Source organism: Triticum urartu, chromosome 6A (genome assembly GCF_056163025.1).
Source record: "Triticum urartu cultivar PI428250 chromosome 6A, HENAU_Tu73, whole genome shotgun sequence".
Lineage (NCBI taxonomy): Eukaryota > Viridiplantae > Streptophyta > Magnoliopsida > Poales > Poaceae > Triticum > Triticum urartu.
The window spans coordinates 298,801,896-299,090,253 of NC_141878.1; the positions used below are offsets into that span (position 1 = coordinate 298,801,896).

Here is a 288,358-nt window from a genome sequence, read left to right on the forward strand (position 1 = left end):
CATCGAGGACGAACCTACTACGACAGCAGGAGGTGCGCCCGAGACAACCTTGCCGAACCCGGCAACTTTTCTCTAGAGCAGCCCCCAGCGTAAGTATATGGTTTGCTTTCCGCTTGTGAGGTGCGCATGGATACTCTGTCTTTGCTGATATTTGATTGCTGATTTGTGTAGGACCAGAGCGGCCCCACCAGGAGCCAAGGGAGAATCCCCCGACAAGGGAGAACTCTCCGGCAAGGGAGGGCTTCCCGGTAAGGGAGAAATCTCCGGCAAGGGAGGGTTCTCCAGCAAGGGACAGCACCAGCGGCCCCCCGACGGCGGAGACCACGATTGCAGAACCTGGTACAGGTAATCCTTTTGCTACAAGATTTCCCTTGGGTTCTTCTTTTCTTGATCTTCTTTTTGTTGGATTTTTGCTTGACTCTTCTCCCCTTTCCGGCTGTCAGACCCATCTGCTACGGAGCCGATGGAGACCGAGGTTGCCGCCGAAGAAGCAGCCGGTGCTGGCGATCCTGCCGGCGCAGAGGCCGCCAAGGCCGCCTCCGCAGCAACTGGTGAGGGGTCTGGCGATCGCACTGACGGCCCTGAGGCCGCAGGAGCGCCAGGCGCTACACCGACCGCCGACCCGTCCGCCGCTGCCGCAGCGCCAGGCTCCGAAGAGCCCCAGCCAGGCGTCTACTTGAAGGCCGGCGATGACATCTTCATCAACCTCCCCTGGGCGTCAAGCTCCAAGGCGCCGGTCGAGGGGGAGATCTTCGACGGGGAGGTGCTCGCCTCCGCGGGGCTGACGCTGGTTGACGCGCCGAGCAGCAGCAGCAACGAGCCTGAGGAGGAGCGGCTGCTGCGGAAGTTGTTGTCGCTCTACCGTGCGCAAGCCAAGCTGGACTCCCGCGAGGCGCTTGTCGCGAAGGCGGGAGCAGACATCGAGAAGCGCGCGGAGGAGCTCCGGGGTCTTCACCAGGAAGCTCTCCGGTCCTTGGCAGAGGAGCGGGAGCAACTTGCCGAAGCGCAGAAGGCCTTCCTCCTCGAGAAGGCTGAAGTCAGAGAGCAACAGCGGCTTGCCGCTGAGAAGCTGTCTGCACAGGAGGGCGAGCTGGCGCAGCGGAAGGTCAATCTTGACGCCCACGAGGAGGAGCTTGCCGCGCGCGAGGAAAAATTTGGCGGAGCCCTCAAGCAAGCGGAGGATGCTGCCGCAGCCGCCAAGGCCGCCAAGAAGGAGCTGGAGACGAAGGTGGCGCAGCTGGAGGCCGATCTTGCCGAGAAGGGCAAAGAGCTCAGCGCCGCCAGGGACTCCAACGCGGATCTTGAGTTGAAGCTGACCACTTTGACCAAGATGCTGGACGGCACCAAGAAGCAGGAGGCGGCCTTGAAAGAAGAGATCAAGGCCGACAAGGCGCTGCTAGAGAGTGTTGCCGCCACCCAAAATGCCTTCAGGGAAAATGTGGAGCACTGGACAGAGAGCCTCGTGAGCGCTGCCGCAGACATTGACAGGGAGCTGGCGCAGCTGTGGATGGAGGATCTCGGGTATCCCTCCGACGAGAACCTCCAACCCAGCGCCAAGCTTGTCTTGTTCTTCAAAGGCATGGCGACGGCCCTCCAGCGACTCCGGGAGAAGATCCCAAAACAGCTGGCCGACGAGTCGCGCAAGATCTGCGCGGGAGCTCTTCAGAAAGTGTTGGTGAAGGTGGCCTTCCGCAACCCGGGCCTCAACCTCACCAACGTCATCAAGACCCTGCCGCCGGATGCTGATCTGGAGGCGCTCAAGACCCTTGTCGCACCCATTGTGGACAAGGTGAGCGGGATCAAGAGGATCGAGGGCGATCGCGTAGACTAGGCTGCCCGTTTCTTCTTTTCTTATCGCTGTTTGTCATGTTATGAAAACAATCTGTTAGAGCTGCGACAAGCTATCTTTGTAATATAACTTTATTCTATGTAATGATTGCAATGTTATTCCCTTTACTTGATTCCTCCCTTTGTTTGTCTTTTTACCCTACGCTTTTAGGGAGCTTGCCGGTGCAGGCACCTGAGCCGCGAGCGCTGAGTGCGGGACGTCAGCAGCCTGCTGGCGGTGCCGCTACCGACAAGAAACCTTGTCGCAACTAGTTGCAGCTCACTTAAGTTGTTGAGCGGACTCGAAACAAAGTAAGGGCGCAACTAGCTACGAGTTGGTTCCTCCGCGCATAGTTTTTCCATTCAAAGTGCGGTCGTTCAAGGGAGATAACTTGAAAAGTTTAAAAAATCTGATTGCTCAAACTTTGGCAACTTAGCTTTTCTGTTGTTTGCTTCCCGGCAAGGCGAAACTTTCTTGAACGACGCCTGGTCCATACCATTATCTTCTTCTTTCCCCCCCGGCAAACTTGTGGGCGAGGGGAACCTTCCTTTTCTTGAGAAAAAAGAAAGAAGAGAAAATAAAGATATGGAGCCTTACGGCTCGTTATTGCTTACCGGGGAGTAGGTGCTGCACAAAGTGTCAGATCACATATGCAAAAAATAGAATGCATGAAATTGACAAGATGTGCGGAGCACATGAGCTTTACTTATGCACGGGGTCTGCGCCCGGCTTTGTACAAAGGATTACATGCAACAGCGGCAAGACTTGTACAAAAGGTGGTTGTCGGAATAGGTTCCGGCAACCGCGCCTTACGGGTAAAACTTACGAAGATGCTCAATGTTCCAGGAGTTGCTCACCGGAATGGCATCTTCGGTCTCAAGGCGGACAGCGCCAGGCCTAGTGACTCGTTTCACCCGGTAAGGGCCTTCCCACTTCAGCGTCAACTTGTCGGAACTCTTGGCGACTGAACACGCCGAAGAACAAGGTCGCCTTCCTCGAGACTTCTGGCATTAACTTTGCGGCTATGGTAGCGGCGCAAAGCTTGCTGGTAGTGAGCAGCTCGCACAGCAGCCTGAAGACGGTCTTCCTCAAGGAGCAGCGCGTCATCTTGTCGCAGCTGCTCTTGCTCAAGCTCATCATAAGCGAGCACTCGAGGTGACCCGTATACGAGTTCCGTGGGGATAACTGCCTCTGCTCCATAGACTAGAGCGAAAAGTGTCTGGCCAGTGGCTCGATTTGGCGTCATCCTGATCGACCAAAGAAGCACCGGCAGCTCCTCGATCCAGTTTCTTCTGCACTTGTGCAGCTTGTCGAAAGTCCTGGTCTTGAGCCCGCGCAGCACTTCAGCATTTGCCCCCTCCGCTTGACCGTTGCTTCTCGGGTGAGCAATAGAAGCGAAGCAGACCTTGGCTCCAAGATCTTGGACGTACTGCATGAAGGTGCGGCTCGTGAATTGCGTGCCGTTGTCGGTGATTATCCTGTTAGGGATCCCGAAGCGGCAAACAATCGACCTGAAGAACTTGACTGCTGACTGTGCTGTCACCTTCCTCACTGGTTCCACTTCCGGCCACTTTGTGAACTTGTCGATTGCTACGTACAAGTACTCAAAGCCCCCGACTGCTCGGGGAAAGGGGCCGAGGATATCGATCCCCCAGACCGAAAATGGCCAGGATAAAGGGATCGTCTGGAGAGCTTGAGCTGGTTGGTGTATCTGCTTGGAATGGAACTGGCACGCTTCACACTTGGTTACTTGTGCAGTTGCATCCTGGAGGGCTGTCGGCCAAAAGAAACCTTGCCGGAATGCTTTGCCGACAAGTGCTCTTGCGCCAATGTGGTGACCACATATGCCTCCATGTATCTCTGCCAACAGCTTTTGTCCGTCTTCCCGGTGAATACACTTCAATTTCACTCCGTTGAGTCTTCTTCTATACAGTGTCTTGTCGACAAACTGGTACATACTTGACTACCAGGCTACTCTTTCCGCTTCTTCTTTCTCTTCGGGAAGTTCTCCTGTCTGAAGGAAACGGACAATCTGCTGCGCCCATGCTGGAGCTTGTGGCTCGACAACAAGGACTAAAGGCAAATCTGCTGCTGCGGGAACATCCGCTTCTACGGCGAGAACCTGCGGCTCTGCCGGAGCTTGACGTTCCTCGGCAAGCTTGCCGGAGCAAAACTTGTCGGGAGCTTCTGCTTCAACGGAACAAACCCTAGGGTTTGCCGGAGCAGACTGCTCCTCAGCGCTCTTGGCGTTGATCTTGGGGACCTTCTTGGTGGCGGCTTCGGGAAGCTCTGCCGGGAAATAGTCACCAGAAGTCAACTTCCTCTTCTTGCTCTGTCCAGTTGATGGCGTTACGGACGGTTGAGTCAGCTTGAGCACAAAGATCCCTGGTTCCACAGGTAACTTAAGTGCGGAGCACTTTGACAGGCCATCGGCGATGGCGTTCTGAGCTCTTGGAACATGTTCCATTTGTAGGCCATCAAAGTGCTCTTCTAGCTTTCTCACTTCGTCGGTGTAAGCTTCCATCAACGGACTCTGATAACTCTTGTTTACTTGGCGGACGACAAGCTGCGAGTCACCCCTGACAATGAGCTTCTTGATCCCAAGGTCTGCTGCGATCCTGAGACCGGCAAGCAAGCCTTCATACTCTGCAGTATTGTTTGTTGCTTGCTCCTTGGGAAAGTGCATCTGGACTACGTACTTGAGGTGCTCTCCGGTGGGTGCGACAAGAAGCACACTAGCGCCGGCGCCTTGCAGCGAAAAGGCACCATCAAAGTACATCAGCCACTCTTTGCCTGCTTCCTTGACGGGGATGCTCATTTCTGGAATTTCTTCATCTGGTGTTGGCGTCCATTCTGCTATAAATTCTGCCAATGCTCTGCTCTGGATAGTTGAAGTACTCTCAAACTTGAGGCCAAAGCTTGACAGTTCCAGTGCCCACTCAACAATCCTGCCTGTCGCTTCTGGATTTTGTAGTATCCTCTTCAGCGGAAAGCGAGTGACAACTGTGATCTCATGTGCTTGGAAGTAATGGCGCAGCTTTCTCGAGGCCATGAGAAGGCTGAAAAGCAATTTCTGCACGCCAGAGTACCTTGACCTAGCCCCCAGCAAAAGGGAGCTGACAAAGTAAACTGGGCGCTGCACCATTTTCTTCTGTATCTCCTCGCGCATCTGCGCAGATCCATCTTTGGCGGGACCAGAGCTTGTCGGGGAAGCCCCCTGCTTGTTGCTGGATGTGCCTGTCGTGGTTGCTGGATCGTCATCCGCCTCCCTCTCTGCTACTAACACAACACTAACCACTTGATTGGTTGCCGCTATATACAGCAGCAACTTCTCTTGTGGCTTAGGTGCGACAAGTATTGGAGGGGAGGACAGGTATCTCTTCAAGTCTTGCAGCGCAGCCTCCGCTTCCGGAGTCCATTTAATTGGACCTGCCTTTTTCAATAATTTGAAAAATGGCAGGGCGCGCTCGGCAGACCTAGAGATAAACCTGCTGAGAGCAGCCACGCAACTGGCAAGTCTTTGTACATCCTTGACGCGCTTTGGTGCTTCAATCTGCTCAATGGCCTTGATCTTGTCGGGATTGGCTTCAATTCCCCGCTGAGACACGAAGAACCCGAGAAGCTTGCCGGAGGGGACTCCAAACACACACTTCTCTGGGTTGAGCTTGAGGCTGATTTTGCGCAGATTTGCAAAGGTCTCGTCTAAATCTTGGATCAGAGTTGCCTTGTCCTTGCTCTTGACCACTATGTCATCCATGTAGGCTTCCACATTTCTGTGTATTTGTGGCTCAAGAGCGACATGGGCTACTCTTGCAAATGTTGAACCAGCATTTTTTAATCCGAAAGGCATCCGTATGAAACAGTATGTGCCACATGGAGTAATAAATGCGGTCTTTTCCTCATCCTCTTCTGCCATGAAGATCTGATGATATCCTGAGTATGCGTCAAGAAATGAAAGCAAATCACACCCGGCTGTGGAGTCAACAATCTGGTCAATGCGCGGCAAAGGAAATGGGTCTTTGGGACAAGCTTTGTTAACATTGGTAAAATCGATACAAAGTCTCCATTTCCCGTTCGCCTTGCGCGCGACTACAGGATTGGCCAACCACGTGGGATGGAGCATCCTCTGACAAGGCCTGCTGCTTCCAACTTCTTGATATCTTCTGCGATGAATTCTTGGCGCTCCACTGCTTGCTTCCTGACCTTCTGTTTGACGGGCCGCGCATGAGGATAAACGGCAAGATGGTGCTCAATTACTTTCCTGGGAACACCGGGGATGTCAGACGGTTGCCACGCAAACACGTCGACGTTCGCCCGCAGGAAAGCAATGAGCGCGCTTTCCTATTTAGGGTCGAGAGTGGCACTGATGGTGAAGGTACCACCAGTGCCGTCCTCCTTGGCGGACACCTTCTTCGTCTCTGGCGGAGCTGCCATTGTCTTCTTACACTTGCCGGTGGAGCTCGATGGTGCGTCCTCGACGGCAGCGCAGCACTCCGAAGAGGTGCGCTTGCCGGAGTGGGCATCAGAACTCTTGCCGGACTTGGTCTTCTTCCCCCCGGGAGCTTCAACGGCAAGTGAATTGCGATCTGCTGCGGCTGCCGCTTCCCGGTAGATCTTGTCGGCGCAGATAAGAGCATCCTTCTTGTCGCCGGGGACAGAGATGACGCTTATCGGGCCTGGCATCTTCAGCATGTTGTATGCGTAGTGAGAGGCTGCCATGAACTTGGCGAGTGCTGGACGGCCAAGTATCCCATTGTAAGGTAATGGAATATCGGCAACGTCAAAAGTGACCCTCTCAGTCCTGAAGTTCAGCTTGCTGCCAAATGTTACTGGCAACGTGACCTTCCCCTTCAGCTTGCTCCTTCCCGGGTTGATTCCTTGGAATGTGCCGGTCTCTTCAAGCTCGCTTTCAGGGATCTGGAGTTTCTGGAGTACAGCGGAGGAGATCAGGTTCAAGCCGGCCCCGACGTCAACTAGCATCTTGGTGACCTTGAGGTTGCGGATAGTTGGTGAAACCAACATCGGCAAGCACCCGACCGCAGTTGTGCGATCAGGGTGGTCCTCAATATCAAAGATGATAGGCGTGCTGGACCATTTCAGAAGCTTGCATGATTCAACGGGTGGTTCTGCTGCATTGACTTCCCGCACCCACTGCTTGAGTTGGCGGTGTGAAGTATGCAGAGAAGCACCGCCGTCAACGCACAAGACCTTTTTGGCTTTCTAGAACTCCTGCTCACTGGTCTCGGCATCATCCATGTCTTCGTCGTCGTCGTCATCTTCATCCTTGTCGCGGCCGCGGGGAGGTCTGTCTCCTTGCCGCTGCTTGGCCTTGCCGCGGCGTCCTCCCCGGCCGGCGCCCTTCTTGCCAGATTCTCCAGCGCCTCCTTGGGCCCTCTCCTTGTCGCATCGCTCGTACTCAGCCTTTTGCTGCTGGACAAGCTGCTCGACCTTCTTGCAGCTCTGGAGGTCATGGCCCTTGGTGCGGTGAATCTTGCAGTACTGCTTGTCGGTGCCGTCCTGCTTGTCGGCGACCGCCACAGCCTGGCAGTTGGTGCATGCGGCAATCTCCTTGCCGGAGCTACCAACTTTGGCTTTCTGGGCGCCACCATCGTTGCCGGACTGCTCAACGACTAGCACATCTTTGCCTTTCTTCTTCCTGTTCCGCCGCCGATTTTTCTTTGCCGGGGCAGTATCCTCGCTGTCAGATCCTCCTGCTCCTGCATTCTCTCCGGGGAGTTTCCTCCCTTCCTCAGCACGTGCACACTTGTCAGCCAGGGCGTACAGCTCACTAACGTCTCTGATCTTGCAAATCGCCATCTCCTCCCGCATCCTGCGGTTACGCACGTTCTGATGGAACGCGCTGATGACCACGACAGGGTGGACATCTGGGATGTTGTGCTGTTCGCGGCTGAATCTCTGAATGTACTTGCGCAGGGGTTCTCCTTCCTTCTGGGCGAGCAGATGAAGGTCACTCTCTTGGCCATGAGGTTTGTGGCCGCCTGTAAAGGCGCCGACAAACTGATGGCATAGGTCTTCCCAGGAGGATATGGAGTTGTCCGGCAAGTGCATGAGCCAGGACCTGACATTGGGCTTGAGCACCAGCGGGAAGTAGTTGGCAAGGATCTTGTCGTCCCGCCCCCCGGCAGCCTGCACCGTGATGGTGTAGATGCTGAGGACCTCCGACGGATGCGACTTGCCGTCGTACTTCTCTGGTACGTCTGGCTTGAAATTCTTCATGCTGGGCCACTGGACTTGCCGCAGCTCACGAGTGAACGCAAGGCAACCTACCGCGTACGGCATGTCGCCTGGTTCCCCTGGCGCATGCATGTCGACAGAAGGCCCAGCGCGCTGGTCTGATTGACGTCGCGCTTCTCTTCGGCGCTCGATGCGAGTACGAGCGTCTTCTTGCTATCGTTCGTGAAGAACTTGGCGCTGATCGCGATGAGCTTGTGGATCTGATGACGCGGTGGAGTCGCTGTCGAGGTGGATCCGGTGAGTCGGCGATCTTGGCCTTCGGGGTGGAGAGTGCACAGTGGTTGCACCCCCACCGGTCTTGTCGTCACCGGCTCGTGCCTGGCTGATTTGCCGCGACTGCGACGTGCTCGGCTGCCGTTGAGTGTCGCCGTTGGCGAAGCTGATGAGACTCTGGATGGTGGCCCTCTAGTCGTCGATCTTGTCTGCCGTTGGAGGGTAGTCCAGGAGCAGTTGAGCTCGCGCCAAAGCTTCTGCTGCAATGGCGGGTGGTGGTGGCGAACGGTGTGAGGAGTGGGATATGCTCGGACTTCTAACTATGTTAGAAGGAGCAGTATCCCGTCCGAGCGACCGTGCCTCGCTCGTGCCAGCATGCTGGCGTGCATGCTGGTCTTGAGCACTCCGAGATCCACCAGCTCGATCTTGGTCCAGCAAACGCATGGTACCGTGAGTACCATGACGCTGCCGGTCCCGCGCCTCCTGAGAAGGGCGCGGTGCCTGTACGGATGCCGAGGTCTTGGAGTGCGCCCGGTCATTGTGGGAGCCGGCTACGCCGCCGATGGGCAGCGCAGCCTTGTCCTTGGACCTGGCACCACCATGAGCTCCCTCGTCGATGCCCGTTCTTTCGCCGGCGCCTGTCCCATCAGCCGTTTGCTCCGGCGGTGGTGGGTTCGGCGCGGACGGAGCAGCCGCTTCCGAAACCTTCTTCTTCGGCGACATGTCGATGAAGATGATGAAGATCTAGCTCGCGTGAATGCCGGATCTGGTTCACACAACCTCGACGCCCCCTACCTGGCGCGCCAAAGATGTCGTGGGACTGATCCACGAACACCTATGGGACCGGCGGGCCGGGTCCCTTTCGGTTCGGCGGGGGCAGAGGTCGCACGAAGAGCGGATCGAGGCGAAACACACGAGCGATTTACCCAGGTCCGGGCCGCACGGATGCGTAAAACCCTACTCCTGCTTTGTGGTTTGTATTGAGTTCTTGCTCGGGAGCGCGGAGTGTTACAGTACACACCAGCAGCTAACGAGACCGAGCATGAGTGTTCTCCGAACTAGCTAACCCCCTCTACGTTGCGCATGGGCCTCCTTTTATATGTTCAAGGGGTCACCGACAGGTGGCAACGTAGACAAGGGTAAAAATGGGAAGGTGCTGCGGTAGGTACAGCTACCTGCTACAGTGTATCATACCTAACCCTGACGGCAGGGGACAAGGGTATTAAATGCCCGTCTCTGTCGCCTAAACAGTGCAAAAGGACCGTCAAGGATGCCACCACTCGCCACGATGGCAAACTTGTCAGCGCCGCTTGCCACCACGCACCGCTGGCTGCACAGCCTCCCGCCACGCACGCCTGGAAGGGTCCCAGAGCGACACGTTGGTGGATGTGCTGGAGCGCAGGCACAGAGTGGTGGCTTGTCGCGGCAAGCGCCTTGCCGCGGTCGTTGTCTTGTCGCTTCCGGGAGCTTGTCGCTCACCGGGCCGTGCCGGGACGCGTGGCGCATCGTGGCCAGTTCCTTGAGATGCCTTGGGTGGCCTTCCCGGCAAGCTCCTCTTGCCGGGGTCTTGAGATGCCTTGGTTGGCCTTCCCGGCAAGCTCCTCTTGCCGGGGTCTTGTCTCCTTGGCTTGGATACTTTGTTCTTGAATGGCTCCAAAGGAACCACGGAGGACCTTGGCGGTCACCCGGCAAGCCTTGCCGCGGGATGCTGCGACTGCCCGTGCACAAGTTCGGGATACTATGGTACCCCTACTCTAGTACACCGACAATTACCTTGCCTGCTCCCTCTTTGTTCAACAAATTTTCAGGCGCGTACCTTGTTTTGCTAGAGGCCGTTCTGGCATACCAGAGCCTGACATCAGCTCCAGAGCCGGAGCCACTATCTGATCCTCACCATCAGTCTATTTATCAGTGTGATCTGGAGGAGATCGCCAACCAGTGGCACCCCGAAGACCCTCCCCAGTACACCGGATATGGTAGTTTTGATCCGTGGCCATAGACCAACTTAGGCCAAAAGCCTAAGCTTTGGGGAGTATGTATTTCTCACCGATATTACATTCATGTTCACACACTCATGCCAGTTGTCGGTGCTCATACTTTTTCACTGTATTATCCATGCTAGTTTAATTTCTTTTTCTGGCATTCTTCTTGTGTGTTTGAAAACCCTTAAGAAAAAACAAAAAAATAGTTCTAGCTTTTAGCTATTTTACTTTCCATGCTTGTAGTAGTAGTAACTAAAAGAAAACCCAAAAAGATTTCTCGTTCTTCTTTTGCTTGTTGGGAGCTTTCCCGTGTAAATAGTTTTGTTTCTTTTCTTTTTCTTTGGGGGTTGAGAGGAGAAGACCTCGATGAAAATGTTGAAGTGTCTGTCATATGCATTATTGTTGATCTAACAAAGAGCCCATATTACCTTGTCTTCTCCCTTGAATTGAATGCTTGCACATTCCAGCTTAGTCCAATGCACGTGCACTATTACTATTATCCACACTATTCGGTTGTGCAAGTGAAAGGCAATAATGACGATATATGATGGACTGATTGAGATGAGAGAAGCTGGTATGAACTCGACCTCTCTTGTTTTTGTAAATATGATTAGTTCATCATTCCTGATTCAGCCTATTATGAGTGAAACATGTTTGCAATGACAATTAGAGATTATAGTTGCACATGCCATGCTTAATTTGCTAGGAGTTTATAATGGTTTACCTTGCGTGCCAACATGCTATTAAAATGGTTGTGATGTGGTATGATCGGGTGGTATCCTCCTTTGAATGATCCGAGTGGCTTGACATGGCACATGTTCACGCATGTAGTTGAAACAATATCAACATAGCCTCCATGATATTTATGTTCATGGTGAATTATATCCTACTCATGCTTGCATTCAGTGTTGATTAATTTTAATGCATGTTCATGATTGTTGTCACTCTCTAGCTAGTCACTTCCCAGTCTCTTTCTAGCCTTCACTTGTACTAAGCGGGAATACTGCTTGTGCATCCACTCCCATAAACCCCAGAAGTTATTCCATATGAGTCCACCATACCTTCCTATGTGTGGTATCTACCTGCCGTTCCAAGTAAATTTGTTTGTGCCAAACTCTAAACCTTCAAATAAAAATTATGTTTTGTATGCTCGAATAGCTCATGTATCAACTAGGAATGTCTGTATCTTCCATGCTAGGCAGGTTATTCTCAAGAAGAGTGGACTCCGCTCCTCACTCACGAGAAAATGGCTGGTCAGCAGGATGCCCAGTCCCATGCTCAAATCAAATCAAAATAATTGCAAACAAAACTCCCCCAGGATTGTTGTTAGTTGGAGGCTCCCGTTGTTTCGGGCAAGCCATGGATTGATGCTTGTTGGTGGTGGGGGAGTATAAACTTTAGCATTCTGCTTGGGAACCGCCTATAATGTGTGTAGCATGGAAGATATCAAGATCTCTCGGTTGTTATGTTGACAATGAAAGTATACCTCTCAAAATATTATTCATCTCTATTTCAAACCGAGCTTTGGCACCTCCACAAATCCCTTCTTCCCTCTGCGAAGTGCCTATCCATTTACTTTTATGTTGAGTCATCACCCTCTTATTAAAAAGCACCAGTTGGAGAGCGCCGCTATCATTTGCATGTATTATTATTAGTTTACATTGAGTATGACTTGACTGGATCTCTTTTACCATGAATTACAATTTCTAGTCAGCCCTTGATCTTCAGGGGTGCTCTGCATTTATGTTTCGTGGTCTCAGAAAGGGCTAGCGAGATACCATCTTGTTATATCATATTATGATTGTTTTGAGAAAGTGTTTTCATCTGAGATTTATTATTATTGCTTGCTAGTTGATTATGTCATTGATATGAGTAAACATGAGACCTAAATGTTATTGTGAATATGGTTAGTTCACAATAACATTTAAATGTTATTGTAAACTGAAACAACTAAATGTATCTACTTTTCCAAACACTTTTGCCCTTGTTTTGGACTCTAACTTGCATGATTTGAATGGAACTAAGCCGGACTCACGCTGTTTTCAGTAGAATTGCCGTGGTGTTATTTTTGTGCAGAAATAAAAGTTCTCGGAATGACCTGAAAATCAACGGAGAATATTTTTGGAATATATAAAAAATACTAGCGAAAGAATCAAGGCCAGGGGGCCCACACCCTGTCCACAAGGGTGGGGGCGTTCCTACCCCCTGGGCGTGCCCCTGCCTCGTGGGCCCCCTGACGCTCCACCGAGATCAACTCCAACTCCATATATTCACGTTCGGGGAGAAAAAACCCAGAGAGAAGGATTCATCGCGTTTTATGATACGGAGCCACCGCCAGGCCCTAATCTCTCTCGGGAGGGCTGATCTGGAGTCCGTTCGGGGCTCCGGAGATGGGAATCCATCGCCATCGTCATCATCAACCTTCCTCCATCACCAATTTCATGATGCTCACCGTCGTGCGTGAGTAATTCCACCGTAGGCTTGCTGGATGGTGATGGGTTGGATGAGATTTATCATGTAATCGAGTTAGTTTTGTTAGGGTTTGATCCCTAGTATCCATCATGTTCTGAGATTGATGTTGCTATGACTTTGCTATGCTTAATGCTTTTCACTAGGGCCCGAGTGCCATGATTTCAGATCTGAACCTATTATGTTTTCATGAATATATGTGAGTCCTTGATCCTATCTTGCAAGTCTATAGTCACCTATTATCTGTTATGAACCGTTAACCCCGAAGTGACATTAATCGGGATACTTACCGTTGATGACCGTAGTTTGAGGAGTTCATGTATTCACTAAGTGTTAATGCTTTGGTCTGGTACTCTATTAAAAGGAGGCCTTAATATCCCATAGTTTCCAATAGGACCCTGCTGCCACGGGACGGTAGGACAAAAGATGTCATGCAAGTTCTTTTCCATAAGCACGTATGACTATATTCGGAATACATGCCTACATTACATTGATGAACTGGAGCTAGTTTTGTGTCACCCTATGTTATAACTATTGCATGAGGAATCGCATCCGACATAATTATCCATCACTGATCCATTGCCTACGAGCTTTTCATATATTGATCTTCGCTTATTTACTTTTCCGTTGCTACTGTTACAATCACTATAAAACCAAAACTGCTATCGTTACTTTTGCCACCGTTACCACTACTATCATATTACTTTGCTACTAAATACTTTGATGCAGATATTAAGTTTCCAGGTGTGGTTGAATTGATAACTCAGCTACTAATACTTGAGAATATTATTTGGCTCCCCTTGTGTCGAATCAATAAATCTAGGTTGAATTCTCTACCCTCGAAAACTGTTGCGATCCCCTATACTTGTCGGTTATCACATGCATCCATGGGCGTGGTACGTCCCCACTGTCAGCCTCTCACGTACAGTCATCTTCGGATGACTCTCGTTTGTTGACCACATTGACTACACTGTGCCGAGCGCACCAAGGCCGATGGATGACGGCGAGGCCCCAGACTGGAACGACCCGGAGATGGGGAAGACGTGGCAGTGGAGTCGCGGATGGAGAGGAGTGGGAAACTTGAGTGGTTTGGTTGCGCGGTAGCACTGACGCGGTGCCGGCCAAGGGAAACAGGAGCAAGAATATAGGTTGAAGAAGGAGCACAGCTATTTGATTAACATCCAATGGTCCAGCTGCTAGAATCATTTGTTGATTAAGTTGACAAAGACATGTGTACATGTCCGCTTAGTAGGCCCACAAGTCAGCCACCAAATATGACGGGTCCCAGCTGTCAATGGGAGGCATGGTTTTTTCCCCTAGAAGGAGGCACTTCCTTCCGTGCGAAGATATAGCTGGTGGGTCCTAGCTATCAGGGGGAGGAAACATTTTTTTCAGCTTAATAAGGAGGAACTTTCCTTGCGTGCGACCATGGACCTCATGGGTTCCAGCTGTCAGGATCTTCATGTGCAGTCCTCTTCTGATGACTCTCGTTTATTGACCACGCCGCGTAGAGCGCAGCGAGGCGGTGGACGATGGCAAGGCCCCAGACGGGAACGACCCAGAGATGGGAAGACACGGCAGTGGAGTCACAGATTGAGAGGAGTACAAGGGTTATAACTGGTTCTGGTGCGGCGTGGGGCTGTAGTCGGTGGAGAATAACAGGAGGTGTGGAGGGGTGGAGGGATAGCCTAGCCGGCGGTGGGGTAGCGCTTCGCAGCGATACGTGTTAAGTACAGCCGCTAGCCGCCGGAGGCCGGACCAAGCGGTCCCAGCAACGCTAGAGGAAGAATACAAGAGATTGAAAGTGCATGTCGGCCGTTGGATATAAATCCAATGGATGTGGATGTCAAAGTCATTTGTTGACCAAGTTGACAATGCCCTGTGTAGGCTTCGACCTATTGGCCCACATGTCAGCCTGCAAAAATGTGGCATATATTTAACCCATGTTTTCTAGAATGTACAGTCAATTTGCTGGGCTGGGTGAACAAATAATTCCACGTCAATGCGGCCAATTTAATATTTTCTAAGAAATCCCAGCCCATTTCCACTTTCTTGAAATACACGAATTAGCTGGGTTCGCTCTATATATAATGTTAGGTTAGAAGGAGCAATTAATATCAAAAAATAAACCGGAGTGACACATTTTTTATATATAAAATTATTAAATTAGCGAGTTATTGCTCAAAATAAAAATGAGCGCGTTATTATTACATTGGTCCTTAAAATCTTCACAAGCTTTTGTATGCAATCACCAGGATTTTCCTTGCCTGTGAGTCAAAAACAATGAGTATTTTCCTTGCCAACTTCTATTGAACTTTTACTTCTATAAGTTAATAACACGTCGGATGTTTTTATAATATATATATAAGTCTCCATAAAATATACGATAATAGTAATAATATAAATATATATAATGCAGTTAGAAGGGAAAACATGAATTGTACACAACATTATTATTCTTATATATAGATAAATATAACAGAGATCTGCGTTTTATTGAAAAAAATACATTGGGCTGCCGATCTTTAAGAAAAAGTAAAACCTACGCTGGGAGGCCCATAGGCCGGTATGGACCTCAAAACATAAGTTTAAACCACTGTCTCCGTATGTCGTGGGCTATGCATGTTAAAAAACAAAACCTAGGCCTAGCTGATACTTGTTCGCTCTCTGAAAAAAAAATGATACCGGCTAGATCCCCGAGCAAACTGGATTAAAGAGGGGGGCCGGCGGCGCGACTGGAGAAGCACATCAGACGCGATTTTTTTCTTCAGTGGATGGCTCTCGATGGCGTTTTTTTACTTGCCTTTGCACCATACAACTTGTATTTTTAGCCTCCTAGTCCATGCTAGACCAGCAGCCCATTTGCTGGGCGGGCCAACCTACAGAAACCAGCACTCGATTTTTCATCAAGCCCCCCAAACAGCGCAGTACTATGTTTATTTTGAGGCCAAAAACATTACGGTAGGAGTTGAGCGGGGGAGGGGGAAGACAGAGAAAAAATATTAAAAAAAGAGCTGATGCGTCGTTGCTACCCTAATAAAGCAGGTGCAATTCTTCTCGGGAAGAAGGTGTGCCATTGACACCCACACGTCACAAATCCCACAGTAGACATACTAACAAGTTCACGCACAAGTACAATAGAAAAGGTAAACATTCGTATCAAACTCAAGTTCAGAGGACTCGTTCATATTCATAGCCAACATTCACAATCAACAACTCAAAAGATTCATATATACTCAAGTTCAGCATGTCTATGCATCCAAATGATTGATAGATCACACGGCAATATTCATAGGTAATTCACAAAAAGATTAGATATACACATGTTCAGTATGTTTATGCATCCAAATGATTGAGATCACAGCCAATATCATCCATGGACGAACTTTAATTACCTAGGGTACAGACTGGTAAATGGTGTTCACTCGGAGGTACTTCTTGCTAAAATTAATGCTTGTACGAGTAAACTTTCGAGTATATAAGAGGCAGCATAGACAACCTGAACTTTTCTTGTAGGTTTATCCTCAAATAGTGGCCTCGTGCCGAGGGATGTTTGAGGAACTTGACCACTACTTTCATCCAACTAGTTTACTGGCTCATCTTGGTCTGTAGACCGCCAAAATTCTACATTGCAGACAAGCAAGGAGGCAGTTGAGAAAATGAACCACCCAAATTTTTTGTGTATTTCAACTGAAATGGAGCATCCCTGGCGTCAACCAACTTTCCTGGAATCTTTAGACTCCATGCCATACAGTTCGCTTCCATATGTGCTGATAACCAAAAGGCACAAGTTGGCACCAAAGACTCGACTGCGTTTTTGTGGGCTTTGCGCCAAGCAATATTTTTGGCGTTCACTCTCCTAATACTTGGAGTTTGACAACTGGTTGACGCTGGTTGATACTCGAATCAATATAGGCACTTCTTCTTGTCAACATCGATGCTTGTCTGAGTGGACTTTGGAGTACATAGCAGCAGCATAAGTATTTGTCCATCTGATCTTTTTGTCTAGTTCTACTAAAATCACCCAATGTAATGATTTGCCTCCGAGTTCAGACACCAAGTTACTCCTTTATGAAATCAGCAAACAGTAGCACAATACCAAATTACTAATACATATGACAAGCACAATAATCAGGATAAAGACCAGTACCAACCTATGTGAGGTAGCATATCAATTACTATTTCCTTTAACCGGAAGTTGAGATAAGCAAAGCGACTAACAGCAAAGGAAGGAAGCAAACCTAGATTAGCGACTGACAGGAAAGGAAGGAAGCTGTCGAGGCAATGAAGCACCCAAAGTTTTTGTGCAGTTCCACCAAAATCGAGCATCCCTGTTGGCCCATATATTGAGAGAGTGAGATTAGTGTAATAGTGGGACTAGTTGATGAAACATACACTAACAAATAGAAGCACCCTCGTTATCTTAATGGGTAAAGTTAGCAACATAGTTGTCTTTCTTAAAGAGAGGTATTAGTTTATTTAATTAGTGCCAATTAGCTCAACACTCAAAGCATTGCCATGTATCATAGGTTGCAAAACTTTAACGTGCAAAGATAAAGGAGTTTCTCATGATAGTAGCATGATACAAATTGAGATGACATCAAACTAATATGGATGAAGGCCTTAGGTCGGTACCAACCTGAGCAAAAAAGCTTATTCATGTAGTCCCAGAAGAGATGATAGAGCACTCACTGGAATCACTCAATAGTATATATTTTTATGCACTTCAAATGTATGATTGAAATCACTCTTGTTTACAAGAGCTGGCTGGGATACAGTTCATTGTATTGTCTTGTATAGTTCCACTAAAATGTATGATTGGCACAACATGATCCCTGTTTGCACAAGTAGGAACAAGGTGAAACCTTCATTAGCTTAGTGAGAAAGGATAGAAATATATTAGCATACTACTCTAACAGTAGCATCAAATTCATGATGGACAATACGCAAAACATTGCCTCAGTGAACCAATGGCAATAAATTGACATGCAAAACAATAGCACTATTATGTCATGACACTACCAAGATCCCCTCCCTGCTCCACCACATGATTCACCTCCACAGACAAACATACACACGTACATGATTTAGCATAGGGTGCTACTAAAGATTTGTTTAACTCTGACAGGAAAATTAGGAAGCAATAAATTAGTGGTACTTAAGTACTCCTAATTAATTAAGTGACCTTGCAGGAGAGACAGTTGAAGTGGAAGGGCTCCCTGGAGGATCGTATCACATGTAAGGTAGATTTTTCCGGAGCCCTTGAATGGCCTCGACTGAGGCCTCGGGCTTCAGCAAGATCACCTTGGCACGGTTTATTCTTATCCTTCCTCTTCATGCTTTGTTTCTCTTTCTCCTCACCAGTTGGTGAAACCAAGTACATGATTGGCCTTCTATTTCAGAATTGGTTTTGTCAGTGAGAGAGTCCAAGTGTACTAGTAAACAATAGCATTATTTTCTCATGGCAGTCGCAAAATAGAGATGAACACATGCATTAAATATCATTCTTACCGAAAGGAAGGTTATGGTGCCAATATGGATGATGAGGATTGGAAAAAAGATCTCCCTTTGTGCAGTTCCACCAAAATGAACCAACTGTTCCAGATAAACAACACAAAAGTCACTTCTTTTAAGAAGTGTTTAGTGTAGTGCACCAAAAGGTCACAACAACAACTAGGTGAAATGGATATCCATGTTTGCACAAAAAGGTAAAGAGGAAATAGTCAGAGTCTTAAAAAATTACTGGCAAAAACATTTGGCTAAACTTTTCATGGCTTATAACAATGGCATGTCTTCATTTTACCAGGGGCATTAGATTAAGAACAGCTAAATATTTGGTATAACGGCATGGGACAGTGGGTGCACCAGCAGTCCAGCACCATGTACCTAAACCGGGGCACAAATTGGTGATTCAGAGTTTGTTGCCCCGAGAAACAAACATCCAAGAAACATATCTGGGTTGGTCCCATTTTTGTTCACTCTAGCCACCTACTCCTATGTGTGGATAGAAAATCTAGTCGTGGTCATACCACTGTGTACAGCATTTCCCCTACATTTCCCTTTTAGACCAAGGGACCGGTTGGATGACCAGTCTGTACAACTTTCACCCCCTCTCCTTCATGTTTGTACCAAGTGCGATGTACATACTAAATTCCCCCACCCCCACTTTATTTCTTGTTTGAACCAAGTACAAGATTTGACTCCATGAAGTACCTTAATTTACCTCTAACAATAGAAGAAAAAAATAGGTGACATTGGACCATCCTACCGAGAGGGGCTAGGAGGTAGAAAATGATGCACATGCAGTGATGTAGCGAGCTGGGGAAGTAGAGCTAGGGCGGCTTTGAAGGAAGATATACCAAAAGGTCGTCAGGATGTGGATAGGTGGGCGGCGGGAGGCCGGATCCGCCCACACTAGGGCAACGAAGAAGGGATCAGAGGACCTCCCGCGGTGGTGCTCGGCCAGAGATAACGGTGTGACTGGCAGTGGATCTCCTCCCTCACTGTCGACGATGGCCTAAACGCTGCCCATCCTCCCCTTCACCGGCGGAGGGGGATATGTCCGGATCTGTAACCAGCGGTGAGGATAGAAAGACAGTGTTAACACCGCTATCTTGTTTAGATGTAGAGAGGATGAGAGTGTGTGCATAGAGAAACCCTAGCAAGCAAGCACGGAGGATCCAGCCTATATATATGTAGTGGGGTAGTTTTTATTTTTCACTCCATCAAAATAATCGCTTAAAATTGCGTATGTGCCAGGTCGCCGTTTTTTTGAGTTGTTGTTTTTGAGATAGCTACCCACTTATTATCATGGTGTTACGGTGTGCCAGGTCGCACTTTGTATCATTCAAGTCTAGTACAAGACCCTCCATTAAATGAACAACCACCGCCTCGTAACATTTATGAATAAGCCCACAGCTAAAATTATCATAAACATGGGCTGCCCCAACATGCATTATTATTTAAATTTTCTATGTGGAAGTATCCTCAAAACAAAATGTGAGAGTACAATATTTATTGGGCCCCTTTGTAATTGGTGCTAAATTTTGACCAAAGATTTAACTAACAAAATGTTAGTGCATGTTAACAAAAATTATATCGTTCGATTCGTATTTGAACATAGTTTTCAATGATGTAATTTTTTGTGACATGGATGAACATTTGGTTAGTTAAATTTATAGTAAAAATTTGGCAAGGTGCATTAAATCAACACATGCAAGTATCAAAAGAGAAGTCACGGCATGCATGCATGCGTTGTAATTAATGCATCGGTAAACGCAAATTATTGAAATATATCGACTGCGGTGCTTTGATGTGTCGCGTCAACTCGTACAACAACGAGAAGTTTGGTCACTACAACACCCTCTCCGTCCTAGACTGAGCTCCAGTGCCTTAACTGCACCTGCCTTTGGCCCTATGACAGGTGTCCCACCCACCTGTTGGGCCCACCTGTCATACACGCAAAGGCAGGAGCAGTAAGTCAATGAAGCTATGTCGCTCCCTTGCCCATAAGCGTGGTGGCTGGCAGGACTAGGAGAAGCTTTCGCTACACGCTCTTCCTCCCGCACACGATGGTCATGCAGTAGTTCATTCGGTGTTAGATGGCGAGAATATACTGTAGTACTCCTCCACTTCAGTAGTACTCCATCATTGTTCGACTTCCCGAAGAGGCGAAGAGCCAAGCGCAGCCTGGACACATAGATGACTTCATTTTTTAGCATGCATGACACATAGTAGCGCAACATTTAATATGATACTCAACCCTCTCTTTCTTCATTTAATTCTATGCCACCTCATCAAATTTGCCTAGTTGGCATGCTTGATACTACCTATGATATTCCCATTACAACTAGCCTTATACTACAACAAGCTATCTCTCCCGCACGCGGTGGACGGACATGCAACAATGGATTCAATACTGTAGAAGTAGTAGTAACATCATTGTTCGTCTTCTCGAAGAGGCAAAGAGCCAAGCGCGACCCGAACGTGGCAGTTGCGAACGCTCGCGTGGCAGTCTTTGTGTAGGGATGGGGCGTGGTGCGGTGCCTTGGAGCACTCATATAGCCAGGCTCTTGCATGAGACAAAATTGCTATTTGAGCCCACTATTGTAGTACTACTTGCTAGTATAGCCCTGTAAACCGGAAAGGATTATTTGCCTTTCTAGAGATTTCGACAAGTGACTAGACTACACCCTAAATGAGTAGTACATATGGAGCAAAATGAGTGAATCTACACCGTAAATAAATACGTAGTTATCTCATTTTCCTCTCCACCTTGGTCGCGGTGCACAATATTGAGTACTCCTATATGACTAGTCGCTCTATCTACATGCGGGACATCAAAGCATCCGGGCACATGGGACATCCACCAAATCACATTGAGGTGCTACGCTCGAGACTCACCGACCACCCCGGCGTGGCCTCCATGACCCGTCATATCACAAAACCCACACCTTTACTAGCAGTGGTAAAGTGGCCTCGAAGTTGGACTGGACGAAGCAACCATCATTTCACTAGAATGCTCGTTGAACCCCTTTCTCCCCTTTCTTGAAGAAAACCTCACTCTAGGCTACTCACTTCTCCCATTTTTCTTATGTACCGACAAAGGAAAGGTGGGCGAATCAGTGATGCTACTATATTTTCATTCCAAAAATCTTCTTTTTGCAAAGCACCGACCGATTCTCATAGCCTATCTTTTCTCATTTTCATTGCGATTGTGGTTACCTTTCGATTGCTTTTTGTTTGTCAGTTCATTGATGGATCTTGGTGCACTAGGCAAAGAGTTGCCGGCGGACAACCCACTAGAGACAACGATCTCTAGGAAGCGAGCACTAACCAATGAGTTGACCATGTTGGCGGGATAAACCATGGAGACGAAGAACTCCAAGAAACAAGCACTGGCCAAAGAGTTGACGACATTGGTGGATGAACTCCTCAAAGAAAGTTGGAAGATCAGCAAGGTCCCCACCGTGCCTACCCCGGAAACTCTAATGGCCACTTATGCGAGCCTCAAGGCCGAGTTTGAGGTGATAGTCGCCGTTGAGAAGCAGTTTTCCCCTGGCAAGGTGATGGCCCCCATCAAGGACGAGGAGATGGCCCCGGAGGGATGGGATCACCCGGTGAACTGCACAAGGTAAAAAATAATGGCTTACCATAGTTGTTGTTTTTGATTATTTGCAATGTGCTTGCTAATATGTTAGGGTTGTGTAGGTGCCGATGGATGCTACCTCTTGAGCACTTGCGTTGGTTTTCCCTTGAAGAGGAAAGGGTGGTGCAGCAAAGTAGCGTAAGAATTTCCCTCAGTTTTTGAGAACCAAGGTATCAATCCAGTAGGAGGCCACGCACGAGTCCCTCGTACCTGCACAAACAAATAAATCCTCGCAACCAACGCGATAAGGGGTTGTCAATCCCTACACGGTCACTTACGAGAGTGAGATCTGATAGATATGATAAGATAATTTTTTTTGGTATTTTTATGATAAAGATGCAAAGTAAAATAAAAGGCAATAAAAATAACTAAGTATTGGAAGATTAATATGATGGAATATAGACCCGGGGGCCATAGGTTTCACTAGTGGCTTCTCTCGAGAGCATAAGTATTCACGGCGGGTAAAAAAATTACTGTTGAGCAATTGACAGAATTGAGCATAATTATGAGAATATCTAGGTATGATCATGCATATAGGCATCACATCCGAGACAAGTATACCGACTCCTACCTGCATCTACTACTATTACTCCACACATCGACTGCTCTCCAGCATGCATCTAGTGTATTAAGTTCAAGAGAACAGAGTAACGCTTTAAGCAAGATGACATGATGTAGAGGGACAAACTCATGCAATATGAAATAAACCCCATATTGTTATCCTCGATGGCAACAATACAATACGTGCCTTGCTGCCCCTACTGTCACTGGGAAAGGACACCGAAAGATTGAACCCAATGCTAAGCACTTCTCTGTAACACCCCGGATGTAACTTTCCCAATCTGTACTCCAACTCTTGCTGTTTCCGGCGTTAAGTTATTTTATTTTCTCGGGTTTGGGTTTTTGTCTCCGTGTGTTGTTGTCGTTGTCATGCATCTCATATCATGTCATCATGTGCATTGCATTTGCATACGTGTTCATCTCATGCATTCGAGCATTTTCCCCGTTGTCCGTTTGGCATTCCGGTGCTTCGTTCTCCTCCGGTGGTCAATTCTACCTTTCTTTCGTGTGTGGGGATTAAACATTTCCGGATTGGACCGAGAATTTCCAAGCGGCCTTGGTTTACTACCGGTAGACCGCCTGTCAAGTTTCATATCATTTGGACTTCGTTTGATACTCCAACGGTTAACCGAGGGACCGAAAAGGCCTCGTGTGTGTTGCAGCCCAACACCCCTCCAATTTGGCCCAAATCCCACCAAAACCTTCTCCATCATCTAGAGCGTTCGATCACGAACGCGTGGCCGAAAACCGCACCTCATTTGTACTCTCCTAGCTCCTCCTATGCCTATTTAAAGATCCCCCGAAAATCTCCTTCTCCTCCCCACCCGAAAACCCTAAAAATCATCATCATCGCCGCCGGACAAACTTCCCCCACCGACGGACATGTCCGCTGCTCCACGCCGCCGCCATGTGGCGCCTCCCTATTCGCCGCCGCCCGGTCCCCAGTTCACCGCGCCGCCAGGGCCCGCGGGGCCCATCGCCGGCCCTCCCCGGCCCGCAGCGGTGCCCGCGCCCCGCGCCGCCATCCTCCTGCCGCACGATGCCCGCTCTCGCTGCTCCACCACCGCGGTGGCTCGCCGGCCAGCTCGCTCCGGCCGCCGGAGCCCGCCATCGCCAAGCTCCGTCGCGGCGGCCCCTCACCGCCCGTGCCATCCCGAGCCGCGGCCACCTCCGCCGACCTTCTCCTGCGCCGCTCCGGCCTCCCCCTCGTTGCCGGCGTCCTCCCCGTCCTCCTCGAGCTCCAACTCCGGCCGGCCATCCTCGAGCGCCGCGAACTGCTACAGTAACGGCGAGATCCAGATCCAGATCCGGTTGATTTTTCTCCCGAAACCCTAATCCATGTGCTCATGTTCATAGCCTCGTAACTTTGCATCCATAGGTCCGTTTTTGGCATATAGCATATCAAAGTGTTCATCTCAGAGAGTACATCATTTCATTCCATTGCATCATTTTCATTTGAGTTCATCTTGATGCCCGAAATGCTATTAGAAGAGGGCTACTTGAGTTAATTGTCAGATCTGCTACTCCACTTAGCTTTTTGTCATTTTTGCCATGATTAATGTGTGGATGATATGCTCATGAGTTCTACATTTGTTTTGTTAAGAGTTTTGTCATCTTTCCAGAGGTGCAACCCATGTATTTTTGTGATGTGTGTGGTGACTAGCACAAGCTTGCCAAGTGGTGCACTTGGTAATTCTGATTTCAGGGACTTAGCAATTCCACCAAGTCCTTGAGCTGTTTATCTCATGATGCCATATGTTCATGTTTTCTCCTAGTGATCCGTGCCTCTTTTGAGGATGATCGGTAAGGATGTTTTGTTAATCTTGTAGTGCTCTATTCATCCATGTCTTTGTTTGCAATTATGGAGCACCCAAGCTTGAGTCAATCGAGCTCTACTTTTGCTACTTTGTGAATCTGGGCAGATTGTCAACTTGTTTGCAATTTTGCCGATGATGTTGTATTGATCCGTGCATGCTATGTTATTGTTCTTGCCATTTATAGCTTGAATTTTGTGTGTTCTTGATGGATGTATGCTTAGCTTATCATGACTTGCACCGTAGTGAGTGCAACGAGCTCGTAAACATGCCTACTTGAGTTATGTTTTTGCCATGTTCACATGCTTGCAATTGTATTTTCTGATCCCTTTTGGCTCAAGGTCACTAAGGGACTTTTGTTAAGATCTTTGAGTAGCTCCATGCCATGTTTTACTTTGCCATGTTCAGGTCCCGTAGCATATAGTTTTGTTGCTCCGAAGAGTGCTACCTGATCTGAAATTCCAGACAAGTGTTAATTTCACTAAGTCTGAGATCTGTTTGCCATATGCATTTTTGCCATGCTTGTTTGAACCTGTTAATGGATGAATTGGCCGTAGCTCAGTGCTAGACTTTTGTTAAGAATCTTGAGTGCATCCCTTCCATATATTTTGTTGTTATGTTTGGATGCTATAGCATGTTCATCTCTTTGCATTTAGATGGCTAGTTGCTGTAAATCGCAGACCGGTGTCATATTTGAATCGCTTGCCATTTCCAAACTGTAACTCTGATTCTGGCGTTCTTTATATCGTTTTCAAGAGATTTCATCTCATCTTTCCAGTGGCACACTTCGATTTCCAGGTTGAGGTCAGGTTCTTGCATTTCTTGTCATATCTTGCATATGCATCCCGCATCGCATCCCGCATAGCATATCATCTTTGCATCATTTTGCTTGATCCTTGCACGTGGTTGATTGTGTCCTTGTTGCTTGTTTGTCTTCTTTGGGTAGAGCCGGGAGACGAGTTCGCTAACGAGGAGCCCATTGAGTTTGCTTTCAAGGATCCAGTCAACTCTGACAACTGTGCAGGTAAGATGATCATACCCTCGAAATCACTACTATCTTTGCTATGCTAGTTTGCTCGCTCTTTTGCTATGCAATGCTACGATGCCTACCATTTGCTTTCAAGCCTCCCAAATTGCCATGTCAAACCTCTAACCCTCCGTGTTCCTAGCAAACCGTTGATTGGCTATGTTACCGCTTTGCTCAGCCCCTCTTATAGCGTTGCTAGTTGCAGGTGAAGATTGGAGGCCGTTCCTTGTTGGAACATCTATTTACTTGTTGGGATATCATTATATTGCCATGTTATCTTAATGCATCTATATACTTGGCAAAGGGTGGAAGGCTCGGCCTCTCGCCTAGTGTTTTGTTCCACTCTTGCCGCCCTAGTTTCCGTCATATCGATGTTATGTTCCCGGATTTTGCGTTCCTTACGCGGTTGGGTTATAATGGGAACCCCTTGATAGTTCACCTTGATTAAAGCTTTTCCAGCAATGCCCAACCTTGGTTTTACCATTTGCCACCTAGCCTCTTTTTCCCTTGGGTTTCCGGAGCCCGAGGGTCATCTTATTTTAACCCCACCGGGCCAGTGCTCCTCTGAGTGTTGGTCCACCTCGTCAGCCGCCGGTGGCCACCAGGGGCAACTCTGGGCTGGCCTACCCGTACCTAAGACAATCTGAGTGTGCCCTGAGAAAGAGATATGTGCAGCTCCTATCGGGATTTGTCGGCACATTCGGGCGGTGTGGCTGGTCTTGTTTTAACCTGTCGAAGTGTCTTGAAGAACCGAGATACCGAGTCTGATCGGAACGTCTTGGGAGGAGGTCTATTCCTTCGTTGACCGTGAGAGCATGTCATGGGCTAAGTTGGGACTCCCCTGCAGGGATTTGAACTTTCAAAACTCGTGCCCGTGGTTATGGGAAGATGGGAATTTGTTAATGTCCGGTTGTAGATAACTTGAACCTTAACTTAATTAAAATGAATCAACTGAGTGTGTTACCGTGATGGCCTCTTCTCGGCGGAGTCCGGGAAGTGGACACGGTGTTGGAGTAATGTTTGCGCAGGTTGTTCTCTAGTTTCTCGCTCGCGCTTTGCCTCCTCTTCTCGCTCTCTTTTGCGTATAAGTTAGCCACCATATTTTGCTAGTCGCTTGCTGCAGCTCCACATATTTTACCTTGCCATACCTATAAGCTTAAATAGTCTTGATCGCGAGGGTGCGAGATTGCTGAGTCCCTGTGGCTCACAGATTACTATTACACCAGATGCAGGGCCTGATGATTCCGCTCCAGGAGACGCACTTGAGCTCAAGTGGGAGTTCGACGAGGACTCTCAATGTTACTATGTTTCCTTTCCTGATGATCAGTAGTGGTGCCCAGTTGGGGGTGATCAGGACCGTGTCGCATGTTGGGTTATCTTTTATTTTGGCGCCGTAGTCGGGCCATGAGTGTTTGGTTGATGTAATGTTATTTATGTACTTGATTGACGTGGCGAGTGTAAGACAACTATGTTATCTCCCCTTTTATCATTTATATTACATGGGATGTTGTGAAGATTGCCAAACTTGCGACATATGCCTTCAATGTGATTATGCCTCTAAGTCGTGCCTCGACACGTGGGAGATATAGTCGCATCGAGGGTGTTACATTCTCCCATTGCAAGACAGATCAATCTAGTAGGCCAAACCAAACTGATAATTCGAAGAGACCTGCAAAGAAAACCAATCATACATAAAAGAATTCAGAGAAGATTCAAATATGGTTCATAGATAAACTTGATCATAAACCCACAATTCATCGGTCTCAACAAACGCACCGCAAAAGAAGATTACATTGAATAGATCTCCATAAGAGGGGGCGAGAACTTTGTATTGAGATCCAAAAAGATAGAAGAAGCCATCTAGCTAATAACTATGGACCTGTAGGTCTGAGGTAAACTACTCACACTTCATCAGAAGGGCTATGGTGTTGATGTAGAAGCCCTCCATGATCGATGCCCCCTCCGGCGGAGCTCCGGAACAGGCCCCAAGATGGGATCTCGAGGATACAGAAAGTTACGGCGGTGAAATTAGGGTTTTGGATCCGTATCTGGTCGTTTGGGGTACGTAGGTATATATAGGAGGAAGGAGTACGTCCGTGGAACAACAGGGGGCCCACGAGGGTGGAGGGCGGGGTAGGCGCCCCCCTACCTCGTGGCCTCCTAGTTGATGTCTTGACGTAGGGTCCAAGTCCTCTGGATCATGTTCGTTCCAAAATTCACGTTCCCGAAGGTTTCATTCCGTTTGGACTCCGTTTGATATTCTTTTTCTATGAAACCCTAAAATAGGCAAAAAAAACAGCAATTCTAGGCTGGGCCTCCGGTTAATAGGTTAGTCCCAAAAATAATATAAAAGTGTATAATAAAGCCCAATAATGTCCAAAACAGAATATAATATAGCATGGAACAATCAAAAATTATAGATACATTGGAGATGTATCAAGCATCCCCAAGCTTAATTCCTGCTCATCCTCGAGTATGTAAATGATAAAAACATAATTTTTGATGTGGAATGCTACTTGGCATAATTTCAATGTAATTCTCTTAATTGTGGAATGAATATTCAGATCCGAAAGATTCAAGACAAAAGTTTAATATTGGCATAGAAATAATAATACTTCAAGCATACTAACTAAGCAATTATGTCTCTTCAAAATAACATGGCCAAAGAAAGTTATCCCTACAAAATCATATAGTCTGGCTATGCTCCATCTTCACCACACAAAGTATTCAAATCATGCACAACCCCGATGACAAGCCAAGCAATTGTTTCATACTTTTAATGTTCTCAAACTTTTTCAATCTTCACGCAATACATGAGTGTGAGCCATGGACATAGCACTATAGGTGGAATAGAGTGGTGGTTGTGGAGAAGACAAAAAGGGAGAAGATAGTCTCACATCAACTAGGCGTATCAACGGGCTATGGAGATGCCCATCAATAGTTATCAATGTGAGTAAGTAGGGATTGCCATGCAATGGATGCACTAGAGCTATAAATATATGAAAGCTCAACAAAAAGAAACTAAGTGGGTGTGCATCCAACTTGCTTGCTCACGAAGACCTAGGGAATTTTGAGGAAGACCATCGTTGGAATATACAAGCCAAGTTATATAACAAAAATCGCCACTAGTATATGAAAGTGATAACATAGGAGACTCTCTATTATGAAGATCATGGTGCTACTTTGAAGCACAAGTGTGGAAAAAGGATAGTAGTATTGCCCCTTTTTTATTTTTTTGGGGCCTTCCTTTTTTTCTTTGGCCTTTCTCTTTTTTTTGGGACAATACTCTATGAATGATGATCATCACACTTCTATTTATTTACAACTCAATGATTACAACTCGATACTTAGAACAAAGTATGACTCTATATGAATGCCTCCGGCGGTGTACCGGGATAGCAATGATGCATGAGTGACTTACATTAAAGAATTATGAACGGTGGCTTTGCCACAACTAAAATGTTAACTACATGATCATGAAAAGAAATATGACAATGATGGAGCGTGTCATGATAAACGGAACGGTGGAAAGTTGCATGGCAATATATCTCGAATGGCTATGGAAATGCCATGATAGGTAGGTATGGTGGCTGTTTTGAGGAAGGTATATGGTGGGTGTAAGATACCGACGAAAGGTGCGCGGTATTAGAGAGGCTAGCAATGGTGGAAGGGTGAGAGTGCGTATAATCCATGGAATCAACATTAGACATAAAGAACTCACATACTTATTGCAAAAATCAATTAGTTATCGAAGCAAAGTACTACGTGCATGCTCCTAGGGGGATAGATTGGTAGGAAAATACCATCGCTCATCCCCGACCGCCACTCATAAGGAGGACAATCAATAAATACATCATGCTCTGACTTCTTAACATAACGGTTCACCATGCGTGCATGCTATGGGAATCACAAACTTCTACACAAGCATTTCTCAAATTCACAACTACTCAACTAGCACGACTCTAATATCACCATCTCCATATCTCAAAACAATTATCAAGTTTCAAACTTCTCATAGTATTCAACACACTCATAAGAAAATTGTATTTATTTAATCTTGAATTCCTCAAATAACTAAAGCAAATTAACATGCTGTTTTGTAGGACTCTCAAAATAATCTAAGTGAAGCATGAGAGAACAATGGTTTCTATAAAAAAATCCACCGACGTGCTCTAAAAGATATAAGTGAAGCACTAGAGCAAAAACTATATAACTCAAAAGATATAAGTGAAGCACATAGAGTATTCTAATAATTTATGGATCATGTGTGTCTCTCTGAAAAAGGTGTGTGCAGCAAGGATGATTGTGGAAAACTAACAAATAAAGACTCAAATAATACAAGACGCTCCAAGCAAAACACATATCATGTGGTAAATAAAAATATAGCTACAAGTAAAGTTACCGATAGAAGTAGACGAAAGAGGGGATGCCTTCCGAGGCATCCCCAAGCTTTGGATTTTAGGTGTCCTTAGATTATCTTGGAGGTGCCATGGGCATCCCCAAGCTTAGGCTCTTGCCACTCCGTGTTCCATAATCCATCAAATCTTTACCCAAAACTTGAAAACTTCACAACACAAAACTTAAAGTAGAAAATCCCGTGAGCTCCGTTAACGAAAGAAAAAAAACACCACTTCAAGGTACCGTAATGAACTCATTATTTATTTATATTGGTGTTAAACCTACTGTATTACAACATCTCTATGGTTTATAAACTATTTTACTAGCCATAGATTCATCAAAATAAGCAAACAACACACGAAAAACAGAATCTGTCAAAAACAGAACAGTCTATAGTAATCTGTAGCTAACGCAAGATTTGGAACCCCAGAAATTCTAAAATAAATTTCTGGACGTGAGGAATTTATCTATTAATCATATGCAAGAATAATTAACTAAATATAAATTTCCAAATAAAAATGTCTGCAGATCTTGTGAGCGCTAAAGTTTTTGTTTTTTACAGCAAGATTAACAGGACTTTCCCCAAGTCTTCCCAACAGTTCTACTTGGCACAAACACTAATTAAAAACAAAAAACACAACCAAAACAGAGGCTAGATAAATTATTTATTACTAAACAGGAGCAAAAAGAAAGGAATAAAAATAAAATTGGGTTGCCTCCCAACAAGCGCTATCGTTTAACGCCCCTAGCTAGGCATAAAAAGCAAGGATAGATCTAGGTGTTGCCATCTTTGGTAGGCAATCCATAACTGGCTCTCATAATAGATTCATCAGGTAATTTAATTTTATTTCTAGGGAAGTGTTCCATGCCTTTCCTTAACGTAAATTGGAATCTAATATTCCCCTCCTTCATATCAATAATTGCACCAATCGTTCTAAGGAAAGGTCTACCAAGAATAACTGGACATGAAGGATTGCAATCTATGTCAAGAACAATAAAATCTACGAGCACATAATTCCTATTTGCAAAAATAAGAACATCATTAATTCTTCCCATAGGTGTCTTAATAGTGGAATCCGCAAGGGGCAAGTTTAAAGAGCAACCATCAAAATCACGGAAACCTAACAAATCACACAAAGTCTTTGGAATCGTGGAAACACTAGCACCCAAATCACACAAAGCATAGCATTAATGATCCTTAATTTTAATTGTAATAGTAGGTTCCCACTCATCATAAAGTTTTCTAGGGATAGAAACTTCCAAATCAAGTTTTTATTCATAAGATTGCATCAAAGCATCAAAAATATGTTTAGTAAAAGCTTTATTTTGACTATAAGCATGAGGAGAATTTAGCATGGATTGCAACAAAGAAATACAATCTATCAAAGAGCAATTGTCATAATTAAATTCCTTGAAATCCAAAGTAGTGGGTTCATCAATATTTAAAGTTTTAACTTCTTCAATCCCACTTTTAACAATTTTAGCATCAAGATCTAAAGACTCCGAATTTTGGGAACGCCGTCTAGGTAAAGGTGGGTCATATTCAGTCCCATCATTATCAAGATTCATATTGTAAAACAAAGATTTAATAGGGGACACATCAATAACTTTTAGATCTTCATCTTTATTATCATGGAAACTAGAAGAACACGCTTTTATAAAGCAATCTTTCTTAGCACGCATCCTAGCGGTTCTTTCTTTGCACTCATCAATGGAAATTCTCATGGCTTTGAGAGACTCATTGATATCATGCTTAGGTGGAATAGATCTAAGTTTCAAAGAATCAACATCAAGAGAAATTCTATCAACATTCCTAGCCAACTCACCAATCTTAAGCAATTTTTCTTCAATCAAAGAATTCAAATTCTTTTGCGAAGTAATAAATTCTTTAATATTAGATTCAAAATCAGAGGGCATCTTATTATAATTTCCATAAGAATTGTTGTAGGAACTACCATAATTATTAGAGGAATTACTAGGATACGGCCTAGGGTTAAAGTTTCCTCTATATGCGTTGTTACCAAAATTATTCCTACCAGCAAAATTCACATCCATAGATTCATTATTATTTTCAATCAAAGTAGACAAAGGCATATCATTAGGATCAGAAGGAACACTTTTATTAGCAAATAATTTCATAAGTTCATCCATCTTTCCACTCAAAACATTAATTTCTTCTATAGCATGCACTTCCTTATTAGTAGATCTTTTGGTGTGCCATTGAGAATAATTAACCATAATATTATCTAGAAGTTAGTAGCTACTCCTAAAGTGATTTCAATAAAAGTGCCTCCCGTGGCCAAATCTAAAAGATTTCTAGAAGCAAAATTCAATCCGGCATAAAATTTTTGTATAATCATCCACAAATTCAAACCATGTGTAGGGCAATTACGTATCATTAATTTCATCCTCTCCCAAGCTTGTGCAACATGTTCATGATCAAGTTGCTTAAAATTCATAATATCGTTTCTAAGAGAGATGTTCTTGGCAGGAGGAAAATACTTAGATATAAAAGCATCTTTGCACATATTCCACGAATCAATACTATTTTTAGGCAAAGACGAAAACCAAGCTTTAGCACGATCTCTAAGCGAAAAAGGAAATAGCTTCAATTTAACAATATCATTATCCACATCTTTCTTCTTTTGCATATCACATAAATCAACGAAGATATTTAGATGGGTAGCGGCATCTTCACTAGGAAGGCCGGAAAATGGATCTTTCATGACAAGATTTAGCAAGGCAGCATTAATTTCACAAGATTCAGCATCCGTAAGAGGAGCAATCGGAGTGCTAATAAAATCATTGTTGTTGGTATTGGTAAAGTCACACAACTTAGTGTTAGCTTGAGCCATCGTGACAAGCAAGCAATCCAACACACAAGCAAACGAGGAACGGGCAAAAAGAGGCAAATAGAGAAAGAGAGGTAGGATAGAGAGAAAGAGGGCGAATAAAACGGCAAGGGTGAAGTAGGGGAGAGGAAAACGAGAGGCAAATGGCAAATAATGTAATGCGGGAGATAAGGGTTGTGATGGGTACTTGGTATGTTCACTTTTGCGTACACCTCCCCGGCAACGACGCCAGAAATCCTTCTTTCTACCTCTTGATAACTTGCATTGGTTTTCCCTTGAAGAGGAAAGGGTGATGCAGCAAAGTAGTGTAAGTATTTCCCTCAGTTTTTGAGAACCAAGGTATCAATCCAGTAGGAGGCCACGCACGAGTCCCTCGTACCTACACAAACAAATAAATCCTCGCAACCAATGTGATAAGGGGTTGTCAATCCCTACACGGTCACTTACGAGAGTGAGATCTGATAGATATGATAAGATAATTTTTTTGTTACTTTTATGATAAAGATGCAAAGTAAAATAAAAGGCAATAAAAATAACTAAGTATTGGAAGATTAATATGATGGAATATAGACCCGGGGCCATAGGTTTCACTAGTGGCTTCTCTCGAGAGCATAAGTATTCATGGCGGGTAAACAAATTACTGTTGAGCAATTGACAGATCTGAGCATAATTATGAGAATATCTGGGTATGATCCTGTATATAGGAATCACGTCCGAGACAAGTAGACCGACTCCTGCCTGCATCTACTACTATTACTCCACACATCGACTGCTATCCAGCATGCATCTAGAGTATTAAGTTCAAGAGAACAGAGTAACGCTTTAAGCAAGATGACATGATGTAGAGGGACAAACTCATGCAATATGAAATAAACCCCATCTTGTTATCCTCGATGGCAACAATACAATACGTGCCTTGCTGCCCCTACTGTCACTAGGAAAGGACACCGCAATATTGAACCCAAAGCTAAGCACTTCTCCCATTGCAAGAAAGATCAATCTAGTAGGCCAAACCAAACTGATAATTCGAAGAGACTTGCAAAGATAACCAATCATACATAAAAGAATTCAGAGAAGATTCAAATATTGATCATAGATAAACTTGATCATAAACCCACAATTCATCGGTCTCAACAAACACACCGCAAAAGAAGATTACATCGAATAGATCTCCACAAGAGAGGGGAGAACTTTGTATTCAGATCCAAAATGAGAGAAGAAGCCATCTAGCTAATAACTATGGACCCGTAGGTCTGAGGTAAAATACTCACACTTCATCGGAAGGGCTATGGTGTTGATGTAGAAGCCCTCCGTGATCGATGCCCCCTCCGGCGGAGCACCGGAACAGGCCCCAAGATGGGATCTTGTGGATGCAGAAAGTTACGGCGGTGGAATTAGGGTTTTGGCTCTGTATCTGTTAGTTTGTGGGTACGTAGGTATATATAGGAGGAAGGAGTACGTCAGTGGAGCAACAGGGGGCCCACGAGGGTGGAGGGCGCGCCCCCCTACCTCGTGGCCTCCTGGTTGATGTCTTGATGTAGGGTCCAAGTCCCCTGGATCATGTTCGTTCCAAAAATCACGTTCCCGAAGGTTTCAGTCCGTTTGGACTCCGTTTGATATGCTTTTTCTGCGAAACCCTAAAATAGGCAAAAAACAGCAATTCTGGGTTGGGCCTCCGGTTAATAGGTTAGTCCCAAAAATAATATAAAAGTGTATAATAAAGCTCAATAATGTCCAAAACAGAATATAATATAGCATGGAACAATAAAAAATTATAGATACGTTGGAGACGTATCAGTGGACGTCATTGATGATTCCGATGTCGCGGCCCGTCCTGTGGACAACACCCTAGAGATCGTTTTTGATGTCGCGGTCCGTCCTATTGACATCGCCTCGGAGATTGATTCCGATGCCGCTGTCCATCCTGTGGACATCGCCCCAGAGATTGATTCCCATGCCGTTGTCCGTGCTATGATCATTGCCCGAGAGATCAATGACAAGAAATAGTTGGTCGCGCTAATCCTTCAGGGTAGTTTGCATTGTGTTTAATTACCAGAATGATGCGTGTTATCAAACCATCTTAGGGCTAGTGCATGTCTTTGTGGGCGGTACTTGCTACTTTTGTTTGATAGTGAATCATGTGAACCCTCTCTGAGTTATGGAAACAGATGTATCCTCACCAACTTTTGATGTAATATATGGCATGCTTAGATGTAAGTTTGAACTGTTTATCATATCAGCAGGGACTGTTTGATGATTCTTGGTGTTATTAGGCTAGCTACTGTGCGAGCTATAGTACTTGCAAAAGACTCACCGAAAAGAAACATTGGGGCTGATGAGCTCGTGATACGCTTATACTGATCCGTCGTCGATCGGCCAATAGCCCATGCTCCTAAAATTGTAGGCTTAGCAATCGATCAGACAATAGTCGACACGGATACATTCAGGCCTCATTTGGCTCATAGGGTAGGAAAATCATAGCAAAAGTACATAGAAGTACAACACAAAATCATAGCAGTACAGAGACGTACTTCCTCCGTTCCAAAATAGATGACTCAACTTTGTACTACTAACTTTGAAACGGAGGGAGTACAAATCCTAGGCGGGCTAGTTTGGCCTAGTGGGTTTCAGTGATATGACGTGCTACAGTGTCGTCCAGTCTTCGCGTGTGGTAGCAGTATTGCGGGTACAATAAGTTTTCTTGAAGAAGAGGAATTCAACAAAGTCATGATGGTTCCTTCGTCCGACCAACTTACATTGGGAAAGGTTGGGCCTGCGCTACGACCGGGTGGACCATGATAATTTTGTGGGTGGCAAGTGCACCCGGATGGTCGATATCCCACATGTCGACGAATGAAAGTATTCTTTCCGATATAGGCCTCATTCGGTTTGGAGGAAACCAAAACGTAGGATCTAGGAATAGTAAAGAAAATTGATAGGATGTCACTTGCCATCCTAAGGAATTGTCTTACCTCGTTCCTACGCACAAAATGAGCTTTGAGTGGATGTGAAGATTCCTCCAATAACATAGGAAATGAATAGTATTCCTATGAAAATCCCGTATGTGTTTCCTATGAACCGAATGCATCTATAGGAAATTTTCCTCTGGAATCTTTATTCCTATGCTTTTCCTATAAAAATCCTTCAAACTAAACGAGGCCATAGAGGACGAGCAACGAGTATTCATTGTTTATTTTTGATGAAAGCTATGTCTCCACTGTTACGACAGTGGAGTGTGAAACATGGCAGCCTAGTGAACTTGGCATGTGCACCACTCCCTCCTTCCTCATGTAATACTACCATAGTGTTGACTATAAGGTTGGCTATAAGGTTACAAATTTCTCTCTATCTATTTCCTGTCAAATGTTTTTTACCATTATTTTTTAGACACAATTATTTTTTATGCCTCTTTTTTAGAATTAGTTTTCTTATACCTAGGAGCACGTCTAGAGATGGGCTCTTGTAGAGCCCACTCCTTGACTTTGTCAATGCCTCTCTCTCCTCCACATAAGCGGGCTTATAGCCCAGTATTTTACTGGTACTACTTGCTATGAATTCGGACCGCTAGCATAGGAGGGGGAGAGCGCACGGGAGGTGGGGGTTCTGGTGGGCCAGGGCAGTCAGAAGCGGGCTTGGAAGCGGTCCGGACTCCCGCATGGCCCACCTCACATTATCACCATATATTTCTTGGAGTCCATGCGTAGCGGGCGTGCAATCTCTTCTCCCTCCCCCGTCTCTCTCTTCTCAGCCGACGCCCGCCGAGCGATTAGATTTCGGCCATCAACGGTTATTCAATTGAAGTCCCACATGTCAGTGAAAATGCAAGACAATGCGTGTCCCCTCTGGTGAGCGGCGTGCGAGCCGGACTATCAGGGGTGCGACGCGAATGCAACGCGTACGAGTCATAAGTGTGCCGCCTTTTCCTTTTGAACTTGCAAAGCGTAACATTTTCATGTGATCAATCGATAGAAATCCAGAACAAAATGACGAGGGCGGTGCTTTCCCGCGCATTAGGCGGGCTAGTTGGAGTGATATGACGTGCTGCAGTGCCGTCCACTTGCTCCATTTTTATGTACTCCCTGCTTCCATCTATATAGGGCCTAATGCATTTTTCAAGACCGCCTTTGACTATTGACAAGATTAATAGTACATGACATGCATAATGTGAAAATTAAATCATTGAAAGCTCCTTTCACATACGAATTTGACAATGTGCTTTGTGTAAGTTGCATGTCATATATTATTGCTCTAACATTTGGTCAAAGTTAGCCTCGAAAAATGCATTAGGCCCTATATAGATGGAAGGAGTAAGCAAGAGTCTACACTCTTACGTGGGAGGAGTGCGAAACACGGCAGATCTGATTTTGATCGAGGGATAATTGTTCCCTACGAAATAATGGAGCACTGTTAGCGATTATAGCATGATAGTTAGGGCATCTCCAGCGCTGGCCCACAAATTTACACCGGCATCCGTCCGAGGAAACTGATGGATGCCACCCAATGCTGCCTGCATACCTTTTGACAACTATATGAACTAACCGGATGAAATTCATGCAAAAAAAGCAAATTTCAAATTAACCGAATGAATTCATTACATTTCGAAAACTTTTCCTATAAACTGGACAAAATTCATTACATATTTCGTACAAACCGTACTAAAACCTACTGTAAACCTAATCTAATGATCGCCGGCGCCCGACCACCATATCCGGCCATGAACCTGAGAAAGCCGACCATTGCCTTTGCCTCCTCCTCATCTGCCTCGATAACCTCCTCCTCCAAAGCACATGGTTCTGAAGATTTCCACCTCCACGTCGCCGTCAAGCGGCTAATCAGCCGCCGATGTTTATCCCACCAAGCTTGGCATCGACTAAGTGGAGGAGCGGTGGCCTTCATGGGACCAGAGCGGCGGCGACCTATCATGTACTACTCTTCCTCGTTGTCGGCTGTGCCCGCGCATGTGCGCCGGCTTCGTGGTCATGGCAGTGGAGGGCGACCGGGGGAGCCAGCGATCTCCTTCATCTGCTCCTGCGACAGTATGTCCAAGAGAGCTTTGGAGCGCACCCGGAGCGGAGCTGCCAATGTCCTTCGTCTGCTCCTGCGATAGTACGTCCAAGAGAGCTTTGGAGCGCCAGGAGGCCATGGTTGGAGTGGTGCCGATAGAAGGAAGGGACCGGAGGAGAATGAGTGTGGGTCTTTGGCTATGGCTGGGCGCTGGGGCTCAAGTTAATATAGCGGGCAAATGGCATTGAGTCGTGGCAGACGAATGGACGGCTGGCACCGGAGTAGGTTCATCGGTAGCCGCGTGTCATTAATGTGGGCGGCGGACGGAAGGATGGCGTGGTGTCGTTAACGCGAAGCAGTTTCTTGCACCGGGATGCCCCGAGGGTGGCGGTCTCTCGGCCATCGTGCTGCTACAATGCCGGCGCCAGTGAGAGGTCGCGTTGGGCGCGAATGCGGATGCTGCTTCAGTGACTTAATTGCAGGTGCATTGGGTCACTGACATGTGGGACCAACGAGCATCTGGCCTGCATGTCAGTGACACACCGACTGCACCCATAGTTAAGTCCGGTGAATGCGGCATTGACATTCTGGATAGACGATGACCGTTTCAGGTGGGAAGCACGTGCTAGCGATGGAAGGGGTTTTGGTAGGCCAGGGCGGTCAGACACTGGCGTGGTGGTAAAATGTGAACTTATGGATGATGAGCCTTTGAAGCGTATGCGGCACGTATTGACAACCAGGCATCCATGCAACCACTCTTGTCGCCAGCTAGCCTTCGATGACCACCATTAGACACCACACAACCATGCATAACTTATGAATAATGGACGAATCGGGCAAACACACACTCATGTGCAGTGGCACTATGATCGGTCGCTCACGATAGTACATACTCCATACCATAGTACCCTCTCTAGCTAGGTTGTTTTATAAATTGTCATTGTGATGGAAAATATACATGACCAAGGCGCCGAGTCACGAGTATGACCATTGGTGTTGAGCCAGGTGAATACATGCTCGGTATTTGCGGAGGTCTCTAGCAAATGGCTAAATAGTAATGTCAGGCGCCGCCAGGGCGTGCATGTCATGGGCTCGCCGTTTGCGTTGCGCCATGAGCAGGACTTTAATTGAGAGGGCGACATGCATGCATTAGCATGGTTTGACAGCGTGAGCGTGAGTGTCTGCACGCGTACATGCTACTTGCCTCTATGGAAGGTGTGCGCTAATGTGTGGATCACGTATAATATAAAAAATCCGTTTGTGCATTTAATGCAAAGTATTTCATTTTCATTTGGCTGACGAGTATGCGTTGCAGCGACGAGTCCGTGGTTTGATTCCTCACATACGCCTAATTTTGATTTTTATTTCTTTCTCCACTGACAGGTAGGCCCGCATAGATATATAGATAAAGAGCACGAGCTGATGAGGCGCATACGGACAATTTGACTGGTCAACCAGACAAATACGGAGCTATATGTTGAGCCAGTGATCGTATAATCACCATATCTCATATACAATGATCAAAGTGAGCTATCAAGACAAGTTCGATGACCACCAATGCATTTTACTCATAATAAATGACCAGGATTGAAGGGGAATCCGAATTTCCTTCATCTTCCGTCCTTGAGCTCTTGACAAACCAATGCACTATACGGTTGTGTGGCCACTCCACCCCAGTGCTATCACCAAGCGTCGTTCATGCCACCACTCCGCACACTGACTGGTAAGGGAGCGATGGCACCCCGCCGCGCCAAGTTCCTCGCTGCCCACGACCGCACATAAAATGGTAGGGAAGCGATGCCATCCCGCCGTGCCAAGTTCATCGCCGCTCGCGATCTCACACCTACATGGGCGGAATTTGAAGCTGCCAAAGACGAATGGGTGGTAGAGCAAGAGGCGGCCAAAGCCACACAAGGGGAGCGGAAAAGTCAGAAAGCACTCAAGGAAAGATAGGGCCGCCGCTGCAAGAAAGTAGAGGATGCACGCGCTGCTATGGAGAGGTCGGCGGAGATCCAAGCACGGTGGGGTGTTGCGGACAAACCCAGGAAGGAGAACAACGGCGTCTGGCCAGCATGTGAGAAGTAATAGTACTAGTAATTAGTGTGTGTATCTTTTTCGCCCGTATGTTTGTTTAATTAATTACGAGCATGTACCAGTACTAGTTACTACTGTAGTTTTTAGAGCAAATTACTAGTACATTAGCCTAGACTCAATGGAAAAATTCCTATCCTATGCATCAAATGGCATCTCTTTCTCTATAGGAATTGAGATGCATGTCATCTTAGTTCCTATGATTTTCATATTCCTATAAAATTACTATCCTATGAACCAAAGGATCCCTTTGCTGGAGTACACTACTACTGTAGCTAGTAGTACTGCCGGTACAATAGTTTTCTTCAAGAAGCGGAATTCAACGAAGTCATGATGGTTCCTTCGTCCGAGCAACTTCACAGTGGGAAAGGTTGGGCCTGTGATTTAACGGCTCATTAGTCATTATTACTGCAGCACGACGACCGGGGTGACTCTCCCTTGGAGTTCTGCGTGCATGGCAAGTGGACCAGGATGGTCGACGTCCCACATGTTGTTGAACGGAAGTATTCTTTTTGATATCAAGGAGCAAGGAAGTGTGCGCCAGCAAGGGAGGGGGTTGGGTCGGCCAGGGCGGTCAGACGCGGGCGTGGTGGTGGTATTGGTTTTGAACCGTTTCAGGTGTGGTACTGATAGTTTGCAAAACTACTCAATTATTGCACTCAGTTTCCTAAGAAATTGTGGTAAAAACGTTACTCCACATCCCGCTTCCCTTCTCCTTCCTCTTCCACCGCCCGCGCACGTCCGTGGGAAGCGACCGGTCAAACCTTATATAGGAGTGCTAGCACAAAAAGATGCATGCATGACCACTAAAATTTCCAGATTAAAGCGCCGCTCCGATGGGAGTATGGCGTATGTCGTTACCTTCGGCCAAGCCATGGCTAACGAGCTACGATGACCAGAGAAGAGGCGGCGGGAGGGGAATGAATGCAGCTACTATTTGGGTTCGTTGTCCGGCTTTAAAAAATGCGCACCATCACATGTACCCGCAGGTGCACAAATTGTAACATACGCGCTGCTTAAGTGGGCGTCCCATAACTGGTGTGTGAGAAAGATTCTGAGAGACAGAGTGCGTGTGTGCGACTCTACTCTTCGTACATGAACTCAACCTTTTGCATCGGGATATAAGTATAATGGTATTACACTTTAGCTAGTGATTTACGTGGCCATGTTAACATGGTTGTGTAAAAAAATTAACTTCCTGCTCGTGATTTGAGTTATATAATTACTAGCAAGATGCTCATGCATTGCACGGAACATCAACATGCATTTTTTACAAAACACCTATTGTGTTTGTGTTTGACCCATGCAGGATTAATCCCATGTGTAAAAACTAACGATATCTCGAGAATTTTATCAGAAAACTGGTATCTCGACCATTTCATCCAAAAAATGAAAGATGAGAGATAATGTGAGGAGGAGTGGAGCGTAGTGGTGACTAGTGGTCGGACTGGGCGGAGGCACGGGGATGGACGGTGCCGGCAGGCGGCAGCGGCCACCATGCTAGCTTGCTCCAGAGACTTCCTTTTTTAATTGCTCGGCAATGATGTTGTGGGAGAAAAGGATGAACGAGGCAAGGCCTTGTCTGTAAGAGCATAATTGGTTTGGTGCCAAAAATAGGCATGCCAATGTTTGGCATTGTGCCAAATATTCGCTACTACTTGGTTGGTTACCGAGTTGTCTTTCCTATCTCACATAAAGTTGCAAATATTGGCAGCAAACCAATCATGCTCTAAATGTGGAGAGAGGTGTGCGTATCTTTTGTAAAATTGTCATAGTTTTCTTTCTATCCGTCAGATATAGATCGGACGGTCTATATTACAAGATGGCAGGCACACCATCATCACCAACTCAGTTTTTTATATGAGTTGAGATGATAAGTTTGCTAACTACTAAAGTAAAGTGGAATTTTTTCCATGTTATACAAGTAAATTAAGGTGATTGTTTATCATACGGGTAAGGTTGGATGAAGCGTGGTAGGAGGAAATGCTCCGCCTAGAGCATGTGTGTGTGAGATGGAGTCTTAGTGTGTGTGTGGGGTGGGTGCGTGGGTGGGTGTGTGCATGTGTGTGTGACACGGGGTCCTCGGTATAAAAAACCCGCATGAAACACACATTAATTGGAGACAGTAAGTGAGGAATGCATACATTGGATTTCAACATAAAGTGGTTTCAAATATTTGAAAATCCAAATTAAGATGGATACAGCCTTATGAATCTGAGATTATGCCATTTGTAAACCATATTTATGTAAAGGGTGTTGTGCTTTTGAGAGTATATATTAAAAATGATGTATATAGAATTTTATTCCAATCGAAAAAGGATCCTGTCCGAACAAAAATAGAATACAAACTAGATTTGAATTGAGTTGGCACGGTAAACGTGCACTCTTGCTCTGCAAAAATTTGAGCGAACCGGGGAAAGCCGAAGTAACCGCCCGAAACAAAAATCTGCGAGATGGAAATTACTGCCTATCCCTGACATGCAAAGCCTATCGGCTCGATTTCTATAGGTTTCGATAGGGGTAGGTTTGTAATTTCATTCAAACATGACATAACTGCCTCTCACCCGGATTCATACATGGTGGGCGCCAAAACACAGTGTCTCCTCGGCCAAAATCGACTCCCTCCCCAATTCACACACGGTGGGTGCCAAAAACAAACTCTCGTCGGCAAATATTCGGTGTATGTGAGATTACCGTCCTATCCCCAACCGACTAATATTGTTGTCATGTAGGAAATTTAAAATGGGGCTAAGTTTGTAAATTTCCTCGCATTTGAGACAAGCGCGTCCTGAAGACATGGTTCCCCCTTCCTCTCTCCCTTCATTTCCCCATTCGTACTCCGTGGGCGCCAAAACACCCTCTCCACACCAGCCTCCTTCGTCCGCCACCCCATCCACCGCCGTCCTCCTCCACCATGCCAGAGCTGATACCCCGACGTCGTCATCCATTACAAGATATCGACCACTCTCATCCACGGCTTCGGGCCGGGATCGTTGCATTCCGTCCTCTCGCTTCATACCCACCGTCGTCCACCTTGCCGGCACCGCTCCTACGACCGTCTCGTCCTCCGTGCCTCGCCGCCACTGTCTACCCTCCTAGATCTGCTTCCACACCGCCGACAGCCATCGCTACCGCAGCACCGTCAAATTCTCAGTAGATGCATACATGGTGCCACACCAGAGGCGATACTCTTTCGTATCTGCTCAACTTATTTATCACAACAAGAAAATAGACCACCACCGCTTTACTCTAATTTCTTGTCCATCACTTACTTGTTAGTTGAAAGAAAACATTGGTTGCGAAGTTGCATTTGTCCGATTTGCACCTTCAGATCCGCCTGGCACGCTCAACACTATACTCGCAATGCTTATGGTTTTCCCCTTTTATATTCCACACTAGTTACATGACTGTAGACTAAATTTCAAAATTGGGTCAGTCGATTTTTGAGAGCTCGCCGTAGTTCGCCGGTGCGAAGGAAGGGGCTTCGGTGGGGATGGTGGTTGTGGGGGCGGTGGTGGGGCCTCGCCGAACAAAGAAAACTTGACGCGGGTGGGGGCAGGGGTGGGGGTGGCGGAGGAACACAGGCGGTGGGCGGTTCAGGGGAGGGCAGGGGGGTCGGGCCGGTGGTTCGGCCGGTGGCCCGTGCTGTAATCTGTATGGGAAGAATCAGAGACGAGGAATAAGAAGGGTTAGGAGACGTAGGATCTTCATCCAGCCGCCCAAAATGGTCGACTGACCCAAATGACAATAGTCACGCGACTTGCATGCAGACATGCCTTCATATTTAGTACCATCATCATAGCCTCTTAGCACTGCTCCTGAATCCATCAAGCTAAACAATGTGCCACTCATAATTATGAACTTTTTGCTCAAATACGAATCTGATATGATGCTGATATTACTAACACAGATAATTTTTAATTGGTTAGGTAATGTTCCTACTTTACTTTCGAAAGCACGTGCACCACATATAGAGAGATAGCAGGGAGTTGCATTCTTAATGTGCTCTGGTTCATCATGTGTGGGCACTACGCAACGAACACTTTATTATCCAAAATTTGCTTGCTCTTCTTTAGCATGTTCCTCTTCTGTTCTTCTTTAATAAGTACTCTCTCCGTTAATAAATAGAATTCTTTGTATAGATTCCACCATGGACTACATATGGAGCAAAATGAGTGAATCTACACTCTAAAATTTATCTGTATACATCTATATGTGATCCATAGTGGAAATCTCTACAAATACTTATATTTTGGAACGAAGGGAGTATGATAGTAGTACAGTATGTTCCTTGTAGTGAAGATGAGCAGGGACATTTGTAGTGTAGAGGTCTATACGGTCGGTTGTGATGGACACTTTGAACTCTTCGGGCCTCTTTGATTCGTGGGATTTTGTAAACATAGGAATAGGAATTGTAGTGGCCTGCCTACTTGAATCCTATAAGATTAGTAAGGAAATGCGGGGAGCTGTGTCGCCTTTGAGAGTTACACTGATATTAATAGTAGCGCACCTTCAGTTGAAGAGAGCTGGTATCCGAATCCTTTCTAGCCGTACTGGCAATACTAGCACATATATTCTGGCAAGTACCACTTTGCTGATTTTACTCCTGATACTTACGGTTTTCCCGTTATATCTACACTATGATATGTGTAGCTGCTTTGTGTCACACTAGCAGCAGTCCACTCTTGAAGCTAAACAACACACCAATCATAAGTCCAAAGCTTACTTCTTCAAATATGAATTGTGATATGATACTGACATTAGCTAATAGACACACAATTAATTGGTTAGCTAATGCTCCCAACTGAGTTTCCAAATGCATGTGGCCACATATAGAGAGACATAATGGAATTGCATTTCTTTGGGCGCTCTGATTCATCATGGGTGGGCAACCAACATTGTATAGATAGAAGGGGAATCTCAATAGTATGCTTCCTCTTCTGTTCTTTAACATGTTCGTCTTCTGTTCTTCTTTAGTAAGCATAGTATGTTCTTTGTCATGAAAGGGAGCAGGGACATCTCCAATCGACAGCTCTATTGGGACGGTTCTGCTAAATGATTTCACACTTCGAGTTGGTCTGCCATAATACCCCCGGAAATGGTGGGAGTCGCGCGGTCTTTCATAAACTAAACTGATAGTAACAGTTGTGCGCCTTCAGATGAATAGAGCTGGCATGTAGGTGATCGATAGGCTGCATATTAGTAGTGGCAAAACCCTATGTTTTCCAGCCAGTTCTGCTTTCCCGATTTATTTATGGTGGTTATGGTGTACCCCTATTATCCACACTACGATCTACCTACTGGTTCTGCACTCTCGTTATCATGGTTTGGCAATAAACTTTCTATATGGTATATTATGAACCTATCATCTGCCAACTATCCTTACATCTGGGGCCCTCAACAGGGAGCCTATTTTTTGTGCAGTTGTGCAAGGTTATGTTAATCTACTCACCATATTATAGCACACATGGGCTCTCTCTCATCAGAATCCAGTGATAGCACACAAGGGTTTACAGGGAGCCTCTATTATATTACAATATCCTCTGCATTAGAAAGATAATCTCACTAATATTTGTGTTTTCATGCTTTACAGATAGTGTACGTAATCACAATGAATATAAGAATGCGCACATCAGAAGAATATTGTAGAATAGTTCAATGGGTAACAAACTTGGCATCAAGGGATTGAGGTCCATTGTGGATGCAATGAAACCACATGCTCCTGACCTATAGATTCGTATTCAAAATATGATCCTAATGACTATTCTGAGCTCAAGGAGTCAAAGCCAGATGGCCTATCCTGTTCACCCAATAAGGTGCATGTTCTAATTTGGCAAGGTTTTTGTTGGTTGCACATATCTTGCATAAGGTGTCTTGCATTTCTTTTGCTTTGTTGCACCACCATCTTCTTAGTTTACTCATGATATATGTGAAGATGCCATGCCCTTCCATTATCAACACCTATTCCATTTGTCTTCATACCATATTTTTTCATTCAAATGATGTTCTTGTGTTTCAGACATCCAAAAGGAAGAGGGTGATTGCAGAACCTGAAGGAGTACAAGCAAAGTCCTTGAAAAAGGTGGTGCTACCGGAGAAATCACATAGCACCCGATGTATATTGGCGATAGAACCAGTGCCGCAAAACCTAGGATACTGCAACTATGTTGGTCGCTGCTTTGCTCTTGTGAGTACCTATTGTCCTATCGTTGTCCTTACATTCATACCTGGTGGATTATGTGACATCATTGTGCATTATAGCTTGATTATCCACTGTTCGCTCCAAATTATCAGATCTATATTAATGCTTAAATTAATGTAGAATAAACCCAATGCCTATGAAGATATTTAGTTATGCATTGTTCTTATAAGTATCTGTTGTCCTTCATCACTGTACTTATATTTGTCAGCTAGTTCTTCATGTACACTTTGCAGCTTATTTTCCCTTGTCCTCCATTTTTCTACACTTCAGATCTACATTTAAGTTTGCCAAAATATTGAATAAAAGCAATGTTACTGAAGAAGTTTAGCTCTGCATTTCTTTTGTCAGTGCCTTCTGCCTGTATGCTGTACTTACATTTGAATTATGCATCTTAAGTTAAATAATCGCCATTTGTTCCTATATTTTCACATATATATTTACTCTTAACAAAATGTAGAATAAGAAGAGTGTGCAGTAAACTTCTTGAATTGCCCCCCCCCCCATCAATATGGACAAGACCTTTATAGATCATGTCTTCACTACTAATGTAAGTTTGTCCTCCTTGAGCCTTCAAACTTTGTTGTGTATATTTGGATATCTATGAGTGCAAATGTTGTTTATTTTTGTTGTCTGCATCAAATTGCTTGTTCAAAGTTTATAAAGTAGAAGTACATAAACATAAGTTTCTCCTTCTCAATTTCAGTCTTTAGTTGTACAATCTAGTTCCTTATTCATACCATGTAAATTAAACTGAACATAGCAAGTTGTCTTCTTTAGCACTATGTGTATGCTTGTGTTCTTGATCTGTAATCTAGTGGTGTAGTGAGACTAGCAACAACAGCACAATATCATATCCTACTATGTCTCAACTATGAACAATGCCATATTATATTAATGTTATTTAAATCGTGTCTCTTTATTTACCAATCTGAAATGGTATAAATTGACAGTACACTCACCATTCATGCTTATACGTTGTTTAGAACTACATCTATGCTTGTGCTCTTGATCCGTAATCCAGTGGTCTGGTGAAGCTAGCCGCTCCTACACAATGCCATTTCCTGCCGTCTTAACTATGAACAATGCCTATTATGTTAATGCTATTTTAAACTGTGTCTCTTTATTTCTGTCCAAGAAATGAGAAGAATTGACAATGTTTATGCTTATACGTGCAAAACATGTTATCTACCTACTTATTTCTCTTTCAGGGTGACAACACTGCTGCTAGGAAGAACTGCCGCAATGATAGTGAGACGAACCCATTGTTTGTCTCTCTAACACATATTCCAGAGGAGAAGGTAGCACATATTGAGGGTAGGGATACAACCATGAAGTCACATTTTGATGTAGTGTCAAACTTACTCAGTGACACAAGCTCGATGAAGTCGCCGCCTGAATCTGTTCGACTTCTTCAGTTTGAAATTCAAACAAAAATACATCCTTCCACTCAAATACAACTGGAACTCCAATCTCTATGATGATTAACCATAAATACAGGACGTTTATTGATGCTATGCAACTTAAGTTGGTGGATATGAGCACCAAAGAAGCGCAGTCTCATCAGGTAGCTAAGCTGCTTGCGCTATAGCTCCTGGGTCGAGCTAACCTTTCTTGAACTGTTTTGAAGTGATGTCGGTTCTGTCTATTATTTTGTCTATCTATTAACTTCCACTGGTGGCGACCTGCCCTGTTTATGTAATGTGCTATCTGGTTGCCCTTTATTATCATTGGCGGCAAACTTTGATGCCGAGGGGACGTAATATGCTGTAATTTCTTTGTTATATAGTTTAGGTTTATTCTTGGTCGGTATGCTGTAATTTAGGCCGAAAGGTTCTTCAGGCCATCCCATTACTCATACGGGCCAAAACGTGGGCCTATAATCATCTTGTGCCATTAGCAGGTCTAAACCTATAGTTGTTTCCCGCCTTTAACAAGCCAAGTAAAGTTCTGGCTAGCTGGGCTAGAGAATACCATGGTCTTTTAACAGGCTAAAACCTAGATTGGGATAGCATTGAGCCGAAAAATTCACGGGCCAATACAGGCCGAAACTGCCTAAGGCCCATGTTTGGCCCATATAGGATGAGTAGTTAACAGGCCAAAATATATCTCAGGCCTGTTTGCCCAATAAAATTATGGGCTTTGGTATCTACGCGGGCCATAGGCCTAAAAGTGTCATGGGCCATTATCAGATGGGCTGTAAGCAGGCCAGATTCAACGCGGGCTATAATTAGGCCCAACTGTTACACAGGCCATTAACAAGCCGATAGGCCAGTTGGGCTGAAATTTATCCAAGAAGACTGCGAACCGTTAAGAGGCCTAAAGTTACTTCGTTCAAGAAATAGCCCAGTTTCTGCATGGGTCGTTAAATGGCCTCAAGTTAAACCAAACCAACAACGTCCCAGATGCACCACGGGCCACTAACAGGTCGAAACTATTATCGAGCCGAACTAGTAAACGGGCATTTAACAGGACTGAAATACAAACCTGTCTTAGAATGGGCCCAAAAGAATAGTGGCCTGTTAACGGGCCTGATCCGATATGGGCCGTAATTTGGCCCAAAACACGGCAGGATGTGAACAGGCCAGATCTGGTATGGGCCTCAATTTGACCCAAAACATGGCAGGCTGTTAACAGGCCAGCCCACTAGCGTCTAAAAAAACATGGTGGGCCTTTAGCTGGGCCGGCCTTTTCACTGGAATGGGCCTCTGTTGGGCCGTGCCACCTGTCAACGTATCATAGGCGCCCCCTGTCCAATGAGTGGATGACATTTGTCCCAACGGTGAGCCAACACATGTTTCCTCCAGCCTATGAGAATTTTGCACGTGGAAAATCCCCATTGGTCCGGGCTGTTAACGGGTTATTGGATCCAAAACTGGACACGATAGCTTAACAGCGACCCATTACGGTCGATGCCACGTGTCGGTCACCCTTGGCGATTTATCGTTATGGAAGTGGACACTTCCGTGATGATAATTTTGGTAATGTCATGGAACACTTCTACGACAGCACAAGTATGATTATCTTGATTCTGTCATAAAATTGTCATGGATGTACGTGCATGACATAAAACGTGACCTACTATGACAAACACGTATCATCACGGGAGTGTATTTTTTTGTAGTGACTGTTGGAAATATGCCCTAGAGGCAATAATAAAATGATTATTATATTTCCTTGTTCATGATAATTGTCTATTATTCCTGCTATAATTGTATTATCCGGAAATCGTAATACATGTGTGAATACATTGACCACAATGTGTCCCTAGTGAGCCTCTAGTTGACTAGCTCGTTGATCAACAGATAGTCATGGTTTCCTGGCTATGGACATGGGGATGTCATTGATAACGGGATCACATCATTAGGAGAATGATGTGATGGACAAGAGCCAAACCTAAGCATAGCACAAAGATCGTGTAAGTTCGTTTTGTGAGAGCTTTTCTAATGTCAAGTATCATTTCCTTAGACCATGAGATTGTGCAACTCCCCGATACCGTAGGAGTGCTTTGGGTGTATCAAACGTCACAACGTAACTGGGTGGCTATAAAGGTGCACTACGGGTATCTCCGAAAGTGTCTATTGGGTTGGCACGAATCGAGACTGGGATTTGTCACTCCGTATGACGGAGAGGTATCTCTGGGCCCACTCGGTAATGCATCATCATAATGAGCTCAATGTGACCAAGGGGTTGGTCATGGGATCATGCATTACGGTACGAGTAAAGTGACTTGCCGGTAACGAGATTGAACAAGGTATTGGGATACCGACGATCGAGTCTCGGGCAAGTAACGTACCAATTGACAAAGGGAATTGAATACGGGATTGATTAAGTCCTCGACATCGTGGTTCATCCAATGAGATCATCAGGAGCATGTGAGAGCCAACATGGGTATCCAGATCCCGCTGTTGGTTATTGACCGGAGAGGCGTCTCGGTCATGTCTGCGTGTCTCCCGAACCCGTAGGGTCTACACACTTAAGGTTCGGTGACGCTAGGGTTGTAGAGATATTAGTATGCAATAACCCGAAAGTTGTTCGGAGTCCCGGATGAGATCCCGGACGTCACAAGGAGTTCCGGAATGGTCCAGAGGTAAAGATTTACATATATAGGAAGTGCAGTTTCGGCCAGCGGGAAGGTTTCGGGGGTTACCGGTATTGTACCGGGACCACCGGAAGGGTCCCGGGGGTCCACCGGATGGGGCCACCTATCCCGGAGGGCCCCATGGGCTGAAGTGGCGTGGGAACCAGCCCCTGATGGGCTGGTGCGCCCCACCCAAGGGCCCAAGGCACCTAGGGTTGGAAACCCTAGGGGGCCGTTGCCCCCCGAGGGGGCATGCGCCCCCCTGGTTGGAAACCCTAAGGGGGCCGTTGCCCCAGGGGCCGCCCCCCCCCTTTTAGATGGGATCTCCAAGGGGGCATGCGCCCCCCTAGCCCCTATATATAGTGGAAGGGAGGGAGGGCAGCCGCACCTTGCGCTTGGCGCCTCCCTCTCCCTCCGTAACACCTCTCCTCCCCGCTTGTGCTTGGCGAAGCCCTCCCGGGATCCTGCTGCATCCACCACCACGCCGTCGTGCTGCTGGATCTTCATCAACCTCTCCTTCCCCCTTGCTAGATCAAGAAGGAGGAGACATCTTCCCAACCGTACGTGTGTTGAATGCGGAGGTGCTGTCCGTTCGGCACTTGGTCATCGGTGATTTGGATCACGGCGAGTACGACTCCATCATCCCCATTCACTTGAACGCTTCCGCTCGCGATCTACAAGGGTATGTAGATGCACTCCTATTCCCCTCATTTCTAGAATACTCCATATATTGATCTTGGTGATGCGTAGAAAATTTTTAATTTCTGCTACGATCCCCAACAGTGACACCATGTCTGGACGCTTTGGATCTTCAAAACCAAGTGGTTGTGCAGCATACACTTCTTCTTCAATTTTGCCATTGAGGAAGGCACTCTTTACATCCATTTGGTATAGAAAAATCTTGTTGTGGTTGGCATAGGCTAACAGTATGCGGATGCCTTCAAGCCTAGCCATAGGAGCAAAGGTTTCGTCAAATTCAATTCCTTCCACTTGTGTGGAACCTTGGGAAACGAGACGAGCCTTGTTTCTGACCGCTTGACCATGCTCATCTTATTTGTTGCGGTAGATCCATTTGGTGCCAGTGATGTTGTGCTTGCGGGGATCCAGACGTTTGACTAGATCCCATACATTATTCAGCTCAAACTGTTGAAGCTCTTCTTGCATAGCTTGAATCCATTCAGGTTCCATGAAGGCTTCATCAACTTTCTTGGGTTCAGATATAGATACAAATGCAAAGTGACCACAGAAATTTGCTAGCTGTGTTGCTCTTGAACGAGTGAGTGGACCAGGTGCATTGATACTATCGATTATCTTCTCAATCTGGACTTCATTTGCAATCCGAGGATGTATCGGACGAAGATTTTTCCCTTGCTGATCATTGTCTTCATCTTCAGCATTGGCTTCAGGCTGAGCATTGTCTTCATGTTGATTAGGTGCAGAAATGATGATTTCCACTTCAGCTTGTTCCTCGATAGGTATGATTTCTCCAGTACCCATTAGCTTGATAGATTCACTTGGTGTAACTTCATCTAGCACATTTGGCAGGTGCTCTCTTTGTGAGCCGTTAGTTTCATCGAACCGCACATCCACAGTTTCAACCACTTTATAGTGAAAGAGGTTGAAGACTCTATAGGTGTGCGAATCCTTTTCATAACCAAGCATAAAACCTTCATGTTCTTTCGGTGCAAATTTTGAAGTGTGATGTGGATCCTTGATCCAGCACCTAGCACCAAAGACTTTGAAATAGCTGACATTTGGCTTCTTACCAGTCAGAAGTTCATAGGATGTCTTCTTGAGGAACTTATGAAGATAAACTCTATTGATGATGTGGCAAGCAGTATCAATGACTTCAGGTCAGAACTTCCTTCGAGTCTTGTACTCATCAAGCATCGTACGTGCCATCTCAATGAGAGTTATGTTCTTGCACTCCACGATGCCATTTTGCTGAGGTGTGTAAGGAGTAGAGAACTCATGTGTGATGCCCAATGTATCAAGACAAGTGTCGAGGCCGGTGTTCTTGAATTCTATGATGTTGTCACTTTTGATGTGCTTGCTCTTCATGCCATAATTGGTCATGGCAAGATTGGCGAAACGTCTGAATACATCCTGCACTTCAGTCTTGTAGAGATTTGTGTGCACCCGTGTGTATCTTGAATAATCATCAACAATAACGAAGCCATAAAGACATCAAGTGGTAGTAAGGGTAGAGTAATGAGTGGAGCCAAATAAGTCCTTGGGTAGCAGCTCGAAGGGGCATGATGTAGTCATGATTGTCTTCAAGGGATGCTTGGCCCTAGTCATCTTCCTGGCTTCACAAGCACCACATAGATGATCCTTCTTGAACTTGACGCCCTCGATGCCAATTATATGCTTCTTCTTCACGAGATTGGTGCAAGTTCCTCATGCCCGCATGTCCTAGCCTCCGATGCCAGAGCCAGCACCCTGAAGCTTTTGCTAGAAGACATACAACAAGTTGTGGTCCTGTGGATAAATCTACTATATACAGATCGTCTCTTCGATACCCTTCGAAGAGTAGAGATTTGTCAGATTCCATAAGCACAAGGAAATGATATTTTCCAAATATCACAATCATGTTCATATCACAAAGCATTGAGACAGACATTAAGTTGAATCCAAGGGATTCAACAAGCATGACTTTATCCATATGTTGATCCTTTGAGATTGCAACTCTACCTAGGCCCAATACCTTGCTTTTATGAGTGTTAGCAAACGTGATGTGACTTTTGTCAAACAGACGTAGGGTTGAATCCATAAGAAGATTTCGATCACCAGTAATGTGGTTAGTGCATCCACTGTCCATAATCCACTCGGTAGCTTTCAGAGTCGTACCCAATAGTGCAGTTAGCGGGATAGGCTTCACCAAGAGTATTGTGAAGCACAAACATATAGCGAACAAGCATATTATCAAAGTTAAGATTCTTTTTTGGTAAGATAGGATGCTCGTCAAGAAACCCTTGGAGGAAACACATGGTAAGACCATTTTGGCATTTTATCTTGCGTCCCAGAAGATGTTTTAGGTCCCCATTATTGGCGTCAGAACCCTTTGATTTCCGCCTGGAGACCTTTCCCTGCAAAAGAAAGTTAATTCTTATTAACCACCCACATCTTCAGGGTGGCTTAGAAGCAATGAGTCTAAGCGCAGCATCTAAGAACTTTGGCTTTGGAGCCCTAGAAAATATCCTTGCAGGTGGTGAATAATAGTCATAAGAATAAGCAAAAAAGTTCTTTGTTTTGTGAACATAGTAGTTTAAAGAAATACGCTCGTATTCATAAGTCTGAGTATGGTTTCCCTATAAAACATTCGCGTTTGGGTGACCTTGTGAGGTCCTATGTCTATATGAAGCCTTTGGGCCACGTGAAGCCTTTGGTCTGGGTTTGTCTTCTTCTCAGGTGGTGTCATGATGACATTCATGGGAAGCTTCTCAAGAAAACTTTTGGGCACCCGGATCTTCTTCAAAGGTGGCCCGTTCCTGCGGTTAGTACCAATAAACCTGGCAAACACTTCACCATTTTGATTCTTAAACAGCTTATAATTGGCGTCAAAAGATTCATCAATGATAATGGGGTTAGCACAAGTGAAGCCAGATAAGGTGGATGGGTCCACTAAAGGGCCCTTGATAGAAACCCATGAGGTTTTGGGGTACTGCTCAGGCTTCCAGTAAGAACCATCAACATTCATTTTCCTCTCGAACCCTACACCCTCTTTCCTAGGGTTTCGGTTCAGAATCTATTTCTTGAGGACATCACATAGTGTCTGATGCCCTTTGAGGCTTTTGTACATGCCTGTTTCAAGCAATGTCTTCAACCTGGTATTCTCATCAGCAATAGTAGTGGTATTCCTAGAAGAGGGCTTAGTTTCCACATCAGTAGTTGAAGATATTGCAACATCAGAGGCAGTAGAAGATTCAGCAACAGAGACATCATTATCACGCTCAAGACATTTTAAACATGGTAGCACAAAATCTTCCTGAGCGAAACTGATCTGTTGGGCGAGTAGTGAATCATTCTTCTTTTGAAGATCTTCATGAGACCCTCTCAGTTTCTCTAGATCTTGCTTCCTTTGAAGATAATCATAGGGCAGCTTCTCATGAGTAGCTGAGAGTGTTTCATGACGACTTTCAAGTTCCTCGTACTTAACATGAAGATTTTTAATGTCTTCGATTAAGGACTGAGTTTGATTCATTTCTGCGTCCAACGGGTCATTGCTTATGTCTAGCAACTTTTGAATATGTTCCATAGCAGTTTGTTGTTCAGTTGCAATTTTAGCAAGAGTCTTATAGCTGGGTTTGGATTCACACTCAGAGTCATCTTCACTGGATGTTTGAAAGCAAGCATCGCGTGAGTTTACCTTGGTACCTCATGCCATGAAGTAGTAGGTCGGAGCAGAGTTGTCCTCATCATTTGCTTCAGCATCGACGACGTCACCATTGTCTTCAGTGTTGAAGGTGGACTTGGCGATGAATGCCCAAACTAGATCCAGGCTTGCCACCCCTGAATCAGACTCCTCCTCAAACTCCACCTCCACCTCCTCAGAAGCAGACTCCTCCTCAGAATCCATCTCCTTTCCAACGAACGCACGAGCCTTGCCAGATGAGCTCTTCTTCTGAGACGAAGACTTTGAAGAAGACTTTGAAGACTACTTTGAGGATTTCTTCTTCTTCTTGTCATTAGAATCATACAGAACAAGGGAGCACCTTGCTCTGATACCAATTGAAAGTGCTAGTTATCGACTAGAAGGGGATGAATAGGCAATTTTTATGGAAGTATTCAAAACACGAGGTCTTTGAAGACAAACTGTTGGAATGAGCCTATATGATACGCAGCGGAAGATGAACTACACTAGACAAGCCATAGTCAATTAAAAGTATAGTGAAAGTGCGAAGACTAACAACAGCTAGGTAGTATGGATCAAAATGGAAGACAGTATGAAGCCAAATAGGTAATAGTATTCACACAGTGAAGCCAAACAGATCAAGCAAACAAGCAATGACTTCATGAAGACAAACTGAAATGTAAAGGAAGTAAGGGATAGAACTAGTAGCTTGGTGAAGACAAGGATTTGGTAGACCTGTTCCAGTTGCTGTGACAACTGTACATCTGGTTAGGGAGGCTGAGATTGAACTTAGAAGACCGCGTCTTCACCTTATTCCCCTTGAGCTAAGGACACCCAGTCCTTGCCCAATCAGTTTGGTACGTCTTCAAGGTAGACTTCCAAACTTTCACAGACTTCGTTCATCGGCGATCCACAATGACTCTTGGATGCTCAGGACGCGGCGCCTAACCGGCTGGAGGATTCACAGTCCTCAAGTGCAAAAAGTCTTCAAGTCACGCGGACAGAAAGGCTTCAGTGATGCCTAACACTCTTTGCCTCTGGTTGTTTTGGGCTTTGTCCTCGCAAGGATCTCTCTCTCTCTCTCTCAAAGTCTTTAGAGGTGGTTGCTCTCAAACGACAAAAGTCGTGCACCAACTCTAAGCAGCCACCAAATTATGGTTTAGTGGGTGGGCTATTTATAGCCTAGAGGCAATTCGACATGATATGTCCGGAATGACCCTGGGTCACTAAGGAACCGACACATGTCCAACGGTTAGATTTCAAACACACGCGGTAGCTTGGCTTGGGATACAAGCAAAGCTGACTCATCCAACTCTGGATAAGATTTGCTCTCATTTTCTTCGTTCAAAGACAAAGGATTTTGGTTGAGCATCGCTTCAGTCATCTGACTTTGTTCACTTGGACCCCACTTAATAGTAAGGTGGTTCCTATGACTCAATAAAGAAGAAAAGGAAACTGCGAAATAACCATGTCTTCACACACAAGTGAATGTCTTCACAGGTCATTATCTTCAAGTGAATGTCTTCACAAACCACCATTGTCTTCAATGTCTTCATACATTTTTAGGGGTCATCTCTGGTAGGTAACCCGAATCAATGAGGGACCACTACCTGTGTTATCCTGCAATTCTCACAAACACATTAGTCCCTCAACCACGTTTGTCGTCAATACTCCAAAACCAACTAGGGGTGGCACTAGATGCACTTACATCAACAGGTGCAGCACACTCCGGAGAGGCACGCTTCCAAGATTCCTTGTCGGCATCCCTGCTAACTTTCTTCCCCTTCTTTGTTTCATTGGCAGAAGTTGTGGCTTCTGCAGCCTCAGCAGCTACTGCGTCTCGGTACATCTTGTACACACATATGATTGCATATTTCTTGTCCGATGGGATCAAAATGATGCCCATCGCTTCTGGCAACTTCAAGGTATTGTAGGCATGGTGGGATGCTAACATGAATTTTGCCAGAGCTGGACGACCAAAAATCCCATTGTATGGCAAAGGGAGTTCGACAACGTCAAACACAATCCTCTTTGTCCGGTAGTTCAATTCTCCACCAAACGTTACCGGCAGCGTATCTTTCCCTTATTTCGGCTCCTGCCGAGGTTGATTCCTTGGAACGTGCCAGTAACCTTGAGCTCTTCATCAGTGATTGGCAGTTTGCTGACCACTTTGGGAGAGATTAGATTCAGCCCAGCCCCACCGTCAACTAGCATCTTTGTGACCTTGAGGTTGCGTATTGTTGGTGAAACCAACAATGGCAAACACTCTACCGCGGTGGTACGGTGGCGGGCTGGTCTTCTTCGTCGAAGATGATAGGCGTGCGGGACCACTTCAGCGGCTTCCGAGGATCTGTAGTTGGCTCCACAACATTGACATCTCGTGCCCACTGCTTGAGTTGGCTGTGAGAGGAGTGCAGGGAGTCACCTCCGTCAATGCACATGGCTTCAGTTGCTTTCTTGAACTCTTTATGTTGTTTCTTCCTCATCCCCTTCATCATTGTCCTCGTCCCCTTCTTTCTTCTCTCGGCCTCTAGCAGGCATTTCCTTTTGCTGCGAGGCCCTGCTGCGGCGGCCTCCTCTGCCACCACGGCTCTTACCGGCAGTACCTTCCTGGTCTCGCTCCATATCGCGCTTCTCATACTCTGCCTTTTGCTTTTTAACAAGTTGCTCAACTTGGTGGCATTCTTGGAGGTCATGACCTTTAGTGCAGTCAATTTTGCAGTATGGCTCGTCAGACTTTCTAACTTCCTCTGTCGTCGTAGCCTCTTGGCAATTAGTGCACACGGAAGCTTCCTTACTGAGGGCTTCAGTTTTGGCCTTCTTGCCAGTGTTGAGATTGCCAGAGCCCTCAACAGCCAACATTGCCTTCTCCTTGCATTTATTGTTGCGCTTCCGGCTCCTACTCTTCGGGTTAGCAGTCTCGTCGTCGTCCTCTGAATTGACCTTGATGCCATCCCCCTCCCTGGGGAGTCGCCTTCCTTCCTCAGCCCGCGCATACGTGTCCGCCAAAGTGTATTATTCATTGACGGTCTTGGGTAGTCGGACGTTCATCTTGGAACGTATCCTTCTATTGCGCATGTTCGAATGGAACACAACAATCATAGCTGTTGGATGTATGTTTGGAATGTTGCGGTGCACTCGACTGAACCTCTGCATATATTTTCGCAAGCTCTCCCCTTCCTTCTATGGAAGGACATGCAAGTCACTGGGCCGTCCAGCCTCTTGATGGCCACCCGTGAATGTGCCAACAAACTCATTGCACAAGTCATCCCATGACAAAATGGAGTTCTCTGGCAAGTACATTAGCCATGACCTCACATTTGGCTTAAGTGCCAAAGGGGAGTAGTTGGCGAACACCTTCTCATCTCTTCCTCTGACGGCTTGAACAACAATTGTGTAGATGGTCAAAAACTCTGTCGGGTTCAACTTTCCATCATATTTTTTTTCAACTCGGGCTTGAAAACGTGGGCATATGGCCAACGGAGTTGCCGCAGCTCACGAGTGAAAGTCGGGCACCCAACCTCAAAAGGTAGGTACGCACCACCACTGGGCATGGGTTCGTCCACGTCTGGGCCATTGCGCCTATCAGATTGACGATGGATTTCCCGTCATCGTTCTATGGTGACGCGCGCATCTTCCCTCCATCGATCCTCCAGAACCCGTCGCTGATCTCGGCGGGCCTGTCGGTCGGACGAGGCCATCGATGCTCTGTCAAGTTTGTTGTCTTGTTTTCCTTGTTGTTGTCCCTGGGTCAGCTACCGCGGAGGGGACTGCACCATCAGTGTGCCCACCTCAACACAGCCAGCACTTCGGGCTGCTATTGTTGTTCGCGGGCACCATGAGGGCTCTTTCTGTTGGGATTTTTCAGCTTCAGTGAAACCGATCAAACTCTGGATGGCGGCTCTCCACTCACCCATTTGATCAGCCACTGGTGGGAATATTAGTAGGTGTTGGTCCTGCCCCATGGCTTCCATAGCTATGCTTCGCATAGCTTACGAGGCGGAACGTGTTGTTGCTCGACTCCTGGTAGCACCAGCAGGAGTGTCGCCGCGCTCTTGCCGCCGTGAACTAGTGGCCATGGCAGTTGGGTGAGGAGTAGGACGTGCCCAGGGATTGGCAACCCCGTTCGGTGCCCTATCATGTCATCTTGCTCCAGGCAAGGGGCATGCCCAGTAGCCACACCTGTGGTAGGTGCTGCTGGAGGGTCATGGCTTGCACCAGAGTGGGTGTCGATGTTGTGGCTACGCCTGCCAGCGCGACAGGGAAGTTGGGACTGAACATTTCCTCCACTCGTGGCTTGCGGGTCATGGTCGTCGGGATGTTGTTGGTGCCGCCCTCCCTCGGCGTCTCCTGCTCCAACTTCGACCACAAGGGACACAACAACGGTGCCACCCGCACCGGTTGTGTCACCTGCAGTACCCGCCTCTCCCGATGCCCCTGTGGCGCCTACGGTGTCCGTGGCTATGTGCGAGGGGGCCTTCCAAGTGGAAGGATGAGCTGTTGCACCGGGTTTCTTCTTGGGCGCCATGGATGAAGATGATGATGATGATGATGATTGACATGCTCTTCACAACCTTGGGTTCACACAAGCGCTTCCCCCTGCCTGGCACGCCAAAGATGACATGGGTGGACATGATCAGCTATGGGGCCACGGGCCCCTTGTGGTTCGGCAAAGGGGAACATCACATTGCACAAAGAGCGGAAGCCGTGGGACAGCGCGACGGCGATGACACAGGTGATTTTTACCCAGGTTCGGGCCGCCGTGAGGCGTAAAACCCTACTCCTTTCTTGGTGGATTGAGTGGAAGAACACAACAGCACGCAACGCTCGGACCCGTCAAGGTTGCCTTGGGGGAGCAGCTATGCGCGTACAAGTGTGACGGGTCTGAATCCTTTCCTATGTTGCCTTGGACCTCCTTTTATAGCTCAAGTGGTAACCACGGTGCCAAAAATAGTCATTATCTAGTGCTTAGATATCTAACAGTGCTATCATACCTAACTCTGGCAGTTAGGATAATGTGCATTAAATGCACTGCAAGGTGTCATGTGGAGGGTGAAGCCTGACAAGCCTACCGTGCCACTTAATCATCTCCTGCATGTCTGCCTAACATGCCTCTGGATGGGTGTCACATGAGGGTAATATGTCTTCCAATGGGATGCCACGTGCTTAGTGGAAGCCACTTAATCACCTTGGAGGCTTGACACCACATTGATAAGTGACTTGCGTCGCTGTTAGGTGGAGCAGTGGTGCCTTGGTAGGGCTCACTGCCTTTGGCAGTCCCGGCAAGCCTATTGAGGAAGTCTTGGAATCGCCCTTGGGGCGGCCTCGACCTGACCAGGCGCTCCTGCCCAGAAAGGGAGGCCTTCTAAAGGTGGTCCTCTGTTTTCTTGTATATTTAACTTGGTCTTCTTGATCTGCTTCTTGACTCATGAAGAGTTTTTCTTCTGGCTTGGTCTTGCTTTCTGTGTTGGTGCTGGACATGTGACGTCTGCACGCCTGTGTATATGTCTGGTCAACAAGTGCTCATGTTTGTTGTACGGACACTTGGCTGGATGGGGTCTCTTTGGATGATGGAGATGATGGTCAGGTTGGTTTGGCAGGGTAAACAATTTGCTAATGCAAGTTTTGAGATAATTTAGTTCTGACCCAAAACTTCAGGGGACTATTTGATGGACTTAAAAGATGCAACTGGAGTTGAACTCCTGAACATAAGAGTTTTGCTGGAAGGACTATAATATGGAAAAGTTTGAGAATTACTTGAGCAAGGAAAAATGGAGTTGAAGTTGTAAGCTAGAATTGGACCAGAATTGAAAAGAGGATGGTTTGCTCAAAATTTTCAAACGACCAAGGTGGGTTTTTGCATAAAAGTGATCTATAGGTATCAGAGGACCTCTCAAAAAATTTGGGTAATTTTAAAAGTATTATTTAAAATAGTCATAGTGCAACAGGGGCATTCTAGAGTTTGAAAATAGTAATAAAGGAATTATTTTGAGGTTAAGTAATTATGAAAATAATTCCTACTGATATTTAATAGATAAAAGGATTGGGAGAAAATTTTAAAACCCACAATATTTTTCCAAAAATATCTATATGGAGGGAATGATTTTGAGAAAGCAAAAAACAGAGAAAAGCCTTAGATTAATAAAATACCTAACTTAAATAAAATTTTTATTTCAGTCAAAATTCTACTTAATAAACATGGTTAAATTTTTGGGGTGTTACATTGCCTCCAAATCCTTACTCGTCAACCAGTAAAAATCAATCCCATCTCTCATTACCATCACACACGCCTTCAAGACCTTCTCCAATTCCCTGATCTTTTCCTGCATCTCATATGGAGTAGGTGGCTCCTTTCCCCACTCGGCTTGAGGGCCCCCCCGGAGAAAATAATGGAACAGATCCAAGGATATTGCATTGGTAGGGATTAGGAGGATACTCATCTGGAGTGGTGTTGTCATCTCCTTCGTTTGCCAGTTCCTCCTTGATCTCCACAACCTCGACCTTCTCATCGAGATCTTTCTTCTTTAGACATGGTTCATCCCTGAGGATTAGCTTCCTCAAGTCTTCCCATCCCGAGGTCACAACATCATCCAAGTTGGGGAAGGGGATGATGCAAGCGCAGGTGGATGAGATCTTGTTGTTCATGGCAGCGATCGTGATTGTTTTCTGCAACTACAAAGCTATTTGGTGGAGATTAGCAAGCAGAGGAGATGTGAGATTAGATGCTTTAGGGCTTAATGAGGTTCCCCTTCCCTGCTTATAAAGTCTAAGTTTACAGGTAATCACGAGGTCAGGGATAAAAAGTTTGTTAGAAAGAAATCAAAACAAAATTGGGAAAGAATCGCGAAAACAGACCAAAGGATGGCCTTCCATACGGGCGGTTGTGCTCGTATGGCCAGTCATTTGGCCTGTCGCTGAGACCCTACTCCATTTTTCTCATACCGGTTATAGAGATGGATCCATATGGTTGCTCAAACGGGCACCACCGGTCGTTTAGAAGGACATCATTTGCTATGTCGTTGCACTCCTCATTGAGGAGAACTCAAAGAGTTGCTCAAACGATCGCGGGCATCCATATGGAACACTGTCTTTCACTCAAGACTTTGTGTTACTTTCATCTAGCATCCGCATGACCGCCCAAATGGACGTGTCTGGTCGTTTGAAACACCGTCCTTCTCCCTGTTGGTTGCTGCATCAATTTCTTCCTTACAAATTTTCATCTCTTTGAAAGGTTTGTGATAAAGCCTCCAACTATAGACAAACATTCCAAAAATTCAGATTCAAGATCAATAGGTCTAACAAAACAAATATATAATTTCTACTACTATATTTACATCCACTTTACTGAAGTGTTGTTTCATACCTTCCTTTCCTTCTGGAGGACTTCGTCCTACTCGATCGTGAGAAACTTACCTCCTCTACTTCCCATTCTTCCTTTTGCTCATTGATATGTCTCCAGTGTATCTATAATTTTTTATTGTTCCATGCTATTATATTATCAATCTTGGATGTTTATTATCCAATTATATATCATTTTTTTGGGACTAGCCTATTAACCTAGTGCCCAGTGCCAGTTGCTATTTTTTGCTTGTTTTTGGCTTTTCAGAAAATTGATACCAAATGGAGTCCAAACGCTACGAATTTTTTTGATAATTTTTCTAGACGAGAAGGGACCTTAGAAGCTTCGAGAGAAGACTAGAAGTGCCATGAGGCAGCGACAAGCCTTCTAGGCGTGCCCTTGGGGACGTGCTCCCAGGATTGTGGGCCCCTCACAGAACCTCCTGGCCTAATTCTAGCTATAGAAATTCCCAAATATTCCCCGTACATCTGAGAGCCACCCCCAAACACTTTTTCCGCAGCCGTGAGTTTCTGTTCTTCAGAGATCGCATCTAGAAACCTTTTCCAGTACTTTGCCGAAGGGGGGAATAAATCATGGAGGGCCTCTACGTCAACCTTGCTACCCCTCTGATGATGTGTGAGTAGTTTACCATAGACCTACGGGTCCATATCTAGTAGCTAGATGGCTTCTTCTCTCTCTTTGATCTTCAATACAATGTTCTCCTTGTAGGATCGAAAGTATGTCTAGAGGGGGGTGATTAGACTACTTGACCAAATAAAAACTTAACCTTTTCCCAATTTTAGTTCTTGGCAGATTTTAGCTATTTTAGGACAAGTCAAGCAATCATGCAAAGAGTATATTGGCAGCGGAAAGTAAAGCATGCAACTTGCAAGAGTGTAAAGGGAAGGGTTTGGAGAATTCAAACGCAATTGGAGACACGGATGTTTTTCCCATGGTTCGGATAGGTGGTGCTATCCTACATCCACGTTGATGGAGACTTCAACCCACGAAGGGTAACGGTTGCGCGAGTCCACACAGGGCTCCACCCAAGGGTAACGGTTGCGCGAGTCCACACAGGGCTCCACCCACGAAGGGTCCACGAAGAAGCAACCACCCACAAAGGGTCCACGAAGAAGCAACCTTGTCTATCCCACCATGGCCATCGCCCACACAGGACTTGCCTCACTAGCGGTAGATCTTCATGAAGTAGGCGATCTTCTTGCCCTTACAAACTCCTTGGTTCAACTCCACAATCTTGTCGGAGGCTCCCAAGTGACACCTAGCCAATCTAGGAGACACCACTCTCCAAGAAGTAACAAATGGTGTGTAGGTAATGAACTCCTTGCTCTTGTGCTTCAAATGATAGTCTCCCCAACACTCAACTCTCTCTCATAGGATTTGGATTTGGTGGAAAGAAGATTTGAGTGGAATGTAACTTGGGAAGGCTAGAGATCAAGATTCATATGGTAGGAATGGAATATCTTGGTCTCAACGCATGAGTAGGTGGTTCTCTCTCAGAACATATGAGTTGGAATGGTGTGTGTGTGTGTTCTGATGGCTCTCTCACGGAATGGGAAGGAGGTGGAGGGGTATATATAGCCTCCACACAAAATCCAACCGTTACACAGTTTTCCAATCTCGGTGGGACCAAATCAATAAGCTCGGTCGGAACGAAAATGTAAACCTAGTGACCGTTAGTGATTTTCGGTGGGACTGACATGCAACTCGGTAGGACCGATATGGTTAGGTTTGGGCATAGCGTAATCTCGGTGAGACCGATTACACAAACTCGGTGAGACCGAATTTGGTAATTAGCTAACCAGAGAGTTGGTCAGGCAAACTCGGTGGGACCGATTTGCTCTTTCGGTGAGACCGAGTGGAACTCGGTGAGACCGAAAAGTTACAAAAGGGAAACACTGAGTTTACATTGCAATCTCGGTGGGACCGAAAAGTTACGAAAGGGAAACAAAGAGTTTGCAAGCCCATCTCGGTGAGACCGAGATCCCTATCGGTAGAACCGAATTGCTAGGGTTTGGCAGTGGCTAATGACAAGTGAAACTCGGTGGCGCCGGATAGGAAGAATCGATAGGACCGAGTTTGGCTTAGGGTTTAGGTCATATGTGGATATGGGAAAGTAGTTGAGGGTTTTGGAGCATATCACTAAGCACATGAAGCAAGAGGCTCATTAAGCAACACCTCATCCCTCCTTGATAGTATTGGCTTTTCCTAAAGACTCAATGTGATATTGGATCACTAAAATATAAAATGAAGAGTCTTGAGCTTTTGAGCTTGAGCCAATCCTTTGTCCTTAGCATTTTGAGGGTTCCACTTTCACATCCATGCCATGCCAATCATTGAGCTTTCCTGAAATAATCATCTTGGTTTAGCATTAGCTCAATGAGCTATATGTTGTTATAAATTACCAAAACCACCTAGGGATAGTTGCACTTTCAATCTCCCCCTTTTTGGTAATTGATGACAACATATAGAACAAAGCTTCGACAAATGATAATAAGCATGAAATATATCATCGCTTTGAGAAGTATGTGATATGTAAGAGCTCCCCCTAAATTTGTGCATATTTAAAATTTTCTTTGGACTACAAATGCATAAGGAGTTAGAGTCATGGGTTACTCTTCCATGTCACATACATCTTGGTGGAGCGCTTAAAATGATAAGAATGAAATACATGCACTCATCACCAAGAATAGTGAATGATCACATAAGATAGATAAGGTAATAGCATTAAGCAAACATTAAGTGTAGCTTATGATCAAACACATGATCATCAATGTCTCACAAGCATAGTATCTCAAGCACTTCAAAAGCAAACAAGTTTGAAAAACCACCAAATAAAGCAAGAGAGAAAAGCAACACTCTCTCTCTCGAAGCCTATGATCTATACATCTTCTCCCCCTTTGGCAACAAGTTACCAAAAAGTTCCTAGAAAATGCATAGCACTAGATCGACGCTCAGGCTTGATCTTCAGGTGGTGGTGGAGTCCGGATCACTCCAAGGACGAAGGCTTCGGTAGATGCTCAAGTAGATGCTGGAGTTGGAGCTGAAGTAGATGCTGGAGCTGGTGGAACTGAGGCTGTGGCTGGTGCTGAGGTGGTGGCTCTTGTGTCAGCAACTGGCACGGCAGACGACCTCGGACCTCTTGGCACTCTGGCAAAGGCATGAGTAGTAGTCCTGCCTCTCCACTCCTGCATGTCCTCCTGGAGCTGCTCCACTGCAGACTGAACTTCTGTTACTTTGACATCCAAGTCATAGAACTTCTGTTCCATGATTCTCTCTAGGCTCTGCTGATTTTGAGTGAGGGTGGCCAGACTTTGCTCAATCCTCAGCGTGGATGCAATCAAGTAACCAAGCTGCTCTTGTTTAGTCTTCAAGAAATACTCAGATGCCTCCTCTTGAGTTGGCATCTTGGCAGCTTTCTCCTTCCTCACCTTCTCCTTCTTTGCGTAAGCTTGTGCAGACGATGGCTCATTCTCAGTCATCACAACTTCATTGTTCTCAAAATCTGGACGGATGGGCAAATGTTCCTTGTCCAATAAATATATTCTCGTGCCCATCTTGGAGTTGATGAGCTCCTGAACCTGAGGGGCATATCCGCAGCTCCTCTTCTGGTCTGCTGCAGTCCTCTTGATTGTTTCCACTATGAGGCTCATCACCTTGAACTTCTAAGGCACATCAAACACATGTAGCAAGTTGATAGCATGGCCTCTGATCATCTTGTGATCTCCAGACTTAGGCAATAAGGTGTGCCTTAGTATCCAATTGATCGTCGGGAGCCCTGACAGAAGGTAATGTACTGAGCCAAACTTGAAGGTATCAAGTGCTTCATTTGGGATCTCCTTGTACATATTTGACATTGAGTTGTGGTCCATTTTCTTCTTGGCATAGATATCCAAGTCATCATCTTGCTCCTCTGGGGCACTAATGATCTGTGCCCACTCAGCAACTGTGGATTGGTACCTTGTACCCTCAGACATCCATGTGATCCTCCCATCTGGATAAAAATGTGCTGTGGAGTAGAACTGCATGATGAGTTCCTCGTTCCACTTTGTGAGCTTCTGCCCAACAAAGTCATCTACTCCACAAGCTATGAAGCTGTCTTGCACTCCAGGATAGTGCTCCTCATTGTCCTTGATGTATGTCCAATCAACCCATCGCATATCACAGACAATGGGCTTCTTATCTAGCAGCACTGTCTCATAAAAATCCTGTTGCTCCTTGGTGTGAAACCTGTTGTCCACGGCAGTCCTTCTCCTTGAAGCATATGGGTCTGCTTCTCTCCACTTCCTCAGCCCTGAATCTCTCCTGAGCTTCATGTCCTCAGCCACAGGATGAGCATCGTTGTGGTCTGGGGTCTTGGGCTTGAGCTTCCTTAGGACATTCTCTTCCTCTTCTTTAGCAACAGTCTCAGGCACTGGGGCCTTGTTCTTCTCAGCTGCTGGGATGCTTCTTGTGTTCCTCTTTGGCTTTGGCTTTGGAGCTGGCTTGGCCTTGGAAGCAGCTCCCCCTGATTTTATGGCATCTCCCATTAGCTTGGGTGCCTTGGGTGCTGGTGCAGCTACCTCTTCTTCTTCTTCCTCTTCCATGATGGAAGCTTTGCCAAGCACTCTAGCCACAGTCTTCTTCACTCTTTCCTTTATTTTCTTGCTCTCAGCTGCAACTGGCTCTATGGGCTTCTCAGTTGACATTCTGGCCTTTGACATTGGCTGCCTGCCTGCTGGCCTTTTGATTTTCAGGCCTGGCTTAGTGCCTTGAGCTGGCTCAACTTTCTTGGAAGTGGCCTCTTCCTCTGCCACATAGTCTTCATCTTCGGAATCTGAAGTCCTCTTCTTCCTCTATCTCGTGGCAGCCTTTGGCAAGTTGCTAGGGGTGCTCCTGCTGCCCTCATCTGAAGAACTTGAGGGACTAGTGCCCTCACTCATCACCACTTGCTGTTCTGACACATTCTGGCTATCACTTTGGTCTGACATGCTGCAAGCTCTGACTGCTGACCCTGTGAACAGATTATAGATGAGGTAGAAAGGATGAGCATCACAAAATGCAGAGATTTTTGCAAAAAGAATGATCCAAAAACATAGTTTTAGTTTCCCACTGAAATCATCTCGGATCTACCGATTTTCAAACTCGGTGATACCGAAGCAGTTTTGGAACCTAAACTAGTGAACTCGGTTGGACCGAGTCACAGTTCGGTGGCACCAAGACTGCTAGGGTTTCACAGAGTTCCAAAATCGGTCACACCGATAAGTAATTCTCGGTCAGACCGAGTCTCACTTGTGCAATGGCATAAGCCAAATCGGTGGGACCGAGTTTTTCAACTCGGTGGGTCCGAGATGGTTTCGGCGGAAACCTAGACCTAGAATTTCGAATCAAACCTAATCTATGAGCGTTTTGACTGGATAGGAGTGTTTCAATCGTGGCAAGAATCATGAAGAACATAATGTGCTAGGAATCAGATTGGAGAATAGCACAAAGATCAAGTCCACACCCTAGTTCGGCGGGGACTTGCTACGGCGGCAACGGCGGGGCAGAATTCCCGTTGACGGCGACGGAGGCCAGCGACTGGAGGCGGCTGGCGGCGAGAAGATGATCCGGAGACCACGTTGGCAGAGCAGGCTATCGCGCGGGCGAAGGGGTTCGGAGAAATTTCCAAAATTTTGCCCGTGACTATATATAGCCCGACCCTGTCGGTGTGACCGAGTGGAACAACTCGGTGGCACCGAGATTCATAACTGCGTGCAGTTACTGAAACTCGGTGTGACCGAAATGTTCAAATCGGTTGCACCGAGATCGAAAACCTAGATCAACTTAATGATCTCGGTAGGACCGAAAGTGGAGTATCGGTCAGACTGAGAATCATAAAGAGGTTTTGGAAGTTTAAGTCTATGACGAATCGGGGACTCCGAGCGCTCCTCACACAGAGTGGTTCGAATCTGACTTGATCAAATTTTGTGATGCAGCATGAATAGAGTTTGAGATGAGAAAAGCATAGATAGCTAGAGGAGGTTCTGAGGCATTCTTGTCCATCCACTTGGCAAAAAGAAATAAAGCCGAACAATCAAAACAACAAGTGGATGTCCTCGAATGAGTAAAATATGCAACCAGCATGCTCACACAATAAGATGGCAAATGAAATATGTGACAAGGCATGCACAGCCAATTCTAGCATCTATCAAGCAATTTGCGATGACTAGGTCATCTATATATGAGTATATTGACTTAGGAGTCAAGTGAGAGCACTTGATCATAGGTCATACTCATCGTTTAAGCTCAAGTGGGGTTACCACTTTTACATAAAGCATTGTTGTGTTCACATCTTTAGAGTTGCTTTAGCTCAAGTCTTAGAGTAAAGCTCCCCCTAGATGTGATATCCCCCCTAAGAGGGATGAACTAACCTTGGGTTTTGTCGATGATGACTTCATGTAGATGTTGAAGATGTGGATGCTCAATGTTGATGTAGATCACTTGGAGCTATCCGTTTGAGTGAATTGCACTTTCAATACCTACATGGGTTAGTCCCACAAGGAACAAACAAGGATATCCATAGACATAGAGTGATGCACACAAAAGATGATGTCCATGAAAACTTTTAGGTTACCTTGTCCCTTGTCTTACCAACAAGAGGGTTTGTGACTCCTTGAACTAGTGCACAATGTGGAAGTTGATTGCACTTGTTCTTGCCAAAATGATAAGAGTGAAGTATGTTGGCGGAGTCACCCTCAAGAACTCTCTAGTTCTTCTTATTTTGGATCCACATCATCTTGATGGGAATCCTTGGAGTTGTAGTCGTACTTGATGAAGTGGAACTTGAAGTAGTCTTGGGAATCCACTTGACTAAGGTCTTTGGAGCTTCTTCAAATGCATCAATTTCCTCTTGAAGCTTGTCCTTGCCTTTTTGCTTGTAGTCTTGTGGTGGAAGATCATCTTGAGCTTGTGTCCCCTTGAAAGAAGTATCATACTTCTCTTGTTGAGGAACAAACTTTGTCTTGGGGTATTGATCTTCTTCCCACTCAACTCCATTGGCATTGAACTTCCGTTCAAAACCAACACCTTGATTCTTCCGGTGCATTCCTTGCTTGCGCACAATTTCCTCGAATTTCTTACTCCCGGCAAGGCTTTTGTACACTCCTTTCTCTATAATTCCCTTCAATAAACTATTTTCTTGCTCAAGTGTAACTTGGCTAAGAGAATCATTAGTGGAATCAAGAGAACTACTAGAAGCAACAATATTGGATTTAGCATGATCATTGTTACTGCTAGAGGAAGAATCTTTCTTGTTACTACACTTGACTTGAGGCATGTAAGTAGATAAGAGTAAACTCTTGGCAATGTAAGAAGAACTTTTCTTGCGGAGATCATCATTGATTGCCTTTAAGAACTCATGCTCTTGCTCAAGATTGAGCTTTTCAAAGCGTAATTTCTCATGAGCTCTTAAAAGTTCTCGATGATCTTCGAAGATAGTTTCATGATCTAACTTAAGAGTGTTTAGTTCTTTAGTTAGAGCCTCAATCTTCTCCTTATCATTGTCATTCGTTTTATCTTGATTAGCATGATTAATTGGTCTTTCATCATAATATTCATCACTAGAGTTGTCACCAAGCAAACCATCACCTAACAAGTCATCTTCATCACTATTGAAATCAACATACTCGGGGTGTGTTACCTTAGGACCTTTGGCCATGAAGCATATTCCAATTCCTTCATTTGGTGAGTCAAATATGTCGTAGGAGTTGGTTGACACAAGTGCTAGACCGGCAACACCTTCATCTTGAGTATCTTCGGAGTCGGAGTGATAACTTCTCTCGGAGTGGCTGTCGGAGTCGGAGCCGGATACCCATTCACCAACATGAGCTTGATGTCTTCTTCTTGTGTAGCTCCTTGATGATTTTTCCTTCCTTTCCGAATCCTTGCTTCTCCGTGAGTATCTTCGTTCATAACGATCATCTCTACTCCTTCCCTCTCTTGGTGGTGATTCTTTGCTTCTTCTTCTTGGAGAATCTTCTCTTCTCTTGTAGGGAGCCGTACACTCATTGGAATAGTGTCCGGGTCTTCCACAATTGTAGCAGTTTCGCTCTCGACTAGAAGATCTTTTGTCATTGTAGGACCTTGACTTGAAGCTTCTATCTTTGCTTCTACTCTTGTAGAACTTGTTGAAGTTCTTCACCATTAAGCTCAATTCTTCATTGAAGTCTTGTTTCTCACTCGATGATGTAGGGGCTTCACATGAGGCTTTATAGGCACCACTTGATTTGTTGTGAAGTTCCTCTTTATCCTTAAGTGACATCTCATGAGCAACAATTCTTCCAATCACCTCCGTTGGCTTGAGATCTTTGTAATTGGGCATCATTTGGATCAATGTGCACACGGTATCATATTTTCCATCCAAGGCTCTTAGAATCTTCTTGATGATGAATCTATCGGTCATCTCTTCACTCCCTAAGCCGGCAATCTCATTTGTGATGAGAGCAAGCCTAGAGTACATTTCAGCGACACCTTCACCATCCTTCATCTTGAACTTGTCAAGTTGGCTTTGAAGCACATCCAACTTGGATTCCTTGACGGAGTCGGTACCTTCGTGCATATCAATCAAAGTGTCCCAAATTTCCTTTGCATTCTCAAGACGGCTGATTTTGTTGAATTCTTCGGGGCACAATCCGTTGAAGAGAATATCACAAGCTTGAGCATTGTATTGCAACATATTCAACTCATCCGCGGTAGCTTCACGGTTTGGTTCTCTCCCATCAAAGAAGTCACCTTGCAAACCAACACACACAATAGCCCAAACGGTGGGGTTATGTCCAAGAATATGCATTTTCATTTTATGCTTCCAACTAGCAAAATTAGTACCATCAAAGTAAGGACCTCTACGGTGATAATTTCCGTCGCTAGACGCCATACTCTCCTAGGTTGTGAAACCAAGGCTATGACCACCAAAAGCTATGGAGATCAAGCAAATGGAGACCAAAGCTCTGATACCACTTGTAGGATGGAAAGTATGTCTAGAGGGGGGTGATTAGACTACTTGACCAAATAAAAACTTAACCTTTTCCCAATTTTAGTTCTTGGCAGATTCTAGCCATTTTAGGACAAGTCAAGCAATCATCACACAATTCAAGCAAGCATGCAAAGAGTATATTGGCAGCGGAAAGTAAAGCATGCAACTTGCAAGAGTGTAAAGGGAAGGGTTTGGAGAATTCAAACGCAATTGGAGACACGGATGTTTTTCCCGTGGTTCGGATAGGTGGTGCTATCCTACATCCACGTTGATGGAGACTTCAACCCACGAAGGGTAACGGTTGCGCGAGTCCACACAGGGCTCCACCCAAGGGTAACGGTTGCGCGAGTCCACACAGGGCTCCACCCACGAAGGGTCCACGAAGAAGCAACCACCCACAAAGGGTCCACGAAGAAGCAACCTTGTCTATCCCACCATGGCCATCACCCACACAGGACTTGCCTCACTAGCGGTAGATCTTCACGAAGTAGGCGATCTCCTTGCCCTTACAAACTCCTTGGTTCAACTCCACAATCTTGTCCGAGGCTCCCAAGTGACACCTAGCCAATCTAGGAGACACCACTCTCCAAGAAGTAACAAATGGTGTGTAGGTAATGAACTCCTTGCTCTTGTGCTTCAAATGATAGTCTCCCCAACACTCAACTCTCTCTCATAGGATTTGGATTTGGTGGAAAGAAGATTTGAGTGGAAAGCAACTTGGGAAGGCTAGAGATCAAGATTCATATGGTAGGAATGGAATATCTTGGTCTCAACACATGAGTAGGTGGTTCTCTCTCAGAACATATGAGTTGGAATGGTGTGTGTGTTCTGATGGCTATCTCACGGAATGAGAAGGAGGTGGAGGGGTATATATAGCCTCCACACAAAATCCAACCGTTACACAGTTTTCCAATCTCGGTGGGACCGAATCAATAAGCTCGGTCGGACCGAAAATGTAAACCTAGTGACCGTTAGTGATTTTCGGTGGGACTGACATGCAACTCGGTAGGACCGATATGGTGAGGGTTTGGGCATAACGTAATCTCGGTGAGACCGATTACACAAACTCGGTGAGACCGAATTTGGTAATTAGCTAACCAAAGAGTTGGTCAAGCAAACTCGGTGGGACCGATTTGCTCTTTCGGTGAGACCGAGTGGAACTCGGTGAGACCGAAAAGTTACAAAAGGGAAACACAGAGTTTACATTGCAATCTTGGTGGGAACGATTCGCTCTTTCGGTGAGACCGAAAAGTTACGAAAGGGAAACAGAGAGTTTGCAACCCCATCTCGGTGAGACCGAGATCCCTATCGGTAGAACCGAATTGCTAGGGTTTGGCAGTGGCTAATGACAAGTGAAACTCGGTGGCGCCGGATAGGAAGAATCGATAGGACCGAGTTTGGCTTAGGGTTTAGGTCATATGTGGATATGGGAAAGTAGTTGAGGGTTTTGGAGCATATCACTAAGCACATGAAGCAAGAGGCTCATTAAGCAACACCTCATCCCTCCTTGATAGTATTGGCTTTTCCTAAAGACTCAATGTGATCTTGGATCACTAAAATATAAAATGAAGTGTCTTGAGCTTTTGAGCTTGAGCCAATCCTTTGTCCTTAGCATTTTGAGGGTTCCACTTTCACATCCATGCCATGCCAATCATTGAGCTTTCCTGAAATAATCATCTTGGAATAGCATTAGCTCAATGAGCTATATGTTGTTATAAATTACCAAAACCACCTAGCGATAGTTGCACTTTCACTCCTCGATGTTCTTGGAGATCTATTCGATGTAATACTTTTTTGTGGTGTGTTTGTTGAGATCGAGCGAATTGTGGGTTTGTGATTAGATTATCTATGAATATTATTTGAGTCTTCTCTGAACTCTTTTATGCCTGATTCTTATAGCTTTGTATTTCTCTCTGATCTATCCATTAGGTTTGGCCAACTAGATTGATTTATCTTGCAATGGGAGGGGTGTTTTGTGATGGGTTCCATCTTCCGTTTCTCAATCTCAGTGACAGAAAGGGACATGACAGTACTTTGATTCTCTAGATGCATACTGGACAACGATCGATGAGTGGAGTAATAGTAGGAGATGCAGGCAGGAGTCGATCTAGTTGTCTCGAACGTGATTCCTATATACAAGCTCATTGCCAAGGATGTCGTCATAATTATTCACTTTTCTATCAATTGCCCAACAGTAATTTGTTTACCCACCGTATGTTATGTTCAAGAGAGAAGCCTCTGGTGAAAACTATGGCCCTCGGATCTATTTTAATCATATATTAAAATCCAAAAACACCTTGCTGCAATTTATTTACTTTTATTTTATTTTGTGCTATTCCTTATCTACCTATCACTACCAAATTTGATCCTTGCAATAACCGCCAAGGGATTGAAAACCCCTCGTTTGCGTTGGGTGCAAGTATTTGTTATTTTGTATATAGGTACTGCTAACGAGATGTTGTGTGGTCCTCCTACTAGATTAATAATCTTGGTTCTTAACTGAGGGAAATACTTATCTCTATTGTACTGCATCATCCTCTCCTCTTCGAGGAAATCCTAACACAGCTCACAAGTAGCAAGAAGAATTTCTGGTGCCCTTGCCTCGGAGACATCACCAACATCTATCAAGTACCATCGCATAAACTTTCTTCTCCTTGCATTTACTTTTATTTTCCATTTGCCTCTCATTTTCATCTCCCCCACTTCTAAAACATTTTCACAAAAACACAAAAATATTTTTTGTTTGCCTTTTTCTTGTTAGCTTGCTTTGTCACGATGTATCAAAAAAATACCAAGTTGAGTGATTTTTCCAATGCCAATAATAATGATTTTACTAGTATTCTTATTGCTCCTCCCAGCACTAGTGTGGAGTCTTGTGATATTAATGACACTTTACTAAATCTTGTTTTGAAATAACAATTTTGTGGTAGTCCTAGTGAAGATGATGCATCCCATGTTAACACTTTCCTCGAATTGTGTGATATGTAAAAGAAAAAAGATGTCGATAATGATATTTTCGAATTAAAATTATTTCCATTCTCACTACGAGATCGTGCTAAAGCTTGGATTTGATCCTTGCCACGAAATAGTATTGATTCTTGGGATAAGTGTAAGGATGCTTTTATTGCCAAGTATTTTCCTCCCGCAAAAATTAGTTCTCTTAGAAATCAAAATATGAATTTTAAGCAACTTGAGCATGAACATGTTGCCCAATCTTGGGATAGGATGAAATTAATGATAATAAATTTCCCTACGCATGGCTTAAGTTTATGGATGATCATACAAAAAAATTATGCGGGATTGAACTTTGTTTCTAGAAATCTTTTAGATTTTACTGTGGGTGGTACTTTTATGGAAGTCACACTAGGAGAATCTAAAAAATTGCTTGATAATATTATGGAAGATTATTCACAATGGCATACTGAAACAACCCCCAACGGTAAAAAAAGTGAATTGTGTTGAAGAAATGAGTACTTTGCATGATAAAGTAGATGCGCTTATAAAAATGGTTGCTAGTAAAAGTGCTCATATTGATACTAATGATGTGCCATTGTCTAGTTTGATTGAGAAAAATAATGATCCCGTAGATGTGAATTTTGTCTCACGAAACAACTTCAATAGTAATGCTTATAGAGGTAATTTTAATCCTAGGCTGTTTTGTGGAAATTACTCTAATAATTATTACGGCAATTCCTATGGTAAGTAGTAGTTTGAGTAAACTTGATGATATGTCTATGATAGAATTGTTCATGGTATGGAAAATCTTAAATCTAATTTTTTTTCCATCCAAGCTTGATATTAGTGAGTCCATTAAAGCTCTTTATGTTTCCATTGATAAAAGTAAAAAAAAGAACCGCTAGGTTAAGGGCTAAGCGAGAATTTTTGGAAGAAGTGATTCCACCTGGTATTTATTGCAACTATGATGAAGATATAAAATGATTGGTGTTACACCCATTGAATCTTTGTTTATAAATATAAAACTTGATGAAAAGGGGACTGAACATGAGTCAACTTTAGCAATAAGGCATCCCCATTGTTCGGAGGGTGAAAATCTTAATGAAAAATTTGATAAAAGTGGGTTTGGAGAGGTCAAAACTTTAAATAGTCATGTGCTCACTTCTTTGGGTTTCAAGGATTTTTATTATGATAGTTGTTCTTTAATTGAGTGTATTTCCTTGTTGCAATACATGCTAAATTCACCCAATGCTTATGAACAAAATAAGCCTTTTACTAGAAGCTATGATGAAAGCTTTAGAAGAAAAGCTAGGACCATAGGTTTCAATGCCTAGGAAATTATATGATGAATGGGAACCTACCATAAAATTGAAGATTTATAATTATGAGTGCAATGCTTTATGTGATTTTGGTGCTAGCGTTTCCACAATACCAAAATCTTTATGTGATGTGCTAGGATTTACCAATATGGATGAATGTTCTCTTAATTTGCACTTAGCGGATTCCACTATTAAGAAACCTTTGAGTAGAATAAATGATGTTATTATTCTTGCAAATAGGAATTATGTGCCCATTGATTTCATTGTCCTTGATATTGATTGCAATCCGTTTTATCCTATAATACTTGGTAGGCCTTTCCTATGAACCATATGTGTTATTATTGATATTGAACAAGGCAATATAAGATTTCAATTTCCATTAAAGAAGGGTATGGAAAACTTCCCTAGAAAGAAAAATTAAGACACCATATGAATCTATTATGAGGGCCACCTATAGAATTAATTTGCAACATGACAACACATGAAAAAATGCATTACGCCTAGCTAGGGGCGTAAAACAATACCGATTTTTGGGAGGCAACCCAATAGCTATCTTTATTTTTCTTGTTTACTTCCTGTTTTTTGGTGTGCGCACAATTATGCTACTGTTATGGTTGTGTTTTGTATTTAAGTTAGTGTTTGTGCCAAGTAAAGCCTTTGGGATGATTTGGATGATAATTGCTTTGATTCTGTGAGAAAACAGAAACTTTTGAGCCCAGTAGTAGAATTGTTGAGATTCACTCGAATGTGATATACAAATTTCCCACACTATCCTAAACTTTTAGAAGTTTTGGAGTTACAGAAATATGGTCATTGTTCAAATCATTACAGAGTGTTCTGTTTTTGGCAGATTCTATTCTCGTTGCATTGTTTGCTTGTTTTGATGAATCTATGGATTATATTGGGGGTATAAGCCATGATGAAATTAGAATACAGTAGGTATTATGCAATAATAAAATATGAATGGGTCTACAACATTACCTAAAGTTTATGATTTGCTTGTTATACTAACAGATCTCACGAGTTTTCTGTTGAGTTATGTGTGCTGAAGTTTTCTAGTTTTGAGTCAGATCACGATCAACGGATGAAGGAATAAGGAGTGGCAAGAGACTAAGCTTGGGGGTTCCCAAGGCACCCCAAGGTAACATTCAAGTACACACAAGACTCTAAGTGGGACATCCCCTCTTTCTTCTAACAACCATCCGTAAATTACTTGGAGCTATATTTTTGTTCATCACATGATATGAGTTTTGTTTGTATTATATGAGCCTTTGATTTGTTTGCTTTTTTGTTTTCCACAATCATCCTTGATGGACACACCTTTTTGAGAGGTACACACATTATTTGTGATTTGTTAGAATACTCTATGTTCTTCACTCATATCTTTTGAGCTAGGCAGTTGCTCTAGTACTTCACTTATATCTTTTAGAGCACGATGGTGGTTATATTTTAAAAAAATAGTTGCACTCTCATGCTTCACTTATATTATTTTGAGAGTTTGATAAATAGTAATGGAAATTAGCATGGGTTATGAATTTGATCCTTATATGATAGGTATTAAAGAGGGGTATAATAAAAACTTTCATGTAGATCACTGAATGTGACAAGTTTGATTCCTTGCAATTGTTTTGCGATATAAAGATGGTAATATGTGGGAGGTACTAGTGAATGATTGTGGTTTAGTAAGAATATTGGTGTTAAGGTTTGTGATTCCCGAAGCATGCACGTATAGTCTCTCGTTATGCTATGAAGTTGGAGCATGATTTATTATTGATTGTTGTCCTTATGAGTGGTGGTTGGGGACGAGCGATGGTCTTTTCCTACCAATCTATCCCCGTAGGGGCATGCGTAGTAGTACCTTGCTTCGAGGGATAATTAAACTTTCGCAATAAGTATGTGATTTCTTTATAACTAATGTGAGTCCATGGATTATACGCACTCTCACCTTTCTGCAATTTGCTAGCCTCTTCGGTATCGTGCATTGCCCTTTCTCACCTCGGGATGTGGTGCAAACTTTGTCGGTGCATCCAAACCCTATGATTCGATATGCTCTTTCACACATAAGCCTCCTTATATCTTCCTCAAAACAGCCACCATGCCTACCTATTATGGCATTTCCATAGCCATTTCGAGATATATTGCCATGCAACTTCCACTTTCCATTTTTATGACACACATCATCATTGTCATATTGCTTTGCATGATCATATAGCTAACATGGTATTTGTGGCTCAGCTACCGTTCATCATTTTTTATACATGTTACGCTAGATCATTGCACATTCTGGTACACTGCCAGAGGCATTCATATAGTCATATTTTGTTCCAGTATCGAGTTGTAAGTAAATAGAAGTGTGATAATCATCATTTTTCATTATTAGAGCATTGTCCCAAGTGAGGAAAGGATGGTGGAGACTATGATTCCCCCACAAGTCGGGATGAGGAACCGGATAAAATAAAAAAAGATTAAAAAAAGGCCAAAAAGAGCCCAACAAAAAATGAGAGAAAAAGAGAGAGTGGGCAATGTTACTATCCTTTCCACACTTGTACTTCAAAGGAGCACCATTTTTTAGTATAGAGAGTCTCCTATGCTTTCATTTTCATATAACTAATGGGAACTTTTAATTATAGAACTTGGCTTGTATATTCCAATGATGGGCTTCCTCAAATGCCCAAGGTCTTCATGAGCAAGCAAGTTGGATGCACACCCACTTAGTTTTCTTTTTGAGCTTTCATACACTTATAGCTCTTAGTGCATTTGTTGCATGGCAATCCCTACTCCATGCATTGACATCAATTGATGGGCATCTCCATAGCCCATTGATTAGCCTTGTTAGTGTAAGAATTTCTCCTTTTTGTCTTCTCCATATTATCTCTATCACCATAATCTTTTCCACCCATAGTGCTATATCCATGGCTTGTGCTCATGTATTATGTGGGGTTTTACAAAGCTGAAGCGCGTTAAAAAGTATGAACAAATTGCTCGCCTTGTCATCGGGGTAGTGCATGATAAATACTTTGTGTTAAGAAGATGGAGCATGACAAGGCTATATGATCTTGTAGGGATAACATTCATTAGCATTAATATTTTGAAAGGCGTGATTGTTTGTTGATATGACTGAGTATTGGTGTCTCCATGTCAAATTATAAACCATTGCTTTGAATCATTCGGATCTTAATCTTCATGCCACAAAAGATATTACATGATGAACATGATAGGTAGCATTCCACATTAAAAAATATTGTTTTCATCATTTACCTACTCGAGAACGAGCACAAATTAAGCTATGGGATACTAGATATGTCTCCAATGTATCTATAATTTTTGATTATTACATGCTATTATAGTATCAATCTTGCATGTTTATTATGAAACTATATATCATTTTTAGGACTAACCTATTAACGTAGTGCCTAGCACCAGTTGCTATTTTTTGCTTTTCAGAAAATCAGCACCAAAACGGAGTACAATGCTACGAGAATTTTTGATGATTCTTTTATGAACTAGAAGGGACCCAAGAAGCTTCGGGAGAAGGCCTGAAGTGCCACGAGGCAGCGACAAGCCTGCCAGGCTGTAACGCCCATGATGCGGCTATATCTCCCACATGTCGAAGCACGTCTTAGAGGCATAACCGCATTGTAAGCAATGTCACAAGTGAGGTAATATTCAAACAACCCATGTAATACATAACGGAAAAGAGATACATAGTTGGCCTACAATCGCCACTTCACACAATACAAGAATAAAGCATTACATCATACAGATACAATCAAGGTCTGACTATGGAACAAAAATAAAAGAAGACTACCCCAAATGCTACACAGATCCCCGATCATCCCAACTAGGCTCCACTACTGATCAACTGGAAGCGGAACAACATAACGAACACGATCTTCATCGAGCTCCTCCTTGAGCTCGGTTGCGTCACCTGCACGGTATCATCGGCACCTGCAAACTGGTTTTGAAGGAATCTGGGCAAGTTTAAATGAGGCCGGAACAACAAACAACAAGTCCGGAAAATCCTCATGTGCATATTTTAAGGTTTGGTATTGTTCTTCCCTAAAGCATATTTTAGAGTTGTTAAACATGCAAAGCAATGCCACCATGTTAATCTATGCAAAATTCTACCCCATTTACATATAAAGTTTGTTAGGTTTGGAGCTTCGGTTATTAAGTTATGGAATAAATCATTTTAGCGTGACATAGGAGCAAATTTAAACAAACAACAATTTAAACATTTTAAACATGGGTGAAAATTGCATACTATGAAACTAGACAAGATTCTAAGTAACTTTCATGTCAAGTTTGTTTAATTATGATGCATTGTTTGTGAGTAATAAAATGCATGAAGAAAGAGGGTTTTTCTGCAAAACTACAGTCTCTGGAAATTAGCTAAATTCGCAGCAACAGGAAAAAATCACATCGGGCCGAATCTTCACAATCTGGGCCAATAGAGAGGAGGGGCTGCAGGGACTGCTCACATCGGGCCTTGGTGGAGGAGGGAGGCCAGCAGGGGGCGATGCTAGGTTGGGAGACCTGTGGCCCACGCGGCGCTGGAGCTGGGCCTGGCGCTGGCGTGGTCAACGCGAGGCGTGGGGCGAGGCGCTTCTATGCTCGTCTCTGAAGAAAAACGAAAAGCTGCAGCGACAGGTTCAGGGCGACCAGATCCTGGGGCGATCTAAAGCAAACTGGCGACGGGCCGCGACGCCAAGGGACTTAGCGCGGTCGAGGACGACGGCGTTGGGGAAGAACTCGAGGGAGGTGGCTGCAAATCGACGGTACTTGGTCTCGGAGCAGCGGGGCGGCGGCCATCCATGGCATCGAGCAGGGGAGGCCCACGCAGTGAAGACGGCGAGTGGTCGAGGCGCGGCTGCGCTGGCGGGGTCGGCGGAGCACGGAGGGGGTCCTTGGTGGTGGTGGTGGTGGTCCGGAGATGGGACTCGGTGACCCACGGAGTGTCAGACGGTGATGGAGATGCTCCGGCTAGTGGCGCGGGGCGACGGGGATGGAACAGAGGAGGCCGACCATGGCGTCCTGGTTGGGGACGAGGAGATCCTCGAGGCAGAAGCGCATGAGGCTCGGTTGGTCGGTGGCTCTGGTCACCGGTGGAGCTTCGGTGCTCACACGTCGACGCGATGGCCATGGCGACGTCCCTGTGAACCAGAGTGAGAGAGAGAGGAAAAACTAGGTGAGAAAGAGAGGGATCCAGAGGGAAACGACATGGGGAGAAGGAGGCGTCGGGGAGATGTGCCTGGTGACCACGGCGGCATCCTCCTAGACGGCTGGATCGAGGGGAGGCACTGGTTGGCTTGCTGCCGAAAACGAGGCGGAGAAGGTGAGAGGCGGCGGTGGATCCGAGAAGGAAGCTGGTTGGCTAGGTGGGGAAGACGAGGAGGAGACCAGGTGGGTCGGCCGTGGCGTGAAGGGAATGGATGGATGGGACAAGGCCTCCTAATTTTTAGGGTTGGACCAAATATATACATCAGGTGAAAAAGGTTAGGGGCTATCTGGATCCTCCGATCAAAATTGGACGGTCGCGAATAAAATAGCTAGGGAGTCCAAAAAAGAAAACGGTGACGTTTTGTAGATGTTTGGGGATGATCCGGACACAACGGTAGCGACAGTCCGGGTCGGGTCCGGGACAGCTTTCGGGCGCGCGCGCGAGGAGGGCTACAGGCTGACGAGAGAGGTTAGGTTGGACCAGGCGGTAGGTAGTGGGCTATGTAGACGGTCTCGGTCTGAGAGAAGAGAAGAGAGGGAGGCCCGGCGACTCTTTCCGGAAACCGAAAACGTTTGATGTTAGACCGGCTATATTGCCGCTATAGTTATCCGTTGGGGCGTCAAACGGACTCCGAATGCCTTGAAACTTGACAGGCGGTCTATCTACACTATAATAAGACCACACACCAACTTTCAACCCAATCTGAGAACATTTTCCGGCCACTTATAAAATAACATTTTGGAGGTGCCGCGGGCACGTGCAAGTGTGTCTGGGCTCAGAACGGACAACGGACGGAACTGGGGAACCCGAACGGATGCAAGTTTTGAAAACATGAAGATGCAATGCAGATGATAACATGGCAAGATGCAACACGCAAGCAAAGAGATGGCAACGACAGCGACTAACTGGATGACACCTGGCGCAACGGTCTCGGGGCGTTACAACACTCCCAAGATCTACGATGGCACCGGAGAGAAACGGAAAAGGGAGAGAAAAGGTAAAACTAAGTTGCTTCTTTGACAAACGAGTGAAACCAAAGAACCTTGATAGGTTGAACAAATTGAAAGAAAGAATGCAACGAAGAAGAACAAAGTTGAAAGCACTCCGGTAGGGAAGAGGAGCAAGGAAGAACAAATTAGGACAGCACTCCGTTTGAAAAGAGATATGAAACTTGATAAGATGAAAAGAACTTGATCCGAGGGCACAACACCCCGCTTAAATGGACAAGCATGAAAATATCGTGATCTTCATAATTCGAGATGATGACAGAAAAGAGCAACATCACAAAGCCTCTAGAACGAAAGAATAGAAGTTGGATCGTTGGAAAGGAAAGAATTGAGAAGAAAATGACAACTTCTACCACAAATGAGTTTGGAAAGCACCCTTCCTAGAAAATTATAACGGAGTTGTTGGAAAACCAACAACGAAACGAATAAGCTTGTAGTGGGCTTATGGAAAACTTCTCAAAATTGAGGCGAAATTCTGCCACTATGGAAAACAAATAGATTGGGTTTATATCAACTAGGAGACGAGAAACTTATTTCACAAGGAGGATAAAAGAAGAACTTGGGTCATTTAAGAGCACTATAAATAGCAACAATCCTTAGGGAAAGCTTTAGGTGAAATATAACCCAAGATAACTCCAATGAAGAGATTGATGGGTTTAAATATCTCATTCTTGACAACTTTTGAATCATGAAACATGAAGGGAAATTGTCAACAATGACATAACACCACCTCAAAAGATAAAATAGGAAGAATTGCTCTTAGAAATGGAAGATGAAGAATGTTTGAGCTCCTCAGAAAAGAATCTCGATGAACACTTCAAGAAGGAGTTGAATCATTGGTGAACCATCATGTTGAACATCCATTAAGAACTCTGGTAACAAAAAGGATGATCACACGAAAAGAAGGATGAAAAGAATAAGATTGAAGCCTTGCAATGATTGAATGAAGCTTTGCAACGAGATAAAGTGGAAACTTTGAACTCCGGAAGAAAAGATAAAGCATCTCGAACCGAGAATGTGATATGATGAACCTCCGGAATAAGGAATTGAATTTTTTTCAATGAAACAATAATAAGAATTACATTATGCTTATCCTTCACCCATTTAAATTGATGACAAGCAATGGATTTTTCATACTACTTATTCTCGTAGAAAGGATTAAGATAGATATAGCGCCAACTTGAGAAAAGGTCTTCAACGAACCACCGGTAGGATTGAAGCAACGAATGAATTGATATGATAACCAAAGAAGAGATCTTGAACGAACCACCGTATGAATTGAAAATGAACGAAGAAAAGATAAGGAAACACCAGAAAGAATTAGAGAACGAATGAAGATACTTGACAGAATTTAGATACATGAGAACGAAGAGATCATGAACTGATTAGAGGATATATGAACGAAGCACCGGTAAGATTGGAGAATGATAACTGAAAGCTGAGAATGAATAAACCTGAATTGATGGACTCCGGATAATCAAACTGAGAAGACTCTTGAATTGCTCCGAATGAGAGAAAAGAATTCTGACAATCGAAAACAATTATGAGAGGATGGCCTCGAACAAGAACCACGACTCTCTGAGAGAACGGATAAGATATGGAGGTAAAACTCTTCTTCGTCTTCAAAAGCAGAGACAGACGATGGGAAACACCAACATGAATTGTTGAGGCACTCCGGAATTAAAATTGGAAAGGTTGATCCAACGATGAAAAGAATTTAACCGATCTTGGAGCAAGGCATTTGATTGATGATAAATCATTCTTACGTCAAACTTCGAAAAGAAATTTGAGGATAGCTCCGGGAAAATAAGAAGAGTCAGGTAAGATCCTGGGAAAAGACCTGTGGGTTAGGGCCCACTCAAAAGAAACACCGTAGAACGATTTAAAAGATATAATGAAGTGGTTGAATTAAAAGTCTTGAATGAGAGAACGTCCTCAAAGATATTGAACAACTGCAGAGTGGAAACACGAATCTTCGAGATATCTTGAGCACTCCGGAACAATTGAATAGTGAGAAGTGGATGATTAAGAGGTGCACCGGCATGAGAAGGTATTTGAAATGAGGAAAAGGATCAACAAAGCTAGAATTGGATCCACCGGAGAAGAAAATAAGTGAAGAGTGACAAACTTGAGGCTCCGTTAGTATCTTCATGAGAATCACCGGATAAGAACATTCAAAGACAAGAATGAAGAGTCTTCACATGAATAAAATGGATACTTTAATAAGATATATGATTCCTTGAAGAAAAAGGGTGGGAGGGAGGGAAAACAAAGTCAACTTGAAGACGGATGAAACGAACAATGTTGATGAAAAAACTGAGATTGGATCTTGCAAATGTTGAAATGATAGGATCATCTTGAAGAGAATCACACCGGTTGAATAGAATTGACATGAAAAACTCGATGATCAAGAAGGATTAGTATCGCATAAGAACATGAGAACAGTGCTTAGGCAAGGTATAGAATCAACATTTGACTTCGAAGCAAGTCGAATACCACAACTGAAAACAAAACAAAGGATTGGGTTGCAGAATAAGCCGGAACAAACATATGATAGAGATTTCGTCCGAAGTTTTTGTGATGGGGCCTACACGGGCTCGATCATACAACAACATCACGTACAAGGCAGTGCACATGACATACGAAGTGTCCCCGAGTCAGCATAGCCAAGGACTCTTTAAGACACAACGAGACCACTGTAAAACCAACCGTGGATAGGCGGACCACTAGACGTCGAACCCCAATTTCATATCATACATCTGTCGGAAAGATATCCTAGGACCTACTTGAATTCCCACTTATAAACTCCCGAAACTCTCTGGTTATGCAATTAGGTGTTGGGGATACAGGGGAAGCATAATATCTCACCCAAAACTAGCAAATCCTACATCCAGTTGTATCCATCCTTCAACACATAACCAAGAAACCTTCGGAAATCATTTACCTCAACCTTCGAAAAGCATCCGTTATACGAGTTATGGCAATACTCCCGAACTCCCGCCCTAGTACTGGGTGGCATCGAGGTTATCTCACCAACAACTGCATAAAAGAGATTTTCGATGTCGGCGAAACTCAGGTATTCCAAAACTGCAACGATAAAATTGTGACGACAACACCTCGGAGCTCAACTCCCCGGGACACTACCACAACCCCTAAATGTCAGGAGGCACCAAGAACAATGTTCTCGTCACAAAACCATCGGGACGATTCCAGGATACCTGCGTGATCCTAAATTTTTTTAGTGAAATTTGAGGAGAGAAGAGTCAAAACTCTACGTGAGGATGCCTCACCATAGCGACGAAGGGACTGAGGAGTAAAAAGAATCCTACTCTCCGATATATATATAATCCTCAATGACTCAAAACATTTTTTGAGACTCAACAACACCAGCGATTCGATCAAGCAGGGGGCTCCTAAGTCGGGGAAGGCTCTGATTACCAACTTGTAACGCCCATGATGCGGCTATATCTCCCATGTGTCGAAGCACGACTTAGAGGCATAACCGCATTGTAAGCAATGTCGCAAGTGAGGTAATCTTCACACAACCCATGTAATACATAAGGGAAAAGAGATACATAGTTGGCTTACACTCGCCACTTCAGACAATACAAGAATAAAGCATTACATCATACAGATACAATCAAGGTCCGACTACAGAACCAAAATAAAAGAAGACTACCCCAAATGCTACACAGATCCCCGATCGTCCCAACTGGGCTCCACTACTGATCAACTAGAAGAGGGACAACATAACGAACATGATCTTCATCGAGCTCCTCCTTGAGCTCGGTTGCGTCACCTGCACGGTACCATCGGCACCTGCAAACTGGTTTTGAAGGAATCTGTGAGTCACGGGGACTCATCAATCTCACACCCTCGTGATCAAGACTATTTAAGCTTATGGACAGGGTAAAAGGTATGAGGTGGAGCTGCAGCAAGCACTAGCATATATGGTGGCTAACATACGCAAAAGAGAGCGAGGAGAGAAGGCAAAGCACGTTCGAGAATCTATGATCAAGAAGAGATCCTAGAACAACCTACGTCAAGCATAACTCCAACACCGTGTTCACTTCCCGGAGTCCGCCTAGAAGAGACCATCACGGCTACACACGCGGTTGATGCATTTTAATTAAGTTAAGTTTCAGGTTTTCTACAACCGGACATTAACAAATTCCCATCTGCCCATAACCGCGGGCACGGCTTTCGAAAGTTCAAAACCCTGCAGGGGTGTCCCAACTTAGCCCATCACAAGCTCTCACGGTCAACCAAGGATATTCCTTCTCCCAAGACAATCCGGTCAGACTCGGCATCCCGGTTACAAGACATCCTCGGCAATGGTAAAACAAGTCCAGCAAAGCCGCCCGAATGTGCCGACAAATCCCGATAGGAGCTGCACATATCTCGTTCTCAGGGCACACTCAGATGAGACATCCTATGAGTAAAACCAACCCTCAAGTTGCACCGAGGTGGCCCCGTAGTCTACTCGGTTCGGACCAACACTCAGAGGAGCACTGGCCCAGGAGGTTAAAATAAAGATGACCCTCGGGAGCGCGCCTCCCAAGGGAAAAGTAGGTGGTGGTGAGGCAAATGGTAAAACCAAGGTTGGGCCTTGCTGGAGGAGTTTTATTCAAAGCGAACTGTCAAGGGTTCCCATTATAACCCAACCGTGTAAGGAACGCAAAATCCGGGAACATAAAACCAATATGACGGAAACTAGGGCGGCAAGAGTGGAACAAAACACCAGGCATAAGGCCGAGCCTTCCCCCCTTTACCAAGTATATGGATGCATTAATTAAATAAGAGATATTGTGATATCCCAACAAAATATCCATGTTCCAACATGGAACAAACTCCAATCTTTGACTGCAACTAACAACGCTATAAGAGGGGCTGAGCAAAGCGGTAACATAGCCAAACAACGGTTTGCTAGGACAAGGTGGGTTAGAGGTTTGACATGGCAATATGGGAGGCATGGTAAGCAAGTGTTAGGTATAACAGCATAGGCATAGCAAAAGAGTGAGCAACTAGCAACCAAAGATAGAAGTGATTTCGAGGGTATGGTCATCTTGCCTGAGATCCCGCAAGGAAGAAGAACGAGTCCATGAAGAAGGCAAATGGACATAGTCGAAAGGATACTCACAAACGCAACATTATCGGAACCAAACCGAAGAAGCAACACCGGAAAGAAGCACACAACATAGTAAACAACCAACACATAACCAAGGCATGATGCACAATCAAGTATGATGCATGTATGGTTTAATGAGGCATGGCATGGCAAAGTGCACAAACAACCCTACAAATTTAGTGGAGCTCAACATGCAACTCCGTTGCATATTGGCGAAACACCACATGACTTATTTAGTTCTCTCTCGTTTATGTACCCAACAATATTAAATGTTGTTAAACATGGCAAGAGGGTGAAGCAAAAGAAAACTACCTATCTAGGCAAGTTTAAATGATGCCGGAACAACAAACAACAAGTCTGGAAAATCCTCATGTGCATATTTTAAGGTTTGGTACTGTTCTGCCCTAAAGCATATTTTAGAGTTGTTAAACATGCAAAGCAATGCCACCATGTTAATCTATGCAAAATTCTACCGCATTTATATATAAAGTTTGTTAGGTTTGGAGCTACGGTTATTAAGTTATGGAATAAATCATTTTAGCATGACATAGGAGCAAATTTAAACAAACAACAATTTAAACATTTTAAACATGGGTGAAAATTGCATACTATGAAACTAGACAAAATTCTAAGCAACTTTCATGTTAAGTTTGTTTAATTATGATGCATTGTTTGTGAGTAATAAATGCATGAAGAAAGAGGGTTTTTCTGCAAAACTACAGTCTCTGGAAATTAGCTAAATTCGCAGCAACAGGAAAAAAATCACATCGGGCCGAATCTTCACAATCTGGGCCAACAAAGAGGAGGGGCTGCAGGGACTGCTCACATCGGGCCTTGGTGGAGGAGGGAGGCCAGTAGGGGGCGATGCTGGGCCGGGAGTCCTATGGCCCACGCGGCGCTGGAGCTAGGCCTGGCGCTGGCGTGGTCAACACGAGGCGCGGGGCGAGGTGCTGCTCTGCTCGTCTCTGAAGAAAAGCGAAAAGCTGCAACGACAGGTTCAGGGCGACCGGATCCTGGGGCGATCTGAAGCAGACTGGTGATGAGCCGCGGCGCCGAGGGACTTGGCGCGGTCGAGGACGACGACGTTGGGGAAGAACTCGACGGAGGTGGCTGCAAATCGACGGTACTTGGTCTCGGAGAAGTGGGGTGGCGGCCATCCATGGCATCGGGCAGGGGAGGCCCATGCATTGAAGACGGCGAGTGGTCGAGGCGCTGCTGCGCTGGTGGGGTCGACGGAGCACGGAGGGGGTCCCTGGTGGTGGTGGTGGTGGTGGTCCGGAGATGGGACTCGGTGACCCGCGGAGTGTCAGACGGCGATGGAGATGCTCCGGCTAGTGGCGCAGGGCGACGGGGATCGAATAGAGGAGGCCGACCATGGCATCCTGGTTGGGGACGAGGAGATCCTCGAGGTAGAAGCGCACGAGGCTCGGGCGGCCGGTGGCTCTGGTCGCCAGTGGAGCTTCGGTGGTCACACGTCGACGCGATGGCCATGGCAACATCCCTTTGAACCAGAGTGAGAGAGAGAGGAAAAACTAGGTGAGAAAGAGAGGGATCCAGAGGGAAACGACATGGGGAGAAGGAGGCGTCGGGGAGATGTTCCTGGTGACCACGGCGGCATCCTCCTGGACGGCCAGATAGAGGGGAGGCACTGGTTGGCTTGCTGCCGAAAACGAGGCGGAGAAGGTGAGAGGCGGCGGTGGATTTGAGAAGGAAGCTGGTTGGCTAGGTGGGGAAGACGAGGAGGAGACCAGGTGGGTCGGCAGCGGCACGAAGGGAAAGGATGGATGGGACAAGGCTCCTAATTTTTAGGGTTGGACCAAATATTTACATTAGGTGAAAAAGGTTAGGGGCTATCTCGAGCCTCCGATCAAAATCGGACAGTCGCGAATAAAATAGCTAGGGAGTCCAAAAAAGAAAATGATGACGTTTTGTAGATGTTTGGGGATGATCCGGACACAACGGTAGCGACAGTCCGGGTCGGGTCCGGGACAGCTTTCGGGCGCGCGCTCAAGGAGGGCCGCGGGCTGACGAGAGAGGTTAGGTTGGACCTGGAGGTAGGTAGTGGGTTGTGTAGACGGTCTCAAGCTGAGAGAAGAGAAGAGAGGGAGGCCCAGCGACTGTTTCCGGAGACGGAAAACGTCCGATGTTAGACCGGCTATATTGCCTCTATAGTTATCCGTTGGGGCGTCAAACGGACTCCGAATGCGATGAAACTTGACAGGTGGTCTATCTACACTATAATAAGACCACACGCCAACTTTCAACCCAATCCGAGAACATTTTCCGGCCACTTATAAAATAATATTTTGGAGGTGCCGCGGGCACGTGCAAGTGTGTCTGGGCTCAGAACGGACAACGGACGGAACTGGGGAACCCGAACGGATGCAAGTTTTGAAAACACGAAGATGCAATACGGATGATGACATGGCAAGATGCAACACGCAAGCAAAGACATGGCAACGACAGCGAATAACTGGACGACACCTGGCGCAACGGTCTCGGGGCGTTACATAGGCGTGTCCCAGGCGGTTGTGCCCCCAGGCTTTTGGGCCCCTCGTAGCACCTCCTGACCTAATTCCAGCACTATAAATTCCCAAATATTCCGCGTACATCATAGAACCATCCCAAAAACTTTTTTTGCCGCCGCAAGTTTCTGTTCTTCAGAGATCCCGTCTAGAGACCTTTTCCGGTACTTTGTCGGAGGGGGAATCGATCATGGAGGGCCTCTATATCAACCTTGCTGCCCCTCCGATGATGTGTGAGTAGTTTACCACAGACCTGCGGGTCCTTAGACGGCTTCTTCTCTATCTTTGATCTTCAATACAATGTTCTCCTCAATATTTGTAACACCCCGGATATGAGTTTGGTCTGGGTTTGTCTTCTTCTCAGGTGGTGTCATGATGACATTCATGGGAAGCTTCTCAAGACAACTTTTGGGCACCCGGATCTTCTTCAAAGGTGGCCCATTCCTGCGGTTAGTACCAATAAACCTGGCAAACACTTCACCATTTTGATTCTTAAACAGCTTATAATTGGCGTCAAAAGATTCATCAATGATAATGGGGTTAGCACAAGTGAAGCCAGATAAGGTGGATGGGTCCAGTAAAGGGCCCTTGATAGAAACCCATGAGGTTTTGGGGTACTGCTCAGGCTTCCAGTAAGAACCATCAACATTCATTTTCCTCTCGAACCCTACACCCTCTTTCCTAGGGTTTCGGTTCAGAATCTATTTCTTGAGGACATCACATAGTGTCTGATGCCCTTTGAGGCTTTTGTACATGCCTGTTTCAAGCAATGTCTTCAACCTGGTATTCTCATCAGCAATAGTAGTGGTATTCCTAGAAGAGGGCTTAGTTTCCACATCAGTAGTTGAAGATATTGCAACATCAAAGGCAGTAGAAGATTCAGCAACAGAGACATCATTATCACGCTCAAGACATTTTAAACATGGTAGCACAAAATCTTCCTGAGCGAAACTGATCTGTTGGGCGAGTAGTGAATCATTCTTCTTTTGAAGATCTTCATGAGACCCTCTCAGTTTCTCTAGATCTTGCTTCCTTTGAAGATAATCATAGGGCAGCTTCTCATGAGTAGCTGAGAGTGTTTCATGACGACTTTCAAGTTCCTCGTACTTAACATGAAGATTTTTAATGTCTTCAATTAAGAACTGAGTTTGATTCATTTCCGCGTCCAACGGGTCATTGCTTTTGTCTAGCAACTTTTGAATATGTTCCATAGTAGTTTGTTGTTCAGTTGCAATTTTAGCAAGAGTCTTATAGCTGGGTTTGGATTCACACTCAGAGTCATCTTCACTGGATGTTTGAAAGCAAGCATCGCGTGAGTTTACCTTGGTACCTCATGCCATGAAGTAGTAGGTCGGAGCAGAGTTGTCCTCATCATTTGCTTCAGCATCGACGACATCACCATTGTCTTCAGTGTTGAAGGTGGACTTGGCGATGAATGCCCAAACTAGATCCAGGCTTGCCACCCCTGAATCAGACTCCTCCTCAAACTCCACCTCCACCTCCTCAGAAGCAGACTCCTCCTCAGAATCCATCTCCTTTCCAACGAACGCACGAGCCTTGCCAGATGAGCTCTTCTTGTGAGACGAAAACTTTGAAGAAGACTTTGAAGACTACTTTGAGGATTTCTTCTTCTTCTTGTCATTAGAATCATACAGAACAAGGGAGCACCTTGCTCTGATACCAATTGAAAGTGCTAGTTATCGACTAGAGGGGGATGAATAGGCAATTTTTATGGAAGTCTTCAAAACACGAGGTCTTTGAAGACAAACTGTTGGAATGAGCCTATATGATACGCAGCGGAAGATGAACTACACTAGACAAGCCATAGTCAATTAAAAGTATAGTGAAAGTGCGAAGACTAACAGCAGCTAGGTAGTATGGATCAAAATGGAAGACAGTATGAAGCCAAACAGGTAATAGTATTCACACAGTGAAGCCAAACAGATCAAGCAAACAATCAATGACTTCATGAAGACAAACTGAAATGTAAAGGAAGTAAGGGATAGAACTAGTAGCTTGGTGAAGACAAGGATTTGGTAGACCTGTTCCAGTTGCTGTGACAACTGTACATCTGGTTAGGGAGGCTGAGATTGAACTCAGAAGACCGCGCTTCACCTTATTCCCCTTGAGCTAAGGACACCCAGTCCTTGCCCAATCAGTTTGGTACGTCTTCAAGGTAGACTTCCAAACTTTCACAGACTTTGTTCATCGGCGATCCACAATGACTCTTGGATGCTCAGGACGCGGCGCATAACCGGCTGGAGGATTCACAGTCCTCAAGTGCAAAAAGTCTTCAGGTCACGCGGACAGAAAGACTTCAGTGATGCCTAACACTCTTTGGCTCTGGTTGTTTTGGGCTTTGTCCTCGCAAGGATCTCTCTCTCTCTCTCTCAAAGGCTTTAGAGGTGGTTGCTCTCAAACGACAAAAGTCGTGCACCAACTCTAAGCAGCCACCAAATTATGGTTTAGTGGGTGGGCTATTTATAGCCTAGAGGCAATCCGACATGATATATCCGGAAGGACCCTGGGTCACTAAGGAACCGACACATGTCCAACGGTTGGATTTCAAACACACGCGGTAGCTTGGCTTGGGATACAAGCAAAGCTGACTCATCCAACTCTGGATAAGATTTGCTCTCATTTTCTTCATTCAAAGACATAGGATTTTGGTTGAGCATCACTTCAGTCATCTGACTTTGTTCACTTGGACCCCACTTAATAGTAAGGTGGTTCCTATGACTCAATAAAGAAGAAAAGGAAACTGCGAAATAACCATGTCTTCACACACAAGTGAATGTCTTCACAGGTCATTATCTTCAAGTGAATGTCTTCACAAACCACCATTGTCTTCAATGTCTTCATACATTTTTAGGGGTCATCTCTGGTAGGTAACCCGAATCAATGAGGGACCGCTACCTGTGTTATCCTGCAATTCTCACAAACACATTAGTCCCTCAACCACGTTTGTCGTCAATACTCCAAAACCAACTAGGGGTGGCACTAGATGCACTTACATCAACAGGTGCAGCACACTCCGGAGAGGCACGCTTCCAAGATTCCTTGTCGGCATCCCTGCTAACTTTCTTCCCCTTCTTTGTTTCATTGGCAGAAGTTGTGGCTTCTGCAGCCTCAGCAGCTACTGCGTCTCGGTACATCTTGTACACACATATGATTGCATATTTCTTGTCCGATGGGATCAAAATGATGCCCATCGCTTCTGGCAACTTCAAGGTATTGTAGGCATGGTGGGATGCTAACATGAATTTTGCCAGAGCTGGACGACCAAAAATCCCATTGTATGGCAAAGGGAGTTCGACAACGTCAAACACAATCCTCTTTGTCCAGTAGTTCAATTCTCCACCAAACGTTACCGGCAGCGTAATCTTTCCCTTATGTCGGCTCCTGCCGAGGTTGATTCCTTGGAACGTGCCAGTAACCTTGAGCTCTTCATCAGTGATTGGCAGTTTGCTGACCACTTTGGGGGAGATTATATTCAGCCCAGCCCGACCGTCAACTAGCATCTTTGTGACCTTGAGGTTGCGTATTGTTGGTGAAACCAACAATGGCAAACACTCTACCGCGGTGGTACGGTGGCGGGCTGGTCTTCTTCGTCGAAGATGATAGGCGTGCGGGACCACTTCAGCGGCTTCCGAGGATCTGTAGTTAGCTCCACAACATTGACATCTTATGCCCACTGCTTGAGTTGCCTATGAGAGGAGTGCAGGGAGTCACCTCCGTCAATGCACATGGCTTCAGTTGCTTTCTTGAACTCTTTATGTTGTTTCTTCCTCATCCGCTTCATCATTGTCCTCGTCCCCTTCTTTCTTCTCTCGGCCTCTAGCAGGCATTTCCTTTTGCTGCGAGGCCCTGCCGCGGCGGCCTCCTCTGACACCACGGCTCTTACCGGCAGTACCTTCCTGGTCTCGCTCCATATCGCGCTTCTCATACTCTGCCTTTTGCTTTTTAACAAGTTTCTCAACTTGGTGGCATTCTTGGAGGTCATGACCTTTAGTGCAGTCAATTTTGCAGTATGGCTCGTCAGACTTTCTAACTTCCTCTGTCGTCGTAGCCTCTTGGCAATTAGTGCACACGGAAGCTTCCTTACTGAGGGCTTCAGTTTTGGCCTTCTTGCCAGTGTTGAGATTGCCAGAGCCCTCAACAGCCAACATTGCCTTCTCCTTGCATTTATTGTTGCGCTTCCGGCTCCTACTCTTCGGGTTAGCAGTCTCGTCGTCGTCCTCTGAATTGACCTTGATGCCATCCCCCTCCCTGGGGAGTCGCCTTCCTTCCTCAGCCCGCGCATACGTGTCCGCCAAAGTGTATTATTCATTGACGGTCTTGGGCAGTCGGACGTTCAGCTTGGAACGTATCCTTCTATTGCGCATGTTCGAATGGAACACAACAATCATAGCTGTTGGATGTATGTTTGGAATGTTGCGGTGCACTCGACTGAACCTCTGCATATATTTTCGCAAGCTCTCCCCTTCCTTCTATGGAAGGACATGCAAGTCACTGGGCCGTCCAGCCTCTTGATGGCCACCCGTGAATGTGCCAACAAACTCATTGCACAAGTCATCCCATGACAAAATGGAGTTCTCTGGCAAGTGCATTATCCATGACCTCACATTTGGCTTAAGTGCCAAAGGGGAGTAGTTGGCGAACACCTTCTCATCTCTTCCTCTGACGGCTTGAACAACAATTGTGTAGATGGTCAAAAACTCTGTCGGGTTCAACTTTCCATCATATTTTTTTTCAACTCGGGCTTGAAAACGTGGGCATATGGCCAACGGAGTTGCCGCAGCTCACGAGTGAAAGTCGGGCACCCAACCTCAAAAGGTAGGTACGCACCACCACTGGGCATGGGTTCGTCCACGTCTGGGCCATTGCGCCTATCAGATTGACGATGGATTTCCCGTCATCGTTCTATGGTGACGCGCGCATCTTCCCTCCATCTATCCTCCAGAACCCGTCGCTGATCTCGGCGGGCCTGTCGGTCGGACGAGGCCATCGATGCTCTGTCAAGTTTGTTGTCTTGTTTCCCTTGTTGTTGTCCCTAGGTCAGCTACCGCGGAGGGGACTGCACCATCAGTGTGCCCACCTCAACACAGCCAGCACTTCGGGCTGCTATTGTTGTTCGCGGGCACCATGAGGGCTCTTTCTGTTGGGATTTTTCAGCTTCAATGAAGCTGATCAAACTCTGGATGGCGGCTCTCCACTCACCCATTTGATCAGCCACTGGCGGGAATATTAGTAGTAGTTGGTCCTGCCCCATGGCTTCCATAGCTATGCTTCGCATAGCTTACGAGGCGGATCGTGTTGTTGCTCGACTCCTGGTAGCACCAGCAGGAGTGTCGCCGCGCTCTTGCCGCCGTGAACTAGTGGCCATGGCAGTTGGGTGAGGAGTAGGACGTGCCCAGGGATTGGCAACCCCGGTCGGTGCCCTATCATGTCATCTTGCTCCAGGCAAGGGGCATGCCCAGTAGCCACACCTGTGGTAGGTGCTGCTGGAGGGTCATGGCTTGCACCAGAGTGGGTGTCGATGTTGTGGCTACGCCTGCCAGCGCGACAGGGAAGTTGGGACTGAACATTTCCTCCACTCGTGGCTTGCGGGTCATGGTCGTCGGGATGTTGTTGGTGCCGCCCTCCCTCGGCGTCTCCTGCTCCAACTTCGACCACAAGGGACACAACAACGGTGCCGCCCGCACCGGTTGTGTCACCTGCAGTACCCGCCTCTCCCGATGCCCCTGTGGCGCCTACGGTGTCCGTGGCTATGTGCGAGGGGGCCTTCCAAGTGGAAGGATGAGCTGTTGCACCGGGTTTCTTCTTGGGCGCCATGGATGAAGATGATGATGATGATGATGATGATTGACATGCTCTTCACAACCTTGGGTTCACACAAGCGCTTCCCCCTGCCTGGCGCGCCAAAGATGCCATGGGTGGACATGATCAGCTATGGGGCCACGGGCCCCTTGTGGTTCGGCAAAGGGAAACATCACATTGCACAAAGAGCGGAAGCCGTGGGACAGCGCGACGGCGATGACACAGGTGATTTTTACCCAGGTTCGGGCCGCCGTGAGGCGTAAAACCCTACTCCTTTCTTGGTGGATTGAGTGGAAGAACACAACAGCAGGCAACGCTCGGACCCATCATGGTTGCCTCGGGGGAGCAGCTATGCGCGTACAAGTGTGACGGGTCTGAATCCTTTCCTATGTTGCCTTGGACCTCCTTTTATAGCTCAAGTGGTAACCACGGTGCCAAAAATAGTCATTATCTAGTGATTAGATATCTAACAGTGCTATCATACCTAACTCTGGCAGTTAGGATAATGTGCATTAAATGCACTGCAAGGTGTCATGTGGAGGGTGAAGCCCGACAAGCCTACCGTGCCACTTAATCATCTCCTGCATGTCTGCCTAACATGCCTCTGGATGGGTGTCACATGAGGGTAATATGTCTTCCAATGGGATGCCACGTGCTTAGTGGAAGCCACTTAATCACCTTGGAGGCTTGACACCACATTGATAAGTGACTTGCGTCGCTGTTAGGTGGAGCAGTGGTGCCTTGGTAGGGCTCACTGCCTTTGGCGGTCCCGGCAAGCCTATTGAGGAAGTCTTGGAATCGCCCTTGGGGCGGCCTCGACCTGACCAGGCGCTCCTGCCCAGAAAGGGAGGCCTTCTAAAGGTGGTCCTCTGTTTTCTTGTATATTTAACTTGGTCTTCTTGATCTGCTTCTTGACTCATGAAGAGTTTTTCTTCTGGCTTGGTCTTGCTTTGTGTGTTGGTGCTGGACATGCGACGTCTGCACGCCTGTGTATATGTCTGGTCAACAAGTGCTCATGTTTGTTGTACCGACACTTGGCTGGATGGGGTCTCTTTGGATGATGGAGATGATGGTCAGGTTGGTTTGGCAGGGTAAACAATTTGCTAATGCAAGTTTTGAGATAATTTAGTTCTGACCCAAAACTTCAGGGGACTATTTGATGGACTTAAAAGATGCAACTGGAGTTGAACTCCTGAACATAAGAGTTTTGCTGGAAGGACTATAATATGGAAAAGTTTGAGAATTACTTGAGCAAGGAAAAATGGAGTTGAAGTTGTAAGCTAGAATTGGACCAGAATTGAAAAGAGGATGGTTTGCTCAAAATTTTCAAACGACCAAGGTGGGTTTTTGCATAAAAGTGATCTATAGGTATCAGAGGACCTCTCAAAAAATTTGGGTAATTTTAAAAGTATTATTTAAAATAGTCATAGTGCAACAGGGGCATTCTAGAGTTTGAAAATAGTAATAAAGGAATTATTTTGAGGTTAAGTAATTATGAAAATAATTCCTACTGATATTTAATAGATAAAAGGATTGGGAGAAAATTTCAAAACCCACAACATTTCTCCAAAAATATCTATATGGAGGGAATGATTTTGAGAAAGCAAAAAACAGAGAAAAGCCTTAGATTAATAAAATACCTAACTTAAATAAAATTTTTATTTCAGTCAAAATTCTACTTAATAAACATGGTTAAATTTTTGGGGTGTTACATTGCCTCCAAATCCTTACTCGTCAACCAGTAAGAATCAATCCCATCTCTCATTACCATCACACACGCCTTCAAGACCTTCTCCAATTCCCTGATCTTTTCCTGCATCTCCTATGGAGTAGGTGGCTCCTTTCCCCACTCGGCTTGAGGGCCCCCCCGGAGAAAATAATGGAACAGATCCAAGGATATTGCATTGGTAGGGATTAGGAGGATACTCATCTGGAGTGGTGTTGTCATCTCCTTCGTTTGCCAGTTCCTCCTTGATCTCCACAACCTCGACCTTCTCATCGAGATCTTTCTTCTTTAGACATGGTTCATCCCTGAGGATTAGCTTCCTCAAGTCTTCCCATCCCGAGGTCACAACATCATCCAAGTTGGGGAAGGGGATGATGCGAGCGCAGGTGGATGAGATCTTGTTGTTCATGGCAGCGATCGTGATTGTTTTCTGCAACTACAAAGCTATTTGGTGGAGATTAGCAAGCAGAGGAGATGTGAGATTAGATGCTTTAGGGCTTAATGAGGTTCCCCTTCCCTGCTTATAAAGTCTAAGTTTACAGGTAATCACGAGGTCAGGGATAAAAAGTTTGTTAGAAAGAAATCAAAACAAAATTGGGAAAGAATCGCGAAAACAGACCAAAGGATGGCCTTCCATACGGGCGGTTGTGCTCGTATGGCCAGTCATTTGGCCTGTCGCTGAGACCCTACTCCATTTTTCTCATACCGGTTATAGAGATGGATCCATATGGTTTCTCAAACGGGCACCACCGGTCGTTTAGAAGGACATCATTTGCTATGTCGTTGCACTCCTCATTGAGGAGAACTCAAAGAGTTGCTCAAACGATCGCGGGCATCCGTATGGAACACTGTCTTTCACTCAAGACTTTGTGTTACTTTCATCTAGCATCCGCATGACCGCCCAAATGGATGTGTCTGGTCGTTTGAAACACCGTCCTTCTCCCTGTTGGTTGCTGCATCAATTTCTTCCTTACAAATTTTCATCTCTTTGAAAGGTTTGTGATAAAGCCTCCAACTATAGACAAACATTCCAAAAATTCAGATTCAAGATCAATAGGTCTAACAAAACAAATATATAATTTCTACTACTATATTTACATCCACTTTACAGAAGTGTTGTTTCATACCTTCCTTTCCTTCTGGAGGACTTCGTCCTACTCGATCGTGAGAAACTTACCTCCTCTACTTCCCATTCTTCCTTTTGCTCATTGATATGTCTCCAGTGTATCTATAATTTTTTATTGTTCCATGCTATTATATTATCAATCTTGGATGTTTATTATCCAATTATATATCATTTTTTTGGGACTAGCCTATTAACCTAGTGCCCAGTGCCAGTTGCTAATTTTTGCTTGTTTTTGGCTTTTCAGAAAATTGATACCAAATGGAGTCCAAACGCTACGAATTTTTTTGATAATTTTTCTAGACGAGAAGGGACCTTAGAAGCTTCGGGAGAAGACTAGAAGTGCCACGAGGAAGCGACAAGCCTTCTAGGCGTGCCCTTGGGGACGTGCTCCCAGGATTGTGGGCCCCTCACAGAACCTCCTGGCCTAATTCTAGCTATAGAAATTCCCAAATATTCCTCGTACATCTGAGAGCCACCCCCAAACACTTTTTCCGCAGCCGCGAGTTTCTGTTCTTCAGAGATCGCATCTAGAAACCTTTTCCAGTACTTTGCCGAAGGGGGAATAAATCACGAAGGGCCTCTACGTCAACCTTGCTACCCCTCTAATGATGTGTGAGTAGTTTACCATAGACCTACGGGTCCATATCTAGTAGCTAGATGGCTTCTTCTCTCTCTTTGATCTTCAATACAATGTTCTCCTTGTAGGATCGAAAGTATGTCTAGAGGGGGGTGATTAGACTACTTGACCAAATAAAAACTTAACCTTTTCCCAATTTTAGTTCTTGGCAGATTTTAGCTATTTTAGGACAAGTCAAGCAATCATGCAAAGAGTATATTGGCAGCGGAAAGTAAAGCATGCAACTTGCAAGAGTGTAAAGGGAAGGGTTTGGAGAATTCAAACGCAATTGGAGACACGGATGTTTTTCCCGTGGTTCGGATAGGTGGTGCTATCCTACATCCACGTTGATGGAGACTTCAACCCACGAAGGGTAACAGTTGCGCGAGTCCACACAGGGCTCCACCCAAGGGTAACGGTTGCGCGAGTCCACACAGGGCTCCACCCACGAAGGGTCCACGAAGAAGCAACCACCCACAAAGGGTCCACGAAGAAGCAACCACCCACAAAGGGTCCACGAAGAAGCAACCTTGTCTATCCCACCATGGCCATCGCCCACACAGGACTTGCCTCACTAGCGGTAGATCTTCACGAAGTAGGCGATCTTCTTGCCCTTACAAACTCCTTGGTTCAACTCCACAATCTTGTCGGAGGCTCCCAAGTGACACCTAACCAATCTAGGAGACACCACTCTCCAAGAAGTAACAAATGGTGTGTAGGTAATGAACTCCTTGCTCTTGTGCTTCAAATGATAGTCTCCCCAACACTCAGCTCTCTCTCATAGGATTTGGATTTGGTGGAAAGAAGATTTGAGTGGAAAGCAACTTGGGAAGGCTAGAGATCAAGATTCATATGGTAGGAATGGAATATCTTGGTCTCAACGCATGAGTAGGTGGTTCTCTCTCAGAACATATGAGTTGGAATGGTGTGTGTGTTCTGATGGCTCTCTCACGGAATGAGAAGGAGGTGGAGGGGTATATATAGCCTCCACACAAAATCCAACAGTTACACAGTTTTCCAATCTCGGTGGGACCGAATCAATAAGCTCGGTCGGACCGAAAATGTAAACCTAGTGACCGTTAGTGATTTTCGGTGGGACTGACATGCAACTCGGTAGGACCAATATGGTTAGGGTTTGGGCATAACGTAATCTCGGTGAGACCGATTACACAAACTCGGTGAGACCGAATTTGGTAATTAGCTAACCAGAGAGTTGGTCAGGCAAACTCGGTGGGACCGATTTGCTCTTTCGGTGAGACCGAGTGGAACTCGGTGAGACCGAAAAGTTACAAAAGGGAAACACTGAGTTTACATTGCAATCTCGGTGGGACCGATTCGCTCTTTCGGTGAGACCGAAAAGTTACGAAAGGGAAACAGAGAGTTTGCAACCCCATCTCGGTGAGACCGAGATCCCTATCGGTAGAACCGAATTGCTAGGGTTTGGCAGTGTCTAATGACAAGTGAAACTCGGTGGCGCCGGATAGGAAGAATCGATAGGACTGAGTTTGGCTTAGGGTTTAGGTCATATGTGGATATGGGAAAGTAGTTGAGGGTTTTGGAGCATATCACTAAGCACATGAAGCAAGAGGCTCATTAAGCAACACCTCATCCCTCCTTGATAGTATTGGCTTTTCCTAAAGGCTCAATGTGATCTTGGATCACTAAAATATAAAATGAAGAGTCTTGAGCTTTTGAGCTTGAGCCAATCCTTTGTCCTTAGCATTTTGAGGGTTCCACTTTCACATCCATGCCATGCCAATCATTGAGCTTTCCTGAAATAATTATCTTGGAATAGCATTAGCTCAATGAGCTATATGTTGTTATAAATTACCAAAACCACCTAGGGATAGTTGCACTTTCAATCTCCCCCTTTTTGGTAATTGATGACAACATATAGAACAAAGCTTCGACAAATGATAATAAGCATGAAATATATCGTCGCTTTGAGAAGTATGTGATAAGTAAGAGCTCCCCCTAAATTTGTGCATATTTAAAATTTGCTTTGGACTACAAATGCACAAGGAGTTAGAGTCATGGGTTACTCTTCCATGTCACATACATCTTGGTGGAGCGCTTAAAATGATAAGAATGAAATACATGCACTCATCACCAAGAATAGTGAATGATCACATAAGATAGATAAGGTAATAGCATTAAGCAAACATTAAGTGTAGCTTATGATCAAACACATGATCATCAATGTCTCACAAGCATAGTATCTCAAGCACTTCAAAAGCAAACAAGTTTGAAAAACCACCAAATAAAGCAAGAGAGAAAAGCAACACTCTCTCTCTCGAAGCCTATGATCTATACATCTTCTCCCCCTTTGGCAACAAGTTACCAAAAAGTTCCTAGAAAATGCATAGCACTAGATCGATGCTCAGGCTTGATCTTCAGGTGGTGGTGGAGTCCGGATCACTCCAAGGACGAAGGCTTCGGTAGATGCTGAAGTAGATGCTGGAGTTGGAGCTGAAGTAGATGCTGGAGCTGGTGGAACTGAGGCTGTGGCTGGTGCTGAGGTGGTGGCTCTTGTGTCAGCAACTGGCACGGCAGACGACCTCGGACCTCTTGGCACTCTGGCAAAGGCATGAGTAGTAGTCCTGCCTCTCCTCTCCTGCATGTCCTCCTGGAGCTGCTCCACTGCAGACTGAACTTCCGTTACTTTGACATCCAAGTCATAGAACTTCTGTTCCATGATTCTCTCTAGGCTCTGCTGATTTTGAGTGAGGGTGGCCAGACTTTGCTCAATCCTCAGCGTGGATGCAATCAAGTAACCAAGCTGCTCTTGTTTAGTCTTCAAGAAATACTCAGATGCCTCCTCTTGAGTTGGCATCTTGGCAGCTTTCTCCTTCCTCACCTACTCCTTCTTTGCGTAAGCTTGTGCAGACGATGGCTCGTTCTCGGTCATCACAACTTCATTGTTCTCAAAATCTGGACGGATGGGCAAATGTTCCTTGTCCAATAAATATATGCCCGTGCCCATCTTGGAGTTGATGAGCTCCTGAACCTGAGGGGCATATCCGCAGCTCCTCTTCTGGTCTGCTGCAGTCCTCTTGATTGTTTCCACTATGAGGCTCATCACCTTGAACTTCTAAGGCACATCAAACACATGTAGCAAGTTGATAGCATGGCCTCTGATCATCTTGTGATCTCCAGACTTAGGCAATAAGGTGTGCCTTAGTATCCAATTGATCGTCGGGAGCCCTGACAGAAGGTAATGTACTGAGCCAAACTTGAAGGTATCAAGTGCTTCATTTGGGATCTCCTTGTACATATTTGACATTGAGTTGTGGTCCATTTTCTTCTTGGCATAGATATCCAAGTCATCATCTTGCTCCTCTGGGGCATTAATGATCTGTGCCCACTCAGCAACTGTGGATTGGTACCTTGTACCCTCAGACATCCATGTGATCCTCCCATCTGGATAAAAATGTGCTGTGGAGTAGAACTGCATGATGAGTTCCTCGTTCCACTTTGTGAGCTTCTGCCCAACAAAGTCAGCTACTCCACAAGCTATGAAGTTGTCTTGCACTCCAGGATAGTGCTCCTCATTGTCCTTGATGTATGTCCAATCAACCCATCGCATATCACAGACAATGGGCTTCTTATCTAGCAGCACTGTCTCATAAAAATCCTGCTGCTCCTTGGTGTGAAACCTGTAGTCCACGGCAGTCCTTCTCCTTGAAGCATATGGGTCTGCTTCTCTCCACTTCCTCAGCCCTGAATCTCTCCTGAGCTTCATGTCCTCAGCCACAGGATGAGCATCGTTGTGGTCTGGGATCTTGGGCTTGAGCTTCCTTAGGACATTCTCTTCCTCTTCTTCAGCAACAGTCTCAGGCACTGGGGCCTTGTTCTTCTCAGCTGCTGGGATGCTTCTTGTGTTCCTCTTTGGCTTTGGCTTTGGAGCTGGCTTGGCCTTGGAAGAAGCTCCCCCTGATTTTATGGCATCTCCCATTAGCTTGGGTGCTAGTGCAGCTACCTCTTCTTCTTCTTCCTCTTCCATGATGGAAGCTTTGCCAAGCACTCTAGCCACAGTCTTCTTCACTCTTTCCTTTATTTTCTTGCTCTCAGCTGCAACTGGCTCTATGGGCTTCTCAGTTGACATTCTGGCCTTTGACATTGGCTGCCTGCCTGCTGGCCTTTTGATTTTCAGGCCTGGCTTAGTGCCTTGAGCTGGTTCAACTTTCTTGGAAGTGGCCTCTTCCTCTGCCACATAGTCTTCATCTTCGGAATCTGAAGTCCTCTTCTTCCTCTGTCTCGTGGCAGCCTTTGGCAAGTTGCTAGGGGTGCTCCTGCTGCCCTCATCTGAAGAACTTGAGGGACTAGTGCCCTCACTCATCACCACTTGCTGTTCTGACACATTCTGGCTATCACTTTGGTCTGACATGCTGCAAGCTCTGACTGCTGACCCTGTGAACAGATTATAGATGAGGTAGAAAGGATGAGCATCACAAAATGCAGAGATTTTTGCAAAAAGAATGATCCAAAAACATAGTTTTAGTTTCCCACTGAAATCATCTCGGATCTACCGATTTTCAAACTCGGTGATACCGAAGCAGTTTTGGAACCTAAACTAGTGAACTCGGTTGGACCGAGTCACAGTTCGGTGGCACCGAGACTGCTAGGGTTTCACAGAGTTCCAAAATCGGTCACACCGATAAGTAATTCTCGGTCAGACCGAGTCTCACTTGTGCAATGGCATAAGCCAAATCGGTGGGACCGAGTTTTTCAACTCGGTGGGTCCGAGATGGTTTCGGCGGAAACCTAGACCTAGAATTTTCGAATCAAACCTAATCTATGAGCGTTTTGACTGGATAGGAGTGTTTCAATCGTGGCAAGAATCATGAAGAACACAATGTGCTAGGAATCAGATTGGAGAATAGCACAAAGATCAAGTCCATACCCTAGTTCGGCGGGGACTTGCTATGGCGGCAACGGCGGGGCAGAATTCCCGTTGACGGCGACGGAGGCCAGCGACTGGAGGCGGCTGGCGGCAAGAAGACGATCCGGAGACCACGTTGGCAGAGCAGGCTATCGCGCGGGCGAAGGGGTTCGGAGAAATTTCCAAAAAATTTCCCGTGACTATATATAGCCCGACCCTGTCGGTGTGACCGAGTGGAACAACTCGGTGGCACCGAGATTCGTAACTGCGTGCAGTTACTGAAACTCGGTGTGACCGAAATGTTCAAATCGGTTGCACCGAGATCGAAAACCTAGATCAACTTAATGATCTCGGTAGGACCGAAAGTGGAGTATCGGTCAGACTGAGAATCATAAAGAGGTTTTGGAAGTTTAAGTCTATGACGAATCGGGGACTCCGAGCGCTCCTCACACAGAGTGGTTCGAATCTGACTTGATCAAATTTTGTGATGCAGCATGAATAGAGTTTGAGACGAGAAAAGCATAGATAGCTAGAGGAGGTTCTGAGGCATTCTTGTCCATCCACTTGGCAAAAAGAAATAAAGCCGAACAATCAAAACAACAAGTGGATGTCCTCGAATGAGTAAAATATGCAACCAGCATGCTCACACAATAAGATGGCAAATGAAATATGTGACAAGGCATGCACAACCAATTCTAGCATCTATCAAGCAATTTGCGATGACTAGGTCATCTATATATGAGTATATTGACTTAGGAGTCAAGTGAGAGCACTTGATCATAGGTCATACTCATCGTTTAAGCTCAAGTGGGGTTACCACTTTTACATAAAGCATTGTTGTGTTCACATCTTTAGAGTTGCTTTAGCTCAAGTCTTAGAGTAAAGCTCCCCCTAGATGTGATATCCCCCCTAAGAGGGATGAACTAACCTTGGGTTTTGTCAATGATGACTTCATGTAGATGTTGAAGATGTGGATGCTCAATGTTGATGTAGATCACTTGGAGCTATCCGTTTGAGTGAATTGCACTTTCAATACCTACATGGGTTAGTCCCACAAGGAACAAACAAGGATATCCATAGACATAGAGTGATGCACACAAAAGATGATGTCCATGAAAACTTTTAGGTTACCTTGTCCCTTGTCTTACCAACAAGAGGGTTTGTGACTCCTTGAACTAGTGCATGATGTGGAAGTTGATTGCACTTGTTCTTGCCAAAATGATAAGAGTGAAGTATGTTGGCGGAGTCACCCTCAAGAACTCTCTAGTTCTTCTTCTTTTGGATCCACATCATCTTGATGGGAATCCTTGGAGTTGTAGTCGTACTTGATGAAGTGGAACTTGAAGTAGTCTTGGGAATCCATTTGACTAAGGTCTTTGGAGCTTCTTCAAATGCATCAATTTCCTCTTGAAGCTTGTCCTTGCCTTTTTGCTTGTAGTCTTGTGGTGGAAGATCATCTTGAGCTTGTGTCCCCTTGAAAGAAGTATCATACTTCTCTTGTTGAGGAACAAACTTTGTCTTGGGGTATTGATCTTCTTCCCACTCAACTCCATTGGCATTGAACTTCCGTTCAAAACCAACACCTTGATTCTTCCCGTGCATTCCTTGCTTGCGCACAATTTCCTCGAATTGCTTACTCCCGGCAAGGCTTTTGTACACTCCTTTCTCTATAATTCCCTTCAATAAACTATTTTCTTGCTCAAGTGTAACTTGGCTAAGAGAATCATTAGTGGAATCAAGAGAACTACTATAAGCAACAATATTGGATTTAGCATGATCATTGTTACTGCTAGAGGAAGAATCTTTCTTGTTACTAGACTTGACTTGAGGCATGTAAGTAGATAAGAGTAAACGCTTGGCAATGTAAGAAGAACTTTTCTTGCGGATATCATCATTGATTGCCTTTAAGAACTCATGCTCTTGCTCAAGATTGAGCTTTTCAAAGTGTAATTTCTCATGAGCTCTTAAAAGTTCTCGATGATCTTCGAAGATAGTTTCATGATCTAACTTAAGAGTGTTTAGTTCTTTAGTTAGAGCCTCAATCTTCTCCTTATCATTGTCATTCGTTTTATCTTGATTAGCATGATTAATTGGTCTTTCATCATAATATTCATCACTAGAGTTGTCACCAAGCAAACCATCACCTAACAAGTCATCTTCATCACTATTGAAATCAACATACTCGGGGTGTGTTACCTTAGGACCTTTGGCCATGAAGCATATTCCAATTCCTTCATTTGGTGAGTCAAATATGTCGTAGGAGTTGGTTGACACAAGTGCTAGACCGGCAACACCTTCATCTTGAGTATCTTCGGAGTCGGAGTGATAACTTCTCTCGGAGTGGCTGTCGGAGTCGGAGCCGGATACCCATTCACCAACATGAGCTTGATGTCTTCTTCTTGTGTAGCTCCTTGATGATTTTTCCTTCCTTTCCGAATCCTTGCTTCTACGTGAGTATCTTCGTTCATAACGATCATCTCTACTCCTTCTCTCTCTTGGTGGTGATTCTTTGCTTCTTCTTCTTGGAGAATCTTCTCTTCTCTTGTAGGGAGCCGTACACTCATTGGAATAGTGTCCGGGTCTTCGACAATTGTAGCAGTTTCGCTCTCGACTAGAAGATCTTTTGTCATTGTAGGACCTTGACTTGAAGCTTCTATCTTTGCTTTTACTCTTGTAGAACTTGTTGAAGTTCTTCACCATTAAGCTCAATTCTTCATTGAAGTCTTGTTTCTCACTCGATGATGTAGGGGCTTCACATGAGGCTTTATAGGCACCACTTGATTTGTTGTGAAGTTCCTCTTTATCCTTAAGTGACATCTCATGAGCAACAATTCTTCCAATCACCTCCGTTGGCTTGAGATCTTTGTAATTGGGCATCATTTGGATCAATGTGCACACGGTATCATATTTTCCATCCAAGGCTCTTAGAATCTTCTTGATGATGAATATATCGGTCATCTCTTCACTCCCTAAGCCGGCAATCTCATTTGTGATGAGAGCAAGCCTAGAGTACATTTCAGCGACACCTTCACCATCCTTCATCTTGAACTTGTCAAGTTGGCTTTGAAGAACATCCAACTTGGATTCCTTGACGGAGTCGGTACCTTCGTGCATATCAATCAAAGTGTCCCAAATTTCCTTTGCATTCTCAAGACGGCTGATTTTGTTGAATTCTTCGGGGCACAATCCGTTGAAGAGAATATCACAAGCTTGAGCATTGTATTGCAACATCTTCAACTCATCCGCGGTAGCTTCACGGTTTGGTTCTTTCCCATCAAAGAAGTCACCTTGCAAACCAACACACACAATAGCTCAAACGGCGGGGTTATGTCCAAGAATATGCATTTTCATTTTATGCTTCCAACTAGCAAAATTAGTACCATCAAAGTAAGTACCTCTACGGTGATAATTTCCCTCGCTAGACGCCATACTCTCCTAGGTTGTGAAACCAAGGCTATGACCACCAAAAGCTATGGAGATCAAGCAAATGGAGACCAAAGCTCTGATACCACTTGTAGGATCGAAAGTATGTCTAGAGGGGGGTGATTAGACTACTTGACCAAATAAAAACTTAACCTTTTCCCAATTTTAGTTCTTGGCAGATTTTAGCTATTTTAGGACAAGTCAAGCAATCATCACACAATTCAAGCAAGCATGCAAAGAGTATATTGGCAGCGGAAAGTAAAGCATGCAACTTGCAAGAGTGTAAAGGGAAGGGTTTGGAGAATTCAAACGCAATTGGAGACACGGATGTTTTTCCCGTGGTTCGGATAGGTGGTGCTATCCTACATCCACGTTGATGGAGATTTCAACCCACGAAGGGTAACGGTTGCGCGAGTCCACACAGGGCTCCACCCAAGGGTAACGGTTGCGCGAGTCCACACAGGGCTCCACCCACGAAGGGTCCACGAAGAAGCAACCACCCACAAAGGGTCCACGAAGAAGCAACCTTGTCTATCCCACCATGGCCATCACCCACACAGGACTTGCCTCACTGGCGGTAGATCTTCACAAAGTAGGCGATCTCCTTGCCCTTACAAACTCCTTGGTTCAACTCCACAATCTTGTCGGAGGCTCCCAAGTGACACCTAGCCAATCTAGGAGACACCACTCTCCAAGAAGTAACAAATGGTGTGTAGGTAATGAACTCCTTGCTCTTGTGCTTCAAATGATAGTCTCCCCAACACTCAACTCTCTCTCATAGGATTTGGATTTGGTGGAAAGAAGATTTGAGTGGAAAGCAACTTGGGAAGGCTAGAGATCAAGATTCATATGGTAGTAATGGAATATCTTGGTCTCAACACATGAGTAGGTGGTTCTCTCTCAGAACATATGAGTTGGAATGGTGTGTGTGTTCTGATGGCTATCTCACGGAATGAGAAGGAGGTGGAGGGGTATATATAGCCTCCACACAAAATCCAACCGTTACACAGTTTTCCAATCTCGGTGGGACCGAATCAATAAGCTCGGTCGGACCGAAAATGTAAACCTAGTGACCGTTAGTGATTTTCGGTGGGACTGACATGCAACTCGGTAGGACCGATATGGTTAGGGTTTGGGCATAACGTAATCTCGGTGAGACCGATTACACAAACTCGGTGAGACCGAATTTGGTAATTAGCTAACCAGAGAGTTGGTCAGGCAAACTCGGTGGGACCGATTTGCTCTTTCGGTGAGACCGAGTGGAACTCGGTGAGACCTAAAAGTTACAAAAGGGAAACACTGAGTTTACATTGCAATCTCGGTGGGAACGATTCGCTCTTTCGGTGAGACCGAAAAGTTATGAAAGGGAAACAGAGAGTTTGCAACCCCATCTCGGTGAGACCGAGATCCCTATCGGTAGAACCGAATTGCTAGGGTTTGGCAGTGGCTAATGACAAGTGAAACTCGGTGGCGCCGGATAGGAAAAATCGGTAGGACCGAGTTTGGCTTAGGGTTTAGGACATATGTGGATATGGGAAAGTAGTTGAGGGTTTTGGAGCATATCACTAAGCACATGAAGCAAGAGGCTCATTAAGCAACACCTCATCCCTCCTTGATAGTATTGGCTTTTCCTAAAGACTCAATGTGATCTTGGATCACTAAAATATAAAATGAAGAGTCTTGAGCTTTTGAGCTTGAGCCAATCCTTTGTCCTTAGCATTTTGAGGGTTCCACTTTCACATCCATGCCATGCCAATCATTGAGCTTTCCTGAAATAATCATCTTGGAATAGCATTAGCTCAATGAGCTATATGTTGTTATAAATTACCAAAACCACCTAGCGATAGTTGCACTTTCACTCCTCGATGTTCTTGGAGATCTATTCGATGTAATACTTTTTTGTGGTGTGTTTGTTGAGATCCAGCGAATTGTGGGTTTGTGATTAGATTATCTATGAATATTATTTGAGTCTTCTCTGAACTCTTTTATGCCTGATTCTTATAGCTTTGTATTTCTCTCTGATCTATCCATTAGGTTTGGCCAACTAGATTGATTTATCTTGCAATGGGAGGGGTGTTTTGTGATGGGTTCCATCTTCCGTTTCTCAATCTCAGTGACAGAAAGGGACATGACAGTACTTTGATACTCTAGATGCATACTGGACAACGATCGATGAGTGGAGTAATAGTAGGAGATGTAGGCAGGAGTCGATCTACTTGTCTCGAACGTGATTCCTATATACAAGCTCATTGCCAAGGATGTCGTCATAATTATTCACTTTTCTATCAATTGCCCAACAGTAATTTGTTTACCCACCGTATGTTATGTTCAAGAGAGAAGCCTCTGGTGAAAACTATGGCCCTCGGATCTATTTTAATCATATATTAAAATCCAAAAACACCTTGCTGCAATTTATTTACTTTTATTTTATTTTGTGCTATTCCTTATCTACCTATCACTACCAAATTTGATCCTTGCAATAACCGCCAAGGGATTGACAACCCCTCGTTTGCGTTGGGTGCAAGTATTTGTTATTTTGTATATAGGTACTGCTAACGAGATGTTGTGTGGTCCTCCTACTAGATTAATAACCTTGGTTCTTAACTGAGGGAAATACTTATCTCTATTGTACTGCATCATCCTCTCCTCTTCGAGGAAATCCTAACACAGCTCACAAGTAGCAAGAAGAATTTCTGGTGCCCTTGCCTCGGAGACATCACCAACATCTATCAAGTAGCATTGCATAAACTTTCTTCTCCTTGCATTTACTTTTATTTTCCATTTGCCTCTCATTTTCATGTCCCCCACTTCTAAAACATTTTCACAAAAACACAAAAATATTTTTTGTTTGCCTTTTTCTTGTTAGCTTGCTTTGTCACGATGTATCAAAAAAATACCAAGTTGAGTGATTTTTCCAATGCCAATAATAATGATTTTACTAGTATTCTTATTGCTCCTCCCAGCACTAGTGCGGAGTCTTGTGATATTAATGACACTTTACTAAATCTTGTTATGAAATAACAATTTTGTGGTAGTCCTAGTGAAGATGATGCATCCCATGTTAACACTTTTCTCGAATTGTGTGATATGCAAAAGAAAAAAGATGTCGATAATGATATTTTCAAATTAAAATTATTTCCATTCTCACTACGAGATCGTGCTAAAGCTCGGATTTGATCCTTGCCACGAAATAGTATTGATTCTTGGGATAAGTGTAAGGATGCTTTTATTGCCAAGTATTTTCCTCCCGCAAAAATTAGTTCTCTTAGAAATCAAAATATGAATTTTAAGCAACTTGAGCATGAACTTGTTGCCCAATCTTGGGATAGGATGAAATTAATGATAATAAATTTCCCTACGCATGGCTTAAGTTTATGGATGATCATACAAAAAAATTATGCGGCATTGAACTTTGTTTCTAGAAATATTTTAGATTTCACTGTGGGTGGTACTTTTATGGAAGTCACACTAGGAGAATCTAAAAAATTGCTTGATAATATTATGGAAGATTATTCACAATGGCATACTGAAACAACCCCCAACGGTAAAAAAAGTGAATTATGTTGAAGAAATGAGTACTTTGCATGATAAAGTAGATGCGCTTATAAAAATGGTTGCTAGTAAAAGTGCTCATATTGATACTAATGATGTGCCATTGTCTAGTTTGATTGAGAAAAATAATGATCCCGTAGATGTGAATTTTGTCTCACGAAACAACTTCAATAGTAATGCTTATAGAGGTAATTTTAATCCTAGGCTGTTTGTGGAAATTACTCTAATAATTATTACGGCAATTCCTATGGTAAGTAGTAGTTTGAGTAAACTTGATGATATGTCTATGATAGAATTGTTCATGGTATGGAAAATCTTAAATCTAATTTTTTTCCATCCAAGCTTGATATTAGTGAGTCCATTAAAGCTCTTTATGTTTCCATTGATAAAAGTAAAAAAAAAGAACCGCTAGGTTAAGGGCTAAGCGAGAATTTTTGGAAGAAGTGATTCCACCTGGTATTTATTGCAACTATGATGAAGATATAAAATGATTGGTGTTACACCCATTGAATCTTTGTTTATAAATATAAAACTTGATGAAAAGGGGACTGAACATGAGTCAACTTTAGCAATAAGGCATCCCCATTGTTCGGAGGGTGAAAATCTTAATGAAAAAATTGATAAAAGTGGGTTTGGAGAGGTCAAAACTTTAAATAGTCATGTGCTCACTTCTTTGGGTTTCAAGGATTTTTATTATGATAGTTGTTCTTTAATTGAGTGTATTTCCTTGTTGCAATACATGCTAAATTCACCCAATGCTTATGAACAAAATAAGCCTTTTACTAGAAGCTATGATGAAAGCTTTAGAAGAAAAGCTAGGACCATAGGTTTCAATGCCTAGGAAATTATATGATGAATGGGAACCTACCATAAAATTGAAGATTTATAATTATGAGTGCAATGCTTTATGTGATTTTGGTGCTAGCGTTTCCACAATACCAAAATCTTTATGTGATGTGCTAGGATTTACCAATATGGATGAATGTTCTCTTAATTTGCACTTAGAGGATTCCACTATTAAGAAACCTTTGAGTAGAATAAATGATGTTATTATTCTTGAAAATAGGAATTATGTGCCCATTGATTTCATTGTCCTTGATATTGATTGCAATCCGTTTTATCCCATAATACTTGGTAGGCCTTTCCTATGAACCATATGTGTTATTATTGATATTGAACAAGGCAATATAAGATTTCAATTTCCATTAAAGAAGGGTATGGAACACTTCCCTAGAAAGAAAATTAAGACACCATATGAATCTATTATGAGGGCCACCTATAGAATTAATTTGAAAAATGACAACACATGAAACAATGCATTACGCCTAGCTAGGGGCGTAAAACAATACCGATTGTTGGGAGGCAACCCAATAGCTATCTTTATTTTTCTTGTTTACTTCCTGTTTTTTGGTGTGCGCACAATTATGCTACTGTTATGGTTGTGTTTTGTATTTAAGTTAGTGTTTGTGCCAAGTAAAGCCTTTGGGATGATTTGGATGATAATTGCTTTGATTCTGTGAGAAAACAGAAACTTTTGAGCCCAGTAGTAGAATTGTTGAGATTCACTCGAATGTGATATACAAATTTCCCACACTATCCTAAACTTTTAGAAGTTTTGGAGTTACAGAAATATGGTCATTGTTCAAATCATTACAGAGTGTTCTGTTTTTGGCAGATTCTATTCTCGTTGCATTGTTTGCTTGTTTTGATGAATCTATGGATTATATTGGGGGTATAAGCCATGATGAAATTAGAATACAGTAGGTATTATGCAATAATAAAATATGAATGGGTCTACAACATTACCTAAAGTTTATGATTTGCTTGTTATACTAACAGATCTCACGAGTTTTCTGTTGAGTTATGTGTGCTGAAGTTTTCTAGTTTTGAGTCAGATCACGATCAACGGATGAAGGAATAAGGAGTGGCAAGAGACTAAGCTTGGGGGTTCCCAAGGCACCCCAAGGTAACATTCAAGTACACACAAGACTCTAAGTGGGACATCCCCTCTTTCTTCTAACAACCATCCGTAAATTACTTGGAGCTATATTTTTGTTCATCACATGATATGAGTTTTGTTTGTATTATATGAGCCTTTGATTTGTTTGCTTTTTTGTTTTCCACAATCATCCTTGATGGACACACATTTTTGAGAGGTACACACATTATTTGTGATTTGTTAGAATACTCTATGTTCTTCACTCATATCTTTTGAGCTAGGCAGTTGCTCTAGTACTTCACTTATATCTTTTAGAGCACGATGGTGGTTATATTTTAAAGAAATAGTTGCACTCTCATGCTTCACTTATATTATTTTGAGAGTTTGATAAATAGTAATGGAAATTAGCATGGGTTATGAATTTGGTCCTTATATGATAGGTATTAAAGAGGGGTATAATAAAAACTTTCATGTAGATCACTGAATGTGACAAGTTTGATTCCTTGCAATTGTTTTGCGATATAAAGATGGTAATATGTGGGAGGTACTAGTGAATGATTGTGGTTTAGTAAGAATATTGGTGTTAAGGTTTGTGATTCCCGAAGCATGCACGTATAGTCTCTCGTTATGCTATGAAGTTGGAGCATGATTTATTATTGATTGTTGTCCTTATGAGTGGTGGTCGGGGATGAGCGATGGTCTTTTCCCACCAATCTATCCCCGTAGGGGCATGCGTAGTAGTACCTTGCTTCGAGGGATAATTAAACTTTCGCAGTAAGTATGTGAGTTCTTTATAACTAATGTGAGTCCATGGATTATACGCACTCTCACATTTCTGCAATTTGCTAGCCTCTTCGGTACCGTGCATTGCCCTTTCTCACCTCGGGATGTGGTGCAAACTTTGTCAGTGCATCCAAACCCTATGATTCGATATGCTCTATCACACATAAGCCTCCTTATATCTTCCTCAAAACAGCCACCATGCCTACCTATTATGGCATTTCCATAGCCATTTCGAGATATATTGCCATGCAACTTCCACTTTCCATTTTTATGACACACATCATCATTGTCATATTGCTTTGCATGATCATATAGCTAACATAGTATTTGTGGCTCAGCTACCGTTCATCATTTTTTATACATGTTACGCTAGATCATTGCACATTCTGGTACACTGCCAGAGGCATTCATATAGTCATATTTTGTTCCAGTATCGAGTTGTAATTTTGAGTTGTAAGTAAATAGAAGTGTGATGATCATCATTTTTCATTATTAGAGCATTGTCCCAAGTGAGGAAAGGATGGTGGAGACTATGATTCCCCCACAAGTCGGGATGAGGAACCGGATAAAATAAAAAAAGATTAAAAAAAGGCCAAAAAGAGCCCAACAAAAAAGAGAGAAAAAGAGAGAGTGGGCAATGTTACTATCCTTTCCACACTTGTACTTCAAAGGAGCACCATTTTTTAGTATAGAGAGTCTCCTATGCTTTCATTTTCATATAACTAATGGGAACTTTTAATTATAGAACTTGGCTTGTATATTCCAATGATGGGCTTCCTCAAATGCCCAAGGTCTTCATGAGCAAGCAAGTTGGATGCACACCCACTTAGTTTTCTTTTTGAGCTTTCATACACTTATAGCTCTTAGTGCATTTGTTGCATGGCAATCCCTACTCCATGCATTGACATCAATTGATGGGCATCTCCATAGCCCATTGATTAGCCTTGTTAGTGTAAGAATTTCTCCTTTTTGTCTTCTCCATATTATCTCTATCACCATAATCTTTTCCACCCATAGTGCTATATCCATGGCTTGTGCTCATGTATTATGTGGGGTTTTACGAAGGTGAAGCGCGTTAAAAAGTATGAACAAATTGCTCGCCTTGTCATCGGGGTAGTGCATGATAAATACTTTGTGTTAAGAAGATGGAGCATGACAAGGCTATATGATCTTGTAGGGATAACATTCATTAGCATTAATATTTTGAAAGGCGTGATTGTTTGTTGATATGACTGAGTATTGGTGTCTCTATGTCAAATTATAAACCATTGCTTTGAATCATTCGGATCTTAATCTTCATGCCACAAAAGATATTACATGTTGAACATGATAGGTAGCATTCCACATCAAAAAAATTGTTTTCATCATTTACCTACTCGAGAACGAGCACAAATTAAGCTATGGGATACTAGATATGTCTCCAATGTATCTATAATTTTTGATTATTACATGCTATTATAGTATCAATCTTGCATGTTTATTATGAAACTATATATCATTTTTAGGACTAACCTATTAACGTAGTGCCTAGCACCAGTTGCTATTTTTTGCTTTTCAGAAAATCAGCACCAAACGGAGTCCAATGCTACGAAAATTTTTGATGATTCTTTTATGAACTAGAAGGGACCCAAGAAGCTTCGGGAGAAGGCCTGAAGTGCCACGAGGCAGCGACAAGCCTGCCAGGCTGTAACGCCCACGATGCGGCTATATCTCCCACGTGTCGAAGCACGTCTTAGAGGCATAACCGCATTGTAAGCAATGTCACAAGTGAGGTAATCTTCAAACAACCCATGTAATACATAACAAAAAGGAGATACATAGTTGGCCTACAATCGCCACTTCACACAATACAAGAATAAAGCATTACATCATACAGATACAATCAAGGTCTGACTATGGAACAAAAATAAAAGAAGACTACCCCAAATGCTACACAGATCCCCGATCATCCCAACTGGGCTCCACTACTGATCAACTGGAAGCGGAACAACATAACGAACACGATCTTCATCAAGCTCCTCCTTGAGCTCGGTTGCGTCACCTGCACGGTATCATCGGCACCTGCAAACTGGTTTTGAAGGAATCTGGGCAAGTTTAAATGAGGCCGGAACAACAAACACCAAGTCCGGAAAATCCTCATGTGCATATTTCAAGGTTTGGTATTGTTCTTCCCTAAAGCATATTTTAGAGTTGTTAAACATGCAAAGCAATGCCACCATGTTAATCTATGCAAAATTCTACCCCATTTACATATAAAGTTTGTTAGGTTTGGAGCTTCGGTTATTAAGTTATGGAATAAATCATTTTAGCGTGACATAGGAGCAAATTTAAACAAACAACAATTTAAACATTTTAAACATGGGTGAAAATTGCATACTATGAAACTAGACAAGATTCTAAGTAACATTCATGTCAAGTTTGTTTAATTATGATGCATTGTCTGTGAGTAATAAAATGCATGAAGAAAGAGGGTTTTTCTGCAAAACTGCAGTCTCTGGAAATTAGCTAAATTTGCAGCAACAAGAAAAAATCACATCGGGCCGAATCTTCACAATCTGGGCCAATAGAGAGGAGGGGCTGTAGGGACTGCTCACATCGGGCCTTGGTGGAGGAGGGAGGCCAGCAGGGGGCGATGCTAGGTTGGGAGGCCTGTGGCCCACGCGGCGCTGGAGCTGGGCCTGGCGCTGGCGTGGTCAACGCGAGGCGCGGGGCGAGGCGCTGCTATGCTCGTCTCTGAAGAAAAACGAAAAGCTGCAGCGACAGGTTCAGGGCGACCAGATCCTGGGGCGATCTAAAGCAAACTAGCGACGGGCCGCGACGCCAAGGGACTTAGCGCGGTCGAGGACGACAGCGTTGGGGAAGAACTCGAGGGAGGTGGCTTTAAATCGACGGTACTTGGTCTCGGAGCAGCGGGGCGGCGGCCATCCATGGCATCAGGCAGGGGAGGCCCACGCAGTGAAGACGGCGAGTGGTCGAGGCGCGGCTGCGCTGGCGGGGTCGGCGGAGCACGGAGGGGGTCCTTGGTGGTGGTGGTGGTCCGGAGATGGGACTCGGTGACCCACGGAGTGTCATACGGTGATGGAGATGCTCCAGCTAGTCGCGCGGGGCGACGGGATGGAACAGAGGAGGCCGACCATGGCGTCCTGGTTGGGGACGAGGAGATCCTCGAGGCAGAAGCGCACGAGGCTCGGGTGGTCGGTGGCCCTGGTCACCGGTGGAGCTTCGGTGCTCACACGTCGACGCGATGGCCATGGCGACGTCCCTGTGAACTAGAGTGAGAGAGAGAGGAAAAACTAGGTGAGAAAGAGAGGGATCCAGAGGGAAACGACATGGGGAGAAGGAGGCGTCGGGGAGATGTGCCTGGTGACCACGGCGGCATCCTCCTAGACGGCTGGATCGAGGGGAGGCACTGGTTGGCTTGCTGCCGAAAACGAGGCGGAGAAGGTGAGAGGCGGCGGTGGATCCGAGAAGGAAGCTGGTTGGCTAGGTGGGGAAGACGAGGAGGAGACCAGGTGGGTCGGCCGCGGCGTGAAGGGAATGGATGGATGGGACAAGGCCTCCTAATTTTTAGGGTTGGACCAAATATATACATCAGGTGAAAAAGGTTAGGGGCTATCTGGATCCTCCGATCAAAATTGGACAGTCGCGAATAAAATAGCTAGGGAGTCCAAAAAAGAAAACGGTGACGTTTTGTAGATGTTTGGGGATGATCCGGACACAACGGTAGCGACAGTCCGGGTCGGGTCCGGGACAGCTTTCGGGCGCGCGCGCGAGGAGGGCTACGGGCTGATGAGAGAGGTTAGGTTGGACCAGGCGGTAGGTAGTGGGCTATGTAGACGGTCTCGATCTGAGAGAAGAGAAGAAAGGGAGGCCCGGCGACTCTTTCAGGAAACCGAAAATGTTTGATGTTAGACCGGCTATATTGCCGCTATAGTTATCCGTTGGGGCGTCAAACGGACTCCGAATGCGTTGAAACTTGACAGGCGGTCTATCTACACTATAATAAGACCACACACCAACTTTCAACCCAATCCGAGAACATTTTCCAGCCACTTATAAAATAATATTTTGGAGGTGCTGCGGGCACGTGCAAGTGTGTCTGGGCTCAGAACGGACAACGGACGGAACTGGGGAACCCGAACGGATGCAAGTTTTGAAAACATGAAGATGCAATGCAGATGATAACATGGCAAGATGCAACACGCAAGCAAAGAGATGGCAACGACAGCGACTAACTGGATGACACCTGGCGCAATGGTCTCGGGGCGTTACAACACTCCCGAGATCTACGATGGCACCGGAGAGAAACGGAAAAGGGAGAGAAAAGGTAAAACTAAGTTGCTTCTTTGACAAACGAGTGAAACCAAAGAACCTTGATAGGTTGAACAAATTGAAAGAAAGAATGCAACGAAGAAGAACAAAGTTGAAAGCACTCCGGTAGGGAAGAGGAGCAAGGAAGAACAAATTAGGACAGCACTTCGTTTGAAAAGAGATATGAAACTTGATAAGATGAAAAGAACTTGATCCGAGGGCACAACACCCCGGTTAAATGGACAAGCATGAAAATATCGTGATCTTCGTAATTTGAGATGATGACAGAAAAGAGCAACATCACAAAGCCTCTAGAACGAAAGAATAGAAGTTGGATCGTTGGAAAGGAAAGAATTGAGAAGAAAATGACAACTTCTACCACAAATGAGTTTGGAAAGCACCCTTCCTATAAAATTATAACGGAGTTGTTGGAAAACCAACAACGAAACGAATAAGCTTGTAGTGGTCTTATGGAAAACTTCTCAAAATTGAGGCGAAATTCTACCACTACGGAAAACAAATAGATTGGGTTTATATCAACTAGGAGACGAGAAACTTATTTCACAAGGAGGATAAAAGAAGAACTTGGGTCATTTAAGAGCACTATAAATAGCAACAATCCTTAGGGAAAGCTTTAGGTGAAATATAACCCAAGATAACTCCAATGAAGAGATTGATGGGTTTAAATATCTCATTCTTGACAACTTTTGAATCATGAAACATGAAGGGAAATTGTCAACAATGACATAACACCACCTCAAAAGATAAAATAGGAAGAATTGCTCTTAGAAATGGAAGATGAAGAATGTTTGAGCTCCTCAGAAAAGAATCTCGATGAACACTTCGAGAAGGAGTTGAATCATTGGTGAACCATCATGTTGAACATCCATTAAGAACTCTGGTAACAAAAAGGATGATCACACGAAAAGAAGGATGAAAAGAATAGGATTGAAGCCTTGCAATGATTGAATGAAGCTTTGCGACGAGATAAAGTGGAAACTTTGAACTCCGGAAGAAAAGATAAAGCATCTCGAACCGAGAATGTGATATGATGAACCTCCGGAATAAGGAATTGAATTTTTTCAATGAAACAATAATAAGAATTACATTATGCTTATCCTTCACCCATTTAAATTGATGACAAGCAATGGATTTTTCATACTACTTATTCTCGTAGAAAGGATTAAGATAGATATAGCGCCATCTTGAGAAAAGGTCTTCAACGAACCACCTGTAGGATTGAAGCAACGAATGAATTGATATGATAACCAAAGAAGAGATCTTGAACGAACCACCGTATGAATTGAAAATGAACGAAGAAAAGATAAGGAAACACCGGAAAGAATTAGAGAACGAATGAAGATACTTGACAGAATTTAGATACATGAGAACGAAGAGATCATGAACTGATTAGAGGATATATGAACGAAGCACCGGTAAGATTGGAGAATGATAACTGAAAGCTGAGAATGAATAAACCTGAATTGATGGACTCCGGATAATCAAACTGAGAAGACTCTTGAATTGCTCCGGATGAGAGAAAAGAATTCTCACAATCGAAAACAATTATGAGAGGATGGCCTCGAACAAGAACCACGACTCTCTGAGAGAACGGATAAGATATGGAGGTAAAACTCTTCTTCGGTCTTCAAAAGCAGAGACAGACGATGGGAAACACCAACATGAATTGTTGAGGCACTCTGAAGGATTAGTATCGCATAAGAACATGAGAACAGTGCTTAGGCAAGGTATGGAATCAACATTTGACTTCGAAGCAACTCGAATACCACAACTGAAAACAAAACAAAGGATTGGGTTGCAGAATAAGCCGGAACAAACATATGATAGAGATTTCGTCCGAAGTTTTCGTGATGGGGCCTACACGGGCTCGATCATACAACAACATCATGTACAAGGCAGTGCACATGACATACGAAGCGTCCCCGAGTCAGCATAGCCAAGGCCTCTTTAAGACACAACGAGACCACTGTAAAACCAACCGTGGATAGGCGGACCACTAGACGTCGAACCCCAATTTCATATCATACATGTGTCGGAAAGATATCCTAGGACCTACTTGAATTCCCACTTATAAACTCCCGAAACTCGCTGGTTATGCAATTAGGTGTTGGGGATACAGGGGAAGCATAATATCTCACCCAAAACTAGCAAATCCTACATCCAGTTGTATCCATCCTTCAACACATAACCAAGAAACCTTCGGAAATCGTTTACCTCAACCTTCGAAAAGCATCCGATATACGAGTTATGGCAATACTCCCGAACTCCCGCCCTAGTACTGGGTGGCATCGAGGTTATCTCACCAACAACTGCATAGAAGAGATTTTCGATGTCGGCAAAACTCAGGTATTCCAAAACTGCAACGATAAAATTGTGACGACAACACCTCGGAGCTCAACTCCCCGTGACACTACCACAACCCCTAAATGTCAGGAGGCACCAAGAATAATGTTCTCGTCACAAAACCATCCGGACGATTCCAAGATACCTGCGTGATCCTAAATTTTTTTAGTGAAATTTGAGGAGAGAAGAGTCAAAACTCTACGTGAGGATGCCTCACCAGAGCGACGAAGGGACTGAGGAGTAAAAAGAATCCTACTCTCCGATATATATATAATCCTCAATGACTCAAAACATTTTTTGAGACTCAACAACACCAGCGATTCGATCAAGCAGGGGGCTCCTAAGTCGGGGAAGGCTCTGATTACCAACTTGTAACGCCCACGATGCGGCTATATCTCCCATGTGTCGAAGCACGACTTAGAGGCATAACCGCATTGTAAGCAATGTCGCAAGTGAGGTAATCTTCACACAACCCATGTAATACATAAGGGAAAAGAGATACATAGTTGGCTTACACTCGCCACTTCAGACAATACAAGAATAAAGCATTACATCATACAGATACCATCAAGGTCCGACTACAGAACCAAAATAAAAGAAGACTACCCCAAATGCTACACAGATCCCCGATCGTCCCAACTGGGCTCCATTACTGATCAACTGGAAGAGGGACAACATAACGAACATGATCTTCATCGAGCTCCTCCTTGAGCTCGGTTGCGTCACCTGCACGGTACCATCGGCACCTGCAAACTGGTTTTGAAGGAATCTGTGAGTCACGGGGACTCATCAATCTCACACCCTCGTGATCAAGACTATTTAAGCTTATGGACAGGGTAAAAGGTATGAGGTGGAGCTGCAGCAAGCACTAGCATATATGGTGGCTAACATACGCAAAAGAGAGCGAGGAGAGAAGGCAAAGCACGTTCGAGAATCTATGATCAAGAAGAGATCCTAGAACAACCTACGTCAAGCATAACTCCAACACCGTGTTCACTTCCCGGAGTTCGCCTAGAAGAGACCATCACGGCTACACACGCGGTTGATGCATTTTAATTAAGTTAAGTTTCAGGTTTTCTACAACCGGACATTAACAAATTCCCATCTGCCCATAACCGCGGGCACGGCTTTTGAAAGTTCAAAACCCTGCAGGGGTGTCCCAACTTAGCCCATCACAAGCTCTCACGGTCAACCAAGGATATTCCTTCTCCCAAGACAATCCGGTCAGACTCGGCATCCCGGTTACAAGACATCCTCGGCAATGGTAAAACAAGTCCAGCAAAGCCGCCCGAATGTGCCGACAAATCCCGATAGGAGCTGCACATATCTCGTTCTCAGGGCACACTCAGATGAGACATCCTACGAGTAAAACCAACCCTCAAGTTGCACCGAGGTGGCCCCGTAGTCTACTCGGTTCGGACCAACACTCAGAGGAGCACTGGCCCGGGGGGTTAAAATAAAGATGACCCTTGGGAGCGCGACTCCCAAGGGAAAAGTAGGTGGTGGTGAGGCAAATGGTAAAACCAAGGTTGGGCCTTGCTGGAGGAGTTTTATTCAAAGCGAACTGTCAAGGGTTCCCATTATAACCCAACCGTGTAAGGAACGCAAAATCCGGGAACATAAAACCAATATGACGGAAACTAGGGCGGCAAGAGTGGAACAAAACACCAGGCATAAGGCCGAGCCTTCCCCCCTTTACCAAGTATATAGATGCATTAATTAAATAAGAGATATTGTGATATCCCAACAAAATATCCATGTTCCAACATGGAACAAACTCCAATCTTTGCCTGCAACTAACAACGCTATAAGAGGGGCTGAGCAAAGCGGTAACATAGCCAAACAACGGTTTGCTAGGACAAGGTGGGTTAGAGGTTTGACATGGCAATATGGGAGGCATGGTAAGCAAGTGGTAGGTATAACAGCATAGGCATAGCAAAAGAGCGAGCAACTAGCAAGCAAAGATAGAAGTGATTTCGAGGGTATGGTCATCTTGCCTGAGATCCCGCAAGGAAGAAGAACGAGTCCATGAAGAAGGCAAATGGACATAGTCGAAAGGATCCTCACAAACGCAACATTATCGGAACCAACCCGAAGAAGCAACACCGGAAAGAAGCACACAACATAGTAAACAACCAACACATAGCCAAGGCATGATGCACAATCAAGTATGATGCATGTATGGTTTAATGAGGCATGGCATGGCAAAGTGCACAAACAACCCTACAAATTTAGTGGAGCTCAACATGCAACTCCGTTGCATATTGGCGAAACACCACATGACTTATTTAGTTCTCTCTCGTTTATGTACCCAACAATATTAAATGTTGTTAAACATGGCAAGAGGGTGAAGCAAAAGAAAACTACCTATCTAGGCAAGTTTAAATGAGGCCAGAACAACAAACAACAAGTCTGGAAAATCCTCATGTGCATATTTTAAGGTTTGGTACTGTTCTGCCCTAAAGCATATTTTAGAGTTGTTAAACATGCAAAGCAATGCCACCATGTTAATCTATGCAAAATTCTACCGCATTTATATATAAAGTTTGTTAGGTTTGGAGCTACGGTTATTAAGTTATGGAATAAATCATTTTAGCATGACATAGGAGCAAATTTAAACAAACAACAATTTGAACATTTTAAACATGGGTGAAAATTGCATACTATGAAACTAGACAAAATTCTAAGAAACTTTCATGTTAAGTTTGTTTAATTATGATGCATTGTTTGTGAGTAATAAAATGCATGAAGAAAGAGGGTTTTTCTGCAAAACTACAGTCTCTGGAAATTAGCTAAATTCGCAGCAACAGGAAAAAAATCACATCGGGCCGAATCTTCACAATCTGGGCCAACAAAGAGGAGGGGCTGCAGGGACTGCTCACATCGGGCCTTGGTGGAGGAGGGAGGCCAGTAGGGGGCGATGCATGGCCGGGAGGCCTGTGGCCCACGCGGCGCTGGAGCTGGGCCTGGCGCTGGCGTGGTCAACACGAGGCGCGGGGCGAGGTGCTGCTCTGCTCGTCTCTGAAGAAAAGCGAAAAGCTGCAACGACAGGTTCAGGGCGACCGGATCCTAGGGCGATCTGAAGCAGACTGGTGACGGGCCGTGGCGCCGAGGGACTTGGCGCGGTCGAGGACGACGGCGTTGGGGAAGAACTCGAGGGAGGTGGCTGCAAATCGACGGTACTTGGTCTCGGAGAAGTGGGGTGGCGGCCATCCATGGCATCGGGCAGGGGAGGCCCATGCATTGAAGACGGCGAGTGGTCGAGGCGCTGCTGCGCTGGCGGGGTCGACGGAGCACGGAGGGGGTCCCTGGTGGTGGTGGTGGTGGTGGTGGTGGTGGTCCGGAGATGGGACTCGGTGACCCGCGGAGTGTCAGACGGTGATGGAGATGCTCCGGCTAGTGGCGCAGGGCGACGGGGATCGAACAGAGGAGGCCGACCATGGCATCCTGGTTGGGGACGAGGAGATCCTCGAGGTAGAAGCGCACGAGGCTCGGGCGGCCGGTGGCTCTGGTCGCCAGTGGAGCTTCGGTGGTCACACATCGACGCGATGGCCATGGCAACATCCCTTTGAACCAGAGTGAGAGAGAGAGAGGAAAAACTAGGTGAGAAAGAGAGGGATCCAGAGGGAAACGACATGGGGAGAAGGAGGCGTCGGGGAGATGTTCCTGGTGACCACGGCGGCATCCTCCTGGACGGCCAGATCGAGGGGAGGCACTGGTTGGCTTGCTGCCGAAAACGAGGCGGAGAAGGTGAGAGGCGGCGGTGGATTCGAGAAGGAAGCTGGTTGGCTAGGTGGGGAAGACGAGGAGGAGACCAGGTGGGTCGGCAGCGGCACGAAGGGAAAGGATGGATGGGACAAGGCTCCTAATTTTTAGGGTTGGACCAAATATTTACATTAGGTGAAAAAGTTTAGGGGCTATCTCGAGCCTCCGATCAAAATCGGACGGTCGCGAATAAAATAGCTAGGGATTCCAAAAAAGAAAACGATGACGTTTTGTAGATGTTTGGGGATGATCCGGACACAACGGTAGCGACAGTCCGGGTCGGGTCCGGGACAGCTTTCGGGCGCGCGCTCAAGGAGAGCCGCGGGCTGACGAGAGAGGTTAGGTTGGACCTGGCGGTAGGTAGTGGGTTGTGTAGACGGTCTCAAGCTGAGAGAAGAGAAGAGAGGGAGGCCCAGCGACTGTTTCCGGAGACGGAAAACGTCCGATGTTAGACCGGCTATATTGCCGCTATAGTTATCTGTTGGGGCGTCAAACGGACTCCGAATGCGATGAAACTTGACAGGTGGTCTATCTACACTATAATAAGACCACACGCCAACTTTCAACCCAATCCGAGAACATTTTCCGGCCACTTATAAAATAATATTTTGGAGGTGCCGCGGGCACGTGCAAGTGTGTCTGGGCTCAGAACGGACAATGGACGGAACTGGGGAACCCGAATGGATGCAAGTTTTGAAAACACGAAGATGCAATACGGATGATGACATGGAAAGATGCAACACGCAAGCAAAGACATGGCAACGACAGCGAATAACTGGACGACACCTGGCGCAACGGTCTCGGGGCGTTACATAGGCGTGTCCCAGGCGGGCGTGCCCCCAGGCTTTTGGGCCCCTCGTAGCACCTCCTGACCTAATTCCAGCACTATAAATTCCCAAATATTCCGCGTACATCAGAGAACCATCCCAAAAACTTTTTTTGCCGCCGCAAGTTTCTGTTCTTCAGAGATCCCGTCTAGAGACCTTTTCCGGTACTTTGTCGGAGGGGGAATCGATCATGGAGGGCCTCTATATCAACCTTGCTGCCCCTCCGATGATGTGTGAGTAGTTTACCACAGACCTGCGGGTCCTTAGATGGCTTCTTCTCTATCTTTGATCTTCAATACAATGTTCTCCTCAATATTTGTAACACCCCGGATATGATTTACCCTATATGTAATCCAACTCTTGCCGTTTCCAGCGCTAAGTTCTTTTATTTTCTCGGGTTAGGGTTTTTGTCTCCGTGTGTTTTTGTTGTTGTTGTTGTCATGCATCTCATATCATGTCATCATGTGCATTGCATTTGCATACGTGTTCGTCTCATGCATCCGAGCATTTTCCCCGTTGTCCATTTTGCATTCCGGTGCTCCGTTCTCCTCCGGTGGTCATTTCTACCTTTCTCTCGTATGTGGGGATTAAACATTTCCGGATTGGACCGAGACTTGCCAAGCGGCCTTGGTTTACTACCGGTAGACCGCCTGTCAAGTTTCGTACAATTTGGACTTCGTTTGATGCTCCAACGGTTAACCAAGGGACTGAAAAGGACTCGTGTGTGTTGCATCCCAACACCCCTCCAATATGGCCCAAAACCCACGAAAACTCTCTCCATCATCTAGAGCATTCGATCACGATCGTCTGGCCGAAAACCGCACCTCATTTGGACTCTCCTAGCTCCTCCTATGCCTATTTAAAGGCCCCCTCCGAAATTCTCGTTTTCCTCTCCCCGAAACCCTAGATCCACCCCTCTCCGCGTGGCCGGACTCGTCCGCCGCCCACCCGGTCCACTCCCGCGCCGCCACGTGTCCCGCCGCCGTCCTCACGCACCGTCGGCCCGCGAGCCCGGGTCAGGCCCCCGTGAGGCCCCGCCGCTGGGCGCCCGCCTCCTCTCGCCGCCCCGCCGCCCGGAGACCCGTGCCGACCACCGCCAGCTATTTGTTACAGTGACTCCAGTGAGTTGCATCGGGAACCGTGCCAGATCCATTTCTGAGATCCCCTCCTCGGTTTACTTTTGTCCCTAACCCTAATTTTTTTTTTCTATGTTCATCGTGCCGTAACTATGCATCAGTAGATCCGTTTTGGGCGTATAGCATATCAAAATGTTCGTCTCAGAGAGCACATCATTTCATCTCATTGCATCATTTTAATTTGACTTCATCTTGATGCCCTAAATGCTGTTGGAAGAATTCTATTTGAGTTAATTGTCAGATCTGCTGCTTCAAATAGCTATTTGTTATTTTTGCCATGATTATTGTGTGCATGATATGCCCCTAAGCTCTACATGTGTTTTGATATATGCTTTGCCATCTTTCCAGAGGTGCCATCAATGTATTTTTGTGATTTGTGTGGTGACTAGCACAAGCTTGCAAAGTGGAGCATTCGTTAATGCTGATTTCAGGGACTTAGCAATTCCACTAAGTCCTTGGTTTGTTTTTATCAATATGCCATATGTTCATGTTGTTTCCTCGTGATCCGTGCCTCTTTTTTGAGAATGATCAGTAAGGATGATTTTTAATCTTGTAGTGCTCTAACCATCAATGTCTTTGTTTGCAATTATGGAGCATCCTAGCATGAGTCAATCGAGCTCTATGTTCGCAATTTCGTGAATCTGGGCAGATTGTCTACTTGTTAGCGATTTTGCCGAGGATGTTGTAGTTTATCCGTGCATGCTATGTTGTTGTTCTTGCCATGTCTAGCTGGTATAATGTGTATTCTTGATGGGTGTATGCTAAGATTGTCATGACATGCTTTGTAGTGAGTGCATCGAGCTCGTAAACATGCCTACTTGATATATGATTTGCATGCTCCAGTTTTTCTCCAAGTCTGTGATCTGTTTAAGTTTTTGCCATGTTCACATGCTTGCAATTGTATTTTCTGATCCCTTTTGGCTCAAGGTCACTAAGGGACTTTTGTTAAGCTCTTTGCGTAGCTCCATTCCATGCTTTACTTTGCCATGTTAAGTTCCTGTAGCTTATAGTTTTCATCCTCCAAAGTGTGCTACCTGATCTGAAATTCCAGACAAGTGTTAATTTCACTAAGTCTGAAATCTGTTTACCAATTGCACTTTTGCCATGCTTGTTTGAACCTGTTAATGGATGAATTGGCCGTAGCTCAGTGTTCATCTTTTGTTAAGCATCATGAATGGATCCCTGCCATCTATTTTGTTGCCATGTTTGAGTGCTGTAGCATGTTTGACTTGTTGCATTTAGATGGCTACTTGCTGTATATCGCAGACCGGTGCCATATTTGAATTGCTTGCCATTTCCAAACCGTGTCTCCGATTCTGGTGTTCTTTATATCGATTTCAACCGAAATCACCTCACCTTTCCAGTGGAACACTTGTATTTCCAAGTTAAGGCCAGGTTCATTCATTCCTTGTCAAATCTTGCATATGCATCACATATCACATCTCGCATAGCATAGCATGTTGCATCATGTTGTTTGAGCTTTGCATGTGGTTGATTGTGTTCTTGTTGCTTGTTTCTCTTGTTTGGGTAGAGCCGGGAGACGAGTTCGCTAACGAGGAGCCCGTTGAGTTTGCTTTCGAGGATCCAGTCAACTCTGACAACTTTACAGGCAAGATGATCATACCCTCGAAATCACTTCTATCTTTGCTTTGCTAGATGCTCGCTCTTTTGCTATGCCTTTTCTACGATGCCTACCACTTGCTTATCATGCCTCCCAAATTGCCATGTCAAACCTCTAACCCACCATGTCCCAGCAAACCGTTGATTGGCTATGTTACCGCTTTGCTTAGCCCCTCTTATAGCGTTGCTAGTTGCAGGTGAAGATTGGAGACCGTTCCTTGTTGGAACATTATTTTCTTGTTGGGATGTCATTATATTATCTTGTTATCTTAATGCATATATATACTTGGTAAAGGATGGAAGGCTCAGCCTTTTGCCTAGTGTTTTGTTCCACTCTTGCCGCCCTAGTTTTCGTCATATCGGTGTTATGTTCCCGGATTTTGCGTTCCTTACGCGGTTGGGTGATAATGGGAACCCCTTGACAGTTCGCCTTGAATAAAACTCTTCCAGCAATGCCCAACCTTGGTTTTACCATTTTCCTCCTAGCCTCTTTTTCCCTTGGGTTTCTGGAGCCCGAGGGTCATCTTATTTAAACCCCCCGGGCCAGTGCTCCTCTGAGTGTTGGTCCAACCTGTCAGCTGCCGGTGGCCACCAGGGGCAACTCTGGGCTGGCCTACCCGTACCTAAGACAATCTGAGTGTGCCCTGAGAAAGAGATATGTGCAGCTCCTATCGGGATTTGTCGGCACATTCGGGTGGTGTTGCTGGATTTGTTTTAACTTGTCGAAGTGTCTTGTAGAACCGGGATACCGAGTCTGATCGGAATGTCTCGGGAGAAGGTTTATCCTTCGTTGACTGTGAGAGCTTGTCATGGGCTAAGTTGGGGCCCCTGCAAGGATTTCAACTTTCGAAAGCTGTGCCCGCGATTATGGGTAGATGGGAATTTGTTAATGTCCGGTTGTAGATAACTTGAACCTTAACTTAATTAAAATGAATCAACTGTGTGTGTTACCGTGATGGTCTCTTCTCGGCGGAGTCCGGGAAGTGAACACGGTGTTGGAGTAATGCTTGTCGCAGGATGTTCTCTAGTTCTTCGTTCGCGCTTTGCCTTCTCTTCTCACTCTCTTTTGCGAACAGGTTAGCCACCATAGATGCTAGTCGCTTGCTGCAGCTCCACATATTTACCTTGCCTTACCTATAAGCATAAATAGTCTTGATCGCGAGGGTGCGAGATTGCTGAGTCCCTGTGGCTCACAGACTACTTCCAAACCAGATGCAGGGCCTGATGACTCTGTTCCAGATGACGCGCTTGAGCTCAAGTGGGAGTTCTACGAGGACTCATGCCGTTACTATGTGTCTTTCCCTGATGATCAGTAGTGGTGCCCAGTTGGGGCGATCGGGACCGTGTCGCATGTTGGGTTGATCTTTTATTTTGGCACCATAGTCGGGCCATGAGTGATTGAATGATGTAATGCTATTTATGTACTTTGTTTGACGTGGCGAGTGTAAGCCAACTATGTACCTTCCCCTTTTATTATTTATATTACATGGGATGTTGTGAAGATTGCCTTACTTGCGACATTGCTTTCAATGCAGTTATGCCTCTAAGTCGTGCTTCGACACGTAGGAGATATAGCCGCATCGAGGGCGTTTCAAGTTGGTAATCAGAGCCTTCCCTGACCTTAGGAGCCCCCACTGATTGATCGTTTTTAGCAGCCGTTGTTGAGTCTAGAAAAATGTTTTGAGTCATTTAGGAATTATATATCGGAGAGTTTAGGAATTCTTTTTACTCCCCAGTCCCTTCATCGCTCTAGTAAGGCATCCTGACGTAGAGTTTTGACTCTTCTCTTCTCAAATTTCACTAAATCTTTTTTTTGATCACGCGGGTATCTTGGAATCATTCCGATCGATTTGTGACGAGAACATTGTTCTTGGTGCCTCCTGTCATTTAGCGGTTGTGGCAGTGTCCCAGGGAGTTGAGATCCGAGGTGTTGTAGTCACAATTTTATCGTTGTAGTTCTGGAATACCTGAGTTTAGTACGCCGACATCGAAAATCTCTTTTATGCAGTTGTTGGTGAGATAACCTCGACGCCGCCCAGTACTGGGGCGGGAGTTCGGGAGTATTGTCATAACTTGTATAACGGATGCTTTTCGAAGGTTGAGGTAGATGGTTTCCGAAGTTTTCTCGGTTATGTGCTGAAGGATGGATACAGCTGGATGTAGGATTTGCTAGATTTGGATGAGATATTATGCTTCCCCTGTATCCCCAACACCTGATTGCATAACCGGAAAGGTTTGGGAGTTTCATAGGTGGCAATCCTTGTAGCTCTAGTTCTTCTTCCACGGATATTTGGTTTGAGATTGGGATTTCTTACCGAGTATTCGTTCTTGCTCCGTACCTTGTTGATTTATTCCTCTACCTAAATTCTAAGTGGCTTCTCAATTTATGGATATGTGACCATTTCAAGTGGAATGCATTCATTCTTATGTTCGGATGTGAAGACTATTTGTTGCAATTTGAACCCGCTTGATTCAGCTTCAATTTTATATGTCAATGTGCTAACGGATGTCACCCTCTTCAGGATGGCTCCCGCTAAGAGCAGCAATCAGAATCAGAATCAGGATCCGCCACCACCTCCTCCTCCTCGGGAGGCATGGCAAGCTGTGATGGCTGCTACCAATGCAAACACGCAGTTGATCATGCAAATTCTTCAAGAGCGCAACCAAGCGAACCAAGGCAACCAAGGCAACAATCAGAATCACTTTGCTACACTCAACCAGTTCCTTGCTAACCAGCCAAAGACCTTCAGCAATTGTGTTGAGGCAACTGACGCTGACGATTGGCTCGTGGACTTGTGCAAGCATTTCGAGTGCAGTAACGTCAGGCCTAAGGACTTTGTCAAGTTCGCTTCCTTCCAACTCAAAGACCAAGCTGCAGAATGGTTCCAGCAGTACAAGGATTCCAGAGGAGGCCGTGTGATTACCTGGGATGAATTCCATCAAGACTTCAAAGCTCATCATATTCCTCAGAGCATGGTTGAAAGCAAGCGTGAGGAATTCCGCAACCTGAAGCAAGGCTCTTTGTCTGTCTATGACTACAACAAGTTGTTTCAGAAGCTCGCCCGCTTTGCTAAGCAAGACGTCCCTGATGAGAAGAGCATGATATACCAGTTCAGGGGTGGTCTCAGAGAAGAAATCCAGCTAGCTCTTGTTCTCTTTGAGCCCTTGAGGTACTATGAGTTCTACAACATGGCATTGAAGCAAGAGGCTGCTCAGCTGAGGTGTGATGCTTCCAAGAAGCGAGTCAGAGATGCTACTCCTTCTTCCTCTACTCAAGTGGCCAAGCAACAGAAGTATTGGCTTCCTCCTCCTCCGTTCCATCAGCCGTATCAGAAGAGAAAAGGTGGCAGTGGATCTTCCCACCCACCCAACCCTGGCTTTCAGAACAAGACTTCGTCTCAAGCTCCAAGATCGCGTGCTTTGTATCACCGTCCGCTTTCATAGGTCACGTGCAACAAGTGCCAACAGAAGGGTCACTATGCCAACAAGTGCTTCAACCAGAGGCGTCTCCCTCCTCCTCCTACTGTGAGATCGGCAAGTACAGCTCTGGTCAAGCATAACCCCAAGCACGCCAAGGTCAATTTGATGAATGCAGCTCAGGCAGAGGACTCGTCAGATGTCATCATGGGTAACCTTCCTGTTAATGATATTCCAGCTAAAGTTCTTTTTGACACTGGTGCATCGCATTGTTTCATCTCAAGACCATTTACATCTAAGCATGGTTTGGCCTTGAAAATTTTGCCTAGACCTTTAGCAGTTGGCTCTCCCGGTAGGCGCATGCATGCAAACTCCATTGCTCCGGATGTTACTATCACTTTGGGTGACTACAAATTTCTATCTTCTCCTACGGTTCTTTGTGACTCGGATATTGATCTTATTCTTGGAATGGATTGGCTTTCTAAGCACAAGGTGCATCTTGATTGTGCTGCCAGGCAGATTCAATTGACTCATTCGTCTGAGGATGTAATTGTCTTTGCCGCTCGCGATGATACAATCCGTCTGTTTTCTCTCAATGAGAAGGGTGAACTGGATGCCATCTTGCAAATTCCAGTCGTTTGCGAATATCAAGACGTCTTTCCAGAAGAGCTTCCAGGAATGCCACCGCACCGGCCAGTTGAATTCGTCATCGATCTTGAGCCTGGCACGGAACTGGTGTGCAAACGCCCTTACAAGCTCGGACCTGAAGAGTTGAAGGAGCTGAAGAAGCAACTCGATATTCAAGAACGAATGGGTCTCATCCGACCTAGTTCCTCTTCGTGGGGTTGTGGAGTTCTTTTTGTGAAGAAGAAGGATGGAACGGACCGACTTTGTGTTGACTACCGTCCATTGAACAAGAAGACTATCAAGAACAAGTACCCACTTCCCAACATCAACGAGCTGTTCGAACAACTCAAAGGTGCCCAAGTATTCTCCAAGCTTGATCTCCGTATGGGTTATCATCAGATTCGAATCCGTGAGCAAGATATTCCCAAGACGGCTTTCAGGACAAGCTATGGTTCATATGAATACACTGTCATGTCTTTTGGCCTCGTCAACGCTCCTCCGACTTTCTCTCGCATGATGAACTTCATCTTCAACGCCTACACCAATGACTTTGTTTTGGTCTATCTCGACGACATTCTGGTCTTTTTGAAGAACAAGTAAGATCATGCCAAGCACTTGCATTTGGTGCTCGATAAGCTCAGGGAACACCAGTTCTACGCCAAGTTCTCAAAGTGCGAATTTTGGCTCGATGAGGTTCTTTATCTTGGGCATATCATCTCTACCAAGGGCATTGCAGTGAATCCTGAGAAGGTGTCTGCAATAGTGAATTGGGAACCACCTTAGAACATGAAGCAACTCCGTAGCTTCCTCGGTCTCGCAAGCTACTGTCGAAGGTTCGTTGAGAACTTTTCTAAGATCGCGAAGCCTCTCTCAAATCTTCTCCAGAAGCACGTCAAGTACGTTTGGTCTCCGGAATGTGACATTTCTTTCAACACTTTGAAAGAGAAATTGGTCACTGCTCCAGTTCTGACTCCTCCTGATGAATCCAAACTGTTCGCGGTCTTCTGCGATGCCTCTCTCTAAGGTCTTGGTGCAGTGTTGATGCAAGAGAAGAAAGTTGTGACTTATACCTCTCGCCAGTTGAAGCCCAACGAGAAGAACTACCCCACTCATGACCTCGAGTTGGCGGCAGTTGTGCATGTTCTTTTGACTTGGAGACATCTCTTATTGGGAAGAAAAGTGGACATCTTCACTGACCACAAGAGTCTCAAGTACATCTTCACTCAGCCTAATCTCAACATCAGGCAGACTCGATGGGTCTAAATGATTCAAGAGTATAATCCGAGTATCGAGTATACTCCAGGCAAGGCCAATGTGATTGCTGGCACATTGAGCAGGAAGGCTTATTGCAACAGTCTGATTCTCAAGCCTTATCAACCCGAGCTTTGTGAAGCCTTCTGCAAACTCAATCTGCAAGTTGTTCCTCAAGGTTTCCTCGCCATCCTTCAAGTCTCTCCTACCTTGGAAGACCAGATTCGTGAGGCTCAACTTCTTTATGCTATGGTGAAGAAGGTGAAGATTGGGATTGCCAAGAGTCAACCCAAGTACAAGTGCTACCGCCTTGATGACAAGGACACTCTCTTCTTCGAGGATCGTATTGTTGTGCCCAAGGGTGATCTTCGTAAGGTTATCATGAATGAGGCTCACAATTCACTCCTCTCCATCCACCCTGGGAGCACGAAGATGTATCAGGACCTCAAGAAGGCTTATTGCTGGACTCGAATGAAGCGCGAAATTGCTCAGTTCGTGAATGAGTGTGATGTCTGCAGAAGAGTGAAGGCAGAACACCAAAGGCCAGCTGGTCTCCTCCAACCTCTTGCCATTCCAGAATGGAAGTTTGACCACATTGAGATGGACTTCGTGACTAGGTTCCCAAAGTCCAAGCGTGGCAATGATGCTATATTCGTTGTCATCGACAAACTCACTAAAGTGGCTCACTTTCTGCCTATCAAAGAGTCAATCACTGCAGCTCAATTGGCGGAGCTCTATACCTCTCGTATTGTCTCGCTGCACGGTATTCCACAGGTGATCTCTTCAGACCGTGGCAGCATCTTTACCTCCAAGTTTTGGGATTCTTTTCAGAAGGCCATGGGCACCAACATCCGCTTCAGCATAGCTTTCCATCCTCAAACTAGCAGTCAAGTCGAGCGTGTCAAACAGATTCTTGAAGATATGCTCAGGGCTTGTGTGATCTCCTTCGGCATGAAGTGGGAAGATTGTCTTCCATATGCTGAATTCTCCTACAACAACAGTTTTCAAGCAAGTTCGGGCAAGGCCCCATTCGAAATTCTTTATGGCAGGAAGTGTCGTACCCCTCTCAACTGGTCTAAAACCGGTGAACGTCAACTTCTGGGAAATGACTTAATCACAGAGGCAGAGGAAATGTGCAAAGTCATTCGAGATAACCTCAAAGCAGCGCATCGCGCCAGAAGAGCTACTATGATAGTAAGCACCATGTTTTGGCTTTCGAGATCGGAGATCATGTTTACCTCCGCGTCTCTCCAATGAAAGGTACTCGTCGCTTCAGTATCAAAGGGAAGCTTGCCCCTAGATACGTGGGACCTTTCAAGATCGTCGGCAAGAGAGGCGATCTCGCTTATCAACTCGAGCTTCCTTCAAACTTTGCAAATGTGCATGACGTGTTCCATGTCTCTCAGCTCCGCAAGTGCTTCAAGACTCCTGAACGCACCGTCAACTTCGAAGACATTGAGCTCCAAGAAGATCTCTCTTATCGTGAGCACCCCGTGGCTACTCTTGAAGAGACTGAACGCAAGACTCGCAATAAGTCAATCAAATTCCTCAAAGTCAAGTGGTCACACCATTCCGACCATGAAGCCACCTGGGAACGCGAGGATCACCTCCGTTCTGAGTACCCGGCGTTCTTCTAGTCCTAGATCTCGGGACGAGATCCTTTCGTAGTGGTGGAGTGTTATAACACCCCGGATATGATTTACCCTATATGTAATCCAACTCTTGCCGTTTCCAGCACTAAGTTATTTTATTTTCTTGGGTTCGGGTTTTTGTCTCCGTGTGTTGTTGTTGTTGTTTTCATGCATCTCATATCATGTCATCATGTGCATTGCATTTGCATACGTGTTCGTCTCATGCATCCGAGCATTTTCCCCGTTGTCCGTTTTGCATTCCGGCGCTCTGTTCTCCTCCGGTGGTCATTTATACCTTTCTCTCATGTGTGGGGATTAAACATTTCCGGATTGGACCGAGACTTGCCAAGCGGCCTTGGTTTACAACCGGTAGACCGCCTGTCAAGTTTCATACCATTTGGACTTCGTTTGATGCTCCAACGGTTAACCAAGGGACCCAAAAGGACTCGTGTGTGTTGCAGCCCAACACACCTCCAATTTGGCCCAAAACCCACCAAAACTCTCTGCATCATCTAGAGCGTTCGATCATGATCGCGTGGCCGAAAACCGCACCTCATTTGGACTCTCCTAGCTCCTCCTATGCCTATTTAAAGGCCCCCTCCGAAATTCTCGTTTTCCTCTCCCTGAAACCCTAGATCCACCCCTCTCCGCGCGGCCGAACACGTCCGCCGCCCGCCCGGTCCACTCCCGCGCCGCCACGTGTCCCGCCGCCGTCCTCCCGCGCCGCCGGCCCGCGAGCCCGGGTTAGGCCCCCGCGAGGCCCAGCCGCTCGGCGCCCGCCTCCTCTCGCCGCCCCGCCGCCTCAGCTCCCGCGCCGCCGCCTAGAGACCCGCGCCGACCACCACCGCCAACTGGCCGCGCACCGCCGCCCGGAGCTCCGGCGATGCCCAGCCCTGCCGCGCCGCCCCATCCTCGCGGCCACCCCCGGATCTGGCGCCCCCAAGCCCTCTCCGGCAACGTCTCCGGCGAGTTTTGCTACAGTGACCCGGCGAGGTGCATCGGGAACCATGCCAGATCCAGATCTGAGATCCCCTCCTCGGTTGACTTTTATCCCTAACCCTAATTTTTTTTGCTATGTTCATCGTGCCGTAACTTTGCATCAGTAGATCCGTTTTGGGCATATAGCATATCAAAATGTTCGTCTCAGAGAGCACATCATTCATCTCATTGCATCATTTTAATTTGACTTCATCTTGATGCCCCAAATGCTGTTGGAAGAATGCTATTTGAGTTAATTGTCAGATCTGCTGCTGCAAATAGCTATTTGTTATTTTTGCCATGATTATTGTGTGCATGATATGCCCCTGAGCTCTACATGTGTTTTGGTATATGCTTTGCCATCTTTCCAGAGGTGCCATCAATGTATTTTTATGATTTGTGTGGTGACTAGAACAAGCTTGCAAAGTGGAGTATTCGTTAATGCTGATTTCAGGGACTTAGCAATTCCACTAAGTCCTTGGTTTGTTTTTATCAATATGCCATATGTTCATGTTGCTTCCTAGTGATCCGTGCCTCTTTTTTGAGAATGATCAGTAAGGATGATTTTTAATCTTGTAGTGCTCTATCCATCCATGCCTTTGTTTGCAATTATGGAGAATCCTAGCTTGAGTCAATCGAGCTCTATGTTTGCTATTTCGTGAATCTGGGCAGATTGTCTACTTGTTAGCGATTTTGCCGAGGATGTTGTAGTTTATCCGTGCATGCTATGTTGTTGTTCTTGCCATGTCTAGCTGGTATAATGTGTATTCTTGATGGGTGTATTCTTAGATTGTCATGACATGCTTTGTAGTGAGTGCATCGAGCTCGTAAACATGCCTACTTGATATCTGATTTGCATGCTCCAGTTTTTCTCCAAGTCTGTGATCTGTTTAAGTTTTTGCCATGTTCACATGCTTGCAATTGTATTTTCTGATCCCTTTTGGCTCAAGGTCACTAAGGGACTTTTGTTAAGCTCTTTGCGTAGCTCCATTCCATGCTTTACTTTGCCATGTTAAGTTCCTGTAGCTTATAGTTTTCATGCTCCAAAGTGTGCTACCTGATCTGAAATTCCAGACAAGTGTTAATTTCACTAAGTCTGAAATCTGTTTACCAATTGCACTTTTGCCATGCTTGTTTGAACCTGTTAATGGATGAATTGGCCGTAGCTCAGTGTTCATCTTTTGTTAAGCATCATGAATGGATCCCTGCCATCTATTTTGTTGCCATGTTTGAGTGCTGTAGCATGTTTGACTTGTTGCATTTAGATGGCTACTTGCTGTATATCGCAGACCGGTGCCATATTTGAATTGCTTGCCATTTCCAAACCGTGTCTCCGATTCCGGTGTTCTTTATATCGATTTCAACCGAAATCACCTCACCTTTCCAGTGGAACACTTGTATTTCCAAGTTAAGGCCAAGTTCATTCATTCCTTGTCAAATCTTGCATATGCATCACATATCGCATCCCGCATAGCATACCATGTTGCATCATGTTGTTTGAGCTTTGCATGTGGTTGATTGTGTTCTTGTTGCTTGTTTCTCTTGTTTGGGTAGAGCCGGGAGACGAGTTCGCTAACGAGGAGCCCGTTGAGTTTGCTTTCGAGGATCCAGTCAACTCTGACAACTTTACAGGCAAGATGATCATACCCTCGAAATCACTTCTATCTTTGCTTTGCTAGATGCTCGCTCTTTTGATATGCCTTTGCTACGATGCCTACCACTTGCTTATCATGCCTCCCAAATTGACATGTCAAACCTCTAACCCACCATGTCCTAGCAAACCGTTGATTGGCTATGTTACCGCTTTGCTTAGCCCCTCTTATAGCGTTGCTAGTTGCAGGTGAAGATTGGAGACCGTTCCTTCTTGGAACATTATTTTCTTGTTGGGATATCATTATATTATCTTGTTATCTTAATGCATCTATATACTTGGTAAAGGATGGAAGGCTCGGCCTTTTGCCTAGTGTTTTGTTCCACTCTTGCCGCCCTAGTTTCCGTCATATCGGTGTTATGTTCCCGGATTTTGCGTTCCTTACGCGGTTGGGTGATAATGGGAACCCCTTGACAGTTCGCCTTGAATAAAACTCTTCCAGCAATGCCCAACCTTGGTTTTACCATTTGCCTCCTAGCCTCTTTTTCCCTTGGGTTTCCGGAGCCCGAGGGTCATCTTATTTAAACCCCCCGGGCCAGTGCTCCTCTGAGTGTTGGTCCAACCTGTCAGCTGCCGGTGGCCACCAGGGGCAACTCTGGGCTGGCCTACCCGTACCTAAGACAATCTGAGTGTGCCCTGAGAAAGAGATATGTGCAGCTCCTATCGGGATTTGTCGGCACATTCGGGCGGTGTTGCTGGATTTGTTTTAACTTGTCGAAGTGTCTTCTAGAACCGGGATACCGAGTCTGATCGGAATGTCTCGGGAGAAGGTTTATCCTTGGTTGACCGTGAGAGCTTGTCATGGGCTAAGTTGGGACCCCCTTCAGGGATTTGAACTTTCGAAAGCCGTGCCCGCGGTTATGGGCAGATGGGAATTTGTTAATGTCTAGTTGTAGATAACTTGAACCTTAACTTAATTAAAATGAATCAACTGTGTGTGTTACCGTGATGGTCTCTTCTCGGCGGAGTCCGGGAAGTGAACACGGTGTTGGAGTAATGCTTGTCGCAGGATGTTCTCTAGTTCTTCGTTCGCGCTTTGCCTTCTCTTCTCGCTCTCTTTTGCGAACAGGTTAGCCACCATAGATGCTAGTCGCTTGCTGCAGCTCCACATATTTACCTTGCCTTACCTATAAGCTTAAATAGTCTTGATCGCGAGGGTGCGAGATTGCTGAGTCCCTGTGGCTCACAGACTACTTCCAAACCAGATGCAGGGCCTGATGACTCTATTCCAGATGACGCGCTTGAGCTCATGTGGGAGTTCGACGAGGACTCACGCCGTTACTATGTGTCTTTCCCTGATGATCAGTAGTGGTGCCCAGTTGGGGCGATCGGGACCGTGTCGCATGTTGGGTTGATCTTTTATTTTGGCACCGTAGTCGGGCCATGAGTGATTGAATGATGTAATGCTATTTATGTACTTTGTTTGACGTGGCAAGTGTAAGCCAACTATGTACCTTCCCCTTTTATTATTTATATTACATGGGATGTTGTGAAGATTGCCTTACTTGCGACATTGCTTTCAATGCAGTTATGCCTCTAAGTCGTGCTTCGACACGTAGGAGATATAGCCGCATCGAGGGCGTTTCAATATTCTTGGAGATCTATTTCTGTGGTGTGTTTGTTGGGACCCGATGAATTGTGGTTTTCTGATCAGATTATCTATGAATATTATTTGAGTGAACACTTTTATGCATGACTGTTATAGCTTTGTATTTCTCTCTGGTCTATCTATTGGTTTGACCAACTAGATTGATTTATCTTGCAATGGAGAGGTGCTTTGTGATGGATTTGATCTTGTGTTTCTCAATCCTAGTGAAAGAAAGGGACATGACATGTATTTGTACCATTGTCATTAAGGATAAAAATATGGGGTTTATTCATATAAATTGAGTTTACTTTGTCTACATCATGTCATCTTGGTTAAGGCGTTACTCCGTTCTTTATGAACTTAATGCTCTAGATGCATGCTGGATAGCGGTCAATGAGTGGAGTAATAGTGGTAGATGCAGGCAAGAGTCGGTCTACTTGTCTCGGATGTGATGCATGTATACATGATCATTGCCTTGTATATCGTCATAATTATTCGCTTTTCTATCAGTTTCCCAACAGTAATTTGTTTACCCACCGTATGCTATGTTCAAGAGACAAGCCTCTAGTGAAAACTATGGGCCCCGTGTCAATTTTAATCCTATATTAAAATCCAAAAATACCTTGCTGCAATTTATTTACTTTTATTTTATTTTGCGCTTTTCCTTATCTATCTATCACTTCCATATTTGATCCTTGCAATTAACTGCCAAGGGATTGACAACCCCTTGTTTGCGTTGGGTGCAAGTATTGATTATTTTGTGTATATGTATTGCTAACGAGGTGTTGCATGGTTCTCCTACTAGATTGATAACCTTGGTTCTTAACTGAGGGAACTACTTATCTCTATTTTACTGCATCATCCTCTCCTCTTCGAGGAAATCCGAACGTAGCTCACAAGTAGCACTCGTCTGTGAGGTATAGCTTCAAGTGTTGCCCATTCGTGATCCAGGGTCCATCTTTCCTTCCTTTTAACCAAACAGCCATGGGGTTATATACTTCTTCTATCTCATAAGGCCCTTCCCAACGGGACCTGAGTTTCCCTAGAAACAACTTGAGACAAGCATTAAATAGGAGGATAATGTCCCCTGCAATGGAAGTTTGTTTCAGTATCTTATGATTATGCCACATCTTAACCTTTTCTTTAAACAACTTGGCACTATCGTAAGCACTATTATGAAGCTCTCCTAAAGCATGTATATCCAGTAACCTCTTCTCTCGTGCTTCTTTAAAATTGAAATTGATATTCTTGATTGCCCAATAAGCCTTATGTTCTAGCTCTAAAGGTAAATGACAAGTCTTGCCATATACCATTTTGTATGGCGACATTCCCATGGGGTTCTTGTAAGCGGTGCGGTAGGCCCATACTGTTTCATTTAGCTTCCCTGCCCAGTCCTTTCTGGACTTTTGCACCGTCTTCTGCAATATCGTCTTTACCTCCCGGTTTGAGAGTTCCACTTGACCACTAGTCTGAGTGGTGAACCTATTCGGTGAGTTACTCCATACTTATGGGGTACTCTCACTACTAGGAAAAGGCTAATTAGTGGCGCACCTGTTTTTGCCATTAATGGCGCACTACAGGTGCGCCACTATTATCACGCCATTAGTAACAAAATAGTAATGGTGCACCTATAGTGCACCATTACTATGCCTATCTGGTGCGCCATTACTATCTGACTTAGTAATGGCGCACCACATAGAAGTGCGCCTTTACTAACAATTTTTTTCAAATTTTTTTAAAAAAATTCAAATTTTTTTCATTTTTTCCTTAATCTCGGATCACTATGGCTTAATCTCAGGTCAATAAGCTTAATCTCAAGTCAAATCGCACTCCGTGGTCAAACTTCCCAGAAGGTCACCCATCCTCACACTTCTCCAGCCCGAGCACACTTAACTTTGCAGTTTTATCCAACCCCAGCACCAGCTCACTTCACACGCACTTGTTGATATATCTATCATATCAATCCTATTAAACCTTGTTGATGTCTAGGAGTTTGTTCATGTTCATGAGTGTGATGAAATTTTGAAAAAAAAATATTTCAAACTTCCCGGTCATATTAAGTATCATATTTTGAAAAAAAAAATCCAAAAAAAAATTTGGTAACCAACTTTTTTTTGTTACTAGTGGCGCACCTAGCAAATGGTGCGCCACTAGTAAGTTTGAATTTTTTTTCATTTTCCCCCCTCTCGATCTTAAAAGCCCCATATCTTTCGTTCTGTTAGGTTTTGGGGGATTTTGAAGATGTTGAACGAGGATCCCCCCGTTCAATTCGTATGTAACTTTTGGAGTAGATGATATTTCATATAAAAACTTTTTAATCCGAGTTCGTATGCAAAAGTTATACCCATTTTACTAAATTCCAGAGAGATTTTGTAAATAAAGTCAAAATTCATATTTGTAAATTTTTCCAACAACTAGACCACATATCACATGGGAAACTTATTTTCTTTTATTTTTTAAAAAACTGAAAAGGCGGTCCACAGGGGGGGGTGCATTTAGCACCAGGGTTACTAATGGCGCACCTGGTGTGTGGTGTGCCATTAGTAGTTTTGAAAAAAAATAAAAAAAATTGTTAGTATTGGCGCACCATGGGATAGTGCGCCATTACTAGTTGGCGCATTGTCCACTGGTGCGCCATTACTAACAATTTTTTTTATTTTTTTTAAAACTACTAATGGCGCACGGTGGGTGTGGTGCGCCATTACTATGTCAACTAGTAATGGCGCACTATCCCCTAGTGCGCCACTGCTAACAATTTTTTTTTCAAAACTACTAATGGCGCACCACACACCTGGTGCGCCATTAGTAATATGTCAATAATGGCGCACCCCATACATGGTGCGCCATTAATGTCCATATTAGCTATAGCCCTTTTCCTAGTAGTGTCTATTGAAAATTCCCCGTATAAAATGAGATCCGCCGTCAGTAATAAGAACCTTAGGAACTCCGAACCTGGGTAATATGATGTCCTTTATCATCTTCAGTGAAGTAGTCGCGTCTGCATGTTTGGTTGGTATGGCTTCAACCCACTTGGTAACATAGTCTACAGCCACAAGAACATGAGTATACCCATCTGAAACGGGGAAAGGTCCCAAATAGTCCAATCACCAAACATCAAAGGGTTCATAGACTGGACTATAATTCATGGGTATTTCTTGTCTTCTACCTATATTACCTGTGCATTGACACGCATCACAATTTTTAACAAACCTATGTGCATCTCTAAAGAGAGTTATCTAGTAGAATCTCGACAAAAGAACCTTGGCGGTGGCTCTCTCGCCAACATGATATCCTGCATACGGACTGCTATGACAACTTTTAAGTATAGCATTATCACATGTTTTGGAACACAATGCCTAATCATGTCATCCGGCCCATGCTGATAAAGAAAGGGGTCATCCCCGAAATAATACTTTCAGGTCACTGAAGAACTTTTTCCTATAATGATAATTCATAACAGGTGGCATGTACTTTCCTGCAAGAAAGTTAGCATAATCTTCAAACCGCGGTTATATCTCTTTTTTATCATAGCCAAGCTATCACCTGGAAAGGATTCATTTATGGGAACTGGATCATAAGGTATATTTTCCCTGCGTGATAGGTGGTCTGCTATTGTATTGTCTTCTCCTTTGTAGTCTACTATCTGCAAATCAAATTGCTGAAGTAGTAATATCCATCGAATCAATCTACGCTAAGCGTCCTTCTTTGCAAGAAGGTAACGCAAGGAGCAATAATCCATATGAAAAATCACTTTTGAACTTATAATATAAGATTGGAATTTATCACAAGCAAAGACAATAGAAAGTAATTCTTTCTCGGTGGTAGCTAAATGTGTTTGATCTTTATCCACGATCCTGCTAGCATAAAAGACCACATTAAGTTTTTTTATCATCTCGTTGTCCCAAGACAGCTTCGACGGCGTAATTGCTAGTGTCACACATAATCTCAAAGGGTTCATCCCACTTCGGGGGTTGGGTGATAGGAGCTGTGATTAAATCATCCCTCAACTTCTCATAGGCTTGCATACAATTCTTGTCAAAAGAACAAGGCACATCCTTATGCAAAAGGTCAGTCAAAGGATTTGATATTTTGGAGAAATCTTTAATGAACCTTCTATAGAAACTAGCGTGTCCCATAAAAGTGTGCATACCTTTTACATCTTGGGGGTAAGGTAAATTTTCTATTACCGCAATTCTTTCTTGATCTATCTTGATGCTCTTCCTTGATACTATGCGCCCCAACACTACCCCCTCTGTGACCATGAAGTGGCTCTTTTCCCAATTCAACATGAAACATGTTTCTTCACACCTCTGCAAAACCTTCATAAGATTATAGAGACAATTAACAAAGGAGGTACCTTGGACAAAAAATTGTCCATAAATACCTCGACAATTTTCTCAACGAAGTCAGAGAAAATTCTAGAAATGCATTTTTGAAATGGCGGTGGTCTGTTACATAAACCAAATGGCATCCGACAGTATGTGTATGTGTCGTACGGGCAAGTGAAGGTAGTCTTTTCTTGGTACTCGGGTCGGATAGGTATTTGCGAGAATCTAGAATATCCATTGTTGGGGTAATAATAAGACATGGGTGATTAGTACCCTAACTTATGCATAGACAATAGTAGCCTTCCCAATGGCGAGGGCTTGCCGGAGAATGGCTCTCACCAAGATACTAGACTTATCTCACAAGACTGTGAAGAAGACCTCCAGGCAGGTCATACAGAAGTACTAAGATAGTACTGAAGATCAAGCATCAAGTTGCCGGCAAGCTACATATCGGCAAGTGAAGGCCTGGCAAGATCCGTGTTGGCAAGCACCCACTATCTCTCCACCGCTCCACCTTAGCAACCAGCTAGTCGCTTGTCAATCGGTGTCGAGCGGACAGGTGGTTAGGTGAGGCTTGTCGGGGCACATGTCAGCACGCCGCCGAAGACCAACTTTATAGCCACCCGACCCAGAGGCATGCGAAGGAATAGGAGGTAGTTGGGTGAACGACGCAGAAGGAGAGACGCATCCTTGCCGGAGCTCACCCCAGCATGACACTTCATGGTGCATTTAATGCTTTTGTCCAAATCAGGCAAGGTTAGGTATGATAGCATTGTAGCCACTATTCACAACATGCAATTACTGTCTTGCCATTGTGGTGACCCCTTGATGTATAAAAGGAGACCCATGGATACCTTTACAAAGGTCGACACTTTTCTCAATTATGCGTAGTAGTTGCACTTCCCGTGCACCTTGCCAGCAAGCTGCGCACCTTTGTAACTTGAGCTCATACACGAATCAATCCAACAAAGTAGGAGTAGGGTTTTACGCCTCACGGTGGCCCAAACCTGGGTAAACTCTATGTGTTGATTGATGGATCTGCTCTTTGTGTTCATTGATCCCCATAGTCGAACCACAAAGGGGCCTTTGCCAGTCCCATATATTGTTGTACCTCGACATCTTTAGTGCGCCAGGTAGGGGGGTCACATGCACAAACCTGCTCCAGCAGTCTACGCGTCAGGTTCATCATCTTCACCATCCATGGCACCCAAGAAGAAGGGTGCGGCGACCGGTGCTCAGCCTAGGTCCAAGCTTCCATCGTGCACGCCTACGGGTGATGGTGGCAGAGGCGGCGGCGGGGGTAGAGACGGTGAGCAACATCCTCTGGCGATCCTAGTCGGGCAAGTGGCATCATTCGGAGTGGGGCAAACAAAAAGCCAGTCGCTGCCATGTCCAAAGGTTGAGCTGCAAATCCTAGGATGGCGTTGTGGCCTGCGAGGATGGCACACACAGACGTCCAAGAGTTCCACGCTAGCGCATACCGCGGGTATCGCAAGATGGGCGCGACACTAGCATCGCAACGTTGGCGGCTCCGGACGTCTCCACGACAAGACCCTGGTGCATGATTCCTAAGATGCTCGTGGGCAACCCCACCCTTGTATAACCCTACCCTCTTCATCATCTTGAGGTTCCTCTTGATATGTCTTGCTTAAGATAGAAGAAAATGGGAACTTAATCATTTCATCTCCTCACTTCATGGAGATAGACTTCTTCTTGATGTGTGCTCCTACAACATACAGAAAAGTGGTTCCAAAAACAATAGGGCAATCTTTATCCTCCAAGATCATTAGCACATAAATATCAATGGGATAAATGAGTGAATCTATTATAATATTAACATCTTTAAGGATGCTATATAGTTTCCTATCGGTTTTATCTACAAGCCTAATGACAACATCAATGTGCTCAAGCGTACAGGGAGAAATCTCCTCATAGATTTTTGAATATAGAGTGTAAGGAATAATATTGACTGGAGAACCAGGGTCACATAACCCGAAATAAGCACTACAAAAAATACACTTCCGTGATGATACATGACTGTCACAGTAGGTCACATTTGTTGGCATGCATGTACATCCATGATGATTTTATGACAGAATCAAGATAGCCATACCTATGATGTCATAGAAGTGTTCCATGACATTACCAAAATTATCATCACAGAAGTGTCCACTTCCATGACTATAAATGGAGCGTCATGGAAGTGCTTTCGTCAAGGGTAAACGACACATGCCATCCACCGTAACGGGTCGTCGTTAAGCTATCGGGTTCCGGTTTGGATCCGATAACCCGTTAACAGGCCAGACCAATGGGGATTTTCCACATGTAAAATAATCATTGGATGGAGGAAACACGTGTCTGCTCCTCGGTGGGCCAGATGTCCTATGTCCAATGGAGGAGACATGCATATGACACGTCGATGTAGGGCCCAACAAAGGCCCATATAGGTTAAAAAGGTTGGCCCAGTCAAAGGCTCGTAGTACTTACTTAGGTACTAGTGGGCCAGCCCAATAACGGCATGTTTAAACATGGCCCATTTACGGCTCGAACCCAGATCTGGCCCGTTAATTGTTCGCCGAATATTTGGGCCTAATTACACTACTGGAATCAGCTACTTTGCTATCTGCCAGCTCTTTGCCGTTAGCTAGCAGAAGGCAAAGAAGCTCTTTGCCATCAGCTACCCAAAAGCAGACGGCAAAGAACTAGCTTATGGCAAAGACCTTCTTTGCCATCAGCTAGTTCTTTGCCGTCCGCTAGCAGACGGCAAAGATTATTTGTCGTCGGCTAGCAGACGGCAAAGAGGAAGGGGGCCCCACTGACGAGCTACTTAAAAAAACTTAACGGCCCCCCTCTTTGCCGTCTGCTAGCGGACGGCAAAGAGCCAAAAAGCGGACGGCAAAGGGGTGTGGACGGCAAAGACTTAACATATCTAACGGCCGCGCCCCACCCCGCCCCTCTCTCTCTATTTCTCTCCCTCTTCACACGCGCGCCGCCGCCCCCACGACTCGCTGCCGCCCCGTCGCCCCACCACCCCGCCGCCCCACCGGCCCCCCACCCCGGTGCCACCCCGGCCCCGTCGCCCCCGCCGCCCTGTCGTCTCGGCGCCATCGCGCCCCAGCCCCCCGGCGCCCCGGCCCCCCCGCGCCCCACCGCCCCTGCCCCGGCCCCGTCGCCACTACCGCCCGGCGCCGTCGCCCCACCACCCGGCGCCCCACCGGCCCCCCGCCCCGTCGCCCCCCCCCCCCCCCCGCGCCCCACCGCCCCGGGCCCGGCCCCGTCGCCACTGCCGCCCGGCGCCGCCGCCCCAGGCCGCCCCGCCCCCCTCCTCCACCGGCCACCTCCCCCACCGGCCCTGCCCAGGTGAGTTCTACCTCCTCTTATTTTTCCTTTTTTCTGTTTTTTTAGTTTTAGGTTTATGTTTAGTTTAGATTTAGTTTTGGTTTTAGTTTTATATGTTTAGTTTTAGGTTTAGGTTTAGTTTTCGGTTTAGATTTAGTTTTTTCCTTTTTCTGTTTTTTTAGTTTTAGGTTTATGTTTAGTTTAGATTTAGTTTTAATTTTAGTTTTAGTTTTAGATTTAGGTTTAGTTTTAGTTTTAGGTATAGGTTTAGTTTAGTTTTAGGAAAGAAGAAGAAGAAAAAAATAGGAGAGGAGGAGAAGAAGAAGAGGAAAAAGGAAAGGAAGAAGAAGAGGAGGAAGAAGAATAAAAAAGAAGAAGAGGAAGAAGAGGAAGAAGAAGAAAAGGAAAGAAGGAAAAAAGGAAGAAAGGAAGAAAAGGAAGAAGAGGAAGAAGAGGAAGAAGAAGAAAAGGAAAAAAAGATGAAGAAAAGGAAGAAAAGGAAGAAGAGGAAGAAGAAGAAAATGAAAAAACAGGAAAAAAAAACCCGACCCGACACGGCACCCCGACCCCGACACGACACCCCGACCTCGAGACCCCGACCCCGACACCCCGACACCGAGCATGACCCGACACCCCGACCCCGACACCGACATGGCACCCCGACCCCGACCCCGACACCCCGACCCCGAGCCTGGCCCGACACCCCGACCCCGAGCCTGACCCGACACCCCGACCCCGACAACTGACCCCCTGACCCCGACACCCCGACCACGACACGACACCCCGACCCCGAAACAGCACCCCGACCCCGACACGGCACCCCGACACCGACACGACACCTCGACCCCGAAACAGCACCCCGACCCCGACACGGCACCCCGACACTGACACGACACCCCGACCCCCGACACCTCCCAAAAAGGTGTTCTTTGTCCTTCCAGAGGCCGACGGGGTCATATATTTGTGAATTATTAGTTAGGTCATATATTTTTTCGATTTTGTTATGAAAAACATCATATATAATTGTGTTGATCGGGTAGTTTTAAATGTGCAGTTGTTTCATCGCTGCGAGGTTTGGTGTTCGACGACCTCGCCGTGCGTTTGACGAGCTCTGCCCCTTCGTTCGTGGGTGAGCACAAATGACATGTCCTCCTCCCCCATTAATTATTTGATCTATTCCGATGAAACTTGGTAGCTAGCTATATATGTGTGTCTTGAATCATCAGTATGCGTAACCAATATGCGTCTCCCGTTCGAAAGCGTCATAGTTATAAATATGCATGCATTTGCATATTTATAACCTTGATTCTTTCGAATTGTCCAATGCTATCCATGGACAGCCCGAGTATGTGTAGATTGGGTTCGTTTTCCCATATGCTTTGCTCCGGATCCGACGCATAAATTTCGTCAGTGCCTCCCCTGTTGTTCTCCGGGTACACATCCTCTCTGTTTATTGCAGAGACGTGTATCAGGAGAACAGCGGGGAGGTGCTGCCGAAATTTTGCGTCGGATCCGGAGCATAGCATGGGAAAATGAACCCAATCTACACATACACGGGTGCGATTAGGACCTATCATTACCTATTAGAGTGTAGGTTGCATGGACGTAATAAAATTGACAAAGTAGATCAACTGATGAATATATACATGGTGAATTACATATATAATTGTTGTGTGTCTAGTAGCTCTGAAAGTCAAGATGAGTGATCGTGTGTCGATGTATACCGGTCACACTGGTCAGAACAAATGGAGCGCTAAATGGTTCACAAAAACCAAGGGGTTTATGCAAGCCGCATTTGCAAATGGCCAGAAGAAAACCTGGTGTCCCTGTTTCCGGTGCGGCAATTGGGAAAATAGGACAGAGGCTGAAATGGGCAAACACCTGCAGAAGAGTGGTTTTACGCCCAATTATACGGTGTGGACATTTCATGGTGAGTCTGCCCAACGTGACCGAGCTGAGGTGGATCGTCGTCGCACCGACGAGCATGGTACCGGGATGGAAAACATGGTGCAAGACTATGATGATGCTCGGGATTCGGACGAGGAGATGGAGGAATCTGCAAAGGCCTTCAATGAAATGTTGGAGTCTTCAAAACGTCCGCTCCACGAGCACACTGAGCTTTGTCAGTTGGATGCCATCTCACAAGTAATGGCTCTGAAGGCTCAGTTAAACTTGGGCAGAGAATGCTATGATGCAATTATGACAGTATTTGGACGCTTTCTACCCAAAGGCCATGTAATGCCTGCAAACCTGTACCAGTCAGACAAAATCCTCCATGCACTGAAGATGCCCTATGAGAAGATGCATGCCTGTGAGAAAGGATGTGCCTTATTTAGGCTTGACTATGCGGACTTGAACTATTGTCCCATTTACAAGTCTTCCGGGTATATTGTGGTAGACAACGGTATGGGTGAGAAGACACAGACCAAAATCCCCGTTAGTGTTCTTCGGTATATGCCAATCGTACCAAGACTTCAACGTCTTTTCATGGTCGAAGAGACGGCCAGACAGATGACATGGCACAAAACAGGCAAAAGAACCAAACTAGATGCAGATGGGAATCTGATGATGGTACACACATCGGATGGTGTTGCATGGAAAAAGTTTGATGAATTACATGCTGACAAAGTGGCAGATCCGAGGCATCCTCGAGTCGGCATCAGCATGGATGGGTTCAGTGTGTTTGGTATGACGGCAACCCAATACAGTTGTTGGCCCGTATTTGTCTTTCCACTCAATCTCCCCCCCCCCCCCCGGACAGATTATGCAAAGAAAGACATTTTCCTGATGTTGACAATTCCAGGGCCCAACTATCCGGGGAAAAATATGAATGTGTACATGCAGTCGCTTAAGGACGAATTGCAAGAAGCCTGGGATAATGGGTTCAAGACATACGACGCCTATAGCAAACGGAACTTCATAATGCGTGTCTGGTACATGTACTCGATGCATGACTTGCCGGCGTATGCGCTATTCGTTGGCTGGTGTGTGCATGGAAGGTTCCCGTGCCCCACATGCAAGGGAGCTCTTGAGTTTCGTTGGCTTCAGGCCGGTCGCAAGTTTTCTTGCTTCGACATGCATAGATAGTTCCTGGATCCTCGCCATAAGTTCAGGAAAGACAAGAAGAACTTCATCAGAGGTAGAGATGTCAAAAACACTGCACCACCTGCATTGACAGGCCAACAGACCCTGGATCAGTTAAACGCTCTCGAGCAAGATCCACGGCATCCAAGGTACTTCAAGGGGTATAATACTAAGCACGCGTGGACTCACAAAACATGCTTATGGGATCTGCCTTACTTCAAAGACCTCCTTTGCCCACACAACATCCACGTGATGCACACTGAGAAGAATATCGCCGAGGCACTTTTTGGTACATTGTTCGGCATAGATGGGAAGTCAAAGGATAATACTAAGGCTAGACTCGATCTGGAGGCGCTATGTGATAGGCCGTTACAAAACATGAAAGAATCGAAAGGAAAGCAGAACTGGACGAAGCCAAAGGCATGGTTCAATCTTGGAAGGCCAGCTATGAGGGAAATTATCTTGTGGGTGCAACAGCAGTTGATGTTCCCCGATGGGTATGCAGCGAATCTAAAGAGGGGAGCGAATCTTGATAAATTGAAGATATTTGGTCTCAAGAGTCATGATTGGCACATATGGATTGAGCGGGTAATGCCGGTGATGTTGCATGGCTTCATCCCTGAGGATGAATGGCTAGTACTGGCAGAACTCACCTATTTCTTCTGTGTTCTTTGTGCGAAAGAACTATCGCCTGGCGTGCTAGAAGAAATGGAAGAGTTGGTGCCGGAGTTGATCTGCAAGTTAGAGAAGATCTTTCCATCGGGCTTCTTTAATCCAATGCAGCATTTGATTTTGCATCTCCTGACCGAGGCAAGATTGGGGGGCCCGTGCAAAATCGTTGGTGCTACCCAACTAAGAGGATGCAGAAGATGCTTTGAGAAAAATGTAAAAATAAACGTAGAATTGAAGCATCGATGGCTGAGGCATTCATCACAGAGGAGGCGGCAAACTTCATAACAGCACACTACGAAGCCAAAAATCGTCATTTGCATAATCCGAAGCCTCGGTACAATGCCGACGACCCTAAAAAGGGTGGATCCAACCTCAGCCTATTCAAAGGGAATCTCGCACCAGCTAGTGTTTCACATCCAGTATCTTTGGATAACGAAGAATGGCGGACCATTTCGTTGTATATCTTCAACAACCTGATAGAAGTGCGGCCGTACATCAAGTAAGTTCTCGGTACATTGTTTCGCAACTTCTATTTCCTTTGAACTGCTCTTATTCCTGGATATGTCATGCAGTCGATACGGCGCCATATTCTCATATGGAGCGGAGATCCAAAAAGATTTCGTCGAAGAGTATGAGCTTCTCGCAAAGCAAGGAGACGGCTATCCCGGTTTCATCTCTTGGTTCAAACAAACTGTAATTTCTATTAGACAATTTCATTTCATTCGCTAATTTGTGCGTAATGCAACAATCCTTTCATATTAAACTTGTACGCTAATTCAGAGTCTATGGACGCCGAATTGAGACAAGTCGCTAATGGTTTTGACTATAAGGTCCGTTCATTTGACAAGTACGACATCAACGGGTATCGCTTTCGTACATATGGCAAAGAGCTATCTATGGCCGACCGAAAGTCTACAAATTGTTGTGTATCTGCTATCGGCGAAGGAGGTACTGAGTATTATGGGAGAGTTGAAGCAATTTATGAACTTCTGTTCTATGGTGAAAACCCACCGAATGTCGTAGTCTTCAAATGTTATTGGTTTCAGCCGAAGGAGACTAGAAGGACTCATGAACATATAGGGCTAGTTGAAATCAACCAAAGCACCCATTTAGATGTTCCTAATGTCTATATTACGGCTCAACAGGCGACCCAAGTATTCTATCTACCATGGGCCTGCCAAACTAATCCAAATCTGAAAGGTTGGGATGTCCTTTATGAAGTGCTGCCACGTGCTAGACTTTCTCCCCCAAAGGAAGAGGATTATGAACCTCACATTAACCCAGACACGTATGAAGGAGAATTCTTCCAAGAGACACGTCTTTCCAAAAAGCGTTTCACGAACCGCTATACTTCACCCCAAAACATTGAAGTAGACAGCGACAGTGAATCCGACATCACCCCAGAGGAGGAACAAGAAGATCTGGAACAAGAAGAGGTTACTGCCGCGGATGACCTATCAATGCTTGACCTATTACGTCAAGGTGGCCTTGCACATGTTGATGCCAATGAATCCTATGAGCCCATCATTGATTATAGTGATGATGAGGATTATGCATTTATTGATGATACTGATCGAGATTATTAGTAGTGTCAAGTATTCAATTTTTTTATGTTGTACTTGATGATGATACACTTCAGTGATATATATTATTATTCATGTCGGTGCTTTTTTTTATGTTGTACTAATTTCGTTTATTCTTTGTCATGGCAGGTGTTGAAAGATGGTGGGCACTGTTCAGGAGCGCACCGAGGCCCCTTCTTCGTCGGCGCGTGGTGCGAGGTCTTCCATTCCACACGCACCTCTCCGCCGAGCGTTGCTGGACAGTATGGCGACACCGCCGTGCCCTTCTTCGTCGACCGCGGTGCCCAGCAGGGGACGAGGTAAGAAGAAGAGAGGAGGTGGAGCACGTGGTCGCAGGAGAGGAGGTAGGGTGACTCTTACGGTGCCTTCCTCGCCGCCGCCCCCAGCTGTTTCACCCGAGCACGTGACTGCTAGGGTGGACTCGTCTGAGGAGGAGGCTACACGGACTCTGGTCCACGGGCCTCCGGTCCACGGGCCTTCAGTCCACGGGTCTTCGGCCCACAAGCCTCGGGTCGACGGGCCTTCGGCCCACGAGAGTTGGGCCCACGAGACCCCGGAGGAGCACACGTCTGGATGGGGTACCTAGTCGGGTCAGCTTGAGGAGCCGAGTGGCCATGCTGATGATGGCGGGCAGCCGAGTGGCCATGCCGACTGATTTTGAGGAGGAGAGGGAGGAGGGGGGCAACGTCTACCAGTGTGGTGCTACATGGCTCCCGTCCGTGCCGGCGACCCACGAGAAGAGGTGGTTGACTTTCCCTGATGGGGAGAGGTAAGTGCATTTAATCTTTTTGTACCTTCTGCATTCACGTTTCTTCAAATAACTAATGCGTTGGCCTTGTCATGCTGCAGGGGTTGGGACCACCATGAAAGTGTCCGCCGGCCCAACTTCGTCCTTGGAGTTCTGATTCGGCAAAACTTCCTAGTGTTTGTCACGTTGCCTGGTGAGGGTCGGCTTCCAGAGGTTGGATTGAGTTGGGAGCACTACTTGGCTGCCCCGGCCCCGCCAGGTGAGATTATCGATGGTGTCTTGTGCAAGACGAGGGCAGACGTGGTGATCAGAAAGCTCTGGGTAATTTCTCCTTTACACAATTAAAAATCTTCAACTAGCTAGTTATTAATTGTACTAATCAATATTGTCTCATTTGATTGCAGACATTCTACAGGTGTGAGGAGGGATACGAGGAGGAGGCGGCAGATGTTATCGACAAGGAGTGCAGGCGCCTACTTCAGAACTTACGGCATGAGGCTTGGGTGCAGGTTGTTCGAGACTACTACGCCGAGCGTGGTATCAAGAAGCCCAAGCAGGAGTGCCGCGATAAGTTCTTGAGTAAGGAGCAGTACATGAAGGTAATTCTTAAGGCCTTGTACTTACTTCCTTCATTTAGTAATTCATAGCCGTAGCGCTCAAGTTTCTATTTGCTAACTTAGGCCCCTCCGAGATGGTGTGCGGATCGGATGGATTGTTGGGAGTGTTGGTCAATGCGTGGTGCTCAAAAGAATGGCCGGCCACCCACAACGAGGCCAAGGACAAACGTGCCCAAATGGAAGGTGTGCCACACCACCAAGGCAGCTCCAACTTATTTCAGTACGGGCAGAACTGGGTATGTGGTTTGCTTCATGATTCATGCAATTCATTCATCATGATAGCTTTAGCCCTTTAATTACTAATTTACTTTGTTTCTCTCTTTCATGCACGCTACAATAAGGCGGATAAGGTGCCAGAGGTGTACGACCTGTATGCCATGGCCCACACTGGTCCTTACAAGAAAGTCAAGGCATTCTCTGCGTCTGACCTCGATGATCCAAAGAACTTCACCAACATCTCCGCCCAAGACAAGCTCGTGCAATATAGAGATCAGGGGAAGGCGAGGAAAGGGGAGGACTTTAACCCGAGCCAGTGTCCCATTGATACAGAGCTGCTGATGATATCTGGTGGCGGGAGGTCCCATGGCTCCATAGCCATGGGAGATGGACTTATCCGTTGTCCTAGCACTCTCCCGGAGATCAAGGCGCGCCAGTCGAGCTCCGCTCCTGAGATAAGGCCTCGTGAACGGCCAGTCCAACTCGCCTTCAAGGTTAGTTATCTTTCTCCATTACATTGTGTGCGCTTCCATCAATGATTACAAATGGTCATGTGAGTGGTGTTGCATGCTGCTATACAGAGTGGGAGAGATAGAACGGAGAAACTTCTGGCGGAGGCGGCAGAGAGGCAGCGGGAGTTGGAGGAGAGGACGACAAAGATGTTGGAGGAGGAGAGGGCACGGAATGACATGCAGGCAAGGGCCATGTACGAGCTCCTTGTCGTAAGTTTCTTCTGCAGATTACTTGCTAGTCTTAACATTTGAGTCTCATTACTAACTAGTATGACTCTGTTGCGAAAACCAAATATGCAGTATGTGTGCGAGAAGTCCGGTCAGACCGCTCCGCCGATTAAGTGATTGCTCCTAGGAGCACGGTGAGTTTAATTTGAATGGACATTACTTGCTAGTCTTAACATTTGAGTGCCATAATGCTAACGAGACATTGGAAATGATCTTTGGTGCAGCTTAACTCCAGAAACGCATCGCACGATCCTTCTCCAACTAGCGGCGCGAGCCAGCCCGCTCCTACACCTCCCTGATCACAGTAAGTTTCTCTAGTGTTTTGCTTAACAAATGCATAAAGACCTAGACTTAGCTTTATTTCCTCCAATATGCTTACCATAATGACCTAGAGTTAGCTTCTTTTCCTCCAAAATGACTTAATAAGCTTACTAACCTCATAAACCATCCATTTTACCTAAGTTAGCTCTAAAACGATATGTACTTAGCTTACTTATGTCAAAAATTGCATAATTAGCTTAGTTAGCTCATAAACGATCCATTTTACCTAAGTTAGCTCTAAGATGACTCATTTTACCTTAGTTAGCTTACAAGTGATCCAATTTATCCAAGTTAGCTCTAAAATGACCCATTTTACGTAGATTAGCTCCTAAATGATCCATTTTACCTACGTTAGCTTCAAAATGACCCATTTCACCTAGGTTAGCTCCAAAATGACCCATTTCACCTAAGTTAGCTCAAAAACGGTCCATTTCACCTTAGTTAGCTCAAAAACGTGGCATTTCACCTTAGTTGGCTCATAAACGACCCATTTCAACTAAGTTAGCTCCAAAATGATCCATTTCACCTAGGTTAGCTCATAAACGACCCATTTCACCTAGGTTAGCTCATAAACGACCCATTTCACCTATGTTAGCTCATAAACGACCCATTTCACCTACGTTAGCTCATAAACTACCCATTTCACCTAGGTTAGCTCATAAACGACCTATTTCACCTAGGTTAGCTCATAAACGACCCATTTCACCTAGGTTAGCTCATAAATGATCCATTTCACCTAGGTTAGCTCATAAACGATCCATTTCACCTAACTTAGCTCATAAATGATCCATTTCACCTAAGATAGTAAACGATCCATTTCACCTAAGTTAGCTCATAAACGATCCATTTCAACTAATTTAGCTCATAAATGATCCAGTTCACCTAAGTTAGCTAATAAATGGCATATACTTCTTCTTCTAGTCTTCTTCTTCTTCTATTCTTTTTCTTCTAGTCTAATTCTTCTTCTAGTCTTCTTTTTCTAACTTTCTTATTTGTCATTTTGCAGGTTTCATTCACTTCACGGAAGCCAGCTTGCTATGATGGATTGCTTGTTTTTTCCTTTGATGCACTTCTGGTATTCTGCTCGCTTGCTATGATGGAATTAACTTGCTATGATGAAACTAGATTGCTATGATGAAACTTTGCATGTTGTAATATGTAGGGATCGATGGAACTATGTGCAACCTACTATGTATGTATGGATGGATATATATGAGTTGGATATTTATTATGTTGGATATATATGTGCTGGATATTTATTGTAAAAGAGTCATGTGATATATTTGCTGTGATAATTGTTGGATATAAGAAAAACAGAATAAAAAAGAGGCAGTGCAGGCTCTTTGCCATCCGCGGCAGATGGCAAAGACCCCTCTGCCGTCGGTGGCAGACGGCAAAGGGGGCACGTGGCGCCCACCTGTGCTTCCTGAGAGATGGGCCATTTGGCAAATTTTCCTACCGTGGCGGACGGCAAAGCTAAGCTGATGGCAAAGACTTCGCCTTTGCCGTCCGCCGTGGTAGACGGCAAAACACAGTGGGCGCTGACGCATTGCTGACGTCAACTGGCGGACGGCAAAGAGGCGCTCAAATTTGCCGTCAGCTGGCGGACGGCAAAGGCCGCCATTAGCCGCCTAACGGACTAACGCTAGTATTTTGCCGTCCCTCCTCTTTGCCGTCCGCCGCTGTAGGCAAAGGACTCTTTGCCATCCGCCATAAAAAGCAGACAGCAAAGGACCTGTTTGCCGACCTTGTCTTTGCCGTCCCTGTTTGCAGTTCGCCGCTGACGGCAAAGCCCTTTGCCGTCCGCCGTCAGTGCCTTTGCCGTCCGCCGTGGCTGACGGCAAAATACTAGATTCCTGTAGTGTTACGGCCCGGTGACATTTCGGCATGTTAGAGGCCCGATGTAGACATGGGCCCATTTCAGCCCGGTGTGTCTTTCGGCCTAGGAATGGCCCGTGCTGCCCATGGGCCATATATGCTCTAACGTGACATCCGGCCCACTAACGGCCCGTGATAAAGGTGGCAACAGTTCAGCCCATCGTGACTTTGGACATGTTAAAGGCCTGTCGTATAATTCGGCCCGTTGATGCATGTACTAAGCTTTCGGCCTCTTAAAGGCCCATGATATCAGTGGGCCAACTAAGGCCCGAGATATGTTTCAGCCTGGTAATGGCCCATCATATAACTGGGCCAAAAAGGCCCGGTCTACATTTCAGCCTGCTGAAGGCCCGTCGACGACTAGTGAAAATTGAGTCCCAACACGCATTTCGTCATGCTAAAGGCCCATGGTTTCTTCTGGGTCATAACAGGCCAGCAGAATATTCAGCTTATTAATGGCCCAAAGCTACATGGGCCCGGCTAAGCGTTGGGTCCACTAAAGGCCCAACTAAACTTTGGGCCGAATATAGGCCAGTGTAAGTTGTAGTCCTAGCGCAAAGTGTGAAGGCCCCAATGGCCTTCCAGGCCCAAGAAAGTTGTAGGATGGCCCAATTATGGCCCGCTCAAAAGTAGGCTCGTCAGAGGCGTATGTTTCGGCCCAGTCGACTACATCAGATTTTTTTCAGATAGCGAATGATGGCAGTAACTAGTAGGAATTAAGAACAAACCTGCTCTATACAATAAAGAAATTACGGCATAGTAAATTAGAATAAACATAAACTATACAATAAAGGATTTATGGTATAATACATCCATTGGGCATCGAAGTTCGCCACCAGTGCTCATAAAGCGCAACGAAGAAGCAGATTACAAAAATTGGGCACCATTGCAGTGTAACAAAATAATACTGAACCAAGACCACTTCCAAGATAGTTCAAGAAAGGTTAGCCTTGCGCGGGAACTGCTGCGCAAGCTACTGAGCAAGGTTGTGAGGCCGGCCTAGAATGTCGGTCATAGCTTCCAGGTGTAGTTGTTTGGCAATGAGGTTCTCATTGGTGTTCTCCACAATGTTTCTTAGAGATATGACTTCAAGTCGAAGTTGAGTTGCAGAATGCCATTCTGCTAGAACTTGGGACTGAAGAAGTCGAACTAATTTAGATAGTGAATTCTGTGAGCTTATCTAACTACTAGTCTCAAATAACTTGAACACTGCATCAAGACAAGACTGTGGGGTTGTCTCACTATCTTCAAGATGTTTTGCCTTCTTTGGTGCAATATATGTTGGGTTTGTCTCACAGCCTTCAACAGACTTGTGCATTCCATCAGGCATACCACCCTGAAACAAGCAGAGAGATGACAGGTTTTGCACGTGTATAAACAAAGATGATAACTGTGATGTCAATTCCATCCAATTTCAAATTATAAAATAAAGAGTAAGTTCAAAATACCAATAGCATAATTTGGCATTGTTCATAATGCATGGAGCTTCACAACACTACTGGATTGCCATGTCAACATAACAAGCATAGATGAAGGGCAAACACAATCATTGTATCTATTTTGGTTAACGTGCATGGCATGTTGTTCATATCATCACCAACATCAGTAAGATAAAACAGGTGATGACAAGTTGCAAATGTAGGCTGCTTCACCACACATTGGATTATAGATCCACAAAAACAAGCATACCTATCGGGAGTATTGAGTAATGTGCATGGTATGAATAAGGAATTTGGTTTTACAAGTAAAACTTGGAACTTGCGGTTGTTGCGAACATGCATTTTGATAGAAACAGCAAACTAAACAGCAGTTAAGTAGTTGAGGATAAAGGCTTTGGAAGGACTGACTTACATTCACCGGCTTTATAATGCCCTTCTCCATGTCAAGGGAAGGATAACTCAAGAATTTCAGCATAGAATCTTCTTCATAAGCATTGCATGTACTCTACACTTTGTAGAGAGTAATTATAGATATGATAATACTAGAAGGGATAAAGGATAATGAAGATAAGATGCAGATTGATGCTACATAATCAACTACAAATCCCTGGAAGTACAAGCATTACAAGACAAAATGTACTGACGAGAGCAATGGGCTACACTTCTGCACTGGCATTGTCTGTGTATTCAACTTTTTGGTAAGATTAAATATAGATCTGATATTTTTTAGTAAATGGTGGGCGAGGGAGATAAGATGCAGAATGCTACATAATGAACCAATCCCTCTTCCCATAATATAAGAGTGTTTTGAACACTGGTGTACTATACAAAACGTTCTTATATTATGGGACGGAGGGAGTAGTTGTTAATGTAAGTATAGTGATAGACGATGTTCAGTTCTTACAAGAGGACTGCAGAGCTAAACCTCTTCAAAAGCATTGGGTTGATTATGTAGGAGCCCGTACGGATCTTATAATGTCCACCAAATGGACAATAACGAGGCTAACATGTGCAGTGATGCTACATAATCATCTAGCTATGAAAGTATGTATGGTCATACAGGGCAAGAGGTACTCACAAGAGCAATGCAGTGTGCAATATATATAGTTGCGAGATTCTGTGGTCCCTTGAGAATGAATGTTCTTCTACAAACAATTTTCATAGAAGTGAGACATTAAGGCACATGCAGAAATGTAGTTCAAATTGTGATGTGATACCATAGAGAGTACCTTACGCTGCAGACGAGACCAATGTGTAACAAGATTATTCCAGTCACTTTCTGGTAAATGTAGCACCGGAGACTTTATAGAAATTTCGCTTAGAGGCTTGCCATCGAAGTGAGCTTGCCTCAGGTAGGAACGATACTTCATCAACGAGTGCTTGAAAAGCGCAACCAACCCTTGCTTGTCTTGACAATCCAGTTTGGTCCTCGCCTATTTAAAAGAATGAAATCTTGTGTCTTCTGTCAGCGGAAACATATGCAGTGATTATCATGAATAACATTAGTACATTACTTACGCGTAACTTGCAGAGGAAGACTGGAAAATGTTTTGTGTCTGCGGTATAATCTTTCCGTGAAGGAAAGATGCGCACAAAGTTCCTGACAACAATATAAGCTTCGTCTTCTAAACTGGGAAGAAATGGAACAGGGGTCCTATTTGCTGCAATTGGGGCTCTCACTCGTTCGAAAAGGGATTTGGCAACTGGATTTGGTGTACTCTTTGTTGCAATGGGGGTTTTGCATCATAGCTGGTGCTATGTCAACTGGCATGATCATACTATTTGCTGCAGTTGGCGTCTGCTAAGTTGGGGGATCAGAGATGACCAGTGAAGTAGGGCTAGAGTCTGCTAGAGTTGGGGTCATGTTTTGTGGGTCAGATGATATTGCAACTACACCTACTGGGCTATTTGATTTATCAGGTGTCACTACCTTTTCCAAATACTTTGCTCGTGCTCCTCCGTGATTAGCAATCGCCCTCTTCCTTTTGAACATCTAATATACACAAGAACAACATTTGAATGGATAAATATGGTAGGATGACAGATGCAATATGTACTGAAAATGGATAGGCAAGGCGTATTCATATACACGATGTGTAAACTAAGCTAATGGCAGTGCAACAAAGTCGAAGCAATGAAAAGCATCAGTTGCTAGATATGTGCGACTAATATAACCTTGGAAAGTTACAGCAAGCACCTGGATGGGTGAATAAGATAGGGCATCTGCCTCTGACTCCTCCACTAGGGAGCTACATTGAATTAGGTCTCCCTCTAGCTCAAAATCACTGTTAGGATCATATTCTGAGCATGAATATGTAGCTGGAGAGCGTTTGCATTGCATCCAGACTTGATTTCAGTCCCATAATGCCAAGTTTGACAGCCATGGCATTGTTCTGCTTTATTCTTTTCATGCGCGCAAGCTCATAATAATTATGATGTTGTTCAGTATCTGAGATTCATGAAAGCAAAACAAGTAGTCAGATTATCTATGGAATGCCTTGCGGATTCAACTCGAAGAGTGTCTCCCTATAAACCCTTGCATATGCAAAGCTCACCCCCCAACCGTGCTGACCAGACCACACACAGAAATACAAACCTCTTATGTCTCTATAATAGGAAGACACACATTTCAAAACTGAAGTAGGAACATTAGAATCATATAAAATTCGTATTTGAACAAATAAATTAAGGAATTATGAGTGGCATAATGTTTAGATTCAAGGGTGGAGTGATGGTAGTGCGACACAAAGCAAGTAGGCATATTGTATTCCATGTAAAAGATCGTAGTCTATGTAAAAGGTGGAAATGACACTTTCTTTCTAAACAATGTAGTGTTCGTTGCCCACACATGATGGAAGAGATCACACAGAGAAGTACTATTCACTCATGTCTGGGGTTCCAGTATTTTGAAATAGGGTGGTCCACCCTAAAAGAATATTGACAAAAATATGACAAGGCAAGCATAGATGTAGTGAATCAATCATTACTTGTGAGATTACTAGGACAAGCATGCAGAATTGTAACTGCAGTAAGAGACTGTCCAAAATCTGAATCAAGAAGTTGCTCTAGCACTTATTGTTTGCAACTAATCAACGTAAATAATTGGATATCATATCGAATGAGTAAGAAAGACAAGTAAAATTGTCAACAAACCTGGCATGCAATAGTAATCTGGGTCAATGTCACTACGACCAACAATCCAAAATGACTAGTGTCTATTCCTAGGGCTGGAATTTTGAAACCCTGTGAACTTTCTAGGTACTAAAGATTACTAAAATACATCTGAAACATTAAGTGTAGGTAGCACTCAATACACAACAAACCCTAATGATAGTGCTACCTAATGAGTAATGAATCAATTAGAAAATGGGTGATGAGGAGTGGTTGTTGAGGGTTGAGGATGTATCTCAGGATAAATCGGGTTGGCTTAGTGGTTGTTGCATGCCTGAGCCCTGAACGGACTGGGAAGGTAGGCACATCGTGTTGGGGAATGTAGTAATTTCAAAAAAATTCCTACGCACACACAAGATCATGGTGATGCATAGCAACGAGAGGGGAGAGTGTGTCCACGTACCCTCGTAGACCAAAAGTGGAAGCGTTAGCACAACGCGGTTGATGTAGTTGTACATCTTCACGATCCGACCAATCCTAGTACCGAACGCACGGCACCTCCGAGTTCAGCACACGTTCAGCTCGATGACGTCCCACGAACTCCGATCCAGCAGAGCTTCACGGGAGAGTTTCGTCAGCACGACGGCGTGATGACGGTGATGATGATGATGATGATGCCGACGCAGGGCTTCGCCTAAGCACCGCTATGATATGATCGAGGTGGATTATGGTGGAGGGGGGCACTGCACACGACTGCGAGAGATCAACAGATCAACTTGTGTGTGTAGAGGTGCCCCCTACCCCCGTATATGAAGGAGCAAGGGGGGGCCGGTCGGACCCTGTAGGCGCGCCAGGAGGAGGAGTCCTCCTCCTAGTAGGAGTAGGACTCCCCTCTTTCCTACTACTAGGAGGGGGAAAGGAAGGGGGAGGGAGAAGGAAACGGGGGTGCCCCCCCTCTCCTAGTCCAATTCGGACCAGAGGGGGAGGGGCGCGCGGCCTGCCCTAGGCCAGCCCTCTCTCTCTCTCTCCAATAAGGCCCATAAGGCCCACTATTTCTCCCGGGGGGTTCCGGTAACCCTCCGGCATTCCGGTTTTCTCCGAAACCACCTGGAACACTTCCGGTGTCCGAATATAGTCATCCAATATATAGATCTTTACGTCTCGACCATTTCGAGACTCCTCGTCGTGTCTGTGATCATATCCGGGACTCCGAACTACCTTCGGTACATCAAAACACAAAACTTATAATACCGATCGTCACTGAACTTTAAGCGTGAGGACCCTACGAGTTCGAGAACTATGTAGATATGACCGAGACACGTCTCCGGTCAATAACCAATAGCGGAACCTGGATGCTCATATTGGCTCCCACATATTCTACGAAGATCTTTATCGATCAAACCGCATAAAAACATATGTTGTTCCCTTTGTCATCGGTATGTTACTTGCCCGAGATTCGATCGTTGGTATCTCAATACCTAGTTCAATCTCGTTACCGGCAAGTCTCTTTACTCGTTCCGTAATACATCATCTCGCAACTAACCCATTAGTTACAATGCTTGCAAGGCTTATAGTGATGTGCATTACCGAGAGGGCCCAGAGATACCTCTCCGATAATCGGAGTGACAAATCCTAATCTCGATCTATGCCAACTCAACAAGTACCATCGGAGACACCTGTAGAGCACCTTTATAATCACCCAGTTACATTGTGACGTTTGGTAGCACACAAAGTGTTCCTCCGGTAATCGGGAGTTGCATAATCTCATGGTCATAGGAACATGTATAAGTCATGAAGAAAGCAATAGCAGGAAACTAAAACGATCAAGTGCTAAGCTAATGGAATGGGTCAAGTCAATCACATCATTCTCCTAATGATATGATCCCGTTTATCAAATGACAACTCATGTCTATGGTTAGGAAACATAACCATCTTTGACCAACGAGCTAGTCAAGTAGAGGCATACTAGTGACACTCTGTTTGTCTATGTATTCACACATGTATTATGTTTCCGGTTAATACAATTCTAGCATGAATTATAAACATTTATCATGAAATAAGTAAATAAATAATAAATTTATTATTGCCTCTAGGGCATATTTACTTCAATCTCCCACTTGCACTAGAGTCAATAATCTAGATTACACAGTAATGATTCAAATACACATGGAGCCTTGGTGCTGATCATGTTTTGCTCGTGAGAGAGGCTTAGTCAACGGGTCTGCAACATTCAGATCCGTATGTATCTTGCAAATCTCTGTGTCTCCCACCTGGACTTGATCGCGGATGGAATTGAAGCGTCACTTGATGTGCTTGGTTCTCTTGTGAAATCTGGGTTCCTTTGCCAAGGAAATTGCACCAGTATTGTCACAAAAGATTTTCATTGGACCCGATGCACTAGGTATGACACCTAGATCGGATATGAACTCCTTCATCCAGACTCCTTCATTCGCTTCTTCCGAAGCAGCAATGTACTCCGCTTCACACGTAGATCCCGCCACGACACTTTGTTTAGAACTGCTCCAACTGACAGCTACGCCGTTCAATATAAACACGTATCCAGTTTGTGATTTAGAATCGTTCGGATCAGTGTCAAAGCTTTCATCAACGTAACCATTTACGATGAGCTCTTTGTCACATCCATAAACGAGAAACATATCCTTAGTCATTTTCAGGTATTTCAGGATGTTCTTGACCGCTGTCTAGTGATCCACTCCTGGATTACTTTGGTACCTCCCTGCTAAACTAATATCAAGGCACGCATCATGTCTAGTACATAGCATTGCATACATGATAGAGCCTATGGCTAAAGCATAGGGAACATCTTTCATTTTCTCTCTATCTTCTGTAGTGGTCGGGCATTGAGTCTTACTCAACTTCACACCTTGTAACACAGGCAAGAACCCTTTACTTGCCTGATCCATTTTGAACTTCTTCAAAACTTTGTCAAGGTATGTGCTTTGTGAAGGTCCAATTAAGCGTCTTGATCTATCTCTATAGATTTTGATACCCAATATGTAAGCAGCTTCACCGAGATCTTTCATTGAAAAACTCTTATTCAAATATCCTTTTATGCTATCCAAAAATTCTATATCATTTACAATCAACAATATGTCTTCCACATATAATATTAGAAATGCTACAGAGCTCCCACTCACTTTCTTGTAAATACAGGCTTCTCCAAAAGTCTGTATAAAACCATATGCTTTGATCACACTATCAAAACGTTTATTCCAACTCCGAGAGACTTGCACTAGTCCATAAATGGATCGCTGGAGCTTGCACACTTTGTGAGCACCCTTTGGACCGATAAAACCTTCAGGTTGCATCATATACAACTCTTCTTCCAGAAATCCATTCAGGAATGCAGTCTTTACATCCATTTGCCAAACTTCATAATCATAAAATGCGGCAATAGCTAACATGATTCGGACGGACTTAAGCATCGCTACGAGTGAGAAGGCCTCATCGTAGTCAACTCCTTGAACTTGTCTAAAACCTTTCGCAACAAGTCGAGCTTTGTAGACAGTAACATTACCATCAGCGTCTATCTTCTTCTTGAAGATCCATTTATTCTCGATGGCTTGCCGATCATCGTGCAAGTCAACCAAAGTCCATACTTTGTTCTCATACATAGATCCCATCTTAGATTTCATGGCCTCAAGCCATTTTGCTGAATCTAGGCTCATCATCGCTTCCTCATAGTTCATAGGTTCGTCATGGTCTAGTAACATGACCTCCAAAACAGGATTACCATACCACTCTGGTGTGGATCTTACTCTAGTTAACCTACGAGGTTCAGTAGTAACTTGATCTGAAGTTTCATGATCATTATCATTAGCTTCCTCACTAATTGGTGTAGGTGTCACAGGAACCGGTTTCTGTGATGAACTACTTTCCAATAAGGGAGCAGGTACCGTTACCTCATCAAGTTCTACTTTCCTCCCACTCACTTCTTTTGAGAGAACCTCCTTCTCTAGAAAGGATCCATTTTTAGCAACAAAAGTCTTGCATTCGGATATGTGATAGAAGGTGTACCCAACTATTTCTTTTGGGTATCCTATGAAGACACATTTCTCCGATTTGGGTTCGAGCTTGTCGGGTTGAAGCTTTTTCAAATAAGCGTCGCAGCCCCAAACTTTAAGAAACGACAACTTTGGTTTCTTGCCAAACCACAGTTCATAAGGAGTCGTCTCAACGGATTTAGATGGCGCCCTATTTAACGTGAATGCATCCGTCTCTAAAGCATAACCCCAAAATGATAGCGGTAAATTAGTAAGAGGCATCATAGATCGCACCATATCTAGTAAAGTACGATTACGACGTTCGGACACACCATTACGCTATGGTGTTCCGGGTGGCGTGAGTTGCGAAACTATTCTGCATTGTTTCAAATGAAGACTAAACTCGCAACTCAAATATTCTCCTCCACGATCAGATCGTAGAAACTTTATTTTCTTGTTATGATGATTTTCCACTTCATTCTGAAATTCTTTGAACTTCTCAAATGTTTTAGACTTATGTTTCATCAAGTAGATATACCCATATCTTCTCAAATCATCCGTGAAGGTGAGAAAATAACGATATCCGCCGCGAGCCTCAATATTCATCGGGCCACATACATCAGTATGTATGGTTTCCAACAATTCTGTTGCTCGCTCCATAGTTCCAGAGAATGGCGTTTTAGTCATCTTGCCCATGAGGCACGGTTCGCAAGTACCAAGTGATTCATAATCAAGTGATTCCAAAAGTCCATCAGAATGGAGTTTCTTCATGCGCTTTATACCAATATGACCTAAACGGCAGTGCCACAAATAAGTTGCACTATCATTATCAACTCTACATCTTTTACCTTCAATACTATGAATATGTGTATCTCCACTATCGAGATTCAAAAAGAATAGACCACTCTTTAATGGTGCATGACCATAAAAGATATTGCTCGTATAAATAGAACAACCATTATTCTCTGATTTAAATTAATAACCGTCTCACATCAAACAAGATCCAGATATAATGTTCATGCTCAACGCCGGCACCAAATAACAATTATTCAGGTCTAATACTAATCCCGAAGGTAGATGTAGAGGTAGCGTGCCGACCGCGATCACATTGACTTTGGAACCATTTCCCACGCGCATCATCACCTCATCCTTTGCCAATCTTTTCTTAATTCGTAGTCCCTGTTTCGAGTTGCAAATATTAGCAACAGAACCAGTATCAAATACCCAGGCACTACCACGAGAATTAGTAAGGTACACATCAATAACATGTATATCACATATACCTTTGTTCACCTTGCCATCCTTCTTATCCGCCAAACACTTGGGGCAGTTCCGCTTCCATTGACCCGTCTGTTTGAAGTAGAAGCACTCAGTCTCAGGCTTAGGTCCAGACTTGGGTTTCTTCTCTTGAGCAGCAACTTGTTTGCCATTCTTCTTGAAGTTCCCTTTCTTCTTCCCTTTACCCTTTTTCCTGAAACTGGTGGTCTTGTTTACCATCAACACTTGATGCTCCTTCTTGATTAATACCCGCAGCCTTTAGCATTGCGAAGAGCTCGGGAATTGTCTTATCCATCCCTTGCATGTTATAGTTCATCATGAAGCTCTTGTAGCTTTGTGGTAGTGATTGAAGAACTCTGTCAATGACACTATCAACAGGAATACTAACTCCCAGTTGAGTCAAGTGGTTATGGTACCCAGACATTTTGAGTATATGTTCACTAACAGAACTATTTTCCTCCATCTTGCACCAGTAGAACTTATTGGAGACTTCATATATCTCAATCCGGGCATTTGCTAGAAATATTAACTTCAACTCCTAGAACATCTCACATGCTCCATGACGTTCAAAACGTCGTTGAAGTACCAGTTCTAAGCCGTAAAGCATGGCACACTGAACTATCGAGTAGTCATCAGCTTTGCTCTGCCAGACGTTCATGACATCTGGTGTTCCTCCTGCAGCAGGTTTGGCACCTAGCGGTGCTTCCAGGACGTAATTCTTCTGTGCAGCCATGAGAATAATCCTCAAGTTACTGACCCAGTCCGTGTAATTGCTACCATCATCTTTCAACTTTGCTTTCTCAAGGAACACATTAAAATTCAATGGAACAACAACACGAGCCATCTATCTACAACAACATAGACATGCAAAATACTATTAGGTACTAAGTTCATGATAAATTAAAGTTCAGTTAATCAAATTATTAAAGAACTCCCACTTAGATAGACATCCCTCTAATCATCTAAGTGATCACGTGATCCATGTCAACTAAACCATGTCCGATCATCACGTGAGATGGAGTAGTTTTCAATGATGAACATCATTATGTTGATCATATCTTCTATATGATTCACGCTCGACCTTTCGGTCTCTAGTGTTCCGAGGCCATATCTGCATATGCTAGGCTCGTCAAGTTTAACCCGAGTATTCTGCATGTGCAAAACTGGCTTGCACCCGTTGTATGTGAACGTAGAGCTTATCACACCCGATCATCAAGTGGTGTCTCGGCAGGATGAACTTCCACAACGATGCATACTCAGGGAGAACACTTGCACCTTGAAATTTAGTGAGAGATCATCTTATAATTCTACCGTCGATCTAAGAAAACTAAGATGCATAAAAGATAAACATCACATGCAATCAATATAAGTGATATGATATGGCCATCATCATCTTGTGCTCGTGATCTCCATCTCCGAAGCACCGTCATGATCACCACCGTCACCGGCGCGACTGATACATCTCCAAGGCATCTATAATTTTTGATTGCTCCATGCTATATTATCTGCTATTTTGGACATTATTGGGCTTTATTATCCACTTTTATATTATTTTTGGGACTAACCTATTAACCGAAGGCCCAGCCCAGAATTGCCGTTTTTGCCTATTTTAGGGTTTCGAAGAAAAGGAATATCAAACGGAGTCCAAACGGAATGAAACCTTCGGGAACATGATTTTCTCACCGAACATGATCCAGGAGACTTGGACCCTACGTCAAGAAACAAAGGAGGAGGGCACGAGGTAGGGGGCGCGCCTACCCCCCCCCAGGCACGCCCTCCACCCTCGTGGGCCCCCTGTTGCTCCACCAACATACTCCTTCCTCCTATATATACCTACGTACCCCCAAACGATCAGACACGGAGCCAAAACCCTAATTCCACCACCGCAACTTTCTGTATCCACGAGATCCCATCTTGGGGCCTATTCCGGAGCTCCATCGGAGGGGGTATCCATCACGGAGGGCTTGTACATCATCACCAAAGCCCCTCTGATGAAGTGTGAGTAGTTTACCTCAGACCTACGGGTCCATAGTTATTAGCTAGATGGCTTCTTCTCTCTTTTTGGATCTCAATACAATGTTCTCCCCCTCTCTTGTGGAGATCTATTCGATGTAATCTTCTTTTTGCGGTGTGTTTGTTGAGATCGATGAATTGTGGGTTTATGATCAAGTCTATCTATGAACAATATTTGAATCTTCTCTGAATTCTTTTATGTATGATTGGTTATCTTTGCAAGTCTCTTCGAATTATCGGTTTGGTTTGGCCTACTAGATTGATCTTTCTTGCAATGGGAGAAGTGCTTAGCTTTGGGTTCAATCTTGCGGTGTCCTTTCCCAGTGACAGTAGGGGCAGCAAGGCACGTATTGTATTGTTGACATCGAGGATAACAAGATGGGGTTTTCATCATATTTCATGAGTTTATCCCTCTACATCATGTCATCTTGCTTAAGGCGTTACTCTGTTTTCATGAACTTAATACTCTAAATGCATGCTGGATAGCGGTCGATGAGCGGAGTAATAGTAGTATATGCAGGCAGGAGTCAGTCTACTTGTCTCAGACGTGATGCCTATATACATGATCATACCTAGATATTCTCATAACTATGCTCAATTCTGTCAATTGCTCAACAGTAATTCGTGCACCCACCGTAAAATACTTATGCTCTTGAGAGAAGCCACTACTGAAACCTATGGCCCCCGGGTCTATCTTCATCATATTAATCTTCCAATACTTAGTTATTCTTACTTTGCTTTTACTTTACTTTGCATCTTTATCATAAAAATACCAAAAATATTATCTTATCATATCTATCAGATCTCACTCTGTAAGTGGCCGTGTAGGGATTGACAACCCCTTATCGCGTTGCTTGCAAGGATTTATTTGTTTTGTGCAGGTAAGAGGGACTCGCGCATAGCCTCCTACTAGATTGATACCTTGGTTCTCAAAAACTGAGGGAAATACTTAGGCTACTTTGCTGCAGCACCCTTTCCTCTTCAAGGGAAAACCAACGCAGTACTCAAGAGGTAGCAAGAAGGATTTCTGGCGCTGTTGCCAGGGAGGTTCGCGCAAGTCAAGATTTGACTCCCGACAACGAGCCATTTCTGGCGCCGTTGCCAGGGAGTCTATGCAAAAGTCAATATACCAAGTACCCATCACAATCCTTATCAACAATCCTTATCAACCGCATTACATTATTTGCCATTTGCCTCTCATTTTCCTCTCCCCCACTTCACCCTTGCCGTTTTATTCGCCCTCTCTCTCTCTATCCTCCCTCTCTTTCTCTATTTGCCTCTTTTTGCCCGCTTGCTTTTTGTTTGCTTGTCTGTTGGACTACTTGCTTGTCATGATGGCTCAAGATAACACTAAATTGTGTGACTTTAACAATACCAACAATAATGATTTTATTAGCACTCCGATTTCTCCTCTTGCTGATGCTGAATCTTGTGAAATTAATGCCGCTTTGCTGAATCTTGTTATGAAAGATCCGTTTTCCGGCCTTCCTAGTGAAGATGTCGCTACCCATCTAAATAGCTTCGTTGATTTGTGTGATATGCAAAAGAAGAGAGATGTGGATAACGATATTGTTAAATTGAAGCTATTTCCTTTTCTGCTTAGAGATCGTGCTAAAGCTTGGTTTTTGTCTTTGCCTAAAAATAGTATTGATTCTTGGAATAAGTGCAAAGATGCTTTTATCTCTAAGTATTTTCCTCCTGCTAAGATCATCTCCCTTAGAAACGATATTATGAATTTTAAGCAACTTGATCATGAACATGTTGCACAAGATTGGGAGAGGATGAAATTAATGATACGTAATTGCCCTACTCATGGTTTGAATCTGTGGATGATTATACAAAAAATTTATGCCGGATTGAATTTTGCTTCTAGAAATCTTTTAGATTCGGCCGCGGGAGGCACTTTTATGGAAATCACTTTAGGAGAAGCTACTAAACTCCTAGATAATATTATGGCTAATTATTCTCAATGGCATACTGAAAGATCTACTAATAAGAAGGTGCATGCAATAGAAGAAATTAATGTTGGATGAACTTATGAAATTATTTGCTAGTAAAAATGTTTCTTATGATCCTAATGATATGCCCTTGTCTACTTTGATTCAGAGTAATAATAAATCTATGGATGTGAATTTTGTTGGTAGGAACAATTTTGGTAACAACGAGTATAGAGGAAATTTTAATCCTAGTCCTTATTCTAGTAATCCCTCTAATAATTATGGTCATTCCTACAACAATTCTTATGGAAATTATAATAAGATGCCCTCTGATTTTGAATCTAATATTAAAGAATTTATTACTTTGCAAAAGAATTTCAATGCTTTGATTGAAGAAAAATTGCTTAAGATTGATGAGTTGGCTAGGAACGTTGATAGAATTTCTCTTGATGTTGATTCTTTTAAACTTAGATCTATTCCACCTAAGCATGATATCAATGAGTCTCTCAAAGCCATGAGAATTTCCATTGATGAGTGCAAAGAAAGAACCGCTAGGATGCGTGCTAAGAAAGATGCCTTTATAAGAGCATGTTCTTCTAGTTTCTATGAAAATAAAGATGAAGATCTAAAAGTTATTGATGTGTCCCCTATTAAATCTTTGTTTTTCAATATGAATCTTAATAATTATGGGACTAAATATGATCCACCTTTACCTAGAAGGCGTTCCAAGGATTCGGAGTTTTTAGATCTTGATGCTAAAATTGATGAAAGTGGGATCGAAGAAATTAAAACCCTAGATGTTGCTAAACCCACTATTTTGGATTTGAAGGAATTTAATTATGAAAATTTCTCTTTGATTTATTGTATTTCCTTATTGCAATCCGTGCTAAATTCTCCTCACGCTTATAGTCAAAATAAAGCGTTCACTAAACATATCGTTGATGCCTTGATGCAATCTTATGAAGAAAAACTTGAGTTGGAAGTTTCTATCCCTAGAAAACTTTATGATGAGTGGGAACCAACTATTAAAATTAAGATTAAAGATCATGAGTTCTATGCTTTGTGTCATTTGGGTGCTAGTACTTCCATGATTCCAAAGACTTTGTGTGATTTGTTAGGTTTCCGTGATTTTGATGATTGCTCTCTATACTTGCACCTTGCGGATTCCACTATTAAGAAACCTATGGGAAGAATTAATGATGTTCTTATTGTTGCAAATAGGAATTATGTACCCGTAGATTTTATTGTTCTTGACATAGATTGCAATTCTTCATGTCCTATTATTCTTGGCAGACCTTTCCTTAGAACGATTGGTGCAATTATTGATATGAAGGAAGGAAATATTAGATTCCAATTTCCGTTAAGGAAAGGCATGGAACACTTTCCTAGAAATAAAATTAAATTACCTTATGAATCTATTATGAGAGCCACTTATGGATTGCCTACCAAATATGGTAATACCTAGATCTATCCTTGCTTTTTATGCTTAGCTAGGGGCGTTAAACGATAGCGCTTGTTGGGAGGCAACCCAATTTTATTTGTATCCCTTGCTTTTTGCTCCTGTTTAGTAATAAATAATTTATCTAGCCTCTGTTTAGGTTTTGTTTTTTGTGTTTAATTAGTGTTTGTGCCAAGTAGAACCGTTGGGAAGACTTGGGGAAAGTCTTGATATCTTGCTGTAAAAAAACAGAAACTTTAGCGCTCATGAGAACTGCTGCCATTTTTATTTGGAAAGTTCTATTTAGTTAATTCTTTATGCAGATGATTAATAGATAAATTTATCTCGTCCATAAATTTATTTTTGAATTTTTGGGGTTCCAGATCTTGCGCGAGCTACAGATTACTACAGACTGTTCTGTTTTTGACAGATTCTGTTTTTCGTGTGTTGTTTGCTTATTTTGATGAATCTATGGCTAGTAAATAGTTTATAAACCATAGAGAAGTTGGAATATAGTAGGTTTAAAACCAATATAAATAAATAATGAGTTCATTAAAGTACCTTGAAGTGGTCTTTTTCTTTCGCTAATGGAGCTCACAAGATTTTCTACTTTAAGTTTTGTGTTGTGAAGTTTTCATGTTTTGGGTAAAGATTTGATGGATTATGGAACAAGGAGTGGCAAGAGCCTAAGCTGCATCCTCAAGATAATCTAAGGACACCTAAAAGCCAAAGCTTGGGGATGCCCCAGAAGGCATCCCCTCTTTTCGTCTACTTCTATCGCTAACTTTACTTGGAGCTATATTTTTATTCACCACATGATATGTGTTTTGCTTGGAGCGTCTTGTATGATTTGAGTCTTTGCTTTTTAGTTTACCACAATCATCCTTGCTGTACACACCTTTTGAGAGAGCCATACATGATTTGAAATTTGTTAGAATACTATATGTTCTTCACTTACATCTTTTTGAGTTGTATAGTTTTGCTCTAGTACTTCACTTATATCTTCTAGAGCACGGTGGTGGATTTGTTTTATAGAAACTATTGATCTCTCATGCTTCACATAAATTATTTTGAGAGTCTTAAATAGCATGGTAATTTTCTTAAATAATCCTAATATGCTAGGTATTCAAGATTAGTAAAATAATTCTTATGAGTGTTTTGAATACTAAGAGAAGTTTGATGCTTGATGATTGTTTTGAGATATGGAGGTAATAATATCAAAGTCGTGCTAGTTGAGTAGTTGTGAATTTGAGAAATGCTTGTGTTGAAGTTTGGAAGTCCCGTAGCATGCACGTATGGTAAACGTTAGGTAACAAATTTGAAACATGAGGTGTTATTTGATAGTCCTCCTTATGAGTGGCGGTTGGGGACGAGCGATGGTCTTTTCCTACCAATCTATCCCCCTAGGAGCATGCGTGTAGTGCTTGGTTTTTGATGACTTGTAGATTTTTGCAATAAGTATGTGAGTTCTTTATGACTAATGTTGAGTCCATGGATTATACGCACTCTCACCCTTCCATCATTGCTAGCCTCTTCGGTACCGTGCATTGCCCTTTCTCACATTGAGAGTTGGTGCAAACTTCGTCGGTGCATCCAAACCCCGTGATATGATACGCTCTTTCACACATAAACCTCCTTATATCTTCCTCAAAATAGCCACCATACCTACCTATTATGGCATTTCCATAGCCATTCCGAGATATATTGCCATGCAACTTTCCACCATTCTGTTTATCATGACACATTCATCATTGTCATATTGCTTAGCATGATCATGTATGATCATGTAGTTGACATAGTATTTGTGGCAAAGCCACCGTTCATAATTATTTCATACATGTCACTCTTGGATCATTGCATATCCCGGTACACCGCCGGAGGCATTCATATAGATTCATATCTTGTTCTAAGTATCGAGTTGTAATTCTTGAGTTGTAAATAAATAGAAGTGTGATGACCATCATTCATAGAGCATTGTCTCTGGAAATATATATATATAAGGGACAATGCTACTATCCTTTGCCACACTTGTGCTTCAAAGTAGCACCATAATCTTCATGATAGAGAGTCTTTTGTTTTGTCACTTTCATATACTAGTGGGAAATTTTCATTATAGAACTTGTCTTGTATATTCCAACAATGGGCCTCCTCAAGTGCCCTAGGCCTTCGTGAGCAAGCAAGTTGGATGCACACCCACTTAGTTTCTTTTGTTGACCTTTCATACATTTATAGCTCTAGTGCATCCGTTGCATGGCAATCCCTACTCCTTGCATTAACATCAATCGATGGGCATCTCCATAGCCCATTGATTAGCCTCGTTGATGTGAGACTTTCTCCTTTTTTGTCTTCTCCACATAACCCCCATCATCATATTCTATTCCACCCATAGTGCTATATCCATGGCTTGCGCTCATATATTGCGTGAAAGTTTATAGGTTTGAGATTACTAAATTATGAAACGATTGCTTGGCTTGTCATCGGGGTTGTGCATGATGAGAGCATTCTTGTGTGACGAAAATGGAGCATGACTAAACTATATGATTTTCTAGGGATGAACTTTCTTTGGCCATGTTATTTTGAGAGAACATAATTGCTTAGTTAGTATGCTTGAAGTATTATTATTTTTATGTCAATATGAACTTTTATCTTGAATCTTTCGGATCTGAATATTCATACCACAATTAAGAAGAATTACATTAAAATTATGCCAAGTAGCACTCCACATCAAAAATTCTGTTTTTATCATTTACCTACTTGAGAACGAGTATGAATTAAGCTTGGGGATGCTTGAAACGTCTCCAACGTATCTATAATTTTTTATTGCTCCATTCTATATTATCTACTGTTTTGGACATTATTGGGCTTTATTATCCACTTTTATATTATTTTGGGACTAACCTATTAACCGGAGGCCTAGCCCAGAATTGCTGTTTTTTGCCTATTTTAGGGTTTCGAAGAAAAGGAATATCAAACGGAGTCCAAACGGAATGAAACCTTCGGGGACGTGATTTTATCACCGAACATGATCCAGGAGACTTGGACCCTACGTCAAGAAACAAAGGAGGAGGCCACGAGGTAGGGCGCACCTAACCCCCCCCAGGCGCGCCCTCCTCCCTCATGGGCCCCCTGTTGCTCCACCGACGTACTCCTTCCTCCTATATATACCTACATACCCCCAAATGATCAGACACGGAGCCAAAACCCTAATTCCACCGCCGCAACTTTCTGTATCCACGAGATCCCATCTTGGGGCCTGTTCCGGAGCTCCGCCGGAGGGGGTATCCATCACAGAGGGCTTCTACATCATCACCAAAGCCCCTCCGATGAAGTGTGAGTAGCTTAACTTAGACCTACGGGTCCATAGTTATTAGCTAGATGGCTTCTTCTCTCTTTTTGGATCTCAATACAATGTTCTCCCCCTCTCTTGTGGAGATCTATTCAATGTAATCTTCTTTTTGCTGTGTGCTTGTTGAGAACGATGAATTGTGGGTTTATGATCAAGTCTATCTATGAACAATATTTGAATCTTCTCTGAATTCTTTTATGTATGATTGGTTATCTTTGCAAGTCTCTTCGAATTATCAGTTTGGTCTGGCCTACTAGATTGATCTTTCTTGCAATGGGAGAAGTGCTTAGCTTTGGGTTCAATCTTGCGGTGTCATTTCTCAGTGACAGTAGGGGAAGCAAGGCACGTATTGTATTGTTGCCATCGAGCATAACAAGATGGGGTTTTCATCATATTGCATGAGTTTATCCCTCTACATCATGTCATCTTGCTTAAGGCATTACTCTGTTTTCATGAACTTAATACTCTAGATGCATGCTGGATAGCGGTCGATGAGTGGAGTAATAGTACTAGATGCAGGCAGGAGTCGGTCTACTTGTCTCGGACGTGATGCCTATATACATGATCATACCTAGATATTCTCATAACTATGCTCAATTCTGTCAATTGCTCAACAGTAATTCGTTCACCCATCGTAAAATACGTATGCTCTTGAGAGAAGCCACTAGTGAAACCTATGGCCCACAGGTCTAAGTTCATCATATTAATCTTCCAATACTTAGTTATTCTTACTTTGCTTTTACTTTACTTCGCATCTTTATCATAAAAATACCAAAAATATTATCTTATCATATCTATCAGATCTCACTCTCGTAAGTTGCCGTGTAGGGATTGACAACCCCTTATCACATTGATTGCAAGGATTTATTTGTTTTGTGCAGGTGCGAGGGACTCGCGCGTAGCCTCCTACTGGATTGATACCTTGGTTCTCAAAAACTGAGGGAAATACTTACGCTACTTTGCTACATCACCCTTTCCTCTTCAAAGGAAAACCAACGCAGTGCTCAAGAGGTAGCAGCGACACCTTTGATCTCCATCGTAGCATCGTTGTCGTCTCGCCAATCTTATGCTTCTACGACTATCACTGCTTCTTAGTGATAAAGTGAAGCCATTACAGGGCGATTGCATTGCATACAATAAAGCGACAACCATATGGCTCCTGCCAGTTGCCGATAACTCGGTTAGAAAACATGATCATCTCATACAATAAAATATAGCATCATGTCTTGACCATATCACATCACAGCATGCCCTGCAAAAACAAGTTAGACGTCCTCTACTTTGTTGTTGCAAGTTTTACGTGGCTGCTATGGGCTGAGCAAGAACCATTCTTACCTACGCATCAAAACCACAATGATTCTCAGTCAGGTTAGTGATGTTTTAACCTTCTCAAGGACCGGGCGTAGCCACACTCGATTCAACTTAAGTTGGAGAAACTGACACCCGCCAGCCACCTGTGTGCAAAGCACGTCGGTAGAACCAGTCTCGCGTAAGCGTATGCGTAATGTCGGTCCGGGCCGCTTCATCCAACAATACCGCCGAACCAAAGTGTGACATGCTGGTAAGCAGTATGACTTGTATCGTCCACAACACACTTGTGTTCTACTCATGCATATAACATCTATGCATAATTGGGGAACATAGTAATTTCAAAAAAAATCCTACGCACACACAGGATCATGGTGATGCATAGCAATGAGAGGGGAGAGTGTGTCCACGTACCCTCGTAGACCGAAAGCGGAAGCGTTAGCACAACGCGGTTGATGTAGTCGTACGTCTTCATGATCCGATCGATCCAAGTACTGAACGCACGGCACCTCCAAGTTCAGCACACGTTCAGCTCGATGACGTCCCACGAACTCCGATCCAGCAGAGCTTCACGGGATAGTTTCTTCAGCACGACGGCGTGAGGACGGTGATGATGATGCTACTGACGCAGGGCTTCGCCTAAGCACCGCTACGATATGATCGAGGTGGATTATGGTGGAGGTGGCACCGCACACGGCTGGGACAGATCAACAGATCAACTTGTATGTCTACAGGTGCCCCCCTGCCCCTGTATATAAAGGAGCAAGGGGGGAGGCCGGCCGGACCCTGTAGGCACGCCAGGAGGAGTCCTCCTCCTAGTAGTATTAGGACTCCCCTCTTTCCTACTCCTACTAGGAGGGGGGAAGGAAGGGGAGAGGGAGAAGGAAAGGGGTGCCCCCCCCCTCTCCTAGTCCAATTCGGACCATAGGGGGAGGGGCGCGTGGCCTGCCCTAGGCCAGCCCTCTCTCTCCACTAAGGCCCATAAGGCCCATTATTTCACCCAGGGGGGTTCTGGTAACCCTCTCGCACTCCGGTTTTCTCCGAAACCACCCCAAACACTTCCGATGTCCGAATATAGTCGTCCAATATATCGATCTTTACATCTCGACCATTTTGAGACTCCTCGTCATGTCCATGATCATATACAGGACTCCGAACTACCTTTGGTACATCAAAACACAAAACTTCTAATATCGATCGTCACCGAACTTTAAGCGTGCGGGCCCTACGGGTTCGAGAACTATGTAGACATGACTGAGACACGTCTCCAGTCAATAACCAATAGCGGAACCTGGATGCTCATATTGGCTCCCACATATTCTACGAAGATCTTTATCGGTCAAACCGCATAACAACATATGTTGTTCCCTTTGTCATCAGTATGTTACTTGCCCGAGATTCGATCGTTGGTATCTCAATACCTAGTTCAATCTCGTTACCGGCAAGTCTCTTTACTCGTTCCGTAATACATCATCTCGCAACTAACCCATTAGTTACAATGCTTGCAAGGCTTATGGTGATGTGCATTACCGAGTGGGCCGAGAGATACCTCCCCGACAATCGGAGTGACAAATCCTAATCTTGATCTATGTGAACTAAACAAGTACCATCGGAGACACCTGTAGAGCACCTTTATAATCACCCAGTTACATTGTGACGTTTGATAGCACACAAAGTGTTCCTCTGGTAATCGGGAGTTGCATAACCTCATAGTCATAGGAACATGTATGAGTCATGAAGAAAGCAATAGCAGTAAACTAAACGATCAAGTGCTAACCAAACGGAATGGGTCAAGTCAATCACCTCATTCTCCTAATGATGTGATCTCGTTAATCAAATGACAACTCATGTCTATGGTTAGGAAACTTAACCATCTTTGATTAAGGAGCTAGTCAAGTAGAGGCATACTAGTGACACTCTGTTTGTCTACGTATTCACACATGTACTAAGTTTCCGGTTAATACAATTCTAGCATGAATAATAAACATTTATCATGATATGAGGAAATAAGTAATAACTTTATTATTGCCTCTAGGGCATATTTCCTTCACATCGTCGCACCCAGGCAGCGGTGACGTTGTTGGGCGAGCGGCTCCTGACCTCCTGTTAGTCTGGCGTCTCCTCCTAGAGTCACTACAAGAAATATGTCAACTTATGACCTTCTGTCAGTGACCCTCGAAAAATTGGTCATAAATTTATGACCATTTTAGACCAATTGGTCAAAAGCTGTTCAGGGGGCTCCAAACCCTAAACCATTGCGACCATTTTGGTCAGAAAGGTCGTAATTTCCTTACACGAAATGGTCACAAAGCAAACAGTGCTAGTCCGCTGCCTTATTTCTAGTTGTTAATGACCAATATAGATGGTCATAGCCTTGTAGATTGTGGTTGGTTGTGATGACTAGGCGCCATCTCATCAGTTTTGCCTATGTGTCATGTCCATGTGGCAGTTTTTGCCCTAGGTTTTGAAGCAACCTATATTTCTATCATTCCCAAAATTCCCAAAAAAAATCTCATAAATTCTTTGGGGCATATCTTCATCAAATATGTAAAAATCCTTCCTTGCCTAGTTCAAAACTAATTCAACAATATTCATTTTCCTATTCTGTTCACAACAACACTTTATGAAGGAAGTGCTATTTATATATTCTTGATTGCCCTTGGAATTTTTGGGCACTCTTTCCTATCCAAATCATTACCGCATGACAAAATTCAGCTCCATTTGCCTAGCAAATCTTCTTCGGCAAATTTCCAAAGTTTTTGTCCACCTAGAAGCATTGTGAAGGAAGTACCTTTTTCATATCTCTAAATGACATGAAATTTATACAGTTCCTTCATATGTCCAAATTATCACCCTCCTCCAAATTTCAGCTCAGTCAAATAATCTATGTGAGCCCAGGTTCAATTTATATTTTATGGCCAAATTGGCACGTTGCAAAGCAAGTGTTATATAGACCCCTCCTATTACCCTCAAACTTTTCGGGCACTCTTCCAGACCCAAATCATTGCCACATGATAATATTCAGGTCAATTTTCCTAGTAAATCTTTCTCGGGAAATTTCCAAAGTTTCTACCTCGAGAGAAGCTTTGTGAAGTAAGTACTAGCTAGGCTTACCCAAATAATCTGAAAATTGACCAGCGCATGACCATACCTAAGTAACTTACTTACACCAATTTTCAGCTCATTTCATTCATCCAATCTCTCTCACTAGTTTTCCCAAGTTTCTGTCCATAGAAGAGCATTGTGAAGGAAGTACTACTTTGGCATGTCCAAATGGTATCAATTTTCTACAATGCTTTCCTATGCCCAAATAACCATTCTCCACAAAATTTCAGCTCAATCCATTCATTATTTTGAGCCCAGCTTCAACATTCATATTTTTGTCCAGCGTGGTATTTTGCAAAGCAAGTACCACCTAGGATCCTCCTTTTGAGCTAAAAATTTGTGAAGACATTCTCCTTAGTAGATGATCATCCTCAGCCAAAACTCACGCCCATTGGCCATGTGCATTTCCCGTACCGCTAATCAAACACTTGGCTACTAATTCATGTTTGAGCATCGATCGGTCTTCTCGTGAGAATCTTATGTTGTAATTTTCTTCCTAGCACCAACAAGGGGAGTGCCCAACCCACTAGACATGCCTAAGCCGCCCAGAACACATGGCAACATTACGGTCACGCGGTGACCACGGGACGGGCATGCGAGTTTACGCGCTCTAGAGTTGGGGCCCTCGGCCACCGCCCAAACCTCGACGTATCACCACCAAACCATGTATTTATGATTAAATAGGTCCTTATGTAACTAGAAATGATTTTTCGAAAAAATAAATAGCAAACTATGAGGCAGCTGCAGTTCAAATTTGACCCGCTTCCAGCTGAATCGGCAGAAATTTGTCTTTTTCACGAGAGGTGGATCAAAAAAATTTACACCCAACCATTTTGTCAATTGTGCATTAAATATGGCCTAGTATTTTATAAAAATGATTCGATCCAATTTTGCAACAATTATTTGGTAGTTCCTTCACAAAAAAACCTCCTTTCGGGCACTCAAAAAATGGAAAATGGTTTTTTCGTCCAACGAAAATGAAAACTTCCTTAGGCAACATTGTTTGCCATTCCAATATGCACCCATGTGCACATTATGAGATCATTTGAACAAACTATGCCATGAATGTGGCCATAAGATTGATCATTTGGCTTGAAAGCCATTGATCTCCACACATGATAGCTCGTTTCTGAGAACACTTTTTTAAAATAATTGTCGTATTACAAGTTTGTTATTTTTCCTAGGAACTTGGCCACATATGATGACACAATGCGAAGGTTTCCCAATTTTTTGATTTTTTTTTTAAAATTTTATGCCCGTTTCAAAATGCGGTCAAAACGGCAGGAATGACCGTTCCTAGCTAGTGGTTGAATATTGGAATTTTTTTGGTGTTTCTCTGATTAAAAAGATACTTATGTAACTAGAAATGATTTTTGGAAAAAATAAATATTAAACTATGAGGCAGCTGCAGTTCAAATTTGACCCGCTTCCAGCTGAATCGGCGGAAATTTGTCTTTTTCACGAGAGGTGGATCAAAAAATTTTACACCCAACCATTTTGTCAATTGTGCAATAAATATGGCCTAGTATTTTATAAAAATGATTTGGTCCAATTTTGCAACAATTATTTGGTAGTTCCTTCACAAAAAACCCTTCTTTCGGGCACTCGGAAAATGGAAAATGGTTTTTTCGTCCAACGAAAATGAAAACTTCCTTAGGCAACATTGTTTGCCATTCCAATATGCACTCTTGTGCACAATATGAGATCATTTGAACAAACTATGCCATGAATGTGGCCATAAGATTGACCATTTGGCTTGAAAGCCATTGATCTCCACACATGATAGCTCGTTTCTGAGAACACTTTTTTAAAATAATTGCTGTATTACAAGTTTGTTGTTTTTCCTAGGAACTTGGCCACATATGATGACACAATGCGAAGGTTTCCCAATTTTTTGATTTTTTTTGAATTTTTTATGCCCGTTTCAAAATGCGTTCAAAACGGCGGGAATGACCGTTCCTAGCTAGTGGTTGAATCTTGTAATTTTTTTGGTGTTTCTGTGATTAAATAGATACTTCTTTACCTATAAATGATTTTTGGAAAAAATAAAAAGCAAACTATGAGGTAGCTACGGTTCAAATTTGACCCGCTTCCTGCTGATTTAACGGAAATTTGTCTTTTTCACCAAAGGTGGATAAAAGCTTTTGACACCCAACCGTTTGGTCAATTATACATTAAATATGGACTAATATTTTAGAAAAATGATTTAGTGCCATTTTGCAACAAATGAATTGTAGTTTCTTCACAAAAAAACACATTTTTGTCACTCAGAAAATGGAAAATGGTTCTTTTGAGCAAAGAAAATGAAAACCTCACAAATCAACATTGTTTGTCATCCCTAAATACACACATGTACAAAATATTGGTTTATTTGAACTAACTATAAAAGGTTAAATGTTTGCCTGAGTAAGAGGGCACAAACTATAAGAGAAAAAACAAAAAAATGCTTAAGTCTGATTGGTGGAACCAGCTGTGGCATGGATCAATGACATGGCAAACATCTGTCCATCCATCCATCCGTCCATCCACCCCTCCGCTCTCTCTCTCTCTCACACAGCAAACCCATCTTTCTCTCGCACAGCTAACCCTAGTGATCCACCTCTTCCCTCCCCTCCCCTCGCGCAGCCGCCACCCACCTCCACCATGCCTTCCCACCCACATCGCCGCCGCTGCCGCCGGCCTACGCCCTCCCCCCACACCGCCGCCGTGAAACCTCGTCCTCACCTTCTCTCCCCGGTCGAGTAGCAGCAGGTCAGGCGGAGGCGGCAGCCAGATCCGCCACGTTGCTTCCGGATCCGCGCCCTCCCCACCCCCGATTCATCTCCAATCCCGCCGCCGACACCCAACCCCACCCCTACCGGCGACCTCCCCTAACCCCATCACCACCGGCGACCTCCCTCCCTTGCTACTCAACCCAACCCAACCCCGATTCGATTCAGTTCAGAGACAAATCCTCTCCCACATCGCCGCCGCCACACACCTTGGTCCACAACACCAACGAATCGTCGCTTAAGCTCAGTGTGGCGGTGGTGGCAGTGCCGTGTGTGTGCCGCTTCTCTCTCAGCCAGATCCGCCGGTTTCGCTTCCCCCACTTGCTCCTGCTTGTCGGTGCGATGCGTTTCTGCTTCTCTTCACTGGTTGGTCTCCGCTTGTGTTGCGGCTATGGCGGTCTGGGCGTAGTCTGTGCGCGGGTGCTGCTGTTGGTTGCTTGCTGCCGCTCTGGTTTTTGACTGCTGATGGTGGTCGCGACCAGTCCGCATGCTTTTCTGTTGTTTCCCCTTGTGCCGGGAGCTAACTGCCATCTCTGGTTGTGTGCAGGCAAGTGACCAGCAGGAGCGCGGAGGAGGGGTCCTTCGGTTGCCGCCATGGCTCAGATCTTGCTCCATGGAAACCTCCACGTCAACAGCTTCGAGGCCTCGTCGCTCTCCCACCCCGGCCGCTGGCCCCCAAATTCATCCGCAAGGTACTTCCACAGTCCTACTCACAGATCATTTCTAATTTCTCCCTTCATTTTATTTTCTTCCCGTCCAAGCCAAATCAATTGATTGATTGTTACCATGCCCGACTAGACGTGCTAGTCTATAGTATTAGTACATGGTAAAATGGTGCGGTTAGGGAGCCATTTTTTACTAGTACCAGTAAAAAACTAACTGAAAATACAGAGAATCACTGCATATTTTATCCAGAATCGTTGCTAGAGTTTTGCTTATGCCGGCTCCTACCGTAGTTGATAGATGATTATGATAGTTGCCCAGTAATTTAAAGGTTGGCCTGATCGTGGTTACATCTTCATTCCCTGAATTGTTTGCCTGGACTCACAGTTTGATGTATGCGATGTGTGTTTCTGTAGTCATGCCCATGATGTGACTCTTCATGTTGTAAACTGATCTTTGTACATTTGAAATCAATGAGTGTAGGTGTGATCTTTGTACATTGTGAGGTTCAAAACTAATATCTCCTCTAGGAAACAAATATTTCACAAGGCATGCTCTGCTTTGAGTTGGTTCGAATTTGAATGGTTCGCCGTGTGTAGGTGTGATCTGAATTCTGAATGGGTCTTTTGGCAGGTACATGAAGGCCGGGAGCGCCAAGGCGCACCTCACGCATATTTTGACTGATTCATTGTTGGTGAACTTGCTGGTATGCATGTAGATCATGGTGTACCAGCTTTGCAAGGGCACCATGACCTTGATCCCAGCAAGCGGAAGTGTTCTCTTCTCTTTATCAACCAAAGGCACTTTCTTCTCTCATGGATGGATGGGACTCCATCAATTTAGTATCAGTTTAGGTGTTAGTATGCTGTTGATGCTTGTGTTGATGCCATGCTTTTTGTCTTGTCATGTGCTGATATTAACTGGCAGCATTATCTCCCATGATTGCTTGCTTGCTTGCTTACTCTATAACCTGTACTGCTAAAACATGTTATCCTACTCCATGATGCTATACCATTTGCAAATACTCCTGGACATCAGCTCCCATCATGTTGCATTAGCTATAATTTGTACTGCTAAAAGAGGAGTGTAAACTGGAGTAATTTTTTCAGCCATTATCTTTGTTTTTTCTTTTGGGCGGATGCTCTCCACTGGAGTAGAGCTGGGTACTGCATCTCTTTTTGCATTCCTTTTTCAGTCAGTGCTTGAACATTTTTTTAAAGATGAATTGGAAAACTTCTGGACAGAAGTACATGGAGTATAGTTGTAACTTCTTGCAGTATAGCTGTAGCAGTCCATTAGGAGTAGTTTTGCATCAGTAGCATTAGGAGTAACTTCTTGCAGAAAATCTTTGACACATATTGTCATGCATAAGTAGCATGTTTGCTTGTTTTGGAGCAGCGATTAAACTACTCCATGTCAAATAAACCTTGCTAGGTGAATCTTTTCCATTAATTAAATTTGTACTGCTTGGAGTAGCCTGCTTGGAGTACTTCTTTTCATGGAGCTGCTTGCAGTAATTTCTGATTTGCAGTCAGATTAGCTTGGAGCAGTAGCATTGCTTGCTCTGCTATTCTCTTCTCTTCTTTTAATTAAAATTAACTAAACCTTTTCCTTTAATAAAATTAGCTAAAACTTTCCCAATTAATTAAAAATAACTGAAACTATTCCTTTAATGCTTGCATAAACTGTTTTAAAGATGAATTGGAGTACTCCTTTAATGAAGGTTTTGTGTAGTCTATTGCTTGCATCAGTACTTTTAAAAATAAATGAATTATTTCATTTAAGTGTACTCTGGACAGCAGTAGTATAGCACTTGCTGCTGCTGTTAAGCTTGCATCAGTACTGGTTGCAGTAGTATAGGACTTGGTTACTGCTGTTAAGTTTTTCTTTCTCTTCTCTCTTCTCTTCTCTTTGTCTGCTGGAGTAAACTTTTCCAGTATACTCCTAGGAGTAAACTTTCTGTGCTGGAGTAGGAATTGCTCTCAGGAGTAGCAGTAGTGATTTGTTTAACAGCAGCAACGACAGCAGTGCATATCAATTTATCATGATGACAACAGTAGTGCACACCAATTTGGAACTGATTTGTTGCTTCTCCCCTGCATATCAATTTATCATGATGACAACAGTAGTGCACACCAGTAAGTTAGTCTGATGCTAGACTAGACGCCTCTTTATGCAAGTTTATTGTCATGTATATTTATTTGTATAAAGTCAAATCAAGTAGTAACATGTGAAAAACACTTGCACTGGTGTATGTAAGGAGTCAAGTACATGTTTGTTACAGCAGGGCAGAGTAGATGTTTGTGTTACCATCCAGTCCACTGACAACATGTTTCTGTTATTGTGGTGCTTGCTTAACTCACTGCCATCTACATTCTGTTCTTTTTTTATCATCTGTCGAGAAACTATTGTGATGATTTGATGCCCATCTTGTGACTATGTATGTCTTTAGTGTCAATCGATGTTGCATAATCTGATTTGGACACCTAGGTTCTTGCATGGTTCTTAGATTAATTGTTCTGTTTTGTTGTTAGCAAATATTGCTTATATTAAGACTATAAACATGTGACTATTCCTCTCATTTACAGGAGTTCTGGGCTGAAGACATTCGAAGAAGCACGAAGCCCCAATCAACAACTTGCTTTATATATTACTGAATTTGTAATGCTAATATTCTTGAGAAATTTGATGTACTGCTGAACATGCTGGGAATTTGATGTATATTTGCTCGCTGAACTTGATGTATACTTGCTCGCTAAACTCAGAATATTACTTTTTATTCACTTGAAATTCATTTCTTGACTAAAAGTGGCCAGAAAAAGAAATAGATAGCCCAAAAGAAAAATGGCCGAAATGCCTATTGGACCAAATCTATTCGGGCTTTGAAAAAAGGCCTAAAATATATTGGTTGGAACAAAGGCTGAAATTTGAAAGGAAATGGACCGTTGAAAGGCCGGGGCCTAGAAAATATGGTCCAGGCCCAAAAAAGAAATGTACAACAAAAGACATCAGTCTAGAGAATCGAATTGTTGGGCCAGGCCCATGTAGCTAGCGAAAATTAACAGAAAAAATAAATATTAAAAAGGCCGAATTGTTGGGCTAGGCCCATGTAAAACACCTAATCGGACTGGGCTGAATCTTGTGCCACATCAGCTTGCCACGCTGGATGCCTACGTGGCCTGGAGAGGTTGCTAGTGACCAAAACGCCACAGTGGACATATTTTGGTCATAAACGTTTGCGACCATTCCAGAAGAAAGGTCGCTATAGTCAGTTTACGACGCCCAGCTTTTGACCTTCTGTTTTTGGTCACAAAAAGGTCATAAATGGAAATTTGTGACCATTCAGTGACCAATAGTGGTGGTCATAAGTTGACATATTTCTTGTAGTGAGTCATGTCGTCTAGGGACGGCAAGTCAGCGGCGAGGCAGGCGGCGAGTAGAGATCGGAAGCGCAGTAGAATAGAGGGGAATCGGGGCCTGGGCCGACCCAAAATCCCAGGGTGGGCCGCGGCCCATCGTGGGCACCCTGTAGAGATACACACCCGAGCGGCGTACATGCATTTTCAAAACTAAATTAGGAACATTTAGCTGACCAATTAAATGACTATGTTTTAATAATATCATATTCGTATTTGAACAACTAAGCTTGTTTAGCTTGATGGGTGGAGCAGTGCTATTATGACACGAAGCATGTATGTTGATCATATAGTGATCATAAAAGGGGGAAACCCTAAGCATTTTTTGAGAAAAAGAGGGTTTCGTCTCTGATTTCTATTAAAGAAACCACCACGGAACTAACATCATCAATTAAACCCTAAGCATGATCAATTAAACCTTATTATGATTGTGCCATGGCAGATTTAAAGCTGCAAACCGCGGAAATGCTATTTATCATCCAATGTTTGCTTCGAACTAAGAACTGAATTCTAAGAGCTAAAAAGAAAGTACAGTAACCAAGTTATGATCTATTTTCTTGTAACGCCCCGAGACCGATGTGCCAGGTGTCCTCCAGTTATTCGCTGTTGTTGCCATGTCATTGCTTGCATGTCATGCATCTCATACCATGTCATCACGTGCATTTCATTTGCATACATGTTCATCTCATACATCTGAGCATTTTCCCTGTTGTCCGTTTTGCAATCTGGCGCTCCTACGTCATCTGGTGCCCCTTTCTACCTCTTTTCGTGTGTGGGTGTTAAACGTTTTTGGATTGTACTGAGACTTGTCATGCGGCCTTGGTTTACTACCGGTAGACCGCCTGTCAAGTTTCGTGCCATTTGGACTTCGTTTGATACTCCAACGGTTAACCGAGGGACCGATAAGGCCTCGTGTGTGTTGCAGTCCAACACCCCTCCAAAGTGGCCCAAAACCCACCTAAACCTCCTCCATCCTCTCGGTCGTTCGATCATGATCGTGTGGCCGAAAACCGCACCTCATTTGGAGCTTCCTAGCTCCCTCTACCTATAAAACTAGACCTCCCCCGAAAATTTCGGATCCTTTCCACCCGAAACCCTAGTCTTTCCCCTCCTCGCGCCGCCGAACGAAGTCCAGCCAGGCCGGACACATCCGGCCTGACCCGCCGCCGCCATGTGTCGCGACACGATTCGTCGCCAGCCCCGCCCCACATCGCCGGCCCGGGAGGCCCGAGTCGGGCCCCCGCGAGCCCATCGCCCGGCCGCCGCCCGCAGCGCCCCGCGCCGCTGTTCCTCTCCCAGCGCTGCCGGCGGACCACCGCCGTCATCCCTCGCCGCCCTTCGCCGGCCTGCCGCCGCCCTGCTCCGGCGAACTGCTCCTCCGCCGCCCGGAGTCCGCCACCTCGCCGCTGACGTCGTCCTCCACCGCCCAGAGTCCGCCGCCCTCGTCCGCCGGCGCCAAGTGCCTTCGCCCGTCGCCTGCGAGCCCCCGCCGTGGCCGTGCTGCCCCTCGCCGCTGGGCCTCATCGCCGGCATACTGCTCCACCGCCACGGCCGGCCCGCTCCTCACCACCCGGAGCTCCGCGACGCCGCGCCCGTCGCCCCTCCTCACTCCGGCGACTTCCTCAACCTCCGGCCGCCTCTTCCTCGTCTTCTCCGGTGATCCCACGCAGATTCCGGCGAACTTCGATCCACGTGCCCGATCTGGATCTGGATCTCGAGGGTTGACTTTTGCCCTAATTTCCGTTAATTTTTGCATTCTTCACAGCATCATAACTCCCTCATCGTAGATCCGATTTCGTCTCGACGAGTACATCATTTCATCTCATTGCATCATTTTCATTTGATCTCACCTTGATGCCCGAAATGCTGTTGGAAGAGGGCTATGTGATGAATTTGTCAGATCTATTTCAGCAAATGGCATTTTGTCATTTTTTCCATGATCAATGTGTGCATGCTATGATCCTGAGCTCTACATGTGTTCTGTTATATGCCATGCCATATTTACAGGGGTGTATGCCATGTATTTTTGTGATATTTGTGGTGACTAGCAGAAACTTGCAAAGTAGCATAATCGTTGATGCTGATTTCAAGGACTTAGAATTTCACCCATGTCCTGATTTTGTTGTTATGCCATATGTTCATTTTGTTTCCTAGTGATCCGTGCCTCTTTTGAGGATGATCAGTAAGGATGTTTGGTTAAAATTGTGGTGCTCTATCCATCCATGTCTTTGTTTGCATTTATGGAGCACCCTAGATTGAGTCAATCGAGCTCTACTTTTGCTATAAATAATCCTGGCAGATTGTTGACATGTTTAGCAATTTTGCCGAGGATGTTGCTATTGATCCATGCATGCTATGTTATTGTTCTTGCCATGTCTAGCTCCTATGCCATGTATTCTTGATGGGTGTATGATTAGTTTGTCATGCCATGCTCTGTAGTGAGTGCATCGAGATCGTAAACATGCCTACTCGTTAACTGTTTTGCATGCTCCAGTTTTTCACTAACTCTGAATCTGTTTATGTTTTTGCCATGTTCACATGCTTGCAATTATATGTTCTGATCCCTTTTGGCTCAAGGTCACTAAGGGACTTTTGTTAAGTGATTTGAGTAGCTTCATGTCATGCCTTGCTTTGCCATTTTAAGTTCCTGTAGCATGTTGAAAGTGCAACTATCCCTAGGTGGTTTTGGTAATTCATAACAACATATAGCTCACTGAGCTAATGCTATTCCAAGATGATTATTTCAGGAAAGCTCAATGATTGGCATGGCATGGATGTGAAAGTGGAACCCTCAAAATGCTAAGGACAAAGGATTGGCTCAAGCTCAAAAGCTCAAGACTCTTCATTTTATATTTTAGTGATCCAAGATCACATTGAGTCTTTAGGAAAAGCTAATACTATCTAGGAGGGATGAGGTGTTGCTTAATGAGCCTCTTGCTTCATGTGCTTAGTGATATGCTCCAAAACCCTCAACTACTTTCCCATATCCACATATGACCTAAACCCTAAGCCAAACTCGGTCCTACCGATTCTTCCTATCCGGCGCCACCGAGTTTTCATTTGTCATAAGCCACTGCCAAACCCTAGCAATTCGGTCCTACCGATAGGGATCTCGGTCTCACCGAGATGGGGTTGCAAACTCTCTGTTTCCCTTTCGTAACTTCTCGGTCTCACCGAAAGAGCGAATCGGTCCCACCGAGATTGCAATGTAAACTCAGTGTTTCCCCTTTGTAACTTTTCGGTCTCACCGAGTTCCACTCGGTCTCACTGAAAGAGCAAATCGGTCCCACCGAGTTTGCCTGACCAACTCTCTGGTTAGCTAATTACCAAATTCGGTCTCACCGAGTTTGTGTAATCGGTCTCACCGAGATTACGTTATGCCCAAACCCTAACCATATCGGTCCTACCGAGTTACATGTCAGTCCCACCAAAAATCTCTAACGGTCACTAGGTTTACATTTTCGGTCCGACTGAGTTTGTTAATTCGGTCCCACCGAGATTGGAAAACTGTGTAACGGTTGGATTTTGTGTGGAGGCTATATATACCCTTCCACCTCCTCTTCATTCGAAGAGAGAGCCATCAGAACACACACACCATTCCAACTCATATGTTCTGAGAGAGAACCACCTACTCATGTGTTGAGACCAAGATATTCCATTTCTACCATATGAATCTTGATCTCTAGCCTTCCCAAGTTGCTTTCCACTCAAACCTTCTTTCCACCAAATCCAAATCCTATGAGAGAGAGTTGAGTGTTGGGGAGACTATCATTTGAAGCACAAGAGCAAGGAGTTCATTACCTACACACCATTTGTTACTTCTTGGAGAGTGGTGTCTCCTAGATTGGCTAGGTGTCACTTGGGAGCCTCCGACAAGATTGTGTAGTTGAACCAAGGAGTTTGTAAGGGCAAGGAGATCACCTACTTCGCGAAGATCTACCGCTAGTGAGGCAAGTCCTGTGTGGGCGATGGCCATGGTGGGATAGACAAGGTTGCTTCTTCGTGGACCCTTTGTGGGTGGTTGCTTCTTCGTGGACCCTTCGTGGGTGGAGCCCTGTGTGGACTCGCGCAACCATTACCCTTGGGTGGAGCCCTATGTGGACTCGCGCAACCGTTACCCTTCGTGGGTTGAAGTCTCCATCAACGTGGATGTAGGATAGCACCACCTATCCAAACCACGGGAAAAACATCCGTGTCTCCAATTGCGTTTGAATTCTCCAAACCCTTCCCTTTACATTCTTGCAAGTTGCATGCTTTACTTTCCGCTGCCTATATACTCTTTGCATGCTTGCTTGAATTATGTGATGATTGCTTGACTTGTCCTAAATTAGCTAAAATCTGCCAAGAACTAAAATTGGGAAAAGGTTAAGTTTTTATTTGGTCAAGTAGTCTAATCACCCCCCTCTAGACATACTTTCGATCCTACCAGTGGTATCAGAGCTTTGGTCTCCATTTGCTTGATCTCCATAGCTTTTGGTGGTCATAGCCTTGGTTTCACAACCTAGGAGAGTATGGCGTCTAGCGAGGGAAATTATCACCGTAGAGGTCCTTACTTTGATGGTACTAATTTTGCTAGTTGGAAGCATAAAATGAAAATGCATATTCTTGGACATAACCCCGCCGTTTGGGCTATTGTGTGTGTTGGTTTGCAAGGTGACTTCTTTGATGGGAGAGAACCAAGCCGTGAAGCTACCGCGGATGAGTTGAAGATATTGCAATACAATGCTCAAGCTTGTGATATTCTCTTCAACGGATTGTGCCCCGAAGAATTCAACAAAATCAGCCGTCTTGAGAATGCGAAGGAAATTTGGGACACTTTGATTGATATGCACGAAGGTACCGACTCCGTCAAGGAATCCAAGTTGGATGTGCTTCAAAGCCAACTTGACAAGTTCAAGATGAAGGATGGTGAAGGTGTCGCTGAAATGTACTCTAGGCTTGCTCTCATCAAAAATGAGATTGCCGGCTTAGGAAGTGAAGAGATGACCGATAGATTCATCATCAAGAAGATTCTAAGAGCCTTGGATGGAAAATATGATACTGTGTGCACATTGATCCAAATGATGCCCAATTACAAAGATCTCAAGCCAACGGAGGTGATTGGAAGAATTGTTGCTCATGAGATGTCACTTAAGGATAAAGAGGAACTTCACAACAAATCAAATGGTGCCTATAAAGCCTCATGTGAAGCCCCTACATCATCAAGTGAGAAACAAGACTTCAATGAAGAATTGAGCCTAATGGTGAAGAACTTCAACAAGTTCTACAAGAGTAGAAGCAAAGATAGAAGCTCCATGTCAAGGTCCTACAATGACAAAAGATCTTCTTGTCGAGAGCGAAACTGCTACAGTTGTGGAAGACCCGGACACTATTCCAATGAGTGTACGGCTCCCTACAAGAGAAGTGAAGATTCTCCAAAAAGAAGAAGCAAAGGATCATCACCAATAGAGAGGAGTAGAGATGATCGTTATGAACGAAGATACTCACGGAGAAGCAAGGATTCGGAAAGGAAGGAAAAATCATCAAGGAGCTACACAAGACGAAGACATCAAGCTCATGTTGGTGAATGGGTATCCGGCTCCGACTCCGACAGCCACTCCGAGAGAATTTATCACTCCGACTCCGAAGATACTCAAGATGAAGGTGTTGCCGGTCTAGCACTTGTGTCAACCAACTCCTACGACATATTTGACTCACCAAATGAAGGAATTGGAAAATGCTTCATGGCCAAAGGTCCTAAGGTAACACACCCCGAGTATGTTGATTTCAATAGTGATGAAGATGACTTGTTAGGTGATGATTTGCTTGTTGACAACTCTAGTGATGAATACTATGATGAAAGACCAATTAATCATGCTAATCAAGATAAAACGAATGACAATGATAAGGAGAATATTTAGGCTCTAACTAAAGAAATAAACACTCTTAAGTTAGCTCATGAAACTATCTTCGAAGATCATCGAGAACTTTTAAGAGCTCATGAAAAATTACGCTTTGAAAAGCTCAATCTTGAGAAAGAGCATGAGTTCTTAAAAGCAATCAATGATGATCTCCGCAAGAAAAGTTCTTCTTACATTGCCAAGTGTTTACTCTTATCCACTTACATGCCTCAAGTCAAGTCTAGTAACAAGAGCAAGAAAGATTCTTCCTCTAGCAGTAACAATGATCATGCTAAATGCAATATTGTTGCTTCTAGTAGTTCTCTTGATTCCACTAATGATTCTCTTAGCCAAGTTACACTTGAGCAAGAAAATAGTTTATTGAAGGGAATTATAGAGAAAGGAGTGTACAAAAGCCTTGCCGGGAGTAAGCAATTCGAGGAAATTGTGCGCAAGCAAGGAATGCACCGGAAGAATCAAGGTGTTGGTTTTGAACGAAAGTTCAATGCCAATGGAGTTGAGTGGGAAGAAGATCAATACCCCAAGACAAAGTTTGTTCCTCAACAAGAGAAGTATACTTCTTTCAAGGGGACACAAGCTCAAGATGATCTTCCACCACAAGACTACAAGCAAAAAGGCAAGGACAAGCTTCAAGAGGAAATTGATGCGTTTGAAGAAGCTCCTAAGACCTTAGTCAAGTGGATTCCCAAGACTACTTCAAGTTCCACTTCATCAAGTACGACTACAACTCCAAGGATTCCCATCAAGATGATGTGGATCCAAAAGAAGAAGAACTAGAGAGTTCTTGAGGGTGACTCCGCCAACATACTTCACTCTTATCATTTTGGCAAGGACAAGTGCAATCAACTTCCACATCTTGCACTAGTTCAAGGAGTCACAAACCCTCTTGTTGGTAAGACAAGGGACAAGGTAACCTAAAAGTTTTCATGGACATCATCTTTTGTGTGCATCACTCTATGTCTATGGATATCCTTGTTTGTTCCTTGTGGAACTAACCCATGTAGGTATTGAAAGTGCAATTCACTCAAATGGATAGCTCCAAGAGATCTACATCAACATTGAGCATCCACATCTTCAACATCTACATGAAGTCATCATCGACAAAACCCAAGGTTAGTTCGTCCCTCTTAGGGGGGATATCACATCTAGGGGGAGCTTTACTCTAAGACTTGAGCTAAAGCAACTCTAAAGATGTGAACAAAACAATGCTTTATGTAAAAGTGGTAACCCCACTTGAGCTTAAACGATGAGTATGACCTATGATCAAGTGCTCTCACTTGACTCCTAAGTCAATATACTCATATATAGATGACCTAGTCATCGCAAATTGCTTGATAGATGCTAGAATTGGTTGTGCATGCCTTGTCACATATTTCATTTGCCATCTTATTGTGTGAGCATGCTGGTTGCATATTTTACTCATTCAAGGACATCCACTTGTTGTTTTGATTGTTCGGTTTTATTTCTTCTTGCCAAGTGGATGGACAAGAATGCCTAAGAACCTCCTCTAGCTATCTATGCTTTTCTCATCTCAAACTCTATTCATGCTGCATCACAAAATTTGATCAAGTCAGATTCAAACCACTCTGTGTGAGGAGCGCTCGGAGTCCCCGATTCGTCATAGACTTAAACCTCCAAAACCTCTTTATGATTCTCGGTCTGACCGATACCCCACTTTCTGTCCTACCGAGATCACTAAGTTGATCTAGGTTTTCGATCTCGGTGCAACCGATTTGAACTTCTCGGTCACACCGAGTTTTAGTAACTGCACGCAGTTATGAATCTCGGTGCCACCAAGTTGTTCCACTCGGTCACACCGACAGGGTCGGGCTATATATAGTCACGGGCAAAATTTTGGAAATTTCTCCGAACCCCTTCGCCCGCGCGATAGCCTGCTCTGCCCTCGTAGTCTTCGGATCGTCTTCTCGCCGCCAGCCGCCTCCAGTCGCTGGTCTCCGTCACCGTCAACGAGAATTCTGCCCCGCCGTTGCCGCCGTAGCAAGTCCCCGCCGAACTAGGGTATGGACTTGATCTTTGTGCTATTCCTCAATCCAATTCTCAGCACATTATGATCATATTGATTCTAGCCACGTTTGATAAACTTCTATCCAGTCAATGAACTCATAGATTAGGTTTGATTCGAAAATTCTAGGTTTAGGTTTCCGTCGAAACCATCTCGGACCCACCGAGTTGAAAAACTCGGTCCCACCGATCTGGCTTATGCCATTGCACAAGTGAGACTCGGTCTGACCGAGAATTACTTATCGGTGTGACCGATTTTGGAACTCTGTGAAACCCTAGCAGTCTCGGTGCCACCGAACTGTGACTCGGTCCTACCGAGTTCACTAGTTTTGGTTCCAAAACTGCTTTGGTATCACCGAGTTTGAAAATCGGTAGATCCGAGATGATTTCAGTGGGAAACTAAAACTAAGTTTTTGGATCATTCTTTTTGCAAAAATCTCTACATTTTGTGATGCTCATCCTTTCTACCTCATCTATAATCTGTTCACAGGGTCAGCAGTCAGAGCTTGCAGCATGTCAGACCAGAGTGATAGCCAGAAAATGTGAGAGCAGCAGGTGCACATGAGTGAGGGCACTAGTCCCTCAAGTTCTTCAGATGAGGGCAGCAGGAGCACCCCTAGCAACTTGCCAAAAGCTGCCACGAGACAGAGAAAGAAGAGGACTTCAGATTCCGAAGATGAAGACTATGTGGCAGAGGAAGAGGCCACTTCCAAGAGAGTTGAGCCAGCTCAAGGCACTAAGCCAGGCCTGAAAATCAAAAGGCCAGCAGGCAGGCAGCCATTGTCAAAGGCCAGAATGTCAACTGAGAAGCCCATAGAGCCAGTTGCAGCTGAGGGCAAGAAAAGAAAGGAAAGAGTGAAGAAGACTGTGGCTAGAGTGCTTGGCAAAGCTTCCATCATGGAAGAGGAAGAAGAAGAAGAAGTAGCTGCACCAGCACCCAAGGCACCCAAGCTAATGGGAGATGCCATAAAATCAGGGGGAGCTGCTTCCAAGGCCAAGCCAGCTCCAAAGCCAAAGCCAAAGAGGAACACAAGAAGCATCCCAGCTGCTGAAAAGAACAAGGCCCCGGTGCCTGAAGCTGCAGAAGAAGAGGAAGAGAATGTCCTAAGGAAGCTAAAGCCCAAGATCCCAGACCACAATGATGCTCATCCTGTGGCTGAGGATATGAATCTCAGGAGAGATTCAGGGCTAAGGAAGTGGACAGAAGCAGACCCGTATGCTTCAAGGAGAAGGACAGCAGTTGACTACAGGTTTCACACCAAGGAGCAGCAGGATTTTTATGAGACTGTGCTGCTAAATAAGAAGCCCATTGTATGTGATATGAGATGGGTCGACTGGGAATATATAAAGGAAAACGAAGAGCACTATCCTGGAGTGCAAGACAGCTTCATAGCTTGTGGAGTAGCTGACTTTGTTGGGCAGAAGCTCACAAAGTGGAACGAGGAACTCATCATGCAGTTCTACTCCACAGCTCACTTTTATCCAGATGGGAGGATCACATGGATGTCTGAGGGTACAAGGTACCAATCCACAGTTGCTGAGTGGGCACAGATCATTAATGCCCCAGAGGAGCAAGATGATGACTTGGATATCTATGCCAAGAAGAAGATGGACCACAACTCAATGTCAAATATGTACAAGGAGATCCCAATGAAGCACTTGATACCTTCAAGTTTGGCTCAGTACATTACCTTCTGTCAGGGCTCCCGACTATCAATTGGATCTTGAGGCACACCTTATTGCCCAAGTCAGGTGATCACAAGATGATCAGAGGCCATGCTATCAACTTGCTACATGTATTTGATGTACCTCAGAAGTTCAAAGTGATGAGCCTCATAGTGGAAACAATCAAGAGGACTGCAGCAGACCAGAAGAGGAGTTGCGGATATGCCCCTCAGATCCAGGAGCTCATTAACTCCAAGATGGGCACGGGCATATATTTATTGGACAAGGAACACCTGCCCATCCGTCCAGATTTCGAGGACAATCAAGTTGTCATGACTGAGAACAAGCCATCATCTGCCCAAGCATACGCAAAGAAGGAGAAGGCAAGGAAGGAGAAAGCTGCAAAGATGCCAACTCAAGAGGAGGCATCTGAGTATTTCTTGAAGACTAAACAAGAGCAGCTTGGTTACTTGATTGCATCCATGCTGAGAATTGAGCAAAGTTTGGCCACCCTCACTCAGAATCAGCAGAGCCTAGAGAGAATCATGGAACAGAAGTTCTATGACTTGGATGTCAAAGTAACGGAAGTTCAGTCTGCAGTGGAGCAGCTCCAGGAGGACATGCAGGAGAGGAGAGGCAGGACTACCACTCATGCCTTTGCCAGAGTGCCACGAGGCCCGAGGTCATCTGCCGTGCCATTTGCTGACACAAGAGCCACCACCTCAGCACCAGCCACAGCCTCAGTTCCACCAGCTCCAGCATCTACTTCAGCTCCAACTCCAGCGTCTACTTCAGCGTCTACCGAAGCCTTCGTCCTTGGAGTGATCCGGACTCCACCACCACCTGAAGATCAAGCCTAAGCGTCGATCTAGCACTATGCATTTTCTAGGAACTTTTTGGTAACTTGTTGCCAAAGGGGGAGAAGATTTATAGATCATAGGCTTCGAGAGAGAGAGTGTTGCTTTTCTCTCTTGCTTTATTTGGTGGTTTTTCAAACTTGTTTGCTTTTGAGTGCTTGAGATACTACGTCATTATTTGTGAGACATTGATGATCATGTGTTTGATCATAAGCTACACTTAATGCTTTGCTTAATGCTATTATCTTATCTATCTTATGTGATCATTCATTATTCTTGGTGATGAGTGCATGTATTTCATTCTTATCATTTTAAGCGCTCCACCAAGATGTATGTGACATGGAAGAGTAACCCATGACTCTAACTCCTTGTGCATTTGCAGTCCAAAGCAAATTTTAACATGCACAAATTTAGGGGGAGCTCTTACTTATCACATACTTCTCAAAGCGACGATATATTTCATGCTTATTATCATTTGTCGAAGCTTTGATCTATATGTTGTCATCAATTACCAAAAAGGGGGAGATTGAAAGTGCAACTATCCCTAGGTGGTTTTGGTAATTCATAACAACATATAGCTCACTGAGCTAATGCTATTCCAAGATGATTATTTCAGGAAAGCTCAATGATTGGCATGGCATGGATGTGAAAGTGGAACCCTCAAAATGCTAAGGACAAAGGATTGGCTCAAGCTCAAAAGCTCAAGACTCTTCATTTTATATTTTAGTGATCCAAGATCACATTGAGTCTTTAGGAAAAGCTAATACTATCAAGGAGGGATGAGGTGTTGCTTAATGAGCCTCTTGCTTCATGTGCTTAGTGATATGCTCCAAAACCCTCAACTACTTTCCCATATCCACATATGACCTAAACCCTAAGCCAAACTCGGTCCTACCGATTCTTCCTATCCGGCGCCACCGAGTTTTCATTTGTCATAAGCCACTGCCAAACCCTATCAATTCGGTCCTACCGATAGGGATCTCGGTCTCACCGAGATGGGGTTGCAAACTCTCTGTTTCCCTTTCATAACTTCTCGGTCTCACCGAAAGAGCGAATCGGTCCCACCGAGATTGCAATGTAAACTCAGTGTTTCCCCTTTGTAACTTTTCGGTCTCACCGAGTTCCACTCGGTCTCACCGAAAGAGCAAATCGGTCCCACCGAGTTTGCCTGACCAACTCTCTGGTTAGCTAATTACCAAATTCGGTCTCACCGAGTTTGTGTAATCGGTCTCACCGAGATTACGTTATGCCCAAACCCTAACCATATCGGTCCTACCGAGTTACATGTCAGTCCCACCGAAAATCTCTAACGGTCACTAGGTTTACATTTTCGGTCCGACTGAGTTTATTAATTCGGTCCCACCGAGATTGGAAAACTGTGTAACGATTGGATTTTGTGTGGAGGCTATATATACCCCTCCACCTCCTCTTCATTCGAAGAGAGAGCCATCAGAACACACACACCATTCCAACTCATATGTTCTGAGAGAGAACCACCTACTCATGTGTTGAGACCAAGATATTCCATTCCTACCATATGAATCTTGATCTCTAGCCTTCCCAAGTTGCTTTCCACTCAAACCTTCTTTCCACCAAATCCAAATCCTATGAGAGAGAGTTGAGTGTTGGGGAGACTATCATTTGAAGCACAAGAGCAAGGAGTTCATTACCTACACACCATTTGTTACTTCTTGGAGAGTGGTGTCTCCTAGATTGGCTAGGTGTCACTTGGGAGCCTCCGAAAAGATTGTGGAGTTGAACCAAGGAGTTTGTAAGGGCAAGGAGATCGCCTACTTCGTGAAGATCTACCGCTAGTGAGGCAAGTCCTGTGTGGGCGATGGCCATGGTGGGATAGACAAGGTTGCTTCTTGGTGGACCCTTTGTGGGTGGTTGCTTCTTCGTGGACCCTTCGTGGGTGGAGCCCTGTGTGGACTCGCGCAACCGTTACCCTTGGGTGGAGCCCTGTGTGGACTCGCGCAACCGTTACCCTTCGTGGGTTGAAGTCTCCATCAACGTGGATGTAGGATAGCACCACCTATCCGAACCACGGGAAAAACATCCGTGTCTCCAATTGCGTTTGAATTCTCCAAACCCTTCCCTTTACATTCTTGCAAGTTGCATGCTTTACTTTCCGCTGCCTATATACTCTTTGCATGCTTGCTTAATTATGTGATGATTGCTTGACTTGTCCTAAATTAGCTAAAATCTGCCAAGAACTAAAATTGGGAAAAGGTTAAGTTTTTATTTGGTCAAGTAGTCTAATCACCCCCCTCTAGACATACTTTCGATCCTACACATGTAGTGTTATTGCTCTAAACATTGCTTCCTGGTGATAAATTCCTGACATGCTGTTAATTTCACTAAGTCTGAAACCTGTTGTCATTTGCACTTTTGCCATGCTTGTTTGAACCTGTTAAGGGATGAACTAGCCGTAGCTCAGTGTTAATCTTTTGTCAAGATTCATGAGTGGATCCCTTCCATGTATTTTGTTGTCTTGTTTGAGTGCTGCAGCATATTTATCTTGTTGCATTTAGATGGCTACTTGCTGTTTATCGCAGACCGGTGCCATATTTGTTTTGTTTGCCATTTCCAAACCGTGCATCCGATTCCGGTGATCTTTATATCGATTTCGACCGAAATCACCTCACCTTTCCAGTGGAACTCTTGTATTTCCAAGTTGAGGCCAGGTTCTATCATTCCTTTCCAAATCATGCATATGCACCGCATACCGCATCCCGCATATCATACCATGTTCGTGTGTTGGTTGTTTACTATGTTGTGTGCTTCTTTCCGGTGCTGCTTCTTCGGGTTGGTCCCGATAATGTCGCGTTTGTGAGGATACGTTTGGCTCCGTTCATTTGTCTTCTTCATGGACTCGTTCTTCTTCCTTGCGGGATTTCAGGCAAGATGACCATACCCTTGAAATCACTTCTATCTTTGCTTTGCTAGTTGCTCGCTCTTTTGCTATGCCTATGCTATGATACCTACCACTTGCTTATCATGCCTCCCATATTGCCATGTCAAACCTCTAACCCACCATGTCCTAGCAAACCGTTGTTTGGCTATGTTACCACTTTGCTCAGCCCCTCTTATAGCGTTGTTAGTTGCAGGTGGAGATTGGAGCTTGTTCCATGTTTGGAACATGGATATTTTGTTGGGATATCACAATATCTCTTATTTAATTAATGCATCTATATACTTGGTAAAGGGTGGAAGGCTCGGCCTTATGCCTGGTGTTTTGTTCCACTCTTGTCGCCCTAGTTTCCGTCATATCGGTGTTATGTTCCCGGATTTTGCGTTCCTTACGCGGTTGGGTTATAATGGTAACCCCTTGACAGTTCGCCTTGAATAAAACTCCTCCAGCAATGCCCAGCATTGCTTTTACCATTCGCCACCAAGCCTTTTCTTTCCCTTGGGTTCTGCAGACTCAAAGGTCATCTTTATTTAAACCCCCCTGGGCCAGTGCTCCTCTGAGTGTTGGTCCGACCGTGTAGACTGCGGGGCCACCTCGGGGCAACTTCAGGGTTGGTTTTACTCGTAGGATGTCTCATCTGAGTGTGCCCTGAGAACGAGATATGTGCAGCTCCTATCAGGATTGTCGGCACATTCATGCGGTGTTGCTGGACTTGTTTTACCATTGTCGAGGATGTCTTGTAACCTGGATGTCGAGCCTGATCGGATTGTCTTCGGAGAAGGAATATCCTTCGTTGACCGTGAGAGCTTGTGATGGGCTAAGTTGGGACACCCCTGCAGGGATTTGAACTTTTGAAAGTCGTGCCCGCGGTTATGGGCAGATGGGAATTTGTTAATGTCCAGTTGTAGAAAACCTAAAGTTGATCTTAATTAAAATACATCAACCGCGTGTGTAACCATGATGGTCTCTTCTCGGCGGAGTCCGTGAAGTGAACACGTTGTTGGAGTAATGCTTGACCTAGGTTGTTCTAGGATCACTTCTTGATCATAGTTGTTCGACCGTGCTTTTGCCTTCTCTTCTCGCTCTCATTTGCGTTGTTAGCCACCAAATATGCTAGTCGCTTGCTGCAGCTCCACATCATACCTTGCCTTACCTATAAGCTTAAATAGTCTTGATCGCGGGGTGTGAGATTGCTGAGTCCCCGTGACTCACAGATTACTTCCAAACCAGTTTGCAAGTGCCGATGTTACCGTGTAGGTGACGCGACCAAGCTCAAGGAGGAGCTCGAAGAAGATCGTGTTCATAGTCTTGTTTCATTTCCAGTTGATCAGTAGTGGAGCCTAGTTGGGGTCGATCGGGGATCTGTGTAGCATTTGGGGTAGTCTTCTTTTATTTTGGTTCCGTAGTCAGACCTTGATTGTATCTGGTTGATGTAATGCTTTATTCATGTATTATGTGAAATGGCGAGTGTAAGCCAACTATGTATCTTTGCCCTTATGTATTACATGGGTTGTGTGAAGATTACCTCACTTGCGACATTGCTTTCAATGCGGTTATGCCTCTAAGTCGTGCTTCGACACGTGGGAGATATAGCCACATCGAGGGCGTGACATTTCTAGTTGAGAACAAAAACTTGGGGAGATATGAAGTACCACCTCTCTTGCGGTGCCGTGTAGGCATCGGGGGTGCGATGGCTGTCGGTGGCATTGAAGCAGATCTGCAGTGGTAGATGGGTGCATCGGGGGATAAGTCCCGTTGCGGTGGACGAGAAGGTCGTGTGAGCAGCCCCGGGAAAGAGGACGACGGTGTCGATGAAGCGAGAGGACACGATGCAAGGCTCCTAGTTCTTCGATGTGAATGAGAAACGTCCATCTCTAGTAGTGGACGGCGCGGTCTTGGTAGGCGCTCCGGCATGGTGGAGGACGGTGGCGATTGATGGGGTGGAGGATGGCGGCGATGGATGGGGTGGCGGACGGAGGAGGCTGGTGTGGGGATGGTGTTCTAGTGCGGACGGTGTATGAATGCGGAAATGGAGGGAGAGATACGGGGAACCATGTTTTTGGGACGCGCATGTCTGAAATATGGGCAAGTTACGAACTTAGCCCCCGTTTAAAATTTGGACGTCTTGTCGGTTGGGGATAGGACGGTAATCTCGCATCTCGCCAATATTTGCCCAGAGCGATTTCGGGCGAGGAGAGGGTGTTTTGGCGCCCATGGTTGGCGCCCAAGGTGTATGAGCGGGGCTAACAGGTAGGGCAGTTGTGTCACGTCTGAGTGAAGTTACAAACCTGCCCCTATTGAAAATATTTGTCTACATCAATTTTGGCCGAGTCGAGTTTGTTTTGCCGCCCACCGTGTATGAATGGGGAAATGGAGGGAGAGACAGAGGTCTTTCGGACGAACTTGAATCAAATGTGTTTTGCCGCCCATATTTGGTGCCCACCGTGTCGGAATGGGCTCAGAGGCGGTCGTGTCACGTCTAATTGAAGTTACTAACCTACCCCTATTGAGAGCAGTGGAAATCGGGCCGATGGATTATCCGTTTAAGGGGTAGACAGTAATTTCCATCTCCCAAACACTTGGCTTCGGGCAGCCGACGTGGAAGTGGACATTTTGCCGCTTCTTTCGAATTTTGGGACAATAAGCATCCACGTTTTTCCCTGGCAACTAAATTCGAATCCATTTTGTATTCGTATACGAATATTTGTAAATCATTCTATGTGTTTTTACATATCTTCAAAAGCACGACAAAGACGTATTCCACTGTCATATATGAATATGATTTACAAATGTCGATACTCGAATTCAGAAGCTAGAATCCAGTTTAAGGTGAATTCAAAAATTTGAAACCACTTTATGTCCAACTCAAGCATCACACGCAGCATAATGTGTACTCCCATTTAGATATGTACACAACCGATGTATCAAATACCGAGTCAATCAACCAATAATGTACAAAACTAACAGACATATAAATACTTATAGAGTATATGGATCAATAATATCAACTAACATACATAATCCAGGCAGTTGTACCTTTTTTTGCTAGAAGTGCATCCTTTTTTAGCGAAGCTAGTACAGCAACTTGGCCCTTTCCGATGCGTGCCACTTAAGGTCCATCTATACTACTATTATTGCTGAATGCACATTCAGCCTGATTAGCATATTTGTAGGTCTGGCACAACAATCAAAATGAAATGTCTCAGAGTCTTATCGATTAATATAGACTTGTGGTCAAAAAAATTACAAACCAAAAAAACAATTAGTACATGATCTCTAAAACAAATAGTTTGATCGATTACATGAACAAACAACACAAAGGTTATTCAACGATGGAACGAACATTTCACCTATGATTTACCGTGAGAATTTAATTTCCTTTTTTCCTTCAGGACCTTAACAATGCGGTCAGTATCAGCTTGCTTAGTTTTGAAATGCACCAAATATTTAATGGTTGTCTTGAGTACTGCTTGTGATTGTGTTGTTTGCTTCCTCAACATGTCAACTTCATCTCTAAGTGCAGAAGCAGAATCTCTTTCTACCAATAGTTTAGCCTCTAGAGAATCAGCAGTTGGAAATTCATGATGCACGATTGGGCCGGTGCCACTGCTGTGGGATGATACAACGTCCATGGGGAGCTCGCTCTTTGATCTTGGGCTAACCTATTTTGCCATTAAAGTTCCGATTGGATTCCAAAAAGTTAAAGGTAGGAAAACATCTCAACTAGGAGTTATAACAGCAAACCGGATAACCAAACAAGGAATTAAAGAGTTTCAATTGGATGCTAAAAAGTAGTTATTAACATCATTGTAACCGGTTACAGCAGCAAAGCAGTTAAACAAACAAGTTTTGCAAAAGGTACCTGTTGTGGCATTGGAGTTTCTCTTGGATCCTAAAAAGTTGAGTAGCCAGTAACGTGATTAGAGCAACCGGTTGCAGCAGCAAAGCAGTTAAACAAACAAGTTTTGCAAAAGGAACCTATTGTGGCACATTGGAGTTTCTCTTGGATCCTGAAAAGTTGACTAATCAGTAACTTGATTAGAGAAACAAGTTACAGCAGCAAACCTGTTACACAAATATATTTTTGAAAATGTACCTGGTGTGCAATTGGACTTCCAATTGGATCCTAAAAACTTGAAGTTGGTAAGATGATTACAGCAACAAGTTACAGCAGCAAACCAGGTAAAGAAGGAAGTTTCTGAAAACATACCTGTTGTGCCAATGGAGTTTCAGTTGGATCCTGCAAACTTGAATGTTAGCAATCATAAATAAAGTGTTGCAAGAGCCATAAGAAACTAACATCGAACTAAGGGTGTGTTTAGTTTGAGTCACCAAGTGGAACGGCACGGGTTGGACCCGTCCCTGTGCCTTGTTCCAGTGTTTGGTACACAAATGGAACAGAACCCACTCGTTCCCACCAAATGAATATTCCGTGTATATCTGGAACCAAGCCATACCTCCGAATCGGGCGGACCTCACGGAACGGGCGCCTCTTTCCCCTCCCCCGACTCACACGCACCCTCCATATCTCAGCGTCGCCACTCCCCCGACTCCCACCTCGCCCATTCTCCGGCGTCGGCTACTCATCTCCTCCCTATCGTCTCTCCTCCTGCTTGTCTTCCTCCCAACAGCTGGCCATCTTCATCTCTCCCAGCGACAGAAGGAGGAGCGGCCATCTTGCCGCGGACACATTCAGGCAAAGGAAGGAGGAGCGGTCGTCCTGTCGCAGGCACATTTGAGCGGCTAAGGGTGAGTGAAGCAGCGACCATCTTGTTGCAGGCACATGCGGAAGCTGCTTGCAGCGCGACGGCCGCGGCCAAGGAGGAGTGCGGCAGCGACCAATTGTGGCGGAGCGGCGGTAGTGGAAGGAGCCGCAGCGACCATGGGCTTTGGTCGTAGCTCGTGGCTGGCCGAGTGGCGGCCTTACCTGCAGCAGCGGCGTACACACATCCTGTACTGCAGAGGAATTGGCATCTCGTGCCCCCTCTTGCAATTTGTGCTTGTTCACGCCTTTGCAATTTGTCCATACCCCACCATTCATTGAGAATTCTTTCTTGGTTTGTTTGTAAATAGATTGTGTATAGATAAATTGTAGGTGATGAAAAAAATGTTGTTTTGACATTTAAATAAAATACTTTCAAAATACAGTTAATGTTGCATATATTATAGGAAAAGCAAACGCTAATTTGAAAAAATTCATTCCATCCCATTCCACCAACTAAATATGAAGATGTAACCGTTCCATTCCACCTCACTGACCATACCAAACATAGAGATGGAACCATTCCATTCTTGTGGAATGGAACCATTCCATTCCATTCCACTTGGTTCTTCAACTAAACACACCCTAATAAAACTAACTAGTTTTGGCAACGTATTTAATTACACATGAACGAGTAAAACTAACAAGTTCTTGGCAACATATTAAAGTAACAAGTCGGTACCGTTTACTAGCAACACAGACATCTGTAAATTTCTTTGATGTAAGCAAAATGATTCCAACACATATATAAGTTGAAAATAAGGTGTCCCTCATATAAACCTGACAGTTGTCTATCTATGAACATGCAAACATTACTAGTGCTACAAGTGATAACAGCAAACCATTTAAACAAACAAGGTATCAGAACGCAAATTACACGTGAATTCTGCTGCACCCTAGAAGTACATATGACCAGCTACCTATGTGCTTAAGTAGCTATTTAAGTTCAGGAAAACAAGTAATTCTTAACAGTAAATATCGAACACATAGATTAACAGGCTATGACACTATGTAATCAGTAGCAAACTAAATTAAGCCAAGAAACGTAATTGAACGATTTTGTAATGAGTGGCTAACTAAAATTCCGAGAAGCAGGTAACTGAACTTACACTAGCTCTTCATACAGGCACACTGCAACTTCTTTTACTCTTACAAGGTTCTACGAAGGAGTCCATGGCATCAATTGCTTGGATACGCAGTCCCAATACTTGTTTCTTCCCACACTGCATTGGTAAGTCGAATGGTTAATCTGATAAGATGGTGCGTCCTTGATATGTTATATGAGGACGGGTTGTCAGACTAGTTGTAGCCACACACATCACACTGGCTTTTACTGTATATTGCATGCGATTACATTTGGCATACCAAGATCTAAGCAATTTACAATAGGATGAAAATACTGGCATCCTTCACATTATTGGCGAACTCAGTTCATAGAAAACAAGCAATTCAACCTTTTTGCGGGTAAATGAAACGCGCCACTGGAATATTTTTCACTACCCCAATCTTACATGCAAAAAGGGGCGACGCCACCATAGGGGCTTGTGTGGGTGGCCACCTCGGGTGGCTGGAAAGTGTGCACCTAGTTTGAGTTGTCCAGGTTGTCCCAGGCTAGTTTTCTTTGTCCCAACGCACGAGCAGGCAATGTAAAAATGAATAAAAACGTTTCAATTTGGATGGGACAATAACGTAAGTGCAAGGCAGGCCCTATAGCAGGCTCGCGGCCCAAATGAGAGCCTCCCATATCGATCGACAGCAGGAAAAATCCCAATTCGTTCGCTCCAGCCTCTAGTCTGGTTCGCTCCTAACCTAACCGCCGTTGGACAGACTGACACAGCACTTCCTAGCTCCCTCGTTGGAGGGCGGTCGCTGGGATTCAATTGAATGGAAGGACAAGAAGATGGAGATCCAACCCTGGGTGTAGCCTGTGTGGGAGGCAGCAGTGGCAGCACGGGCATGGCATCAAGCTTGCGCAAACGGATAGTCGCAGCTTGCAAGAGCAGCATGCACAATGAGCAGGTACATCACATCCCTGATTATATCCAATTCAACTGTTCAATTTTGGGCCAATAGTTAAACCTGGCGGTGTTGTAAAACTGCTTGTATGTAGGGAATCTATGAGAAAATGAAACCAATTTCTGCTTATTTTATAACTCCCCCAATCAATACTGAACTGACTGAACCTGGTGTATCTAATCAAGTTTCCGGTGCAAACATACAAGCTCATGTTGTTCTTGAGCCTGAAGTGTCTAATGAACAGACTGCTAATGAAGGATTTGATGCAAACATTTTACATGCTCCTGGTGATGAACATATAGTGTCTAATGAGGGATCTAATGCAAGCATTTTGCAAGCTCCCATTGAAGGATTTAGTGTATAATGATGATCTTCTATGTTGAGAGAGACATAGAGATTTGCAGGCATTGATGACAAGCAAATTATAGTACATTTTCATGTCTTGAGGAAACGTCGGGGCCATCTACCAGAAAGTCCCCATATCATGATAATGTAGCATAAATACTTTTCTAATCTGTTGTTTGAAACTATTGGCATACTTGTGCAGGATAGATATATTGATATGCGGTTTACGCACTAGTTATAGGTGCAATTACACTTCAATACTTTCAGGAAGAGAACGAATAATTCAAGCAGATACATACCATGTTAGTAGTCCTTGTAGACCATGTTGCATTTTGTGTTTTTTGGTGCTTACATCATTTAGTGTTTTATAATCTGAACTACCTTGGATCATTAGATGGTTTTCAAAGTGTATGTAGCTTCACATTTCTCAAGTTATGTTGATTTCCGGAGTGCAAGTTCCTTCGTATTTTTAAGTTAAATTTTCGCCCATGGTAACTTGAATTCGTGGATCCACCACTATACACAAATCATACACGCAAGCCAATATGAATTAAATGAAATGCAGGGACTTATGCTAGCTCATTGTACAGGCTCACTGCAGCTCTGCTTGCGCTTGGGATGTTCCATGTACAAGTCCATGTTACCACTTGCTTGGATGTGCAGACCTTGTGCTCCTTGAATCCCCCTCTACATTTTTGACACGACTAATGGTTGATCAAATAAGATGAATCGACCTTGCTATTGTACCAGAGGACAGATACTTACAAGGCTATACCGGTGTGCAGGATGTGTACCAGATCCCGTAGCGCCGTCATGCTTCGCTAAAAATGGTTTTGCTTGTTTCAGATGATATCTCCATAAGAAATAAGAGTTAAAGTTAGAGTTGCATAGGCGTCTAAGCTAAGAGAGCAATGAAAGGATATCCAAACATCGTCGGAACAGTGCACAAGGGAGTGATATGTGGATACCTAGTTCATGCCGGTGTTTGGGCATGGTTGCCTAGCTAGAGTGCGGGTCACTTCAGAGCCGTTGAGGGTGATGCGCTAGCGTTGGCTGGCCACGCACACATGCAGATCTTGAGTGGCAGCAGAGCGCTACGATGTAGTGGACGAGACCGTTCATGAAGCCCCAACGGCCTCGAGGGGAGGAGGTGCGACGATGTGCTTGGTAAGTAGCCCCGGTGAGGTGGGACATGGCGTCGGTGAAGAGCATCTGATGTGGCGGAAGTCGGTGTCTGTGAGGCACGTCGGTGCAGCGGCCAACGTTGCCGGTGGACCACCCGGTGCGGTGGACGAGGGCGTAGATGAGATAGCTCCGGTGCATTGGTGAAGCACGATCGTCGCCTTCGTCGTCATCCGGCACAGAGGTGGGGAAAGAGACGAGACGAGGGGCAATTCAAACTTTGCTTGGGTTGGCGGCGAATTAGGGATTTGAGCGCTCTGGGCATGGAAGTGGACGGTGGAGAAGGGAGATTTTACAGGGATGGAATTGGGGCCGTCAGATATTTCAATCCGAAACGTGGAAGCGCGAACTTATTTTGTCATCGTCCTTTTGGGGAGCGGGGGGAGGGAGGTAGGGGGTGGGTGGCTAGGTGCTAGCGTCCGTACGACACACGCGACCACCACGACACGACCCTGGTCTGCCTAGTGCGCCTACATTTGAGAATGCAAACGAATCTTCTTTCATTTGCAAACGAATCTGTATGTATTACCATGCCCGTGTTCTCCTTGCAAATAATTAGTCATTCGAAACGAGATACTATAAATTAATTAATGACGAGTTATTTGAATTAGAGTGTGTGTCACATAGCGATCTCCAATTCTAACGTGGATTTCGTATTTCACGATATCCACGCTACTTTTTTAATACAAATTCATATGTATATGATGAACACCATGGTAGTGAGAAAACTTTGGATGGATTCAAACATATGACCTACAAAATAGCACAACAATCGAGTCAATGTCAACTTTTCCAAACCTAGTATGGCATGAATTCGAAATAATTACCCATATGCATGGTCCTCGGTTCAAATCTTACAATGTACACTAAATTGAAACATCGATATTAAGTCTCATACTATCTACATTCAAATGTTGTTTTTAGCCCCACCCCCACCCCCCGACACACACGCTATATACTTCCTGTATTGATCAATCTTCCTCTCCTAACCACCTTAGGAAGCTATCGGTTTCCGACACACATTCATTCTTTCTCTCCATATTCCAATCTCTAACTATCTGAACTACACAACCCCCTTTTTCCACTCTTTTACCAAATGTATCTACCTCACACACCCGCCATTGCACCCCATGTTGAGCTCTCTCTCCCTCTCCCTCCCACCCTCTCTCGCTAGATACATGCATTGCCTATCTAGCCCCCCCTCTCGTGTGCACACACGCACGTTGTCTATCTAGGTCACTCCCTCAATCTGTCTCACTCTTTCTTCTGCATGGCGGGCCACACTTGCTCAATCTCGCTCTCTTTATCTGAGTCTCGATTAACCTCGCTTTCTTTCACACACAAATGATATATCTCCCTGTTTGGGCCTCGATCGACAAACTCTATATGCTCTCACGCAGATTGTCTATCTAGGTCAGTCCATCCAAGCCGCCCTCACTCTTTCGACCTCATGGCGGGCCACGCTCGCTCAATCTCTCTCTCTCTCTCTGTATGTCTCGATTGACCTCGCTCTTTCTCGGACACAGACGATATATCTCCATGTTTGAACCTAGTTCGACATATTCATATTGTATACTCTCTCACACACATTGTCTCTCTAGGTCACTCTCTCCAACCCGTCTCACTCTTGCGATCGCACCACAATCCACACTCGCTCAATCTCTCTCCCTTTATATATGTAATCGAATGACCTTGCTTCCTACCACGCACAAAATATATCTACATGTATGTGACTGGATCATCTCTCAAGCTCTGTCTTACAGCCCTCACCCTACCCAAAAGCTCAATCGGACAATATCTCTCTAGGGCATGTATATCTTTTCAATGAATGTCAAACCACACTCACTTTGTCTCTCTATCTATCTGTGTCTCGATTGACCTTGCTTTCTCACACCGTATCTTCCACACATTGAAGCTACCTCTCCATCCCTCGCAAAGCCAGAGCTATTTACCTTGCGAGGGGGCTCCAACCTTGGATTAATTTGTGAAGTCATTTATTCTGGTGGGTTTAGATTATATTTTCATAGCATTCGGCCCACAACTACTCCAAACACCGCTGCAACCCCCGCACCTCCCCTAATTGATTTCCCTCTGGCTCGGTCATCGCTCTCCCGCACGTCCTTTCTCTCCTTCAACATCGCACCATGGTATTTTTGCAAAAAACTCTGTTGTTCTCTTTAATTATTACAAATAAGTTACAAAACTACACACCGATAGTTCACCTGTAATGGAACAAATTTTGACCCACAAATTAAAGTGCTCCAAACTACACACCGAGGGGCCCACTTGTCATGAAAAAAATTTGAACCCATATATAAATTAAAAATTAAAAGGGACGAGGATCGAACATGCGACCAGGGCCTTCAAGCCGCACATCAATAGGTAACATAGTACAGAAATGTTTGTTGTACCCCCCCCCCCTTGTTCATATAATGTTTTTATATTACCACGGCCTATTTAATGGATAACATGTAATATTATTTTTAGTACATTAGTGGGACTAGCTTGTTAGCATGTACTATTCACCTTCACTTACTAGTGGGTTCCATGTCTACTCTCTCTCTCTCTCTCTCTCTCTCTCCTCCCCTTCTACGTTTAGACGCACGGGAGAACACGACGAACTCGCGGGCGATGTTGCCGTTGACCATATCTGGACGCGTTCACAAGTTACGGCACTAGTTTCACGTACCAGTAGTACTAGTCAATGTGTACATGCAATGCACGTTAATTTGGAAGTATATTAAGTGCATGTGGATATTAAGTAGGATATTATTTGCATGTTATTATATGATTAGCACTATTTTTGGCATGAAATAAACTGCACGCCAAACGTGTTGAGCGTTCGACATTGAAGCAGTCTAGGTCGTTGGATGAGAAGGAATACATGTGTCTTGATGACATTTTATATTTAATTTGATACGGACCTAGCAGAACATTCAATCGATCAAACTTCTGGCTGATCCTGACTTCACATTCATACGACGATCGATCTAAAATAAACAGAAATGATAAATGTTCAGATTTTAAGCATGGCAATCCGAACGTTTTTCATGCAAAATTTAGATTATGCGGCGGTGGCGGGGGCGGGGGCGTCTTGCGGTGGGAAGCGGCTCCTCTGTCGTGCTCTATGTGTCGTCGGGCCACTGACCCAACGGCTACGGCGATGATGGCATCTTGCGCCATTGTTGGCGTACTCCTGGACGTTGGCCCTAGCTTCAAGGAAGGCCAGAATGTTCTGGACTTCGGTCTCCAGGAGCAAGTCAACTCGCGGGAGGAGGCGACTGGCATTGGTGCAAGGAAGCGGTCGACAGCGGCCATCCATGCTGCTTAGGTGGGCACTGGAACCCACATGGGGACAGGCGCTGGCAACGGCACGACGGAGACAATCATGTGCACGGGCACCGGCATGGGCGCGCGCGTCAGTGCACTCGCAAGCTCATGCGCTGGCAGGTGCATGGGCGTGTGAAAGTCGGCGGGGACCTCATGGAACCCCGTGGCATCAAGCTCCGCGACAATGTGCGGCTCCCAGCCCATCAATGCCACAGGGATGGGCGCTGGCGCAGTTGGGCGACAGGAGCCGGAACGGGAGCGGGGACAGGCGCGGCATCTTCCCGCAAGGTCGGTTCAAGCTTCCCAAAGCACCTTATGTTCTTGAGACTCTGGCTGGGTGTCTTCCTCAGGAAACTAGAAGACTAAGGGCAGACCCTCGTGATGCGGCATGGCATACGTTTAGGTCAGGTTGGTTGGAGGTAGACGATAGGAGAATCGGAGAGGAAGAGAGAAGATTGTAGCGATACCGGGTAGTGCGGGGTTGACTTCAAACTGTGACGCTAGTGCCATTAAAAGTGGGGGCAGTTGGGACAAAGGTGGGCGGCGGAGCCTGGTCAAATGGCTCGCCTCCCGGTGAGCATGCGCATCGGTCTGCTCGCACGCCTCCCGGTCAGGCGGCGCAGCGGTCTACTCGCACGCCTCCCTTCGACTCACATGCTTGCTCGGACGGCACCTGCCAATGAGAAGCAGGACTCGTGGCGGCACGTCAACGCCCACGATTTGAATAGTGAAAGCGTTCGCCTTAACGTGACAGGTCTTTGTTCCAAAATACCTTGGCTCTTCATTTGTGCAACTTCTCATAAGCAGCTTGTCTCAAATTGAAGAAAAAAATTACATAGGAATATTTGTGCCATATCACGAGAACATGCTCAGTTTCATGAATTTCCGGTCACTTTTGGATTTTCTGTAATTTAAAATCGAGGATTCGAAACAATATCATAACATGCATCATGCAATAAATTTTCAAGTGATACATCTTTCCTATTGTATTTCTTAAGAAAGGATTTGGTCAAATATTTTGCTTAGTTAGACTCCAGCAAGTTATATATGCAGAGTAAAAGGATAATCCCTCTGTACCAGTGCATTGCCTAATATATTAACTCAAGTACTAGGCACGAACAAACGGGGCTCAATTTTGTGCTCATCCTGGTGTAGTACTCCTATTAGTACTAGGCAATGGAGTTGATGGGTGACCTTGGGTAGCGGCGACCGAGGGAATTGAACCGTGCTCGGCACGGTAGGTAACGTTGTCTAGTTACTAAAGCATCCCTCCATTGTTCATCGGTAGTCATTGTGGACCGGGAACATGACGGGCATTTCCTAGGGCTGGAATTCTGGTCGCCAGATATTTTGACTCGAAACACGGAGGCTCGACTGGTTGGGTTTGGCTAATGTGCGTACCGCGCACGCCATCAAAAGGACACAAGCCCGGTTTTTTTTAGGATCAACACGAGCCAGGGTCTGGCTGTACGCTGTTGGGTCCTACCATGCCAGAATACGAAAGGAATCTTTTAAATTGCCGAACGAATCTATTTGTATTACAATGCCCGTATTTTCCTTGCAAATATTAATCTCAAAGTGGTAATTGATTTATGACAAGTTCTTGAATTAGAGTGAGTTTGTGATATAGTGATCTCAACGTGGATTTCACATTTCATCGTATCCCTAGTAAGTTTTTCACTGGAAACTCAAATTTAATAGATGAACGGTATGGTGGTGAGAGAACTTTGTATGTATCAAGCATATGACCACACACACACGCACACACACACACACGAATACAACAACAATCCAGTAAGTATAGTGCATCTATTTTTCCAAACCATGCATGTATGACACGAATTGAAAAATACTCCTTCTGTTCCTAAATATTTATCTTTTAGAGATTTAAACAAGTGACTACATACGGAGCAAAATGAGTGAATCTACACTCTAAAATATGTCTATATACATTCGTATGTGGCAGTCCATTTGAAATCTCTAAAAATACTAATGTTTAGGAATGAAGGGAGTAAATGTAAGACATGCATGGTCCTCAATTCAATATTAAAAATGAACAGGAAACTGAAACATGGAAATTAAGTCTAGTACTACATACATGCAAATGTTGTGTTTAGGCGGAGCTATGTAGATTGTCGGGGGTTAACCCCTCGACCTTAGATAAAATTGTGAAGCTCTATTTAGGATTGTTTAGATTGTATTATTTGAACATTATACTTCTTCCCACCCTCCCAAACACCGATTGGTTGTGCACCCCCCCCCCCACCCCTCCCCGGGAGAATATCATGTGCCCCCACTGAGGGAGTCCTAGATTAGGGGGTCCTCGGACAGCCAGACTATATACTTTGGCCGGACTATTGGACTAAGAAGATACAAGATTGAAGACTTCGTCCCGTGTCCGGGTGGGACTCTCCTTTGCGTGGCAGGCAAGCTTGGCAATTCGTATATGTAGATCTCCTCCCTTGTAACCGGCTCTGTGTAACCCTATCCCCCTCCGGTGTCTATATAAACCAAAGGGTTTAGTCCGTAGGACAACAACAATCATAACCATAGGCTAGCTTCTAGGGTTTAGCCTCTACGATCTTGTGGTAGATCAACTCTTATAATACTCATATCATCAAGATCAATCAAGCAGGAAGTAGGGTATTACCTCCATCGAGAGTTCCCGAACCTGCGTACATTGTGTCCCCCGCCTCCTGTTACCATCAGCCTTAGACGCACAGTTTGGGACCCCTGCCCGAGATCCGCCGGTTTTGACACCGACATTGGTGCTTTCATTGAGAGTTCCACTGTGCCATCACGATAAAGTCTTGATGGCTCCTTCGATCATCGGCAACGATGCGATCCAGGGTGAGGTTTTTCTCTCCGAACAGATCTTCGTATTCGGTGGCTTCGCACTGCGGGCCAACTCGCTTGGCCATCTGGAGCAGATCGAAAGCTACGCCCCTAGCCATCAGGTCAAGTTTGGAAGCTTGAACTATATTGCCGACATCCGCGGAGACTTGATCTTCGACAGATTCGAGCCCATGCCAGGTGTGCCGCATAGTCACGACGAGCATGACTTAGCTCTGCCGTCGGACGGTATTCGGGAGATCACACCTGTGGCCACTCTGGCCCTCAATCCGGAGCAGATCGTGTCGTTTGAGGAAGGGTGGATAGACCCCGCCACGGAGGCCGCACACTCAATGGCGATAGAGCCGAATACTGACTTCACCTCCTATGAGACATGTGTTACCGGACCCTTGAATTCGTCCCCGGCCACAGGCTCCGAACCGCCTGCGTCCATGCCTATCCAATCTGATTGGGCACCGATCATGGAGTTTACCTCCGCAGATATTTTACAGCACTCGTCCTCCGGCTCGAGTGGGAAGCGGACGACGAAGGAATTCGTTCCCCACCCACCACCCACTTAATAGCCACTGTCGATGACCTAACCGACATGCTTGATTTTGACTCCAAAGACATCAATGATATGGACAACGATGCAGGAGAGAAACAGGAACCACCGCCCACAGGGCGCTAGACAGCCACTTCATCACATGATATATACATGGTGGATACACCCACAGAAAACAATGATGAGGAACGGGAGGATGCGGCGAAGGATAGTCCCCTCGAGAAGCAACCAAAGCGACGACGTAGGCGCTGCTCCAAATCCTGCCTCAGCAAAAACAGCGATAACAGCGCAAGAAGGAATAGTACCCCGGTCGACTCCAAGGGAAACGACAACCACACGGACCCAGCGATGGAGCAGGGTGAGCCAGCAGACGGCGAACAGAGTACAGAGCCGCTGTCCGATCACGGCGATGCCGAGGGTAAAACTCGTCAACCTGTCTCTGGAGAGGAGAACAGTCCGGACAAAGATACACACATCATCCCGGAAAGGCACTTGGAACAAGAGAACCTCCATAGAAGGCTTATCGCCACCGCGAGGAGCCTGAAGAAACAGAAGCAAAGGCTTAAGGCCACGCAGAATACGCTCAACAGCAGATGGAACAAAGTTCTTGACACTGAAGAAAAGTACCGCGGCAGTCGCCACACAAAGAGCTATCCAAAGCGCAAGCTGCTGCCTGAATTCGACGACGAGGCTTTAGAGCCCATTCAGCCGAAAAATAAAACGGCCGATCAGCCGGATCAACCACCCCGTGGCCGCGACAGAGTAGCTAATGACGCCGCACACAAGTCAGCACACGATTTATGTGAAGACCCAGACCAAAAAGCCAGTATGACCAGGTCCATCTATGGATCTAGGAAGCGCGCTCCGGCACAGGATCAGGGCCGCCCAAACGACTATACTGACCGAATAACAGCTCGGAATCAAAACCAAACGCTGCAACCGTCCGAAGAATGCCATGACACATCAAACTACAGGGGTGCCACGCACCCCCTATGCTTCACCGATGAGGTGCTGGACCACGAATTTCCAAAGGGATTCAAACCCGTGAACATAGAGGCATACGATGGAACGATAGACCCTGGGCTCTGGATTGAGGACTTTATCCTTCACATCCACATGGCTCACGGAGATGATCTCCACGCCATCAAATGCATGCCCCTCAAGTTGAAAGGACCAGCTCGGCACTGGATGAAAAGCCTCCCCGAAAACTCAATTGGAAGCTGGGAGGAGCTTGAGGATGCTTTTAGGGCCAATTTTCAAGGGACCTATGTCCGACCTCCGGACGCAGACGATTTAAGTCACATAATTCAACAGCCCGGAGAGTCAGCCCGAAAGCTTTGGAACAGATTTCTCACGAAGAAGAATCAAATCGTCGACTGCCCGGATGCCGAAGCCCTAGCGGCTTTCATGCACAGTGTCCGGGACGAATGGCTCACCAGACACCTCGGCTAAGAAAGACCGAGGACAATGACAGTCCTAACAAGCCTTATGACCCGCTTTTGCACGGGCGAAGACAGCTGGCTAGCCCGTAGCGGCACCAGCAACCCAGGCACATCCGAAATCAGGGATGGCAACGGGAAACCGCGGCGCAATAAAAGAAAGTGTCGAAACAATGAAGAAAGCCCAGACAACATGGCGGTAAACGTTGGATTCAGGGGCTCTCGACCTGGTCAACGGAAAAAGCCATTTAAAGGCAGCAGAGATGGACCGTCCAGCCTAAACAAGATTCTAGACAAATTATGTCAGATTCATGGCACCTCCGACAAACCGTCAAGCCACACCAACAAAGAATGTTGGGTCTTCAAGCAAGTCAGCAAGCTAAACGCCGAACACAAGGGGAGGGAGACACCAAACGAAGACGAGGATGAGCCTCGCCAACCGAACACTGGGGGACAGAAAAAATTCCCACCAGAGGTCAAAATAGTGAACATGATTTACGCAACACACATACCGAAGAGGAGGCGCCAGCGCGCACCCCAGGACGTATATGTCATGGAGCCCGTCACCCCCAAGTTCAACCCTTGGTCGGCCTGCCCGATCAATTTTTATCGCAGGGATCACCCGACTAGTATCCGGCACGGAGGATCGGCCGCCTTGGTGCTAGACCCAATAATTAACGGATATCATCTCACCCGAGTCCTTATGGACGGCGGCAGTAGTCTTAATCTGATATATCAGGACACCGTCTGCAAAATGGGGATAGACCCGACGAGAATCAGCCAAAGTAATACTACCTTTAAAGGAGTAATACCAGGCCCAGAGGCCCGCTATACGGGCTCTCTAGTACTAGAGGTTGTATTCGGTTCTTCCGACAACTTCCGAAGTGAAGAATTAACCTTCGACATCGCTCCATTCTGAAGCGACCATCACGCACTACTCGGGAGAACGACCTTCGCTCGTTTTAATGCAGTACCGCATTACGCTTATCTTAAGCTTAAGATGCCCGGTCCACGTGGCATCATCATAGTTAGCGTAAACATAGAGCGTTCCTCGCGTAGGGAGGAATATGTGGTGGCTCTAGAAGCCAGCCACTGAACGGACTCTCCAACCAGAAGAAATGATCGGACGTCAAGACCACGGACACGGTTAGACGATTCCGGTGCACCACTAGCTGTAACAGCTCAGATAAACCTACGATTGGGTCGATGGATATACCCCCGTAGGTGGTGCTAGGGGCTTCCCGCATGTAAAAAGGGCTACAGTTCGGCCTGACCCTATTTAGATTGCATTTTAATGGTTCATTAAGAGTAACCAATTTTTCGCACGAAGACTTTCACCTAAGTTTTTATCTTTTACAGATGATCATCGTGCTACACCCTTCCAGAATACGGCACAACGGAGACACAGGTGCAGACGTGCAGCAGGGCCCGCTCAAAGGCTTCTTTTTAGATTAAGACCCTGTGTAAACCTTTTTTACTGTCTCTTGTTGCTTCACTCCCTCCAGATACTCAACACAACCGAAAGGGACACTGGGTTATTGACATTTCATCACGTCAGACTAATGCAAGTACCTGGAAATCAAGGGCTCATAATCGAGGGCGTTTCTCAGCCCAGTATATGATGCAAAGTCTGAACACCTTAGGGAGTGTTCGGCGTCGCGGTTTGGCCTTATATGCATCAGCTCTGAATCATGTCTTTGGTCAATAGTTGGGTTTGCCCGGCTCCCGTGTTTTGCTACCTTACGTTCCGCTCTATGGGCTAAGGTGGCACCGAGAGAACTACTGCGATTGTGCCCTGGTTCATCTGGATGAGCACCTCAGTAGAGAAAGCCGAAAACTGACTGTCATGATAAAGCGCGAGATTGGTCAACCACTCGATGACTCGGCGGAATCTTCGCGATTCCTCCGCATTAACGAAGGACCGGTTTGTCGGTCATGTATGTACGCGCACCATGTTCGGATGAGCGCAGAAGTACCAGGGGCTATATAGTAGCCCCACCATCAAACTCCTATGGCTAAGTGAAAGTGTTAAAGCTATATAGTCTGATTGCCTTGTTTGCCGTGCTATCACCACCTTAATGGACCAAGACGTTAGATCAAGTGTGAACACGCGCTTCTCCGAACACCCCCGCATTATATGCGTGGGGGATGAAGCCGACGACTGCAAACTTTCAGGTTATATACATAAATAAATGGCCGCACATGAGGCATCATAATACTTTCAGGCAAAAGTATAAATACAGCCTTTATAATCCAAATAGCATTGTTTTTACAATTGGCATACATGTCACTCGAACATGATACTCTTCGAGCACTGAGCCTCTATTACACGAGCGCCTTCCAGGACTTCTTCAAAATAGTGCTCAGCCGAGACCTGGCCTACGGGCGGAGCTCGGGTCGCAATAGTGGTTGTCTCCATCTCTGCCTAGTATGTCTTAACATGAGCAAGAGCCATCCGCGCACCCTCTATGCACGCCGACCTCTTTACAGCGTCGATATGCGGCACAGCACCAAGGAATCGTTGCACTAAACCAAAATAACTGTTCGGCCTTGGCCCCTTCGTCCAAAGATGATCCACGACAGACCTCATGGCAAGTATGGACAACCTATGGAGCTCGGCCCACTCGTCCATTTGTTCATTCAACAGCAGCGGACGCGTTGGAGCGCTGAACTACGACCAGAACAACCTCTCCACTTCATGATCTTTCTTATCTTTGAAAAACTCAGTCGCATCAGCAACACTCATTGCCAAGTCCGAATACGCATCTGCAGCACTCCATAATTGATCCAGAGGGGCATATTTCGGATCTCCGAACTTCGACCGCAACAAAAAGGGCTTCCCAGCCATGATATCTCCGGCTTGACAGAGCTCCTCCTTCGCCACTCTGATTTCAGAGCGGGCTTCCTTGGATGCTTCCATGGCTTTCTTCAGGTCAGCCACTTTCGCTTGGCTTTCCTTTTCAAGGAGCTCATATCGGCCGGCGGCATCTTTCAACTCAACAGCCATCTTGGCTATTTTATCTTCACTCTAGCGACGAGCAGCCTGTTCGGCTCTTAAGTCTTCGGCCGCCTTTAGGGCGGCCGCATGACTTCTCCTTGCTTGTTCCTTGGCTCAGGCAAGTTCCTCCCAAAGGGTCTCCACGGCTGCAGCTCCATCTGCACTCGCAGCATATTATAGATACTAGCATCATGCTCCTCTTAATATTTGTTGACCACCCGAAAATACATACCCTGTGCCTCGTCAAGCCGCTTGTTCACAAGCGCAATGTCGGCATCTGCCGCGTCAACTTGCCGCCTCAGTCCGCCAAACTCAGCAGTCCGGCCAGCCACCGGACCCTCAGCCGCCTGCACATGAAAGCAGCGCGATCATTACCTAGGACTATGATCCTCTGTTTGCCGCCTCTAGACAGCAACCAGAGTCTCAGGGGCTACTATCTGTATAGAGCACACCTAGCGTGTGCGGTATCGTCAAAAAATTTATATATTATTTTGCATACCTCAAAGCCTCTTAGCAGGCTCATAAAAGCCTCATGCAACCCGCTTTTGGCAGATGAAATCCTCTCAGCCACCGTACCCCATTAAAGTACGATGCGCCTCTGAGATAGCCGCTTGCTCCAAAAGACCTATCAATGCGTCCAGTTGTGCACCGGACAAACCCAGACTCTTTCTGTTGCTCTCCTTAGGAGCCGAATACTCCGGACTTCGGATGGCCGAAGGGTCACCTTAAGGCCTTGGCGGATCAAGAGAAATCCTCCGTGATGACACCTCAGGGTTGTCCGCCCCAGGTGGCGAGGAGGCAGGGGGAGGCGTTCAGCTCTCCATCATCTCCGGAAGAAGATCCCCCGAAGACGAACTCTATCGAGAAGGGCTACGAGCCGGACTGCAAGATATAGGTCATGGTTATTGTCCTTGGAGATAAAAGCAGGATATATTTACCAAAAGTACTCTTGTTCACTTACAGCTCGGTGGAGGGCTGGCCCCCTTGCGGGCACTGTGCGGTAAATACGCCCTCCAGGGCAGGGCCCCCTGGCGAAGGTTTCTTCCCTCGTTTAGAAATCTTCGTTTCCAAGTCTTTAGAGGTGGTCCTTTTCCTTCCTTTGGGAGAGGGGATTCTGGATTCTTCTTCCCGATTATCCTCCTTTGCGGAGACACTAATTCCCCCGGTTTGGATGAGTAATGCGTGAAGCCCGCTTTCGGCTTCTTTATTCATCCCTTTATCTTCCCCTGATGGCACTTGATAAGGTGCGCGCTCAAGCATCCTGGCTAGCACAGGATCCGATGAGCCTTCGAGAAGGGGGGTCGAACACCTGATCATCTTCGCCTTTCTTATCCAGTCCTAGCCAAGCGATTTTTTTCAGAATGATGTTGTGACAAATAAAAAGACAACATGTTCGGTCGTAGAATTACTTACATGGGTATCTGGACGGTTGCAGTTGAGACCCGCATCCTCGGTGGTGTCCGGACACTTTATTCGTGATCCGAAGAACAATCCATACATCTCTTCGAGCGTCACGCCAAAGAATTGCTGAATAGTTCACGGTCCTTCCGGGTTGAACTCCCACAGACGGAGAGATCGGCGTTGGCATGGCAGGACCCGACGAACTAGCATAACTTGCATTACCTTGACAAGACTAACATCCCTCTTGAGGAGATCTTGGATGCGACTTTGCAATGTCAGCACGCCATTAAATGGCCCCCAGTCCAGCCACTTGTTGACCCATGACGCCAGTTGCGACGGGGGCCCCGAGCGGAAGGCAGGGGCAGCTGCCCACTTTTTACTTCGAGGAGCTGTGATGTAAAACCACTCCCGCTGCCATAAGTTGGACACCTCTGGGAAGGAGCCCTTAGGCCATGGAGCATCGGCGCCTTTGCTTATTATGGCACCTCCGCATTCTGCGTGTCGCCCATCGATCGTCTTCAACTTCACATTGAAGGTCTTGAGCCATAAGCCAAAGTGTGGGGTCATGCGGAGGAAGGCCTCACACACGACGATAAACGACGAGATGTGAAGGATGGAATCTGGAGCTAGATCATGGAAGTCGAGCCTGTAATAGAACATAAGCCCTCTTACAGATCAAGACTAAAGCCTAGCCCTCGGAGGAAGTGGGAAAAAATACGACACTCTTGTTGGGTTCGGGAGTGGGGATGACCTGCCCTTGAGCGGGCAGCCTGTGCGAGATTTCGGCGGTCAGATACCTAGCTTCCCTTAGCTTCTTGATGTCCTCCTCTGTGACAGAGGAGGCCATCCACCGACCTTGAAGGTTAGATCCGGACATGGTTGAAGGTCCGAAGCGCTTAGCCTAAGCCTTGGGTGTTGGAACTCGAGGTGGGGGAGGGGAAGGATTGGGCGTGAGAAGAAAAGGACAGGCCTTGGCCCCTTTATAAAAAGGGTGAATATCAAGCATCCTCCGCGTGGCCGTTTGGAACTTGCCTAAAATCGAGGAGTCATACTAACAAACACGATTGGGTTACCCACATCTATATTGATGGGAATCCCGTGATAAGGGGAACACGATCTCTGCTTCGACAAGACGTGCCAATAAAACCGTCTCGCAACATGTGAAGTGGCAGGCAGGGAAAAACGGTAATGACTGGGCCACGGCAGGATGTCACGTTATAAAATAGTTGTAAGCAAATTAGATTTGTGGAATAATATACTCTCTACGATGGTATGTGGAATTTATTTTGCAAAGCCAGACACGATCCTTGTGTTCAAAATCTTCTATGGAGTATTCGGAGAAGGAACCCGCCTTGCAATGCCGAAGACAATCTGCGTGCCGGACTCATCGTCATTGAAGCCTGGTTCAGGGGCTACTCAGGGAGTACTAGATTAGGGGGTCCTCGGACAGCCGGACTATTGGACTAAGAAGATACAAGATTGAAGACTTCGTCCCGTGTCCGGGTGGGACTCTCCTTTGCGTGGAAGGCAAGCTTGGCAATTCGGATATGTAGATCTTCTCCCTTGTAACCGACTCTGTGTAACCCTAGCCCCCTCCGGTGTCTATATAAACCGGAGGGTTTAGTCCGTAGGACAACAACAATCATAATCATAGGCTAGCATCTCGGGTTTAGCCTCTACGATCTCGTGGTAGATCAACTCTTGTAATACTCATATCATCAAGATCAATCAAGCAGGAAGTAGGGTATTACCTCCATCGAGAGGGCCCGAACCTGGGTAAACATTGTGTCCCCCGCCTCCTGTTACCATCAGCCTTAGACGCACAGTTCGGGACCCCCTACCCGAGATCTGCCAGTTTTGACACCAACACCCACACCATAGATGCTATATGCTGATGTGAGTTGCTTGGAGCTTGTAGATCTGAGATTGTCGGTGCAACAGACCCTGGGTCTGTCGCCCAGACTGTGCACAAGCATGGGAACAAGAATGAAACACCAGCCCAAAGTTAGATATTGAGAAACTAAGAGATTTGAAGAACCAACATACAGCTCAGAGGGACCAAGATCGAGCCAGGGGAGCAAGATATCGGCAAGAGAAGGGCCTCCCTTGCTGGGTAGGCGAGCCCGGCAAGGGGCGAGGCCAGCACCATAAGCAGGCAACCCAGGCACCCCGGCAAGGTCTGCTGGGGCTCGTGGGGACAGAACCAACCCACCAACCACTCCAACATGACCCATGTCATCAATCAGTGCGGTGTCAAGCCGCAAGGTGTTTAAGTGGCAGCCATTCACCACATGGTAGCAATTTCGTACAGAAGAAACCCATAGATGACACCTGTCCTGTGACGTGTCAAGAGAACAGGCGTGGAGCTGGCAAGATAGCCCGGCAAGCCTTGCCGGGCAACCAGTGATGTGACACTAAGTGGTGCAATTTAATGCACCCTGTCAGCCCGCAGAGTTAGGTATGATAGCACTGTTTGCTATCATATCAGTGGATAATGACTACTTTGCCATTGTGGCGACCCCTTAATCTATAAAAGGAGGCCCATGGCACCCGTAGGAGAGGTTAGTAGGTTAGAGGGTTGGAAAGTTGACAAACCCACACCACCACGCGCGCGTAGTCACTATGGCCCTACGGAAAACCCTGTCGTGCAAGTGTACTACGTTCCACCATCCTCATTCCACCATCAATCCACCAAAGCAGGAGTAGGGTCTTACGCCTCGCGGTGGCCCGAAACTGTGTAAATTGCGTGTGTGCTCTCTGTCGTGCTGTCGTGCGCTGGTCTGCTCTTTGTGCAACGCGACGCCCCCCTGCTGAACCAGCAAGGGGCCTCCTGGTCCCATAGGTGGCCGTGGATATCCCGCGACAGAGATATAGCAGCTCACAGGATATCTTAATATTTTTACAGGAAACCTTAATGAGTTTGAGAATTGCACACAATTTGTACAAAAACTACTCAAATGCCCTTGGATCCCATATCCAATGAACTCGAAGCTCATATCACCGTAGCATCTAAGATGATGAGGACCTCATATTCTCCTATTTGTAAGAATATCATGTGCTACCACACCTTAGATGCTTTGGTGATACAAGCTCTTCGAAGCCATTGGATTTGTGATCCAACAACTCCTCAGTGGTTCAAATGTTTTTTGCAGAAAAGCCCCCAAAGAGTTTGGCCACTACTTACAAGCACAAAGACTGCTCAGATGCCATTGGATCTCAGATCGAACGGCCTCGAAGCTCGTATCACCGTAGCATCCAAGTTGCTGGAGCACCTGATGTTTTCTCGCACGGGGGAATATGAGGTGCTCTCGCACCATAGATTCTATGGTGATACGAGTTCTCTTAGATCTAACGGCTCACATTAGGAGGTTTGAATGTTTTTGCAATATACGCCTGAGAGAGTTGAAAGTACAAGTACTACGCATGTGGCATCTGATCACAGATCATACGACCTAGATGCTCGTATCACCATAGCGGCTAATTAAGCTACGGGGAGCACCTAATATGAGCAATGGGGAGTAGTTGGATCCAAGATGCAGCGGCCCACACGAGGCCTGAATGTTTTGTTTGCAAAAAACCTTGGAGAGTTTGAAAATTGCGCATAATTACAAAGACTACTCCCAAGCCATTGGATCTCAGTTCCAACGACGTAAAAACTCATATCACCATAGCATCTAAGCTGCGGGGTGGATGTGATATTCTATGTTGCTGCCATTTTTGTTCCTAAACTTGCAAAATACGTGTAACTCATGTAGTTACTTGTCTAACCGTGCAAAGTGTTTGTTCAAAAAAACCATCCTACACAGAAATATCGGAACAACACACAGGGGTCCCACTTGTCATTCATCAAATTTGGACCTAAAACTAACAAATCTGAAAGAAGAGATTCGAACTGGCAACCTAGACTACAAAGCATAAGTCGATAGCCTGAAACAACAATGGTTGTTGGCTTTGTCCCATAACTTGATTTTATACAGTATTACGTTGAGTAGAGTAGAGGGAGTGGCTCGTCAACACGTGCATGACCATTGACTCACTTACTGGTGGGTCATGGGTCTGCGATCTCTCTCTCCTCTCCATCGCCTAACCTTTAGACGCACGGGCACACACAAAGAGCGGCACTAGCTTACGATGGTGTTATTATAACTAAAAAAGCTTGGAAAATAGAAGAATCACCTAGAACAAGAGACGTTGTGGCTGGTCGAGACGGAGCTAACCACACCTATCGTTTGTGCCACGTTAGCATGATGAAGCTGTGTGGCTAGTGGGGTGTTTTCGACCGACTGGCTGGGTCCCGAGGTCGAACCATAGGTAGTACGTCTGATACAGCATATTTTTATACACATATTTTTCCTCTGTTCCAAGACGTGGCACACCCTACCGCGCGGTTTCAGGGTCCTCCCGGGTGGTGCATGCATATATTCTTCCTTGCCGAGACATATGATGCCCTACTGCGCGTTTTCTGGGTCCTCCTCGGTCATAGCGCCGAAGCAAGTAAATGAGTCATCAAATCACAAAAGACCACCTTTCTCACCAAGTACATCAGTGAAGCACGGTGGCTAGCTAGTTGGGCTAGTGCGACCGATTAGCTAGCATGAAAATATCTCAGTTCCCTTTGAGCCTGGGTGGCGGACCATAGGATTATCACACTGGTACTCCGGGATATCCTAGCACAACACTGGATTCTCCAGGTGCCCAACAAACAATCCACCCAGATGTCTATTCAAGTTGCCACCTTAAGTTGAACCATTAATTAACAATCTCACATCTGTAATGGATTTCACTCAGCCAAACCACGTCTACGAGCATAGCATAGCAATATAAGCAATACATAGAAGTAACTCCCGAGGGTTTGAATATAACAGGGCAATAGGTTTGACCTCATCAACTACTTCCCAACCCACATATTAATCACATCCTAACCATGCAATGTTTGAGGATTGGAGCTAATGCATAAAAACTGGGTGATAAAGGGGTATGATCAAAGTGTTACTTGCCTTGCTGATGATCCGCAAAACCTAGGGACTCGTAGCAGCACGCTTCGCACTCCGGGTGTTCTATCGCAAACAAACAAAAGCATACATAAGCAATCAATCAAAGAAACACGGGTAAATCTCAAATAAGAAGATCTAACCAGAAATTTCAACTTAAGAACTCCGGTTTGCGAAAAGAATCAAATCAAACGGAGCAACGAAACTCAAACGGTGAAAGAAACAAGATCCATTTACTAATCTGGACTAAGGTCAAATTTTAAAGTAGCAAAAGTTCGTTCAAGTTGGTTAAATGGAAAGAGGGTCTCGATACGAAGATCTAGGTGCTTGAATCGCCTGATTCCGATAAACGAGCGAAAAGATAAACTAAAACGAAAATCGGATCAGAAATCGCGATTGAAAATAATCGCGGAAAATCCGAGAAAAAGAAAACTGACGAACAGGCTAACGAACGAGCGTTCGTTGTCTGTTACTAACGAGTAAACTCCGTTCGCTAAAACGAACGTACGGACGAACGTCCGCAAAGTAACTAAACCGAGAAAAACCGGTGAACCAATCTAAAAAACGAACTAGGGTTTCTCAAAAACGGCGGCGGCAACGGCGGCGTTACCTCCGGCGAGGCCGGGCTGCAGCAGCGGGGCGACGGCGGCCCGCGGCGGTGGGGCAACGGCGGCGCGGCACTGCGAGGGAGGCGGCGGCGGCTGCGGTCGAGCGGCGGGGTTGGTGGTGGTGGCGGGGGGTCCGGGGTATTTAAAAAGGGGAGGGGCGGCTTGGAGGAGGGGCAAGGCGGCGGGGTGGAGGAGTCCGGCTCGGACTCCGGTCCGAGTCGGCGGCGGCGCGCGGTATCCATGAGGGAGACGGTGGCACGGGAAAGGTGGGCCGGCGGCTGGGCTTCGGCCCAGCTAGCCACTGCGCATTTTTTTTAATAATTCCGCCGAAACTAAAAAAGAAATCCTATAAAATAAAATAAAATTCTAAAAATGCCAAAACAAATTTTCACCGTCTAAATAAAATATTTAGAACAAGGTGAACATTTTCTTGGCCCTAAAATGCAATTTTGAAAAACGTGCAATTTTTCTAATTCGAATAAAATAGCAATAAACTCCGGATAAAAATCAAATATTTGATTTTAATCCTTTTCCTCCAATATTTCCTTTATTTTGGAGAAGTCATATTATCTCCTCTCATCTATTTTAGTGTGAAATATTTTCGGAGAGAAAATAATTAAAACCAAAATCCTCGTTTCAATATTTGATAAAACTCAAATATGAAAACTGGGAAATCCCCAACTCTCCCCGAGGGTCCTTGAGTTGCTTAGGATTTCGAGGATCGCAAAACGAAATGCAATAAAATATGATATGCATGAATGATCTATGTATAACATTCCAAATTGAAAATTTGGGATGTTACACCCATGGTGAAAACCAAAAGATTCACCTCGCTCCTCGGCTGGCTCCCTCCGCCTTCCCGTAGATTGCATTGCCTTTCAGCCATTTTTCTCCCTTTGCTTCCTCTCCCCATTGCTTCTACCTGGTTCCATGTCGGCACAACAGATCATGGAGTCTGAGGTGAGGCGCCTGACACAGGAGATCCAGGCCAAGGATGCGGAGCTCACGGCCAAGGACGTGGAGCTCTGTGAGCTCAAGGAGGAGAGGAGTGCCATGCTCCTCCTTTATGTGTGGGAGTTCACGGAGCTTCAAAAGTGGCAGGCGTCCACCACAAAGATGCTCGAGGCCTCAGCGGCATTGCTGCAGAAAGCGGGAGATACGATAGGCCATCACGCGAGTCGGCTGGAGCGCGAGCGAGCCGATCGTGACGAGGTCTATGATCGCCTCAGCCACTTGGTGGACCATGTTGCCACGTACGTGTTGCGGCTGCGCGATGCTTACTGTCATGCCAGCGCGACCATGTGGGGCGTCGGGCTAAACCCGTTCGGCCATCCCGTCGACTTCAACAAGCTGCAGCTTCCTGACCAAGTCTCCTTCACCTATATCTCTGAGGAGCTGAGCCGTCTCCGCGCGATGGTAGGGGCGGAGCCGGACAAAGAGGGGTTGCGGGTTGACGTCACCGTTGTCAGGCAAATCCTCTCAGTGCTCCGTCATCGGAATCCATTCGTGCCATTGGACGTCGTCTTTGACGAGCTGGCTCCCGTCGACCGGGAGCGGGCTCTGCGGGCGGTGGCACCCTACATCACCAACGTCGTGCACCTCGAGAAGCAGAGGGACTTCGGTGGTCTTTAGGCATCCTCTGCATGGGCATGTCCAAGCCTCGGTGCAACATGACCGTTGGATCAAACTCAGACAGTGCAGATCAATCACTGTAGCACAAAGCGTGTGGGTGTGTTTGGTTGCATTCTCATCTCAATATAGGTGTTCCCTCTTCGTTCATGCTCATCTCAGCACCCCTCTTCATGCATGCTTCTAGTGTATTTGTGTTAACCTACTAGTGTGGACTCATGCACTCTGCCAAACACCCAAAAGTGGGTCGAGAAGGAAACTTTTGCTCCCATCCCATGCACCCTTCATACACCCTGCCTAACACTGATTTGTGCTTCATATGGTTCATGTTTCATGGAGTACTATAGCACCGTACTCTCCGTGCGCTATAGACCTAGTTCTATTAACATTGATCTCATCGTTCATTCTCGACCAGATAGTCAAAAAAGGGGTATTATGTTACATTATTGTTCATATAGTTGACATGCGCACAACATCATTTGTTATCATCATATCTTACTACACTAGCAACAAGATTATGTAGTACTTACATATGAACCACTGCACATGCCTAGTAGTAGGAGCACTGTGTAAGTTCAAGTGGCTGCCATGTTTCGCACTCCTCCGTCGTAAGAGTGGAAACGCTTGCTGTAATCATTTTTTTCTTCAGAAAAAAAGTGGACACGCTCTACCGTGTGGATCCTCCTCGATGGTCGTCGGGAACCTTGCTACTCACTTTCGCCGACGTGTGGGACAGCCAGCATCGGGGTCCACTAGACATGCACTAAATTACTCCATACTAGAATGCCCAACTGCACGGTAGATGTAGGATCGAAGGTATGTCTAGGGGGTGATTAGACTACTTGACCAAATAAAAATCTAGCCTTTCCCAATTTTAAGTCTTGGTAGATTTTACCAACTTAGCACAAGTCAAGCAATCAACCTACACATGCAAGTCTAAGAGTATAGCAGCGGAATGTAAAACATTTGCATATGAAGGTAAAGGGAGGAGTTTGGAGGGAGCAAACGCAATGTAGACATGGAGATTTTTGGTGTGGTTCCGATAGGTGGTGCTATCGTACATCCACGTTGATGGAGACTTCAACCCACGAAGGGTAACGGTTGCGCGAGTCCACGAAGGGTCCATGAAGAAGTAACCTTGTCTATCCCACCATGGCCATCGCCCACGAAGGACTTGCCTCACTAGGATAGATCTTCACGAAGTAGGCGATCTCCTTGCCCGAACAAACTCCTTGGTTCAACTCCACAATATTGTCGGAGGCTCCCAAGCGCACACATCGCCGCCCCACTATCTCCTAAATCGTTAACGCCGACGTTCAAGGCCTCGCCGTCGTCCTCCGCGTGCTTTGGTGCGCTCGCCATGGCGCCGCCCTCTTGCGTTGTAAACATGGTCGACAAACAATAGGAATCGGGAGAGGACTGTACGTGGAGAGGATGACAGTAGGGGCCCACCATGTCCATGGCCGTACGTAAGGAAGTTCCTCGTTTTTTATATATACTCCATTGTCAGCGTATAGAGAAAGAAAATGCTTCCTCCTAGTGGTTTCCTGACATCTGGGCCCCATGACATTGTCAGCGTACATAGTCAATAGACAAGAGAACAGCATAAGATCGGCTGACACCTCGGACGTAGCTGTTCGAGCAGTTTTTTTATTGTCGAGGCGGAGCAGGGTTTCAACTGGGTTGTGGCCCGTCTAGCCCAAGCTTATTTTTTACGTTCACCACATGACCAGTCCAGCTATTTTTTCTTTGTGAAAATGAGCCCAATTTATTTTTTTCTGAAGAATACCCAATCCAGGCCTACTTATTTTCAAAGCACTTTAAATCAGGCTCGACATTTCGGTATTAAAAATAGTTTGAAACCCACAGAAATATGCAAAATTTTGTTTAAATTTGTAACCCTGACCCTGGCCAACCAAAAAATGAACTGCAATAAATTGCATAAGAAGTTGCAATGAGCTGTAAATTATTTAAAAAATAGAGAATCGTCTGACTTGTGGGTCTATTAAGTTGACGCGTATGCAAGAATTTTTTACTTGTTATATACGTCAACAAACGGTTCTAGCAGATGTAACCATTGGATGTCAATCCAACGTCCATTGTGCTTCTTCAATCTCTAATCTTCTTGCTCCAGCCGCCAAATCCAGCGCCGGCGGGACCGTCTGCTCCCGCCTCTCGTGGCCGACTGTGCTGCCGTGCAGGCCTCATCGCCCCCTACTACTCCCACCGTTGGTCAGGCCATCCCTCTACTCACCCACATCCCTCCACTGTTGTGGCTTCGCTGCCTCAGGGTCATTCCCTTCTTGGGTCTCGCCGTCGTCCATCGCGCTGGTGTTCTTGGCACGGCGTGGTCAATGTTGTCAACAAACGACAACATCGGAAGAGGGATGTACATGAAGGGGCTGACAGTTGGGACCCACGTGGTCCATGGCTGCACGCAAGAAAGTACCTCCTTATTACGCCAAAAAGAATGAATACTCCCAATGACAGCTTGGACCCACCCTCTATATCTTCGCACGCAAGGTAGTGCCTCCTTATTTTGCACAAAAAATGAATACTCCCCCTACTAGCTAGGACCCACCATAGTGAGAGGCTGACTTGTGGGCCTACTAAGTTGACACAGACGGATGGCTTTGTCTACTTAGTCAACAAACGATTCTATCACCAGTGACTGTTGGATTGTTAACATCCAATTGGTGTCCTGCTTCTTCAACCTCTGATTTTCTTGCTCCAGCCATTCAAACCACCGCATGCTCCTGCCTCCTGTGGCCGACTGTGCTGCCGCGGATGCCTCACTACCCCCTACTACTCCCACCGCTGGCCAGGCCATCCCTCTACTTACCTACACCCCATGTTATTCTGCGGCGACGGCAGCCTCACACCACTTCCGAACCAGTCAACCCTCGTACTCATCTCCGTGTGGGCATCCACTGTCGCGTCTTCCCCGGCTCCGCATCGTCCCTTCCTAGGCCTCGCATGTAACACCCTCGATGCGACTATAGCTCCCACGTGTCGAGGCACGACTTAGAGACATAATCGCATTGAAGGCATATGTTGCAAGTTAGGCAATCTTCACAACATCCCATGTAATATGATAATAAAAGGGGAGATAACATAGTTGGCTTACACTCGCCACGTCAATCAAGTACATAAATAACATTACATCATCCAAACACTCATGGCCCGACTATGGCGCCAAAATAAAAGATAACCCAACATGCGACACGGTCCCAATCACCCCCAACTGCGCACCACTACTCATCATCAGGAAAGGAAACATAGTAACGTTGAGAGTCCTCGTCGAACTCCCACTTCAGCTCAAGTGTGTCTCCTGGAGCGGAATCATCAGGCCCTGCATCTGGTGTAATAGTAATCTGTGAGCCATAGGGACTCAGCAATCTCGCACCCTCGCGATCAAGACTATTTAAGCTTATAGGTAAGGCAAGGTAAATATGTGGAGCTACAGCAAGCGACTAGCAAATATGGTGGCTAACTTATTCGCAAAAGAGAGCGAGAAGAGGAGGCGAAGCGCGAGCGAGAAACTAGAGGACAACCTGCGCAAACATTAATCCAACACCGTGTCCACTTCCCGGACTCCGCCGAGAAGAGGCCATCACGGTAACACACTCAGTTGATTCATTTTAATTAAGTTAAGGTTCAAGTTATCTACAACCGGACATTAACAAATTCCCATCTGCCCATAACCGCGGGCACGGCTTTCGAAAGTTAAAATCCCTGCAGGGGAGTCCCAACTTAGCCCATGACAAGCTCTCACGGTCAACGAAGGAATAGACCTCCTCCCAAGACGTTCTGATCAGACTCGGTATCTCGGTTCTTCAAGACACTTCGACAGGTTAAAACAAGACCAGCAACACCGCCCGAATGTGCCAACAAATCCCGATAGGAGCTGCACATATCTCGTTCTCAGGGCACACTCAGATGAGCCAGACGTCAGGTAGGCCAGCCCAGAGTTTCCCCTGGTAGCCCCGGACATCGCTCCGTGGGACCAACACTCAGAGGAGCACTGGCCCGGGGGGTTAAAATAAGATGACCCTTGAGTCTGCAGAACCCAAGGGAAAGAAAAGGCTAGGTGAAAAATGGTAAAACCAAGGTTGGGCATTGCTGGAAAAGCTTTAATCAAGGCAAACTATCAAGGGGTTCCCATTATAACCCAACCGCGTAAGGAACGCAAAATCCGGGAACATAACACCGATATGACGGAAACTAGGGCTGCAAGAGTGGAACAAAACACTAGGCGAGAGGCCGAGCCTTCCACCCTTTACCAAGTATATAGATGCATTAAGATAACATAGCAAGATAATGATATCCCAACAAGTAAATAAATGTTCCAACAAGGAACAGCCTCCAATCTTCACCTGCAACTAGCAACGCTATAAGAGGGGCTGAGCAAAGCGGTAACATAGCCAATCAACGGTTTGCTAGGACATGGTGGGTTAGAGGTTTGACATGGCAATTTGGGAGGCTTGAAAGCAAGTGGTAGGCATCGTAGCATTGGCATAACAAAAGAGCGAGCAAACTAGCATAGCAAAGATAGTAGTGATTTTGAGGGTATGATCATCTTGCCTGCACAGTTGTCAGAGTTGACTGGATCCTCGAAAGCAAACTCAACGGACTCCTCGTTAGCGAACTCGTCTCCCGGTTCTACCCAAACAAGACAAACAAGCAACAAGGACACAATCAACCACGTGCAAGGAACAAACAAAATGATGCAAAGATGATATGCTATGCGGGATGCGATGCGGGATGCAAAATGCAAGATATGACAGGAAATGCATGAACCTGGCCTCAACATGGGAATCCAAGTGTGCCACTGGAAAGATGAGATGAAATCGCTTGAAAATGATATAAAGAACGCCGGAATCGGAGTTACGGTTTGGAAATGGCAAGCGATTCAAATATGACACCGGTCTGCGATTTACAGCAAGTAGCCATCTAAATGCAATGAGATGAACATGCTACAGCAACCAAACATGACAAAACAATACATGGCAGGGATGCATACAAGATGCTTAACAAAAGTCTAGCACTGAGCTACGGCCAATTCATCCATTAACAGGTTCAAACAAGCATGGAAAAAATGCATATGACAAACAGATCTCACACTTACTGAAATTAACACTTGTCTGGAATTTCAGATCAGGTAGCACTCTTCGGAGCAGCAAAACTACATGCTACAGGACCTTAACATGGCAAAGTAAAGCATGGCATGGAGCTACTCAAAGATCTTAACAAAAGTCCCTTAGTGACCTTGAGCCAAAAGGGATCAGAAAATACAATTGCAAGCATGTGAACATAGCAAAAACATAATCAGTTTTCAGACTTGGTGAAAACTGGCACATGCTGAAATATAACTCAAGCAGGCATGTTTACGAGCTCGGTGCACTCACTACGGTGCAAGTCATGGCAAGACAAGCATACATCCATCAAGAAGGCACAAAATTCAAGCTAGACATGGCAAGAACAATAGTATAGCATGCACGGATCAACCACAACATCATTGGCAAAATTGCAAACAAGTTGACAATCGGCCCAGATTCACAAAGTAGCAAAAGTAGAGCTCGATTGACTCAAGCTAGGGTGCTCCATAATTGCACACAAAGACATGGATGGATATAGCACTACAATATTAACAAAACATCCTTATTGATCATCCTCAAAAGAGGCACGGATCACTAGGAAACAACATGAACATATGGGCATATGAGATAAACAGATCAAAGACTTGGTGGAGATGCTAAGTCCCTGAAAACAGAATTACCAAGTGCACCACTTTGCAAGCTTGCACTAGTCACCCCACACATCACAAAAATACATGGGTTGCACCTCTGGAAAGATGACAAAACCCTTAACAAAACACATGTAGAGCATCAGGGCATAGCATGCACACAATAATCATGGCGAAAATGACAAAATCCTAAATGGAGTAGCAGATCTGACAATTAACTCAAGTAGCCCTCTTCTAACAGCATTTCAGGCATCAAGATGAACTCAACTGAAAATGATGCAATGGAATTAAATGATTTACTCTCTGAGATGAACATTTTGATATGCTACATGCATGAATCGGAGGTACGGATGCAAAGTTACGGGGCCGAGAACAGGAGCATATGGATCTGTGATTTCGGGACTTAGACGAAAAAATCACCCGGAGGTCTAGGGTTTGACCCGGCGCGGAAATCCAGGCGGGGTCGGGGCACTGTTCACCGGCGGTCACCGGCCGGCGATGGAGAAGCCGGAGCTGGGGAGGGGCACCGGCGACGAGGCGCGGGCCCGGAGAGGCGGCGAGCGGCATGGAGGCGGCGGCCGGCGACGGCGGGCGAGGCAGAGGAGGCGGCGGAGGCGGCATCAGGGGCGGCAAGCGCCGGGCAGCGGGGCGAGCGGCTGCGGCGGCCGGGAGGATGGAGAAGGGCGGAGGCGGCGGCGCGCGGGCCGGGGAGGGCCCCGCGCGGGCCTGCGGGCCGGCGGCGCGGCGATGTGGACCGGGACGGCGGGCGAGTCGCGTCGCGACACATGGCGACGGGGGGAGCAGGTCGGACGTGTCCGTCGGTGGCAATTTTGTCCGGCGGCGCGTGGAGACGAAGAAGGCTAGGGTTTCGTCCGGATTTGGAATGGGGGAGGTATAAATAGGCATAGAGGGAGCTAGGAGAGTCCAAATGGGGTGCGGTTTTCGGCCACGCGATCATGATCGAACGATCTAGATGATGGAGCAGGTTTAGGTGGGTTTTGGGCCAAATTGGAGGGGTGTTGGGCTGCAACACACACGAGGCCTTTTCGGTCCCTCGGTTAACCGTTGGAGTATCAAACGAAGTCCAAATGGTACGAAACTTGACAGGCGGTCTAACGGTAGTAAACCAAGGCCGCTTGGCAAGTCTCGATCCAATCCGGAAATGTTTAATCCCCACACACGAAAGAAAGGTAGAAATAACCACCGGAGGAGAACGAAGCACCGGAATGCAAAACGGACAACGGGGAAAAAGCTTGAATGCATGAGACGAACACGTATGCAAATGCAATGCACATGATGACATGATATGAGATGCATAACAACGACAACAACACATGGAGACAAAGACCCGAACCCGAGGAAATAAATTAACTTAACGCCGGAAACGGCAAGAGTTGGAGTACAAATTGGGAAACTTACATCCGGGGTGGTACAACACTCCACCACTACGAAAGGATCTCGTCCCGAGATCTAGGACTGAAAGAACGCCGGGTACTCAGAACAGAGGTGATCCTCGCGTTCCCAGGTAGCTTCACGGTCGGAATGGTGTGACCACTTGACTTTGAGAAATTTGATTGACTTGTTGCGAGTCTTGCGTTCAGTCTCTTCAAGAATAGCAATTGGGTGCTCACGATAAGAGAGATCTTCTTGGAGCTTAATGTCCTCGAAGTTGACGGTGCGGTCAGGAGTCTTGAAGCACTTTCAGAGCTGAGAGACATGGAACATGTCATGAACATTTGCAAAGTTTGACAGAAGCTCGAGTTGATAGGCGAGGTCGCCTCTCTTGCTGACAATCTTGAAAGGTCCCACGTATCTGGGGGCAAGCTTCCCTTTGATACCGAAGCGACGAGTACCTTTCATAGGAGAGACGCGGAGGTAAACATGATCTCCGATCTTGAAAGCCAAATCACGGTGCTTACTATCATAGTAGCTCTTCTGACGGGATTGGGCTGCTTTGAGGTTATCTCGAATGACTTTGCACATTTCTTCTGCCTCTGTGATTAAGTCATTGCCCAAAAGCTGACGTTCACCGGTTTCAGACCAGTTGAGAGGGGTACGGCACTTCCTGCCATACAGAATTTCAAATGGGGCCTTGCCCGAACTTGCTTGAAAACTGTTGTTATAGGAGAATTCAGCATAAGGAAGACAATCCTCCCATTTCATGCCGAAGGAGATCACACAAGCCCTAAGCATATCTTCAAGAATCTGGTTGACACGCTCGACTTGACCGCTAGTTTGAGGATGGAAAGTTGTGCTGAAGCGGATGTTGGTGCCCATGGCCTTCTGAAAAGAATCCCAAAATTTGGATGTAAAGATGCTGCCACGGTCTGAAGAGATCACTTGTGGAATACCGTGCAGAGAGACAACACGAGAGGTATAGAGTTCCGCCAATTGAGCTGCAGTGATCGACTCTTTGATAGGCAGAAAGTGAGCTACTTTGGTGAGTTTGTCGATGACAACGAATATAGCATCATTGCCATGCTTGGACTTTGGAAACCCAGTCACGAAGTCCATTTCAATGTGGTCAAACTTCCATTCTGGAATGGCAAGAGGTTGGAGGAGACCAGCTGGCCTTTGGTGTTCTGCCTTCACTCTTCTGCAGACATCACATTCATTCACGAATTGAGCGATCTCGCGCTTCATTCGAGTCCACCAATAAGCTTGCTTAAGGTCCTGATACATCTTCGTGCTCCCAGGGTGGATGGAGAGGAGAGAATTGTGAGCCTCGTTCATGATCACTTTACGGAGGTCACCTTTGGGTACAACAATACGATCCTCGAAGAAGAGAGTGTTGGGGAACGTAGTAATTTCAAAAAAAATCCTACGCACACGCAAGATCATGGTGATGCATAGCAACGAGAGGGGAGAGTGTGATCTACGTACCCTTGTAGACCGACGGCGGAAGCGTTGTGACAACGCGGTTGATGTAGTCATACGTCTTCACGATCCGACCGATCCAAGCACCGTTACTCCGGCACCTCCGAGTTCTTGGCACACGTTCAGCTCGATGACGATCCCCGGGCTCCGATCGAGTAAAGCGTCGGGGAGGAGTTCCGTCAGCACGACGGCGTGGTGACGATTTTGATGTTCTACCATCGCAGGGCTTCGCATAAGCACCGCTACAATATGACCGAAGTGGAATATGGTGGAGGCGGGCACTGCACACCGCTAAGGAATGATCACGAAGATCAACTTGTGTTCATGGGGTGCCCCTTGCCTCAGTATATAAAGGCTGGAGGAGGAGGAGGCCGGCCAAGGCAATTGGTGCGGCCAGGATGTGGAGTCCTACAAGGACTCCAAGTCCTAGTAGGAGTCCACCAAGAGGGGAGGAAGGGAGAAGGAAGTGGAGGAGAAGGAAAGGTGGCCGGCCCCCTTTTCCCTAGTCTAATTCGGACCAGAGGGGAGGGGGGCGCAGCTGCCCCTTGGCCCTTTCTCCTCTTCCCATTAAAGCCCATCAAGGCCCATTGCTTCTCCCGTAACTACCCGGTACTCCGAAAAATACCCGAATCACTCGGAACCTTTCCGATGTCCGAATATAGTCGTCCAATATATCGATCTTTACGTCTCGACCATTTCGAGACTCCTCGTCATGTCCCCGATCTCATCCGGGACTCCGAACTCCTTCGGTACATCAAAACTCATAAACTCATAATATAACTGTCATCGAAACCTTAAGCGTGCGGACCCTACGGTTCGAGAACAATGTAGACATGACCGAGACATGTCTCCGGTCAATAACCAATAGCGGAACCTGGATGCTCATATTGGCTCCTACATATTCTACGAAGATCTTTATCGGTCAGACCGCATAACAACATACGTTGTTCCCTTCGTCATCGGTATGTTACTTGCCCGAGATTCGATCGTCGATATCTCAATACCTAGTTCAATCTCGTTACCGGCAAGTCTCTTTACTCGTTCCGTAATACATCATCTCGCAACTAACTCATTAGTTGCAATGCTTGCAAGGCTTCAGTGATGTGCATTGCCGAGAGGGCCCAGAGATACCTCTCCGACAATCGGAGTGACAAATCGTAATCTCGAAATACACCAACCCAACATGTACCTTTGGAGACACCTGTAGAGCTCCTTTATAATCACCCAGTTACGTTGTGACGTTTGGTAGCACACAAAGTGTTCCTCCGGCAAACGGGAGTTGCATAATCTCATAGTCATAGGAACATGTATAAGTCATGAAGAAAGCAATAGCAACATACTAAACGATCGGGTGCTAAGCTAATGGAATGGGTCATGTCAATCAGATCATTCAACTAATGATGTGATCCCGTTAATCAAATGACAACTCTTTGTCCATGGTTAGGAAACATAACCATCTTTGATTAACGAGCTAGTCAAGTAGAGGCATACTAGTGACACTCTGTTTGTCTATGTATTCACACATGTATTATGTTTCCGGTTAATACAATTCTAGCATGAATAATAAACATTTATCATGATATAAGGAAATAATAACTTCTATTATTGCCTCTAGGGCATATTTCCTTCAGTCTCCCACTTGCACTAGAGTCAATAATCTAGTTCGCATCACCATGTGATTTAATAGCAATAGTTCACATCACCATGTGATTAACACCCATAGTCCACATCGATATGTGACCAACACCCAAAGGGTTTACTAGAGTCAGTAATCTAGTTCACATCGCTATGTGATTAACACCCAAAGAGTACTAAGGTGTGATCATGTTTTGCTTGTGAGATAATTTTAGTCACCGGGTCTGTTATATTCAGATCCGTAAGTATTTTGCAAATATTTATGTCAACAATGCTCTGCACGGAGCTACTCTAGCTAATTGCTCCCACTTTCAATATGTATCTAGATTGAGACTTAGATTCATCTAGATTAGTGTCAAAACTTGCATCGGCGTAACCCTTTACGTCGAACCTTTTCTCACTTCCATAATCGAGAAACATATCCTTATCCCACTAAGGATAATTTTGACCGCTGTCTAGTGATCTACTCCTAGATCACTATTGTACTCCCTTGCCAAACTCAGTGTTAGGGTATACAATAGATCTGGTACACAGCATGGCATACTTTATAGAACCTATGACCAAGGCATAGGGAATGACATTCATTCTCTTTCTATCTTCTGCCGTGGTCGGGCTTTGAGTCTTACTCAATTTCACACCTTGTAACATAGGCAAGAAACTCTTTCTTTGACTGTTCCATTTTGAACTACTTCAAAATCTTGTCAAGGTATGTATTTATTGAAAAACCTTATCAAGCGTCTTGATCTATCTCTATAGATCTTGATGCTCAATATGTAAGCAACTTCACCGAGGTCTTTCTTTGGAAATTCCTTTCAAACACTCCTTTATGCTTTGCAGAATAATTCTACATTATTTCCGATTAACAATATGTCATACACATATACTTATCAGAAATGCTGGAGTGCTCCCACTCACTTTCTTGTAAATACAGGCTTCACCGCAAGTCTGTATAAAACTATATGCTTTGATCAACTTATCAAAGCGTATATTCCAACTCCGAGATGCTTGCACCAGTCCATAGATGGATCGCTGGAGCTTTCATATTTTGTTAGCACCTTTAGGATTGACAAAACCTTCTGGTTGCATCATATACAACTGTTCTTTAAATCCATTAAGGAATGTAGTTTTGTTTATCCATTTGCCAGATTTCATAAAAATGCGGCAATTGCTAACATGATTTGGACAGACTTAAGCATCACTACGAGTGAGAAAATTTCATCATAGTCAACACCTTGAACTTTGTCAAAAACCTTTTTCGACAAGTCTAGCTTTGTAGATAGTAACACTACTATCAGCGTCCGTCTTCCTCTTGAAGATCCATTTAATTTCAATGGCTTGCTGAACAACGGGCAAGTCAACCAAAGTCCATACTTTGTTCTCATACCTGGATCCTATCTCAGATTTCATGGTCTCAAGCCATTTTGCGGAATCTGGGCTCATCATCGCTTCCTCATAGTTCGCAAGTTCGTCATGGTCTAGTAACATGACTTCCAGAATAGGATTACCGTACCACTCTGGTGCGGATCTCACTCTGGTTTACCTATGAGATTCGGTAGTAACTTGATCTGAAGTTACATGATCATCATCATTAGCTTCCTCACTAATTGTAGTAGTCACAAGAACAGATTTCTGTGATGAACTATTTTCCAATAAGGGAGAAGGTACAATTACCTTATCAAGTTTTCTACTTTCCTCCCACTCACTTCTTTCGAGAGAAACTCCTTCTCTAGAAAGGATCCATTCTCAGCAATGAATAACTTGCCTTCGGATCTGTGATAGAAGGTGTACCCAACATTTTCTTCTGGGTAACCTATGAAGATTTACTTCTCCGATTTGGGTTTGAGCTTATCATGTTGAAACTTTTTCACATAAGCATCGCAGTTCCAAACTTTAAGAAACGACAGCTTAGGTTTCTTGCCAAACCATAGTTCATACGGTGTCGTTTCAACGGATTTAGATGGTGCCCTATTTAACATGAATGCATTTGTCTCTAATGCATAACCCCAAAACGATAGTGGTAGATCGGTAAGAGACATCATAGATCGCACCATATCTAATAAAGTACGGTTATGATGTTTGGACACACCATTACATTGTGGTGCTCCAGGTGGCGTGAGTAGTGAAATTATTTCACATTGTTTTTAACTGAAGGCCAAATTCGTAACTCAAATGCTCTTCTCTACGATCAGATCGTAGAAACTTTATTTTCTTGTTACGATGATTTTTCACTTCACTCTGAAATTCTTTGAACTTTTCAAATGTTTCAGACTTATGTTTCATCAAGTAGATATACTCATATCTGCTCAAATCATCTGTGAAGATCAGAAAATAATGATACTTGTCGCGAGCCTCAATATTCATCGGATCACATACATCAGTATGTATTATTTCCAATAAGTCAGTTGCTCGCTCCATTGTTCTGGAGAACAGAGTCTTAGTCATCTTGCCCATAAGGCATGGTTCGCAAGCATCAAGTGATTCCCAAAATCCCATCAGCATGGAGTTTCTTCATGCGCTTTACACCAATATGACCTAAATGGCAGTGCTACAAATAAGTTGCACTATCATTATTAACTTTGCATCTTTTGGTTTCAATATTATGATTATGTGTATCACTACGATCGAGATCCAATGAACTATTTTCATTGGGTGTGTAACCATATAAGGTTTTATTCATGTAAACAGAACAACAATTTATTCTCTTACTTAAATGAATAACCGTATTACAATAAACATGATCAAATCATATTCATGCTCAACACAAACACCAAATAACACTTATTCAGGTTCAACACTAATCCCGAAAGTATAGGGAGTGTGCGATGATGATCATATCAATCTTGGAACCACTTCCAACACACATCGTCACTTCACCCTTAACTAGTCTCTATTTATTCTGCAACTCCCGTTTCGAGTTACTAATCTTAGCAACTGAACTAGTATCAAATACTGAGGGGTTGCTATAAACACTAGTAAAGTACACATCAATAACATGTATATCAAATATACTTATGTTCACTTTGCCATCCTTCTTATCTGCCAATCACTTGGGTTAGTTCCGCTTCCAGTGACCAGTCCCTTTGCAGTAGAAACACTTAGTCTCAGGCTTAGGATCAGACTTGGGCTTCTTCACTTGAGCAGCAACTTGCTTGCTGTTCTTCTTGAAGTTCCCCTTCTTCCCTCTGCCCTTTTCTTGAAACTAGTGGTCTTGTCTACCATCAACACTTGATGTTTTTCTCGATTTCTACCTTCGTCAATTTCCGCATTACGAAGAGCTTGGGAATCGTTTCCGTTATCCCTTGCATATCATAATTCATCACGAGTTCTACTAACTTGGTGATGGTGACTAGAGAATTCTGTCAATCACTATCTTATCTGGAAGATTAACTCCCACTTGATTCAAGCGATTGTAGTACTCAGACAATCTGAGCACATGCTCACTAGTTGAGCGATTCTCCTCCATCTTTTAGCTATAGAACTTGTTGGAGACTTGATATCTCTCAACTCGGGTATTTGCTTGAAATATTAACTTCAACTCCTGGAACATCTCATATGCTCCATGACGTTCAAAACGTCTTTGAAGTCCCGATTCTAAGCCATTAATCATGGTGCACTAAACTATCAAGTAGTCATCATATTGAGCTAGCCAAACGTTCATAACGTCTGCATCTGCTCCTGCAATAGGTCCGTCACCTAGCGGTGCATCAAGAACATAATTCTTCTGTGCAGCAATGAGGATAAACCTCAGATCACGGATCCAATCCGCATCATTGCTACTAACATCTTTCAACACAATTTTCTCTAGGAACATATCAAAATAAACACAGGGAAGCAACGCGAGCTATTGATCTACAACATAATTTGCAAAATACTACCAGGACTAAGTTCATGAACAATTTAAGTTCAATTAATCATATTACTTAAGAACTCCCACTTAGATAGACATCCCTCTAATCCTCTAAGTGATTACGTGATCCAAATCAACTAAACCATGTCCGATCATCACGTGAGATGGAGTAGTTTCATTGGTGAACATCGCTATGTTGATCATATCTGCTTATATGATTCACGCTCGACCTTTCGGTCTCCGTGTTTCGAGGCCATATCTGTATATGCTTGGCTCGTTAAGTATAACCTGAGTATTCTGCGTGTGCAACTATTTTGCACCCGTTGTATTTGAACGTAGAGCCTATCACACCCGATCATCACGTGGTGTCTCAGCACGAAGAACTTTCGCAACGGTGCATACTCAGGGAGAACACTTCTTGATAATTAGTGAGAGATCATCTTATAATGCTACCGTCAATCAAAGCAAGATAAGATGCATAAAAGATAAACATCACATGCAATCAATATAAGTGATATGATATGGCCACCATCATCTTGTGCTTGTGATCTCCATCTTCGAAGCACCGTCATGATCACCATCGTCACCGGTGCGACACCTTGATCTCCATCGTAGCATCATTGTCGTCTCGCCAATCTTATGCTTCCACGACTATCGCTACTGCTTAGTGATAAAGTAAAGCATTACAGCGCGATTGCATTGCATACAATAAAGCGACAACCATATGGCTCCTGCCAGTTGCCAATAACTCGGTTACAAAACATGATCATCTCATACAATAAAATTTAGCATCATGTCTTGACCATATCACATCACAACATGCCCTGCAAAAACAAGTTAGACGTCCTCTACTTTGTTGTTGCAAGTTTTACGTGGCTGCTACGGGCTTAAGAAAGAACCAATCTTGCCTACGCATCAAAACCACAACGATAATTTGTCAAGTTGGTGTTGTTTTAACCTTCGCAAGGACCGTGCGTAGCCACACTCGGTTCAACTAAAGTTGGAGAAACTGTCACCCGCTAGCCACCTTTGTGCAAAGCACGTCGGGAGAACCGGTCTCGCGTAAGCGTACGCGTAATGTCGGTCCGGGCCGCTTCGTCCAACAATACCGCCGAACCAAAGTATGACATGCTGGTAAGCAGTATGACTTATATCGCCCACAACTCACTTGTGTTCTACTCGTGCATATAACATCAACATATAAAACCTAGGCTCGGATGCCACTGTTGGGGAACGTAGTAATTTCAAAAAAAATTCCTACGCACACGCAAGATCATGGTGATGCATAGCAACGAGAGGGGAGAGTGTGATCTACGTACCCTTGTAGACCGACAGCGGAAGCGTTGTGACAACGCGGTTGATGTAGTCGTACGTCTTCACCATCTGACCGATCCAAGCACCGTTACTCCGGCACCTCCGAGTTCTTGGCACACGTTCAGCTCGATGACGATCCCCGGGCTCCGATCCAGCAAAGCGTCGGGGAGGAGTTCCGTCAGCACGACGGCGTGGTGACGATTTTGATGTTCTACCGTCGCAGGGCTTCGCCTAAGCACCGCTACAATATGACCGAGGTGGAATATGGTGGAGGGGGGCACCGCACACTGCTAAGGAACGATCACGAAGATCAACTTGTGTTCATGGGGTGCCCCTTGCCTCAGTATATAAAGGATGGAGCAGGAGGAGGCCGGCCAAGGCAATTGGTGCGGCCAGGATGTGGACTCCTACTAGGACTCCAAGTCCTAGTAGGAGTCCACCAAGAGGGGAGGAAGGGAGAAGGAAGTGGAGGAGAAGGAAAGGTGGCCGGCCCCCTTTTCCCTAGTCCAATTCGGACCAGAGGGGAGGGGGGGCGCAGCTGCCCCTTGGCCCTTTCTCCTCTTCCCACTAAAGCCCATCAAGGCCCATTGCTTCTCCCGTAACTACCCGGTACTCCGAAAAATACCCGAATCACTCGGAACCTTTCCGATGTCCGAATATAGTCGTCCAATATATCGATCTTTACGTCTCGACCATTTCGAGACTCCTCGTCATGTCCCCGATCTCATCCGGGACTCCAAACTCCTTCGGTACATCAAAACTCATAAACTCATAATATAACTATCATCGAAACCTTAAGCGTGCGGACCCTACGGTTCGAGAACAATGTAGACATGACCGAGACATGTCTCCGGTCAATAACCAATAGCGGAACCTGGATGCTCATATTGGCTCCTACATATTCTACGAAGATCTTTATCGGTCAGACCGCATAACAACATACGTTGTTCCCTTTGTCATCGGTATGTTACTTGCCCGAGATTCGATCGTCGGTATCTCAATACCTAGTTCAATCTCATTACTGGCAAGTCTCTTTACTCATTCCGTAATACATCATCTTGCAACTAACTCATTAGTTGCAATGCTTGCAAGGCTTCAGTGATGTGCATTACCGAGAGGGCCCAGAGATACCTCTCCGAAAATCGAAGTGACAAATCCTAATCTCGAAATACACCGACCCAACATGTACCTTTGGAGACACCTGTAGAGCTCCTTTATAATCACCCAGTTACGTTGTGACGTTTGGTAGCAAACAAAGTGTTCCTCCGGCAAACGGGAGTTGCATAATCTCATAGTCATAGGAACATGTATAAGTCATGAAGAAAGCAATAGCAACATACTAAACGATAGGGTGCTAAGCTAATGGAATGGGTCATGTCAATCAGATCATTCAACTAATGATGTGATCCCGTTAATCAAATGACAACTCTTTGTCCATGGTTAGGAAACATAACCATCTTTGATTAACGAGCTAGTCAAGTAGAGGCATACTAGTGACACTCTGTTTGTCTATGTATCCACACATGTATTATGTTTCCGGTTAATACAATTCTAGCATGAATAATAAACATTTATCATGATATAAGGAAATAATAACTTTTATTATTGCCTCTAGGGCATATTTCCTTCAGAGAGTGTCCTTGTCATCAAGGCGGTAGCACTTGTACTTGGGTTGACTCTTGGCAATCCCAATCTTCACCTTTTTCACTATAGCATCAAGAAGCTGGGCTTGGCGAATCTGGTCTTCCAAGGTAGGAGAGACTTGAAGGTTGGCGAGGAAACCTTGAGGAACAACTTGCAGATTAAGTTTGCGGAAAGCTTCACAAAGCTCGGGTTGATAAGGCTTGAGAATCAGGCTGTTGCAATAAGCTTTCCTGCTCAATGCGTCAGCGATCACATTGGCCTTGCCTGGAGTATACTCGATACTCAGATTGTACTCTTGAATCATTTCAACCCATCGAGTTTGCCTGAGGTTGAGATTAGGCTGAGTGAAAATGTACTTGAGACTCTTGTGATCAGTGAAAATGTCCATTTTTCTTCCCAATAGAAGATGTCTCCAAGTCAAAAGAGCAAGCACAACTGCCGCCAACTCGAGATCATGAGTGGGGTAGTTCTTCTCATTAGGCTTCAATTGGCGAGAAGTATAAGCAACAACTTTCTTCTCTTGCATCAAAAATGCGTCAAGACCTTGGAGAGAGGCATCACAAAAGACCTCGTACGGTTTGGATTTATCAGGCGGAGTGAGAACTGGAGCAGTGATCAATTTCTCTTTCAAAGTATTGAAAGCAATGTCACACTCCGGAGACCAAACATACTTGACGTGCTTCTGGAGAAGATTAGAGAGAGGCTTCGCGATCTTAGAAAAGTTTTCAACGAATCTTCGGCAATAGCTTGCGAGACCGAGGAAGCTACGGAGTTGATTCACGTTCTAAGGAGGTTCCCAATTCACAATTGCAGACACCTTCTCAGGATTCATGGCAATACCCTTGGCAGAGATGATATGACCAAGATAAAGAACCTCATCGAGCCAAAATTCACACTTGTAGAACTTGGTGTAGAACTGATGTTTCCTGAGCTTATCGAGTACCAAACGCAAGTGCTTGGCATGATCTTCCTTGTTCTTGGAGAAAACCAGAATGTCGTCGAGATAGACCAAAACGAAGTCATTGGTGTAGGCGTTGAAGATGAAGTTCATCATGCGAGAGAACGTCGGAGGAGCGTTGACGAGACCAAAAGACATGACAGTGTATTCATATGAACCATAGCTTGTCCTGAAAGCCGTCTTGGGAATATCTTGCTCACGGATTCGAATCTGATGATAGCCCATTCGGAGATCAAGCTTGGAGAATACTTGGGCACCTTTGAGTTGTTCGAACAGCTCATTGATGTTGGGAAGTGGGTATTTGTTCTTGATGGTCTTCTTGTTCAATGGACGGTAATCAACACAAAGTCGGTCCGTGCCATCCTTCTTCTTCACAAAAAGAACACCACAACCCCACGGAGAAGAACTAGGCCGGATGAGACCCATTTTCTCTTGAATATCGAGTTGCTTCTTCAGCTCCTTCAACTCTTCTGGTCCGAGCTTGTAAGGACGTTTGCACACAGGTTCCGTGCCAGGCTCAAGATCAATAACGAATTCAACTGGCCGGTGCGGAGGCATTCCTGGAAGCTCTTCTGGAAAGACGTCTTGATATTCGCAAACGACTGGAATTTGCGAAATAGCATCGAGTTCACCCTTCTCATTGAGAGAAAACAGAGGGATGGTATCATCACGAGCGGCAAAGACAATTACATCCTCAGACGAATGAGTCAATTGAATCTGCCTGGCAGCACAATCAAGATGTGCCTTGTGCTTAGAAAGCCAATCCATTCCGAGAATAAGATCATTATCTGAGTTACCAAGAACCACCGGAGAAGAGAGAAACTTGTAGTCACCCAACGTGATAGTAACATCCGGAGCAATAGCGCTTGCATTCATGAATTTACCCGGAGAAACAACAGATAACTGTCTAGGAAAATCTTGTAGAGGCAACTCATGCTTAGAAACAAATGGTCTCGAAATGAAACAATGTGATGCACCCGTGTCAAAAAGAACTTTAGCAGGAATATCATTAACAGGAAGGTTACCCATGATGACATCCGATGAGTCCTCTGCCTGAGCTGCATTCATCAAGTTGACCTTGGCGGACTTGGGGTTATGCTTGACCACAGTTGTACTTGCCGATCTGACAGGAGGAGGAGGAGGAAGACGCCTCTGGTTGAAACACTTGTTGGCATAGTAACCCTTCTGTTGGCACTTGTTGCACGTGACCTCTGAAAACGGACGGTGATATGGAGCACTCGATCTTGGAGCTTGAGACAAAGTCTTCTTTTGAAAGCCAGGGTTGGGTGGGTGGGAAGAACCACTTCCACCTTTGCTCTTCTGCTGATACGGCAGACAGAACGGAGGAGGAGGAAGCCAATACTTCTGCTGCTTGGCCACTTGAGTAGAGGAAGAAGGAGTAACATCTCTGACTCGCTTCTTGGAAGCATCACACCTCAACTGAGCAGCCTCTTGCTTCAGTGCCATGTTGTAGAACTCATCGTACCTCAAGGGCTCGAATAGAACAAGAGCGAGCTGGATTTCTTCTCTGAGACCACCCCTGAACTGATATATCATGCTCTTCTCATCAGGGACGTCCTGCTTAGCAAAGCGGGCGAGCTTATGGAACAACTTGTTGTAGTCATAGAGAGACAAAGAGCCTTGCTTCAGGTTGCGGAATTCCTCACGCTTGCTTTCAACCACACTCTGAGGAATATGATGAGCTCGGAAATCTCGACAAAAATCATCCCAAGTGATAACACGTCCACCTCTGGAGTCCTTGTACTGCTGGAACCATTCTGCAGGTTGATCTTTGAGTTGGAAGGAAGTGAACTTAACAAAGTCCTCAGGCCTGACGTTACTGCACTCGAAATGCTTGCACAGATCCACAAGCCAATCGTCAGCATCGGTTGCCTCAACACAATTGTTGAAAGTCTTTGGCCCGTTAGCAAGGAACTGGTTGAGTGTAGCAAAGTGATTCTGATTGTTGCCTTGATTCCCTTGGTTGCCTTGATTGCGCTCTTGGAGAATTTGCATGATCAACTGTGTGTTTGCATTGGTTGCGGCCATCACAGCTTGCCATGCCTTCGGAGGAGGTGGAGGTGGTGGCGGATCAGGATTCGGAGTCGTGCGCGTTGGAGGAGCCATCCTGAAGAGGTTGACCACCATTAGCACATTGATAGACAAATATTGAAGCTGAATCCAACGGAATGAAAATTGCAACATATAGTCTTCATATCCGAACAAAATGAACGAATGCATTCCTCTTGAAATGGTCACATATCCATAAATTGAGAAGCCACGTAGAATTAAGGTAGAGAAATAAATCAACAAGGTACGGCTCAAGAACGAATAATCGGTAAGAAATCCCAATCTCAAACCAATATCCGTGGAAGAAGAACTAGAGCTACAAGAATTCCCACCTATGAAACTCCTGAACCTTTCCGGTTATGCAATCAGGTGTTGGGGATACAGGGGAAGCATAATATCTCACCCAAACTAGCAAATCCTACATCCAGCTGTATCCATCCTTCAACACATAACCAAGAAACCTTCGGAAACCATCTAGCTCAACCTTCGAAAAGCATCCGTTATACAAGTTATGGCAATACTCCCGAACTCCCGCCCCAGTACTGGGTGGCGTCGAGGTTATCTCACCAACGAACTGCATAAAAGAGATTTTCGATGTCAGCGTACTAAACTCAGGTATTCCAGAACTGCAACGATAAAATTATGATGACAACACCTCAGAGCTCAACTCCCCGGGACACTTCCACTAAACCCCTGACAGGAGGCACCAAGACAATGTTCTCATCATAAAACTATCGGAACGATTCCAAGATACCCGCGTGATCCTAAAAAAATTTAGTGAAATTTAAGAAGAGAAGAGTCAAAACTCTACGTCAGGATGCCTTACCAGAGCGATGAGGAGACTGGGAAGTAAAAAGAATTCCTAAACTCTCCGATATATAATTCCTAAATGACTCAAAACATTTTTCTAGACACAACTCGGCTGCTAAAAACAATCAAGCAATGGGGCTCCTAAGGTCGGGGAAGGCTCTGATTACCAACTTGTAACACCCTTGATGCGACTATAGCTCCCACGTGTCGAGGCACAACTTAGAGACATAATCGCATTGAAGGCATATGTCGCAAGTTAGGCAATCTTCACAACATCCCATGTAATATGATAATAAAAGGGGAGATAACATAGTTGGCTTACACTCGCCATGTCAATCAAGTACATAAATAACATTACATCATCCAAACACTCATGGCCCGACTACGGCGCCAAAATAAAAGATAACCCAACATGCGACACGGTCCCAATCACCCCCAACTGGGCACCACTACTCATCATCAGGAAAGGAAACATAGTAACGTTGAGAGTCCTCGTCGAACTCCCACTTGAGCTCAAGTGCGTCTCCTGGAGAGGAATCATCAGGCCCTGCATCTGGTGTAATAGTAATCTGTGAGCCACAGGGACTCAGCAATCTCGCACCCTCGCGATCAAGACTATTTAAGCTTATAGGTAAGGCAAGGTAAATATGTGGAGCTGCAGCAAGCGACTAGCAAATATGGTGGCTAACTTATTCGCAAAAGAGAGCGAGAAGATGAGGCGAAGCGCGAGCAAGAAACTAGAGGACAACCTGCGTAAACATTACTCCAACACCGTGTCCACTTCCCGGACTCCCCCGAGAAGAGGCCATCACGGTAACACACTCAGTTGATTCATTTTAATTAAGTTAAGGTTCAAGTTATCTACAACCGGACATTAACAAATTCCCATCTGCCCATAACCGCAGGCACGGCTTTCGAAAGTTTAAATCCCTGCAGGGGAGTCCCAACTTAGCCCATGACAAGCTCTCACGGTCAACGAAGGAATGGACCTCCTCCCAAGACGTTCCGATCAGACTCGGTATCGGTTCTTCAAGACACTTCGACAGGTTAAAACAAGACCAGCAACACCGCCCGAATGTGCCGACAAATCCCGATAGGAGCTGCACATATCTCGTTCTCAGGGCACACTCAGATGAGCCAGAAGTCGGGTAGGCCAGCCCAGAGTTTCCCCTGGTAGCCCCGGACATCGCTCGGTGGGACCAACACTCAGAGGAGCACTGGCCCAGGGGGGTTAAAATAAGATGACCCTTGAGTCTGCAGAACCCAAGGGAAAGAAAAGGTTAGGTGGCAAATGGTAAAACCAAGGTTGGGCATTGCTGGAAAAGCTTTAATCAAGGCGAACTATCAAGGGGTTCCCATTATAACCCAACCGCGTAAGGAACGCAAAATCCGGGAACATAACACCGATATGAGGGAAACTAGGGCGGCAAGAGTGGAACAAAACACTAGGCGAGAGGCCGAGCCTTCCATCTTTTACCAAGTATATAGATGCATTAAGATAACATAGCAATATAATGATATCCCAACAAGTAAATAAATGTTCCAACAAGGAACAGCCTCCAATCTTCACCTGCAACTAGCAACGCTATAAGAGGGGCTGAGCAAAGCGGTAACATAGCCAATCAACGGTTTGCTAGGACATGGTGGGTTAGAGGTTTGACATGGCAATTTGGGAGGCTTTAAAGCAAGTGGTTGGCATCGTAGCATTGGAATAACAAAAGAGCGAGCAAACTAGCATAGCAAAGATAGTAGTGATTTCGAGGGTATGATCATCTTGCCTGCACAGTTGTCAGAGTTGACTGGATCCTCAAAAGCAAACTCAACGGGCTCCTCGTTAGCGAACTCGTCTCCTGGTTCTACCCAAACAAGACAAACAAGCAACAAGGACACAATCAACCATGTGAAAGGAACAAACAAAATGATGCAAAGATGATATGCTATGCGGGATGCGATGCGGGATGCAAAATGCAAGATATGACAGGAAATGCATGAACCTGGCCTCAACATGGGAATCCAAGTGTGCCACTGGAAAGATGAGATGAAATCGCTTGAAAATGATATAAAGAACGCCGGAATCGGAGTTACGGTTTGGAAATGGCAAGCGATTCAAATATGACACCGGTCTGCGATTTACAGCAAGTAGCCATCTAAATGCAATGAGATGAACATGCTACAGCAACCAAACATGACAAAACAATACATGGCAGGGATGCATACAAGATGCTTAACAAAAGTCTAGCACTGAGCTACGGCCAATTCATCCATTAACAGGTTCAAACAAGCATGGAAAAAATGCATATGACAAACAGATCTCACACTTACTGAAATTAACACTTGTCTGGAATTTCAGATCAGGTAGCACTCTTCGGAGCAGCAAAACTACATGCTACAGGACCTTAACATGGCAAAGTAAAGCATGGCATGGAGCTACTCAAAGATCTTAACAAAAGTCCCTTAGTGACCTTGAGCCAAAAGGGATCAGAAAATACAATTGCAAGCATGTGAACATAGCAAAAACATAATCAGTTTTCAGACTTGGTGAAAACTGGCACATGCTGAAATATAACTCAAGCAGGCATGTTTACGAGCTCGGTGCACTCACTACGGTGCAAGTCATGGCAAGACAAGCATATATCCATCAAGAAGGCACAAAATTCAAGCTAGACATGGCAAGAACAATAGTATAGCATGCACGGATCAACCACAACATCATTGGCGAAATTGCAAACAAGTTGACAATCGGCCCAGATTCACAAAGTAGCAAAAGTAGAGCTCGATTGACTCAAGCTAGGGTGCTCCATAATTGCAAACAAAGACATGGATGGATAGAGCACTACAATATTAACAAAACATCCTTACTGATCATCCTCAAAAGAGGCACGGATCACTAGGAAACAACATGAACATATGGGCATATGAGATAAACAGATCAAGGACATGGTGGAAATGCTAAGTCCCTGAAAACAGAATTATCAAGTGCACCACTTTGCAAGCTTGCACTAGTCACCCCACACATCAAAAAAATACATGGGTTGCACCTCTGGAAAGATGACAAAACCCTTAACAAAACACATGTAGAGCATCAGGGCATAGCATGCACACAATAATCATGGCAAAAATGACAAAATCCTAAATGGAGTAGCAGATCTGACAATTAACTCAAGTAGCCCTCTTCTAACAGCATTTCGGGCATCAAGATGAACTCAAATGAAAATGACGCAATGGAATGGAATGATGTACTCTCTGAGATGAACATTTTGATATGCTATATGCATGAATCGGAGCTACCGATGCAAAGTTACGGGGCCGAGAACAGGAGCATATGGATCTGTGATTTCGGGACTTAGACGAAAAAATCACCCCGAGATCTAGGGTTTGACCCGGCGCGGAAATCGAGGCAGGGTCGGGGCACTGTTCACCGGCGGTCACCGGCCGGCGATGGAGAAGCCGGAGCTGGGGAGGGGCGCCGGCGACGAGGCGCGGGCACGGAGAGGCGGCGAGCGGCGTGGAGGCGGCGGCCGACGTCGGCAGGCGAGGCGGAGGAGGCGGCGGAGGCGGCGTCGGCGGGCGGCAAGCACCGGGCGGCGGGGCGAGCGGCTGCGGCGGCCGGGAGGATGGAGAAGGGCGGCGGCGGCGGCGCGCAGGCCGGGGAGGGCCCCGCGCGGGCCTACTGGCCGGCGGCGCGACGATGTGGACCGGGACGGCGGGCGAGTCGCGTCGCGACACGTGGCGACGGGGGAGCAGGTCGGACGTGTCCGTCGGTGGCAATTTTGTCCGGCGGCGCGTGGAGACGAAGAAGGCTAGGGTTTCGTCCGGATTTGGAATGGGGGAGGTATAAATAGGCATAGAGGGAGCTAGGAGAGTCCAAATGGGGTGCGGTTTTCGGCCACGCGATCGTGATCGAACGATCTAGATGATGGAGCAGGTTTAGGTGGGTTTTGGGCCAAATTGGAGGGGTGTTGGGATGCAACACACACGAGGCCTTTTCGGTCCCTTGGTTAACCGTTGGAGTATCAAACGAAGTCCAAATGGTACGAAACTTGACAGGCGGTCTAACGGTAGTAAACCAAGGCCGCTTGGCAAGTCTCGGTCCAATCCGGAAATGTTTAATCCCCACACACGAAAGAAAGGTAGAAATGACCACCAGAGGAGAACGAAGCGCCGGAATGCAAAACGGACAACGGGGAAAAAGCTCGAATGCATGAGACGAACACATATGCAAATGCAATGCACATGATGACATGATATGAGATGCCTAACAACGACAACAACACACGGAGACAAAGACCCGAACCGGAGGAAATAAATTAACTTAGCGCCGGAAATGGCAAGAGTTGGAGTACAAATTGGGAAAGTTACATCCGGGGTGTTACATCGTCGTCGTCCACCGCCTTGGTGCTCTCGGTGTGGCGTGGTCAATGTGGTCAAGGAACGACTCCCATCGGAAGAGTACTGTACGTGGAGAGGCTGACAGCTGGGTCCATGGCTGCAGCAAGGAAGTGCAACCTTATTACGCACAAAATAATGATTCCTCTACCTGACAGCAGGGACCCACCGGACGGGCCACCGTATTTCGCGAAAAAAACGTTTCACCCCTGACTACTGGGACCCATCAGCTACATCTTCGACCACAAAGAAGTGCGTCCATATTACGAGCAAAAACATGATTCTCCCCCTGACAGTTGGGACCCACCAGCAATAACTTCGCATGCAAGAAAGTGCCTCCTTATCCTCCCTGACAGTCAGGACCCACCTAGTCAAAGTGTACGCAGCGTTGTTATCCTGGTCGCGAATGTGTACGTACATACTGGTCGATCGGTCTGTCTGCAGGCTGCAGCGATGAACCGTGGCCGAGTAAGGAAGGGCACGTGTCGTATTAGAGGTGCGGACGTAGCATGGCACGCAGTCCCGTCAATATCATGTACACGTATGTACAGCCAGGGTGCAAGAAACTAAATACGGCCACGTACGTACATACGGGGGGGGGTCTCGAACACCTACTCACGCATACGTACAATCAGGGCTCGTGTACATGGAGAGGCAGCGACGGCGTCCTGTTCATTGACAGCCTACCGGCTGGGTCGCAATGGAGGAAACAGCGTTGTGTTCACCGGGAGCCAAGTGATTGGGTCGGAACGCATCTTGTTCATCGGGAGGCAACAGACTAGGTTGAAATGGGTCGTGTTCAATGGGATCCTATTGGCTTGGATGGAACAGCCGGGACGGGGTCTAGCGTACCGCAAAACGGAGGAAAACGGCCTTATGTTCGACCGCGTATGGTCGAAACAGGTTCCTGTTCATCGGGAAGGGTCTGGCGTACCTTAAAACAAAGGAAACGGACTTGTGTTCGAGCTCCTACGGTCGAAACGGGGTGTTGTTGATCTGGAGGGGTGTGGCGTACCGCAAAACGAAGGAAACGGACTTGTGTTGGAGCGCCTACGGTCGAAACGGGGGTCTTGTTCATCGAGAGGGTGTGGCGTACCGCAAAACAGGACTCCACGGGCTACTGTTCATCCACCCTCTACTGCCTCACTCCAGCCTCCACGGGCTACTGTTTATCCACCGTCGACGTCCTCCAGCCTCCACCTGCAACTTTTCATCCACGGCGTCTCCCTCCTGCTTCCACCAGCTACTATTCATCCCCGGGCTCCTGTTCATCCAGCCTCCACCGCTACTCCACCGGCTACTGTTCAACGACCCCTCTCCACGGGGTCCTGTTCAACCACCCCTCCACAGGCTACTGTTGATCCAGCCCTCCACCGGCTACTGTTCAACCAGCCCTTCACGGGGTCCTGTTCATCCAGCCCTCCACGAGGTCTTGTTCATTCACCCCCAACCGGCTCGATCGGGGTCCTGTTCATCCAGCGACAACGGCCTCTATTACCACGGGGTCCTGTTCATCAAACCCCCACCAGGAACTGTTCATCCAAACCCCAACAACGCTCACTGTTCATCAAGAGGCAGCAGGTTCGATCGGCTTCAGCTAGCAGTAGTAGCGAAGGAATCGCTCGATCGGATTCAGTTAATAGCTAGGGATCGATCAATCGCTCGGGTTCAGTAACGCGTAGCCTGCAGTGCAATCACTCGGGTTCAGTAGGCGAATGCCTCGCTTGGGTTCACTTAGAGCCCAACGTCTCGCGCCCACACGCGTACGTGAACGAGAGAAACGCGTATCGCTCGGCCCCGACCACCCACCGTAATAGGGAACTCCCCGATATTTTCCTCACCCTCGCTTCTACCATGGTTTTTTCCATCATGGACGGCCCAAAGAATGTCATGCAGCCGCGTCTCCAGCCCGCCCAAGACGAAAAGCCCATTTTATGTCATGATTTTTTGTCATATAAGTAGGAGCCCACCACATCTATGATGATACAGGGTTTTGTCATAATTATCGTCATAGAAGTGTCATAAGCATGACAGGAAAAAAAATCGTTCGGCCCAAAATGTCACATATGTCTTCTTTTTGTAGTGAAGACTTGCACCCGAAGGAACATGATAAGATTGTTTACCTGCATCTTTACCTTCGGCGCATCCTTTAAGATAGGAAGTGGTGTCTTTACCTAGTTAGACCTCTTTTTTCACCACTGATATAGGGTAGCAAGTTCTTCCACGATATCAACATAAGGTGGAGACCCGCATTGTTCCACCTTGATGCTCCTCTTCCCCTTAGCTAATAGTGTTCCATCTGGCTTTTTGCCACTTGGCTTACGATAAGCTCACTTTTGGTTCTCAGGTGGAGTGGTCTTTTTCACTATTTCTTCTACCATGTGGAAGGCTTTAGACTCCCTGTTGTGTTTCAAGTACTTCTTCTCTGGCAAATTCAGGAACTTAGAAAAGTTTTTCAAAACATGCAGCATGGGGTCAGTTCCAATATTTAGCTCACTATGGAAGTCTTTTACCTTTGTAGTTCTAAGAAAGACTTAATAATATCATAAACAGGATCAACCTTACTCTTTTCCTTTGAACAAAGCTGCTAATCTTCCTTCTTATCCTGTATAATTTCCCTTGAGGATAATAATGAGCATAGAATGCAGCCAATAATTTTGGCCAGTTTCTCAAGACATTCACAGACTAGCGTTCTAACCATCTGGCAGCTCCTCCATCTAATGAATAAGGAAATATTTTTTCCATTATCTCTTCATTAGTCAAGTCCTGCAACTGAAAAGTACCACACGCAATGTTAATTTTGTTAATATGCATATATGGGCATTCAATTGCATCACCTCGAAATATATTCCCTTTCAGCATATCAATTAACCGAGGGTTTATCTCATATGCTTTGCCAAGTAGGTCGGGACCAAATGATATAACATTCTCTCTTCTAGACGGTCCTGCCACCAATTCCACTCCTACCTGACAAATTTGTTCTTAAAGGACCATGGCTACTTTATATCTGCAAAGACCATTAGGACACAAAATAATTCAAAACTTAAGACCGGCAGGCAATTACTTCAAAATGGCCTGCAAGTGCATAGGCTTTAGTTGTAGCCTTTTCGAAGTAAAAGTATCGATCCCACAGGGGACACAGGAATCAGCCTTTTGCCTCTTGTAGAGAATTATGTATTTTTGTGCCTGTAGATAATTGTAGACTTAAAGCAGAGTGAGGGTGGATATAAATGATAATTGAGTAGTGGAGTGACTTATAACAAAATAACATAAAAATAAATAAAGAGAAAGAAATGTAGTGACGGATGAAACAACAGAATGGAAAGGTGTTCTCAAGGAGTCCGGAATCCTCATTGGTATGTTTCTAGTGCACCTATGCATATGCAATTTTCGAATTTGGTACTGTTCTGCCTAAAACATAATTTTATTCTTGTTAAACCGCAAAAGTAAATGTGCCATGTTATTCTATGCGTTTTTGTAGTCCATTTACATATATTATTTATTTAATTCGGAGCTACAGTTTAAAAGTTATGTAATAAACCACTTAAGCATGTTATTTATATAGATTTAACACAAACAACAATTTAAATGTTTTTAGCATGTGACAGAGTTGCATATTATGAATCAGGAAAATCTAAACATTTTACATATGATAATCATTTTAATCTGATGCACGGTTTGTGAGTTATTATATGTATGACCCTACACACTATATGTGACGTATGGGCAGATTTGGAACATTTATGGAGAAAGTGAAACTGCAACTCAATCTTACTAAAAGGCCTTAAAAGGAAGATTAGGAAGTTGAGTTGGTTAGAAAGGAAAGTTGAAGAATAGTGCACATGTGTTATGGGTGATTCCAAGTTAATGAAATGTTGTTTTAGCTCCCTACTAATATTGGGAGGATATATGTTTTAAAGAGAAATCACCATGTGAATTTCCCTCAATTTGAATGGATTGAAGATCCATACAATTTATTTATATGAGGAACATTTAGGTTTGTAAATTTAATGCATTATCACAATGCAAAAATGGAATAGAGCAAAAAATAAAACAACGACAATAATAGAAGGAATTGGTCTCTGGTTGTTACACACCAACTTTGTTCGAATTTGTTGGAAGGCAACGAGAAGTGAAAATCGGGGAGCCCTTCCAAAAGTGAAAATTGGAGTACTCATCTATGAAGATGAACAGCAGTGAAGAAGATGACAGTGATGGTGAGAAAAGGGTGCCTAGAAGTCCCACAGTGGCGTCTAGCATGGGACGTTCCGACAGGAGGACCGAAGGAGATGCTCAAGAGATAAGGAGGTAGAGGCGATTAAAAAAACGACGACTTAGTGAGATCAAGGAGGTACTCAGAGAAGAAGAAACAACAAAGTTGGAGATGGAGGAGAAGAAGATCCCAGAGAAGAGATGGGATGTCATGCAAAGCAAAAGGACTCATGAAGAGATGGGGGCATATAGAATCCAGGTTGAGGAGGCATGGATCCAATGGCAAGAGCATTTTGAGAGGAGACGGGGATCGTGACCATACATCCTGGGGCTGCAAACGCATGAGAGGACGGCACAGACGCCAGCAACATGTGTACACGTCGGTTTAATACTATAAGTTGACGCAACTTGCTAAAAATATGCGCATGATTGTTTAAAAATTATGTGAATAATTGTTTGATGTCACAAACTTGGATTTTAATGGCGATTAAAGTATTTAAATTTGAATGAGGAAAACAAAGAGAGATGAAGTTGAGACGTGGGACTAAGTTTGCACGTCACCTGACCAGCCTCCAAAACATTATGCAATGCAGCGCACCCTATGAGAGTACCTCTGATAGCCGCATTGTAACACTTGAAAGGCATCAACAGTTAGCTTCTCAGCATGGAAGCGTGACGATCTATTACCCTTCTTAATAAGTTAATTAATAGCCTACATGCAGCCCACAAGTTTCTGCCTAACTAGCCACCCTTATATGTATTGTTACATGTATGCAAAACTATAATCCAGTCCGGTGCTCATAAACTATGTGCACAGCAACCCATAGCGCTCATTCTTCTTCCTCCGTCTCCTCATCGTCATCGCCACCGCTAGCAGCTCTGTATCTCAATCCCCCCTCCTCGAGGTTATCTCCCTCTTCCTCGGTCTCCTCACTATCATCTTCGTACAACACCTTCCTTGGCCACTGATGCTCCTCAGGGATACTGACAGCTGGAGATGGCACCGTATAACCACTGCGCTTAGGGATCTTGGCGAGTGGCATGCTGGTTGTGAGATTTGGCTTGCTTCTACGGGAATTCTTCAATATTGTGCCCCTCGACGGACCAGCTTGAGCACCAGCATCCGAATAGTGGTTGGGGTGCTCTTTCTTCAAATGGAGGTTAAGTTTGTACTCATGAATGTATGCCTTGGCACACCCATCGTAAGGGCAGACATACGGACGATCAGCTGATGGAACTGGTGGTGTTACCAGAGATTTCGCTGTGTTATGAGGGTGATCTCCTAGTGCATTGCGGTTTATTACAGGCCCACCTGGATTCTGTAAACCAGACTGTCTAGTCTTGTGAGTATAGGTTATGCGACAAGTTGCAACTGACAAATATCTCTATACATCTTACCTTCTCATGTTGTGCCCTGAAATGAGCCCTTAGTTTAGATTCCTGTGTAAATCTTCGACCACATTCTGGGTATGGACACATATGATAGTTATCCGCAAAATGGGTTTTCATGTGTGCCTTCAAATTAAAATCCAATGAGAAAGCCTGCAATGACCAGGAATAAAAGCAGATTAAATCCATGAGTTCCCAAATCCACAACTATGATGAGGGAATACCAATTTGCTGCGCTGCACTTATTCCATCAGTTACAAAGTAAAGCCCACCCGGTGCATCCTACTAAGCTAAGATAATTTCTCAAAAATACGTGAAGAAGTCTCTTGCTGGTAACTGCCACTCCAGAATGAGCATGTTAACATTTGTGTACACCATTATTTGAATTTTTTTAAACTATAATCCCTTGACATGGATTCTTGGATTGCAGACAATACTGCAGCGGGTTCGTGTCCAGGTTGTTGTTGCCGTGGCCTTCCTCTTCCTCTCGCTTGCTGCACCTCCCTCTCACTCTCTCTCTAACACAACAAAGAAGAAAGAGGAAGAAAGAAGACAGTGGACACAGGAGGATTTTTTCCGGCGCTCGAACGCCACTTCCACGAGCACGAACTCGTAAGCCTCAGCAATTACACAGGGGCCGGGGGGAGACCTTATACACGCGCGCGCGCGCGTGCCACGCCGCACCTATGGTGTGCCTGCTCGCCCCACTCCCCACGCTCCGCGCTCCACGGCTCCCGCACCCGCCGCGCACACACAGCGCCGGATGCGACCGGGTCCAGCGCCCAGCGCGGTCGCCCTCGCGCGCTCCTCGCTAACCACACAACGCTGCCACGCACACACGCGCTGACTCGGACACACACGCACTAACTACCACTACGACTCACACGGCCACTCAGCTGGTCCACTCGCCACGGCCGCATGCATGCCATGCACTAACAGCCCACAAGCACCGGATCAGCTTAGCCACGTCCTGCAAGTCAAGATTAAGGCTAACACTGTTCCCCCTAATCTTGACTTGTTCATCGTCAGTCGTTGTAGCTCTCGTCGTCGTGGTCGTCATCGTCACGACCGTCGTGCCGCGCCGCTGCGGCCTCCGCCGCGCAGCACCCCACGTCCCGCGCTCCCAGGCTCGTGTACACGACGCGCACGCACGCAGTCGCCACGGCCCGAGTCCAGCGCCCCGACGCGGTCACTCCTCCGCTGCATTCACCACGCCACGCACTCCCCGGCCGGCGCACCCGGCGCGCTCCCGCGGTCCCGATGCGCCCGACGCGTCCAGTGTGCACCCATAACACGCACCGGTCGCGCCCGGCTCGCCGCCGCGGCTTATTGCCCTGCACCGCTGCGCCGTCAACCGCAGCGCAGCGCCTCCACGGTCGTCGCACCGAGCAGCCGCGGCCTCTGCGACACCACGCAGGTACTCCGCGACCTCCTCGTCTCCGCGACCGCCGCTGTTCGTCGTCGCGCACACGGCATCACGCCACACCGCCGTGGACTCGCCGCGCGTTGCCGACGCCACGCGCTCGCCGCGCGTCCGGCATCACGCCACACCGCCGTGGACTCGCCGCGCATTGCCGACGCCATGCGCTCGTCGCGCGCCGTTGCCAAGACCTTCATGTCCGTCGCGCACCGCGCGCGCCGCGGCCGCTGCCGCACGCTCCGCAACCGCCCCTCGAACTTGGCTCTGTATACCAATTGTTGTTGTCGTGGCCTTCCTCTTCCTCTCGCTTGCTGCACCTCCCTCTCACTCTCTCTCTAACACAACAAAGAAGAGGAAGGAAGAAGACAGTGGACACAGGAGGATTTTTTCCGGCGCTCGAACGCCACTTCCACGAGCACGAACTCGTAAGCCTCAGCAATTACACAAGGGCCGGGGGGAGACCTTATACACGCGCGCGCACGCGTGCCACGCCGCACCTATGGTGCGCCTGCTCGCCCCACTCCCCACGCTCCACGGCTCCCGCACCCGCCGCGCACACACAGCGCCGGATGCGACCAACAGAATGATTGAAATGCCAAGCCCTAGGATAAGAAATAGAACTAAAACAGAAACCAATGATGGAGCTTTTCTATATTTAATTAACATAAATAACATTTCTCCGTAATTAAATATTTCTGGTAACTTGTTCAAATGTACAAATTATATATGATTAAGAACCAAAATTCTGTACAGAAAAGCATAACAAGTACATGGAGAAAGCATGGTAATAACCTTGCCACAACCTTCATGAGGGCAGACGAAGTTCTTCTCGCCTGTATGAATAAGAAAATGCCTCTTCAACTTAGAGCTATCTAAAAATTTCTACAAAACGGATTCAGCAGAAAAAATTAGATAAGCAGCTCAGTATAAAAAATGTCACTGCCATACGGAAATGGCTTTGCGATGTAGGCAAGACAGATATGGATGACACAATACCTTCCCACATCCCTCGTAGTGACAGACATACTGCCTCTCCCCATGCACGTGGGCATGTTTCCTAAGAGCACCTGCATCAACAAAAGTTTTCCCACAGCCATCATAGCTGCATAAGAAAAGAACCTCAGTGGCAGGGTCAGGCTTTGCAGTGCATGCCCCTTCTTCCTTGTCCTTGGACTTAAGAGCAGCCAACCTATCCTCTATCAGGGAATGAAGATAAAAATATTAGCTGAATGAGAATGCTAAACTAAAACGCAAACATGTCAAGAAGAAAATCCAACTAGTTTGTCCTTATTGCTACATTGCACCTGATTTCTAAATTGGTCTGAAGTTGTACACAAAGAAGAGGTGTAAAAAGAATGCAATACTTTTGTGGTGGACATGGGTCCACAGTACCAACATAAAGCAAGCATGGGAGGAGTCCATGACAGAAAAGTACTTCTTCCGCCCGGGATTGAAGGACCTGTGAGCCACGGTAAGCCGTTTGAATTTAAAAGGCCGCAGTAATTATAATGGAAGTATTTCGACTCGATTCCCCTCCAGTTTGCTGTGTTAATTACGACTGGCAGCATGCAGTCACTAAAAGCGCTCCTCCAGTCAATATGCCCAACCAAGCATGCAACCTATTACAGCTAACGGCATGCCTGCAGCCAATTAAATTGCCACAATTAATTAAGCCGAGACGTGTGCATGCAGTTCACTACAGCTGCACCTTGGTCTTGCCGTTTTGGCCCCTGAGACCTATAAAGTATAAACCCGGATGGAGGAAGTAGAGTCCATTGGGAGAGCATAGGGGCAGGAAAGAGTGCAATTGCATAAGGAAAGATCTATGTCTAATCGTGTTAGGAGAGGTCAAAGGCTTGATCATCCATTATATAAGGATGACACATATCCATGTTTGAGGCAAGCAAGAACAATCAATCTAATATCTCCCAGTTATTCTCTTGTCTCAACCTATGTCTACCCAATCCCTCCTCACAGCCACACCGTCTGGCTATCTTCAGCACGGTAGTTATCCCGTTGCAAATCAAGGTTGACATCATTTGGTATCAGAGACAGCCACCATGGCTTTCAATGCAGACTCTTTCATGGAAGAGTTCAACGCCTCAACCCAATCTATCTTCGACAAATTCAAGATTCGTATATGCTTGATATCAAGGCAGCAAAGTAAAGGAGGGCAGCAATGGCTTCAGCGACAAACACGGCGAGCATGGCAGCAATATCATCACTGCAGCCTGAAGTCGGCGTAGCAGCGGCGGTTTGCAAGAAGCTGTAGAGGCGCACGAAGAAGCAGCAAGCAGCAGTTACGAGACATCCGGATGCAGAAGCTACAGATGCAGATAGAGGAGCGACATAGGAGCAACCAGGCACAGCAGCATTGCTAGCGACAGTGGCGACACAACCATGCATAACAGCATCAACAAAATCATCTTCAATGGAACGGTTGAGGCAGGCTAGAAAAGGGTCAATTGCTGAGCATGGACCTAGCATTGGAGTTGTCCACGAAATTGATCTGGGCCATCCAAAATCATCTTCAGTGGAACGGTTGAGGCAGGCTAGAAAAGGGTCAATTGCTGAGCATGGACCTAGCATTGGAGTTGTCCACGAAATTGATCTGGGCCATCATTCATGTGTGGACGTTGGTTCAAGCAAATGTTTAGTTGTGTGTGCATGTGTACATACAGGAAGAGATAATTTGGTGCATAGAATATGTAGAAGTTATATTTCAGATTGGAAAGAAAAGCACGAGAATTATTATGCATGCATGAGAACAAATCAAATGGGATCCGTATTGGCTCCAGCTGTTGCATTTTCCATAAAACAGAAAATAGCCTTGGTTGGTTTGTATAGCGTCCACCAGAAGAACGTGACCAAGGGGGTGTCAAAGGAATATGTGACCAACAGGACATGGAAAGAATTCTATTGCCAACTGAATGTCAGCAACATAACAAGGGACATTCCAAATTTCCTGGAGAGGATCTCAGACAGAAGTATCAGGGTGACCTAGAGATATACAAGTTGTACCTGAGAGAATTAGGCAAGAGGTCTGGCAAAACGTAGAGCTGCAGTCACAGTATCACTATCACATTGATGCGGGGCTATGAAGGAATTCAGCCCTGGCCACCAACAAGCTGCTTGTCCAGGAGGGGTGTAATGTTGCGGAAAAAAGGTTCACAGTATCAAGGCAAGAGTACCAGCGTGGAAGGAGTCCATGAGAGTGAAGTATCCTAAGAGTACACTAGGAAAGTATAGGATTAGGAAAGAGTTCAATCGTATAAGGAAAATTTTAAGCCTTATTAGGAGAGGTCAAGGACCTGAGCATCCGTTATATAAGGATGGCATGCATCCACGTTTGAGGCAAGGAAGAACAACCGATCTAATCTCTACGAATTATTATCTTGTCTCAACCTATTACCCAATCCCACGACGTCTGGCTATCTTCAGCACGGTAGTTAACCCCTTGTGAATCAAGGTTCACAACAATTGCCGACACCAAACACTTGAAATTTAACATATATCCTTTGACATGTTCATCGCAATCTCCATCTGACATCTCAACTTCTGCTATTTGCTTTGAGAACGCATCACTAGACTAATGGTTTATTGGTACATTGCATGTAACTCCTAAATTGTTCGGAAGTTGTAAACAAAGAACAGGTGTAAAAGAGTGCAACATTGTCCACACCAAACACTTGAAATTTAACATAAATCTTTTGACATGTTGATCACAGTCTACATATGAAATCTGAAATTCTGCTATTTGCTTTGCGAGAATTCATCACTAGACTAATGGCTTTATTGGTTCTCAAGTCTGTACAGATTAAACAGAAACTTCACAATCCCCATGCCAATCTCCAATTGTAGAATGTTTGCAGTAGACTAAATCAGAAAAAGAGCAGACTACTACTTGATGCAATCGGTACAACATATGCTTGTCGTAATGATATTTCAATAATGTAGAGAATTACAAGGTTAGAGTTGTGGAGAGAGACATTGGAAACTAATGTTTTTAGGCTTAGTAGAACTAAAACCAAGTACATGAGGTGCGGTTTCAGTACTACTAGGCACGAGGAGCCTTGCTGGGCAGCTGGTACCTCAGAAGGACACTTTTCAATATTTGGGGTCAATGCTGCAGAAGGATGATGATATCGATGAAGATATGAGCCATCGAATCAAAGCTTGATAGATGAAGTGGCACCAAGCTTCTGGCGTTCTCTGTGACAAGAGTGCCACAAAAGTTAAAAGGCAGGTCTATAGAACGGCGATTCGACCTGCGATGTTGTATGGCACTGAATGTTGGCCAACTAAAGGGTAACATGTCCAAAGTTAGGTGTAGCAGAGATGCACATGTTGAGATGGATATGTGGCCACACAAGAAAGGATCGGGTCAGTGCAACGTGTGGCAGTACAACATGCAGGGCATCGACATTAGTCGATGAGTGGCCGTCTTTTCAGCACGGGCAGGGCATCCTGTGTGCTCTTGTTAGGCCTCCAGGGCTAACTTCTCATTGTGTGGGACACGCCGGATCTGGCCTACACAGAGGGGGAAGCAATGCCCCAGTGCTGCAAGGATGGCTTCAACAGTGGTGTGTGGCCGCACCATTGTTGGGCCGTGTTCACGAATCATGACAAACATTTCCACTGGTCAGCCACGTGTCGGAAGATGATAAGCATTTTTAGGCCAGTTGCATTTCTAGTAGTGTGTATGTTATACTTGCCTCTAGCGGTCGTTAGTTGCTATCTTGCTGGAGTGGTGTTAGGTTGTAATGGCCCAACCTTAAGCTTTCTCGAAAGTTAGGCTAGCTTGCACCTGTGACTAATGAAACCAAAGCCTCTATCTAATAAACACCCGGTGGAATTTACGCAACGGAAACCACAATAACAACCAAAGAAAGATCATGTCACGCAGCAATTGCAGGCACGATGACACTAAGCAACAAGTGATGGAGCCGTGACACAACAGTAAGTCAAAGTAAGAATTTACAGCAGCAAGAAGAAGGCGACGTACCTCGCACCCACTTGTAAAGCGCGCACGGGCCGCCGGCGATGACAAGGTCCTGCGGAACCCTAGGAGAAGGACGCGGCGCAAATAGTTCAGATCCAAACCACACGAAGCGGAGTGGAATTCGAGGGGTGGTAGGGGTTGGGAGACAAACCACTCCTTGATCCATCGGTAGCGGCGGTGGAGTCCCTGCATCGCGTCTCCCCGCGGCCGCAGGGCGGAAGGCGATGACGGCGTTACGGATGATTGTTGCAAGGGGAGATTCGGATTTGGTCTTGGGGCTGGGGCTGGCGGCGACTTATGTTTACCGGGCTACGGGTGGGTACAGACAGGGAGGGAGGCTCGGAGTCGGATGGCATGGTGGATGAGGAGCAGCATGTCGTGCTGCGAGGAAATCTATGGCTACGCCTCGCGGCCGCGGCTGCTCCGTTCCCGTCATCATCTCATCGCAAGACCAAAGGCAAATGAAACAGGTCCGTTGCGTTGTTTCCGGTTGTGGGGGCGTCTAGATGGCCAAATGGGTGCCGGGAAGGGAGAGATTAACACGTGTGTACTATAAGTTTATAAGTTTTTAGATATTCCAATGCGAATTACATATAAAGCAAAATGAGTGAATTACCCTCTAAAATATGTACATATACATTCATATATAAGATTCAATTCTGAGCCCGGATACATCTGTATCCGGTCAAAAAACAATTCATAAATTTTTTTTAAAATCCAACTTTTTCATGGAAGGTAGATAATTTGGTGTATGAGGTGCGCTCCAAATTTCAGAGCATTTGGACATTTGAACAGCTCTCAGCAAAAAAGACAAATTGGGTCAGAACAGTATATAAACAACACACTATTTAACAGATCCTAAATTTGTCTTTTTTGCCGAGAGCTACTCAGATGTCCAAATGATTTAAAATTTGGGGCGGACAACAAGCACCAGATTATCTACCATGCCAAAAAAATGGAATTTTTTGAATTTTTTAGTATTTGTTTTGACTTTTTTACTCAGCAAAGGTGTAGATGATTCTGGAAGCCAAAACGCCTCACTCCGTATATAGTCTTTATTGAAATCACTAAAAAGACTTATATTTAGGAACGGAGGGATTATATTTAGGTTTTGATTATTTATGGTCACTACTCGGTTTTACCATTTAGATATGTTAAAACTGTGCAACTTTCCAACCCTCTCAGGCTATTAACGTTCACAGTCATCGAATTGCCAGTTTTGGGTGCTTTCTGACGTCAGATTTGCTCTTAATCCAGCGTTGACTCGCTTCGTGCGCTACAACCGAGCGCTAAACATGATGGGCCGCTGCTCCGGTAACAATTTCTGCCTTTTGGTGTTAAATTGGGCCTATGGGGCTCCTTCCACTCACTATGCGTGCAGCTTCAAAGAAATCTGCACATGACCGTTCTGATGCGGGATGGCCGAAATCACTAATTAAGGAGTACTTGTTGCAAAGATCACTCCAATTTCCCTAGTTGCGACAAGTGGCGCACATGCAGCGCGCCACTTGTCGCCACCTAGGACTTTTTTCTTTTTTCGTAGATCCGTTTATTCAAAACATTTTATCTCTCAAACCGCTTTCACCGTTGGATTCTTCGCGTCGAGATCTTTAAAATTAGATCCCATGTTGATAGGTTTTGACGAACTTTTTTTTCACGAAAAAAATCAGACAAAAAAGCCGAACCGGGAGCACGGATTTTTTCCCTTTCCGAAAGAGGCACGGACGTGCCTTTCACGAAATCACAACCGTGCCTCTCACGGAAGCAAAACAGTGACTCTCGCGGAAAAAAAACGTGTTTTTTTCATTTCCGAGGAGGCACGGCCGTGACGCTCGCGAAAGTATAACCGTGACTCTTGTGGAAGCAAAACTGTGACTCTCGCGAAAGGAAAAAAAAATAGAAAACACGTTTTTTCCTTTCCGAGAGGCACGGCCGTGACTCTCGCAAAAGCACAATCATGCTTCTCGTGGAAGCAAAACCGTGTCTCTCACGAAATAAAAAAACAGAAAACGCGTTTTTTTTCGTTTTCGAGGGGCACGGCTGTAACTCTAGCGCAAGCACATCCGTGCTTCTTGCGGAAGCAAAACCGTGACTCTCGCGAAAGAAAAAAATAGAAAACGTGTTATTTTTCCGTTTTCGAGATGCACTGCCGTGACTCTCGCGAAAGCAAAACCGTGCCTCTCGCGGAAGCAAAACCGTGACTATCATGAAAGGAAAAAAAAGAAAACGTGTTTTTTCTTTCCAACACTCTCAGGCTATTAGCGTTCACAGCCATTGGATTGCCAGTTTTGGGTGCTTTCTGATGTCAGATTTGCTCTTAATCCAGTGTTGGCTCGCTTCGTGCGCTACAACCGAGCGCTAAACATGATGGGCCGCTGCTCCGGTGACAATTTCTGTCTTCTGGTGTTAACTTGGGCCTAACGGGCTCCTTCCACTCGCTGTGCGTGCAGCCTCAAAGAAACCTACACATGACCGTCCTGATGCAGGATGGCCGAAATCACTAATTAAGGAGTACTCGTTGCAAAGATCACTCCAATTCCCTTTTTTCGTAGATCCGTTTATTCAAAACGTTTTATCTCTCAAACCGTGCGTCCAAATCTCGAACCGCTTTCACTTTGGATTCCTCGCATCGAGATCTTCAAAACTAGATCCCATGTTGATAGGTTTTGATGAATTTTTTTCACGAAAAAACCGGATGAAAAAACGGAACCGGGAGCATGGTTTTTTTCCTTTTCGAAAGAGGCACGCCCGTGTCTCTCACGAAATCACAACCGTGCCTCTCATGGAAGTAAAACCTTGACTCTCACGGAAGAAGAAAAAAGAGAAAACACATTTTTTTCGTTTCCGGGGAGGCACGGCCGTGACTCTCGCGAAAGCACAACCGTGACTCTTGCGGAAGCAAAACCGTGACTCTCGCGAAAGGAAAAAAATAGAAAACGCGTTTTTTTTCTTTCCGGGAGGCACGGCCGCGACTCTCGCAAAAGCACGCCATGCTTCTCGCAGAAGCAAAACCGTGACTCTCGCGAAAGAAAAAAAAACAAAAAACGCGTTTTTTTCGTTTCCGAGAGGCACGGCCGTAACTCTTGCGAAAGCACACCCGTGCCTCTCGCGGAAGCAATACCGTGACTCTCGCAAAAGAAAAAAATAGAAAACACGTTTTTTTCGTTTTCGAGATGCACGGCCGTGACTCTCGCGAAAGCAAAACCGTGACTCTCATGAAAGAAAAAAACGCATTTTTCATGCAAAATAATGTTTTCCAATTTTTTTGATTGAAAAGCTAAGGAAAACCGATGGAAAACCAAAACGTCAAAAAAACCGGAAAAAACGTTTAAAAAGCCAAGAACGCGTGCGGAGAAATAATAATAATAAATCCCGAAGGAGCGTCCAGAGCGCGACACGTGACGAATGGCTAAGAGCGCGCCAACTGACGCTGATCGTTGCGAGGCTTCCGAAGGAGCGCTCATTAACTAATTACAAGTTACAACGGCTCAAAAATGTCATCGTTCTGGGAGATGCTTGCTAAAAATGTCATTAGATATCTAAAAAAATGCCATAATTCTATGAGATGATTGCTCAAAAATGACATTAGATATCGTTATTATCAAGTCAAACTCGTTGACCATGTTATATGACAAAAATACCCCTAGTCCCACATGTTATCTCTCTCTATCTCACAATGGTAAGTGTAGCTCCACTTGTCAGGAGTAAGCAAGCGAATAATTTTAGAGGAAAATAAGAAGACTGTTGGGATCAAGTGGGACCCATACTTTATTGTAGTGAGATAGTGGAGAGCTTACATGTTGGTTCATAGGAATTTTAGTCATTATAACACGGTAAACAAGATTTAAGGTGACAGTAATGGTGTCAAGTGTCATTTAAGAGCATGCGCCTAATGAAGCGATGTCACTTTTGAGCAATTTAAATTCCTACTGGCAAAACTGAGTAGCAGGACATAATGAGTGACATAAATGATAAAACCTCTTTTTTAACATAGTATAGATGCCCACATACACACCCATACACTCGTCTTTTTAAACGCACGCGCGCCCTACATTTATGAGCACCTCTGAGATACCGAGCTGGCACAACATCTTAAGATCGAGGAAGCCACCATAATTCCTATTATCAACCTCCATTGAACGAATATTGCCGAAAAGTCTGAACTAAACCCAAGAAAATGTGATCACCAATGTCAGGTCTAGGATGAACCCTGGTGAGCTGGTTCCACCATAAGGAACCTAACCATCATGTGTATTGGATTATAATTTAGTTATCTTAGGTAAACATTGCGGGTCGGATGACCGACCATGTTCTCCATGGGTCGCATGTGAGGCCTTCAATCGTTACACGTTGTCTGACGCATGAGTGCCACGCAGGCTGATGGGGGCACGCGCGCCGCTCAAGCGCCCACCTTATCTTTTCATGCATACGCCTCTTCTCCACTCATCTTCTCATGTGCGGGACACGGTCCTCTTCCATCCTCTTTCTTCCCCAATCAGCAGAACGAGTCATGGTTGCATCGCCCGACTCACGGTCCCACCGCCGTTGTGAGCCATTGTGAGCTTGCTAATCCACCACCGCCTGCACCCCCTTCCTCCACCTCCTACCTGGTGCCCAACCTTTATCCCCATCTGGTTCCAGCAATCTGCCAGTTGCAGCACCACCATTTTTGCCGATCGCAGCAAAATCCATCGTTGGCACCTTACATAGGATGGGGATACTGCTGACAGCACTCTGCCCCTCGCCAACAGAGTTCCATGGAGTCATACCAAGGAAGAAGGAAGAACCCCTGGGGCAGATCACACTGTCATTTTTGGTGCCCTACTGTCAGGGCTCCGCAGACCCAAGAAAGGTTCGGACTCTAGGGCGTGTGCGAAGAACTCAACCTCTCCAGCCAACCAGTTTGTCACCCCACACCCTAGCTATATGAATAAGAAAGGAAAGGGACACAGTTGTTTACTCAGGTTTGGGCGACCTTGCGGTGTAAGACCTACTCCTGCTTTGTGGTGGATTAGCCTCGCCAGGGGCTGAGGATGAACTAGTATAAGGGAAGAACAACCTCATGAGGTCTGTTCTAGTGTGGGTGTGAGGTAATGAGGTCTCTCCCCTCTACGGTGGTGGCTAAGCTATATTTATAGTGGCCTTGGTCCTCTTCCTCCAAACGAAGGTGGGAAGGGATCCCATAGTGGCCAATTTTGAAATGGGACAAGAAGTACATCCTATCCTGGCAAAAGGTGGTCTTCGCCTACAAAGCTTCTGGTCGTGACGCCGTGGTGGGCTCGATGATGAAGGAAATATGCCCTAGAGGCAATAATAAAGTTATTATTTATTTCCTTATTTCATGAAAAATGTTTATTATTCATGCTAGAATTATATTAACCGAAAACATAATACATGTGTGAATACTGTTGGCGTTCTGGGAACGGGGGTCCCCAGACTTGCCTGCCTGTGGCCTGCGGCGTGGCTCGAGGAGGGGCCCTGCACGGCCCATCTTCATCAACACAGACCCAAGACCCTCGCGAGGGGCCAAGCCTCGTGGGGCGGACGACACGGAGCTTCCTCAAGCACGACCTCATCAGGCTGGCTCGCGAGGAGGCGGAGAGATCAAGGCGGGGTACCTCACGAGGTGCCTGTGACGCAAGCCATGACGACCAAGGGCGCCAGGCGGGCGCCAGCCCGCGTAGTGTCCTCCTTTCCTCTTTGGTGCAAAGGGAGCAAGCGCACACGAGAGCATCAAGTAAAGGCACCCGTTTCGGTGCAACGAGACCAAGACCAGTCCAATGGCAGGGAGGAAGTCATTGTGGAGCCCAAGCCAGCGTCACCACCAGAGCCTTTGGCAGGCGAGGACCAACTTTAGTCAGGACAAGTGTACCAGATGTTCCCCTTCAAAATGGCCAATTATTGGCGCCCTTCCCGCTCAATATTTGGGAAGAGGCCCAGGGCCTTTGCCTATAAATAGGACTAGCCACCCCCAGGGTAGGGGGGCAATCAAGAAGGGAGAATCTAGAAGCCAAGAGAGAAACTAGCTAGGATCGGATCGAGTAGCATCACACAGAGAGAGAGAGAAGGGCGACTGAACTCCTCCTAGCAGTTCATCCCCCCAGCCAAGAACAGACCCTCGTGAGGCTGTTCTTCCTTATATTGCTCATCATCATCAGCCCAAGAGGCAATCCACCACACCACACACTGGAGTAGGGTATTACACCACAACGGTGTCCCGAACCAGTATAAACCCTGTGTCTCTTGTGCTGTTCTTTCCATAGCTTAGATCTTAGCGAGGCGGAGGGGTGCAGGTAGGTAGAAGGCGAAATCTTCGCGCGCACCCCAGTGTGCGAACCTCAAGGGTCAGCCGGAACCCGAAATCCGACATTTGGCGTGCCAGGTAGGGGTGCGCCGGAATTCGTCTTCCACCACCCCGTTCTCCTCCGACCATCGCGTCCATGTCTGACGCTCGTCGGGCCCGCACCGAGCGTCAGGCCGCTCTCGCTTCCTGCGTCGCCCAGACGGCTCCTGTCGGCGGGCGTCCTCTCCGTTCCCCATCACCTGCCGTCAACGCCGCCACCGGCCCGCGCGGGGAACGAGCAGCAAGCGTCGTCTCAGCATCTGTCCGTGCGGCAAGACGGCCGCACCGCTACTCCCTCGCTCACCCCAGCTGGTTCTTCGTCCCGCGCGCTCCACGCACCCATGGAGGCTCGAGCTGCGTTCATCGCGGCAAACGAGCTCCTGCGCTACCGTCCCGTCGACGACGTCTACGAAGAATGTCTTGACCGCGTCGCCGAGCTCGTCCGCGCCGCAGGGGGCTCTCCTGCGCCATCCGTTCCGCTGCACCGCACCCCGCCCCGCGCGGGCGACGAAGCTCTGGGGGCGCCCCAGCCGCCTCCTCCTCAAGAAGGTGCCATGGCTCCAAGGCGCGTGGCCCCTGGGCGGAACCCGCTCCGTCAGGTGCCAGCGCGGCAAGAGCAGAGCTGCCAAGAAGTCCCTCGCCCGCAAGAAGCTGCCCGGGCGCTCCCTGCTCCAGCACGTCGCGACCATGCTCCTACTCCCGCACGTCAAGACCCTGCGCTGCTCCCAGCTGCAGCGCGTGGGGACATGCAAGACCAAGCTCTCCGTCACCCAAGGCCTCCCGTGGCCACAGCAGGCTGGCGTGCCTTCACCACCGAGCTACGCAGCGTCACGTGGCCCGACAAGTTCAAGACAGACTTGCCTCCTCGTTACGACGGCACGGCCGACCCTGCGGAGTTCCTCCAGCTCTATGAGCTGGGCATCGAAGCTGCCAACGGAGACGAGAAGGTCATGGCGAACTGGTTTCCCATGACGCTCAAGGACTGGGCCCGCACCTGGCTCCTGAACCTGGCTCCAGGCACGATCTCCTCCTGGGATGAGATGCGCACCCGCTTCATCGCCAACTTCCAAGGTACTCGCGACCGGCCACCCGCCGTGAGCGACATGCGCCGCATCAAGCAACAACCCGGAGAGACCCTGCAGAAGTACATCCAGCGCTTCAACAACGCACGCCTCAAGATTCCCAAGGTGACCGAGGAGGCCATCATCTCAGCCTTCTCCGACGGCGTGCGCGATGTGAAGATGAAGGAGGAGCTGGCGATGCATGAAGACCTGTGCACTTCCTTGGAGTTGTTCAACTTGGCAACCAAGTGCGCTAGGGCTGAGGAAGGGCGTCTCTCCCTCCTCGAGCTGCCTGCCGCGGACCTAGAAGAGAAGAATCCCAAGGCCAAGGATGTGAAGCGCAAGGGGGCTGCCATGCTCGCGGCAGAACCAGACACCAAGCGGGGCAGAGATCAGCCCAAATCTTCCAAGGGCAGTCGGTACTGAGTGTACCACGACCTCCACACCCACAACACCAACGAAGTCAAGAGCTCCGAGCCGTGCGAGAAGGAAGGATCGGCCGTCGCCCCGACCACGGTGACCGGGGCTACGGTCGAGGAGGAGGAAGGAACGCAGGACACTGGGAAGACCGCTGCCCGCGCCAAGGGTGGCACGATCGACCTCGCGAGGATCGCCCGCAAGGCAACGCAGGCCTCCCTCCGCTGCCGCCGCAGCCAAGGAGAAACGAGGACCGCCATCAGGACGAGGGGGTTGGGGGCTTCCAGGAGCCGCGCGCGATCGCCTGCATCCTGGGCGGGGCTCAAGCCCCAGCCTCTCAACGCATCTTCAAGCAGTTCGCCCGCGAAGTGAATGCAGTCCTCCCCAAGCTCGAAGCCACGCGCCCTCTCAGGTGGTCGGCGTGCGCCATCACGTTTAGCTCAGCAGATCAGCTCAAGTGTGCGGCCACAGCCGGAGTCCTCCTGATGCTTTGTTCCCCAAACATCAGCAACGTGGTGGTCACCAGGACCCTCATCGATGGCGGGGTAGGGCTCAACGTCCTGTCTGTGGAAACATTCAACAATCTTCAAGTGCCCTACAACCAGCTTCAGCCAACCAAGCCTTTCTCCGGAGTCACCGAGGGCTCCACGGTCCCGATTGGGCAGGTCCGCCTCCCTGTCACCTTCGGGGCACGCGACAACTACCGCACCGAGCTCATCAACTTCGACGTCGCTCACATTCGCCTGCCGTACAACGCCATCCTTGGGTACCCAGCGCTGGCCAAGTTCATGGCCGTAACTCACCACGGCTACAATGTCCTCAAGATGCCAGGAAGTGGCGGAGTCATCACGGTGCCCTGTGAAGAGAAGGACGCGGTGTGTTCCCTGGAACGAGCCTTTCAGGCCATATCACTGGAAGACCCGGATCACGGAAGCAGGAGGCTTCCCGAGACCGCCCCCAAGAAGAAGAAGACATCGTCCGGCCCAGCCCCTCAGGAGGCAGGCCCCACAGGGCCCGCGCCTGCCCAGGGGGAACCTCCTTCCATCGCATAGGAAAGCGCGCCCGGTGCCCTCCTCAGGCAGGGCTCGGGGGCTCTCCCCTGGAGGGCCACCGACCTGGCTAAGGTCACGAGGGAGGCGCTTGGGCACCACATGGAGGCATGTTTCGAAGCACGTTTCCCTCAAGAAGGAGTAAGGCAAGGAGAGCCAGACCCTCAGGAGTTCGTCAGCAAGGCCATTCAGGAGCTACAGGAGTCAAGAGTCATGAAAGGCGGCCGCCGCCTACCAGCTGTGGCTCCCCATCCAGGCGAGGATGGTGGGCTGCGTGTCTGCATCGACATACCAGGGCTCAATCGAGTCGCCTCTCTAGAACGCCTCTGGCCCTCGCGAGTGGGGCGCTGCGAAGGTCCACCCCACAGCTACGTCTGCATGCCTTACGGCTTGCCGAACGCGGCTACCGCGTACCAGCGCCTCATGAGGGGCATCATGGAGGCTCAAGAGGCCAGGCGTTCCGCAGCCCTGGCGGAGATGGAGATGGTCCACGAGGAGCCACCAGCGCCTCCGGAGCCTCCCGAGGCCCCTGGGCCTGGGGGCTCGTGAGGATCGGCTTCCGCAGCCCACCAAGTCTACTACGCCAACACTCCTTCGTCCTCAACATCATCAGGTGACATCTTTCAAGTTTCATTTCCAGCTGGGAGCGCCCTCCAGGGCTGCATTATTCCCAGGCCGCGTGGGTCCGTCCCTGCGGCATGTATCCCTTTTATTTCATGTTGTTAGCTTACCTTGTTGGGGGCGCCCCATGGGTTGCATCATCCCCAAGTCGCTCGGGCCTGACCCAGTGATGTCTGCCTTCCCAGCATCTATTTGAATGAATCCACTCCTTTGCGGCTAATGTGTTTGACCTAGTTGCCCGCTCAACATCCGCCCCAGAACTCTTGAGGTAGGCGACCTCGTGCTCAGGCGGGTTCTCTCCAGGGAGGGACTGCCCAAGCTCTCTCCCATGTGGGAGGGCCCGTTCAAGGTTGTTCATGTTTCCAGGCCTAGCTCCGCGCGCTTGGAGACTCAAGAGGGGGTGCCGGTCCAGAACGCATGGAACATCCAGCACCTCCGGAGGTTCTACCCCTAAAAAGGCCCAGAGCCTGTGAAGAAGGCGAATGCCTGTGAAGATTATCCTTTTTGGAAAAGGCCCAGATCCTGTGAAGAAGGCGAATGCCTGTGAAGATTATCCTTTTTTGGAAAAGGCCCAGAGCCTGTGAAGAAGGCGAATGCCTGTGAAGATTATCCTTTTTGGAAAAGGCCCAGAGCCTGTGAAGAAGGCGAATGCCTGTGAAGATTATCCTTTTTGGAAAAGGCCCAGAGCCTGTGAAGAAGGCGAATGCCTGTGAAGATTATCCTTTTTGGAAAAGGCCCAGAGCCTATGAAGAAGGCGAATGCCTGTGAAGCTGTCGCGTTTGGGAAAAGGCCCGGAGCCTGTGAAGAGGGCAAATGCCCGTGAAGCCTGCTCCCCCCAAGAAAGGCCCGGAGCCTGTGAAGAAGGCCAATGCCTGTGAAGCTCGCCGCCCGTGACACTCTCACGTAATAATGAGTTGGGGCTGTACACGCCCCGGAGTCTCAGGAGCGCCGACCTCAGGCCCTGGGGCTCCCTCCCACGCCTAGTGGCAGCACTTAGCTCCGCGCTGGTGAGAAGAAGTCGAAGACTAGATTAGGTGCCGGACGCGACTTTTTCATTTGCTTTCCACAGTTGGCTTGTTCATTCTCATTCGAAGTTTTATTGAAGCTGTTGCCGTCTTTGGCTTGTGGTTCTTCGACTTTTCACTCTCCTGCCTCAATTTCTCTTATGCAAGGCCTCGCGAGGGGGGCAGTCGAGCGCCCTCGTGAGTGTTTCCGTCCTAGTCGTTCAAAGGTTTCGTGACCTGGGTCCATTACAGGAGCACCCCTCCAGTCCGTGCCCCACGGGCACCACGACACGAACACAGGGCCTGGGTCGGTCGCCCCCCCACGGCTGGGGCCGGGAACTATCCACGCGCGGGCACGTAGCCGGAAGGCACGATAACGGAAGCAAAGCGATGATTAACAGCAATAACCCAAACACGCCCCTGCGAGGCTCCACGCTACTGTCTTTTTACGCAGGAAAAAGGAAAAGAAAGAACAAATCAGGCGCAGCTCGCCTCACACCGGCCTGCAGGGAAGACTCGAGCTGCCTCTGGGGCTCAGGCAGACTCCCTCTCGTGCTTCACCGAGGCGCGACGGCGGGCAGACGCGCTACCACCTCCCAAGCAGGTACGTCGGCGTGGAGGCTGACCGCGACCACCGCTAGAAGAGTCGCCACCTGAAGAAGAACCGGTGAAGCTTGGGGAACCCTGAGCGCCGCTAATCACGCGAGCGCTGTCCTCTCCATCATCGCCGGGGCTGGGTCCGCGGCCGCGGTCGTCGTCCTCAGGGCAGCACCCTACGCGGCGACCATCTTCCCCAAACACCCTCACGTAGAGGGTGGCATCGCCGTCAAACTTGAAGTGCAGGGTGCACCGATGGCTCAGGCCACGCGCGCGGGCAAACGTCTGCCAACCGCGGGTCAAGGCCAGGCTCCCGGCCGCGGAGACCTCTAGTGAAGCCCATGAGGCCCGGCTGCAGCAGCCGTCTGCCTGAAGCCAGAGGCCGCCCGGGGCGCCGGCCGGGAGCTCGCCGAGGAGGAAGCGAGGAAGTTGAAGCCGGGTGCTAGTCGGCTCAGCCGACCACACAACGAACTCCGGCAGCACCTCTGCAGCGCGAAAGCACGGCCTAGGGGAACGCGCGACCGAAGCGCGCCCCCCGGCCGCAGCAGTCCGCCCGTCACCGTGCTGGAAATCATCTCCACGGCCGCGGGGAGCTGCCGTGGAGGCCACAGGATGTTTGCGAGGGCGCCCTTGGCCGCCCTTGGGCTGGGGAGAGGCAGGCTCAACCTGGCGAGCCTTTCCCTTCTCTGCGGCCGAGAACCTCCTCGACGGAGCCATGAAGAAGAAGGAGAAGCAAGGGGGGATGAACTGGAAGGGCATGCGCCGCTCCGTACTTATAGCCGGCGAGGGCCAACCGTCGGCCCCCACAATCGCAGGTAATCATGACCTGCTTTGCATGCAGGGACTTGTCCAATCCGTGCAGTTGCCGAGGCGCCGTGGGGAAGTGGAGATGCCCACGTCCAATCAACCGCCACGCGGCGCCCAAGGCCGCAGGCCATTAGGGCCCTTTCGCCTCCCTGCATGGTCAAGTCCGGGCGCGCCTTGGGCCCGGGGGCTACTGTCGGCGTTCTGGGAACGGGGGTCCCCAGACTTGCCTGCCTGCGGCCTGCGGCGTGGCTCGAGGAGGGGCCCTGCACGGCCCATCTTCATCAACACAGACCCAAGACCCTCGCGAGGGGCCAAGCCTCACGGGGCAGACGACACGGAGCTTCCTCAGGCACGGCCTCATCAGGCTGGCTCGCGAGGAGGCGGAGAGATCAAGGCGGGGTACCTCACGAGGTGCCCGTGACGCAAGCCATGACGACCAAGGGCGCCAGGCGGGCGCCAGCCCGCGCAGTGTCCTCCTTTCCTCTTTGGTGCAAAGGGAGCAAGCGCACGCGAGAGCATTAAGTAAAGGCACCCGTTTCGGTGCAACGAGACCAAGACCAGTCCAACGGTAGGGAGGAAGTCATTGTGGAGCCCAAGCCAGCGTCACCACCAGAGCCTTTGGCAGGCGAGGACCAACTTTAGTCAGGACAAGTGTACCAGATGTTCCCCTTCAAAATGGCCAATTGTTGGCGCCCTTCCCGCTCAATATTTGGGAAGAGGCCCAGGGCCTTTGCCTATAAATAGGACTAGCCACCCCCAGGGTAGGGGGCAATCAAGAAGGGAGAATCTAGAAGCCAAGAGAGAAACTATCTAGGATCGGATCGAGTAGCATCACAGAGAGAGAGAGAGAAGGGCGACTGAACTCCTCCTAGCAGTTCATCCCCCCAGCCAAGAACAGACCCTCGCGAGGCTGTTCTTCCTTGTATTGCTCATCATCATCAGCCCAAGAGGCAATCCACCACACCACACACTGGAGTAGGGTATTACACCACAACGGTGTCCCGAACCAGTATAAACCCTGTGTCTCTTGTGCTGTTCTTTCCATAGCTTAGATCTTAGCAAGGCGGAGGGGTGCAGGTAGGTAGAAGGAGAAATCTTCGCGCGCACCCCAGTGTTCGAACCTCAAGGGTCTGCCGGAACCCGAAATCCGACAAATACATAGACAAATAGAGTGTCACTAGTATGCCTCTACTTGACTAGCTCGTTGATCAAAGATGGTTAAGTTTCCTAACCATAGACATGAGTTGTCATTTGATTAACAGGATCACATCATTAGGAGAATGATGTGATTGACTTGACCCATTCCGTTAGCTTAGCACTTGATCGTTTAGTATGTTGCTATTGCTTTCTTCATGACTTATACATGTTCCTATGACTATGAGATTATGCAACTCCCATTTACCGGAGGAACACTTTGTGTGCCACCAAACATCACAACGTAACTGGTGATTATAAAGGTGCTCTGCAAGTGTCTCCGAAGGTACTTGTTGGGTTGGCGTATTTAAAGATTAGGATTTGTCACTCCGATTGTCAGAGAGGTATCTCTGGGCCCACTCGGTAATACACATCACTTAAGCCTTGCAAGCATTGCAACTAATGAGTTAGTTGCGGGATGATGTGTTATGGAACAAGTAAAGAGACTTGCCGGTAACGAGATTGAACTAGGTATTGAGATACCAACGATTGAATCTCGCGCAAGTAACATACCGATGACAAAGGGAACAACGTATGTTGTTATGCGGTCTGACCGATAAAGATCTTCGTAGAATATGTAGGAGCCAATATGGGCATCCAGGTCCCGCTATTGGTTATTGACCAGAGAGGTGTCTCAGTCATGTCTACATAGTTCTCGAACCCGTAGGGTCCGCACACTTAACGTTCGTTGACGATATAGTACTATGAGTTATGTATGTTGGTGACCGAATGTTGTTCGGGGTTCTGGATAAGATCACGGACATGACGAGGAACTCCGAAATGGTCCAGAGATAAAGATTGATATATGGGATAATAGTGTTTGGACTCTGGAAGGGTTCCGGAATTCACCGAAAGGGGTTCTGGATGTTTCCCGAAATGTTTGGGTACGAGAACACTTTATTTGGGCCAAAGGGGAAAGCCCACAAGGTTTTTGGAAAGCGCAAAAGGAAGTTTTGTGGAGTCCAGGGGCCAGACGTCAGGATCCCTGGCGTCTGGGTCCAGACGCCGGGAACCCTGGCGTCTGGCCCTGGAGTTCGAGAAGGACTCTTGCCTTTTGGGTGAAACTGACCTTGTGGAGGCTTTTACTCCAAGTTTCGACCCCAAGGCTCAACATATAAATAGAGGGGTAGGGCTAGCACCCAAGACACATCAAGAAACACCAAGTCGTGTGCCGGCCACCCCGTCCCCTTTAGTTTATCCTCCGTCATAGTTTTCGTAGTGCTTAGGCGAAGCCCTGGGGAGATTGTTCTTCACCAACACCATCACCACACCGTCGTGCTGCCGGAACTCATCTACTACTTCGTCCCTCTTGTTGGATCGAGAAGGCGAGGACGTTACCGAGCCGAACGTGTGCAGAACTCGGAGGTGCCGTGCTTTCGGTACTTGGATCGGTCGGATCGTGAAGACGTACGACTACATCAACCGCGTTGATATAACGCTTCCGCGAACGGTCTACAAGGGTATGTAGAAAACACTCTCCCCTCTCGTTGCTATGCATCACCATGATCCTGCGTGTGCGTAGGAATTTTTTTGAAATTACTACGTTCCCCAACAATGGCATCCGAGCTAGGTTTTATGCGTAGATGTCATATGCACGAGTAGAACACAAGTGAGTTGTGGGTGATATAAGTCATATTGCTTACCAGCATGTCATACTTTGGTTTGGCGGTATTGTTGGATGAAGCGGCCCGGACCGACATTACGCGTACGCTTACGCAAGACTGGTTTTACCGACGTGCTTTGCACACTGGTGGCTGGCGGGTGTCAGTTTCTCCAACTTTAGTTGAACCGAGCGTGGCTACGCCTGGTCCTTGCGAAGGTTAAAACAACACCAACTTGACAAACTATCATTGTGGTTTTGATGCGTAGGTAAGAACGGTTCTTGCTCAGCCCGTAGCAGCCACGTAAAACTTGCAACAACAAAGTAGAGGACGTCTAACTTGTTTTTGCAGGGCATGTTGTGATGTGATATGGTCAAGGCATGATGCTATATTTTATTTTATGAGATGATTATGTTTTGTAACCGAGTTATCGGCAACTGGCAGGAGCCATATGGTTGTCGCTTTATTATATGCAATGCAATCGCCCTGTAATTCTTTACTTTATCACTAAGCGGTAGCGATAATCGTAGAAGCATAAGTTGGCGAGACGACAACGATGCTACGATGGAGATCAAGGTGTCGCGCCGGTGACGCTGGTTATCATGACGATGCTTCAGAGATGGAGATCACAAGCACAAGATGATGATGGCCATATCATATCACTTATATTGATTGCATGTGATGTTTATCTTTTATGCATCTTATCTTGCTTTGATTGACGGTAGCATTATAAGATGATCTCTCACTAAATTTCAAGATAAAAGCGTTCTCCCTGAGTATGCACCGTTGCCAAAGTTCATCGTGCCCAGACACCACGTGATGATCGGGTGTGATAAGCTCTACGTCCATCTACAATGGGCGCAAGCCAGTTTTTGCACACGCAAAATACTCTGGTTAAACTTGGCGAGCCTAGCATATGCAGATATGGCCTCGGAACACTGAGACTGAAAGGTCGAGCGTGAATCATATAGTAGATATGATCAACATAGTGATGTTCACCATTGAAAACTACTCCATTTCACGTGATGATCGGTTATGGTTTAGTTGATTTGGATCACGTGATCACTTAGATGATTAGAGGGATGTCTATCTAAGTGGGAGTTCTTAAGTAATATGATTAATTGAACTTAAATTTATCATGAACTTAGTCCTGGTAGTATTAGCATATCTATGTTGTAGATCAATAGCTCGCGTTTAGCTCCCCTATTTTATTTTTGATATGTTCCTAGAGAAAACTAAGTTGAAAGATGTTAGTAGCAATGATGCAGATTGGATCCATGATCTGAGGTTTATCCTCATTACTGCACAGAAGAATTATGTCCTTGATGCACCGCTAGGTGACAAACCTATTGCGGGAGCAGATGCAGATGTTATGAACGTTTGGCTAGCTCAATATGATGACTACTTGATAGTTTAGTGCACCATGCGTAAACGGCTTAGAATTGGGACTTCAAAGACGTTTTGAACGTCATGGACCATATGAGATGCTCCAGGAGTTGAAGTTAATATTTCAAGCAAATACCCGAGTTGAGAGATGTGAAGTCTCCAACAAGTTCTATAGCTAAACGATGGAGGAGAATAGCTCAAGCAGTGAGCATGTGCTTAGATTGTCTGGGTACTACAATCTCTTGAATCAAGTGGGAGCTAATCTTCCAGATAAAATAGTGATTGACAGAATTCTCTGTTCACCATCACCAAGTTAGTAGAACTTTGCGATGAACTATAATATGCAAGGGATAACGGAAACGATTCCCAAGCTCTTCGTGATGCTGAAATCGACGAAGGTAGAAATCAAGAAAAACATCAAGTGTTGATGGTAAACAAAACCACTAGTTTCAAGTAAAGGGACAAAGGGAAGAAAGGGGAACTTCAATAAGAACGGCAAGCAAGTTGCTGCTCAAGTGAAAAAAAACCATGTCTGGACCTAAGCCTAAAACTAAGTGCTTCTACTGCAAAGGAACTGGTCACTGGAAGTGGAACTACCCAAGTAATTGGCGGATAAGAAGGATGGCAAAGTGAACATAGGTATATTTGATATACATGTTATTGATGTGTACTTTACTAGTGTTTATAGCAACCCCTCGGTATTTGATACTGGTTCAGTTGTTGTAGGATCGAAAGTATGTCTAGAGGGGGGGGTGATTAGACTACTTGACCAAATAAAAATCTATCCTTTTCCCAATTTTAGTCTTTGGCAGATTTTAGCTATCTTAGCACAAGTCAAGCAATCTTAACACAATTCAAGCAAGCATGCAAAGAGTTTATGAGCAGCGGAAAGTAAAGCATGCAACTTGCAAGAATGTAAAGGGAAGGGTTTGGAGAATTCAAACGCAATTGGAGACATGGATGTTTTTGTCGTGGTTCCGATAGGTGGTGCTATCGTACATCCACGTTGATGGAGACTTCAACCCACGGAGGGTAACGGTTGCGCGAGTCCACGGAGGGCTCCACCCACGAAGGGTCCACGAAGAAGCAACCTTGTCTGTCCCATCATGGCCATCGCCCATGAAGGACTTGCCTCACTAGCGGTAGATCTTCACGAAGTAGGCGATCTCCTTGCCCTTACAAACTCCTTAGTTCAACTCCACAATCTTTGTCGGAGGCTCCCAAGTGACACCTAGCCAATCTAGGAGACACCACTCTCCAAGAAGTAACAAATGGTGTGTTGATGATGAACTCCTTGCTCTTGTGCTTCAAATGATAGTCTCCCCAACACTCAACTCTCTCTCACAGGATATGAATTTGGTGAAAAGAAGATTTGAGTGGAAAGCAACTTGGGAAGGCTAGAGATCAAGATTCATATGGTAGGAATGGAATATCTTGGCCTCAACACATGAGTAGGTGGTTCTCTCTCAGAAAATGTGTATTGGAAGTGTAGGTATGTTCTGATGGCTCTCTCCACGAATGAAGAGTGGGTGGAGGGGTATATATAGCCTCCACACAAAATCTAACTGTTACACACAATTTACCAATCTCGGTGAGACCGAATTGAAAAACTCGGTCGGACCGATTTAGCAAACCTAGTGACCGTTAGGATTTTCGGTGGGACTGAGATGCAACTCGGTAGGACCGATATGGTTAGGGTTAGGGCATAACGTAATCTCGGTGTGACCGATTACACAAACTTGGTGGGACCGATTTTGGTAATAAGCTAACCAGAGAGTTGGTCAGGTAAACTCGGTGGGACCGATCGCTCATTTCGGTGGGACCGAAATGTTACAGAAGAGAAACAGAGAGTTTACATTGCAATCTCGATGGGACCGATCGCTCATCTCGGTAGGACCAAAACGTTACGAAGGGAAACAGAGAGATTACAACCCCATCTCGGTGTGACCGAAATCCCTATCGGTGAGACCGATTTGCCTAGGGTTTGTGGCAGTGGTTATGACATTTGAAACTCGGTGGCTCCGGATAGAAAGAATCGGTGGGGCCGAGTTTGACTTTTGGTTTAGGTCATATGTGAATGTGGGAAGGTAGTTGAGGGTTTTGGAGCATATCACTAAGCACTATGAAGCAAGAACCTCATCAAGCAACACCTCATCCCTCCTTGATATTATTGGCTTTTCCTATAGACTCAATGTGATCTTGGATCACTAAAATATAAAATGTAGAGTCTTGAGCTTTGAGCTTGAGCCAATCTTTTTGTCCTTAGTATTTTGAGGGGTCCACTTTCCTCACCCATCCCATCCCATTCATTGAGCTTTTCCTAAAATATTAATCTTGGAATAGCATTAGCTCAATGAGCTATATGTTGTTAGGAATTACCAAAACCACCTAGGGATAGTTGCACTTTCAGTTGCTAAGAGTAGTAACTCGAAACGGGAGTTGCAGAATAAACAGAGACTAGTTGAGGGTGAAGTGAAGATGTGTGTTGGAAGTGGTTCCAAGATTGATATGATCATCATTGTACACTCCCTACACTTTCAGGATTAGTGTTGAACCTAAATTAGTGTTATTTGGTGTTTGCGTTGAGCATGAATATGATTGGATCATGTTTATTGCAATATAGTTATTCATGTAAGTTAGAGAATAATTGTTGTTCTATTTACATGAATAAAACCTTCTATGGTCATACACCCAATGAAAATGGTTTGTTGGATCTCGATCGTGGTGATACACATTTTCATAATATTGAAGCCAAAAGATGCAAAGTTAATAATGATAGTGCAACTTATTTGTGGCATTGCCGTTTAGGTCATATTGGTGTAAATCGCATGAAGAAAATCCATGCTGATGGGTTTTTGGAATCACTTGATTATGAATCACTTGATGCTTGCGAACCACGCCTCATGGGCAAAGATGACTAAGACTCCGTTCTCTAGAACAATGGAGCGAGCAACTGACTTATTGGATATAATACATACTGATGTATGAGGTCTGATGAGTGTTGAGGCTCGCGGCAGGTATCGTTATTTTTCTGACCTTCACAGATGATTTGAGCAAATATGGGTATATCTACTTGAAGAAACGTAAGTCTGAAACATTTGAAAAGTTCAAAGATTTCAGAGTGAAGTGGAAAATCATCGTAACAAGAAAATAAAGTTTCTACGATCTGATCACAGAGGCGAATATTTGAGTTATGAGTTTGGCCTTCAATTAAAACAATGTGGAGTAATTTCACAAAACTCATGCCACCTGGAACACCACAGCGTAATGGTGTGTCCGAATGTCATAACCGTACTTTATTTGATATAGTGCAATCTATGATGTCTCTTACCGATTTACCACTATTGTTTTGGGGTTATGCATTAGAGACAGCTACATTCATGTTAAATAGGGCACCATCTAAATCCGTTGAGACGGCACCGTATGAACTATGGTTTGGCAAGAAACCTAAGCTGTCGTTTCTTAAAATTTGAGGTTGCAATGCTTATGTGAAAAAGTTTCAACCTGATAAGCTCAAACCAAATCGGAGAAGTGCGTCTTCATAGGATACCCAAAAGAAAATGTTGGGTACACCTTCTATCACAGATCCGAAGGCAAGATATTCATTGCTGAGAATGGATCCTTTCTAGAGAAGGAGTTTCTCTCGAAAGAAGTGAGTGGGAGGAAAGTAGAACTTGATGAGGTAACTGTACCTGCTCCCTTATTGGAAAGTAGTTCATCACAGAAATCTGTTCCTGTGACTACTACACCAATTAGTGAGGAAGCTAATGATGATGATCATGTAACTTCAGATCAAGTTACTACCGAACCTCGTAGGTAAACCAGAGTGAGATCCGCACCAGAGTGGTACGGTAATCCTGTTCTGGAGGTCATGTTACTTGCCCATGACGAACCTACAAACTATGAGGAAGCAATGATGAGCCCAGATTCCGTGAAATGGCTTGAGGCCATGAAATCTGAGATGAGATCCATGTATGAGAACAAAGTATGGACTTTGATTGACTTGCCCATTGATCGGCGAGCCATTGAGATTAAATGGATCTTCAAGAGGAAGACGGACGCTGATAGTAGTGTTACTATCTACAAAGCTAGAATTGTCGCAAAAGGTTTTCGACAAGTTCAAGGTGTTGACTACGATGAGAGTTTCTCACTCGTATCTATGCTTAAGTATGTCCAAATCATGTTAGCAATTGCCGCATTTTATGAAATCTAGCAAATGGATAAACAAAACTGCATTCCTTAATGGATTTATTAAAGAAGAGTTGTATATGATGCAACCAGAAGGTTTTGTCAATCCTAAAGGTGCTAAAAAATATGCAAGCTCCAGCGATCCATCTATGGACTGGTGCAAGCATCTCGGAATTGGAATATACGCTTTGATAAGTTGATCAAAGCATATAGTTTTATACAGACTTACGGTGAACCTTGTATTTACAAGAAAGTGAGTGGGAGCACTACAACATTTCTGATAAGTATATGTGAATGACATATTGTTGATCGGAGATAATGTAGAATTATTCTACAAAGCATAAAGGAATGTTTGAAAGGAGTTTTTCAAAGAAAGACCTTGGTGAAACTGCTTACATATTGAGCATCAAGATCTATGGAGATAGATCAAGATGCTTGATAAGTTTTTCAATGAGTACATACCTTGACAAGATTTTGAAGTAGTTCAAAATGGAACAAGTCAAAGAAAGAGTTCTTGCCTGTGTTACAAGGTGTGAAACTGAGTAAGACTCAAAGCCCGACCACGGTAGAAGATAGAAAGAGAATGAAAGTCATTCCCTATGCCTTGGCCATAGGTTCTATAAAATATGCCATCCTGTGTACCAGATCTATTGTATACCCTACACTATTTTTGGCAAGGGAGTACAATAGTGATCTAGGAGTAGATCACCGGACAACGGTCAAAATTATCCTTAGTGAAATAAGGATATGTTTCTCGATTATGGAAGTGAAAAAAAAGGTTCATCGTAAAGGGTTACGTCGATGCAAATTTTGACACTGATCTAGATGACTCTAAGTCTCAATCTAGATACATATTGAAAGTGGGAGCAATTAGCTAGAGTAGCTCCATGCAGAGCATTGTTGACATAGAAATTTGCAAAATACATACGGATCTGAATGTTGCAGACCCGTTGACTAAACTTCTCTCACAAGCAAAACATGATCACACCTTAGTACTCTTTGGGTGTTAATCACATAGAGATGTGAACTAGATTATTGACTCTAGTAAACCCTTTGGGTGTTGGTCACATGACGATGTGAACTATGGGTGTTAATCACATGGTGATGTGAACTATTGATGTTAAATCACATGGCGATGTGATCTAGATTATTGACTCTAGTAAAAGTGGGAGACTAAAGGAAATATGCCCTAGAGACAATAATAAAGTTATTATTTATTTCCTTATCTCATGATAAATGTTTATTATTCATGCTAGAATTGTATTAACCGGAAACGTAATACATGTGTGAATACATAGAAAAACAGAGTGTCACTAGTATGCCTCTACTTGACTAGCTCGTTGATCAAAGATGGTTAAGTTTCCTAACCATAGACATGAGTTGTCATTTGATTAACGGGATCACATCATTAGGAGAATGATGTGATAGCTTAGCACTTGATCGTTTAGTTTGTTGCTATTGCTTTCTTCATGACTTATACATGTTCATATGACTATGAGATTATGCAACTCCCATTTACCGGAGGAACACTTTGTGTGCCACCAAACGAGGTGCTCTATAGGTGTCTCCGAAGGTACTTGTTGGGTTGGCATATTTCAAGATTAGGATTTGTCACTCCAATTGTTGGAGAGGTATCTCTGGGCCCACTCGGTAATACACATCACTTAAGCCTTGCAAGCATTGCAACTAATGAGTTAGTTGCGGGATGATGTGTTACGGAACGAGTAAAGAGACTTGCCGGTAACGAGATTGAACTAGGTATTGAGATACCGACGATCGAATCTCGGGCAAGTAACATACCGATGACAAAGGGAACAACGTATGTTGTTATGCGGTCTGACCGATAAAGATATTCGTAGAATATGTAGGAGCCAATATGGGCATCCAGGTCCCGCTATTGGTTATTGACCAGAGAGGTGTCTCGGTCATGTCTACATAGTTCTTGAACCCGTAGGGTCCGCACGCTTAACGTTCGTTGACGATATAGTACTATGAGTTATGTATGTTGGTGACCGAATGTTGTTCGGGGTTCCGGATAAGATCACGGACATGACGAGGAACTCCGCAATGGTCCGGAGATAAAGATTGATATGTGGGATAATAGTGATTGGACTCTGGAAGGGTTCCAGAATTCATCGGAAGGGGTTCCGGATGTTTCCCGAAATGTTTGGGTACGAGAACACTTTATTTGGGCCAAAGGGGAAAGCCCACAAGGTTTTTGGAAAGCGCAAAAGGAAGTTTTGTGGAGTCCAGGGTCCAGACGCCGGGAACCCTGGCGTCTGGCCCTGGAGTCCGAGAAGGACTCTTGCCTTTCGGGTGAAACCGACTTTGTGGAGGCTTTTACTCCAAGTTCCGACCCCAAGGCTCAACATATAAATAGAGGGGTAGGGCTAGTACCCAAGACACATCAAGAAACACCAAGTCGTGTGCCGGCAACCCCATCCCCTCTAGTTTATCCTCCGTCATAGTTTTCCTAGTGCTTAGGCGAAGCCCTGCGGAGATTGTTCTTCACCAACACCGTCACCACGCCGTTGTGCTGCCGGAACTCATCTACTACGCCCCTCTTGCTGGATCGAGAAGGCGAGGATGTCACCGAGCCGAACGTGTGCAGAACTCGGAGGTGCCGTGCTTTCGGTACTTGGATCAGTCGGATCGTGAAGACGTACGACTACATCAACCGCGTTGATATAATGCTTCCACGAACGGTCTACAAGGGTATGTAGACAACACTCTCCCCTCTCGTTGCTATGCATCACCATGATCCTGCGTGTGCGTAGGAATTTTTTTGAAATTACTACGTTCCCCAATAGATAATGACATCCGTCCTACCATCCTGGCGGTCTTGGTCTCGTTGCACGGGAATGGAAACCTTTGGGTGATTCCTCGGCATCCCGTGCCTGCGCTTGCCTCCTTAGCACCAAAGAGGAAACCTGCTATTCTACACTCACTGGCACCCGCCTGGCCTTGGTCGTCATGGTTGGAGTCACCTCAACCTCATGAGGTGGGCGCCTGCATATAAATCTCCGCTCGTCGGGAGCCAGCCTAGGGAGGCCGCTCCCTCCGGAGGTCTTGGTGCCGTCCACCTCGCGAGGCTTGGCCCCTCGTGAGGGTCTTGTTGTTGGGGAAGGCAGTAATTTCAAAAATGTCCTACGCACACGCAAGATCATGGTGATGCATAGCAATGAGAGAGGAGAGTATCGTCTACGTACCCTCGTAGACCGTAAGCGGAAGCGTTATGAGAACGCGGTTGATGTAGTCGTACGTCTACACGATCCGACCGATCCAAGTACCGAACGTACGGCACCTCCGAGTTCAGCGCACGTTCAACTCGATGACGTCCCACGAACTCCGATCCAGCATAGCTTCATAGGAGAGTTCCGTCAGCACGACGGCGTGATGACAGTGATGATGTTGCTACCAACGCAGGGCTTCGCCTAATCACCGCTACGATATGATCGAAGTGGATTATGGTGAAGGGGGGCACCACACACGGCTTGGAACAATCAACTTGTGTGTCCTAGGGTGCCCCCTGCCCCCGTATATAAAGGAGCAAGGGGGGAGGCCGGCCGGCCCTTGTAGGGCGCGCCAGGAGGAGGAGTCCTCCTCCTAGGACTAGGACTCCCCTTTCCTACTCCTACTAGGAGGGGGAAAGGAAGGAGGAGAGGGAGAAGGAAAGGGGGGCGCCGCCCCCTTCCCTAGTCCAATTTGTACCAGAGGGGGAGGGGGCACGCGGCCTGCCCTGGCTGGCCTCTCTCTCTCCACTAAGGCCCATGTGGCCCATTACTTCTCTCGGGGGGGGGGGGGTCCGGTAACCATCCGGCACTCCGATTTTCTCCGAAATCACCCGGAACACTTCCGGTATCCGAATATAGTCGTCCAATATATCAATCTTTATGTCTCAACCATTTCGAGACTCGTCATCATGTCCGTGATCACATATGGGACTCCGAACTACCTTCGGTACATCAAATCACATAAACTCATAATACCGATCGTCACCGAACATTAAGCGTGCGGACCCTACGGGTTCGAGAACTATGTAGACATGACCAAGACACGTCTCCGGTCAATAACCAATAGCGGAACATGGATGCTCATATTGGTTCCTACATATTCTATGAAGATCTTTATCGGTCAAACCGCATAATAACATACG

The 288,358-nt window shown here is 45.6% G+C and overlaps 1 protein-coding gene across 2 annotated transcripts; it reads right to left on the reverse strand.

Annotated features, from left to right (window-relative positions):
* Positions 1–256,767: 256,767 nt before the first annotated feature.
* YY1 (zinc finger (C2H2 type) family protein) lies at positions 256,768–264,428 on the reverse strand. 2 transcript variants are annotated; one of them, XM_048677774.2, is made up of 6 exons: positions 264,086–264,428; positions 263,938–263,996; positions 259,929–260,128; positions 259,725–259,814; positions 257,522–257,665; positions 256,768–257,454 (listed from the first exon to the last, which is right to left on the reverse strand). In XM_048677774.2, exons 1-6 carry the CDS (start codon positions 264,124–264,126, stop codon positions 256,954–256,956), a joined length of 1,035 nt encoding a protein of 344 aa, XP_048533731.1. In that variant the 5' UTR covers positions 264,127–264,428; the 3' UTR covers positions 256,768–256,953. The 2 variants fall into 2 exon arrangements, with proteins under 2 accessions (XP_048533731.1, XP_048533732.1); XM_048677775.2 differs by having other exon boundaries at positions 256,768–257,442; positions 264,086–264,425.
* Positions 264,429–288,358: the final 23,930 nt, after the last annotated feature.

Excerpts from the sequence above, each read along its gene's own strand:
- YY1 (XM_048677774.2), bottom strand. The coding sequence starts at position 264,126 with ATGCAGGGACTCCACCGCCGCTACCGATGGATCAAGGAGTG. Across the intron at positions 263,997-264,085 it reads TACCGATGGATCAAGGAGTG|GGTTCCGCAGGACCTTGTCA; the intron begins GTTTGTCTCCCA and ends TCCTTCTCCTAG. Across the intron at positions 259,815-259,928 it reads ACTACGAGGGATGTGGGAAG|AAATTTTTAGATAGCTCTAA; the intron begins GTATTGTGTCAT and ends TCCGTTTTGTAG.